Here is a 287,640-nt window from a genome sequence, read left to right as displayed (position 1 = left end):
ATCTCTAAGGATGGGGAGAGCAATATCTATTTAATTCTGTCAAATGGAGTAAGATCATTCACCTATCACTGCTACACTGCTTCAGTTTCACCTGAAAGAGATCAATATCTTCTTATAATTGCTTTATTTTCATAGTTTAGTCAGCCAGCTCATGTAGAAAATATAATCAGAGCATAAAAGTAATTTTGGGGCTGATTAAAATCTATAGTGAGGATCAGCAGAGATGCTTATGGTGAGCAAAAGCAGAGAATACATAACAAGAAAACACATTACAAAAGCTTGCACATGTTTTTCTTTAGGGCCTTAAGCTGTCACACCCTCTGACTCACATACTGCACAAGGGTACGCAGAATGTTTACTATAGAAAGTGGACTATGTCCCACATGCGAGTCGCACAATGAATGGAATTTACTTATAAGTGGATTTTAAAGTTTGCAGCATTTTTATGTCTAGTAGTTATGAAAGGGAAAATGTTAAAGGTGCCAGATGTAAAAAGAAAAAAAATGGGTGGGGTTTCTTGTTTTTCTTTAATTTCTGCGGCACATGGACATGGTGATGTCTTCCTTCTTCAGATGTTGTGCAGCAGCATAGAAATTATCCAACAACCAACCAGCATGATTTTCTGTTGTAGGAGTTACAGGATTTCAGCCTCTAGTCTTCAGTGTCATCTACTGGGGTAGGGTCCGTTGTAAGCGATGTAAAAAGCAGAATAAGAGCATAAGATCTAATTGGCTGGGTCTACTTTTACTCCTGCTCGCCAATGGTGCCTGTAACTGTTTGAGGTATTCTTCAGCACAAAAAATTTTCAAATGTAAGTGTATGATGACTGAATTAGATACGAGCATATGCTGTTGCATTATCATCATCAACAAATATATTTAAAAATCCAAGTAAACAACAGCTGTGTAAACAACAATCAGTGCTAAAAGAAATTGGGACAAAATGTGAAAAAAATCAAGCGACAGTGAAGTCCAGATTTAATTGAGCCCATATGTGACGAAAATACAAATACTAAACACAAATACTTTGACTTGTCAAGAAGAACACTCTTGCTCCAGTTTCCTCTCAACTTGTTATCCACACACAGTGAAGGAATATAGCCAGAAAATAATGAAACCAGATTGAAATAAAAGACCAGTCATTATTTTCTCAAATGTTTTAAACTGTTAAACTTTAAGCTGTTGCTTAATAAACAGTTTTACATAATCCACCTTTAGTCTTATTGGCCTTCAATCTAATGCACTACAAAGCTGCTTAGTAGTTTAGAGACACTGGTAGGGCTATTTTGTTTTTCCACTTCCACAGGTAGATAAAATGAAAATGTCTGATCAATAGTGTAATCAGCTCACTATATTTCTGCCATGAAGCTTGTCAATAAATTATGTTGGAAAAAGAACAGCAATATTAAGGCATAGCAGAAAGTTGGAAATAAAACTTTTGTCCTTGTTGTTGCCCTCTTCAGTAGTAAGTGCTAATTAATTTTGATATTTAATATGCAAGAAAAATGGCATTGCATTCAGCAGTCCTTATGATGATATTGTCTAAGTTTAAATTTTAATTTTATTATCTTCAAGGTTAAAACAGTCTTTCATATACAGCCACAAAAAAAAGGCACCCCCCCCCCCCCCCCGCCCCCAGAGAGAGACAGATATAATTAAGATAGATAAGGCAGCTGCTGAACCCTGCAGCACATAGTCACATAGCTAAATACAAGTATTGTCAACCAATCAAATATAATCTTCAATGATGTTTAAACTAGGGATGAAGTGGTTGTGGCTTTTGTTGTGGAAGATGTGTGTGGTGAAATTATGCCGACGTTAACAAAAGTGCAGATGATGTGATTTAAAACCAATTTAACCGCATATCTTGTGATTTGAACACACAATTATTATTGCTGTTATTCCACCAACATTGATATGTAATAGAAACATGAGCCACGCATAGCAGATGTAACCATTCAGAGCACATTTCTGCAATTTAACAATGGAGAAAACATAACACACAGCATTTAAAAAAATACTGATGGCGTTTGAGGGAATTTTTTACTGAGGTACAGAAAAAAACCAGTCACTTGCAAAATTTGGATTTAAACACTTCTGAAGTTATTCTTTTTTCAATACTATACCTTTGTGGGCCCCATACACACACTCATGCAGACCTCACACATCAACCCTGAATCAACTAATCCAATCCTTGCAGGCCTGGATTGGTGCGAATGCTGCCACTCATTGGTCGCTGAGCATCCATGAAGAGGAGGCGCCCTTATCTGTCCCACCATGCTGTGTATATCACAGGAAGAAGAGGAGGGAGCTTACTTCAATGGAAATGCAATGTCCTCAGCCTGGTTGGTGTGAGGCCTTCCATCCTGTTTGGTCCTGAGTGTAACTGTAGAGTCTGTCACTGAGGATAACTCCTTTGTTAGCATTGTTAGCCAACTTAGCGGCAAGACAGCGGTGTGCTGGCCAGTCTGCACTAGCCCACCTTTGCTAATGTCCACTCTCTTGGCCATGGATACTGGACGGATTATAATCCCTCATGAATGTCCCAGTTGATGCCATCTGTCCAGATGCTAATATAGACAAACAGAAAGCAAAAGAAAAATACATTAGTCCATAGAGATAATGAATTCATCTGTAAGAAATAAAGTTGAGTTTTGTGTCCATAGGTCTTCACGCTACAATGTCTCTGCATATGAAAATAAGCTATCCCAGCGCTAGGAAAACGAGGCTGTGATTATTTATTGTCTCTGGAAAAAAGTGTCTCAATCACTCAGTAGGGGTGAGTACGGCGTAATAAAACCCTTGTCCACTCATGTATCACAGAACAGAACTAATCTCAGGCCGAAATCCGTCCTCCTGCTCATATGAGCTTTCAGGCTGGTTTGGACAATTAAACACACATTAGCGAGTCAGTGAGGTGTTTTGTCACCTCTCACCGCGGTTGGATTTCTCTTCCTATACATGTGCCCTGCAGGTGTTTCAGACTATTTATCAGCAGCAGCAGCACAGAACAACAATGTTGATTGTAAATGATAGCTATTATGGGAACAGCAAACAGATTGAGAGACACACAACGATTATTCAAAGTGTGTTCTCTGACAACCTGACAGAAGGAATTTTAATATGGTTGCGGCACAATGTGAATCTGACCCTTATCCCCGAATGAGTTTCCACAGAGACGCTGACGTCATGTAACTGTTCCGGTGGTGATGCTTCAGAATGCTAATGGGCTCACTGGTGTCCAATATATGTTGTCAGTTACCTGGCAGAGGTGAGTCACTCAGAGCACAAACAAAAAGTGCAGCTTGTTGAGAGGAAACAGAAGAAGAAGAGGAAGGAGAAAAAAACCAAGTGAGCGAGAGAGAAAATGTGGACATGCTTGGTTTATTGGTACGGAAAAAGTCACCGATCCATTCCTAATCAGACCTATGTAGCCCTAAGCACACACTCCAATATGACGCAAAGGCTGGAGTGTGTTTAGACGGCTGCCCACCTCCTCTCTCTTCATCCTGCTTTGTCTGCCTCTGCATTATAAAAGGTCACTTCTGTCTGGCCCACTACTCAGGACATTTTTTGCCATAATTGTCAGGACCAAAACTCCTCACGCTTAGAAAAAACCCTTACTTTAAGCTGCGATGCATCTGTCTTAGATGAGTTTTCTCAGATGAGTTTTGGTAATTTGGTGTTCTCTGTGTATTTGTGGATTTATACGTGTGTGTGTCTTTCTCTCTATAGATCTGTATGCAGTAAACACAAACATGCTTATGTAGAACATGTCTACAACTCAATTTCCACTGAAGACTCAACTTGTTGAGAGGAAACAGAAGAAGAAGAGGGACTGTAAAATGTAATGAAATCTAAAATGTCGCAGTTTCAAATCATTTAAGCCGTATTCTTCATTTGACAAAATATTACATATTGAAAATTTGAAACTGTAAAATTATTACTTTTTCAAAATATGCTCATCTGTGGTGACAGCAATATGTTTCAGAAGAGTTCAGACAAGAGAACAAAAGGCAGAACGAATTTCTATAAAGCTAGAAAAGAAATCCCCATAGCTATTAAAGTTTATTGATAACAGGTCAATAACCATGAGAGAGGCTTAATTTTTCAGAATTAAAGATAAGGAATGGTTCAACATTCTGTAAGAAACCGCATTGGGAAATTGTTAAAGAATGCCCTTTTCATTGTCAAACTGCAGAATGTAAGGATTTCATCATCTATGTTACATAATATCAGTAAAAGAACCCAGAGAAATCTTTATTCTATGTAAAGGACAAGGCTTTAACACCAATACTGTATTGAAATGGGGATGGCACTGTAGTGGAAATCACTGAATGGGCTCCAGAACACTTGTGAAAACCAGTGTCAGTGACAACAGTTTGTTGCCGCAATCACAAATCCAATTTAAAACTCAGCACTCCAAAAGAAAAAAAAACATAAGCAGAATACATAAATGTTGCTGTACTCGTGGAGGCACAGCAGAACACTGTCCTCTGGGTAATCAATATTTGAAATTCCTTTTGAAAAAACATAAATATAGTATCATCCAGCTGAAGAGCAGAGGGAAAGTGTAATCATTAATGCACGTGGCATGAGTACAATGCTTGGGCTTAACACTCACTGGACACTTTGATATTTGAGTTACTCTTTGGCTCGAAGCTGTCGGGCCATTCTGATCTAAGCTCTGAAGTCAATAACTCATTTTTGTCCAAAGAACTGTCGCTCACTAGATCCATTATCCATTGATTCATTACCTACTGCTTATCCGTAATTGGGTCATCATGGCAGCAGGTTAAGCAGGGTATTCCAGATGTCTTTCTTCTCTAGCCATACCTTCCAGTTCATCCTGGAGGAATTCCAAGGCTGGACAAGATATAAAATTTCTTGACCAGGTTCTTGCTCTACCCTATCATCTCTTCCCAGTGGGGAGTACCTTGAAACACCTTTCTCCTAACAAGATACCACCTCCATTGGTCCTTCTGATATGCAGGAGTACCATATATGTCTTTGTTTTTTATCCCGAGTTAGGGTTAGAACACAAGTTTCCTACAAAGATTAGGATAATGGCATGAATTCATTCTCTGTAAAACCTAGAGATGGTTGTGTGTGTAAATTACATCAACCATGCCATGTTTAAAGTTTGTTAAATCACATCCCCCCCCCCCCCCCCCATGTTTAGTTTGAACTTCAGCAGGCCATCTGGACCATGTCTACATGCCTAAAAGCTTTGGGTTGCTGCCATGTAATTGGCTGATTAGATATTTGTGTTAATGAGCAGTTGAATGGGTGAATCTGAAAAATTGGTCAAATTAGTGTATATGCATGGTCATCCATCCATCCATCCGTCCATCCATCCATCCATCCATCCATCCATCCATCCATCCATCCATCCATTTCAGGGAAAAGACAATGCCAAACCATTTTCTATGCATGTTCTACCAGCATTGCTCTGTAATAAAAGAGTCTGTGAGATAAACATTTTAAGGTATAACCAAAAAAAGACAAAGCAGGCACTCAGCTGTTGAGCTTCTGAAATGTTATAAAAAAAATCAACATATGATTTTGTTTTGTAACATTGTCTATTACAAATATTAATTTAAAATGAGTTTTAAATAATTAACACAAAGCCCTAGCTTTTTGGGGTAAAGGGGCTGTAAATTTGCACTGGCTTTGCGAACACAGCTGTCTATTATTCTGCGAGCACGTGTAGTTCATAAGAAGGTTGTGGGTGGGGGGGGGCTATGCTGGCTGTAGTCCAGACCCAGATGAGCAGTAGTGGCCAGTTTTGGATGGCATATGACCAATTTGGCAGCAATTGCTGTCAGACTCGGAGGCCAGACTGAGTAACAGACTGGCAACTTTGTTATGTGAAGCGCTTCTGCAGAGCTTGTTGTATGTTGCCTCTGCAGTTACTAAATGGCAGCTGTATAAAAGCTATCTGGCTCTGACTTGCAATTGGTAATTCAGAAGAGTGAAGCGAAGAAGAGGCTGCCACCTCAAGACCATGACCACAAATCTATGCATGTTATTTATGTGTGTTATCATGCACTTACATGCATAAAGAGAACAATAGTATATTCTCTGAGTTCTGCTCCATATTGTCACGGACAACAATTGCATCCATCAGCCTGTGTCCTTCTGATAAGATAATGACTATAGACCTTGTTAATTAAAAAAAAAAAGATACTGCTGAGAAACAATCTACTAATAAACCAATTCTAATTAGCATGTTTCCCGTCCATCTGAATGCCCATACGTTTGCAGCTGATTTTCATAAACTGGGAGGGTATTTCTGTTTGCATGTGTGAATGTGTTTAAACATGCTTATTTACTGTGTGATTTGGTCTCTTTGCTTTGCATCGCATGTGTGCATCTATGCCTGTGTGCATGTGTTGATCCATGTTTATTTATGCTTCGTGGCAATGCATACATTTCTTGCTGGGCAAAGAGGAGCAGATGAGCAAACAGCCAATGAAGGAGGGTTGGCCTGGAGGCTTTGTACGCCTGTGTGTGCATATTTCTGTTTGTTTGTGTGTGTGTGTGTGTGTGTGTGTGTGTGTGTGTGTGAGTGAGTGAGAGAGTGAGAAAGTGTGAGGTAATAACTAAAGTTTATTTTATGTCCTGTTTTGGTCCACCTTCAGTTTGCTTTGTGTACTTGGGTGGACATAACTCCTTTGGATGGCTGGATTGTGTCAGCAAGATGTGTAGCCTCCCTCCTGCACGACACATAAATCACTGTCTCCCCTGCTGACTGACTTTACACCACACAAACCCATCACCGAAAACAACTCTGGCCACAGTAAAGAAATACCCAACAAAGTATTTCTTCACCCGAACTATTAGACACTTTGCTACCCCCCAAATATTCACAAAATCTATATATAGTGTTGTTTTTCAATAAGCAAAACTAAGAAGAAAACCACCGTCCTCTTTACTACCCTTTAAAATATATATATTTATATACAGAGATGTATTTCTGTTCTTAGTTCATATTTCATCTGAAAACTTCTGACAACGACAGAGGAGAAAAAAATCAAAGCGGTAGGATCTTTGTCCATTCACATTCCTATAAGACACAAGCTGCTGCGTGTGGCTTGTCCAATAAAAATTTCAGACCAGTCAGAAACCAGCCAAGACAGTTATGAGGAAGCATCCAGGACCAGAAAGTCATTCTGGCTTAGAAATGAGTCGCACGCCCCTCAGGCAGGCTTGGAGCCAGGGTCAGACTCTGGCACACTGGTGGAAAGTTATCTCAACAGAGTCAGAAGAGCACATTGAATGCCCAGAGCTGGCCACTGTAGCCATGCAAGTGTAAATGCATCTCACACTGGGGAAATTTCCCACGGCAAAAACAAGTGCACAAGCATTAGGTTTGTTGACTTGACTATGACGATGTGTGATTTCGTCAGAGGTGCTGTTTTCAGCTGCTTGCCTGAAAGAAATACTTATGATCCCCCCCCCCCCCCCCCCACCAAGTTTGTCTTTTATTTCCCTGGCTGCACTGCCATTTCCCATTTTCCACATGGAGACATTTCATCGTGCATGGCTTTCTTGTACAGACTGCTACTTTCATTTAAATACCACTTAAATCCACAAAAATGTGCTGCAGGCATCTTAATTATTATTACATTATACCCACTAGGGAAGAAATTGATATGTACATTTTTGATTTTAACGAGCACCTGTAACATAATGTTTTAGAAATCCAATATTTGCCACCAGGCTGAAAAGAACAACAAGAAAATGCATTTTAGTTAATACACTTCATGTTGATAAATGGTGCTTATCTTTCGCTTTCTGACGCACAGCATATGCTAAGACCTGTAGTCCGACAGGGTATGGGGAAGATTAATTTTAGACAAGTAATGATCGTGAATGTGGTTAAACAAGCAGAATAACAAAAAACAGCTAGTCTTTCAGATGCTTTTCAGGGTACTGTTTCCAAGTACAGTTGTGGCTGTGATTAAAATAGCACTACATTGGCTATTAGTGTCACAGTATGTACGCCAGACAACAAATGGCAGTAAAAAAAGAGCTCCCTTACCTCAGAACAGAAAGTGCTTGCCAAGGAAAATGGAAGTATTTAAAAATGGATTGCCTGTTTAAACACCATGTAAAATTAAGCAGATTATAGATGTATACATCCAGCACTTGCCTTCACAAAGGTTCTCTCTATTTTTCTCTGTCAAACTCCCATCCTCTCAACCTCTCTTTTTTCCTGTCACCTATTCGGCTATAATTCAGTCTCTATCTCGCTAACACTAATTACTTTTTTGCTAAGACAATGACATAGGGCCATTCTCAATTGCCAGTTATGAGGAGAGATGTTTTCCCCATGCCATTCCCAGGAAATTAGCCTGTTTGTGATTTAATTTCAGATTTTCAGACGTAATTACTTGTGTAAGTGTTTGTGTGCGTGTCTTGCAGGGTGTAAATGTTTATAAGTGCCGTGATGTGTTCTCCAGCACATGTGCACAAATCATTTGTGTGGGTAATGAAAATTAAGTAGTTTGACTATAAAGTAGCACATATGTGGGCACCAGTAATGATGGGACTAGTAATGATAGCTTGACTCAGGTCTGTCTCCTAGAAACGAGCAACGAGGGCTTTTGTGATTCAAAAATAAATGTCTGTTATTTGCAGAACTATATATTTTCTAAAGCTGGGTAGAAGTGGAAAAAAGAAAGCCCAGCCTGGCAATCAAATTGGGAGAATGAGACTCATTGCAGGAATGGACATATTCATTGTAGAACCCTTGAGATAAATTCATAATAAATAAGTAAATAGTTGTTTGGTCATCTCTCGTGTGTCACCGCTTTGACTTAACCCATGTCACCAGATGGGAATGTTACATTTCACAATTGATGAAGATTTAAGGAGATGAGACCAAAAAGTTGCATACGTCAGTCCAGACACATACTGTAAATATTCTTATCCACTTTGTGGGTAATGTGGCTGTGTGAAAAACTAGTTTATAGTTCTAGGCTGTACTATTGTAATTTGTTGTTATGAGGCTACTCTAAAAGCGCTCTAAAAAGTCTTGACTTGAGCCATAACGCCACATCAAGAAAAGTAATTACATTACATTTTTAATCATTATTTTTCATCTCTGGCTCTCATTCACAGTGATTCTTTTACCCGGTCTTCCCCCCATCATCCCCAGCCAGTGGCGACAGATAGCTGCCCCTCCCTAAGTCTGGTCCTGCCAGATGTTTTTTCCAGTTAAAATGGAGTTCTTTTTTATCTCACCAATACCAGTGGCTTTTGGCTTCACTTTGTATTATTGTAGTGCGTTTACCTTGCAATATGAAGAATTGTGTGGTGTCTGTTGTTGTGAAGTGGTGCAATAAAAATAAAAATAAACTGAATTAAACCCCATCTATTATGTCAAAACAATGAACTCACAACTTTTGGAAACTAAAAAAAGATGCGGGTGGGCTTCTGGTGAGTAGGGCAGATGGGGAAAGCTTGTTAGGGTGAGGCATTGTGTCAAATGTCCTCCCTTACTCTGGATTTTACACCTCCTTTGTTTCTGAGTCGTAGCTAGAGGCCAAATCTCTCCACCACCTACGATCATCGACATGAACGTTGTGTTCTGTTCAACACGTTCATATGTGCTCCCTACACAACTTACATTCCAAGGTGAAATTGCAAATGTGCACCTGCAAGTGGTCAGAGTTGGGCTTCCAGGGTTGGAGAGTTGGGAAATAGAGGGCAAGGAGACAACCTTGAAGTCATGTTTTAAATTTACCCTTTGACAATGGCTGTATATGAAAACAACTGTATGTATAAAGAATTACTTAATACACCTTTAAAATCCTGTTTTTGCCAACCTTGAACTATTCAGTATTCTTACTGCACAGTTGTTTAATGGTGTTATTACACCTGTAGGTTATTTCCTGTGGTCTGAAACAGTTAATGACTTGGTAAACTTGCAGCTTTTTCTCGTGGTTTGTTTTCTTTTCACACAGACAAAACTCCAAATGAACTCAACAAAACAAGGGAGCCAAAATGCATCACTACAAACCACATAAGTACAAGAAGAAGGTGCGGTGTTTGGCACAAGCAGATAACATGGAGAATTTACTCATAACATTCATATTTATAGTTTATGTAATCTGCATTTATCTTGTACTCTACTGTATACCAGAATGCAAAGCACGCCTGGCTATGGGAAAGTGTTGAGCTCAGACTTAACTCTGTTTAGCAGCATAAACCTAATAGGTGGGGTTAGATCAAGATCACATTCTTACTAAACAAACTAACTGAATTGCTCTAGAGTTTGTTGGAAACCATAGGCTTCCTCTTCCAAGGGGCCTTAATGTGGTTGTTTTGTTCTGTAGCCGAGTGCCTGCAAATTCATTGAGAGAGGAGAAAAAAAACAATGATTTTGATTTTAGTATCAAGTTACTTTTTAGGATTAGAAATGATAAAATGTTCATCAGGTACAGTGGGGGTAAGATGACTGACTTGGTTAAGAGCAGATAGCGGCTGAGGTTAATAAAAAGCCAAGTGTTAATTACAGGTCTGAGACATGATGCATATTCCAATATCCTGCACAAATGTCAGAGTACTGACATTTGTATTCTCTGGTATTCTCACCGAACAAGGCACTCAAAGTAAATCAAGTTCTGCAATTGTCCAATATATTTACCTATTTATTTAGTTTTTAGACTGAAAATTTGTGTTTAGGACATAAATATGGATTAAAATAGTAGTTAAAAAGTTAAGATATACATTTTTGCTTGATTTTATAGTGCCTTTAATTACTGATTCAATGGTTATGTCACTGCACTGTATGTGTAATATCGTAGGGCATTACTTCAAGATGCCACTAGGTGGCGCATAGCGCTCAGGAGGAACGTAAACCTTTATTGAGGCAAGCGTTAACAAAATAAAATCAGTTAAATCCAAGGTCATGAAATGTGCCTCTTTCTGTTATTAATAGGTTAATAGTCCTCAAAATGACGTGTACGTAAAATATTAGAAATTATAAGACTGTTGTGAAGCAGTTAAACTTAAGTTTAAATATAAAATAAAATGTTATGAGATTGTAACTGCTAGTATTAAGTGCAAGGTCATGCTAACAGACTTGTCACTAGCGGGTAAAGTGAGCTTAAAGTAAAATATCCAAGCTGATGAAGCACAAATGGTCTTTGTGACAGTAAGCTAAATGGGCTTATTGACATATGTTGTGTTATTGAAATAAGGTGAAGGTGATGCAAATGCAGTAATTAATGTAATTTAATGTAATTAAATGAATTTACTACGGACTTGCTATGCGTTATATTGTGCAATTCAAGTACCACTGAAGAAGAAAAACGGTCATGGACATATGATTTACTTTGTTGTGTTCCAGTTGCCATGTAATTATACTTGCTAGGTTATTCATGCAATTCCTGACAATGTATCAACATCTGTGACAACATACTTTACAAAAGGTTGTTAATTATATCACGATGGCCATGTAGCAGGCAGGTCAGGTTCCAAACCAGGACACCAAAGTACAAAGTAAAACTCAAAACAGATTTATTGCTAAATGAAAGAAAGCAAAAAATACAAAATAATCCTGATGGCGCAGAAATAAGGAACTAATGAACTAATGACAAAACAGAACACAGTGCACAAGGGATGAGAGGCTATCAAAGTAAAACAATGAAGTGACTTACACTGAGACCTGGACTAAGACATGACACAAGCTCGACACAAAGACAGAAGATAAGAAAACATGGAGACAAGACTGAATAAACAGAATAGGGATAAACAACTTCCTGTTAACTTAATACACATATAACTGGAACATAACCATAACAAAAAGCCAGAATGTCAGTCATACAGAATATAGAACTATAATACAAAGATAATAAAAACAACCCCCAACCCCCTCCAAACATTCCCAAAACCTATGAATACGTGGCAGGTATTCATGGGAATTCATTTATGAGTTTGTGTTTCCTTGTTTAAAGCTGTTTTTTAGTTCATTTAAATCAACCTTGGGTTTGTTTTGTATTCTCAATGTGGAAAGGCTTTATAGATGTGCAAAGGTCTGTATGGGCTAGCAACTAGGCTTGAAATAAACATAAATTCGTCGTTTGTTTTTTTTACACAGCACCTTTTTCCTGTACAGAGATGGGCAGTAACACTGTAATCCGATTACTTTTTTCAAGTAACGAGTAAAGTAAGGGATTACTATTGCAAAAAAGGTAATTAGATTACTGTTACTTTCCCGTAAGCACGTTGCGTTTTGCAAGAGTGTCTCATGACAAGCGAGTGCAACGTTCGTGGCAACAGCTGTGTGCAGATCAACAATGGATAATATATCGAGTGCAGGAGAGAGTACGAGCATGCAGTGTTTAAAGCGTGGAAGTACTGACCTTACTTTGAGTTTGATTCCGTAAAAAGTGACAAAAACATTAGCGTCCGCTGTTCACTACGTGGGAAGAAAACTTCTTTTTACAGCGAAAAAACCCCTCAACTTCCGCGCAAGCACCGAGTACGCTACCAGGGAATGGGAAATTCACAGACAAACTCGTGGATTCTTCCAATGACCGCTGCGGCGGACCTGCATTAGGGCAAACCTCCACCTGCTATACAGTTGAAAATAGAGGATACAGGACCTGGAATGTGCAGAAAATATTTGGTGTATAACCAAAGAGAAAAAAAAACACACATACTCATAAATCCTATGTGCCATTCATAGAATCTACACTAGTTATTTACAGGGATAAGTGGCAGACATGGTGCTGAAATTCTGTTTCCCTGACACAGGGGTGTCTTTCTGCCATCTGCTCTTGGGATCAACAACACACACACACACACACACACACACACACACACACACACACACACACACACACACACACACACACACACACACATACACACAACCAAAAACACACAACTTCAAACACCACACACCTTTACAATCACAATTTAGAGACAGTTAGAAAAATGACAAAGCAGGAACGATACAAGTGAGCCTTGAGCTCAACATCAATATCTCCTATTGATTTCCCTTTTGTCCTGACACAGAAAAATGAACAATTTTACAACAATAGACTGCACTATTCAGTTTTCTGTTCCCTCCCCTGCTCTTATCTCTCTTCATTTTCCTTTTCAGCCTTTTATTGCAGAGGCTGGAAATAATGACATAATAGCTGTAGGTTTTCGTTGCAAGCAGCAGATGAGGATCACCCACAGTCAGAGATGGGAGATTGTTATTTCCTCTTGGTAACCTCATCTTTCTGGTTTCTGGCCACCCAGATTCAGGGTCATTCACGGTCAAGGAGAAAAGTGCTAGAGCGGTGAACTGTAGAGGGCAAAGGACACAGTAAATTATTCTGCCCTGTTGATCACTTCTTTATGGTTAAAGTTCAGATGTGAAATATTATAGGCCTATAAAATGTATTTTTATATTCGTTATCAAAAGATAAATCACAGGGACTACAAGCATGTGCACATGGCTCCTCTTGAAAGACCCACTGAGTATGGAGTTGCTGGAGTTGTGTGCTATAAAGTGCTTTCTAAGACCTCTTGAGTTACACAACTGTCCTTTGGCACTTTTGCTGCACATCACTACGCTCATTTTCTCATTTTCTTGATAAATGAGACCAACCGCTAGCTTTGCAGTGATCTCATAACGCTTGATTTACGTCTAACAATGCTTCAAAGGCTGGAGTGAAATATATGGGTGACAGCAACACTCATACTCTGTCCAGGCAGCTCTGTTGGCCTGCATCTACACACTCAAAAGACCCAAGAACAGAAAGCAGACCCTCTGGACTCCTGGTTGGGTGACTGTTAAGTTGGCACTGGTGGGTGTGTTATTGGTATTCTGATAGCAAAGAGGCAGAACACTGACTGGCCACCCCTGGAGAGATTGAGGAAAAAAAAAATCAAATTAGTTCAAAAACAAAAAGGCATCCGCTGAAAAGCAGCTACATCCATGGTGACTGGCAGACTGACAAAACCACTCCCAGTGGCCCTCCTGAGAGGAAGAGAAGGGCCTCCTCTCCCCATGTGGTCACAGCACAAATAAGCCAGAATCAAGGACTTCAAAGGAGCCAGGGACAAACACCACACACAGGGTCTGTCTGAGACATCTCCGGTCATGTGACTCCAGGCCAGGTGCACTCTGACTGGGTACTTGGCAAACCAGCATGATCGCTGGCCCTGTCAGTATTGATCCTCAGCCAATCAGAGGATCTCCCTTCTTCGAGGTGACCATTCTGGGGGCTTAGGCCACCTCCCAGATTGGCTGAGCACCTGCTGCTCTCCAATATGCCCACCCGCTCCCCACAGGGACACAACAGGCCTCTCATTCACGCTACTTCAAGCCCCCTCCCCGTCCATCTCCCCCTGCCAGGTGGGACCAAACACATGCCCGCTGTCTCATAAACACGAAGACTTGCCAGCGTTGCCCAGCTAGCTGCAAGGAGTCCTGAGAGAAATCCAACTATCACACAAACCTGTTTTGGAGCCAAACAGTTCAGGGAGGAACAAGACAGCCAATAAGCAGAACAAATCCTACAGAACTTTAAAACAGAGCAGCACAAAAGCAGCTGACAGGCAAGAAGCACACACAGACACACACACGCTTTCAACATTTATCAGAAAAGAAAAAAAAAGAAACAAAAGCACAGAAAGAAAAAATGGTAACTGTTGTCTACAAAGCAGAGGCTGATAATAAAAGATTTTCAGCATGAATAAACACGATACAGCAAGTCTGTTCACTGTGCTTATAGGAGAGAAATGAAAGGGAAGCCAAATAAGAAATTGCCTTCCCCCTCAGTTTGTTCATTTCCTGCAAAGAGTCAGTGATGACCAATATGTCTGACCATCAAACTACAGCGGCTTCCTGGAAATAGCCATGTGATGTAGGTAGGAGTGGCGTTATGAGCTGCATCGGAGCTCCAGGCCAGCTGATGGAGCCAGACGAGCTGTCCATTAATGACAGACACACAGGTGAAATCAAGCCCATCACTCAATCCCCCTTCACACCTCCGCATCCCTCACTCCTCTCCTTACATCTAAATAAGCACACTCCTGCTCTTCTTTATCCGTCTGTATCACTCTCTCTGCCTCCTCAGACGTCGCTCTATTAACCCGTCCCTCTCAGCAGAGGAGTCGTGGCAATCTCAGCTGGGCAAAACCAATTCAACAGACAGTGTAATGCTCTTCACTCCTGCTAAGCTCTGGCTGGAGCTCTTGAACTGGAAATTACATTTTCACAGCTTTCTAACACTGAATTAATGCAAATTATAATGAGTGTTTGAAATGAAGATGCAGTAATAACAGCAACTATATTTTATGCCAAAGGAGCATATTTGTCTGAGCCAAATGTTAATATCACAGCTTTTGACAGCTGCAATTTGTATTCAGACAACACTAGCCGCGTTTTATTCCCACTTCTTTTTCTCTCACTGCACCATCTCCTTTCTGTGAAGTGGTGTTAAAAAAAAGACGTTGAAAGACAGCCTGCAAAAATGAAGAGCATGGTAACAGACATGTTATATACATCATGCATGGGGTTTTTTTTTGCTGTTAACAGTAAGCAGTGAGAGTGAGAGAAGGACCATGAGACAAAATGTTGTTATGTCTGGAAATGAGAGGAGGAGAGAAAAACAGAGAGAAAATGATAGCACTTGGGAGGGAAGTTAATAGTGATAAAGCACTCCGCTTGAGAAGAGTACACTTCAATCCACACAGCTGTAGCTGCTCAACTGCAACCAAGACAAGGTAATCTAAACAGTTATTTTGTGACGGTTTTTTGAAAACAGCCTACAGTGAGTGCTTGAAGACATAAATATAGACTCTCTTTCTCTCACATTCACACAAAGCACCGTAAGATAAGTTACCATTAGGTCAAATTACATTTTTTTACTGGCAGAACTCAGCTTTTCTGTCCGACAGCGTTGAGCAGAGACAATATAAATGTCCCCACACTTTGCAGCATTTACGTCTTTGCTGGTAAATGTATTTTGTTCACTGGTGTAATAAAGAGCAACAAAATCATTAAACAAACAAGGAAATGTGAAAGTCCAAACAAAGCATTGGAACTGCTTAATTGAAAGCATTATATGAGGGACCTTAAAATGAACTTAGTTTAATTTCATAGTCCATTTGTGTTTAATATGTAACAATAAAAAACTATGTACTTTTTGTGTGGTATTTTCAGTTGGTTATGACACACACACACACACACACACACACACACACACACACACACACACACACACACACACACACACACACACACACACACACACACACACACAAAAGTGGTAAATGTCAATAAAATAAACATGTCCTGTCTTGTTCTTCAGTTAGAGATGTAATGATACGTGTAATTGTCCCAAACCATTTGGGACACACGGGATGTTTGAATCAAGGCTCCTGTAAGAAATTTTGTTTGTAGCACAGAATGTCTCGGTGCCAACACTCCTTCCCTCTACCCGTTATTGTCCATCAGCCAAAGTCTTTTTAGCCGTGAAAGAAGAGCGGACACATTTTTCTTGGTGTTTTTTTGCAAATGTAATATGATATCCAACAAAAAAAATCCAACAAACACAACAACAAACAAGGAAAACAACTGTGGAGTATTACAGATGTCTTGACACAAGGCATAGTGAAGACTGAACTAATAATACACTATTAATCATGGAAAAGGCGCAGCTGGGGGAATGAGGCACAAGTACAGATATTCAGGACAATCAAGAGACAGGAAGTAAAATATAAATCAAGACATAAGAAAACAAGAAATAAAACTGGCTATTAGAATAAAACAGGAAATTACTCTTTTAGTGAAAGATGGATGTAAACTTGCATTAGATGTAAACTAATGCAAAGGGAACGCTGTGGAAACTTAGCACTAGAGCTGGGAGATAAAATGACAAAGATAAATATTGAGAATGAACTTTACCTTGATAGAAATATGAGACAAGATAAATATAAAGTCAACAGATCCATATTTAACAACATAAAAGACCAATGGCAATGAGAGTAGTGCTGCACCGAACCAATCAAGTGGTGGGAACAGAGCCAGCTCGACATGGCTGCTCCTCCTCCACAGAGAGTAGAGTAGCAGCCGCAGGAGGTTAAGAGTGTAAGTGAGATAAAAGACAAACTGTCAGTGGAAATTGTGAACAAAAACTTGAAAAACAGCAGTCCTGAACACGACACCCCAACGGCCACTGCCCAAGGACACTGCTGAAAAGAAGGGTTTATGTGGGATTCTGCAGCGTGGGTATATTTGGCTATTTAAACTCTGACAAAGAATCAGAGTAGCATACACTGCAAACTGTGTCAAAAGTATGTTTCCACAAAGACAAGTAACACCACGAAACATTTTTGCCATTTGAAGCAGTGCAATTATTGCACAATGCACAGTTGAAAGCTTACCTGTAAAATGCAATGCATGCACAAAGTAAGATTTTATACTCTGCTCTCCTCTATAATGCCTTATGATGAAAATGAAGAGACACAGCAAAATCACAAATGCAGCAGCCTACTTTATAGCAAAGTTATGATGCAAGTAAGCACAGTGAAAAATGTCAGCTGGTAAAGCAGCTGACCCTCGTTACCAGTTTCCCTCGCCGTAAGCATTAAACAAGACGGCACTTTCCCAGCTATACAGGAGTGTGGCGAGAATTGGTCAAGTTGCACATCTGATCCCTACATGAGCCTCATTTCTCACTTCACTTTTTATGCCTTTTTACATTTTTGCTGGGACAGAGAGCATAACAAAGATGCGAACACTGTTTTAAAACCATATGTACAGAAAATATTTAAACCGATGTATATCTTCACTTAAGAGTAAAAGGGAACTTTTAAGCTTGACAGATGTAGTGCTTTAATTTATTTCACTGTGCATTGTGATATTTATGATTTTTTCCCTATATTGTTCACCCTTACATGAGAAACAAAATCAAAATAAAAACTAAAGCCAGCCAGACAGACAGACAGAATTTCAACAATCTAGTAAGACTAGACAACAATGACGTCATGAAGAAAAACACAGGATTACAAAGCAGAACATCTGACTAGCAAAATCATTGTCCAGTCCAATGGAGTGATTGAAGTTAATACGCAGGAGTCTGAAGAAAAGTTCACAGGTTTAATTACACACACAGTTAGTCACAGAGCTAGAGGCAAAAAGGTTTAGAGTTAGTGAAATTCAAGATCTGAAAACAGGTTGTTTCCTCCACAATATTCTCGCTCTCAGATTCACATAAAGGCCAAAGCACAGACGGGAAAAAAAGGTGAGCAAAACTCACATGGGATATTGTATTCGTTTTAAATGTTATATACCTATGTGGTATGTGACTTTTGTTGCCATGATGCCAGGTCTCTCTTGGAAATGAGATTTTTTACCTGGATAAATAAAGGATTAATAAAGTAAAAACGTACAAACAAGCCAGCTTCACCAACAGTGTTAGTTTAACAAGCAGGGATCAACTGAACGTCTTCCTCAACCTTAAATTGCAGTAAGGGGGATGAGATGATTGGGAACAGGTGAGCTCGTTACCTAGGTGAAGATCCCGCCCCTTAAAGCCAAAAGTGGGGTTACCTTGATCACACACAAACACACTCACACAGATGGAGAGAGAGAGAACGAGTGAGAGAGTAACAAAAAGGAGAAGCAGATGGAAAGTGTGAGTCAGCACAAGAGGAGTAGGAGACCATGAAGAGAGAAATCAAAGATTCAAATTATGTATAGATATCATGAGGAAAAAAAGGTAACTTTAAGGAGAGCTCAAAATTTAATAAATACTAAACTTTGTCTAGAAGTGACAACAAAACACAGAGTAATCACCAAGATGTAGGATAATAATGAAATCTAAACAGGAGTCATAACTTTAGCCTTTGAATAATCACAAAAATTAGAAACTTAAAGCGCTAGAACGACCATGAGAACATCCAAAAACCAAAACCAAAAATAGTGTGAGCAAAGCAAAGTAAAATACAAGGGCAGTGAACCTTTTATCCCCATTTTTAGTCTTCAATTAAAAAAGATGTATTTAAAACATTAATCTAGACAGTTTCCACCAATTTGATGTACAGTTTTAAATTAGTTTCAAATTAGTGTCAAATTAGTCAGCATGTCTAATCAACAGTCAATGAGCTGAAAGCTAAATGGTAAAACAAATGGGACTTAACTAGATTTCTACATTTTAATGTAACCAATTTCTGATAAGTTCTGTGATAAAGCAAACGTAAAATCGTCTTTTTATGGTGATTTTCTTATTGAAATGATTCTCTCAGGCCTTAGTAATGAGATTTGTCAAAGGCAGCTATCTCAGTTAGAAAAACAGCTGAGAAATAACTTCCGGCTGACAAACTGATCTGGTTTCTGTCTGACCACATGTATCACATCAGTCTAGCAGAAGTTGATTTACTATTGATTTTCTTTTAAGCTTGAGTTTTCCCTTTAATTTTCATTTTACTGATCTGATTTTATGATTTGAAAAGCTGTTTTTTTAAAAATAAATAAATAATGTTATTTCTAGGCTACCTACCTATATACAAATGTTGGCTCTCTGTTTAGTTATGTTGCTGTTGTTGATTTCAAAAGTCACCCACGTTCAAGACATTTGATTGTGGTGTGATGTGTGGCTGAAATTACAGACGCGATATCACAAATTGTGAGGTCTACAGTCAGACTATCACAAGTGTAGTGTAATTCCCAATGATGATCACACCTGTCAGCGACGCCATCTGGAGCCTCGACATTCTGCTCTCACATTCACTGCTTTCTCGTATTCCTGCCTCTCTTTGCATGTGGCTGTGTCCACAAACCTGACCTAGACTGGTTATGTGTGCTTTTGATAAATCATTTATCAGCCGAGTCAACCAGGTTATGCATCATAGCCTTCTCTGATGGTGGAGACACTACATATTTCTTCTGGAAAATATCCAACCAGTGCGTGCTGATCGAATTGCAGTGGAGCAGAAATGAAGTTGCTATGCAGGTCCAGCATTACTATTCATTTAAACAAACAAAGGTCTATGCACATCGCCTGAGTAAATGTCTAGCCCCGAAGACTGTGAACTAACTAAAAGAAATGTTGTTTTATTTAGGCCCATTAGCAGAGCATTAGAAAATGCAGAAGAGAATTGGGCCGTGTTGTATGATGGCTCATCTCTGGAGACCGTGCTGTGGTTGTACACACCTCATTAAAATGAGTAGCGATAATGGGAACAAGCTTGATTATCTAGCTAATGACATGTCTCATAATGAAACCAAGGAACTACAGCACAGGCATTAACTAGTGTAGAACACTGCATTCTAGTGTGCAAACATATTTTAGCTTGGAACGTCATTGTTTTACTGCTGGTAGAGAACTGATGTGACAATATGATAAGGGAACAAAAGGCAGGATCAAGGCTGTTTTTGCTAGAGTACGTTTATTTTCTTTTGAGTGCTATCTATCCATGCACTAGTCATCCAATCCAATGAATCCATTTGTCTTTTCTGTTGTCAAAGACTTGAAAAGTGAGTAGGTCAGTGAAGCTTTTCATTTAGCGGTACTTGGAGGCAAATGCTTGGCCTGGAAAGTGAAACCAACTTAGAATCGACTTAAATGTTCATTCATTTTAATGGCACCAAGAAGGTGTTATCAAAATACTTCCAGACCTATAGAAGTCAATGGCAAAATGTCTGATCTGCATGTATACTAAGTCTGATGAGATTATGGGCTCTGTCACTTGTTTTGGGTCAAATTTAATAAAATATTTATTCCATTTTGCAAAAATTATGATTCAGAAAGGTGTCAGAAAGGATGCTTTAAATGAAATAAGCTGTTAGCCATTGAGGGGGTACTTTTTATAGTCTGATCAACCCCTTGCTGATTATCACTAAGAGTTACAGATCATGCCAGTGTACTTTAATCCCTGGTGGAAGTAGTCGTAGTATTACCTTTTCTCTCCTCATCAGAGGAAAAATATCAAATGCTGAGGAAAACATTTTGGAATCACATTGTAATCTCCATTCCTGAAACAAATTCTTACACAAAATAATTTGGATTTAAAAGAGAGAGCTTGCAGACATTAATGAGCTGTTGCACCTGGCAGATTAAAAGGAAGGAAACAATGAGAAGAACTATATGACAACTTTGAGAATGAAATCCAACAGCAAAAAATGATGGCTGAACTTGAAGGATGTGCCAAAAAATCTGAGCAAGTAAAATAAAAAGTAAAAAGTCCGACTGACTGGATGAAAGTTCAGTGATGATTCAGAAATCTGCACTATGTTTCCAGTGAAACACATTAAGACAACTCCCTGACGAAACAACCATATTTCACCACTTATATGACATGGTGTTGGATGCCAGGTAAAAGCCTAGAGGAAATGGCAACCATTACTTCAACGGTAAAAGCACAGGATTACACTCAAATTTCGGACACTTTTCTGATTCCATTGATAGAAAGTAAGATTGATGATGATGATGATGCCATTTTTCAGAATGATAATGTGTCTTGCTACAGAGGTAAGAGTATTCAAGCTTTTCTTCAGGGAAGGAATATCAGCTAAAGGACATGATCAACAAATAGTCCCAATCCAACTGAAAGTTTCTGCTGAAAATTGGTAAAAAATAGTCCACAACTATGCACCAAAATGGGATGCTACCTGTGTAAAAGTCAGGTTGTGAAATAATCACGGGTCACTGGTGCATTCTAACAAAGTGAAAGTGACTGAAACAGTAACAACTCAGCCATGAAGTGGTAGGCCATGTAAAATCACAGAGTGGGCTCAGAGGATGTTGAGGCAGATAGTGTGCAAAGGTCACCAACTTTCTGCTGATTCAGTTGCTACATACCTCCAAATTTCATGTGGCTTTCAGATTAGCTCAAGAACAGTATGTAGTGAGCTTTATGGAATTGGTTTCCATGGCCAAGCAGCTACATAAAGCCTTACATCACCAAGGGCAATGCAAAGTGTCAGATGCAGTGGTGTAAAGCATGTTGCCACTGGACTGTAGATCACGGGAGACATGTTCTCTGGAGTGCCAAATCACACTTCTTCGTCTGGCAATCCGATGGACGAGTTTGGGTTTGTTGGTTGCCAGAGGAACGGTTGTTGTCGGACTGCACTGTGCCAAGTGTGTCGTTTGTTGGAGGGGGATTATGGAGTGGGGTTCCAGTGAAAGGAACTCTTAATGCTTCAGCAAACCAAGACATTTTGGACAACTTTATGGGAACAGTTTGGGGATGGCCTCTTTCTGTTCCAACATGACTGCACACAAGTGCACAAACAAGGTACATAAAGACATGGATGTGCGGGTTTGGTGTGGAAGAACTCAATATGTATGAATATGTATTTTAGACTAAAAAAGTTGTGCAAATTATTTGAAGTTTTATTTTTTATAATATATTGACTAATCAAATAGTTGAAAGTCATGCCCATCCTTACTGAACCCCTTCACTTTCAGTGGTCTCCATTTTGGCTACATAGAGGATAGGGAGAAACCACCCTGGCTAGCTAGAAGTAAGAGTATGAGTGAGTTTCTAAAGCATTACTGCATTGTGGTATCATTCATTATTTTATGCAAACGTGTTGCCATGTGTGGTCAGAGGTCTGACAAGCTCCAAATGATACTGCTATAGCCTCTTTCATCACTCATTTGTCTTTCTGGTAAGAAACTTTCCATGTATTTCGAGACAACACTAATCTGTCAAAGTAAATGCATGAAAAACAGAGTATGTGTTTTATAGTACTGCAAAGAAAACACCAACAGCCATATCTGAATTTAAACACAATGAATTATCACTTTTAAAATCCCCAAAGCTTCTTGCCTTTGGAAAAACTCTGTGAGAAAACATAAACTGTTGACACACAATGTGTGGTTTTTTTTTTTTTTGGGTGTATGTAGTTTGGATGATCTGTAAAACAAAAATAAAAGTGCAAACACACTACAGATGAGCTTACCTTTTTTCAATTCTGTGCTAGCCTGCATACAGCACAGTAACAGGTTTCTGCTGCAGATTCCTGCTAAAGGAAGCACAATAAACATCTATTGACAGAGGGGCTGCACTGGGTCAGTGGCTGTCTGCCCAGGAGCAGAGGGATGTTTTTGTGTGTGTGTGTGCACCCATTTGGTCTTTTCCTTGCACAGAGGCTCTATTGTGATGTTTCTGGCATGCTGCAGTAACATTTGACTGGGGGCGTTTGCCAGTTCCCCTGCCTGGCTCTCTCTTAAAACTTCAAGAAGAAAGACAGGTGAAAGATTGCATCCTGAATTAGATTTCATATGAAACGTGTGAATCGGAGTGGTATTCTGGAAAGGGCAAAATGCCAAATAAAATGTAAGGATTTATTGAAAGCATAACTTTTCATTAAAAACACATTTTTTTATTCATCCAATTGCACCGCTTTCAAGCTTTCTGCGTTTAAGACAGATTAATGACCCATCATTTCCGATGTGAATATAGATGGAACCTTATCTGAAAGTCTCAAAATGTCTTTTAAATGTCAGATTATTCCACTTGCTTTTGAACTGCAGCATCAGTAGTAGAAGTATAAGGTCTCATCATCATCATCATCATCATCATCATCACATCTCTGGTGTGATAGAACTGTTGACATTTGCGATGTTTCAGCTGTCAGTCTGCTTTGTTTGGAGAGCGACATGCTGTGGAATCAGGTGTCAGCCCAGGTGACTGCCTCCCCTTTCTTCACAGAGTTCACTCATCTTCTGGCCTACACCAGAGCCCTCCTCCCCTGGTAGACATCCTCCTTCCTGATGAGTGACAGCTCTGTCAGCTATTGGGGAGAATGTGGAGACTGAGCGAGTCCAGTCACATCTGTTGTTTTACAGGCTGCCTGCGTTCAGCCCCAGGGATCTCATTATACCCTGGCCTGTCGAGAGAATCCTTCATAAAGCACTCAGCCACGCAGCGATACAGCACATAAACAAGACTGCATGCTTTCAGACAAAAAAACAACAACAAAAAACATGTAGTCATGTTCATATCTTGCACACCTACACAAACTTGGAGACAAATGAGATATGTAGATGAAAACATTGATGATTGCGATGATGCAAAGATAATCTGTGGAACGCCATGCAAAACAGTGTGACTGCTCTCTGTATTTACTGCTTGTATTCTGCTGTGTAGTTGTTAATCTAAACTTTGCATACAAACAGTCACAGAAGGTGTGCGAGCATAGCCTTTAAAGTGAAAAAGGCAGCAGTCAGGAGGCAGCGAGGTGCTGGGTTGGACTACCCAGCCTCAGTGTTACTTCTTCATGAAACAAAGTAGAGAGATTTGCATCGACTGCTGATCTCTCTGGCATGACAGGCACCGTATTAAATGCATATTGCTTGTCTGTGTGTGTGTGTGTGTGTGTGTGTGTGTGTCTGTGTCTGTGTGAGAGAGAGTAAATTCAAGCTAAGAGAATGTAGGTGAATAAGGGGTGAATGGAAATAGGGTGGAAGGTATGAATAAAAACACCATGCATGTTAGAATATGTGATGGTGTCAGGTGTTGATGCAAAACCCTGTTGTATCCCAGGGACAGGTGGTCAGATTCTTTAAAGGACATGTTGCAAAGCTTTAAAGAAAAGAAAGTAGGCAATCCCCTCCTGCAATTAGCAACAACATTTGACAAACCAAACAATCCAAGTATCTAAAATGTTATTATAGTAGATCATCATCTTGTAGTCCATCCTTGGAACACTGTAGACCCAGATTAAGAATATACCATACATGTAAAAATATGTACGTTCAAATAAATGTAGTTTTTTTATTCTTCTAAATTCTTGTGAATTCTCCTTCACGTCCTTCCTTTCACAAACCAGGCGGCACAGTCATGAGAAGGAGAGATGCACACAAACACCAATTAAAAGAAATGAGAAAAGAACTTAAACTAAAAATGATGTGTGAGTCAGTACAATCAGTGCTGTAAATGAGTGCATGTTGTATGCAGTGTTGTACTGAAAATTAAATCTAATCCCAAAAAGTGTTTCAGGGAGGAGAGCAACCAAATTTGTCATAGTCTGGCACAAAGGCCATGATGAATAATGGGAAACCATAACTCACCAATTTATTTACCAACTAAAGCAGAAACGCTTTGTACTCCATGAGGTGTGCTAATCAGTGTGTTCAGTGTGTCAGCAGTAGGATGGGTGACTAACCAAAGCCAACCACACAAATAGGAGAGAAGGGACAGGAACTGCGACAGCCAGCTCTTTAATGCTCCAGGGAGACTGGTCAGGCGCTCCCAGCTGCACTGGTTAACCAGGAACCTGCAAGACTACAGGACAAACAGGGGAAAACACAACAGGCCCTGGCCAAAGCAGAGGGCCATCACAACAAAAAGATTTTTTTTTCTTTTGCTGTGTCAGTATACTCTGTCAGTGACCTCTCAACCTGAATTTTATTTTCAGGAACAGAGCTAACAAGGCAAACTGGGCAGGTGGTGAGCGATGATTGCGTTGGTGTGGCAAAAACACTTGTGGGAGTTGGGCAGCGTGTTTCTTGCCTCAGTACTGAGAATTTGAACCACTGTGAACCATCTAGTAAACATCAGAGGCCAGAGGCATGGTCTTTCTGATGCTCTCCTGACCCGAAGCAGTTTTTTAGGGTTTGGAGACTTTAAGCTGATCAAAAAAAAAAAAGAAAAGAAAAGAAAAAAAAGCTGCAGACTGTCTTTGGTTCATAGCTGGAGACCAGTCATTAAAATCAGTGACTATCTTAAAATAATCAGCATATCAGGATGAGCTTGACAAGAATTTGTCTGCATAAATTTGAGGTCTATCTAGTTCATATTTGAATTATTGCGTACAATAAAATATAACTGTTTTTATTGTTGTAGATCTGGCAAAACTCTCAAAATTAGTAGACAAGCAGAAATATTTTAAGTGAAATAATAGGTACGCAAAATAAAGGATAATGGTATAAATTCTAATCAGAATTGTACAATGTAACCATCATTTCAATTTTACAGAACAGGTTTGTCTCATAATTACTGTAACAGTGCAAGAAAACAATGAAAATACAACTTTTCTCTGGAACATCTCTGGGTTTTTACTGGAAATCCTTTAATCTGATTTTTTTTTTTTTATAAATGAGAAACAAATGCCAAAACTGCACTAAAACCAACATAAACATTATTTAAACATATTTACTGTTTATTTTGTGTAGCCAGCAAACTCCCAACATATATAATTTCTATTTTCCTCCTCACTTTTTTGTGTCGACTGCAAACATGTGCTTAGTTTTGTTGGGACACGATGTGCATGCTGGGAATGAATGTCAGTGTTGTTATCATGTAAGATTTTCAGCTCTGCCAGACGATCAAGTTCAGGAGTGTACATTAATATTCATTATGATGTGGTGCTTAAAACTTGAAGTCATGTTAGAGCGGAGAGAAGAGATGAGATGATAAACGTGTAAGCCTAAGGTCAACTTGCGTAGACAACAACCCTCGGGCCAAAGCAAAGCCGCTGCCTTTTCAGTGAATTCGCCCGTGCTCGCCGCTGGCATTTATGTCCACACAGAATAGCTGAACTACCTTGCAAAGAGTATCTGGAATTGAACATTAGATCTCACAGCATTAAAGCTTTTCCAGTAATTCAAGAGGACACTGACAATACTAATCTTGGTTCGGATGGTTCAGTAGCTTTATACAACTCTTCTGGTCCAGCTTTATCCTCCCTCGAAAGGGTTGAGAGTGGTTTTCTGATGGCTACTGTGCTCTAGCTGCAGCAGATTAGCCTGATTGTCCAAGTGGAGCGGAGAAGAAACTTTAAGCACACCAAAATCCGACTTTAAAAGAATTTTAATCCTAAAAAGTATCTTAATAGTGTACAAGCTGAAAATGTCCTTGATCTGATGCATGGCTGCAAGGCAAGCTCCACCACAGTTTCCTATTTATAATATAATCTCTTCCCAAAGGCTACACACCAACTTAGACAATCCTTTTTAAACAGCTTCTTATCCAGCCTCTTGTCCACCCTGTGACAGTCATTTAAGCGCCTTCTCGTTACACCTCTCAGAGACATTTCACCCTGCCACTGAAAATTTTTCTTTAGGGGCAATATTACCTTCATTTCCAAGGGCAGAGACAAACACTGTTTATATGCAGAATATAAAGCTTTAGTCTGCTAGACAAATAAATGGATGGAGCAGGAGCTTGAAATAAAAATAGTTCTACTGGAGCAGAAGGGTATAGAAATGGTAACACACATATATAACTTTATAGCACTTCAAAATTTGTATGGAAAAGATGCATGCAAGTGGTGAAAGATGAGCCAATTTCTTACATAAGTTCAACTAGGGCTAAGGAGGAAAATGTATTAGGTGCAACCTTCCATGCACTCTGAGGAGTTTTTATGTCTCAGCATCATCCCCTGTAGCCATCCTCTTGTTCCATGTGGTTATCTGATGGGTGGCAGGGCATACAGCTTGAATCCATGGGTGTTATTCCAGCCACCGAGCTGGCTTCTTCTCAGCACCTAAACTCTGGAGGTGTTTGGCTGTAGCTGAAATCCTTGGAATCTTATCAATTTGCTTGTAGATCTTCTGGTAGCTCTCTAAAGCCATACCACAAATTCAGATATGAGGAACATTGAAATTAAATAGTACTATGACACCATGCTCGTGCTCAGTGACAGAAATTAAATTCAGTAGTGTTTGTTGAAACTATGGCTGAGTCAGAGTTAGAAATTAAGATGCAGTGACTCATACTTACAATGAGCTGACCCTAGTAGAGGAGCGCAGTGTTAATGAACTGCATGGAATTAAACCACCTGTAATAACAGATGCATTCATTGAACAGAGAATAAAGATTGTGGCTGGACTCAAGATAGTCACAAAAGTATGAGAGTATGATCACTCTCATGGCTCACTGACAAAGTCCCATCAGAAAAGATGTTGGCACACATTAACATAGCTTTACTTACCATCCTCCAGTACCAAACATTACATAAATCAGTGCCAGAGTAACCCTGAAAATGCTTGCGTATGAAATCAAGAACAAATGTTTTTGAGGCATCTGGAAGTTTAACAACAACTCAAACTGTGATTAGCTAAAAAGAGGAAACTGAAGGTACAGTTTTCACAGGCTCACCAAAACTAAAAGGACTGATCTGTTTGGATGAGTCTGTTTCTGCTGTGACATTCGACCCAGCCCAAACCAGAGTGATTATAGATTTGTGTTTACTAATTCATTTTTATTTTTATTTTAGTTGACTTAAATGTTTCTTTCCCCTTGCTAGTTTTACTTTTTTGTTTAAGTTAACTATTATAACCTTGCCTCAAACCATTTGGATGCTTTAGGCTGGTGGTGGTGTAATGTGGTGGGTGATATTTCCTTAGCACATTTTTAGTCACTAATTGAGCATTGTTAAAATGCCACAGCCTAACTACCTGGATATTATTGCAATTCCTTTGTGACCTCAGTGCACCCAACCATTGTTTGTCAAATCATGTCAAACTTGTTCCTTGAACCAGCTGAACCAGTTGAAGTGGCCACTGAGTGTATATATGTACAATACTGATCATAATTTATACTGTCCTCCTATTTTGTGCACCAAATATGTTGCTTAAAATATCTTTGTTTGCTGGTACTTTGCTGGAATTTATATTGTGTATGGTATTACAATCAATAGAAAAGGTCTTCACAAAAATGAAAGCAAAAACTAGATGGTATAAGAAATAATACTTCTTCAATATTTGCTGCTGACAGAACCTTGCATTTGCATGGAATATATGAATATAGCTGCTATATGTCACTGGATATATGGATCTTCCTCATCAATATATTTGTTCAGCAGACAAAAGCAAAATGATTGATAGTAAAGCAGAATCTCTGACACATAAAAAGCACTAAAACAAAAGGCATAATAAGAGAATTAAAGCAACTCATTTGAAAGTATTTTTCTTGATAATAACAAGCTGGCAGCAGAGACTTTATGCTATAGAAAACATCTGTGCATATGAATGACCTTTGTGTCTTATCACATTTATTCAAAGTGAAGCTTTAGATAACATCACCATTTGCACACAAGCAAAGCAGGCTGTTCCTTTTATAAAAAAAATCTAGATGGAGAAGACAGATTAGCGTAAAATATGGTACTCAGTGTGTGCTGTAATTAACTATGAAGGGGGGAAAAAGCAGAAACATATGTAATGTCAAGTCTTCTATTATACTAATGTAATGTGAAACATATGGTCCAGGTACAGATAATACTTCAGAGCATGGAAATGTGAACCTGGTTTAATGCTTTTGTTCTGTGATCTTTCTGTGGGGCAGATACTGTACAGAGACAGTGAATATTTTATGTTGATGTGGTACTGTGAAGAAGGCTGAAAGGCTGTAGTTTGATTCATATTCACCCTTTATTCTAACATTTTCTTCATAGAAAATGCCCTATCCACAGACCTAAACAAGCTATTCAATTGAAAATGTCTGCTTCATTCAAAACCCAAACCAAAACCTTCACCTTTCTCTTACACAGTCTGCTTTTGAAAGTTTTAATAGCTCATGAATCAATCTCTCCTGCTCTGAACAGCGCAGAAGGATCAAATAAGTTGAGAAATAAGCCAAGCACTTTGGTGCAGCATGAGGCAGGACTGTAGAGAAATTACCTTTATTAAGTCTACAACGACCCTATTGATTTTATGGTGCACGTCTCCCATAATAATGAAGGCAGCAGATGTCAGAACAGCCACAGTGTAATCTGTGTATGTTCTGACAGCCTTTCTCTGGGTGATGAAAACGAGAAAGGCCAAGGTGTGACACAAAGGTGCCGGGGAATGGGGAAATTCAATTCAAGATGTCATCAGTCTTTAAAGTGTGTCTGTATATAGCGGTATTAAAGGTTAAAGACCGTATTTGTAAACATATTAAATGTTTAAACAATCATCTTATTTCAAGAGTTTGCCTTATTTTCACTTTTTATAACAAATGACTTGTCTTACTTATTCACACCGATTAATCAATGTCACAGGATTTGTGTTCTTATGTATCACTAATGTAGTTTTGTATTTTCCTTATTATTATTTTTTTCAGTTTCCTTCATAGGATTGCTTTTTTTTATTTTTAGTTTAAATTTAGAGTATTATTTTACATGCTAATTTTAGTTTTTAGTCAGAATACAGGGGGTATTTGTCAAAAAAGCAACATGTACATTTGTTCAGAATAAAATCTGACCAGGCTAAGGCAAAAAAACTAAAAGATTTTCTGAATTAATAATACCCACTCTTACTTTCAGCTTTTAGTTTGGTTTTGGTGAGGCATAATAACCTTGCTGAACTCTTGACTGGTCATCCAACATAAGGTCCAAGGGGAGCTGTAACCTACCTCACCATAGAGGAAGAAGCAAACCAATATGCTTCAGGGCAAAAGCAAAACACTTTTTGAAATGTTTGCAATCATCTCTAACTGCACACCTGGTAATTACTACTGTAAGTTCAGATAAAAGGTTATCTGGAAACTGATAGGTGTGTGGGCCAAAGGGTTGACCTTTTGAAACTTCTCCTTCAGGGCTCTGCTTTACTTGCTGGCTGTGAGTTAAGTATGCAGCACATCTGAGCAGGCTAAGCTTAGGAAACTATAAAGAAACCTTACCAGAACCTTATCACCCTGTGTATATAACAGAATTGTTTTCTCTTTTTGTTTTGCTTGCACAAAAGTCCTCATACACATACCAAAATACCAAAAGGTTGTGGTAAAAATGGAGGCTGCTCCGGGATTTAGACCTAGGACTTCTTGCAAGAATATACCCCTACTGTTTATTTTACTTGTCTGAGCAGCCACAGATATGGGACAGCATTATTGATTCTACCCACAGTAAAGTGATGCACAGTCTGAGAAGCTGTAAGGCTTGTCAGTGCTTTCAGAGTAATAAAGTTGAGTAAGGTTTATTAAAGGAGGTAGGAGGTGGGTTTCTATCTTAAAGTAGACACAAAGCCAGAGTCAACTCAACTCAGTCCCACATCACTGCGTCACATAGCTAACACATTTAGCTTGACTTGCTTTTTTACTGCTGCTTGAGGCCACTTCCTCAGGTTGTCCTCTCACCCCCTGGTAGTAGATGGAAGAGGCATGATCCTATTATCTTGTTAAAACTGAGCATCATGGGGCTGGAAATAATGGAGAAAGGGAAAAAAAAGAACATTTAAGACTAAAAAAAGTGATGTAGTGAGAAAAGTAGCTTTAAGACTGGTTCAGCAATCCCCTCTAAGTCTCTTACATGTGTATGGCACAAACACACACTCAATACCCAAACCAGCATAAAGCATACACAGATACATGCCCACACAATCCCAAATTGCAGACTCTGAATTGATTCCTTACACATTCATATTGAGGGCCATTTCTATGTAAATTTCCCAGCTCTTCTGCATCCCTTGACATTGTCATTCACTGCTCCAGCAACACAAGCCACAGGATAAATTTTAAAGAAGCTGAGGACACTTTGATCCTGCTGAATACAAATGATGACACGGCTCAACAAAGAGGCCTTTCACACGGACGCCTCGGTCACACCAGGCCAGTGCCTTCAAGGCACGAGGTGATCAGATTAGCTATACTTGCACCTGAGATGCGTGGCCATGGAAAGATAGAGAGACACCGTTTTACCCTATTACTCTAGCAACAAAAAGAAAAGACAACAATCTGACAACTCGTTAACTTAAAAATGCTAAAAATGTGTTTGTTTCAGGATTTAAATGTAGGATTTCGCTACTTTCCTTCATTAAAAGCAGCTGTGAATTGTACATATTTTGCTTTTAGAATGCTGAAATCAAGCTAAATTTTTGAAGATGTAAAATACTTTTCTGAAGAAATGCCATGACAAATTGTATTTTCTTACATGAAAGCAATTTATATTAATTTCTGAGAGATTAATTTACACCATAAATACTTAAAATAACTCTCAGAAGAAAGCTCAGACAAGGAAAATACTAAAAAAAGAGAAAGTTCCTCTTCTAAATTCACTGAAGAGAGAGGATGAGAAGAATAAGGCCAGGCATAGGGTCCCACTTGAATCTGTGCATGAAGTTTCAGAGACGATTGATACATATTCACAGACATGTTGGAGCTGTCTGACTTATTGCTCCTCTAAAGTATTTTTATATAGTGAGAAATCCTCAAGTCTTCTACCTTGATGTGCAGAGTGGTGAGGCTGTGGGAGATGATGGACAGTCAGTCTGTGAACTACAGGCAGTCCGCTCTGTTCTGTCTCAGCTTCTCTCCGTTTTGTGGTTCATCTTTTCTGTGCTTCTAGTCTCTGCAAGACAGAAGCAACATTGCTTTTCATTGTTACCTCACTCGCTGTAGCTGGATGCAGCTGGGAATGTGCAATGCTTTTGAGGTTGTTTTCTGTGTTTTATGCAGTCAAGCTTCTACAAATTCATCTTTCTTTGGTAAGGATGTTATGCACTTTGTTTTCTGCCGTGTTTTATCATCTTTTGCTAAATGAACATTGAAAAAATTTGTTATTTTGCATTGGGATTGTTGCATGGTTTTGCATAGCTTAACAGAACTGTTAAGCTCAGCAGGAAGGATAACCTTGTTACAACTGCAACAGCTGTAACAGCCTGAAACATAAAATCCAAAAGGGAACAAAAATAATACATGATATACATTAACCAGTGGCGCATAGGTAGACAGTCACAAAAGAGGGATCAGGGAACAGTGTGTCAAAATAAAACAGGAATTAAAATAACAGGGATAGCCCTAACACAAAGATGAAGATACAAGGAGACACAGGGGAGGCTAGACGCACAGGTTATACTGATCACAAAAAAACAGAAATGGATTACGCCAAATAAATGCTAAGACTAAACACAGAGGCATATTATAATTATAAAAGTTAAGAAAACCCTGAAATCTATAAACCAAAGATTTCAAAACACGGGGATTATAAAGAAAATAGAGAACACTTAATAACAAACCACAATTTAGAGTCCCAAAAAACATAAAACTTTATCACTTTTTGACAAATTCCCCTGTTACAATATATTTACATACTATTAGCACCAACTTGAAAAAAAATATTGTGAAGCTTCCTCTCTTCCACTAAAGCTCAAGCACAATAACAGATCACCTCTGCCATCCAGGCATACAATTGCAATGAGTACACATTATCTATTCTCCAAGTAAGTCACAAGCACATATACCCGGTGTGATCTATTAGACATCACCATCATCACTTCTGGATCCAAGTCTGATGCTCACACACACATTTTAAGTGCTTTTGTATAGGCATCACCATGGGTACTCCACGATTAGTCTGCAGCTCCACTGCAATTCATTGTGTGTCCTGGTAATGAATTTCAGACCAGTTTTTGTAAGCACCAACCACTGTATATACAAGTTTAGTCAAAATCATTCTGATCCATCTTTTGAGCTTCGGAAACGTGCAGCTTCTGTCAGTGATTTTAAATTGATTAATTGCTTTACTCATCGTAGTGTAGTGTACAGTGAGTTTTCAGAGCTATGTCCCTGAAAACTGCTGCCTGCAGCAGGGATAAAAGCAAGAATAATCCAAAACTGTGACGTTAAGAATCAACAAACTGAAAGTCACTAGAAAGCTTGAGAGAAATTCCAGAAAGAGTAACTGATCTGTTATTTCATTACCAAAATAAACAACTTCTACAGTCAGGTAGACTTTCGTGAAGAGTAACATGTGGTAACATTAGTGGAGGAGGGTTAACTTAATGAAATCTGCATATTAAAGAAAATAATAATTTCCTGTTTAATAATATTAAAACAATGATTGATTAGTTTGATATTTGTATTATTAAACACAAATGACTCAGTTGCCTGCTAAGCTTATACTATTTATGACAACTATTTCAGCCCTTGGGTAATTGTATTCGCCACTTCTGAATTAATATATATTTAATGATCTGTTCAGTGATTTAAAAAGTACTAGGAGAGTGAATCTGTTATGAAAAATTATTGTGAGAAACTGATCTATGTCTCACGTTTCACATACTAAGGCAAGCTGTTTCATTAAGCAATGCAAAAACAGTTCCCCTCATGAAATAATATCTTCTGCCAGATCTTCACTTCTTACCTCTATAAACACCTTGGCTACTTTCTGTGCCTACAGCTGTCTTCACCAACATTGCCAGTATCCCACATTTCTTCTCTTGCTCATTCTCCTATCCACTTCATGGCCCGGCCCACTCCTCACAGTCAGACAGAAAAACTCATTATAGCTAAGGATTAGATTGATCAGTACGAGGGGGGAGATGCCCGGTGGAGAGGCAGCATGCATGGGCCAAGCAATTTATACCAACAATGGAGCTCATCTCTGCATATCCTGAGTGCTTCACGGAGAAAATCACTCAGCAGCAAACCACTGGGTGAAAACACACACACACACACGGGATGCACACATACGTGCACAGATTTCCACAGAAAGGCAGAGTTATTTAACTTTCAGTTCATTTTTAAGCAGGAATAGAAATATACCCATCAGAACAAGCTGTAGAAATTTTATTGTGATAGCTAAGACCAGACAATGTGACATAATAATAATGATAATAATAATCAAACTGTAATGACTGCTTCAATCTCAATGATACAAGATTTGTAACGTCTATGGCATCTATGTGGTGATTGATTGGTCGATTGATTGATAAAAATGACTTCAAATAAAAGTATTGGTGCTTTTTTGTGTATTTGTACAAAGAAACTGAGTGATCATTAAACATTTTAATGCTCACCATGGGGTTTCAGTTTTAAGAACGGGCAAGATTTTATTTCCTATCTGCTATGCCTTTACCATTCACCACCATTAACTGAGAGTAAAAGATCGGCAACAAAAATGGCTGAGGGGAATGTTTCTGGATATTTCCATTCTACATCCAAACAACCATGATCAACACAAAAGTACGTGTATACACATATATGTATACTATATAACAATCAGTATAGACGGCTGACTGTAACACGAGCCTTACATTGGGGCTGTTGCCATTATGTCTTTTCTTCTAAGTTATAAATTCTTATTGCATTTCTAATGTTTTTAACTTGTTAGTCATTAAATATGTTTCCACAATTCTCAGCTGTAACTGATGCAGACAAAACCCACCCATAGGGCAGGTTTTTTGTTATATAAGAAGAAAAAGAAGAAGAAGGATAAATGGAAGATTTGTTATGCTTTTCCAACATGGCCAAAGTTTCCAGAAGTAAAGGGCTTCAGACTGCTTTGAACTCTTCATTTCAGCTACTCTTTTGCTGCACACTGCTTCCATATGATGCCAATGAGAGTATGGCACCATAATATGATTATCTCAGGCACAAGTTGCTCTAGTAGCAGAGAAGAAGAACACAAATATTTAGTTTGAAATTGGCATAATGGAAATCCTTTAGGCGTACCATTTCTTGTAATGTGAAATTTCTTCTTGTTTTGTTGTTTGCAGCAAACATTAAAGCACACACTACACACTTTCTCAAGCACACAAACACATTTATACAGCTTCACGCTGGGAAATCAGCTGCACAAAGACAAAAGGTTCCCAGTAATGGAACATTTTCCCTCTCAACACGTTCTCAAGGCCAAAAATCTCTCCTCTAAGTGCATTTGCCTCAACAGGAAGGCAGAGCCTTCTGCCATTACCCTGGAAACCAGCAAGAGCAAACACAAGCAGGATTGGGCTGATATTCTGCAGCGTGTCCTCCGAGTAGCCTCATCTCCCTCCTTTTGCACCCACAGCCTATCTTTATTTCCCTGAGGGGTAATATTGCTCTCAGTACTCAGTTGCCCTGACTCAGCTGCTCAAGGTGTGCATGCATGAGTGAGTATCCCCACACATACATGTGCATGCGTGTATGTGTAATACTGTGGAGGTTAATAACGGATTAAGCATCAAAGTGGTAAGCAGTGATGCAGCCATGGCTTTCCATAAATTAACTTCACCTTTTGTCTCTATTTTTCCCTTATTTGTGCCTTATTATTATTTGGGGGTTGAAATCCATGCAAATGAGTACGCGTCTAATCCTGTCCCTGGTTGGGGGTGATAATAGCACCTTTTGTTGTTTACAGTAAGGACTCGTCATCAGGCAGGTGGAGGAGTGGGCATCTTCTGAAGTGATTCTGTCACTGCTATTTCACTGTGCTTTATTTTGTGGTTTCAGCTTTAACAAAAGATAGTTCCTGTTGAAGCAAGAGCCTGAAAATATTCTAACAAATTGTGTCTCAGGGGGAGAAAATGGGAACAGAATAGAGAAATCAATAATCTTAAAATGTTGTGAAGAGAAAAAAAGAGTTATTATTCTGTCTCAGGGCACTGAGATACTTTTCTTGGCTAAATCTCAGCACTCGTATTGATTTATCATCTGAGTGTAAAAGAGGTTGCTTATGAAATTAGAACATACTTTGTTGACTCTAAACGGGCCAATTAAGTGTGCTAATTACATACCTGAAAATGGTCAATAAACAAGTTCAGACCCCAACATCCCCTGAAAACAGTGTCCCCCATAATCCCTTTAACCACACTGCTACTATCCTTGGCCTGAGAAAGAGCAGCATCCCGCAGGCAATGAAGTGTTCTCATCTGCAGAGAGGAGATAAGTGCACCACACCCAGCCTCCAGCCCCCACCGTCACCAACCTGCCTCTATACACCATCCATCCTCTTGGCCCTTTAAGTTTTCTCTTCTACAACTGTCCATCAAACACACAAACACACCCACTCAAACTAAAGCACAATGCCACTACAAACTCACTGAAAAGATGAGCAGGGAGAAGAAAGACAGGAGTTAAAATGAGCTTGGAGTGCAAAGCGAAAGCAAAGCATTTTTTTTCCTCCCTTCTGCTCTGGTGTTGGCGCTCTGTGGGTATCTGTGCTGATCCAGCCACTTTGAAGCATGGAGCCTTTGATTTGGACAAAGATTAGGGAATTTGATCCCCTCTTCCTTAAGAGGTGGCACACTGGGGTTGTTTTCATGGTCATAAAAAATCATTTTGACTAAAAATCAATGGACGATTCCAGATGGGGCTTTTACTGCTGGGGGTGAAGTGCATCTTTTCTGGGTGTGTCTCTGTGCCTCCAGAGTGCTTATCAGACAAACCACTGGCCAAAGAGATTATTATATTGACTCAGGGGCAGCAGCAGTGACAACAGGTGGATGGAGTGATCTCATAATCACAATGACAGTTATGAGCCAGGATTCATAAGTCTTCCTAAAGAAGTAGGAAGACTCATGACAGTAGGATCCTGTTTTTCTGATAGTTTTACTACTACTACTACTATATGCTCCTCTTGTATAACAATTCAGTACTGAAATATCAGCACCTCTTCACCAAAATTAAAATACTCCTCTGCTGTCACTATCAGGCCAGTTGGATAAAGTTTAGCATCAACACTCCAGTATCGTAAGGCAGTGGCTTCCAGTGGGTTTTTATAATTGACAATAGCTAATGGTAACATTGTGTTCTATTCAACTTTCAGCCTAACACAATCTGAATGACTTTAATGCAAAGCAATTTACACCTATTGTGAAAAAATTGTATTCACACTCATGCAGTAGTAATTTCAGCTCCTTTTCATAATTCACCTGAGCTTTAATGGGCTTGTTTGTCTTCCATAAGCTTTAAACAGTGGGATAACAGCTGTTAGCAGGCTGTTCTCCACATGCAGCCTGTTTCTCTGTTTGGTTTTAAAGGGAGCCAAAGCTGAGAAGGTCACTTAACTGTTATGTGTGTGTTCAAAAGAGGACCCAATTGCAGACACACAAGACGGGAATCCTAAACAAAATGCGAGCTTTCATGCAAAGCTCATTAAACTTACATAAAGACCCAGAAAACACAAGTCTCATAAGGCTGGTTCAAATAAAACAGAAGTCCAAGAAAGAAAGACAATATAAGAAGCGTAAGGAAAACTGGTGGATGAACAAGCCAGGACAGAAGACAAACAAGAAGGAAAAGGGAGGACTGTAAATAGATGAGAACAAAGTGCATGGGAAACACTAATGACTAATGGAGCAGACAATCACAAAAGAGGGAGAAACAATTGAAGAACTACAATTAAATAAGGGGGAAAAACATAGGAGACATGTGGTAAATGGAAAAGAAATAACAGACACTTAAGTAGATCCAATAGGCAAAAGTTCATTCCATGTATGTATGTATCCAAGTTCCACTCTAAACATCCCACAAATATTTGTCAGTCATTTTTCATCAAGTGCAATCTTAATTTAGACCGATTTCCTTCTTTTATTTACAAGGAACAGGTTCCTAACCCAAGCCAGCTTTTCAACTTGGGTTCAGAATCGTGGAAATCCAGATTGAAATGATTGTTAAGATTGCTGAGTCCGACCAGATGTTCTTTTGCAAACCTGACCATCTCTTTCAATTCATTCACTTTGTCATACATGTTATGTATATGTATTTGGTGAACACTAGTGAAAAAGACACTAAACCATCATGGGGATCTGCCCCTGGGGTCTTTAAAACAGCAGCGATGTGATGATTCACGATGAACTCCATGGCTAAGTGTAAGATCTGATTCAAGAACACAGTAAATGACAAGCTTTCCTTTTGCTTTGTCATGCACTTATTCTCTGTTAACGAGCAATATTGTTTATATGATGTAATTGTTGATATTTTATATAGAAATAAACCGCATTTTGATAACTTCACATTGAGTGTCGAGTCTCTGTGTCTTTCCAGATTTCCCAATGAAACACTGAAAGCAGGGGAGAGGATTTGGGTACAGGGTCAAAGTCTCAGGGATTGGAGAGGGTGAAGGAAGAAGGTTGCAGCTCCCAAAGCGCACCTTCTTGATGTTATAGTTAAAAAAAACTTTTTATTTATGTATATATATATATATTCTTTGAATTAACAATTTCCAATCCACCTTTTCTCACTCAATGTGTATTTTTGTCTTTCTCTTCTGTATCTCTGTGTCTTTCTCCCCTCTGCTGCCAGCCCAACAGCTGCTTCTCCTTTGGCTGGGCTCCAAATGGATGACTGAGGAGAGTGAATGGGTTTTTAATTTCACTTGTTAATGGCGCTTTCTCTCTTGTTCCCCTCCCTGAATTTGCATTGCCAAAACTGACAAATAGGAAGAAAACATGGAGTGGGAGGAGGAGGAATAAACAGCAGTTTGTGAACAACACAAGAGCAAGATCTGAACACCAAACCTTCAAATTAAGAGGATATTGATTAGGCAAGAGCTCAGCTATTTGAAGAATTTCAGTCTCTTTTCTGCCGATTTTTGTGAGTTAATTAAAGCAAGGAGTGTTTTACTCAAGCATCTCAGAGGAAGCGAGGGCCAGTAAAGAGTAAAAATGTTGTGCTATAGTTCCAGAGGAGAGACCTCTCCCTTTGCTACCTACCTTTGAACTTCTATTTCCCAGGCAGGTGTATTCAAAAACCCTTAGGCAAGATGGCTGCTGTGTTTCCAGTGGCTGCAGTTAAGAAATGCCCATTGGCCACTGTGATGATTAGGATTTCATCCTTCTCACCTAAGAGTGACAGCTTTATACTCTCCACATAACCTGTATTCAAGAAATGAGGAGTTTATCTCAAAAAGGGTTTTTTTTTTTTTCAGAATTCAAAAAGGTAGACTTTGTATATTCTATATTTATTACATATAAATATTACATGAAATGTAAAATTGCATGAAAATATCTCAGGTTATTTGAATTTATCATATCAAGTTTAATAAGTAAATTGTAATTGAAATACTATATGTAGACTGTATCTCTTGGTCTTGTCCAGTACATACAAACATATTCATGTTAAAGATTGCTGACTTGAAAGTTCTCCATATGATAATCATCAAAAAGCTCCACAAAAAAGGGCAAGCCACAATCATTGTTGAAAAGGCTAGCTGTTCACAGAGTGTATGGAACTGAATTAATGGAAAGATGACTGGAATTAAAAGTATGGTACGCTCAAGCAAAAGGAATGATTAGTGCCTTGAGAAAATTCTTAAGAGCGTGCAAGAGCTTCACAAAGAGTGGAGTGTGGCTGGTGTCAGTGGATCAAGAGTCATCATGCACAGATGTCTTCAGGAAAGGGTCTACAACTGTTACATTTCTAAGATCAAACTATTCCAGAACCAGAGATGACATGAAAAGTGGCTTACCTGGGGCAGGGAGGAAAATAAATGGACTGTTGCACAGTGGTCCAAAGTTGTTCTTTCAGATGAAAATAAAATTTGGATTTCATTTGGAAATCAAGGTCCTAGAGTCTGGTGGGATAGCCACAGAATCTGAGGTGTTTTAAGAATAGTGTGAAGTTTCAACAGTCTGTGATGGTTTGGAGTGCTGTGTCATCTGCTGGTGTTAGAGGTAGTTGATCTACTGTGTTTTACCAAGTCCAAAGACATCACGGCTGTCCACCAGGAGACTTCAGAGGACTTCATGTTTCAATCTACTGGTAAGCTTCATGGATATACTACTTTTCTTTTACAGCAGGACTTAACACCTGTGCTAAAAAAGTGCTAAAACTACTTCCTGAACATGCCAGCTGACCACCTTATTATTGTGCTTGATTGACTATCTGCATGGTGGTGCAGTGGTCCGTGCTCTTCTGGGTTTGATTGCCCAGGCTGATAGGATCTTCCTGTGTGGAGTTTGCATGTTCTCCCCGTGCCTTTGTGGGTTCTCTCCGGGCACTCAGGTTATCAGTTTCCTACAGTTCAAGCAAATGCATCGATGTTGATTAATTGCAGATTCTAAATTAGACAGAGGTATTAATGTGAGTAAATTGGATAGTGGTGTTCTGTCTCCACGTGTTAGCCCTATGACAGATTGGTGACCTGTCCCAATTAAATTACTATCCAGAAGAGGAGCTATTAAAGCAACCTTGGGTTACAATAGCACCTCAGCAATACAACAATTTGATTGCATCCATCTTGGTATTGACTATATAAGTGAAGTTGGACAGTTTTGTAGTGCAAATGATTTTTGACTGATCTAATAATTTGAGATACTGGATTTCTGATTTTCATGATGTGTAAGACATAATTATCAAAATTAAAATGACAAAAGACTTGCCCTTATGAGTAATAATTGAAAAAGGAAATGTGCCTTTTTGACAAAATTCTTTAAAAAAAGAACTATTTCTATTTTTTAGATGCACTATTAATGAGTAAAAGCCAGAGGCAAGCTCATGCAATAAATTCTCAAAACTAATTGAGATGAAGAGCTTTTCATAACTCTGGAACAGACACACTGAAGTATGATGTGTATGTAAGATACATACAAAGCACAAAGCTTTTTAAGACGCAGCTCTTTGTTCAAGACAGATAGAGCTGAGACTGAAATTCACCGAGAAGAAACGTGTAATGTTTAAACAGTAAACAAAAAGTTTCTTGAGGATCGTTTCCGTACACCAGAGATGCATTAAAAAAGACAGGTGTCAGGACTGGAAAACTTATAAACAACTGCTGGAGTACATAACCCCTGGATGCTTTAATCTAAGTGCCTGCGGCATGCAGTTGGATGCATTGTGACATCCATCCTAAGTGAGATGGATTACACAGAGCCAGTTTGATTTGAATAACAAGCAATTCACTGGTTCAGATGTTATGCTGCAGAGGTGGAGCTCTCTCACAGGAAGAGACCACAAACTCCCAGTACACCAGGTGTTGGATTTAAAACACTTGTTGGTCTACCGGTTCGAATAATTGTCACGCTGGTGGAGCAGTACCTGTTGTACCTGGGCTTATAAAAATGTATTACCTTTTTGAGATGCAAAAGCTGCCCAACACAGGCAGAAAGCTTTAAACATTTTTTGTTCATGCTGTTCAAAATAGCACAACAAAATCATTAGATGGTCACATTTATGTCAATTTTCCTAAATTAATATAAGCTTTACCACTGTATTGACTTGCATTGTAGGGTATTAAAGTCGGCAGTGTGTCGCACTATATTAATTTGGTGCGTGTGTTTGCAGAATTTTCTTTCCTTATATGCTTTTTGCTGTCTTCATTGTTTCTTATACACTATTTTTCAATTCAAACTTACTTAATATACACTGATCGACTAGTAAGATTCACCTTGGTAATGCTTAGTTCTTTGTGGCACAGATTTAACAAGTTGGAAAGATTTGTGTCTATTTTGACAAATAACATCACACAGTTGCTTCAAATTTGTTTGTTGGACATCCCAAAGGTGCTCTGCTGAACTGAGATCTGGTGACTGTGGGGACGATGTGAATACAATGACTCCACTGTCATGTTTAGAAAATCAGTTTAAGATGATTTAAGCTTTGTGACACTTGCATTATCCTGCTGGATGCAGCCATCACTACACTGTGGCCACAAAGGGATGGAGATGGTCAGCAACAGTACTCAGGTAGGATGTGGCATTTAAATGATTCTCATTTGGTACTAAGGACCATAAAGTGTGCCAAGAAAACATCCATTGTACCACTGTATGCTTACATTATTGCCAAATTCTGACCTACCTTCTATTGTCCAATTTTGGTGAGCCTGTGTGAAATGTAGCCTCAGTTTCCTGTGACAGAAGTGGAACCGGTTGTAGTCTTCTGCTGTTGCTGCTCATCTGCTTCAAGGTTCCACTTACTGTGCATTCAGAGATGCTCTTCTGCATAGTTTAGGTGTAAACTAGGTTATTTTGAGTTACTGTTGCCTTCCTATCAGCTATAAATAGTATGGCCATTTTCCTCTGGCATCATTAAACTCACATCAGTCACCTTTGTTTTTCAATCTGATGCTGAGACTGAACTTCAGCAGATTGCCTTCATTATGCTTATGTGCTTAAATGCACTGAGTTGAGTAACTGAATCGTGCTATTGGCTAATGACTTAAAAAATTTTTTTTGAACAGGTGTTCCTAATAAAGTCTGGTTTTTCCAGAATAATTTTCAATCTCTAATTGGACTAGACACAATTAAACTGAATGTAGTAATTCCCAGCAGTAGCAGCAGCATATCAGACATAAACACCTAAGTCGCACAGAACAGCTGATCTATTAAAAGAATGAGGAAAGTGTAAGAAGTAGTTATGTCAGAAACACACAATAACCAGTTACAGACAAGTGTGGGAGTCAGATAACAACATTCGGCAGCAGAGGTCTCATACAGCAGGTGAGGTGTGCCCTCTTGTGAAAAACATCAACACTGCAGCCCACATTTTCCACATTGATGGTTGAATCCACCTCCCTGCTCGCTGCAAAAGAGTGGGACTAAGTCAGCACTTGGCCTTGACAGATAACTGGTTCCCACAGTCACAAAAGAGTTTGTTTTGGAATTAATGATAATTCACGTGAAAACAAAAGTTTTCAGAACATAGACTTTTATTCATTTCATATAAAAATGACACAAAAACTTACAAATTATCAGGTGCTTCAGGTATCTTCACAGGGACATGAGCCAACCTGCATCACACACACTGGGGATCACACCGATGCTTATCTCACTTTTACATCATCACCTCAGTAGGTTCACATCTACTGCGCATAAAGGCAAACCTTTACAGCAATCCACCAGCAGAGGACAGAGCACGCCCGGACTAAACCCCTGCACCTTTAACATTCCTTTTTCTCTACCTTCATCTCTAGCTCCTCCTTACACTCCTCCTCCTTTCCCCCTTTTCTTTACTTATTTTTTTTCCCGTTTTTTTTCTGACCTTCATGTCCCAAAGCCCTCCTTTGCTGATTGGTTCCAGACGTGCCACTGAGCTCTTCTTGCCGACTCAACATTCCACAGCTGGAGACTGCGCACACACTAAAACACACACTTCTACTTACTCCCTATCCTTCTCCCTTCCCCCTCAATCTTAGTCCGACTCACAGAGCAAAAAGGGCTGTGATTTTTTTCTTTTTCTTTTTTTTTTTCCATAACAGCTTCAGTGAAACACCAAAAGCCTCAGACTGAAATGGCTCCAAAGCATTCCTCTAAACAGGAAGACAGAAATGCACTCAAAAGGCAAGGAAAATATTTGATGAGGCAAATGTGAAAACTTAAAACGACTGAATTTGGTTTTTAGACATTTTTTTTGGCTCTCATATTTGCAACTGTGTCATTCACATGAACGATGTTTTCTGTTGCAGGAGAATTCGACGTTTAAGTGGCCAGCATTCCATAAAAGGGGGGTATGCGTCCAAATGTCTTTTAAGGGTTTTATATAAGTCAAACCAGCATCATTAAAAAGACAAAAAGAGAAGAGACAGACAGATATAACATAGAATGGGAAAAGTGAATAAAGGGTCATTAAAATGATTAATCAGGAAAATATCAAATTACAACTGCTTTGCATACAAAGAAACTGCTGCCCTTAAAAATGCTGAATCAGCTCCAGATGGCAGCGTGAGAAGCCAAAACAAACAAGTTGGGAGCAGTTACTGAGCCTTAAGGAGAATGACTAAAGGCAAGTGGCAACAAGTAAGACCGAATCAGATCAAGACAATGGAAGAAAGTGCGGAAATGTAGATCATAAAGTCATGGAAGCTCAAAGTCTGATCATTTGATGACAACCTTCAGACCTGCTATACCAACAAAAAGACAATGCAGTCTATTTAAAGACCAGCTTTCAATACAAACTTCTACTTATGTGCACAATTATAGTGTATGCCCTCAGACGGTTTGAGGTCACTGGTCCCTTTCACCTTCCACACATTCACATTTAGACTTCTTCCTCCTCCTCTGCTCGCCTGACAGCTGGTGCCGACGTGTCACATCAGGAAAGAGGAGGGAGGCAGGCTCACAAAACCACACATGCATTATGAGTTACACTTCTCTGCAGCTGCACAGATACTGAAAAGTCAGTGGGAAAGACACATTTACACAAGAACCAACAAAAAACAAGTTCAAGTTCAGGTTAATACTGACGTGGCAAAAAAATGAAAGAAAAAAAACCAAAAAGCAAATCAGAAAAATGACTTTGATCCCGAACAAGACTGCAGATATTCAGATGACAGAAAAATGTTGTTGAAACTGATCCGTAGCTGTGCAATTTTCTTTTGTCAATCAAAATAGGAAGAAAATATACAATGTGAGAAAAAACCTGACTTTGGCACCAGGGAAGGCAGCAAAGAGTTTTTGCATAAAACTGGTTTTATGGTGAATATTTCCAGCTGGGACAAATTATTCCCATCTGATCCATTATGGCCTTCTTGAATTCTTTTTAGGAAAGAGCTGTGCAGATGGAGGTATCTGATTTGTGAAGGGAAAAATCACTTAAACTGTAAGATTTTGGCAAAACGGGATTTTGAAGACAGGGTTTCAATTTAAAAAATAAACATCTGCTGCGCTCCACACAGCCTTTCAGCACTTTAAAAATCTTTTATTGTTTTGTTTTTTTCTCGGTTTTTTTGGTTTCAAAAGTGGCAGCAAAAACAGATACATGCCACAACGTGTATTCAGCACTTTGAAATCAGCCTCTACTGTGTCAGGTCGGGTTCAGTCCCGGGTTGGTCCGTCAGTCCAGGGCGGCTCGGGCTACTCTGGCTGCTCATTCAACTCCATGTCAGACACCAAGATATTCTTCTCGGCCTGTTCTGCACTGTTGGAGTTGGTGCGGCTGTAGCGGGCCCCTTCATAAGAGCCCCGCGATCCAACAGTTCGGTGTCGGTAGAAGTAGATCACGCCAACAATCAGCACCACAAGCACCAGGCCCGCTACCATAACAACAATCAGCGTGGGCAGGCGGTGACTATCTACTGGGTAGAGATTGAGAAGGAGAGATGGAAATCTGGATAAGCGCACACAATTCTGGCTTCAAATGAGCTGAATAACTTAGCAGTTGTGAACAAAACTTACCGTCTGAAGTTAAGATTTCAGCACCTGCGGATGGAATATTGAACAGTCAGTAGTGTGCTAAGAATCTGCATCATAATTTAGGCATTTCCCTTAGCAAATTACTAAGAAACATAATAATGACTGGCAAATGCTGCTTAACATGACAGTTCAATTAACTTCTTTGTGCTTACTGCGAGGCCGTTTGCAGATGACTCCGTGTGTGCGATTTCTACAGGAGCCCGGCTTCCACCGACCAGTGTTGCTCTGGATCCAGAAGCAGGAGTTGATGGAGAGCACAGAAGAAACGACATCATGTCCCTCCCAGTTGGTATACAGCATCTCTGTGCCCTCAGACCACACTAGACCTCTACCTGTGGTAGGAGCATGAGCATAAACATATTCAGAGTGCAGTTTTCAAGGACTTTGTCTTTAGTTTTGCATAAAAGAAAAACACACTCTGCTTAAAAATTCGATCTTCTCACCATCTCACCAAATATGTTTTGTAGCACTTCATATAAATTATCAAATTACTCTAATAATAAGATAGTAAATGAACTTTTCTGGAATAAGGAGACTCGCTTGCATTTAGTAATTATACTAAATAAACTGAATCACAAAAGATAAACTGCAAGCATTTCCCTTCCACAAGTCTGTCAGCATGGATTTTAAATCTGCTGCTATAGAGCGACATAGAAGAGACAGGCTGAGGCAATAATGTTGGACCTTTCACGCTGACACCCAGCCAAGCTCCATGTGCCTGTTCTGCATAACTCTGGATGTGCTCCCATACAAATCCATTCTCTGTCTCATCCATGATAGAGAGAAGTTCTGCTCCGACTAGAAGAGACAAAAAAGAAAGAAACAGAGATGGAACCAAACTGAATTGATTACTAGGGAGACAGAACAGTTCTGCCCCAGGCTGAATGACAACGTTGCTAAATTTAGTATTATTGATGTATTTTGTCAATCATGTTTGCCGTGGACAAGGACAGGGCTTTTGTATTTAATTGGTTTTCAATTTAGTGTTATAAGCTGTACAAGCTGTACAATAAAGCTAGTGGAGACGTGTGGTTTCTGAGATGCTTCCATACTTTTTTTGCAGGATCTATGTGCATCATCCTGCAGTCTAAGCAGCTGCAAATTGAAGGCGTAACAGTGGTTTCTGAAAGGGACCCAAGCCCACTCTCCCAGAGACTGGGGGCACATGCCAGGGTAGATCCACTGATGAATCACAGGCTCATCTGGCAAAAACAAAACATTTGAATGTAAGTCAAAATGTTGTCAAAGAATATTCAGTCCTACTAAATTGTTATTAGCATTCTTTTTTAATGCAGTCTTATATTTGGTTGTTGATACACACATACCACTCATTTGACAGATAGCAGCATCTAGTCTCGAATCACAGGGAGTCACAGTCCATTGCCCTGTGGTGGTCATGTGACCACATCCAGCCATCAGACTAGGCTCTCCATCATTCCAGTTTGAATATGTGACATCTTCATTATTCAGCCAGGTAAAGCTCCTTCCCTGAACCAGAAAATAAAAAATTATTTCACTGCAGTTTCTCTCACACTGATAAAAAGCTTTTCAACTGATATTTGTATTTTTAATTATAATCGGCTTACTCCATAGTTGTAAAGCCCAATCCAGGCTGGCTGGCGCAAGCTGTTTATAAGCAGTGTGAGGTAACCTTGCTGGAACGGATCCTTCACCCTGGCAAGAGTCCCATTCAAAGATTCACAGAGGTGCAGAGCACCAGTCCAATCCAGGCGTTTTTTCACTACTCGATACGTCACTCCCCCCAGCTCCACGGGCTTAGACAGGGAGGCAGGAATGAGGGCCGGAGCCGGAGGGAGACCTTGTTCTGAAGTCAGATATGATAGTTAACTAACATATGTAATTCTTATTATAGCACTTCTTAATTACACTGTCATAGTAATAAGTGATTATCAGACCTTGTTGTCTTTGACAGATGAAGCCATGACTTTCCATCTCACATGCTCGAGAAGCCCACATGCCTGTTTTCTTCTGCAAGTTTTCATGATACATCACCACACAGTTTCCCTGAAGGGTGACAGTGAAATATTTAGAAGAGGAACAGACTGATGACAAAGCCATGACATAAAAAGTAATGTGAGTACCGGCGTCTTGTTCTGGTGTGGTCCGCTGTTGTCGAGAGGCTCGCCAGGTGCCCAATTTGTGTAGCTGAGCAGGCCAGCTTTGGCCCATTTGAAATTTGCTTTAGAGTCTGAAGTCAAACCCACCCAAAGTTCAGCGCTGGCGTTCTTCAGCAAAGTGGTGACAAAAGCTGTGAGGAAGAGAATAAGTTGCACGACAGTCTGATGACACACCTCGTCCACCCCCAGGTTTTGACTGTATGCCATTTGTATTCTCCTTTAATTACCTTGCTGCAAATGATTGGATATCACTGCCAGGACACCTCCCTGACTCTCACAGTTGAGCTTGGCTGCGGACCATGTGACTCGGTTTGACTGATCAAATACTCTGAAACACTACACAAGCAGACAATATCGCTGTTTTACTGTAGTCAAGTTGCATAAGGATGCCTGAAATACAGCATGTGCTCTGTTGTTATTGTAGTTCTTGTACTTTACTGGCTGCATGCAAAATTCATTTGAGTCATCATTCGTACAAATGACCATAATGCGTTATGCTGTTACACTTTTAGCTCTACCTTATGCTGAAAGGAAGACCATCCATCACGACACCCTGATGGTGGATGAGGGGATGGTGGAGTTGGAGGAGCGGTCCCTGTGACATTCACTCTCTTACAGATGTAAGGCAGGTCAGAGTGGCACTTTTGATCAGCCCAGTCCTCTGTTTGGGTTTGAGAAAGACACGCTAATGGAAATACTCTGGATTTAAATGAGCTTCTCACTATATCTCTTTCCAGCTGCTCTTACCTTTGTTGGCTGACATGCAGATGCATTTCCGATCTCTGCTGATTGGGAGCGGCCTGCCAAGGGCCCAGGCCACATAATTTAACACCGAGTGATCAGACCATCGGAAGCGGCCGTCATTTTCATAGGTGTGAAGTCCCAGCCACCAGAGGTCACCTTCCACCTTAGACATCTGAAGGTGGGACACAAACTGTGAAAAAGTGTGTCTAGGCATAAGAGGTCTGTTTATAGAAAAAAAAGAGTACTACAGATTTATACCACAGTATCACTGTAAATGTCTAATTATATAAATAACTGTAGTTATATATAGTGTAATGGTTAGATTCTGTAATGATGAAGCTGGACTTTACTTGCTTGCCAAGACAATGGCAATTAATTTCAATTTTTGGACTAAATTAGTTCCTGTAAATGATGACGAGCACCATACCTTGCGTAAAGTGTTGGCCAGGAATGTCTGCTCCTCTGCTGAGTGAACCGAGGCCAATGAGGAATCAAACCAGGAGCAAATCCTCTGGGCTTGGTCCCAGGTGCTACGGTGGTCAAAAAACTTATACTCAGCCTCCCGGAAGCCAATCCATTCAGGTGAACTGGTGCCTGAATGGAGCCAGGAAATTAAAAAACATCAACAAACGTTGACATGTAGAAGGAAGGTTTTAAAATAAAAACAAAGGTGATAAAAAGAAAGCTATGAAAATAAGACAGACCTTCAGTGATTTCTGGTACCTTCTCAACACTACCTAAAAATACAAGACAAAAGTTGTGACGACCAACAAGTATATGTTTTGACAATATGTATTGATCCAACACACGATTTATGCTTAAAGTCCACGGCTGTTTTACCTCTAGGGATCTTGCAGATCCAGTCTAACTCAGAGTCACAGTGCATGGCCAGCCAAGTCATACTACCCAAGTCTGCCGCAGCACACTGCCGTATGTTGTAGTAGTACCGACCAAAGTTCTGGTATGTTAACTGAGACACAAGCAAGGATTAAACAGATTGCATTTGAAGTATTTTTCATCACTCGACATGTAGGCTGCTTGTTATCATGACTCACAGCTAGTCCATCACTCCACTTCCAGCTTCCATTGTCCATGGGGTTCCTGCGATTCAGTCCAATCCAGAACCAGTGCTGCTCATGTTCCTCTGACTCCCTGTGGGGACACATCATCGCCATCAGCCTCACCACCACTATCCATGCCATTGTCAATGTGGCATATCATCTAAACAACAATCCACACACACCCAAAAGCCTCATGTAGGATCTGCAAAACAAACTGCTCCTCCTCAGGGCCACTGATACTCAGCAGGTTGGCTCCATGTTTCCTGCAGAAATTATGAGCCCGCATCCAAGTTAACTTCTGTTCCAGCTGGGAGAAATGAAACACCTGAACAGAGATGATGAAGATGTCATTCAGTTTAATTAATTCTGTTCTTCAAATCTTGTTGATTGCTGAAATAATTATTTCTGTTACAAGTGGCAGATTAAAATTTCCATAAGTAAAAATTCATTTCTTTCTACTGAAACGCAAAAGAAAAAGAAAAGAAAACCTGGTGCCAGCATGGCAACACAAAATTGTGCAACCCAATTTAGAACCAATGGGAGGGTCTGCTGCAAAAAATTCACCAGTCATTGGCAGATGCCACCCATAGATGCCATCTGGCACCAAGATATAACTAACTCCATACCTGCACAAGTCTGAGCACCACACCACTTTGTTATAAAAGAAGTATAATTATTTTCTTTTCTTTTCTAATAACACTTTAATTTTGAACCTTGTAACAGTAGCGTAGGTTGCTGTTGCTCTTCCAGTCGCTGGGACAGGACCCGCTGAGGCTCGGGGTGGGCTGAGGGACGGGGAGCTCGGGGCTCACAGACGTGTTCTGGTTCTGACGGCAGATGAATTTGGCCTTTGATGATGCACACTCCCTCACATCCCACAGACCTGCTTCTGTGTCCGTCGCCATAGAAACACAGCCGCTACTAATGTTGGCTGAAATAGATACAGGGGCGATACGTAGGTGAGTGGAGAGGAAAAGAGGCTGCACTGTGGAAATGTGTGGAAATGATCTAAAGGGGAAAATGTGATTATGCATTACTCATTGGGCAATTATGGCTGTTGAATCTTGTATTTAACCTTTCTCAGTACAGACAACACGCATTAAAATAACTTGTTGCTCTATTACTCACCTCCCTTATGGTTCATCCATAAGGATGACATATTTGCTGATGGGAAGTGATAGAATGCTGCACATAGAAATTTCAAGCTCTCTTTTAATCAGGAAGAAATGTCAGGCAGAACTATGGTGCAGGCATATACTGTGCAAAGGAAAAGTGCAGAGAACGCTTCAAAGAGCACAAGCATCTGTTTTAAACTGAGTAAAGTTCAGACAGTTTACATCTTTACATCCATTAGTGACAAGTGTGCATCTGTTTGATTTAGAAATTGTTTCCATTGTAGATCTAAACTCCACAATGGTCAATATTTTACTGACAGAATTTCCTTCTCTGCTGCTCTGATGGTTGTTAAAAGTTTCCCAAGAAGTAGTCCAATTTTAAAACATTAAATTAAAAGTAGCACAAAAGCACCCTTCAGGCTAATTGCAACTGCTGCTGATTATTTTCCAAAACACGCAGATTGTCTGTTAATCAAGACTGCCTAAGAAGTAAATGCCTCTAAATGTTGTTCTAAATCTGTATTTTGGCAAAAGAATAAAACACCTGGGACCAATCTGTTTTCTTCTTTGCACATTAAATCACAAATTGGCTCTGAAACAGAATTCATTTTGATTAAGAGACTTCACTAACCTACTTTTATTTTAGGGGCTATTGTAAATGACCTGCTATTATGTAAGCATAATGCAGCTAGCAACAAAAAAGAAAACAAGAAACTTTTGCATGTTCCTCTTTTCATTTTGTTTTCTCTTTTCTGTTAATTGTAGTCAATCAAACAGGTAATTCTCCATACAAAAACTCCAGGGTGGAATGATTGTACAGCATACGTATTTAATTACCTTAAAAAACAAGAATTGGACACAAATAAAAATAAAACCAAACTGTACAACCAATTCTTGTTTTTTCAATCACCTGGAAAAAGAATTGTAAAAAAACAAAAAACAAAAACATAAAAAGGCCCAAATTGGCATAACATTCATGACTGTGAGGAGTGTATGTAAATTTCTGAACACAGCTGTATTTTATTCTTATTATTATAACAAAACAAGACCCCCCCCAATATAACAATTTAAAAATAATATAGCAAATATATGAAAAAAATAAAGCAGAGATAATTAATCAGTTAAATCCTTAAACTAATTGGCTAATGTAAGTAGTTTAGTGATAATACAGCCCTATCCCAACTATCAAAGGCAAGCACATCCTGGACAGTCTGTAGCAATGCTATCACAGAGAGACAGACAACCTTTCATGCTAACGGTCACACGTACTGTAACTGTAGAATAACCAATTAACCTTGCATGCATGTCTTTGGACTGTTGGAGGAAGCCGGAGCACTTGGAGATAACCCAAGCAAATACAAAATAATCCATGGAAACTCCCCGCAGAAAGAGCCCCAGCTAGCAGATGGATTCCATTATATTATATTTACTTGTATATTATCAGAGAAGAAAAACTCAGCACTTATTTACTGGCAAAAACTTGTTCAGTGGATGTATGGTGCTAAAGGATTTTTTTTGAAGATTGTTTAAAATCGTCAGTGGTTTACAGTATATCAATAATAACTGATTTAAAGTTGCTCTGCAATTGTTGTAACAACAGTACAGTTACCAGCAGTACAATATCAGGTCATACTGTACATGCCATTCTGCTAATTTAAATCTGAAGTGTGACCCACCTGGCTGGTCTCGATTCCAGTGGGTGTAGGACACTTCATCATTGGTAATCCACTGGAAAGCACCGTGATTTCCCTTGTTACGAAGACCAATCCAAAAGGAATCTCCAGAGCGCCCGAACACCAGGCTGCTGGCGAAGGCTTGCTCAAACCTTTAAAAGCGACGAGGTGTTTTAGGGAACTAGGACTGACTTTTAATCGGTGCAGGGTAAAATCGCTTCCCTGTCAGTGCAGTATTTACCTGTTAGTGATAGTAATAAGTGTGGCTCCTTGGTCCTCGCAGAACTTTCTGGCTCCATCAAAGGTGAGCATTTCTTCTCCCACCCAGTAACAAGCAGGACTGTGCCACTTCCAGCCCTAAGAAGAAAGGAGAGGAATTTAACAGGATGTGGAGACTTATAAAACCAAAAAAACCAAAGCCTTACAAAATAAATATACCAGTCAAAGAAAGCAAGCATCTACAAAGGTTGGGCAACTCTTCAAATTTTCTAGTTTAAAGTGTGAACGTCAAAGTGCATCAAAGCACACACGGAGACAATCATACTTATTTTTGGAAAATGTTTTCTCTCAGAATCATGACCACTGAGTTATGCAGTTTAAATTCATTGTGTTTCACCAGAAAGAGTTAGACGAACTATGTAAAATCATGCAAGACCCACCACGCTGTACTTTTTTGTAGGAAAAATACAGCATATAGTATGTTTCCATGCAAAGCATTTGAATGATATTTTTCACAAAACACAAATTAGTGTATGTAAAAACAGAAAGCTGATAATTTTCCATTTGCAGAAAGAAAAAAAACCTTTTCCTGGACTCAGTCCCTCCTGCCACCTCATGTACTGTAGCTGTGGTCATGTACAGACACAGAGTGCAGCCAACATGTAGAAGGGGTGAGATTTTGCATGAGAACGATAGAGAGAGACAGGTTATATACAGCACTGTGTGAATAAACCCAACCCTAGGCCTTTTGCACAACCACATTTGCCATCTAGGCAGAAACCCCAAAGGTTTCAGCTGCTTGAGAAGCATTATTTCCTGAAACTTACACCTCCCCAAAACCCTTTGCTAACCACCCTTTGCTTGTGTTGCATTCAAAACATTAAACAACCCGTGCTGACTGATGTTAAATTTCCAGAACGCTACATAAATGATTTATTTCTGCTAGTCTGCAGTGTTTTTATATGTAAATTATATAGAAGCATAAACAATCACCCATATGCCATCCATCATTTGACAACAAATGGTATGCTGATGTTCTGTAGATGGAAGTACACTATTCCCTGCACACTTACTCACACAAAACATGGACACAAACAATGGAGCACATTGGGATAAGTCCCTTTGATGCTGTAACAAAGCACATATATAGCTAAGAAAAAAACCCCAACAACAACTATAACTTGCCTTCCCTTCATTTCTTTAACAAGTTCCTTAATGTGTGTCTTTTATACTGAGAAGCTAGCATGAAGTTGCTTTTCCGAGCATTTTTCTTTCTAGAAAAAAGCACTATGGTAGCAGTGAAAGTAAGTTAAAACAATAATGATGTGGGCTTGACAGCTGAAAAACAAGCCGAAGCTTTTTTAAAGCAGCTGAGGGAAGCTTTTGGGGGGGGGGTAATATTTTTAGCTTGCTAATGTATGGCTTGCAGGAAAATCTGTTAGTTTGAGTATATTAGTATGAGGAACGGTGGCTCTCTAAAGGTGAAAGACACAGATGACTGAAATAGTAAGCACTATTGTTGAGGCAGTTAGCTAACTATGAATGTACTGAGTTGAAACAATCCAGATCAAATGTGAGCTCAGACACACTTGCCCATCAGAGGTCGGTTCTTAAGTCCATCTCACAGGCCTGAGGGAGCTATGTGACATGAAAAAGTGTCTGGGATCACATTGTAAAGACACCTTTTCATTTTGCAGTTTGCTGTAATTCCATACACACTCAAAAAATGAAATTGGGTGGTTGTTACATGTACAAGATTCAAGCTTATAATTTGAACTAAATAATTTGCATTTTTCTATGGCGAACGTAATTAAATCATGTAGCATCTGCATGAAATTCAGCAACTTAATTTGTTCTTGTTGAGATGACATGATACAATCTAGTAAGAGTGGTTAGTTGCCTGGACTCATGAAGTTCACAAGATCACATTAGATGTCAAACTGCAGGAAAAACGCTGGAGTTTTAAGAGGCAGACAACTACACCCACACCATGTGTATGCTATCGCTATTTATTGTGGTTTAACCTGTCAATGACAAAAACATACAGAAAATTCTTCATCAAGCCTTGTAATCATAGCTTTCCTAGTTTTGGTAAGCCTGGATTGACAGCTTGGTGGCATGATGGTTAGTGGTGTTGCCTCACAGCAAGAAGGACCTGGGTTCAAATCCACAATCTGGCTGGTTTGCAGTGTGTAATTAGAGTTGGGTTAATTGGTGATTCTAAATTACGAATGAATGTGCAAATGGTTGTTTGTCTCTATGAAATCATCAACCCCCATATTGGTTAATTAAGCATGACTAGCAGTAATTGCCTTGATTAACATAGTAGTTGTTCAAACAACAAGATTTCATTGCATTTTCCTAAAGTTTTTAACCTGTGTAGAATGAATTAAAACAAATTTCACTTTACATACTTCAAGTCAATGCAAGTATACTACGTTGATCCAACATAATCTGATTACATTAAACCACCAAATCCCAAATGTGTTGCTTTGACATGGTCAGAAATCTGTTATAGTACTTGGTTAAATCACGTGGAAAAAGGTGCCATGATTAAATTGTGTTCATCCAACAACAGATTTTTTGAGTGCAGGAAGGACATGTGGGGAAGTGGGGAAACACCAAGTTCAGTTTTCAATTATTTTAGGACCTCCTTTCAACACAGCCTGGTTGAAGGACCATAAGCAGTTCCAGTTGTATTACCCATCCTGCCTGTGGCATCAAATCTGATGTATTTCCTCCCTGATTATTTACACATGAAGCAAGTGTCTGTGTGGGTTCTCAGTCAAACAGGTCATTGTAGTCTTAGGAGCTGGAAAGGAAGGTGACTGGACTTCTTTAAGTTATTAAAGTCACTGTCTTGAAGCAAGTGAATTATCCAGATAATTAAAATAGTACAACTAGAAGCCAAAAAAGCAGAAAAACAACAGCTATCACAGAAAGTTACGGCTTCAGTGAGTAGGTGAAACAACAGCACAGCAGTATCCATTACATTTTCTGAAAAATGAACCCAGCACTAGATGGGGTAAATGGCTTCAGGATCAAGCAGCACAATATTGCTGAAGCAGTCAGTGGGCTTTCTGTCATTGTTGTTTCACATGTTGCGTGAAGTGAGCTCATCTGCTCGAGACAAACCGCACGGCTGCAAGACCCTGCAGCACAGGCCATGCCAAATGACCCCTGTCACATTACCACCCATGATGCCTCGGTCCCCAGGGACAGGGAGGCAAGGATTCATTACACCAAACAAATGGTCCGTCCATATGCAGAGCTTTGCTGAATGTAACAGCTGAGAAGCAACACGACCCTCAACTTGAGATCATTTACATCATAAATCAGTACTTGGGAAAAATATATAGCTGAAAACACTGCTGAAGGGCATAAAGATGCACAGATATGAGCTGTAATTTCTCTTCTCGCTACAGTGATCCGCTGTGTGAAACATTAATCAAAAGGCCCGTAAATGTAGTACGTGCACAGTGAATGCTTCCAGCGATGGTCAGGTACAAGTGGTGTAAAGTCTTGTGTGGAGAGAAGTATGAGCTGTATAATCAGGGACAGATGCACAGATGCCACATCTTTTTTTTTGTATTTGCTGTACACACATGTTGAAACAAAGAAACACAATTATTTTAATTTATTTAGAGTTTTTTTTGTCCGAGAGAATAGTTTATGTGCGCAGGACTCAGTCTCTGTGGTGCACCTTGTTACTTTCCAAGTTAAATTATGATTTATATTCCAGTTACAGTCTGGGGGCAGTGGAGTGGAGTTGAAGAGTGAGAGATTGAGCGGAGCACATGCAAAAGAGGCCAAAGGTGAAGGAATGGGTGAAATATTCAGAATAATAATTATCCTGTCAACAGCTAGAATTCTATGCTGAATAGCTCTGAATACATTATTTATGGTAAAAGAGAGGGAAATATAGAAAGAAAAAAGTCTGTGTCTACAGTAGGACTGAAACAATTACCAGTAATCTAAAGCATAAACAGTAAATGTCAAGGAGAAAATTAAGTATAGAGAGAAGAAAGGAGTTATACCTTTTTACACTGTTGGTGCTGTGGCTTCCCATCACTCTTTGTTCCTGGTTTTTTGCAGATGGAGGGCAGGGTCAGATTACAAGGGCTGTCATCCCAGCGGCCCTCCTGCACATCATTGGCAAGACACAAACAGAAAGAGAGAAAACAGCTGGTAAATATATACAAACGGAGTCTGGCTGATAGTCAGGGTCTGTTACTGTGGCATTCTTATGGCCCCCTGGTTAATGTGAGGGTGCAGAAGGGATCACTCACAGGTCCCCACATGGAGACGCAATCTTCCTGGGTGTTGCGGAAGTTATTGGGTTCAAAGGGATGCCAGTAGGTGAAGATAACAGGAGTGTGATCAGTCCATTGGAAGTCCATTTGCATGTCAGTGTCATGGAGCCCTACCCACAATTGCTCAGTGTCTAAAACAAAAAACAGACTGTTGGGTTAAAAAGATGATTATGGACAAAAGAAATAGGCTTAAGTTCCAACTGTGACATTTTCCATTAGGTCTGGTAATTCGTTGGAGCGGTTTCATGACTAAAAATATGATTCCACACTTTGTGTGCTGTTTTCAAGCTCAGGAAAGAATGTGAGAAGGAAGGAGAGAACTGTCTGGTTTCCTCTTTATTTAATCATGAAGATTGGAGGCATATAGAGGGTTGCTGCAATCTTTTTAAAATCAAGTTAAGGACAATTTTAGAACTTTTCAAGCAATGAAATCTAACAGTACTGGTTTCAGCAGTGTATGCTGTATCACCACTGCCACATTTGTTAACGTTCAAAACTGTGATGCAGATTTATGATGTGCAGAATGTCTTAAAAGAGGATTACTGTTCTGCAGCAACATGACTGTTTCATAAAGGCTTCAACTGCTTTCTTTTTAATAGCTCCAAACTTAAAAGTTTTCAGCACATGGCAGTAAAACAAAAAACACTAACTTGATCTTCTTTTCGCTGCTCCCATTAGGGGTCACCACAGGGATCTGCCTCCAACTCACACTATTCCTAGCACTCTGTTCTGTTACACCAACCCTCTGGATGTCCACCTTCACTGCACTCATGAACCTTCTCTGCTGTCTTCGTGTTTTCCTCCTGTGTGCAGCATTATTCAGCATCCTCTGCTCAACATATCGACTCTGCACATGTCCAAACCATCTCAGCCTTGCCTCTCTAAATTTGTCTAAAACTGATCAATTTTGCTGAGTAAATTATTATATCCAATGATATTAATATATAACTGCATTATAAGCAGAATTTTAAAGTTTTTCATCATAAGACATTTTAAAGATTCACTGGATTCACAGCAGGGAAATTGTAAAACAGTATTTGTTTTCTATCTATTTACTTTATTTTTAACATGGTATATTAGAGTAAATAATCAAGCTTTTAAAATGAAATTCTCTTTTAAAATTCACACCATAATCACTGCTAAAATACTAGCATGTTCTCTCCCATGTGTTTAAAACAAAACATAAAATTTCAGACATTTTGGTTAAATTTTGAGGATTTTTTTGTGAATCTACTGGGCTTTAACATCAGTTATGTAAACTCTCCTTATTGGGCAAAAATCCTGTGTCTACATTATGCCTGAAAACAAAGGTTTTATTCCCTCAACTTGGTTATTTGTAGGAAGTCTGCTGCAGAGGCACTAGGAATCTGCATTACATAGATGTCCAGTTAAAGCTGAAACCTATTTGAGAAACATTTGATGAACAAAAGTGTGGTAACATCAAGAAAAACATTAACTTTGATTCATTTTTGACTTTGAGAGGAAATAGTACAGTACTATAAAAAACAACAACAACAAAAAACCCCCCACTAAGAAACACACCTTTCTTCAGGTCACGTATGATGAACTCCAGCTCAGGTAGAGTGTGGATGCTAACCAGGTTGGCCTCCATTTTCTGACACGTTTTCTGAGCTGTATTCCAGTCAGTTTTCTCTGAAGTAAGCTTATAGCAACCAGCCTGGAAGGCCTGCCAGCCCACATCACACTCATATTTCTCATCATCTGCCCACGAATCTGTGTAACCAGAGAGATAAAACCCATCAAAGTTGGACTTTTTCAGTGTGGTATTACTGTTTGCATTAAGAAACATAAAAAAACGAACCAGTGGTGAAGGGGTCAAGGGTGGCGTTGGGTCTTTTCTTGCAGACATACGGAAGAGCAACTGAACAATCGCGGTTTTGCCAACGACCTGATGACTCAGTTCTTATTACAGCACAGTTCTTCTCTTCAGCGTGATTTGGCTGTTCTGAAGATGAGTAAGAGAGACAAACTCTTCAGAAAATCACTGATTTCCAGGGTGTCAATCCCAAAATACTCTCAGGCTCAAATACTGTGGTTGCACCAGAGAGCTGCCAAGCAGGTGTTTGAACTGAGAACTGAACTAAAAACAAGCATGCATTTTTTCTCAGCCATCTGCAGGAAATAAACATTCAAAAAAAGAAAGATCACAGACACTTCAAGCTTTAAAAAGACAGAAAAGCTTGAACTGTTTTTACAGGCCAACCTTGCTCCCAGTTGAGATACTTGAGTGGTGAGGAGTCGGCCCACTGCCAGCCTCCACTGATGTCCAGGTCATTGAGGCCAATCCACAAAGCAGCACTGTAACCAGTGAGTAAACCTAAACAACAACAACATCTTCTTAAAATAAGTAAAAAGATAAATGAAAATGGTTTTGCTATGTGAAAGTAAAAAGTTACTCAACTCTGTCAGATTAGCTGTGACTTTAACAATCACCACTGCACCAGGCAGATTACACAATAGTTATGTAACAACAGTCTAAGTGTAGCCTAATATTGGCAGGACAGTCACATCACCCCCAAAATTCAATATTCCTGTTGGCAGAGTGAATCTGCAAACCAAATATTCTGTTTGCCAATATGTTACACAGCCTGAGGTACTGAGTCCAGTGGGATCACACCAGGCACATCTGCATATTGCTTTTATTTTTATGGTCATCCTTCCATCCATCCATCCATCCATCCATCAACATATCCAGTAAAATGTCTCAGTTGGGTTGGAACCAATCCTAGCTGTCCCTGGGCGAAAAATGGGGTACACCCTGGACAAGTGGCCAATCTATCACATGTCACCAGAACTGTAAGGTTTTTATAGTCACTGATTGTGGAGTTGAGAAGGTGAAAGCACATCTAACAGAAGTGCAAGAAACACCCAGAATCTCCCAGAAAACCCAAATTCTAATAGATTTTACTTTTCCACTGTGATCAATTGTTATGTTGTGAATCACAGCATAAAAATGTAATGGCATAGAACTGTAAAGATAGGGTTTCACTTTATATAATTGCATTAAAGAATCAAGAATAAAGCATATTTCAAACAGCAGTGAACCTCTGCACATTACCATTAATGTAGGTCTGCTCATGCAGCTTGGTGATGCTTAGCAGGTCTGCCCCCTGCTGCCGGCAACTGATCCGAGCCTCGCTCCATGATAGGGTTGCCTGGAAGTTAAACTGGTAACAGCTGTCTGTGACCGGGTCAGTATCCCAGAAAGTTTCACAGCCATTACCTGACAGGGCAAAGAAATTAACAAAAAAATTAGAGGAAAGTGAAAGAATCACTTTAATGTTGAGGACTGAGAAATATAAATGTAAGACTACAGTATCTTGTAACATCAACATATAAGACTATAACTTACTCTTGACAGGACAGAATCCCCAAAGCTCGTCTTTGCCATAGTCATAGGTGGTGGCACACCAAAGATGGCCATCTTCACGGCCAGTGCTGGTACAAGTGTGGAACCACTGGCCATCATAAAGGAAGGGCAGGTAGCAGGGGCGACCATTAGAGTTCCCCTGAATTGTATAGATCTCTGCAGAGTAAACACAAGAGAGACTTTAAAATCCTGCATGGAGCAGCAGAGAAAGTCTGTGTTTGTTTTCTTCTGGAGCTATGCTTGTGAACTTTTCTGAACTCAAATACTTTATATGTTTTCTCAGCAGCTTTTATAATCAAACTCAGGGTAAAAAACAGAGGATGAGCTTACAGTAAAGTCAAATAGTGGTCAGCGGAAGGAAGAGTAAACAGGCGGGGTTTCCAGAAAGCCAAGTGTCTTTTATCATGAACATCAAGCAAAAAGAGTTCAGAAATTCCTATGATATTAGAAACGATTAGCCCCAACTAATTATATTCCAAAGCAAAATCGTAAATTATACATTAACAAGAAATTATGTCTGATTTCTACTTTTTTTTTTTCATCCTAAACTCGCCATTTTAGTCTCCACATTCCACAAGTATAGTACAGTGTGAAAAACAGGGTGAAAGCGAGGGAGTGTGAGAGGGAGAGGCTGGATCTGCGGTGCTACCAAAACAAGTCACGCCAATGGAAAGTGAGGCAGACATGTTAAATGAGAGAGGAAAGATTTCTGAAGCTCCCTCCCTGACTTTCTTCTCTGCCTTTAGCATTGACCGGCTCTTTGGCTGCAGAGGAGCCGATGCTCGGCTGACTAATATCAGAGGCATTCCTCTCCATGCGCAAGCAGACTTCATAAAGGAAGTTGTAAAGATTGCCACTTGAAAGTTAAAAATGTCAATCCTCCCAGTTTGCATGCCACAAAACAAGAAAAGGGGAGAAAAATATAAAAGGGCGACTTTTCTTTTTTGTGTTAACTGCAGCTGAGCACAGCATGTTAACTACAGATTTATATGGCTGACCGACTCTAGCTGTAAAATTTTGTCAAAGAACAACTGTGACATTTGATAATGGTAAGAATGGAACTTAAAGTGGAAATGGGGCTTGGGTACCAACCACAATGGTCAGATTTAATCTAGATAGAAAACTAAATATACGAAATACAAATATACTTTAGGTCAAGAACAACTTGTGTGTGTTTACCGGAGTTTACACACACAACACACAATGTTTTTCCTTGGATTTCCGGCTGGCAGCCAGTCCTCTAGCATTCCCTAAAAGCAACATGTTTTAAAATCCATTTGATCGGATACAGCTGTGGCATCCACAGCAGTAAGTCTATCTGCCACACAGACGCAGAAAACACGCAGAGAATGATGACCTCACTCAGTGTGATCATACAATGACCTCATATGATGTTATGTAGTCATACAGGTGAGTCTATAATTACAAACATTCAATCCAATCTACATTTTTAAAGGATAATATCTCTGATTTCATATTGTATTTTTGTGAAGCTTACATGATTTTGAAATATATATTCATCTCTATGCGAGAGCAAGAAGAAGCGAACTTGTGATTTTAAGGGTTTCTCAAAGTGCTGCCTGTTGCAGTTGCAGCCCTTTGTAACATTTTATGGGATTTTGCAAAGGCCGTAGGAAAGAATGCGCCTTTGCAACATTTAATTCATCCACAGCTTATGTCATGCTATGACGCAGCCGTGCAGAAGGGTGCCAACTGTGCATTCCTCTTCAATTTATACTCTTCATTTCCAGCAATCAAAGTAGACTAATACTAACACAGAATACCAACATAATACAGCATTCTTGGCACAGACACATCATAAACACACTCTTTAGTGTGAGTATGTTTTTCTCAGTGTGTCTCTTAATCATGCTGGATTCCTAAAACATCACTCAGTCTTCAACATTTGTGAACCCCCAAACTAAATCTTGATCTAAGCTGCCTTTGAACAATCTTATTAGATAATAAACCATTTTATTGTTATTGTGCAAAAGGAATAACGTTAACAGCTTACTGCAGTTTGGAGTAAATATATGGCATGCATTGGCTTATAACATGAATATTAGAGCTACTTTAAAAACACTCTGAAATGAACATATCAGATATAAGAAGACTTACAATTAAGAATTTTTGATTTTCACCAAGGGTTTCATTATTTTCATAGCATTTTAACAACATTTCTGGAGACTGCTGAAACTCAGGAGAAGTTGTGTAATGCAGGAGGATAAATACCCTAAAAATCAGAATAACAACAAAAAATACTCATAAAAACACAAAGAAACTGTCTTCTGGAGGAGCTCCTCAGCACATAATCCAATACAAAAATACAGTAGAATAACCCGAGGAGAACAGTTCCCACCAGGCATTCTTAAGTTGAGCTGAAGGATGAATGATTTAGAATTCCTCCTGATTATTTCACAGAACTGAGCTACTGGAATCATTTGCTTTAGGTCATTTAGGCAAAAGAGGCTCAACCAACTAGAAATTAATTAGTATATGCGTGTTAAATTAATTAACTATTTGTGGCTTTTATAAAAATCAGAAAACATTATATGACTAATTAATTCAAAAGAACTGGCTCGTGTGTGTTTTCAATTGTTTTTTAATCTTTCATTAATTCTATTAAAATTTTTGCTTATCGGAATGCTAGTTTAAAAAACAAAGTTATTTCAGAGTGACAGATGTATTGGCACAAACACAGATAAAGACTATCTACCAATTAGATAAATACTGCAAATTTGAACTGATAACAATTACACCTACCCTGATTTGTTTTGGAGCACAGATCTTGCAGCCCACCATGTAGAGTCCATTTGGAACGGCCTACTGTCAGATTCCAGGGTAGATCTGATAGAGGATAGCTGTTGAAGTTGTCCAGCACTTGGCCACAGTTCCAGCTCCAGCGTACTTTGGGGGGTTCGCGATCACAGGTGTATACTCCTAAAGGAAATTTATCCAACTTCAAGCTGCTGTTATTAGCGATCACACCCAGGCACAAGGAGGAGCCCAAATTGAACAGCCGCCTCCGAGTCACCCATTTCCAGCGCTGGTTGGGTTCCTCACAAGCGGCTGACAGGGCAAGGGAGCGATCCTGCACCCCCAGGCACTTGCCCTGGCCCTCAAGGTAGAAAGCAAAATCATCAGACTTGGCAGGCGCTGCGCAAAGAGAGAGATAGAAACAACATTAGCACTCAATCTAGCTTTTGATAAAAACAATATCTTGTTAGCAACTGCTGGAGCAGCAGAGGTCAGAGGCAGGATCAATATCTAGTGTAGAACTAGTGGAAGTTGTGGACTCTGATGTCCAAGTGTGACACACTGCAGTGGAATTAATTTGCTAATAATCCTAAAGTGACCCTAAAATCCTTCATAAAAGTTATATTAGAGTCTTAGGCAGGGGGGAATTGCAAAAATGACCTGCTATAAACTGTTAAAAAATGGCTGTGAATGTCTTTAATTCAAGGCTAGTGATAGAGGTTGAATCATTTCTCCATCCTTCAGGTTTCAAGAATTTACGCCATTCCCACGCTTTAACATGGAGTTCTCATATTGTTCAGATTTCTCAGCTCTGATGTCTATATTGGTATTATGGCCCTTTTATAATGATTCTCTGAGAAGCTGCAGATGCCTGCAGACTGGTGTTGCTGCACAGAGCCTTACAGTATTCACATATTACCATTACCCCAAGTAAAATAAAACATTACCATAAAACTAAAGCTATTTAAAAAAGAACACATCCTGTGTGGTTGGATGCAAGCTTCAATGACAAAGATTTTCTGTAACAAAACCCAGCACCCTGTTTCAGAAAATGTTTGTGGTTTATTTTAAGTCTGCCTTTTCTTTTCTTTTCTTTTTTAGAACAAACCAAGAAATCAGGACAGTCAAGGCACTGCTGTGTGTCGTGGTGAAGGCAAAAAACAGACAAAAACAGGCAAGTCAGAAGCATAAAACTGACCTAAAATTAAAAGTATTTCAGAACAAATATTTCCAAAATAAACAGAAATATGTTCTCTGTGGTTCTGGGTTTAGCGATTGAGGGACAAAAGCGAGACCCTCAGCATTCCTACTCAGCAGGCTCCTGAAAGAGACCAGGAAGAAGGGTAAGAAATGGAAAAATCCCTGGGCACTGTGGTAATGGCAACATGAAGTGTCAAAGAAAGGTGTCGGGCCACCATGTCCTACCACTAATAATGAATCCATTCATCTATTGATTCTCAGAGTTTACGGAACTCAAATCAATTACAGGGACTATCTGAAAAATAATCCTTATTGGGACAACTCAGAATAGTTCAAGTCAAAAGTCATCACTAATTCACTGTCAAGGGGTCAAGGGTTCAGATTTTTCTTTCTATATAGATACCTTAGACAAACCATTGCTCAGCTAAAACACTACAAACCTCCCGTTCTGATTTTATGGATGGCGAAACAATGAAGACTCATAATGAGTGCCATAAAAAACACATCCCTATAATCTGAAGGAGTCAACACGCCCTTCTACAGGCTCTCAGCCTCTGTGGCTGTGTTTCTCAAAAGCAATATACGCTCTGATTGCAAAAAAAATGGCCAAAGCTCAGTGGCAGAGCAGTTCAGTTTGAAGTACAATGTCATCAGATATGAGGCCAACCTGCTCTTAAGTTATAGCAACCACTCATACAGCAACAGCGAGACAATAGGCTTATTTACTACGAGCTCACTTTTCTAATCATGAGAAGAATTAGATCAGAGGGAGTAATTTGCCTGAATGGGGCACAAAAGCCATTTGCTTTTACTTCTTTTCAGGGTAAAAGCAAGTGGGAGCTTATACTTCATCGTCCAAGTTAAAAAAAAAAACATTCTGAATGCTTCTGAGGCAAAACTATCTTTCCATGTGTCTGTATTTCTACTCACTCTATTATTGCACTGCCTGGCAAACGTAAATATACTTCTGACTTTTCTGTGACCAGTGTCTTCTGTCTCTTTGGTATTTCCTTCAGCCACAAACCAAAGCATTTAATTTTATAATTAGCAGCTTCTAACTTATTTAATCTTCTGATTCTGTTTTTTTAACTGTGCTGCTTTGCCTAGAAGTTAGAAATCTACCAAACAGAGACATTTCTGGAGTAAAACCAGTAAAATGCAGGGATTTTTGCTTAAAAATGACTCACTAAGAATTCTTTCCAGCTCATATAAAATGTTCTATCATTGACTTGTTCTCAGCTCTAAACGGTAAATCATTCCTGCTTTCCAATTACAGAGTGATGTGTGCCTCAAAGAGGTTATGCTCCAGTCTTTTTCAGGATTTAGTTACATGTCTCACTGTAAATAAAAAGTTGTGTGAACACTTGAGTAGCTCAAGTTACACAGTGCTGACTTGTTAACAGGCTGAGGGATAAACTGAAGTAAATCACTTTGATGCTATTCTGAGCCTTTAACAATAGGAGTTATATAATAATAATAATAATAATGATAATAATAATGATAATAATAATGATAATAATAATATTAATAATAATAATGAAGTGCTTTAAGCAGAAGAGTGCCCGTGGGAAGAGTTTCACACAGTACCGTGCCAGTCAACATCTGGATTACACTGCACTGAATGAATTTCAGTGTGTGAATATATGGTTAACATTAATACAGTGACAGGATGAGACTCTCCTCTCATAAGCTTTTGAACCATTAGACAACCTGAAGCTGAAGTTCCAGACATCAAGAAGCAGACTCGCAGTTTTAATTCCAGCCTGGAGGCGACACGACTGAATGTTTGATGTGAGAAAAACTCCCGGGCAATCAGAGAGAGTGCAGAATTCCAGATTAACTTTAAGTCATTGAGCCCTGTGAAAGCTAAGCCACAACAACTCTCCTGCTGTGATCTCATCCTTTTCTTTGCCCTGTCACCCCCTTTTTCAAAGCCGAAAATGGTTTCCTACCGAAGACACAGGCTGAAACACATGGCCAAGAACAACTAGCAACAAATGCCAGGAAAGCCAGATATTCCCAGAACCTCAGATTCTTGAATGCAGTCATCTGTTGGAACAGACTGGAGAATAATACTTAGAGATACGGGCAACAAGTCAGTAGCAAGTCTTGGCTCAAAACATTGTTCAACAAATTTCTCAACATTACACTATTTTGAATGTGAATGATTGTTTCTGCCTGACAATTAAAACCAGGTGGATTGTTCATTTCCCCGTCATTTGTATTTTTAAAGTTATCTCTAAGATCTAAATCACTGTATGAGTCAAAGTCTTTTCCCCAAATAACCTTATTTTGACAGATGTATGAGATAAAACAAAAAAAGCAGATCTTTAACTGGTCAGTGTGATAAAATGACAACCAACAAACAGACAGGAAATTCCAGCTGGCTGCTTTTGCTTCATTGGCGTTTTATGGTGGTCTGGCGTTTGAAGCAACCCTGACTGTGGATGGGCTTTTACCTCATCTGAGGAGAAGGGGTTTGGAGAAAAGAGTCTATTTGCATTTTGCAGCCACACTCTGAAACAGAGCGAACAGGAACCTCTGGGAAAGTGCAGATCAAATTTAGAACCCAGAGTGAGAATAAGTGCACCCCATTGAAACTTTCCATCACTCCCACACTTGTAATGGTGATAACAGTTTATCACAGTGTAGGTTTAGCTGTTAAATCAAGTGAGAAACAAGCCGGCTCTATTTCTGCTGTTAACTGTGAGACTTGTATAAAACATTTTTAAAATAAATTTAATGGAAGCTTGGCGTGAGAGCTTAGCGCTGGAGGATGTTACATCAATACTGAAAATGGATGTGAAACTTATTCTGAAATGGCATGCCATGCTATTTTCTGCCACTTATATAAAAAGAACAAAAACAAACAAAAAACAAAACAAAACCCAAACATATCTTAATCCCTTTTAAACCCATCATTTGTTTGAGCATCTACTAAAAATCAAACAACATCCAATGAAAGATTTAAAACAATTACAAAATGCTGGCCTATTTTAGACCAAAGATATTTTGGGGGTAAATCCGGTGGCTATGAATTGCAAAATCACCCACAAAGCAGGACATCAGGAGGCAGCATGTCATCTTTTAAAATCAGTAAACTATCATAATCTTTTCACATCTCATCCATTTGGTCTAAAAAACCTTGACAATGGCAGAGAGGTGCAAGTCAGTTCAAAACTAACAAAAAAGGATATTTATATGGCATAATCCAGTTCATGAACTAACCACGACCTTCAATATACTGACTCATGTTCTGAAGTTCTTTTGTGTTCCTCAACACAAAATATACTGCATATTGAACTATATTGATCACAAATTCAAAGGGAAAAGAAAAACACAAACGCACACACAAAAGGCTTTTTCAGGCCTATTTCACATTTTGTCATGGATTGGTGTGCAGACTGACATCCTCAAACTTCAAAGTGTTAAACAGCATAAGAAGCAATTTAATCACATGGAAAATATTAAATGAAGATTGGTCAGAATGCATTGCCTAACTTATTGAATTTCTTTGTGGTAGCTGCTTGTACACAGTATTTAATCATTCATACAAAATGAAGCAAAATAGTCACTGACAGGTTAAGCCTAGTAAGTCTGACAAACTTTTAGATGACAAGCATGAAATTGAGAGAAATTAAGCAAATCTGATTTAAAGCCAGGCGTTTAAAAGCAAACAATGATGTTATCTACCTCTTTTCTAATCTTTGGAGAATATGTGGGTTTTTAGGTGATGTGCAGACCTAACAGTTATGTAGGGCCGGACTGAATGTGTTAATTGCAGCCTGTAACAGGATGCAAAGGTCACATCTGCCCGCAGGGTGCCAAATGAAGCGTCTCTCCAAGTCGATTTTACAAAGCAGTCTAAAGATTCCCATCCGTTACCAAAATAGATCAAACAGGCCTCTCAAAAAGGTGCCTTTCTTTGTGTTTTCTGATGAACTTTACGCATAAATAAGAATCACTATACAGACACTAAGCCTGTAGCCTCTTTCCTCCTCCCCCAGTTTTTCTCCACATCTGGTTCCACTCACTGCTTGGCCTTTTTGGTTCGTGGCATACCAAAGCACTAAAGCCACAATGCGAAGCTTTTAATGTATTTTCCGCGTGGAAGTCTTTACCAAAACAAATGCATGCACAATATGGTTACTGCCTTCCTGCTTTTTCTCGACTTTACATGAATGAAATCAAGCAAGAGCTGTTTTATGCTCACCCGTTACGCTCTTCTTCAGTTCCAGACTAAAGATGAATAAATATAAAGTGCATTTGTAAAGTATAAGTTGCCGATTTGTCCATGTTGCCCCCGATTCCTTGTTTCGGTAACTGCGCTTGCTTTGCATGCTCGAAGCCGCACACGCCAGCACAAGCTGCAAAAACACCCAAATGTGGAGAAACAAAGTAACGTCGGAGCAACTCACGGCCCGACTGTTTGACTCCGAGGACGGAGGATGCAGAGCTGGTGGTGGCGAGTCTGACCGCTAGAGCTCCGTCTGCCTTTCAGTCAGAGGAGAGTGAAATGAATGGAGCAGAGTCAACACTGAGAGTGTGTGACGGTGTTGATATGGTTCCCAAAATGAGGTCCGAGCGTGTCATACAGGACGTCGAGTTGTACTTCTATAATGTAATGTCTTAATGTTTGCTTAATCATCCAGGTAAGCAAATCCCAAAAGGTTGATTCTGTTCATCTGGACGTAGCGTTTCCAATGGGAGAAACGTTTCGTCACTTACCCAAGTTACTTCTTCATTCTCAGCTGACTACAGGTTTCCCCAACACTGCACATGACGGAACTCAGTTATTGGACAATGTACTGTCTTTGGAATCTAAAAACAATAATTTTTTAAAAAAGTAATAAGGCCGATATCTACATTTTAAATAAATTATACACATATTCAGTGTTTTTGACCGCAAAGTAGTGCTAATAAAAATGTATAAATAATAATCTGAGCTTTCAATTTTATGTTTTGAAAACCCTGTTAAAAAAACCCAACCCAATCAGCTTATTAAGCTCCTTTGTCAGAGCTGAACTCGTCAGAAAAGTTATCATGGCTTACTCGTGAGACCTGCTATAGTAGAGAGCCTTGAGTTGAAGGATATGAACATGCCAAATAACCTGTAATGCAGCATTAAAGATTTTACATTACAAGGGTTTCACACCAAGTACCACTTAAAACAACTAATTTATAAAGCTTTTTAATAACGATAGGATAAAGTCTGAATTAGAAGGAGTGAGTTGCCAACTCTGTGTACAGGGAAAAATAAATAAATCAGATATTAGAAAATTTAACTAGGTCTGTTACGACTGAGTTCTCCAGTTGTCTTCAAATACAAAATACATCAACTATTACTCAGCTTGCCACCGCAGACACACAAATGAGAACCCACTGAGTGTGGGCTTTAAAAATAGCTGTATAAATACTGACCTTCATGCAACTGTAGAAAAGCAGAAGTCAGAAAAATCTGTAATTGTAATCAGATTTATAACTGTTGCATTGAGCTTCCCTATTAAGTAAACTTTCTTCAGACTGTTTGTGTCCATTCTTTGTTTCCTTGCCACAACTTTCATTTGCTCAATTATTGAAGAATAAATTATAAGTCCCAAAAAGTTGATTCTGTTCATCTGGACGTAGCATTTTCAGTGGGAAAAAAATACTTTATGACTGCAGGTTTCCCTAACTTTATAAACAGAACATTTGCATGACTGGAAACAGTGACTCAACCCATCTGCAGCCAAATGGGGCTGAATGCAAATTTCATTCATAGTCAATTAAATCGATTCTAAAGGAACATCGAAGGGACAAATAATTAAAAAGATACATATGCTCATGAATACACCTGCATTTAAAATGAAGATCGAAAGAAAGATGCAATGGTAACCCCATCACACACACAGAAAACAAGAACAACAGACACATTTTAACCAATAGTATTTAATGTTTTATGCAACTTTCTGCTAAGGCCCAATCTCCCCCAACAGTACTATAAAGTAAACCAGTCCCTTGCATTTTATTGTCCAAAAATAAATTCAAACATACCTAAATAAATATGTGTGTTTATGGTGGGGGAGTGGGGAAGGGGGCAAACAAAACATTAACAGTTCTAATTAAAGGCAACTTGAAAAACAACAGTTTTCCCCATTAAACTGGTTTAAATTGAGAAGTAAAAAAAAAAAAATGTTAAAAGGGATCTCCTCTCAACAGCTTCCACCCCATATCAAGTAGCACAACTCTAAAACCATTCATTATAAAAACAGAGGTGAAACACTGCCACCATCTGGAAGTTATACGCTTTGGTCACAGGAGTTTGACGAGGATATGCGAGGGAGGGGGTACATGAGACTGTCAACTCTGTCCCTCCTCGTCACAAACTATTCAGGTCTGGAATTTATTCGAGGCAAGGGTTCCCAGAACAGCAGGTTGAATGACATAGTGCCACAGATATTTAGGGTTCAATACAATAACAGCCCCCCGACTGGTTCCCTCAGTTAAGTTCAGGGAAATGAAAACAAAAATATTTGAGCTAGCGGAATTCAGACTACCTTGGACCAGAATGGCTCATGCATGGATGTATCTGTGAGTGTGTATAGGTATGAGGTCTTCCACAGTCCTTTCCATCTGGCCAAGCTGAAGCAGTTCTATACTTCATTTTATTTTCTCTTTTTTTTCCCTAAAGCAGAAAAGAAAGCTCCGGAACATTGAACCCCATTTTTCACCAACACGCTGCAAAAACTCGCCCCTTGCTATGTGAGTCATCCAGGGCTTTGACCCCTAGAACGATGTCATGTCACCCTTTTGAGAAAGCAGGACAGGTGGGCTGGGGTAGATGGATATGAGAAGGATGAAGGGTGACATGTTGTCTCCCCAAACCATCCATGACTTCTCACCCACCCCTTGCTGCCATCTGACCAGTTTCCCCTTGGGCATTTCATGGCAAGGTGGGATGCTGTTAGGAGGGGGGTGACACAGTATAGCGTCGCTCCCGCCCCACCCCACCCTTTTAAATGAATTCAGTTCACTAGTCAGTTAAGGGGCGTGGGCTCAGTTTGAGGCGCTGCTGTTGGAGGAGCTGGATGTGGAAGCCATTGCCATGCCTGAGGTGCCCGACGAGGCCACTGACTTGCGGATGTGGGGCATAAGGAAGGGGTCACTGGCCAGCTGGTGCACATCAATGCGGTCCTCCTTACGGTAGACTAGACAGCGCCTTATAAAGGCCTGGAAAGTGAACAAAAAACAGGGTGTAAGGACAGTACGTGCACTTGACTGCAGAGATTTTAAGGAGAGAAGAAAAAAAAAAAAAAAGCATTACAGTTGAAGTATTTGAAAATGCAAAGCCAAAAATCATGAGTGCAATACCTTAGCTTCAGGTGTGACTACAGGTTTAGGGGGAAACTGAACTTCTGTCGCCTTCAGGATGGTGTTTTCCTGTAAAATGTCCTGCTGGGACTGATTGTGGCCAAAAGGCTGCAAAAGCAAAAAGCAGTTAAAACAAAACAAAACAAAAGGCTTTTTTTGACACAGGAGAGTGAAAACAATTTGGGAGGCATTTGCAATATATTTCTAAGGGGTTAATTTGAGGAATAAGGATGAGAAACTACCAAATGTGCAGTTTACCTTTTAAAAAGAATGGCCTACAGATATATTTGAAAGTTACAAGTGTAAATGTTTGTGCTGATATTTTTTGTGTTGTTGTTGGACAGTATGTTAGCTTTAATGAAATAAAATGTAGGCATACACAAACACTGCTTCTGCCTGAGCCAGGTCAGTCTCTACGTGCCATTTAGAATGTGTTAAATGTGATAAGAATCAGCTAAACTTTATTAATCCCAGAGGGAAATTGAGTTGTCATAGCAGCACACATACAACAGACAACAAAGCAAATAAAATGAAGTGTAGAACTAGAGATACAAATAGATAAACAAAGAGGCATAAATATAAACATAGAAGGGAATAACACCAATATTTCTGGGATATTAAATGGATGATGCAAACAAAACAAAAAAAACCAAACCAACAATACCAAGTTGATCTACAAAAACTGAATATAAATAATGCACATGCGCTGTTATACAGTGCAGTTACACTAAGTTTCTTTTCTCTAAAAATAAATGTGGAAAAAAAAAAATCTAAAATTATCCCAACTGCAGCTCAGCTGTCTTATTAAAATGTTTATTCAGCGCGAGTTTCCTACCTTGCGGCCATACAAACACTGGTAGAAAATGACTCCCACAGACCACACGTCAACTTTATTGGAGATTTTGGGTGGTTCCTTGCCAACAACGAAGCACTCTGGGGGAAGGTACCTAAAAAAGAAGACGGGAGCTATGTTAATATTCATGAATTTCAGCAAGCCCAATTATACTGTCTGGACTTTCAAGGTGCATTCAATAGCATAGCAATTATTTAAATAAACATTGCACTCTAAATAAAAACCAGGCAATCAGAGTTAAATTGCAAGATGACCTTTACATATGCACTTATACACAAACCAGAACTGCAGAAACAGCCATTAACAAAAACCACAAAAACATTACAACTACTACCAGTAGAGGACTGCTTTAAATGCTTTTTAGCCACAACCTCACTTCAGTTTTTTGTTTTACATGCATTATCCTGATTATGTTTTCTCTCCATTTTTCTCCATTGTTATGGTATTATTCCTCGACCGTTCAACTACAATGACACAAACACTGAATATTTCTACCCTGCCAATATTAAGAAGAAATGCAGTTATTCAACATAAGTGACTGCAAGTGCCCCTTAATTTCACTCCTTTGCAATTTCATTCCCTTCAGACAATCCAGACAGTGTGCTGGACAATCTGACAAAATTCCCGTCTCCATTGACTATAAGCCTGCTCAGCTTTCATTGTGCAGCTGTGTCATATTTTAGCAACGTCCCACCTACCAGAAACACTCTATGGTTTCTCTTTACCAATCCAGTCTTTAAGTCTGACGTCATTAGCCATGTCTGGGCCCAAACTCCGCTGCAGGTCACCAAGTCAAATGATCACTGCAGCATTACTAAGAGTTGAAAAACTGTCTAAATTCTTTCATCTGTAATAAAATGATCAGCGTTGCTGCTTTACCGGGTGTAACAGTTAAATTTAACATCCAGGCATCCATGAAAACAGAATTTATGAAATTTAACAGAGTTAGAAGTTAGCAGGAAGTTAGCTCGCTAGCTTCCATCTAAATATAATATACCATGTTCTGACTGAGAGATTTCTGAAAAAAATAACACGTACAGCTCTGCTATCACCTCCAACATAAATGAAGACAGGAAAGTAAACAGCAGTGACGTTTGTAGGGTTACTGAAGTTGGACTAGCTGGTATATAATGATGTGCTACGTGATCGCTAGCGACACAGCTATGTTAGCATAATATAAACAGTGAGGCTGGAGGGCGAACGCTAACGAACAAGGACTTTTTTCCACTCGATAAACGTTAATGTGAGGGTTCCCAATGGTTAGTGGCAAATGCACTCGGATGGCAGGATGCTGTAAATGGGCCAAATTTCAGTCAGGAGAACAACTGAGATAATCCATCCACAATACGAGGTTAGTCAATATACTGCTGCATGGGCTGAGCTGTAGTTACATCGTAAGGGTTTAAAAACGTAGCTTTAAAATGATTAGCAGTAATAAAAAGCGAGAGAAGCCGACAGTGATCACTGACTGTTTTTAGGGGCTTGTTGAAATTAAATAGAACAAGATACAGAGCAGTATTCATCACGTCATCATTTAAAGACCGGATAGCTGTTGTGTGAAAATTTCTCTCCTACTTATCTGCAGAAATTCATTGGCTAATTTTTATACAAGCTTTAACAATTAACAGCAGGCTCGATAAGACTTGTTTCCCACTCATGTACATTCGTTTCTGACTTTTCTAAACACCGTTATCTTTCAGCGCAAATATTACCAGTACGTCCCTGCTCCCTGTGAAGTCAGCTCCATCCCATCCACCGAGTTGTAGCTGTCATCATCCATGATCTTTGACAGGCCAAAGTCTGTGATCTTGATCTCCCCGCAAGCAGTGCCGTTCACTAACAGAATGTTACCTGAAAAGAGAGGGGAAAAGATTCACAGGCACGAAAGAAAATATCCAATATAAAATAAGATGGTAGCTAGCACAGTGGATCTATGTTTAGCACTTCTATTCCACAAAAAGTTCAAACCCAGGCAGGGTCTTTCTCTGGAGTTTTCATGTTTCTCCTTGTGCTTGCACAGGCTCTCTCTAGAACCTCCAGTTTCTTCCAACATCAAAAAACATGCCAGGTTAATGACACCTAAGTCAACCCACAACACTCTTGTAAAACACATTGCTAATCTTAGATGTTTTTTTTTTTTTCTGATTAAGGTATTAAAAAAAAAAAAGAAAAAGAAAGTTACTTGGTTATGAATGAATGAGGGTTTGCTCCTTGTTAATAACCAGTGCGGTGCACTCTATTAGGCAGTTTAAAAACTGCTGCAGCAGGAAGGCAAGTAGTTAATTTTACTGATGGTATTACTATTTATTGAACATAAAGAAGAAATGTGCCAAGCTCTAACAATGCAAAAGCAAAAATGAAGACTTACCGGGTTTAAGGTCGTAGTGGATAATGGGCGGTCTGATCTCATTGAGGTACTTGAGGGCATTAACGATCTGCATGATGATGGAGCGGCCCTCTTTCTCTGACATTAACTTGTGCTGCTTCAGGTAGAAGTCCAAGTCATTACCCTCACAGTATTCCAGGACTGTGCAGAACCTGTTTCAAAACAAAGAAGAAGTGTTTAAGCACCTTGGCAGAATGTGGTGCAAGTTTCAAGTATTTGTTTTAAAAGCAATGACTTACGAGTCAGTGTCAAGTGAAAAGTAGTCATAAAGTTTAACTATTCGTGGGTGGTCCAGCTCTTTATGGATTCTATATTCTCTGCAAGCATGTCTGAAAATAAAGGATTTATGCAATGAAGTTAAAATGAAGTGACTTTACAATGGCACAGAAGATCAGTCAAAGCTGTGTTAAATATACCAAAGTATTGCCTCAAAATGGCAAAGCACTCACTTGTGATAATTTTCCTTCTTCTCATCCCTCCAGTTCTTGTTTAACTGGTGAATTTTGACCGCAACGTACCTTTGCTCTGTTAGGTCAAAGGCCTGGAAAAAAGTGAATCAGTAAGCATCTGTAGCAGCCATTGCTTCATTAGGTAAAGCAGAACTTCAGATTTAAGTCCTGTTTATTAATATTTCGTTTTCGTTTCAAGTAATCGTTTACTTGAAAATGCTGTAAAGGCAGCAAAACACGGACAAAAATATATATATATATATGAAAATGCAAGAAAAGAAAGAAAGACTGATCAGTCTCTTTCCTCATTACTCACTCACCTTGTAAACTTCACTGAAACCTCCCCGTCCAAGTAAATGGAGTAGCAGGTATCGGTCATTTAGCGTAGGGTGATCTTTGAATCTGCACAGAACGGAGTTTATAAAAAAAAAAAAAAAAAAAAAGTATTAGGAGCAGAAGGACACCCCAGATTATTTTGGTGGAGGAGAAAGATGAAGAAAATAAAAGAACTATCCAACACTGAGGGCATTTTACCCCAACTAAACAATTTGGTAACAAAGCAACATTACTGACCTGGAGCCAGAAACTTGTTATCCGTTTTAACATAGAACTTGGAGTGAAGCCAGTTACACTGACAAATAGGCTTTCAAAGGATTAGACACCAATATAAGTAAAAAAACAAAATTCAGGAAGTGAAGTCTGAAATGGGTACAACCCTAATCAATTATTTGAACACAGCATTTTAAACCATCTAACTATCATTACTTATTTTAAGTTATAACAGTCCATCTTACCGTGCTGTCAATCCCAATGTATAATCAGATTAGATTTACAATTTTGGTCATCATAAAACATTTTATTTTTAGACAGCTTGGTTCTCCAAAACAAGGATTCCTTACTTCACTCACTCTGTGTCTGTATGCACAATAAACAAATTTTGCTCTATTCATTTTTAGTAAGAGAACAAAGGGAAAAAACTGCATATATTATCACAGGTGAAGTTCAGGAATTAATCAAATGGATTTGGAATGTATGAACACATTAAAATTAAAGTCACCTTATCTAAGAATGACTAAGGTGTCACTTTAACAGCAATGCTGTGTACATTGTACCCCTGCAAAATCACAGTTCAGAGTTCATGGCCTCAGTCATTCGTGAATTTTTCCTTAGAACCTAACTAATAAGCGTTCGTAGACATTCTGCAATTTTGCAGAAATGGCAAATATCCTACACAAATTTTTATGGCCCTTTGAACGACAATAAAAATAGGCACTTATAGGCCTTTTATTTTTATTAAATTCACAGGTACTCTAGGAACATATCCCCAGAAAATTTCAGAGCTTGACTGTACTCCATGTCTGAAATGGGACTAAGAAATCTTACTGGGAATTATCTTCATTATGGATCCTTTTCAGCTCGCGTATGTGAAGATTTCGCACTCGCTCCAATCTCTCTAGCTCTGCTTGGATCTCAGCCTCTTCCTGCAAAACAAAATATAAATGTCAGAAGCTGTGCAACAAAACAAAACAACTAACGAAAAAGTTCATAATGAGCAACTGGCATCAAAAACATGGAGGATTACCTTCTTCAGATGGCCTAATCTTAGTTTAAAGATTTCCTCCTGCTCATGGTACTCTGCCTGTGATAACCTGCAAGACCAAAAAAAAAAGAAGAAAAAATAAAAAAGGCAGCTCCAAATAAATATACAGAGGGATGATATCTGGTATAAAAGAGAAAAGAAATTAACAAAAGCATCATACGCTTCACTTTCTGCTCCATTGGCCTTGCTTTTGCGTTTGTTTTGCTCAAGGCTTGGTGGTGGAGTCTGAGCCATGGAGGGTGGCTTGCGTTTGGCTAGCAGCTTCCTCTGCCTTTCAATCTCCTCTCGCTGGGAGTTGATTCTTTCCTGTTGTCTGGAAATAGACAATACATTAGCAGGAAAAATGGACCGTGCACCTCCCATTGTTTTGTCTTTCATGTGCTGTGTATCATTTGAGTTTTCTTTCTTTCTGTCCATTTTCTTTTTCTATTCCTCTGCTTTCTTCTCCCATCGTTCACCAACCTGTCCTTCATCCCCTAGCCGCTCCAGCATAATCCCCACACAGAGAATAATATGAATAATAAAATAAACTAAAATAAATATATAATACAAAAAGATTAACAATGGGAGCCTACAGAGAGTATAAGGTGCTCCTGTTAGGAAAGCAAATGTGTTTGACACAACAAAGCATTCAAACTATGATTCTGCTTGCTACAAATGCTGGAAAAACAAAGAAAATAATTTTTACAGTTGGATTTTGACATTTAAACTAGCACAAATACTTAATGCATTAAACACGAAGAGCCTCACTTGATAAGATTTTGGAAAGCATATCCATCTGTCCACTGCTCAGTAAAAGATGCACCGTGTCTCACTGTGGTGAAATGACCCAGTCGAAGCCTATCCTGCATACTTTTATCCCGACATGCCATCTTCTCTTGTTTAGACTGAAATAAGGGGAGGGAAGAAAGGCAGGCATTAAAGCTGGAATATTTATTGTGAAGTGCCGTATTTCAGGATTTGTTCAAGTAGCTCATTAATTTAATGACTTATTCACTTTGGAAACTAATAGTTTAAAATTACATCAATGCATAAACATACCTTTTCAATCAGAAGCTTCTTGGACATGGTCACACACTTATTTAAACGTTCCTTGTATCGCTCTAGCATTCTCTGTTGTTCATCAATTTGCCTCCTCAGATCACAGTTGGCCTGGAAGAGAACATATAATAAAGCACAAAAACGTTCATATATGAAGAATGAACAAAAAGAATACTTGTTTATAAAAGCAGAAATGTCAACTCTAACATGCCTTGAGTGAAAAAAAACCAAGACAGAAAACATGATATTCTCAAAACTAATGAAAATTGCAAGCAGAGTAGCAGGGGTGAAGTGTAATGAGATTAGTACCCGCAACAAATCGTCTATGCGGCCCTCCTTCTTCTCCAGGTCAGAGTTCTTGTTGTTCTCCATTGCTGTTAGTTTCTCTATAGTAAGGTCAGACTAAAGGGTACATTGAGCACAAAAGTGTCGGTTAATGCTGGCTCAGTCTACATCACAGTGAAATGCAGTGCAACAAGTAGTTTCATCTAACAATATCTTCCATCTTATAATGACTGCTTGTGACTTGTTGGTACATATGCTGACTATTTACCAACTTACAACTCAAATAAGAGTTAAACCAGACAAACAACCAGCTGGAAGAGCGTGTCCAGTACCTGTGTGGCTTTGTGGAGCACGTGAAGAGAAGGAGGCTTCAGTGAACAAGAGGAGTGTTCTGTGTTGGAGCTGACGGATGACGGGCTTCCTTGCTGCACCTGGAAGATAGAAACACTCATCAGTCGCCTTCATCACAATAGTTGTGATAAAACATGATAGCAATCTGGAACAAGAACATTTATGGAAACCGCAATCTGAGAGTAAACGAGAAGCATATGAGATAAAATAGGCAAGTCTAAAGTTTTGGATGACAAAAAGAAGCTCAGGTGTATTAAACAATTCATTTTACTTGGAGAGATGCACGGCCTCTGGTTTACAAAAGTAGCAAATGTGCAACAGGTTTATCTAAACTCTTTTTGATTATAACATTAATAGCTGCCTTTATGTTTGACAAACGGTACTAAATAAGCCATTTCTCATTCAATACTTTTTTTTCCTTGGTTTTAACTGCTAACTGCATTGTACTGCACTAAACACAGTTTCTGTACAGGGGCATTTATAGACCACATTTGATTCTTCACATCTTCTTAATAAGACAAGTGAAAGAGACAATGGAAAGAGCTGAGATTTGAAAAATAAATAAATAAATAAGAGTAAAGAAAAGCACAAGAAAGACCATAGAGCAAACATGCTCACCATGACAGGGGGGTTGGACAGAGAGTGCTGTGGGGAAGAGCGGACCACTGGTGGAATTCCCCTGGCAGGGCTGGTACCAGGACCGCTACCTCCCGCAAACTGATAGACAGGTAAAGGAAGAACGAATGGAAGAAGAAAAAGAAAAAAGCAGTTCAATGGAAAAGACCAAGGTGGCTATAAGAAGGTGTTAGAAGATATGTGAAATATTATATCCCCCACACTGAAGCATTCCAGGGGATGTGAGCTTAGCTGTTCCCAGCACAAAAAAAGGGAGAACATTTTCTGCCACTCACCTCAAAATAATCACTAATTTTATGTCCTCTTGCTCCTGCTTTGGCTGGAACAGAGAATCGAGGAGTTCAGAAAAAGCTGAGGAAATGTGGGATACATGATAAAAAGAACTCAGAGACAATCCTACCTTGGCTGTCAAAGTGGTCTGCTTTGCGTTTCCTCACTCTCTGGTCATTTGCCTTTTTCTCAGGAGTCTGTGAGGAAAGTCGCATGCATCAGCCAAATGCATTACAATGTAACACCCAGAGATGGGGTTGGCATTAAAAAAACAAAAACATAAACAACAACAAAAAATAATGCTGTAAGGGTTGAGACTAACCTCTAGCTCTTTGTCACTGAGAGAGCCCACACTGCATAGACTCTGATTGGATGACTCATTTTGATTCTGACCTGAGCCCTATTAAAAATCAGGTAAAAATACATGAGAGAATTTACAGAGAGCAAATAACCACACATATGCTTAAAAGGTGCAAGAGACATGTAGAAATAAAATTTCATCCTCAAAATGCATGCCCGTGTGTGAGAGAAAGAGAGAGAGCAAGAGCGAGAGAGAACGAGTTTGAAAAGAGAGTAAAATGAGTGACAAACTGAGGGAAAGGATGCGGAGGCTTGGCTAAATACCATCACCATTAACTTCCCACAGAATGTAGACCTGCATCGGTTCTAATGCTGGTTCCCTAGGTGATGCCTGTCAATCAAGTGATTCACATCAAAATTCAGGAGGCACTGTCCAATCAGGGAGAGATACTTAGTCATTCAGAGCACACTAGAGCTCTCTCACTGAACCCTCCTAAAATGGCTGAACATTAGGCATGCTGCTGGGGATGTATTCCTCTGTCTCTCCGTCACCTTTAGATAATGTCATCTATTTTTCTCCTGTTCACTATAGTCTTAACTAGTGCCCCTCTCCAGAGAAAGACATTGAAAAGATGCCTCGCATCATTTACGAATGATGGTTTCTTTTTAACCCCCTCCAAATTCATATCTTGGTTGTTTTACAAAAAAAGGGAGCACTTTTCAACAGATTCTAACCCCCCTATGCTCCATTATCAAAAGGTGCTCTACATCTTTGTCTGCAAAGGACAACAATTTTCATGCCAAGTCAGTGATAACAAATACAGTAGCAGTGCCACGAGGCTTTCCAAGGTCAAAGAAAAAACTCAAAACTTCTATGTAAGATTGAAGGCTTTTAGACCACCAACCCATATTTCTTCAGAGCGATTTGTAGAATTACTTGTCCCTCACTTTCTAAACCCCCACGCACACACACATTGCTTGTCTTGTCATACAGGGTGGTTGTGGCATGATGCCTTAGCAAGAGCCGCCATCTTCTCTGCGGCAGCAGCCATGCCATGCTCTGGGCTCTGCTCTGCCTATGGCTGGCACAGGGCCCACTCCTGGCACTGACTCTCACTCCCTAACTGTTCCAAGATCACCTTCCACAAAGACAGCTCCATCTATGTAGCAAGAAAGGGGTGTGAGGCTAAATGCTGCCTTCACTTACACCTGGTCAAGAACCATTTCTGCATTCCTCTTCTGCTTTCACTCCTCCTCCCTCTACCACCCCTGTCCCGTCTGTGGCCTTTTTGGCAGGCATCACCACTTGCATATACAGCCGCTACATCATGAGCCAGGGAGAGATGCCATATCACACCAGCCAAAAAACACAGACACAGCTCAACCTTCTCCAGAGACAGACAAAGAAAAGGAGTGGGGCCAAGCTTGTCCAGGCCAAACAGCAGAATGATACTGAGGCTGAGTTAGACAAAGAAAGGGAAGAGATTCACAAAAATGTTTAATTAAGAAAATCTGTAATTCTAATAAGCTCTCTGACTAGACTTCCGATGCTTCACCTTTGTGACATCTGCTGTAACACAAACCTTTGCCACACCGACCCCTGTGAAGCGAGCCTCCAGCAGCTCCTGCCGTCGGGGGTCCAAGCTATGCAGTTCTTCCATCATGGCTGCAGAGACAAGAGCACAGATTAAGGAAGGTGTTGAAGAGTGTGGAATATTCAAGTGGGAGTGAGGGTTCACTGTTTCAAAAGCCATCTTTTGTGATGACTCATGGCTGTTTTTAACTATATGGATGTGGAAAATTCCTGTTCTGAGTCATCAATAAGCTTGACAACAATGTTATACATCATGTGTTCAGCAAGTACCGGCCATAAAACTTTGTTACTCAATAATATATTGCAAAATCTAGCCCAACATATAGCTAATAACAGACACTTAATAGGCATTAAAGACGTGGGCCAGATGTGTGTAGTGATTGCTTGGAAATTATAGCATCATGTGATAACGCCCTGGCATTATAGGCCTAAGTTACATGGCGCTGGAGTTATGAAAGGTCACTAATGGAGGGGCTGCCAAGTACACTCACAGCAATGGCCACAATAGACAATAAGGGTCCAGCTTGCTAGCTTGTGTAAAGGTTAACGTTACACGCCCAATACTGTGTTCCAAGTCAGTTATCTATGAATTGCATGGATTGAAATAAAAAGTGCAACCTGTGGTGTCCATGTCAATCCATGTCAAACAGCCCTTAATTCTACTCATTACAGGTTTGGCTGGCTCAACGTTATAATGACAACATATTGATCTAAAAGATCCCCTGTGAATAACCCGCGAAGTAATCAGCCAAGACTGAAAAATGAGCTAAATGAGCTACAAGTCTACCGATGTTGGACATCACTTAGCGTAGCATTGCAATACAGCAGCTAACAGTTAACGTTAGCTAGTAACATAAAGATTGGATTTTGACAAACAATTAATGCTCCCAGAACAGACAAACGTTGATTATTCCTGCTCGATCAAATGGCTGCTTAAGCAAATAAATAGTAAATTGAACCCCGAAACAGTAAGGGGTTTTGCGAACATATTACATGGCTAGCGTTAGGTATCCAACGGGCTAACTCAAAAAAGAAGCATCTTCTCTGTTCTGTTTTGCCAGGTGCTCGTGCCACGAAGTCTCCATTTAGCGAGAGGCATGCCCAGATATGTCATTTTGTTCGATAACCAACCGAAATACTTACTGTAATTTAATATTTTCACGGTCCTCTGAAGGGCCTGTTAACCCCGAAACTGTCTCTGTTGTTTCCCCCTGTTCTCGGCAGACCCTCCCAGGCTAGGCCGCATCCACAGCCGCGTCCCTCGCGTGCTTATTGCAACGATCAAGACACGGGAGCGCGCTGCGTAGCTCAGGGTTGACGACGGAGGATTCCCTCGGAGGCCTCGACAACTCCGGGTATCCCAAACCCGCCTTTCTATACCAGTTAGGCGGGGATCCCCATCACATCCCTCTCTCCGAGGACCATACCGTGCATCGGTCGGGTTATCTCGTTCCACACAATGGCGACCCTCGAGGTCCTGCGTTTTTCACCAGGTATAAATGATGTCTTTAAGCTAGCGTTAGTTACCCCCCTATCTGTATCTCCCCCGGTGATGTGATGAATTTAGGGTCCTGGGTGTCAGCTCGACCAAAACAAAGTTCGTCTCCAGTCGCCTTCCTCGCTTCAGGGAAGAAACCAATCTATTTCGGAAGTTGTGCTGTTGCAGGCGTTTCAGCTGAATCCGGATCGATTCGGTTCGGTTCTCATGTTTTTTGCAATGTAAACAATAATCAGTAAAATCTCATATTTTCTCGTGAGATTGGTCAAGTATTTTCACCTTCATCCAGTCCACGCCTGCTCCAAATCTCTTGTCTGGACCAATGGCAAATGCCTCTGTACACAATACAATTTACCAGCGCCCACCCACAGTTACTAAAAGGATCACTTATCAGAAAGTTCCCATCATGTTCACACCCACATGCTTTACGGACTTAATATAACCAATTGCTAACTGATTTGTTGTCTTTTTTCCTAACCAGCCAGTCAACCACTAAACGTGAGATGGAAAGCAAAGTAGCATCGGAAAAAAGCACAACCTTGAAATTTTCAAGGTATTTTAAATACTAAATTAAAAATAAACTTCATTTTTTAAAATTTATTTTTATTTTGCATGTACAAAAGGGAAAATCTTAAAAATCATTCAGTTTATTTCAAAACATCAGGAACAATATGTCAGAAGAGAAACATACAGGTAACCAGCACTTTCTTAAATAATTGAACTGAACAATCACTGAAAAAAATGTTTTTGTCTTTCTCAAGTCAAAGTTTTGATTTAGTACTTCGAAATTTTTGACTTATTAAAGGTGATATTTTAAGAGATCTAGTTAGTAAATTGAAATTTTCAGCAACCCAACTTAAAACTTCGAGATAACTTGAAATTTAGACTTAGCTCTGCCTGGTAATTTTTTTTTTCTTTCCAGTGGCTGAAACAGGCTTCCATAAGAAAGTGACAAGACATGACTATTGCAGCTAGGACTGCTGCACCATCAGGAAACTTACGCATAAAAAAAGTGTCCATCTGCAGTTTAGCAGCTGGGATAGTGTAAAACCTTTACAGTATGTAAATATTCTGTTGCATTCCCTTCATCACAAAGCTTTTCATGTCCACTCCATACACCCACTGGAAAAAGCAAGCACCACCTTCTCTTCACTTCCTAAATTCTGGCTGTAGTTGACAGTCAAGTCAGGTGGGTTCTCCCCACTTTCACACCCAGGTGGCTAAACTGGAGCCTGGCGGTACTTGCACTGAATCCACACCCTGTACATGGTGAGTTGCTTCCCTCTGTTCACCTGTAGCCTTCTGTCCACAAGGTTCTGCACTTTCTCCAGCTTAGCCTGAGTGAACAGCTCATGGAGCTCATCTAAAATGAGCACAGAAATATTTTTTGGATACACCATCAGAAAGCAACTCTACAAAAATAAACCCCAATAAATCTTTATTAAGACCTTTTTTGTACCTTGAGTAAAAAAATATACTTGCGTTCCATCGCCTCGGACATAAAAGTTTTCGGCGAGACACCTTCCTAAAAAAAAAAAACCAAACCACAAGCACATTATTTTCCAGCAACTTGTAGAAAATAACATATCATTGTCATGTAAATAATAAGCCAGAACATGGTAATATTACATAATAATATTACATCCATTAATATATCGCCCTTTCAAACCTCAAATTCGAACTTCTTGCACAGCTGGATTTACTGTTACTTTTTGCATTTTAAGCAGTTCTTAATGCATTTTAAACATATTTAAGACCATCTCTCACTCATTTTCGTAACCGCTTTTCTAATTCACTATCATGGGTTTTACAGATTTGGAATTACCTAAAAAAAAAAAAAAAAAAAAAAAGCATGTTACAGCAGGTAAAAAAAAATTTTAAAGACCAAACTGTGGAAAATTTTGAACCCAGTGTCTTGCAGAACTAACCTTTCTTGAAGCGGAGCTGTGCCATATCGTAGCGTCCATAGTCCCTGAGCAGCATCACTCCACCGGGCTTCAGGAGGCGTGCTAGTCTACTGATGGATGCTTGCATCCTGAAGTTAGGGTGAAAGTATAAGAAGCAGTGACAATTTAATTACTTCCACCGAGTGAAACCAAAGGAAAGACAAAAGGGAAGAGGGGAAAAAAAAAGAAGTTCATACTTCTTGGGATGCAGAGCTGATAGAACAAAGATTAGCACTATAACATCAAGGGTTCCATCAGGGATGGGGTAATTGGCTTCTACATCGCTCAAGTCGTGAACAAAGGCATAACAACGCCCTGGGTCGTACTCTGGATTACTCTGATGACAAGAGGACAGTTTTAATTTATTAGCTAGATTACAACCTGAGAAATGATCATCCTTTCATGATCCCATCATCATTATCTCACCTTGACTAATTCCACAGCAGTGCTGGAGAAGTCACAGCAGTAAACAAAGAGTCCTGGATCACTGCAAAGGGCAAATTATTGTTTTATGGTGCACATTATACTACAAGAGAATAAATAAGATGTGTGCTTTTTAAACATAGATTGAAATGTTTTGCCAGCACTTACTTGTTGGTCTTTAGTATTGGAAAAACTGTATTTCCCACACCACATCCAACCTGTACAGAGTTTTATATAAATAAAACAGTAAAACTGTTTCATGACAACAAATCCTCTTAAAACCTTTAACTGAAAATTTAGCTAAGTTTAGCTAACTTGCTTTCGTTATGCTGTCTCACCTCCAGTATGCGATAGGTGGCAGACGAGCCAGGAAAGTCACCATCAGTGTGAGACAAAGCTGCATGTTCCCCGCTTTGCTCTCCATCCTGACTGTTCTGCTGACTTTCTACTGCACCAGAGGCACCAGGGTGCGATTCATGGTTCAGGCTGCACTGTGGGGCCAACTCTGGGAACTCTGTGAAGAGCCAGTGACGGTCTTTGAAGAAACGATTCTCGTGGATTGTGTAAAAGCCGTTCCAGTACTCATTGGCCCGGCTGTCGTATTCCTCTGCAAAGGTAAAGCAAAGCAAAGTAAAGCAAGTGTTTAAGTAATGGAGCATTATGTTGCCTTGCTTACAAATCACCACAAAACACTTTAAAGTACTTAATAAGACTATATATACAGTGTATCCACTAAGTATTCATAACATTTCATCTGTTTCACATTTTGTTATGTTACAGCCTTTAATTTTTGCCTCAAAATTCTACACATAATACTTCATAATGACAAGGTGAATAAAAGTTTGCCTGAAATTCTTGTAAGTCTATTTAAAAGCAAAATAAAAAAACAAAAACAAACTATAATATCTCATAACCTGTAAAGTTAAGCTGAAGGTGAAAAAAGTGGTTACAAATTAATGTCAGCAACAATCTTTTTGTGCTAACAGCAGCAACAGAGATCTGGTCGCTTTCACAAGAAACAAAAAATGAAAGGAAAGTGGATGCAACATTGGGGATGGCTGTCCTCCTGATTAATAAGCTATACATCTCTTACTGGTCTTTACTGTCAGTCACACTGTGCGGTTTATGTGTATAACTGCAATGATGCAACCTTGTTTCTCTGGAGGTAGCGGCTGACTGTTTTCTAAGACTTTCTTCTTAGCGGTTGCTTCTTGTTCATCGGTCCACTCCACATTGTCCCTGATGGTGAGAAACCCCAATTATCCCAAAGCAACGTGGCACACAAAAACACTCTCAGTCCTGAAATACTTAAAGATATGACACTTTCACTCAGATTGGTGATGGGTTGTAAGCAGGTGTAATAAAATCTGCAAAGTACTTTGACATGTAGCCTGAACATTTTTACACAAATCTTTGCTACATGTTAAAGATGTTTTAAATAACTCCGTATTTAGATATGAAAGGCTGACCAATCAGGTGCAGAGAAATACTTGGCAATAATTTTATGAATGTTATTCAGCAACCAGTTCAACCCATGTCCCGTGATTACATTGTAGGAGAAATCCATATTCAGTTAATGTTATTTTAAGTGTTAACATAATGTTATGTTAACATTAAATTAATGTCAATGTTAAAAAAATAACGGCTCGCAGAATTACACACAATCTATGGCAAGTCATAACAGTGTCCGAGTGAGCAGCCTTGACAGAGATGCACAGGAACATATGTCTGCTCCATTGGGGGGAGTTCTTTTAAAAGATACCGACCATGCGTTATGCTGGAAGACCTGTCGTGGGTCTGTAAGGAAACGTGTCCCGAACTGAGGTCTCTTCACATCACAGGTAGATGAATCCGACAGCGTCAATCCGGTTTCGCCGCTGCCTCCCTCCACCCCGTCCACAGCGTGGGGCGCCGCCATGTTGGAACTGACGTGCAGAAGAAGGGGCGGACGTTTAATTATGATGCATTCAAAGGCGAGAGGAAATATTACAACTAATGTGAAAAGCCCTAACAGCTGTATTTAACAAATAAAATAAAATAACAATAATGATACATATTTCAAGCTCGGATAGTAAAACTATCGGGAGATTTACGGTGTATTTTAAAAAAAGAAAAGAGGCTAGTTTTAATTCTTTACACTATTTTTTCACGTTTCACTTTGTTATTTTTCTGGTAGCACTTACAGGTGTTCATACACTAGAGGGAAACATATGTTAGGAAGATTTTCGGGAGGTTAATTTAGAAAAACTTACTAAAACCCGTCTTTAAAAATACTCTTGTCTGATCGTGTAGAAAATTTTTACATTTTTACATCATGGACAATAGTTACCAGAGCAGAGTACAGTACAGTTGTTAAAATTAGCGTACAGATAGTGTGCAAACAGAGCAGGATACTGAAAGATGTTTAAATAGTTAAGAATATTTAGAATAATTAGAAAAGTGCAGATTGTGTATTGTACCTGTGCATTAAAAAGTAGACATGTAACTTACAATAAGTTAGTGTATATATAAGCTGAGAAAAAGTAATGTGCAGTTATAACAGTAGAAGTTGTTGCAGCACTGATGTAGACATCTATGTTTGTTGGGAGCAGTTCTGATTGTACAGCCTGACAGCTGCAGGGAGGAAGGACCTGCGGAAATGCTCCTTCATGCATCGAGGATGCAGCAGTCTGCCACTGAAGGAGCTCTGCAGTTCAGCAACATTTACATGCATGGGGTGGGAGACTCTGTCCATCAGAGATGTTATTTTGGCCAGAGTCCTTCTGTCTCCCACCACCTGCACTGAGTCCAGGGTGCATCCCAGAACAGAGCTGGCCTTCCTAATGAGTTTATCCAGCCTCTTCCTCTCAGCTGTCAATAAACTGTTGCTCCAACATACCACACTGTAAAAAATAACGAATGCCACCACAGAGTCATAGAAGGTCTTTAGAAGCGCTCCCTGGACTCCAAATGACCTCAGTCGCCTCAGCAGGTAGAGTCTGCTCTGACCCTTCCTGTACAGAGCATCAGTGTTGTGGCTCCAGTCCAGTTTATTATTCAGGTGAACACCCAGGTACCTATACGAGTCCACTATCTCAATGTCCACTCCCTGGATGTTCACCGGTGTCAATGTGGTGGGTCTGCATCTCCGGAAGTCCACCACCAACTCCTTGGTTCTCCCAGTGTTGATCAGCAGGTGGTTCTACTGGCACCAGTCCACAAAGTCCAGAGTCCACTGTCTGTACTCTGAGTCGTCCTCACCTGTGATGAGGCCGACTATGGCAGAGTTGTCAGAGAACTTCTGTTGGTGGCAGCGTGGGGAGTTGATGGAGAAGTCTGCAGTGTAGAGGGTGAAGAGGAACGGTGCCAGCACTGTTCCCTGTGGGGCCCCTGTACTGCAGACCAGCGTATCAGAGACACAGCCCTGTGTCCTCACATACTGTGAGCGTTCTGTGAGGTATGACAGCTTTTGCCCTGAGATAATCTACATTAAACAACTCTTATGTAAATCAAAATTTCCAATAAACCAGTAGTATCTCATTCTTTTATATAGCATTGTGTTAATGGGCCCATATATGAATATTCGTTTAAAATGTTTTTTTTCTTTTATATATATAATGTTCAAATGTTCAAAAGTTACACATGCCCAAAGTTGAGGCGTGAGCCAAAAGCTGAAGTTTTAAACTGCTGAGTAGTTATATACAGCAGAATACTTCTTGAAGCTCAGCTGCATCATGCCCACTCATCTGTTCAGTCTGACTTTCAACTGCTCTGAATAGAACTACTTATAGACTGCTATAATGAAAAGGATGTTACATCCGAGTCTGAAAAGTGCCGCCATTATAGAAGTGCCTTAAACCTGTTATCTAAGCAGGAGACAACACCTTTGGTTGCAAAAATGATGATAACGTAATTACATGATGTTCTTTTTGTAAATCATAATTCCAGTTAGATTCAAAAAGAGGAATAAAGCACATTATGCTTCAGGACGGGCCTTTGTGGCTCACTGAAAAGAAGGAAGGTTTCATTTGTTTGCATCTCTTAAAAAAAGCACCAGACAGCCTTCACATAAAAGTCTTACCTTAGCATCACCCATTATGAAGTTTGATTTTCAACTAAACTGGTTCTAAAAGACTAATATTATCAAGGCAATGGGAAAACATGGCATTTTTCACTATATGTCAAAGACATCTTCATCTTTGTTGTTGAGATTTGTACTGAAGTTACCTTGCTAGCCAGTTTAGCCTTTACCTATCTCATCTCAGAATCAGCCTACTACTTTGTGCCTTAAGTGTGAACACTTTCTTACATCCATTTAGAATAGAATAGAATTGAAAAGAACAGAATACAACAGCCCTTTATTGTAATTATATATGTTAAATTATGGGTGCTCCATGCCAACTGTGGAAAATATAAATGGTAAGACAGCAGGAATAAATAAATAAAAAAATAGGAGACATATATACAACCAAGAGAAATGTATACAAAACAAGAGAAAGGCACACAATAGAAAAGGATCACTGGAGAACAAAGTTCTTGGAGGTAGTGCAAAGGACTTGGTCTTAGTATAGATTATAGGCAGATTTCCAGAGCTAAAAGAAATGTCACTCATGTTGCTGCACACAATTTATCACAAATCTAACAAATAACCAACAGGGGGTGTCATATTATCAGAAACTGAGCTACGTTTTCTTCCCAGAATAAAAGGTCCATTCAAACAATTCAATACACTAATGGTGCAAGGAAACAGAATAATAAAGAAACATTTTTGATAACACACTCATATATCTGATAGTAGAAACAAGGCTAGACACTGCAGTGACCCTTATGTGTTAAACTACAATACTTACCTATCCTTCAAAAGCAAGGGACACTAATTAAACACTCTTGCTTGATCAAGTTAAAACAATGTTCATGTAGGTGGGTGCTCAATTACTACCCGTACAACTGTGACTGTGTGATCACCTCAGGTTCCAACATCATAGTCAAACACACTGACAACACAGCGATAGTAGGCTTGATCTCAAATAATGATGAGTCTGTCTACCAGTATGAGCTCAACCACCTAGTGAGCTGGTATAAAGGGAATAACCTTCAGCTGAATGTCTGTAAGACCAAGGAGCCAGTAGTGGACAACACTAGAAAACAGCAGAAAAGCTTTCACCCTCTAAGCATAAAATGTGCCCATGTAGAAAGGGTGGATAACTTCAGAAACTCGGTGTTTACATTTCTCAGGCCCTGTCATGGTCCTAGCACATTAACACCCTGGTAAAGATAGCCCATCAATCCCTCTATTACCTCAGACAATTACAGACTCCTGACTGCTCAGAAACACTTGCAGCATGGAGATCAGTTTGAATGCGGGCATGACCACCCGGATGGGGAGCTGCACCCGATAGCACCATTTTGCCCTTAGGATGGTAATCCATACAACCTAAGCAAATAATAAATGTGAAATTTCACAAAGAACCAGAGGTTCTCGCCACCCCAGCAAAAGACTATTTCATATGCTTCCATTAGTGATACAGTACCATGTGCTGGCTAAGAATGAGAATGAGCTTTTACCCTCTGGCCATTAGGCTGCTAAATGAGACGGTGACTTTAGCCCACCTCGACCACTACCTACCTACCCTCTACACATCTATTCATCTACACTCGACTATAGTTGCCCTACTAGTTATAAAAAAAAAACCAAACCAAAACATTTATTGTTTTCCAGTCTCTATTTGTGTTTTCCTCTTATTTATGCACAGTCAGACTTTAATATCCCTTTGTGTAGGGATTTGGTTTTCTCATTGCACTTGCATAATTGTGTGTGACAAAATAAACCTAATCTTGAATCCCCTGAGTGAGTTAGGTACATTTCTATGCTTAATGATTCATAAAAGAAATGGAAGTGGTCAGGTACAAGGATTGGACTGAAGAAGAAACTGAGAAAGTTTTTGAAACACTTTTAGAAGGCTTGTAGAACTATTGCTCAAGACTGCTTTAAAAAATTAACCTGGATCCTTGGAAGCAAAATCTAAAGAAATGAGGGGTGGCTCAAGAGTTTTGTACAGTACCATAATTCCACTATTTCTGAAAGCAACATGTAACACAAGTACTGAAATTCAAATGCAATCATTTCTTGTTACTTTTGATTAGCATGTAATTACTGTGGCAAACACTGAATCATTTTTAACTCATTTTCATCAATCATTTTCTGCAAGACAGCAGGGTGTTACTTCACAGCTTTTTATTCTCCTAGTTTGTAGAGCAAATTTTACTCACGCCTAGCTGTGTTGATACAGGGATCACTATTAATCCTACCGCCTGTGTGACATCACAGCTTCACTAATCCTACATTCAGGTAAATATAATACAATAGAAGCAAATAATAAACATTCAACATTTTGTAACAGCTAAAACTGCATATAATGTTAGGCCAATTGTAAAGTTTACCAATTTTGAAATAAGCCAGAAGTTAAGATATAAACCTGCACCTGCATGTGGCTGTGAACAATTAAATTACAATTGGGATAAAGTATCTAACCCGTTTTCCTAATATATGAAAACACAGTAAATTCAAACAATATATTGTTTATGTAAGGGTTGTAATTTTGTAATGTAGTGGTTGACATATTTGTCAGGCTTACCTTTTGACGTGTATGTGCATTTTGTGTTTCCATGTTCAGACTGCTTGTAGGGGAGAGCTGCCTTTTGTTTTGTGATCCTGTTATGGTTATAGGTTGTATATTTTGTTTCCTTTGGAGTTAGGTAAGTTTCTTTTATTTTCGTATCAGGGATGTTTTGTTTGTCATGTTGCCCTTGTACCCTCAGTCTGAACCAGAACTTTAACACTAGCAGACCATAAACCTTTGTTTTTTTTTGCTTTTTAAAATAATACCATTTTGACTCCTCCTTCATTGTTTTAACTTTATGTTAGTCCCCAACCCCTGGACTAGCCTGGGGACATAACAAAGCCAGGATATTGAAATGCTGAATGCAAAGCAGTTGAAAGCAGTACTGGGTAACAATTTGGATACTTGTAGTGATGACAGCAATATGTAGATAGAAGAGAAGTATATCATATTGCATGAACTGCATACTGTAGATATGTGAAAAAATATCCTGTGTGCTTCAAAACAGGAAGTGTTGACTAACTTGATAGCAGATAAGTTGTTGCAGAATATAGTTTCCAAAACACACATCACAGTGAAACTGTGTGCATGATCATAGCTAATTCATTATTAAAGTATTGCATAAAATCAAGTGACTATAGGCTTATTTTCTATTTCTTTGTGCAGGGATTTGATTTTCTTGCAATGCCTCCATAACAAAATCATTTTATTATTTTTCTTCGTATGAATAGAGTTGGGAGAAAACAAACAAAAACAATTAGCTCCTTGCTGAAGAGTGTATGAGTGAATGTTTATTGCAATTTCAATTTTCTGTTTTAAGTCAGATCTTAATAAGCAAAAAATATATATACATTTTTCAAAGGAACACACAAGTGACACACAAAAGTTGCTTGAATATTTGTGTCTTCAACTTAACCGCTAACAACTTTAGAAGATGTGAAAAAATGCAAACATCCTGAGAGAACCACGAATGTAAAACCAAAATGTACGTCACATTTCAGAGAGGCTAAAAAGGTGTGGCACAGTGGTGGTCAGTAGAGAACTGAATCAAATCAGACTTACATTTACAAAAGCAAAGGTACAACAGAGCACAGAATAAGTTATATATTTTACAAAAGAAAAATATATATATAAAAAATCCCCAAAAGCACCAAAATAGAAGAAAATCTTTATAGAATTATGTTATAAGATTATTGAAGTGGCAATTTCTTTTTTGCATTTAACCTTCTAAGACCCAAACTTTTTCATAGCATGCATTTTTAATTGCTCTTTGCTATTTGGGCTGATTGGGACCTGATGAATGTAAAAACAAAGAATTATGTGATTTTATTTTTTACCTGATTTTTGTTTCTGGGAAAAATGAGATCCACATATGAGGACATTCACTTTAAATTTTGATAGAACAGTGGAACTATAATGTCCTCGTAAGTGGATATCAGGACCTTGTAGAGCAAAATTTTGTATTTTGGTCTAGAAAACCCAAAATGTGATGTCCACATATGTGGACGTTCAGGTCCTAGGAGGTTTAAATACAACGTACATCCCAGACGTCACTATAAACTAGATCTGCAGTAGCTGCATTCTTGCAGTTTCGTTGCTGCTACTGTTATAACTGACTATTAGGAAAAAGGAGAAGTGGTAATGGGTGTACAGAAATATTCATCTTAAAAAATATTGCAGTGGTGGACACAATACCACAAAAATGAGAAACCACAGTAACAACCAATCTCCTTTTCTTAAATGCACATTTAGTATTTTAGAATACACCAGAAGTGAAACAGTGTAGAAACAGAATGACTAAGAACACAGCCATCTGTTCTTTATAACAAAACATTTTGTTTTGTTTTTTCCTTTTATATTATGTACAATCATTACATCAAGTTCTTGACCACATTAACTGCTTTTTCAGCTACAGTAGCTGGTCACATGACAGTGTACAGTATGTTCATTTGCAATCCATTTCTGTGCTGCTACATTCCCTCTTTGTCGTTGACCCCTGAGATTTTCCTCTTGGCCATTAGTCGTTAGTTTCCCCGATATGTTACATTGGTAAAGGTGGAGGTGGCTCCTTTGTACAAAGGATTGTTAGCCTATGAAAATAAAACAGTGGTGTTTACTTCAGCTCCATGGTGATATGTAACATTGCCATATGCAGGCTAGACTAGAGGGCAGATATATTCTGTTATTACAGTGTATTGGCATTACTTTACTTGTATTTAGAAAATCACTTTTCAAAACAAAGTTACAAACAAAGTAAGTGCTGAACAATAATAAAAGCAAGTAAAAAATGAATATCATGGAAACAATTTAAAATTCAAAAGAATAAATAAAAAGAAAAAAAAAACCCCTATACATATTCATGTTTGGGTCTTAAAATTGAAAAAAGATTTGTTAAAAGCACTAGAGGTTATAGAAAGCCAAACGATATTGCTTTTGTTGTACTCTGGTGTTTCAATGGAGTTATTTCTCACCGTATCCCATTTGGCTTTGGCTCTCTCCTCCTCAAACTTGGCAAACTCTCTGCGATCTTTGATTGTGACCAGCAGCTTCCATATGAGCAGGCCAACAAGGCCCAGTAGCAGAATGGCTCCAGCCACTGACATCAGCACCACCAAGATGTCAGCACCAGGCTGGCACTCTGACAGACATGAGAGAGGGAGAAACTGAGCTAATTCACAGTTTTTGGCACCATGTTTGCTAAGAAATGTAGTGCAATCAGAAGTTAAGCAATCAATGCAATCTGGTGACAGACATTTCACAATTATTTGAAGCATCAATGCAATGTGTCTGAGTTTCTGTGGTGTGGGAGAGTGTGGATGTGGGTAACTGGCTGATCATGTGTTCTTTAGATAATAACACATTACAAGATGCACACACTGTTCCCCTGTTGCTATGGCTGTCCAGAAAAACAGACTGAAATGGAACTCAAGCACACACTATTCTCCCCTAATAATGTGCCTAAATTATAACGCTCAGTTCTCTGGCAGTTTAAGAATCCCATAAATGCACACAAACTTTCACAGTACCTGGTTCTTTCACGACGCTCAGAATGGATTTGCCGGCAACATCTACATAATACTGGAAGTGCTGCACGCAGTCGTTCTCATCTTTGTACGAGCAGTTTACTCCATTGCGTTTTTCCGCTTGTGTGGGACGAGATCGTGTGAAGATGAAGAACAAGGTAATACATTGTTTTAAGGTATGTTTATGAGACTAAAGTATCGAGCAGTCCACAATACTCTTTGACCACAATGTTTTCATGAGGCCTCCAAATACTTTTAATTTTATTATGCTCATATGATCTGAAGCAGAAATACAACATTACCACAACAGGCCAGGATAGCAGCAATAAAGAGATTAGAAATGGTGGAGTTCTCACCCAGGTTATCCACTACTTCAATTTCATCGGTGCACATTCTATTACAACTGTTGTCTTTGATGTACTGTCCTCTCTTGAAGTGCAGACAATCGACACACTCCCTGCAAAAACAGTAAGTGGTTCACTTCGTATGCATTCAGCGGACATCACACATTACATCTCTTATACATGATAGCGTCTGCACTAAAAAATATGTAGGAGTAGTTTGTGTTATGAAATGTGGAAAACGTAAGCAAACGTGAGTTATTTGCAGAACATTATTTTGCCAACAACAGGTAGGGCCCTGAGAAGCCAAGTATGCTGTCTACACATAGGGATGATTTGATAATTGTTCAATAAGTTGATCAATCACTTACCCTAAAATTAAACAAGATATCTCACTAATCCAGTGAAATTGTTTTTAGGGTTAATCAATTTGTCCAAGGAAAATGTGTCTACATTTGGTTGAAAATTACAAGTTCTCATATGATTTTTCTGTTGTTTTTTCATCTCTGATTAACTCACTTTTTTAGCGTGCAGGCATCAGGGCAGGTGGGGCATTTCTCACAGGTGGCTCCGTAGGCACCAGGCTGAGTGCAAAGGCAAACTCCACAATCACAGATACCCCGGCTGCTGCACAGGAAACCACTGCTGGACATGCAGGTGTCTGTGCGCGTGGTGCAGTTGCAGTTTTCTCCTTTCCATCCTGCGTCACACTTGCACACCCCACAATCACATTTCCCGTGACCTGAAAGAATGAAAAAGAATGAAAAGCTAATTCTTTGTGGCAGCATGGTGATGCAGTGTCTAACATGGTAGAGGCACAGCAAAAAGATCCTGGGATTAAATATAGGTTTCAGCCTGACTGGCTAGACCTAGGTAGGTTAATTTAGGTCAAGGTGTGACTGTAAGGTGTGCACGTTTCTGTAAAAAGACAGTGTCATTTGTGGTATAAAGTGAGTTTTTGGTTAGACTATAAAAGTGCTCAAATTTATTCTGTAATACTTGAAATCAAAAATATACAGTTTAAGTGCACAACTACAAGAGGGACACAAACCTACAAAATACTACTTGCATAAATATAAATGAATCTGTGTGCACATTTGTCTGTGTGTATACTTACCTAATTAGTGTGCTTAGATAGGATGAGTGTTATTCTTCATGAAATGAATGCAAGGTCACTGTAATGTTCTTTGAAGGAAGTGGAATTAGAGAGTGAGTGTTTGAGAGAGAGATAAACCTTTATTAGACCCACTCGTGGGAAATTTGTTAGAAAAATGACCAGAACTAGCATGAAACAGTAGTACATGCAGAATCCAATTGCTAAAACTTCAGTTAAAAATTACGAGATGTTGTGAAGCACAGAAAGCATGGAAATACCCAGTCATTTTAGGAAGCTGTCATCCATTTCCTGAGAAGATTGGTTGGTGAGCTTTTCTTCCTGCATTACTGTGCAACACCCCACATCAGCACATTACACCACCTTGGATATTATTGCAGAGCTCCAGCGACAACAGGGTAGGAAACTAAACTGGCATTGGATGATTATGAGCCAAGCGAGTGAGTCACAGTCCATCTGGATCAGACAGGGGGAGTGACTAGTGCTGAAAGATCACAGAAGGTGTAAGGGTAACTAATTCCAGAGCTCAAAACAAATCAACAAAGCTTCGACAAACAATTCCACCGTGTTCACCCTGTCAGCTGAGGCTTTTCTTTTTAAAATGTGTTTTAAGCAGGGCCGTCCGTGTTAATGGTTAACAATTTCACATATAAAGCCCGGCGGTGGAGTTGTTGTGTAATCTTTCTCAGTAACTCTGTCAACAACATAAGAGCTGAGATATGTATAAAGGCTTTGGAAACAAGAAAAATGCTTTGAGTCACAAGTTAGTTTTTGTTTTTCTCTACACAACACTTAATAGGAGTCAGTATTTGTGCTGCTTTCATTAACTGAAAGATGATTCACAAACATGAAAAGGGGTTTTTAGTTTTACATCATGCTCATTTCTTTGTGAGCAAGCACAATAATTCAGTCAATTAAACAAATCCCAGAGCACAGGTTAATAGTGGGGCCACGATAACAGGACAAGGACAGGGACAAAGACAGAGTACTAAAACATAACCTTACATTGTTGGAGAACAAGCGGAAACAGAATCTAGTAACGTGTACTGATGAGGAAAGGTAAAAAAACAAAAATCAGCAGAGGAATGCAAACTTTGCTGTAGTCTCCTCCCTCCTATTTGTGCTCCCTGGGGCTGTGCTTGCTGGCTCCTGTTCTTGAGCCCTGAAACAGCTTCATATCAGTAGGAGATCTGCACACCCACAGGGAACGTCACAGAGATTTAACTTTTTTTATGCCCTGTGTCGTGGTAGCTTCAACTAAGATGCAGACAAGGGACACTCATGCTTTAAATACCACTTCTGCACACTGCGGTTTAGCACTAATGCTCTATAGACTGACTTACACCAGTGCTGGCTTTGTGTCTGCAAAAGTTAATCTTCCTTAAGAAAGAACCTGTGTGAGCATTTGCCTTGTTGACACAAGTATGTCACATTTGGATATCAGCTTGGCAATGTATGTTTATTTCAGGTAAAACTTGATTCCAGAGGATGCATGCCTAATTTGGGGCTTTCGTGTCATATTTCTGCACTTTACTGAAAATTACAGTGGACTACTAACTGTCTCCAATTTCAATAATATACTTTAAAAAATGTGGGTGACTGACTAACATCTCTAAAATGGATTTTTCTTACACGTCCTGTAATGAAAGCTGACAGGATCTTTCAGGCTAACTTATTGTGTCTGAATGCACTTTCTTATAGCTCCATGAGCTTTGCTTGTAAGTACGTGATTCATGGTATTCGCGTCCTCATTACCGTAGAAAGAAGAGGTACCTCAGTAACACAAGTCCGTGTACTTGACATGTTTACTCCAAAGTTTGAGTAAACACAGAATGAGTACTAACCCTAATAGGAAAAGTTTCCTTATTTCTTTTAAAGAGCAGTTTCCTGTTCTACTATTAGTCATACTCCTTCTTACCAATCATAGAGCCAAAATGCTGCAACAATAAATTACTCAAGGACAAAGCTTACTAAAGTTTTATTATTGTAATTGAGTAACTCTGTAGTGAGTTGCACCAACTTGCATTTGGGAATGATAGAGATAGCAATTGCATATCACAAAAACATAGCAGTAAATGGGTGTGTTCTCTGACTGGCCTTCTACAGAGCACAGACATAATATTTGCAGGTCTGACAAAGCGTTGGTCATTTGATAAGTATGACTGCTTATGTTTAATAATTTTGTACTAATTTACATGTCTGTTATAAGCAAGAAAAGACTGTCTTAATGATGGCACAGGCACTTTAAGTAGCCTAGTTTTTTGGCTTATCTACCTATGTAATAGGAAAACTATGTAAACCAACTGAGATATGTTTATATACAAAGAGAGAAAGGAAGAAAGCATACAACAAAGCCTCAGAGCAAGGAAAGAAAAGGGAAGAGAAACTTCATTTTTCCTGCTCTTAGTGAAGAAAACAGCTTTTAATATGATATAATATTATCTTGTGTATCTTTAGTGCCCTGCAGGTAGTTCAATGCCCATGATTTGATATTTTCAAAAGCTGATTGAGTGAAGGGGGATTTTGTGTAAATCCCCAAATCAGCATGGAAACATAACCGCAAAACTAAGAAAATATGCTTGATGTTTTAATAACCTGGACATTTTTGCAAAGTCTCTAGAATTTCTCTAGATCCTTACTACAGACTTTTTAAATGTCATGATTTTAGAATAATATACTTGCACATACCACTGCAGGTTTACTTTGATTTCAGTTTGTGCATCAGGTTTTGTGCTATTGCAAAATGTTAAACTGATGGTTTAAGATTTGACGATAAAAAAAAAACAACAACGACAATTTACTCACCAGAACACAGAGCTCCTTTAAAGCGCAGACAATTGAAGTCATCGCATTGACAGTACTTTCCCCACACCTGACCAAACTCTCTTGTATGACACGAGCACTGTCCACACAGACAGTTGCCTCTTCCACTGCAGATTGGGCCCTCTGGTTCCCGGATGCAGTTGGCATTATCAGATGGACTGTAGTCTTCAAGTGAGCACTCACAATGCGGGCCCAGCCGACCTGGGTGACACTGACAAACACCACAGCTGAAGGTCCCGTTGCCGTTGCTACAGAGGGGGCTGTTGGCTTGTGCCTTTGCCTCACACTCACAACCACAGGCAAAATCCACCGTAACCTCAAGGGCATCTTTGAAGCCAAGAGGTTTGATGGTAAAGGTGCGACTCTTCTCCTTAAGACAGCTCCGCAACTGAGCCTCAACACTGAATGACACCTGAAGAGGAAGAAATGCCTCTTTGATAGTCTGTGTAGAAATACTGGATGCATACTGAAGATTCCTGAACCGTTACTTACTGTGTCTCCAATCTTGAGGCCAGTACAGGACTTAATTCCGGGGATGACCTCTCCATTTAGACAAGTGGCGTTGAAAGAAAGATTTAACTCCTCTGGGACATTCAACAGCTCCAGCTCCACTTTAGACCGAATTTTCTGCTCAGATTAAAGGTATAAATCACATATTGGTTCTAGTGTACCTTTACAGATCAAATAGACAACATTATTTTGCAAATTCTACTTGTCTTTCCAACCTCAAAAACTCCTTACCGCATATGCCTGCTCAATAAGCTGAATAACATTCCCAGAATCACCAGACAGAGTTCCCACGGTTGTGCCTGGAATAAGCTTACTGTATTCCTGGCAATAGAGACATGGTGGTAAGATAGTGAAAGTTTTTTACAATAGTAAATTTATCACGTGACACAAGCAGTCCATTTTCCTTACATCGTAAATTGGTATCACTTCGTTGGTCACAGCAAAAACTAAATTTATGTTGTTTGCGGTCATTTTTTCCGTTAATAGCCCCAAAGAGGGATAGTCCTGGAAGACACCAGAAGAACATAGTTTGGAAAAGCAGCACTTTGTCCAAAAACATTTAAAATTATGCATTTAACTGTCTCTCTTTACCAGCACTGTAGATTTGTTGTAAAGATTGTCACTATCAAGGTGACACTCTCCATCATTCGGTTGGACAACACCAGCTATGCGCGCATCCAGAGCAATATGAGTTTTGGCATCAGTGGTAAACACCAGAAGATGTGACGCATCCGGACGCCAGCCAATCTTATCCTAATTATGATGGATACACAAATATAATATAAAATATAATATAAAAAGTTAAATATACCATAAAAAAAAGATAAAGCATACAGCAAATGTATAATTAAGTTGAAAAAACTACCAATATGTGTTAAAAAAAACTCAAAAGGAGCTGATAATAGAAAAGTATATGTTTAGAGACTTATGTGTATATAACATCAGCTAATAGGAAAAGAAAACATTCTTTTTCTTTTCCATAGGGTCATACTGTGTTGCAAAATCTCTGAGGACGTGTATCTGTAGTTGACATATTTATGCTATTTATACCTTGCACACCACCGCCTGCATGACAGCATCAAATCCACCCTCTGGAGCATCCCTGTTTCTCGATATCTGCTGTTTCCTCACCTCCTCAGTGAAACGAGATACCTTCTCTGTCAGTGACAGCACATTCTTGAAACTGAACTGAGCCTGGCATTGTACACCAATCCTGTTTATATTAAGCGTGAGATAGTGGGAAAGTGAATCAGTGAAAAAGGAAAATCAATTTCAAGTTGCTAAACACATCTGGTAGAAAAATCTCCACCAGAGCTCCTTATCTACTTTAAACCTAACAACAGCATCATACCTACCCATAGCACGGATTACTGATTGCCTGTGAAGGAAAAGTGTACATGTATGGGGACATAGTCTTGTCCACAAAGGCCCCAAACCCCATATGCAGGTTGCTTGTTTTTTTGCCCATGGCTGCAGCAAGATCATTGCCCAAGGTGACGAGGCGAGCCAAGTCATCGTTCATTGAATATGAGAGATCCATCAGATAGTAGAGGTCCACGGGATAATCCTCCACCTGTTTCACAGACACAGTGAAACGTTTGGCATCACCTGAGGGGAACAAGAAGAGGACCACAGGGTTGGACAAGGGACAGAGGATAAAACTGATTAACTACACAGCACAATTAACTCAAAAGGTGTCTACTACCAGGAGAAAAAGATGTAATATTAATATCAGTTTACATCCGTCATGCTATTTCTACATGTAGAACAATAATAATGACTCTTTATGGCTGGTTGCATAATGGTGCTGTTGCATGTATCTCCTGATCTTTATACAGATGATATCTGGTTGGGTGTTAACATACCTAGTCTTAGAGTCATCTGGAGTTTTTGAGGCTTGATCTGAGTAACATCTTTAGCTGTTCCTGATGCCTTGTCACTAAGCGGCACATCCTGCTGAATAGTGAGGGTGCTGGAGGGAAACTCCAGTGACGCTGCGCTGCATCCTTCTTTTAGTAGATTCTCTTTTAGGTCACAGCGAGATTTGCCAGATGCCCCTTTCCCAAACTCCTGAAACAATCACAGCCATTCTGTTGGGCCTTTTGCATTCATTAGTTAATTTAATGTATATAATACAACAGTAAGTGGCTCCATAGTGTAGTGGTTTATACATTTTCTTAACAAACAAAAGAACCCCAGTCTCCAGACATTATGATGAATCCCTTTAGGCATCTGGATGTTAACCCCCCCCCCCCCCCCCCCCAACAACAAAAACAAAAAACAACAACAAGAAAATTGCCAAACAAATAACCAATATCTGTGGAGGTGCCTGTCCTGGCTATTTGGACGCAGCAGGACAATTTTCTCTTAATTATGCTTGAGAGCCTAGGGTGTATATCTGTGTTGACTAGGTACCATGAAAAAGCTTTAGAGGGTGATGGAATGAAGCAAGCTGGTGGGGAATGAGATTTCAGTTCTAACTTGCTTCACTGAGGAGTGAGGGGGAGGAGTGAGTAGAAACCGTGTCTATGTGTGTGTGTTTACCTCCTGAGAACACCATGCACAGCTCGGGTGAACAGCCAGACACTGTTGACATGTTGTGACCCCTCGTGATGTGCATACATTGGAATCTGTGAAAATGACACCCAGAAAAATGTAAAAATACATGCAATACTATAGAGTATAGTGTCTTTCTAACTTTCCAACCAGTTTGTTGACTGGTTTTACACGAAGTAGCACTAAGATGCTACTTAGCTCTTTTCAGATACTATAAGATTCTAAGTGTTTGATACAGTCTAAGAGGATATAATTAAATTCTTCAAATTGAGTTGAATGTGTAAAAAGTTAGAAGAATAATGAAGTCCACTCCCTTTTCAGTGCATTCTCTTGTGAGGCCTTTGGGTGTGGCTGATTGTAGATTAACACTGAAACACGGTCAGCAGTGACAAGTTTGTTAAATGTGAGCTAAAGTAAATGATCTGAGAGAATAAGCATTATATAAAAACATGACCTAAGTTCATTCAGTTCATAAATAAGTGCCAATAAGTAATTATAGTCAGACATAGTCAAAGATCATCTCATGTAAATGCACTTGCTTACTACACTCACCTGATTGTATGTTGCTTTTCATTCACAAAACTTAAGTTCATTCATTGATTGGCTTTGTTTTGTAACAAGCAAAAATGATCATCAGTGAAATCAAAAGTTAGTGTGAGTGCTAAGGTATTTAAGTTGAACTGATGACAAGTGAAAAGAAAAGAAAAGAAAAGAAAAGAAAAGAAAAAAATATTAGTTAAGTTGAAATAATGAGCGTTATAATGTGGAGTACAGAGAAGCCAGAGCAGGTCACCTTCCAATGGGACACACATCCCGACTATTTTCACTCCCTTATAAGGAGAGGTGGCGAAAGCTACGAGGAAGCAGCGCAATTACAGATCCTAAACAGCAGCGCCTATCTAGTTAAGATATTCAGCTGCGGTTTTATTTTTCCTTTTCAGAAAATTGTAGGTTATTAAATAACTGTGATCACACGCACATGTATCGACTTTATGCTTTCAGAGACATGAGACAAAAATACACATCGGCAGGTGAAAAAAAATAGCCTAAGGCTGAATAAAATATTATTCATTAAACCATCTTACCGCAGACGTTTGATGCTGTGGACAAAAGGAGAACCAGTATAGCTAGACGGTCTGTTAAAGTCCCCATGACTGGACAGCAAATGAACCGGGATCTGAAGTGAGTCGTATGTGTCTGTGCAACTTCACGCTTCCTCATTCTGCATGTTGGGTCATAACCCACCGCCTAATACTGTAACAAACTCCCATCGGGACAGTATTTGTCCCGTGACATGTTTAGACTGCTCTCTTAGTTGTTTGATAACCATCGGTGCTGATGGATTACTTGCAGGGTTACAAGAGCAACGAGTGTCGTCAGAAATCAAGCACACAAATCCTTCTTCATTTCGCAGAAGTAGAGAAAGTGACTCATCGGACTGAAATTAGGAGTCTTTGTACCTTCTAGAGACATTTCTTAAGCAGGTCTGCAGAACTCTGAAAGCTGTGGCTCAAACAAGTGATGAAATGAAACCGTGATTAGATTTTGAGAACATCAGCGGTTTGGCAACGCTTCATAAGAAATAAATACATTTTTAGTTAAATATTGCTTTTGGTGGAAATGATATGAGGGACGTCAAAGAGAATTCCATCAACAGAATAAAATAGCTCTTCACTGTCGTTGTACACGTGCAACAAAATTGCGCTAATCACTAGATTATTATACTCTAAGAATGGTCAACTTTTGCAAAAATGCCTATAAAAAAGAGTTCCCACCAGAATGAATGCATTATTTTATCACTTGCGAGTGTGAGCTTACAACATAGACTACAAATGCCTATTAGTCAGAAACCTGAACTGCAGTGGCAGACTACAAGTTTAAGCTTTACAAAACAAAACTGCTTAAAGTGGCTGTTAAATCCTGTTAAATGTTATTCGCTTTGCATGCCTTCATGCCCTCTACTGGACCGACAGGAGTACAGCATATAACAGTCGCCTCAAAACGTGAAATGTGTTCTGGCAAAACTAGAAACACATGACATATCATGTGGGGTTCTATAAGATTTTATAGAATCCCTAAAAGAGAAAATAGAGTAAATGGCGATAGATTAACAGCAATAAGTAAGTGGCAACTACTTGCAGGCCTTTCCTGATTTTGTTTTAATGTCTGGCTTTGCTTCAAGCTATTATTAAAAGTTCACTAGAGACTTGAGTTTCACAGCTTCATGCCACGGAAGACCTCCTTCGATTCCAGTAAATGTTGGAGCACTTGGACATGTGCCAGCTTCTATAACAATCGAACAAGTAAGTTACTTAAATAAATACATTTTAAAAATGAGGAAGAAATTGGATAAACAATTTCCTACAGAAATCAACCCTGGGAAGTCTGTGGTGGCAGCGGTGTGTTTATGTATGGTCGTGCTTGTAGAAGCAGACAATGCTTCTTATCTGAACATTTGTCCATTTATTGAATCTTTATCCCTGTGTCCCGTTCTTAATCTCTGTCTGGTTGCTAAGATACTGCTATCAGTGTCCAAGAATTGCCACTAGAAGAAATGACAGAAATAGAGAAATGAGTAGAAAAGCTATAATAGTTAACTGTTCTACTGGTATTAAGCTGTGGGTGTGGGTGCAGTGTGCAGGTAATACACTGCAGGCAATGAAAACCAAACTTCAGTATTGACTGATTTGGATCTATTGGCTCTAGAGCCATCTGTGGAGATTTCACCCACAGATGAGTGACATATTGGGATGAGCATAGCGCCAGTTGTCCTGAATAAAAAGCTGCCGACTGGGTCAGATGGCAGCCAATTAAGACTGAACAAGAAGCAAGGAGTGGAGCAGGAGGAAGAAAGGGGGTGGAGGGGTTCTGACCTATGTTACAGATCTATCTGGAGCCCTTTAAGCTTTTCGCTGAGTCTGAAATGCTGTCACACTGGACCAATATCCAAACACAATCACACTCGGGCAAAATCAGCTTTTGGTTAACTGCACTCAGCTTACCATTTCCTGCTTTCGTGGGTTTAGCTGGCAGGTGGGAAGGTCAAATCGGGGATATGAGCTTTTAAGGTGTATTTCAGGTGTGTGGTCAGCCAGCTTATGAAATGCGCCCCACAGTCACTGACGTGGGAAAATGTGTATATGCGTTATGAAGTTTTGCTATCTGATCTTCCTCCTACACTAGCTCCTCCGGCTCTGCGGCTTACACTTGCCTCCCGGGGGATGATAGCTTATATGTGAAAAAAGTAAAAATAAATAAAAAAACATTCAACTGAGAACACACGAGGGGTGGACAAATGGAAAGGGGGATTTTCTGTTGTTGTTTTTTAAAGACTTCAGAACCGTGGGAACTCTAATGTTGCCTGCTGTTACATATAGAGACAGCTGAGGGAAAAAAGGGCTTGAAGATGACAAAGTGGCTGAACATTGAGAGTAAACAGGCAGAAATGACGAGGCACATCATGGTAGCCTGCTTACTGAGATGTGGGGTTATGACTAAGTGGAAATGAGGTTAATGGGTGGCATCTGAGAGCATGAGATGTCTGCACAGGAGAGGAAATTCTTAAATTAAATTTATAAGTTCTGCAAACTGTGTCTTAAATAAACAGCAGACAACACACATTCTTAGAGAGTCTAATATCCACTTGTATATAAACTAAAGAAGTCACTATCTTCTTAAAAATAACTTTAATGATTGTTTTGTGTAAGGTCTGTATCCATGTCATTTACGTCAATGTATAATTATTATAATATAATCATGTGTAACTGTGAGTCCTATAGGTGTTTAGCTCCTCCAGGTTTTCTGTGCAAGTGGTGTAAATCCACTGTTATTAATGACAGGCAAAGGGAGCTGCAGCTTGCAGTATGTGCGAGCAAGCTCTCATGAGCCAAGCAATGATGAGAAATAAACCACCCGAGACAGTCCTGTACTGTTATATGTATTGTTGCCTTGTTTTATGTTGTGCTTTGATTTGCCAAACACTTTGTTAGGTGCACCTATCAACTGATCATTAAGGCAAATGTCTAACTGGCCAAACACATAGGAGCCAATAACATTTAGACATTTAAGCATGGCCAAGAAAACCTGCTGAATTCCAACTGAGCATCAGAACGGGGATTCAGGTGAATTTAAACAAAATTGGGAAAATTTGCCTTGCCTGAATAGTTTGGATTTATGCTGCAATTGTTGGTGGTGTAATGGTGTGAGAAACATTTTATTTGCACATGTTGGACCCTTTAGCCTTGAGTATTGTTGCTGACGTCTCTGCATCTGACTTCACTGCAACATATACATTTTCCAGTAGCTGCTTCTGGCAGGATAACATACATTCCCACAAAGTTCAAATCATCTAAAACTGGTTTCTTGAATATGATATATGACAGTGCATTCAAAGTACTCAAATACTCTCCACAGTCACTAGCTCTTAATCCAATAGAGCAGCCAGCATATCTTCAGCAACTCTGTGAAGCTACCTTGTCAATATGGAGTGGTGTAACATTTGGAAGATATTTTCTTGGTGCACTCTGGGTGGCTGACAAGATTTAAATTTCTGAATGTACCTGAGTATTGCTGACAAACACTCCTTTATAACCAGCATGTACCCACCTTTTGATGGGTGCAAGATAACATGCTATGTCACAAAATCAACTCAGACTGGTTTCCTGGACATGACAATGAGGTACTTAAATTATTCAAATCATCATCTCCACAGTCACCAGATTTCAAGCGATTCATGGCATGGATATGCAACTGAGAACTGCGGCTCCATAACATAGAGGTTAGCACATTTGGCTATCACATAAGAGATCCCTAAGGACTAAGAGGAGACAAAAATCCCTGGGAGGGTTGCATCAGGAAGGGAATTTGGTGTTAAAATCTCTCCCAAATCAAATATGATTATCCATCTGCTTTGTGACCACTTGTGAATGAGGGAGCAGATAAAACAAAATTATGTGCAGCTGGCATCTGTGTGATGCAATCATGTCAAAATGAACCAAAATCACAGAGGAATGTTGCTAACTCCTTCTTGAATTCATGCCTTGAGGAATTAAAGTAGTTCTGAAGGAAAGGGGGGATGAAACTGCTGGCAAGGTGTACCTAATTAAGTTTATATTGTATACCTGATCAAGATAATAAAGTTAACTTTGATGTGACAGATCCACAAATAATACATGAGTTAATATTATGGGACATAATTAGCTGATTAAGTAGTTTAACAAGTTAGCTGGACAGCAAGTATTTCCTCCCAGATATTAGTTTTCTTCAGGTATCAAGCTAAGGTTGGCCAAGTAGCTGTAACTTGGTTACACTGCGGGGATTTAGTTATTTCACACCAGATCAGCCCCCTGAATTTTGATGACCTGCCTGACCCCATCCACAGAAAACAAAATTTATCAGCCTGTGTTTAATCTACAAGAAATGCCGAAAACATTTTCTTCTGTGATAATGTATTTATTCATATTTAATATCAAAACACACTTTTTAAATGGAAATGGAAATTAATCCTTCCATGTGTTTTTTGATTTGCTAATAACTGGACATATTAGAAATCTCATAATTAATGGGGAGGATGTTTTGAGGAATTTTGGTTATCTTTGTGTTGGAAGGGTTTGAAAAGGTGAATGTAGGCCCTGTGTCAGCAACTCAGAGAAAAAATGATGTATGGATAAGGAACGGTAGGGACGTGGGTGGGGTCAAACACCAAATCTTTGTTGCTAGGGATGTCTTCACTTAGTTTGTGTTGCTAGGCTGCCAATTCCCTCATGTTAAGTGGAAACATTTCCCCCCTTCTGCTCCGTCCAGGCACCTCACCGCTCCCTCCCTCTCTTTCTCCTCTAAACCAAAATAACTTCACCAACCATCTGTCACTGGGCTCACAGGTCTACTGTTGCTTAGGAACAAGTCGGGCACTCACATTCATGTATGCATTCTCATATGAATATATTTTCATCTACAGTTATACTAACAATAACCTCCAGTTATGTCTCTTCCTGTGACTGGTGCATCAATGAAATCTGAGGCATTCACAGGAAAGCCTCTGACGCTCTGCTGAGTTTGAAGTTTAAATATGCAACAGGTTAATGAAGTCTAAGAAACTTCTAACGTGCAAAACTTCTTGAAAAACCACTTAATATAATGACACGACGAGCTCTTTGTACTTGTGCGTCAGAATTTGCTAATTAGTTCAGAAGAATAACTGAAGTTTCCTCCTGCTGATTTTGCAACTACTTTTTCATCATTTGCACATTCTTTGAAGTTCTGTAGTTTAAAGCCTCAAGGAAGCATTGGTACATATTGACAGAGAGATTAGGTGTTAGTACAAGCTGCTTTCTATAATCACACTAAAGTGAATAATAGAACAAAGTCAGATTGTACAGCACTGATTTATATGCTGGCAATCAATTTGCAGCAACCAAATCGAAAGGCTAATGAGATGATTTGATCTTATTGTACACAAAAAACTACTCATTGTTCTTCTGTTGTCAGCCATTAATAAATTATCTGAAAGTAAACCACCCCCAGGCTCATGGAAAGTATTTGTGATTGAGCGAATCATTGTTTGTACACATGCCTGTCAGTCGCTGGCTGAAAGCTGCTTACCCAGAAATCAGGAGCACCCCAAATTGAATTTCATGGCCTTTGTTTTTAGACAAACAGAAGATTAATCTGACAGACTCTGCACACAACTCTTGGTAAGTTTTATAATGCGTGAGGATGACTTTTCTTTTCTTTCATTAATCTGCTGAAATGTATCGCGGTTATCTCACAACCAAACAAGTGAGGTATTAGAATAAAATAGAAAAAACATTTTTTTTCTTTGCTTTAAAATTTGAATGTGCTCATGCATAACTGTGTCGTATATCAGCAGTTTGAGGAAGTCACAGCAGCTGTGAGATAATAAATATTAAATTGGTGCCTATTCAGCCAAGGCAGCTTAATACTCTCTACTTTGATTATAGTACTTCTTTTCAGCAATTTTTAAAGGTTAATTTCTGATTAAAACTCCTACATCGCAATAAGAAACTACACAAATACTTTCATATATTAGTCACTGACCAAAATGAAACCTCGCATTATGTGTGAACGAGTGAAGGAGGATAACATTATTAATATAGAACGATATTCCAGTATATTAAAAAATCTTTAACTGATACAATTGCATGAAAGCTCTCATTTCTGTTTCATGCCACCAACAGTTTACACCTGAACGTCAAAGTAATATTTGAGTAACACATTCCAATAAATATGAGCTCAGAAATTTAATTTCAGCAGCAGCCTGGAGGAAAACACAGAAAAGTTTATTAGCTCAAGTCTTCATTTCCAAGTTACAGCTTGCAAATACTGCTGCCTCTCTCACCTCCTAAACCATAGTCACATCTTATTCAGAAACAACAACAACAAAAAAAAAAAAAACCCCAATTAGAATCAATTAACACCTCTCATTTATTTTTCAGTGCAGGCGGTCAACTTATTTCTCACTGAACACAATGTCCAGGTAAATATTTTCCCAAGAAGCCACCACAGTTAATGCCCCAATCAGTACTAGGGAGATTTATACAGCTTTTAAAATGTGCATACATAGATACTATGTTCCTCAAGGAGATCAGAATATCTTTTAATAAGCAATTTAACCGCATTTGTGGTGTACCTGAAATACATTTACATGCTTTTTAACAAACATCTTCATATTTGTTAAGCTAGAACTGTTACACTACTCAGATCCGTATAAAAACAAACAAACAAACAAACAAAAACAATAAAAATGAATTTGAAACAGGTGGCAGTAAAAAAACAAGTAGGGAAAACTATTTTCTTCCTTTCTTTTTTCTTTTTTCTTTCTTTCCTTCCTTCTCTCCTTTTTTGTGTATTCAGTAGCGCTTTATGGAAAGCCACCTGACCGCATTCTCTATTGAGGAGCGGTGTTGTGGTCCACGGAGAATTCATCATCACTTTAAAAGGCACGAGAGATTTGGCACAGTGGAAGAAAACGCTCGCAGGCGAGCTCGGGTGCGCAGGGAGTGTCTCTTAATACACCATCGGGGAACACCATTTTGCACCTTCCTTCCTGTGCAGAAGACTCGCTAAGACTTAGAGAAACTTGGACTCTGAATTAAAGAAACTTACCATAGTTGGGTTATTACTTGATCGACACTCTCTGACTGTAGCGGTGCGGTGATGTGGATGTGGTCATTACGCACTCAAGCTTTGGCAAACCTCGATGTTTGGCTGCAGAACTGGACTTCAAAAGCTAGTTATTTCTCGATACCTTCCTCTTATTTTTTGTCTCAGTAGTCATATGACACTAAGTTTTGCTCGGTGTCGGGGTTTTATAGTGAAACTCTCTGCCTACCAGTTGGAGTCGCGTGATTTGCTGCTAACAACCCACAACAAAAGATGAATGTTTCCCTCTTCAACGTTACCCAGGACGCAATGTTTAACGGCAGTCAGAGCCTCGCTGGGACACTGGCAACATACTCCGGCAATGCAACCGACAGCGTGGTGACCGGCGACGGCGGAGGGTCCCTGGTACTGCTGCAAGACGAGCGCAAACTCTTCGTGATGCGTGTGGTGCAAATCGCAGTGCTGTGCGTGTTGTCACTCACTGTAGTGTTCGGTGTATTTTTTCTTGGGTGCAACCTGATGATTAAGTCGGAAAGTATGATTAACTTTCTGGTAAGAGACCGGAGACCCTCCAAAGACGTGGAAACTGTTATGATTGGGCTCAGCTAGTTCACCTAGATGGAGAGATGGATGGAGAACCGGTATGGAGATCTGTTGCACATTTCGAACAGCAGATCAAGATCTACATCTGCATGTACTTATCAAAGTGTGTCCTTGTGACTAAGATATGCAAAAACATGACCTACCGAAAAAAAAAGGACTACAGGAAAGTAGTCCAACGACCAATGTTTGTGCGTAAAGTCTGTGCGTAAAATAAGGGCAGCTGTTTACACGTGGGCCGATCTGTTGAATATTTTGAGTGAATTTGTCGTTGCCAACTTGAACAAAGTAAAAAACATGTTTACAAGCCGTTACCTCATTTTTGATTTGTTTTTTTTTTTCTGGTAAATTTCGAATGATTATTAATATTTGGTTTAAAAAAAAAAGTCCAAAAGCATGATTGTGAATTTTTATAGTTCCACGCCTGCCAGTGTACTCTGTGGACGTGATGGATGTGTATGTGTGTATTCTCTATACAAAGTTTTGATTGTTTGTTTTCTTGTTCTTGCTTGGTACACCTTGAGTATGAAAAGCCTTTAGGGTTTTCAACAAACTTCGTTACAGCTTTATGGAGTGACTCTGGTCCTACTTGGCATGCTCGCTAACTGCTCTGTAAAGTGACTTTGGATCTGTTTTGCACTTTGAAATCATCAATGCTGCATGAATTATTTTGTACCAAAAACTTGAAACTGCGGCATGCAAGTAAAAAGTTGTAACAACTATTTTAAGCTTTGTCAACTCTTAATTAATTAGCACTTTGTATTATTTAATTGTTTTTAAACAGAACATGTTCAGAAGAAAAGGCTACAGTGGTATTTCTCTTGTAATTGCATTTTGAAGTCTTTTTAAAAAAGTATTTCTCCTTAACATTCAGTTGTGATTAATCCTGTGCTATACAGATCTCTGAATACACCTTTAATACACCTTTTTCCCTTTAATAGTACATCCCTCTATTTTCTCAGCCAAAATATATCATTTTCTATTTGAGTTTTAAACAGAGAAAAAGATTTTGGGTTTCCACTGAATTCATCTCAGCATTTTGAATCAATTTATCTTCTCTTTCTTATATGTATCGACATCGTCTCCTCTTTCTCTCTGATGTACCCCACTCTGAAGCAACCGATGTTCTCATTATTTTTTCAGTACTTGTTAGGAGAGCTCGGGTAGATGAATCCTTACAAACACACCCATGCATTCACACCTGTGTCCACTGACCATGCACACAAGACAGCGTGTTCAACAGACCATCAAACTCTGACAAAGATATCTCAGACAAACACTATGAATTAATAAAACACATTAGATAATTAGACTTTAATGGCTAAGAACAACTCCACACACTATTTCAACACAACATGAAAACCTGTATTTAAACATCTGGATATTGATCGGTGGAATAGTTCAGATCAAGATGACCACAAAAATTGTATAATATAGCCAAGAGAAAATAATATGGAAGCATAAATGATTAAACTTTATAGGGATCAGTGTCATGTTTTCTTACAGACAGGTAACTGCAGTGTGTGGTGTATCCAGACTTTCTAAACAGGAGATCAGATGACTTCGCTGCTTTCATTTAGTAGAGAGAATTTCTATTAAAACATTTATTTTTACTTAATCTTTTCTTCCAAATCCTTTAATTTTGTCAATACTCTGAAAAAGAAAATCCAAAATTATCCTGGTATTGTTCTCATAAATGTCTACTGGATACAGGGAGGCACATGTGAATATTATTTATCATTTATATATTAACTGTCGTATAACAAGCCACACACTAAACACACGAAAACACCTCACACCACATCTCAAACCTCCCCATAGCATTAACTGTATGGTTGTTATAATTTGGAAACCACAGCAACAAGTGGGCTCTATTCAAAATGATCTTTTACTTCTTTACAGTAAAATATAGATCTATGCAATTTTTTTATGGAGTAAAATACATGCAGTTATTCAGGAAACATGCCCTATAGGTTGTAGGAGACACGTAAGGTGTTCGCTTGTACAACAAGACAACAAGAAGGTGAAGCAAATAATGTGAATAACTGGTAATATGACACTTACTTGCATAATCGGTTGGCCTGCATGTGAAAATAAGAAGTTACAAATTCTATTCATTTGCAGATATTTTCAAGCCAGTAATTGTACCGCTCAAACGATGAACAGTTCAAAGTATATCCCCTTTCTTTGAATCTTCTCTAATGTTCTCACATAAATGCTTATTCTCTTGACTTGGCTGAGTGCCAATTAAAATTACTTACCTTCTTGCCAAAGACCCACTGTGAACTGTCACATTATGAGCACTGCTAGTCGCCCACTATCACAGATGCATATGTTAAAGAGTTACCACGGAGCAAAATCCGCGTGTCTACAATCTGTTGTCAGTGTGCATCTTTATAGTGATTCTCGTCATCACCTGAATGATCTGAGACAATTTTAGAATATTGTTTAGAGAAGAACATCATGTGCTGTTACTGGGCCTGCAGGTTGAACTTTACAAGGAAACATAATTATGATTGTGACTAAGACTGCGTCAGCTAAGGTTGACACATGGTTAATTAATACAAGTGCATGAAGAGGATATTAAAAGGCTAATGTAGCAGTGCAGGAACAACACATTAGCATGTTATCCCTTCACCCCAATCAAAATGTGTGCACTTGTGTCTTTGGCAAGGGTTTGTCGCGTTTCAAGATCTCTCTCCAAAAGTGTACATTTGACTGTCAAGAAGCATCACTGCTGACCTTTTACAACACAGACCTCACAAAAAAATAATGAACGGTGTACTGAACTCATGACAGAAATACAGGCGATTAAACTGGCTGTGGCATTCGACCATAACAAAGATAGCTCTCACGTGAAGCCTGCCTTTAAGCGAGAATCTTTTTGAAATCTCTGTGAAAGTGTCTTGTTCTGCCATCTATTTGTCAGCACGAGCGGCGTTGCGTAGATAGCCATTTTTAATTCCCTCGGCATTTTTGATTAGGGGGCAAGACGCACAAAAGATCTGCTCTCTATGCCGACGCAGGTCCCACAAGGATGAAGTGGCCTTTCACAGACCCATTCATTCTGTTTCTAATGGGATGTGCTGTATTCAAAGGAGGAAGTAATAATACATGCAATGAAGATGAGGAATGGAAACGGTATCTCATATCTCACACAGGTGGATGTAAACAGTCTTTTTCTCTTTCTCTCCCTTAGGTGCATGAACACAATAGAAAAAGTACGACTTGGCAGTCATTTCAAAAGATGTTGCATGACCTCTCATTTCCATCAAAATCAGTGGAATTAAAAAAAAAACGGGGGGGGGGGGGGGATTTAGTGTAAACTCATAGGCATCTGTGCACAAAGGTGCTGATATGCCCTCAAACAGACTCACTGCCTTTTCTCCACATCATCCATGCAAATTGTGCCACGTGCCATTCAGCAGGGGACCAACAGTCCTTAAATTCAAGTTCATGAATCTTTAAATCAACCTATTATGTGCAGGCAAATGAACAACAAACAACGAAACTGCCTCATTCAGTACCCACAACACCAAGAATTTGAAAAGTTTCCCACATACACACACACAAACACACACACACACACAAACACACACACACACACACACACACACGCACGCACGCACGCACGCACGCACACACACACAAACACTTAATTAATGGGTTTCAGACCATCCACAAACTGATACACCTACAGCATTTCACACTTGGAAATGTGTTTCTATGGTGGCATATTCTCAGCTTGAATGTGAGCGTAATTTAACCGATAACACTGTGCTGTCAGATACAAGCCTAAGGCATTTTTTTCCCCCCCAGTTTTTGGTCGATGTGACGGTTCACTGGGTTTTTTTGTACTTGTCCAGTCCTGAAATTCACCTGTCAGTATGTCAGTGTGTTCTCACTCCAGCAGGTCTGTCCACTCCTCCTTCTCTGGTGGCTTTTATCTGTCGGTACTTTACAAAAAAACCCATCTTTCTCTATAAAGTGGCAACACCATTATTTTCACAGACACACACACAAACAAAACATGCTGTCGCGTAATAATGGAATAAATTAGGAAATAAAGAACAACAACGAGGTGACAATATTTGATTCAAGAATTAGTCAAGTGAAAGAGTGGCCCCGGGGCATAAAAGGAAAGGTAATTTGCGAGTGAAAATAGAGAGCGATAAAAGCTTTACACTTTAAAGAAATTAATTATCCCCCTTCTTATTCTCTTCTTAACCGTTGCGGACACTTATTTTATTTGCGTGCTTCTGAAAGCAGAATATTAATAGAAATGCTTACCTCAAGGAGGTTTTTACACTTTTGAAAGGTGGGACTACTCAATTCAATTTTTAGTCCATTTAGCGTGAATTGTTACAAACAAAATGCAAATGAATGCTTAGCATTCACAGGTTTAGCTCTCACATGTGCTGTTTTGTGTAAAGAGCTTAATTATATGCAAAAGGAACAGATGTTTGCAATAAAAATGAAACAAACCGAAAGTCAGTGATAGTGTGATCTTTAGCAGGCTGGGAGGTGGGTACACCTTGATTCTGCAATGCAGCTTTTAAGCACTGAGAGAAAAAGAGGCTCATTTAGTAACTCACTGTTATATAGACACCCATGTGCTTAATCTTTCATTGAGAAGACCATAAACTATTCAAAATTAAATCACCCAATGAACCTCTAACCCTAAGGAAACTTTTAAATGGAGCATAGTAAAGCTAAGGTTCACTGTCTGTGCAGACCGACCGGCAGTGGGGTTAAATCTAATTCTCATGAGGGATGGCGAGTCATACACTGCACTAAGCAATCTTTCATCTCTGTTTCTGTGTTTAGCCGAGGATCACATTTGGGTCAAATTCTGCATCTGGGTACACGTACAGGCACAGTCAGAGCGAGGAGACAGCTCTGCACAGGGGAGATCCGATCAAAACAGAAGAAGGGAGCCTGGCACAGGTTGTGTTTGATTAAGTCTGCATTCAGAGAGGAGTACTGAAGAGAAAGGGAGCTGAGGCACAAAGACACCAGCTTGGCTGCCTTAGATGGAGAAGATCATCATGGGACTAATCAAGCCCACAATAAGCAAAAGTAAACATCCAACAGGATGGGAGCTCATTCTGTCTAAGGCAAATGGTCTTAATATGCTTTTCTCTAATGACTGTGTCCTCTCATGGGGACAGTGGGCGCTTCATCCTTTTGATTTCCACTGCAAATCCATTGTACTGCGTGACCATTAAAACCCTTCCCATCGCCTATGACACACCTCCCCCAACCACTTAAATTGCCAAATGAAAGATAATTGGTGTCTGTGGCAAACTACTTTATTTCTTATTAATAAACTAAGAGTATGCATATAGATGTGTTAATTAGCTCAAGGTGGTGTAAGCACAAAGCTTGCCCACAGCCAGGAGAGGAGGTGGTGGTGGTGATGCGGATTGTCTGTCAGTCAGTCCTGCTCCTTAGAGAGAAAAGAAAAAAGAAGAGTCTGAGGAGATATATTCAAAGCCTTATCTCACATTGCTTTTCTGGCTTTCTTTCTACCTTTCTTTGTACCAGACAGTGGACCACCAAAGAGAGAATAACATTCACCCTCTCTGCCCTGTCCTTCACTCTGTTTCAGCTCCAGTGTGTCACCCATGTGCTCTTGTCATCTAGATATATCTCTTTTTCTTATTCAGCATTGCAGATCAATGCTAGTGAGAAGGTGTCAAACTTGCCATGGTGACCTCAGATGGCTCCTGGTGACAAAGAAAAATGCCTTTAAAAGTCCGCTTACCCTATCAGAGATTTACGACCTACAGCATGAGGGATCAATCAGAAAGCATTGCAAACCCACAAATACTAGTACCAATGGACATGTAACACGTGAGCATTTATTTCCTAAAACTTAAAACATCTATTGCCTGTTTTTTAAGCAGTGAGTGGTATACATTTAGCAGTGACAAAGAGGAAGTGGGTGACATTAAACCTCAATAAAACTGACCATACTCTTTGATGGCATCATCTAAACTAGCCTTAGCCCACCACGAACATGCTCACACACCTACAGCCACGTGTGACTGTGAATACACACACATATGCACACTACTACTACCTCCACATAAGAGCTGCAGGGTGGTGTTGCCATAGGAACCGGGGAAGGTAATGGCCATGTTCTTGAGCTGATGCCGCAGGGGGTGAGGGGCAAAAGTGTGTGTGTGGGGGGGTTCTGTGTGTGTGTAAGTGTGAGGAGGGTTGAAAGTGAGTCAGACTTATAGGCTAATGATAAGCACTTTAACTTCAAATCATCTTTCTGTCATCATCTGATGAACTACGGGGGCAACAACCAGCACACTAATGGGATAATAAAGAAAACAAACAAACAAAACAAATGCAATAAGTTCCAAGCAGCAGTGATGCTATTTGTTTTTAATTCGTTCAACAGAGCATCCAGCTAATGTTGTTAATGCTGTTAGCTTTGAAGCAGAGGGAACTGCTGGGTGTCTCCATGCATGGCCTTCTCCAACCACCCCTGGGGTATGAATAAATGATCGCTAATAGAATGAGCTAACCCTTTGACAAACACTGACGACCATTTCTGTAAATGTGTGAGTGTGAGTGCATGAACATGATTAAATATTACTGAGAGGCGCAAATAATTTAAACATATTTAAGGAGCCTGGTGCTTTTAGGGAATTAGAGTCAGAAAGCTGCAGGGCCTGATTCATATTTGACATACCAGTTTTTTAGGTACACCTGTTCAACTGCTTATTAATGCAAATATCTAATGAGCTAATCACATGGCACTAACTCAGTCTTTTTAGATGCATAGAAATGGTTAAGATGCAATGCCAAAATTCAGAATGAGCATCTAAGTAGGGAAGAAATGTGGTTTAAGTGATTGGTGGTGTCAGACAGGCCGGTCTGAGTATTTAGAAACTGCTACTGGGCTTGCTCAACCACTGGGATACTGCACAACCATCTCAAGGGTTTAAAGAAAACAGTCTGAATAGGGAAAAAAAATCCAGTAAAGGGCAGTTATCTGGGTAAAAAAAAATGCCTCGTTAATGTCAGAGGAGAATGACTAGACTGGTTTTGCACATAGTATACATATACATATACATACAGCATGATCTTTGCAGAAAAATAGGATAGAGCTTGTCAAAAGCAGTTAATTTACAACCCTCAGTGGTTAAAAAAGTTTGGGTTTTTTGTGGGTACAGTAGCTAAATACACAAAATTGGAAAATAAATATCAATCACTATCTGTTTTCTGCTGTCCATATGTAATTTTGAAAATTGTGCATGTGGGAATGGATGAGTCACATACTGCAGACTAGATCTGCTGTGTACAAATAAAGCAGCCTGAACTGGCAATTTATTTACAACTCACTATTCTTATACTGTTATCATGGTTGTTTTTGTTGCGCTTCTTCATGGTTCCAGTTTCACCTGCCTTTGTTATTCTCGTGTCGCCTGTTGCTATTCTCCTATCACATTTGGCCATAGTCCTCGTGTCTCAGTTACTTCCTGTTTGACTTTAAAGGCAAAACTCTTCAAAGTAAAATTTCTAAAGCATGAAGGGATTTTTGAGGGGAAGTGTTTGGTTGCTTCAAACACTTTCCGTCAAAATCAGTCAACGAAAGCATAATGCTTTTGCGTTTTTCTTTGTTAAATTGTCTATTGTTTCCCTTATATCAGCCTCTTGTTTCCTATGCTCCGGTTCTGGCTTGGCCTTCTGTATTACCAGCTTTTGTACCAGCTAATCTGTGTTTATCATTTCTTAATTTTTTAACTTGTCTCTGTGTCTTCTCATTCATTCCCTTCATCATGCCACAAGAAATATCCAACACTGACTGCTTTCTTACTGTCATTAATTTTGACATCATCACAATAACACAGTTTTAAAAAAGATTGTATCAATGTATTGCTCATCCCTTTATGCTGTTGGTGTTTTAATTAAAGTAATAGGGCAATGGATTACAATAAATGCTAGTATTTTTTACACTTTGTCACATTTATTTCTGTTAAAAATGTATCATTTAGAGTAGTTAATGTGAATGGCAGGGCTCCACAGGATAATGCAATAAGAATTATCTTGAGGCCATTTCGCTAACTAAACATAGTTTGTTAGTTTTCTCATCTCTCACTATGTTGTAGATCACCTGCTGCTGTTTGCCTAGCTACCCTCTCCTCCTCCTTCTCTTTCACTGCTTGATGCCTCCCTTTGTGTCACTTTACCCACACAGTGACGAGGGGTGGGTAGGGGTTTTAAAAATAGAGACGATCCACCTAGATTACAGCGTTTTAATTACAGAGCTGGCGATGAAATGGGAGTGTGAAGGCCCCTTCTACTGACAGGGAGTGGGGAGAGTCGAGAAATGAAGGAGAGCTGGAATGCAGGAATGCACAACTATGTGTTAATTAGTGTCGTCTGCCATAATAATAAAAGTTTTCATGGTGTAACTATCTATTAAACATGCATTGTTGGCCTGAGTGTACTAATAAATATGGACTCATGGCCATATCACGGTTATTTCAAATAATGCTAAGCATCACCTGCATGGAGATGGAAGCAAGCTGCTGTATCACACTCAATTTCTGCAAACAGGGGAAAAACTAAAGTGACGACACTTCATATCTAAACACATATTTTACAATCTTTCCCCTCATTGTATCAGGATAATGAAACTGAATACCTAACTGAACCAAATTCCAGGCTATACAGACTTTTGTCCAGAACTGAAAAATATAATCATTTACTTATTCTTATTGCTCTTAGACAGGCTCTATGTAATTTTATGATTATGTTTAGGATCTGTCATAACTTCTCTCTTATTAATAATTTTGACCTCTTACTGTGAATGCCATTTTAAATATAGAGATCCTAGGACTGATGTCTCGTGTGTTCCAGGGGTCTGACTGAAAACTTCAGGTGGAAGCTCTTGCAGTCAGAGCCTCAAAGCTCTGGAAGAAGCTACCTGAAAAAGAAATCAGGTCAACTAAATCGGTGACCTTCTGAAAGTGTCTTTTTAAAAAGCCTCTCCTTATTTCAATTGAGTTTTAAATAATTTAAATGGTCTTTTGTTTCATTTCAAGTTAAACAGGCTTAAGCAATACTCCATTTGTTTATGACACTTTTATAGTAACTGTATTTTTTTTTTTTTTTTACATCTTTTTAAGCAATACACTGACTGGACACTTTAATAGGTACAACTGTTTAACTGCTCTTTAACATAAATAACTAATCAGCTGATCAACTGGCAGCAGCTCAGTGCATATAGGCATGTAGACACTGTCAAACTGACCATCAGAATGGGGAAGAAAGTGATTTTGAATATATTATGTTTGCTGGTACCAGACAGGCTGGTCTGAATATTTCAGAAACTGCTGATCTACTGAAATTTTCTCACATAATCATCCCCGGGGTTTACAGAGAATGGCCTAAAAGAGTAAAAGTATCCAGTGAGTGACAGTTCTCTGGGAGAAAATGCCTTGTGGATGTCAGAGGAGAATGGACAGGCTGCTGTAAGCTGACAGTAACTCAAATAACCACTTGTTAGGTATGCAGAAAAGCATCTCTAAAGAGGAGATACATTACAGCATCAGATCCTGTTAGCTGAAGTTAAAGTTCACTAAGGCTCACCAAAACTGAACAAAAACTGAAAAACGTTGCCTGGTTTGATGAGTCTCAATTTCTGCTCTGACATTTTAAAGGTAGGGTCAGAATTTGGTGTAAACATCATAAAAGCACAGACCTATTATGTTTTTTGATTTGATTTGAGCTATTGCGGATGGTGTAATTGTGTGGAGGATATTTTCTTGACAAACTTTGAGCTATTTAGTGCCAATTAAGTATCATTTAAATGCTACAGCTTAGCTGCTGACAACATCCACCCATTTATGACCACACTGTATTTTCTGATTTCAGTTTCCAACAGGATACATCATGTCACAAAGCTTAAATCAAAGTGTTTTCTTGAACATGGTAATGAGTTTGCTCACATTCACAGCTCTCAGTCCAACAGGCCAAGTTTGGTATGTGGTGTAACAGGAGATTGACATCATGGATGTGCAAACAATCTGCAGCAACTGTGATGCTATCGTGTCAATATATATCTTGACATCTATATCTATCTATATATAAATAGATATACATAGATCAGTGTTGTTCCAAAGCCACAGTTTGACTGATCACTCCCATTGTTTGTGTTGTTTCCAATGACACATAACATCAACACCTATTTGCGACCTGCTGAATGCTCAAAAGCACTCTGAACTTTGCACATGTAAAAGTGATTTAAATCATAAATTTTTTTCTTATTCGGCTATATTTTTTTAAAATAAAGTCTACATCCTTCAAGTTACATTACCAAGAACATCTATACTTAGTTTTTAATATACATGTAAATGGTAGATATTTTTTACTTTGACATTTTCCCCCCTGGCAGTCAAAGTTATGAAAGTCTAAGTTATGATGAAGACTAATCATATCCACTGAGATTCACAAAAACAAGCCCAGAGAGGGTGGATGCTTTTTTCGGTTGGCATTGCAGAGTTTTATTTCTGTGAATTAGTTGCTCTGCTTTTGGTTTCCAAGTGAGCCTAATTACACAACCTGCCTGTTGCATACTGTGGGTCAGTGCAGTGATCACAGACAGAGGGTGTGTGGTATATTCTGTGTGGGTGATTGCATGTGTATATATGTATTTTGTATTTTGGCTCCTTGGCAACCTGCTACATTGGGCTTCCTTACATCAGTAAACGGGTTACAGTTACATAGTGAGGAGCTTATGAGCTCTCACATAGGGATTAGATGGATTTTTTTCAGCTGTAAGATAAGATAAGATAAGATAGAACTTTATTAATCCCTCGGGTGGGTTCCTCTGGGAAATTCGACTTCCAAAAAGCACAGCAACGACCGAAGTTACAGTTACAGAATTGTTATATATATATATATATATATATATACACACACACACACACACACACATATATAAATACAGAGACAAATATAAATAAAATATACAAAGGGGATAAATAGAATAAATAGGAATAAAAAATAAAAATACAAGTGAATTGCACATTTCAAGTATTGAGTCTATTGCACTGTTGACTATTTACAAAAAGTATTGCACAAGGTATTGTACAGTGAGGTGAAGAGGCACTACAGCTTAGTTGTTCCCCCCTCCTTTGTCCTCCTGTTTCCCCTCCCTCTCCCCTCCAGAGAGGAGTTAAACAGTTTGATGGCGTGTGGGACAAAGGAGTTTTTAAGTCTGTTAGTTCTTGTCTTGGGGAGAAGCAACCTGTCACTGAACAGACTCTTCTGATTGTTTATGGCCGTGTGCAGAGGATGCCCAGCATTGTTCATAATGTCCATCAGTTTCTTTAGTGTCCTTTTCTCTGCCACTGTCACCAGAGTGTCCAGCTTCATGCCGACCACAGAGCTAGCCTTCCTGATCAGTTTCTCCAGCCTGGATGAGTCCCTCTTTGCTGTGCTGCTCCCCCAGCACACCACAGCATAGAAAAGATGATCCATGTGCTTTTTAGATGTTGCCTGTAAATTTACTTTACTGTAAATTCCTCTTTACTGTAAATTCCTAAGTTAATTTGTAAATTTTTGTAGTAAATTGTAAATATTGTAAAACTTTTCTTCTGTCATTTAATGGTCGGGCATTGTACAGCTACAAGCATTTCACCCCCATGTCATACTGTGTATGGTTGTGTGTGTGTGACAAATAAAATTTGAATTTGAATTTGAATTTGAATTTGAATTTGAAATGTGCATTATTAGAATTCAATATTTATTACTAAAGCTCTTTATCTGTTTTTGTGCAGTTTAAACCTCAGTTACAAGCCTTGAGTCTTAAGTGTTTATGCAATAATTTCTGCTTGAAGGTCTGATGTTTGAAATGTTCATTGTTTTGGGAACAATAAACCTTCTCTCTCAATAAGTGGCGCCTCAACTCTTGTATAGGTTCATGCTGCATTTTATTCTAAGCCACTGTGCCTTCAGGCAGAGAACCTCATTACAGTCCTATCTGTCCTCCCCACGCTCTTCAGCCCACCACTGCCACCATCCCGCAGACCATGATGCCTCCTGCGATGCTCCTTCCATTAGGCCCCGGTGGTCACGTCAAGAAGGCTATGGCACACTGTCACCAAGCACAAACTAAATCTCAGGATTCCATACTCACTGCTCTTCTTGCCTGTCTGTCACATTATGGGGCTTGCTAGCAAGGACTCAAATATATTATTTATGGTCTGCTCTTGAGCTTGGACAACTGCATAAAATGTGTGCACGTATATGAGTTTATGTTCAGGTTTTGTGTTCAAGTGCTGCTGCAGTCTTACTTCTTGACAATTTACAAAGGTGTCATTCAGAATATTTAAATGAAGTTTTTTACAAAACAGCTGTAATGACAGTCAAGCCTAGATTCTGTAACTGGCACAGTGCTACTTTTTATTATGTTATAACTTGTAATCTTGTTCAACGTGTAAAGAAATGCAACAAGTAAAACATGTGTGGTGTAATTAGATGATTTGTCATCACATCACATGCCCAATCATTAGATTAGATTAGATTAAATTAGACCAGAGCAATGCTTTATTGTCACTGTGCAATGCACTGATAGAAAGCCAATTAAACGTAGTTAGCACAGAAACAGAAGTGCAAAAGAAAGAACACGTTCATACAGTAGAATTAAAGCACTGGTGTATGGAATTAAAGTGCTGCAACATGTGTAATGCTATAACTTACAGTATGTATATGTTTATATGTATATATTTGATGTGATTGTTTTTATGTGAGGTATACAAATGTCAGGTGACTTCTGCTACATGTAAATTTTCCCACGTTGACAAATCAATATATCTATCTATATAGGCTGTTTTATGTACAATGTAACTACAGTATTTGCAGTTGGATGTGCATGTGATATCATCAGAGGGCAGAATAACCTCAGAGGTTCACACAGCAAGGGCACTGGTCAATACATAGAGTTTAGCAGGGTCACAGTCTCAGGAAAAACCTCTTCCCGAGCCCGCTTGTGTTGGAGCGGCGGCTCCTGTAGAGCTCATCAGATGGAAGACAATTAAAAAGTAGATATGTGGGAAACATCCCTGATAAAGCTTTTTGCCCTGACAAGGGAGGTTTTTTTGATCAATGTTCTCAGTGGTCTGCAAATGGATGCCAGTGATCTGCTGGGCAGTTTTCACCACCCAGTGCAGTGCTTTTGCTTTTTTTTTTTTTTTTTTTTTTAAAGCAGTGCAATTGCTATACTACACTGAGATGCAGCTGGTGAGAATACTCTTGTTAGAACAGCAGCAGAGGTCCATTAGTATCCTAGGAGACAGATGAGCTTTCTTAAAGCTCCTCAGGAAGTGAAGACACTGATGTGCTTTTTTGATCAGAGTAGGGTAGTTCAGAGGCCAGGGGAAATCACGGGAGTTGTGGATGCCAATAAAGATTTATACACTTTCTACTGCATAAGCACTGATGTAGATATGGATGTGTGCATGGCTAATGGTTCACATGAATTCCATATTGATCACCTTTATCTACTTCTCAGCTACATGCTGAACCTCATCCCTGTAAGCAGTCTTGTTGTCTCCCTCATCAGTCATATCTCTGTGCTGTCTGAAGTTTACTATGATGTCGGAGTCATAAATAATAGTGCAATCATGGGTGAAGAGCAAGTAGACAAGAGAGCTCAGCAACCATCCTCGTGGCACCCTATTATTCGAGGTGAGAAGGGAAGAGGAGAAGTTGGCTAGCCATAGATTCAAGTTACAGACTGATGCCATATGTTGTATGTGAGGATGCAAAAGACTCTCAGGCAGACGTAGTAAAACAGAAATGTCTTATTGAGGCTGGTGACCAGAATGCAAAAACAATCAAACAAACACAGAATAAAAAGAAAAACTGAAAACTTGGGATGGTCACTATAATTCTGCACCAGTGGAGTTGGGAGACACAAAGGATAGATGAACAGACGCTCTGATAAAGGGCAATGGGCAACTGAGACGATACATACACATGGTGGTGATTAGAGGAAGTGGAAACAGCTGCGGCGAATAAGACACAAGTGAATCAAATCACAGCAGACGGGACAAAAGAGCTAAACTAAAACACACCGTGTCACAAAGCTCATGATAATGAGTTTGCTGTACTCAAATGGATAACACAATTACAGCTCTCAGTCCAACAGAACAACTTTGTAATTTGGTGCAAAAGGACTTTCACATCATGGATGTGCAAACAATCTGCAGCAACTGTGATACTATCATGTCAATATATGTATTTTATTAAAAATAAAAGCAGAAGAGTGACAGCTTAACTGGGAAAACACAAACACATGAATAAAGTTAACACAGGATACTTGACACAAGTGGATAGGACACTAATTCTGAGATAACTGAGAACTGAAAGCTAGAATAAATGCACTAAGAATGCACAAAACATAAATAAATATTAAATAAATCAGGATTCAACATAACAGAATAATCAAATTAACACTAGAAAGTCCAAAAACACAGAAACACTGGGTCAAATGACCCATGGGAGCACGGAAATCAGCTGCTGAATTCAGATACTGAATTCTGAACTGTAATCAGTGATCAGGATTCTGACATAAATGTTGGGGCTGTGCAAATGGATAAGGGTAGAGTGAAGTGTCTAGAGGTGACACTTTCTTCTGATCTGTTGGTGAAATGGGCAAATCTATGGGGTCTAAGCAATAGGAAAAAGGATTTTAGGTATAAAAGAGAGTCTTTCAAAGCATTTTACAATGATAGGGATGAATGCAACATGACAGAAATCATTAAGGGCTGCAGAGGAGGAGTATTTTAGCATGGTGGTAGTAGATTTTAAGCTTAAGGGGATAATTAATGACAAGCCTGGGTTCGGTTTAAATGGAAATTTCATCACTGTTTTTATCTTGAAGTTTTCTGCTCATGGATCACACAATGTCTTTGGCAGAAATGAGGCATAAACTATAGACAGAGTGGTGATTATCTAAGACTGGACACACGTCTTTGTTGCATTGGAGGGATGATATAATTTTGTCAGTTCTGCCATTAACATTAGGATCACTAGTTGCCATGGTTACAGGTAATTTTGTTTAGCTCATTTTCTTTCATTTCATGTTGAGGTAAAATTTGGTGTTGTTAATATGAATCTGTTATTCTGAACATGTGCTGAATATGAAACCCTCATTTTGTTTTTTAAGATAACAAAAAGTGAAAACACTGAATTTGAAACCCAAGCATACCACACACACACACACACACACACACACACACACACACACACACACACACACACACACTAGATGTTATATTTGAAAAAAATGACCACATGTGTGCTGAGCTCAGCCAGCCATCCTCTGTTTCACATGAGCCACGTGTTCCTTGCATGAGCAGTCCTTGGTATCATTACTACATTATTTACTGTATAAAAATATTTAATCCTCTGAAGATGGTGAGTTATCCCACAGCTTTCCAAGTTACTGAAAGTTGCATCATTGTGCTTCAGAAAAAAAAGAAAGGAACTGTATCATTTATTAAGGTGACAAATATTGCTTGAATGGATTGTCAGCACATACGTGTATCATGAGTTTTGAAATGTAGGCAACTTCCCTTGACTCTTTGTTGCGTGCTAGGCCTTTAATAATTTAGTGGGGTGAGTCATTGCCGAACAAATCTTAAGTGACAAGACGGTGAAAAAAAATTGAGCTTGGCACTGCACAATGACCACGTCTGCTTGACACAATGTGGGTTAATCACTGAGTCACCCTGAGGGAGGCGAAACAGAATTGCAGGCAGATAAAATAGATAAGACAATTGGACAACCCTCAGATGGTGACATGTGTGTGTGTCCATGTATGAGTAGGCAATATTAATACTATACAGTGGAGCTGATGAGCACCCAGAATTCCCAAATCCACCCGATCATTATGAACAAGAGGACCGTGGGGGCTCTAATGAAACAACAGTTCTTCTTTAGTTTGGGTTCAGTTGAGTTCAGTACATTTTCTAGATCAGGTTAGATTTGATTAAACAATTTAAATTCTATTAGGAATAAAGAAGAGAATCAAAAATGAATATGAGCTTCACCATCATGAAATCCAAAACCACATTAAATTGAAGTGTCACCTTTTAAAGCCTCATCACCTTTTGATAAACACTAATAAATAGATTTTACAAAACTGAATGATTTTTACTTAATTTCACTTAAGAGTAAGAGCCTTTCAACTCAGTAAGATTATATAACTGATTCCACTCATTGTAGAAACACTGATGTTTGGGATACTTTAGACTTAATCTTAATTATTTTTAATATTGGAATGTTTCTTTAAATGTACATTGGATACACAAAAACTTTATACAGAGTTTCAGAGTAGTTAGTTACATAGACAGACAGACATGGACCAGAGTGTTGATGACTTTTACCCACTATGTTGATGACTTTTACCCACTCAGGGACCCCACACTGTAACTTTACACGGTCTGGCACTTCATGGCTGAGTTGTGGTGGTTCCCAAACATTACCACCTGTGTTACAAAGTTTCACTTGAACAAAGTGAGGTCTTTAAATTGACCAGTTTTTCCATTTTCCCCCACAAATATTGTAAAGGCAGACTGCATGGCTAGGTGCTTGATTTTATACACCTGTGGCAACGGTACCAAAACCCCCTGATGTCAAAGAACGTGGCTAGTAGTTTTGTTCATATAGAAGACAAAATCGCTTAAGACATGATTTTTAAACATTTTGTGTTGCATGGTTTGAAAAATGTATCACTGACAAGGATACCAGAAAAAGAAATCAACTGAGGTTGATGATCCATTGCAAGTGCTTTCTCTGTTCTTGGTAGTTTGCTATAAAAGTTGGTACGCAAATTTATTAGCACAAAGCATGGATTGTAATATAATCTTGTAGCAAGTCCTCTAGCATGACCATTTCATTAAAAACCCATGCTGTATCCAGTGCTAAACCTACTAAAAATCATCAACACATTTACATTGCCAGGATGTTAATTCAAGTAATGTGAGCATGTAGCACATGTACAGATCAAGGAAACAGCACGGCTGCCAACACTTGGCACTGAGGAGCCATTCACCTTTTCCTGTATAGCTTAAAAGTATCTAATTTTTTGGTATGTAATCAAAAATAGAGAGAAAGAACGTTTTTAAAAAGTGAATCGGGATGGCAATTACTAAAATGCAATGCCATAAAACTAAATAGAAATGAGTTCAGTAATTGTCAGGGTTACTGAACTGAAGTTTTAACAGTGAAAACTTTGTTATGACTAAATTCTCTCACTGAAAAATTAATCTGAGCTGTTTTTCTCCTTCACTCTGTCAGGTTCCCAGAGACTAGGTTCTAATTCAAGAGAATGAGGCCGACCCACAGATGCTCATCGCTATTACTCAGTGCCCAGTACATGTCCTGCCCTGCCTCAGGCCACTCAGAACTATGAAGACAAAAACACAGACATGGGTGATGTCTATTACATTTAATATGGCAACTAATTATTGCTAGTGCACAGTATTAACTATCAGATTAAATTTTAAAACTAATCGAGACATAGAATGATCAGATTCATTTTCCTTTAGCTCTTTTTGCCTCAAATCATTATCTGCCAGCAGGCTTAGTTTTCACAGGAGGAACCGACATTTATTTTACACAGACAGAGCAAATATAAGATTTTAATTAAACTCAAAGTCATTTTTCAGACACAGCCTCATTGTGTGTATATTTATTCATGAAAATCACTACTGCGTGGCTCAAATGTACTCATAATTTGGAAATTATAGTGACCATTTCTGCTAATTTGGATGGCATATATTTAAGTAGATTTTTTTATGATGTAGTAGATTTTTTTTTTTTAGCCTTATGCATAACAATGAAGCAAAATGAAGCAAGAATGTCTGCTAAACGTCTGTGCAAGGACATTTCTTAACCAAGCAATCATACATCAGAAAAACAGAAAAACCAAGAAATGTTGTTTCGGGTAGCAGGTTGGATGTGCAGCTGCAGCTGGAAAATGACATCCACATATTGAAAGTCTATAGAAAGTACTTCCCTGGTACAAATTTCTGAGAATTTTCATTCCGTTTATGAAAAATTAAATGGTAAATGGCCTGCATTTGTATAGCGCTTTACTCAGTCCCTAAGGACCCCAAAGCGCTTTACACTACATTCAGTCATTCACACACTGGCAATGGAAAGCTACGTTGTAGCCACAGCTTCCCTGGGGCGCACTGACAGAGGCGAGGCTGCCGGACACTGGCGCCACCGGGCCCTCTGACCACCACCAGTAGGCAAACATGGGGTTAGTATCTTGCCCAAGGATATTTGGCATGCAGCCAGGAGGCAACCTGGGATCGAACCACCAATCTTCTGATTAGTGGCTGACCTGCTCTGCCACCTGAGCTACAGCCACCCTAATTAAAAATTAATTTGTAATAACTATAGCGGTCCAATTTTTAAATCATAAAATCTAGGAATAACATTAAGTCATGTGCCAACCATTTAAAATTTTTCTCAAATTACTGATGAGACTCAAAATTATGCACCCAATCATGTGTATACCCTTTTTTTGTCACTGGACTTTTGATCATAACTTACACTCACCAGTCATTTTGGGAGGTACACCTTTTCAGCTGCTTGTTGATGCAACTATATAATCAATTTCATGGCAGCAACTTGCATTTAGGCATTTAGACCTGGTCAAGGCAACCTGCTGAAATTCAAACAAAAAAAGAATCAGATTGGGGAAGAAATGTGATTTAAATGACACTGATCATTGTGTCGTTCTTGATGCCAGACAGGCTGGTCTGAGTTTTTTAGAAATTGCTGATCCACTGGGATTTTCCCTCAAAGTTTCGAGTGTTTACACAGACATGTCCAAAAAAGAGAAACTCTTCCATGAGCGGAAGTTCTCTGTGTAAAAATGTATTGTTGATGCCAGAGGTCAAAGGACACTGGCCAGACTGCTTCCACGTGATAGGAAGACAACAGTAACTCAAATAGTCACTCGCTATAACCAAGGTAACTTGAAGCAAACAGGCTGCAGCAGCAGAAGATTACACAGGGCGCCACTCCTGTCAGCTCAGAACTGAGAATACAATTTATGAGGGCTCACAAAAATTAAATAAACAGGAAACTGCAAACTATTGTCTGATCTGATAAATCTCCAATTCTGCTGTTGCATTTCTATAGTAAGGTCCGAATTTGGCATAAATATCATATAAGAATAATGTCATTCTGCCTTGTATTAACAATTTAGGATGCTTTGACAGATGTGATGGTATAGAAGATATTTTCTCAGGACACTTTGAGCCTCACGGTGCCTCATTTAAATTCCAGGGCCTAGCTGAGTATTGCTGCTCACCATATCCATCCTGTTATCACCACAGTGTTTCTATCTTCTGATGTCTGCTTTCAATGGGACGATGCAATATATCACAAAGCTCAAATGTTCTAAAAGGGGTTCATTGAACATAACAAAGTACTAAAAGGCCTCTACAGTCACCAAAACTTAAGCCAATAAAGCACGTCTGGGGTGTGGTGAAGCTGGAGATTTGCATCTTGGATGTACATCAGCTACATAGACTACTCTGGACTGTATTTCCTTCACCTTATTAAATATATGTTCATATTAATTAGATTAAGTTATGAGGGAAAAGGTTGTCCACCCTGATACTAGCGAGGTGTACTTAATAAACTGACCAATGAGTGTAGGCAAAAGCAGTTATATGTGTGTTTAGGCTATCTCATTGTTGCCTGACAAATTCTTCTGGGACTGCAGATGTCAACTCGATCCCCGCAGCAGGTAAAACCATCCACGCAGCAACACCCAGCCAACAGCCAATTAACACGGTCTACTAGTGATGTCATTGGGGCCTTTTGAAACAGCATGAATGACAAAGAGGTGACAACAGCAAGCATCACAATAATTGTGATGAGAAGGGTACTGATTGGGGCCACTGCTTGTGATTATGGCGCAGTTGATTGTGGATGGCTGAATAGATGAGTTAATCAGAACCTTTAGATCTCTGTAATGTTTTGTCTTTGTTCTTTTTACAAAGGACAACAGTGCTGCCAAGGCAGAAGAAGAGAAGAAGGGAAGATGATTATTAATGCTTTCACCAGCTGGGTTTTGCAATGGGCAACAAAGATGATGATTTCATCTTTATGTTTGATGTTTACTTATTTATTGCAAATATATACATCTGATTTTTTATGAAAGATAAAAAATTTCTTTTTTCCTTTTCTTTTTTTAAGTCTTTGTTCAACTTACACTACCCAAATTATCCAGTAGGTAGCAGCAACACATGGTGACATCTATCACAGAAGCACGACGAGAAACAGACAACAAGCAAGATGCTTCAAGCATCAGTGGTGACTCTGCATGCTTAAAGCATATATGCCATGAGAGACATTAGGAAAAGCACCTCTCGCAGTGTGCCACTGTTTGATCTTCTCTTATTGACACAGTGATGACTATTTCTTCTGTTCATGACAGGAAACATTGTCCATGTAGATGAAAATAGTTTTCATTCAAATGTTGGGTATGTTAAAAAATAAGAAAGTAGGCAAGAAAACAGGCAAGGTCAAGTTTAATCCCCATCCCACACATGAGTTAAGACAGTTGGACCCAAATCTCAAAGTTCACATTAACCTACTTGCAGCAGCAGATAGGGTAAATTTGCCAAATACAGAAAGGACCTTGCAGCCGAGACGGCTGAGGCACAGGAAAAAATCTCAGTGTCAATTTAATGGATTTGTCTCTGACAACGCACGCCATCTCAATTTTCACATTCCTTGGCACCTGCTGAAAATTGTTTCGAGGTTCGAAACCTTCGTTCATTTGGAGTTTGAAATCTCGATTGTACTGTGACAGCGCTGAGTAGTTAGCACAGTGTTTCAGCAGCAGTGTGGGAGGGTGATTTAAAAGATAGAGACTGAAGCCAGCACACCCAGATCTCAGATAAAACACTAGGATTAAGAGCTCAAATGGGAAGAGCGTGCCTTCGTGGCTGTCTCTCGCCTGTCTCCAGGGCAATGCGAATGTTTACCCAGCTATTAATATCAAACCACCACGCGTTGCCTATCACACAGAGACAATGAGTCAGAAGGGGTTAAAGAGACAAATATAATCAGCGGAGGAATTAAGTTTCATTGGAAAAGGGCAGCTAATGCCAGGAGTAATAATTGATAAGTTAGACTGAGTAAATTGTACATAGAGATATAGTGGAGATGGGGTGAGGCAGTACTTCTATTTCAGCTGTGCACACTAAGAGCGGATGAGTGCATTCTGTGATTGAGAACAAACACATGAAAGATAAATGAGGGACGTAAAGTGGGGTCTGTTTTAAAGGGTGGAGGGCACAGTGAAAATGCATTCTTATCTAAATTATAGTTGACAGATCCCCAGCTGTTTATGCATCTTTGTCTCATAACGGAGCATGTGCATGCATGTTTTCATAATGCAAGTGATCCTTTGTTCTGTTACCGGAACAAGTCATGGTTTGGGCTCTAACCTCTGGTTGCTGCGTGCATATTTATTTGCATATTTATATTTATTTTCTCCCTTTCTTCCACCCACAACCAACTGACCTCAGGAACCAATACATTTTCATCCATTCTATTATATTGTTCGGTTTACATAGTGGTAAACCTGCAGGTCATTGTAGAGCTATTGATGTCCCTTCCGAATCCTTGGAAAAACAATCTACTCTATATTAGGCTTTAATCATTTGCTATTTTCTTTCATGTTGTACCACAAATAAAATGTAATCAAATTAAGTTTATGTTGCACTTCAGGCATCAACCATAAAGACAGAGACGTGATGAGTAGTTCACCTTTTATTAGTAAAAATAATAGATGTCTAACAAAATATTACAGCATTGTTGCACACAATTCAGATTCATTTACATGACCACAGGTATTCTAAGCTATAACAGTATCTGTTCCTCTATCAGATATAAATATGAGCTGCCACTCGACTAAAAAGGCAGATCAGTTAATGCACATTAAAAAAAAGGTTATTGGTTTTCCTAAGTTACTGTGATTAGACGTGCCAACACTCACACAGAGAGGGACACACACACGCGTTTGATCTTGCCAGTGCATTCTGTACCCTTCACACAGATGAAAGACTGGCAGGCAGTCCTGGAGGCTGACCAGCTCTAAGGCATGTTTCCTGATCCCTCAGCCCTCCATTTCCTCTCTGATTCTTCCCTTCTCTTCCCATCCTTTGTTATACTTTACCATCTATTTATTTATTCTGAACACTTTCATTTACACCATGAAGACTGTACTTTCCGATACGCAAAGAAAGGGCAAAAGAAATGGTTAAGGTGCACCAGTGCATATAAATGTTAGGTCACGCTGAACGATTAACAGATATGTCGAGGCCAGCTGGCCAGCACATGCAGAGATTGGCTTTGGCACAGCTAAGAGAACACCTTGCTTCCCTGTCCCAATGCAAACATCTTCTCATAACCATTTCTAATACCAATCACTATAAAATGCCAACAATGACAAGATATGAGATTTAGAGTGCTAAACTTCTACAGTATTAGGTGTCACTAGAGGTAAATCTATATACATATTGTCATAATGTTTCCAGACACACTCTGCTTATTGAATATTCTTTCCCATCTGTCATCCTTCTCGTCTCTCCCTAGCATCCCATCTTTTTCTTTTGTCCTTTTGTTTTTCACCCTCTCTGGGCCTCCTGAGACATGGAGCGCCCCAGGGCTTTGGGTGCTTTGGCAAACTCCATGAGGGTCGGCTTGACTGGAGGGAGATCTCTGGTGATTTCATCCACCGTCCTCTTGCTGGGACACACTCCATCTGGAGTGGGAAATGGCTGCAGGTCCTCCAATGTGTGTGGCGCTCCACGTCCGAGCCTGACGCCCAGCTCTGCGGGGGTAAAGATGGGCAAGGGGAGGGTGTTTCTCTTTGGAAGCAACTGGTGCTCCCTGACCCCTCTTTCCACTGTGCCCACCCTAAAGACACCAGAGGGACACTTCTGTGTCAGTGAACGTGCCTGCCACTGCCGGGACAGAGTCTCCCCACGAGAAGTGTCGTTCATGTTCATGGTCTGCCTGTGGGCATCAAAGGAAAGTTGAAGTTAGAAACTACTGAGGGCCTTATTGTAATTTACCTTCCCAATTAACATTTAACTGCTTTTCACTATGAGAATAATTTTCAAGTCAATCTTCATCCATATTTTATGAGAGTAAGAAAAGTTTGAAATTACAGCCTAGTGAATGTTTTCCTCTCATTTAAAAGCAACTTATCATATTATAGGGTCTTACCTATAATAAGACATGATCTCATTGGTCCTACCTGTCTTGAGGTTGAGTCTTGAGACTAACGCTGTGCCAGTCAGCAGTATAGCTCTCCCTCTGAGCCTTGTTGTCTTCCCTCACACTGCAGGTCAGCTCAGCTCCCACCAGCACACCATTGCTCTTCTCCAGCACGGTACAGATTGGCATCTTCTCAGGTGCAGATAGATTTATCGCCTTGAGTGGGTCTTGTTGATCAGTCCTAAGGTAACAGGAAACAGTGATGCTTCAGTCGGCTTTACTTCTACTCTTCCACTATCTCTGTCCTTCTTAGTGCTGTCTATGTCCAGGCTTAGGACTGTCCACAGCTTTTATAGATGCTCTGTTTCTATTTTAGATTCATGTTGTCACTCTACAATCAGTGTGCTTGGACATCTGACACCAAGTCCTCCGTGCCTCATTCCCTGACAGCTGGAAGTTTCCCTGCAGTGGGGTTCAGGGGTAATATGGCTGAAAATCCCCTGATTCTCAAATTGAATGCTGGGCCTGCTCTTGTAATCACTCAGCCCAACTCTTTCCACTTCACCTGTGATCACAGAGGGGGAAATATTACAGAAACTATGGATGGAATAATGTAAACATGTACACAGACAGACACAAATGGTTTAGACTTAGCAGAGGAATCTTAATAAGATTATAGCCATGATATACACAAAGCAGCAAAGGAGAGCCAACCGAAGCCAACACTGTAGAGCCAGAAACTACCCACTAATTTTCAGTCCAGTTCTTTCTTTTTTCTTTTTTGTAAACAGTTACTTAAAAATCCATCACGTGACTCGACGGTTTTAACTAATTATAAGCCAATCTTCAACCTTCCTTTCATCTAAAAAAAATCTTGAAAAAGTAGATGTAAAACAGCTTACTGATAATCTGCAGAGGGATGGTTTATTTGAAGAGTTTCAGTCAGGTTTCAGAACTCATTACAGTACAGAAGAAGCTTTAGCGAAGGTTACAAATGATCATCTTATAGCCTCTGACAGTGGACTCATCTCTGTGCTCTGTCATGGTTTGGGGGATTTTGTCAGAGTAGATTGATGCAACCCTCAGATTTTGATTCACAATGCAGTTCTATCTGGCGTGTTAAGTGTTTGACTGCTTCAGTTTTTCAGCATGACATTGATCCCAAACACACTCCCAATGGAGGAAAAGAATATATATATGGAAAAACACAATGGAGCACTATTAGTCATGGATTGAAACCCGTATTTCTAAAGATGACTGAAGAATTTCTGAAGAAATTACAAAAGCTTGCCTACCAGCATTCATGTTAAAGAATAAAGGTGGCCATACCAAGCTAACTTTTGCAGTCTAATTTGATGATTGGCAGCACACGCCATCTCTTGGATCAAAATTCATGAGTAATTTGCTTGCTTATAATGTAAGATAAACAAGCAAATACCTGACTAAATATTTATAACAACATGGGAAAATTATCTAAAGTTTGTGTTAACCACAATATTTTAGACATGAAGCCAAAAAACATCAAAATGAGAACCAGGATAAAGAAATGCAAAATTATGTCCATGCTTTAGGACAGCATTTGTCAAGCTAGCTGACAAATTAGCATTTCACACACTTGCCTAAGTATTGTCACCTCTGGCTCCAAAAAACAAAAATAACACGGAAGCTATAGAGGGTGTAAAATGTGAGTTCACAAACCACATTATGTCACAGTGGCAACATCCATCTTTTATATACAGTCAGTTGTGAGAAAAATGGTGAAAAAGCCATACAAATAGCAGTGTCATTTTTCTCATGCTGTTTTTTTTATTCATAATACAGCTTTGAATAAGTTTATACCCCCGCCAGGCTTCATGACAACATCATACCCCCTCATTAGATGCCATTACACTGCGCTGTCTCACAGTAGCAGTGAGAGCTCAGTCTCCAGTGATTCATTACCTCAGTGAAAGAGCGCCATGCAGGCCATAATCAACTCGGGTTACAGGCTGTGAAACACACACACACACTCACCTCTGACAGTTATCTGCTGGTCTGATGTTACTACCGATTCCCGTTTCTGACTCACTAATCCACATCAGGTACTGATATCATCATATACCAGATATCATATACCTCAGACACAGCATAAAATATAATCATCCCAAGCAAAAGAAGCCTGATGTGTTAATCGGTTTTTTATTTTATTTTAAGGTTTTTGCTGTACTGTGCCAGATTGTCTGAAAAACAAATATGATCATAACTTTGTGATTCTTTGAGTATATTTCTTGACTTCGGGTAAATTAATGCTATTCCTCACCACTGACTCTTCGTGTCGTGCATATTTAAGGCAACAGTTAAAGGCTAACATCCATTTGCCTGCAAATTCCAAAAATATTTCACTTTTCTTTCAACAATCTCCCAGCAGGCTGCCAGTACATATGTAAAATGTCGCTCAGTGTCATACTGAGAAAAGAAAACGATAAGCATCTCCTGGGTCATTGATTCAGTCATGTTATGACACCATGACAACCTTGAATGCCATTTCAGAAACCCAGTAAGTCACCATGCAAGCTCCTTCTGTGTTGAGGTCATGTCTTATTAGAAGCTACTTTATGTGAAGCAGTCAGTTGTAATACACAGAGTGACAATTTAAATTTGTGCTGTCTATTTATTTGTACACGCACAAGCCAAAATCCAAGAGGCCATCAGATAGCCCTTTCCTAGCTGTTTTCGGGTGAGTCATGCTATGCAAATGGAGCCAGGGGTGTGTGTATAGTTTGTAAAGGTGAGCAGTGATGAGGTTAGGTCTGTCACAGTGATCACCCCCCACCGTCCTCGTCTGTCCACCAGCACAAGGCCTGGCTCGGCCGGGAAGAACTTTGTGTTGCATAAGAGCACCGCCACAGCTGCTGCAAAGTGACATTTAAATGAGCTGTCACCGCAAAAGAGATAGGGAGTAGGTGGGAAAACAGAAAGAGAAGGGCAATTGCAGGATAAAGCCAAGGCTTGTCAGGAGGTGGTAAATATGGCAAAATATTGTGAGAGGGGAACTTTAAGTCGGATTTATTTGTAACACGAAAATGACTTTGGGAGGAGAGAGGAACAGGTCAACCTGACACTTATACTTGATAATAAGAAGGGATCTGGCTTTGTATTAATTCCTGCACACAGTATCAACTTTTGTGCTTCATATAACTCAGTTGTTACCAGTTATTTGTGGATCTGTGCGCCATTGTACCATCGGGCTGGTGCCGTGTTCAAACATGTGCCCTCGACAGTGTATTGCTCTCTCTTACATAACAATAACAAACAGCTGACTACCAAAACACCATTATCACCATCCATCTTGCAACCCGGCCTGGTCTCACTGGGACGGTCAGACGCTGGACATGCCGCTTCAGAACAGGGACAGAGTCCAAGCCAGCCGTGGATGCACAGCTGACGGGCCACATGAGAGTATACAGACAGATGAAGAAGATTCTTACGTTCCACTTCAAAAGACTGTTGCTCCCATGCCACAGTTTCCATTGCTCAGTACGCTTAACTGAACGTAATTTTAAATATCATTGAAAATTAGAGTCTAGTTCACTCGTTTGAATTTATGTAACTTTATGAATAGCAAGCAACCTGACATGAGAAAGTCATGTGGCATTACATAAAACAGGCTTTAGGCTGGAACTTTATTTCAAGGTAACTTCACACCAAAACACAAACTATCGCATACTTGTATAAATCTTTCACATTTTCAGCAAATTGCTGAACAGGAAAAACATTCTTCCATCTCAGTCACGCAAACAACCAACTTAAAAATTCAACTTACAGTACTCGCATTGCATTTCTTTTTGCTATTCTTCAAATATTTTAAACCACATACAGATTCAAATGAGTTAAAGCAGTGATCATGCAAACACTCTTTCCTGTAAAACCTTTAGAGGAAAGTCTGACATCAGATCGGTGTGCTATTTATTCCGCATTCTTACTGATCATATGATTGAATGAAATGAGTGCTGATAATCATAGGACAGAACTATAAAGAAGCATTGCTCAGAAAAACATAGTTACCCTGAAGGTTCGCAACACATGAACAATGAACCGCCTACAACCCCGATAACACTCTTTGGTGGAGAGAAAAAACACAGTTAATACTCATCCGTGGGATTCATTTCAAAATCTGCAAATCTCCTTTTAGAGTTCGGCCAGACTAAACAAAAAAGAGTCAAGCTAAATGAGAGAGGGGAATATTTTAGCCTAGAACTTCCAAAAAAGCAGCAACAACACTGTATGAGGCAACAAACACTTGAATAAGAGCTATGCAAAGCTGTCAACCAGGTCTCCAGGGTTGATGACTACTGCCCCCTGCTTTGTGTCTCTTATTACTGCAGCCCATAGATCTTGGGCTCAGTCACTCAAGTTTTCATCATCTTTTTCGCTCTGCTCCTCCTCATCTTCCCCTCCTCCGTTCATGGCCCCCATCCTGGCCAGCAGCAGCGGCAGGTTTACGGAGAGACCCGGCGTCTCCTCGTCAGAGTCATCCTTTGGAGGGTAGAAGCGTTTTGCCTTTGCCACAAAATCTTCAGCTATGTCTAGGTACAGGAGACGATCCTGTAAAGAAGGAGAAAAACAACAGGCTGAAGCAAAAGAACGGAACCAAATATGAACACAGACAGAAAAAAAGGTGGGATTTTTGTTGTATCCATAATATGCCAACCTTTCTTTGTCATGATACAAAGCTGAATGAAATCTGAGTTTTTTTGTTTTTTTTTAAAAAGCCGAATTAAATTGCAGCTTCCTACTCTTTTGATGTTACAACTTAAATAAAACTGATATTATTTGGACTAAACCACTTAACCCATCTTAACTCATTACAATCTACACTATAATGAGAGCTGGACAGCCTTGGCAATCTATTAAAGAATAATATCGATCATATTTGCCCATGAATGATGCAGTTTATCTACTTGTGACTCGAACTAAACTTCACAGGGCTGTTTTCAAACCTTAATCAGAAGGCAATAGCAAAGTTAATCTGATTTAGTATGAAGTCAAAGTTCAGTGATGGTGCACTTCCCACCAGCAAGCCCCGTTTTCTCACCAGGATGAAAAGATATCTTTCTGGTGGTGGTTCTTTGTTGCTGTTGAAGATGGAGGTCTCAGAGTGAAGTGTGTGAAGGAGGGCACGTGCTCTCGGGGCGTTACGCATGCGGTCATGTGAGCCCCCAGCAGACACAGCCAGCAGAGAGTCTGCTTCTGCCATAAAACCTGGAAAATATGGCAGATAATCTCAGCATGGATTGTCAATAATCTCTCAGACTATAGCATGTCTCATCAGTCAAGCCCCACCTAGATTTTCCAGGATTGTCTTCCATTTCTCTCTGACTTCTCTGCGTGTGTCTCTCATGGCCTCGATATCAACACTCAGACGACGATAGCCCTGGACAAGAAAAGGAGAATAACCTCAAAAGGCATTTAAATTAACCGGATAATCAAATAACCTCCAAAAAGTACTCACAGTGCAATGTAAAATGTTGCATTTCAAATGTAAAATTTGAACTGCAACTTATACAGTTATTTTTAAGCTATTTGTGTCAGATTTTCATTTTTTCCACCTTGAAAAAACACATTTTTGTTAGTCCCTGCCCCACATACCGTGGAGCCCATGCGGGTCTTCTGCCTGGCCTGCAGCAGAGAGTAGAGCACCCGGTCATCCTGTCTCTCCGAATGGCTGGGGTCTCCCGGCTCACTCCACAGGTTTGTTTCCTCATCTCGACGCTTCTGGACTTCACGGGTAAAATAGTCCAACGGATCCGCACTGTGCGGTCAGCCAACGCAGACAAGAAGAGACACGAGCTGTTAACACAAATTCAAACATTGGCTGTACGTGATATACATGATATGCTTGTCTGTGTCATCTTACGGTACTAAAGGCTGCTTTTCATCTTCTTCTTCTTCATCATCAGCAACACAGCAGCAGCAGCAGAACTGCATGCAGAACCTGTTAAAGGCTGAACCCATCTATTAAGAACAGAGTCAGCTGGTAGTGGATGTTCACAATGTCAGATAATCCAGAGAGAAGTTGTGTTTCAGTTCTTTCACAAGTGGAACGCCCTCTTGGATGCCAGAGGAGAATCTGTCACAGTCCCTGTGGGATGCTCTGTAGAGATTCTTTACAAAGCGGACCTTAGCCAAAACCTATATTTTGGCAAAGGAAAAAGCAGCTGTGACAACATTCAAGCCCTCCACTAATAAAAAGAACGAATAAAAATCATCATAAATAAGAACAAGTAGGAAAAAAGCTACAAAATAAAGGTCACAGATCTAAAACTCTACCAAGTTTTTAGCTTCCCATTTTCCAGGATTTCACTGGAGCGCCAAATTGATGAGAGGTTTTCCCTCCAGATTATTGGCCTGATGGAAAAGTGCTCAGGCAGATGACGGCAGCCCAAGGACTGATGCTTCTCATCAGCTTTACATGGAGGACAACAAGAGCAGTGGGACGCTTGTGCTCTCATCAAAACAAAAAGAAACACAAATTCCCACACCCACATCCTCAGAAGACAGTCACAGCACAATCATGTGAGCTGCTTCATCTCTCAAGCAATGTGTTTTGCCCCAAGGACAGCAGATCTCTTCTGCAGCAGTAAGATTAATTACACTCCATATCAAGTCTGCCATTGCAGTGTCGATTCAGGGATTATGCAACTGGATTATTTAGCATTACTTAATCGTGTTCTGTGTTTAAATAAACATTTTCTTTGGGGAGTATCAGTTTATTTTTGAAAACTTTTGAAAACGCTTCATGCTTATTTTTGATTAAGTCACACAGAGAACAGTGACCTCTGGCAAAGTTCTGTGAGTGCAGCAATGAAAATCATGCAAGGCTGCAGACACAGGGCGTTATTATTCATAACATAAGCACCCACAGAGAAACATATGGGTAGAAGCTACTCGTGTGTATGTATGTATGGATGCAGGAATGGATGGGTAGATAGATAACTACAAGGGTATCTATCTACCTATGTTAAAAAATATATTCAAAAATAAGAGCACAAGATTTATACAAGTTAATACAGATACTGGTTAAATATGTGAGTTGAAGGAAGTCAGAGCTAGATCATCTTTTCATATATTTTATTAGACGTAAGACACTGTTTAAGACTCAGTAAAAAATCTTGTTCAGTAGTGATGAGCATAAATTAAAATGTTTGTATAAACAAATCAATTTAAAATTATAAAAAACACAGTTAAGTATTCTAAGCAGGGTTTATGTAAATAATCTTTGTGGAGGATACGAAAGCACAGACATAACAGCAGGAAATAAATGGAAAAGTAAAACAAAAGACTGGCATGTAAAACTACTCTGATAAAAGGCACCAAATTATTGATATCATTATTTATTGTCACTTCCAACATTCCTTCAGTACAGTAAGTATTGTAAATGAGTCTTGATTTATTAGGGCTTAATGATTTCTGAGCGTGACTACATACACAAGCTTATGAAGAGTAATGCCTCACAGTCGTGTGGGTGTCACAGTTACACCACCAAGTGTTATTTCCGTTACACCAATATAGAAAAGTTCAGGGAAGACCAGCACCCTCTTCAGGTCAACTTCACAATAACTTCAACCAACTTCATCTTTTAAATTCTTTTGATTCCAGATGTAATCCTAAAAATTGATCTTCTGAGGTACATCATAACACTGATACACAACTTAAGCTGCAGGGGATGTCTTCTTCTTTTTTTTTTCCATGATTAAAAACATTAACAAAACTTCATTCAGTGCCACACCTCAGGCCACAGGGGGCCTAATCTAATTATAGCAGTATAGTAATAACCTTTCATGACAAATAAGTCGAGCTACTTCAACACAAGGCCACTTGAGGTTATTGGCAAAAAAAAAAAAAAAATTAGTATACAGCATCCTAACCTATGAACATTATCTTTTGTACTAACTGTCTAACAGCCTGCTGACCCGGGTCCTGGTTTAAACTCCTGGCTGATCCCAAAGTGCAAAACAAAAGCAGCATTTAAAAAAAAAAAAAAAAAAAAAAAAAAAATACAGTAATTAAATGTTTGCTTTAATGTTGCACTATGGCACAGAAGCTGGTGTCAAACCAAGAACGCTTCACTGTGTGGATCAGTGGTGTCTCCCTCTAGTGGTGACCAGATAGCAGAGAGCCCCCTGTAATGTATCACAGTGTAGTAAAGTAGAAGAAACTGTGTAGAAATATGGCTGTGAAGTGCAGGCAGGTGCCTCAGAAAAACAAATCCATGACGGTGCAGTGAAAAAATACACACACACACACACACACACACACACACACACACACACAGGAAAAAGCAGTAAATCAATGACTAACAATGTGTGCAGAAAGATAAGGCTCAGAGAGACAGCTGTTTCAGTCATACTACTGTTATAGCTATTCTGTAACACAGATTCCAACATTGGGAATCACTTTTTTATCCAGGTCTTGTTTCTGTAAAGTCTCAGAAAACAGTTTTCATTACATAGCGAGAAACATAGCAAACGGGTTACAGGTCCATGCAAAAATTTCCGCTTGTGATTACACTTAAACTTCCCCAAAATGATAGAAAATGTTTAGTCTTTGATATCTGAATAACTCCTCACTTTGTGTGGCTGAAACATGGGAAATGTCTCACATCTCCTTTGCTTAAAGTTGCAACCTTGTCAGGTACATAATTGCATCCCTTCAGCTTGGGAGCATTCAGCGGACGCCGTGATGGCCAGTTTTGGCTAGTGACCTTTCAAGTGACCACTTAAAACTTCTCTCTAGTTTTGAGAGTGGTGGTGGTGATGGTGGTGGTGGTGGGAACGATGAGAGGGCCGCACGTCGATAATTCGTTGGCGTAAATGGGACATGAACTCAAACATTGTGGCTGCCAGACTCTGGTGGATGAGGTAGCGTGGCAGACGGCCCTGATGAAACAAAAAAAAATTGCTTTTTAATATTTGTATTACATTTCATATTCCTTTGTTTTTGATCCTTATCTCACCTATATCTGTTACATTTTGCCTTTTTCTGCAAAATTTCTATTTATACACACACACACCTGTTCAACTGCTCGTTAACACAGATATCTAACCATCAATCACATGGCAGAACTTCAGTGCATTTAGGCACGTAGACATAGTAAAATGCTTATCTGCTGGGATTTTCCCACATAATCATCTCTAGAGTGGTCCAAAAAAGAGGAAATGTGCAGTGAGTGGCAATTCTCTGGGTGAAAATGCCTTGTTCATGTCAGAAGCTAGTGAACTTTTTTTAATCTGGTGGGAAGGAAGGCTAAAAACCAAGATAATGAGACTGGAAAAACATTGCCTGGTCTGATGAGTCATGACTTCTGCCACAATATTCGATTGGTAGAAAAATTCCAGGGTGGTGCTCGGGTAACAATGTGGGTTTAATGTCACTGCTTAAGTAATATTGACCACAGTATAACCATCTTCAGACAGCTGTTCTCAGCATGATAACGTACTATAACACAGACTGGTTTTATATGTGACGCTATCATGTAAAATGGTCCCAAATCTCTGAGGAATGTTTTATGCACCTTGTTGAATCTATGCCATGAAAAATTAAGGCAGTTCGGAAGGCAAAAGGGGGCCCAACCTGCTGCAGTGTCCTGCTACAAAAATAATTTAGAAAACAACTTCTTTCTAATTGTACAAAGGGAAAGAACATCTTGAATATTGTAAAAATAAAGAAAATTCAAGAGTAATTCCACCATGTGTTTTCACACCTTTAAGTCTGTGTTGAGGACCCAGATGAAAGTGCAGATGGATGGGTTACTGCTGGATTTGAGGACCACAAAACCTCCGGGCCCATTTTCTCCTCTGAGACCAGCAGTAAAGCAAAAAAAGACAAAGTTATACAAGTTAAACTAACACAGATGCCCTTTGTCAAACCGATACAATGTTCTAATTTACTGGATCAGTGACAAGGCCAGAGGCAAGGTCTGACCTGACATAGCGATTGCTTGGAGGTTTGGCATCGTGGTTGGTTGCTATGCCAGCAGACAGGTAACAGTCTCGTTTGCGCTCCACTCGGCGAACATTAACAAAGTCCCTGAAGGAAGAAAAATCAATCACCCAATAAACACACTTTATTCAGACCTGAAGAAAAGAAACGATACAGATGGGACAGCAAGAACAGATGACAGAAAGAAAAGTCGGTAGGATGTTGTGCTGATGTACCTTGCGGAGACAACTCCCCCTGCTGCTCCAGCAGATACATCATATGAGACAAGAGTGTTGTCGTCAACTCTCTGAAGGATCTGAGTATAAGACGGGAAGAGATATCAAGCTGTAGCACGCCACAGGATTACAGTGAAAAATGTGCAAAAACAGCAGGAAGACTTCTGACCTGGCAGACAGAAACTGTTTTGTTCCACTGAACCATCTTCTCCGGCTGCAGGATCACCTCCTGATACACAAGCTCAGCAGGACACTGCATGAGGGCCTGAAGAGGAGAAAAAAACAAGGCTGTAAACTAATGTCCAGCATAGCCTACAGTTACAAGAAAAAAATGTCTATAAGACATGACACCTAATTGCTGTCTGCATGTACTTTGGGCTATTTTCTACCCCTTTCTTTGGGGTCCTTAGGGACTAAGTAAAGCGCTATACAAATACAGGCCATTTACCATTTACTTTCTGTTGCAGATGATATGAAAATATCTAAAGCTCTCTTTTCTGTATGGTGCACTTTTTCCCTCCGAAGCAAAGGTCAGAACAGGCCTTACTTCACTAATCTGTAATGGCCTGTCTGACTACTTTCAAAACAGGATCTTGTGTCTGTTTATGACCATTGTCTTGTTGGAAATCCCTATTATGTAATATTTACTTCTACAAAGAGCGTTTTGTTTCAGTGACGGTTGTTCCATGCCAGCGATGCAAATTTTGTCATCGAAAACTATTCAAGAGGTTCTATGTGGAAGTCTACATACCCTCTATATATAATATATAATAAGAACTGTTGCAGCAACTTTTCTTTAGTGTCTGCAGCTATCAATCGACACATCTACAAGACACTTTAATCCTGGCCTTACATCATTCATTTTGCTTTCCATTTTGTTCATACGTATATGGCGTTTTAATGTGCCTATCTAGCTTGGAAGGAAAAGCAAGATTGAAATAAGTCTGCCAGATAAACATCACACTGAAACACAAGAGTAGTGTGTCAAAGAAAAAATAAATTTGAGACTGCTGCAATAATAAATGCACAGTTGTAAACCTTGGAAAACAAAGTCCCTTCAGTTATGAGGTCTCCAATAAAGAGCAAACTTCCTCTGAATTCCTTAATGGGAAGTTGTACACACATGAATCAGCTTTTTCTGTGCAAGGCACCGAGTCTCTGTTGTATCGAATTGGATTTAGCATGCAATTATTGATTATTTCAGCAGCAGAAACTGTGCAAATACAGGCCCATCAGCTGCAAGAGAACTTGATCCATTTGTAGCAGAGTGTTAGGAAGAAGTGTGACAGCTGACGGATTCAGAGCCTGTTCTGCTCTTTACGCTGATATCTATAATAATGGAGTCCAAGGCGATATGAGTTGTATATGTAAAAAGACCAGGGAGGCTTGAAAACATATCTGAATTCACCCTATTAACAAATGCAGCCTATCTAAACATGATGTAGCAGGGCATGTTTGGTGAGATACTGAATACACTAGAAGACTGTTGCACCTTGAGGATGAAAGTCTTTCCATGGAAAGGAACTTCCAGAGTGTAAACTGAGTCGCCCATTTCCTGTCATGGGAGGTGAAAAAAAGACACAGTATTACTGACACTTTCACTTTCATTTGAGTAAAAACAGATATGAATTAATAACGCAGGAATAATAAACTACTAGTAAGACAGGTAATGTAGTTTTCATTGTAATTAAAAGAGCTGATACAGAAATACACCTCCTACAGAGAAAAATGCTGCATTGCTAAAATTAGGTTTCAGTTGGGTGTTGTGGTGCCAACATACCTGTTTGATTACATTCTTACCTTAATAGTGGTTCTATGAGAGTTTAAAGGGATTTGATTGTGGGGCCTTTATTTTCCCCTCAAAAAACAGCTTTTAATATAGTGTGTATACCTGCTCAGGGTGAAAATTAGCTACAGTTCTGAGCAAAAGTCTTGAGCCACCTCTCATTTCTGTATATTTAGCAAGGAAAATTTGAAATGGGTGCAGCGATTTAGTGAAACCAGATGCTTTTACCAAACTGGCAGTGTGGGTTTTTTATCATTATCATGCTGGAAAAAGAAGCCTTTGTCAATCAGATGCCTTTTAGCTTGTATTTCATGTCAAATCGAAATCTGATGGCACTCTTCTAGGTTCATAATTTTAACAAGATCCCTGAGACCACTGGCTGAAATGACAGAGAACTCACTATGTTTCACAGATGGCTGTAGACACTCCCTTTTCTACCTCTCTCCCGACTTCCTCTGTACATACAGTGGGGCAAAAAAGTATTTAGTCAGCCACCGATTGTGCAAGTTCCCCCACTTAAAATGATGACAGAGGTCAGTAATTTGCACCAGAGGTACACTTCAACTGTGAGAGACAGAATGTGAAAAAAAAATCCATGAATTCACATGGTAGGATTTGTAAAGAATTTATTCGTAAATCAGGGTGGAAAATAAGTATTTGGTCACCTCAAACAAGGAAAGTCTCTGGCTCTCACAGACCTGTAACGTCTTCTCTAAGAAGCTTTTCTGTCCCCCACTCGTTACCTGTATGAATGGCACCTGTTTGAACTCATCATCTGTATAAAAGACACCTGTCCACAGCCTCAAACAGTCAGACTCCAAACTCCGCCATGGCCAAGACCAAAGAGCTTTCGAAGGACACCAGGAAAAGTATTGTAGACCTGCACCAGACTGGGAAGAGTGAATCTACAATAGGCAAGCAGCTTGGTGTGAAAAAATCAACTGTGGGAGCAATCATCAGAAAATGGAAGACATACAAGACCACTGATAATCTCCCTCGATCTGGGGCTCCACGCAAGATCTCATCCCGTGGGGTCAAAATGATCATGAGAACGGTGAGCAAAGATCCCAGAACCACACGGGGGGACCTGGTGAATGACCTGCAGAGAGCTGGGACCAAAGTAACAAAGGTCACCATCAGTAACACACTACAACGGCAGGGAATCAAATCCCGCAGTGCCAGACGTGTTCCGCTGCTGAAGCCAGTGCATGTCCAGGCCCGTCTGAAGTTTGCCAGAGAGCACATGGATGATACAGCAGAGGATTGGGAGAATGTCATGTGGTCAGATGAAACCAAAGTAGAACTTTTTGGTATAAACTCAACTCGTCGTGTTTGGAGGAAGAAGAATACTGAGTTGCATCCCAAGAACACCATACCTACTGTGAAGCATGGGGGTGGAAACATCATGCTATGGGGCTGTTTTTCTGCCAAGGGGACAGGACGACTGATCCGTGTTAAGGACAGAATGAATGGGGCCATGTATCGTGAGATTTTGAGCCAAAACCTCCTTCCATCAGTGAGAACTTTGAAGATGAAACGAGGCTGGGTCTTCCAACATGACAATGATCCAAAACACACCGCCCGGGCAACAAAGGAGTGGCTCCGTAAGAAGCATTTGAAAGCCCTGAAGTGGCCTAGCCAGTCTCCAGACCTCAACCCCATAGAAAATCTGTGGCGGGAGTTGAAAGTCCGTGTTGCTCGGCGACAGCCCCAAAACATTACTGCTCTCGAGAAGATCTGCATGGAGGAATGGGCCAAAATACCAGCTACTGTGTGTGCAAACCTGGTAAAGACCTATAGTAAACGTTTGACCTCTGTTATTGCCAACAAAGGTTATGTTACAAAGTATTGAGTTGTATTTTTGTTATTGACCAAATACTTATTTTCCACCCTGATTTACGAATAAATTCTTTACAAATCCTACCATGTGGATTCATGGATTTTTTTTTCACATTCTGTCTCTCACAGTTGAAGTGTACCTCTGATGCAAATTACTGACCTCTGTCATCATTTTAAGTGGGGGAACTTGCACAATCGGTGGCTGACTAAATACTTTTTTGCCCCACTGTATTGACGACTATTTGAATAAAAATTTTCAAATTTGGATTCATCACTCCATGGGACTTGTTGCCACTGATGTTCAGTCTAGTTCTTATGTAATATGTCATACCTCGGCATTTTCTCTCTGTGCTCCTTCATTAAAAATGGCTTCCTGACAGCCACCCTTTGACTGAGACAGTTTTGGATGAAACTTTAGTGATCAATTGAAAAGCAAGCTGCATCTCTGAGGTCATGAGTCAGGTCTTTGTTGGATTTTTTCCTGTTTCTTAAGAACATGACTTTCACATGTTGATCATATGATGTAAACACTTTGTTTTAGGGTTGCCACTTCTTCTTTTGCCTTTTACAAGAAAGTTTTACTCATCGACTGCAAAATATAAAGACACAAGGGATGGTTCAAGACGTTCCCACAGTACTGTAGTAGCTAAATCTGACAAAAGGTATTGCCTATTTTATGAAATCAGTGCTTTTGTGCATCACTTCTCAAATATAAAGAAGAGAAGAAATAAAAAAAAAAGAAAGAAACAATTAAACTGCTGCTTGAGATAGCTGGCTCCTGTGCTTTAGTCATTTTTTGTAACCTGGCGTGTGTAGGAAACTGCAGGATCAGTATCTTTCAGTATCTCTGTCGGTTATATCTGTGATTCACAGTTCATTGTTGCTTATCAGCTGCCTAAAATAGAAATGAGGCCATTAAAGTACCATCTCTATTGCTGATCGCAAGAACTATAAGGGACACTTTGATAGACAATTGAATCTTTAAAACCAAAAAATAATTAGGTGTCACAGTGAAGACAATAGTATTGATTACAAGTTTTCTATGAGATATGTTTGTGTTAAAACAAAGGCACCCTGAACACTCTGTCTGTCATAAAAAGAATGCACGAGGAAGCAATGAAATCTGCGTCAGTGATATGATCTTTTAGTTATGTAAGCAAACGTCTTAACTGTGCATTCAAATGTGAACAAGACAGGAAAGCTATTCATTCAGTGGATACATCCTGGAGTCATGTACTCACATTGTGTTTTTCAAATTTCCAGTTTTCCTCCTGGGCTAGGATCTGTTCCACCACAGACATTGCCTCATAACCCTGTCTCACATACTCCTTCTCCTGGAATAAGAGTGAGAGGAGTGAGAAACGAAGCAGAAAATCATCATCAGAACAGGAGTCAGTGGGGCTGATTATAAAGAGTATAACAAAAGCTACCTGAGCAGTGATAGCTCTACGCCCAGGACCCTCCTCATCAGGCTCCTCGTCAGAGTCTGCAGACACAAGTTCAAGACCATAACTCAATTTTTGGGTTAAATATGAAATGTACAATCATAATAGAGATAATAAAAAACCCTAACTAAGAAACCACTTGCACAAACATTCACCTGCGACAGATTCAGGTGGAGAGTAGAACTGTCCATCTGAGACAGCGTGAGAGTAAATAGGGGCTCGTTCACAAGCTGCATTCACTGCTGCTACGTATGCTGAGGTAACAAAAGAAAAGAAGTTAAGAATCAGACAGCTTTGTGTAAGCAGCATTTGAACTTATCGGGCACTGTTATCCTACCTCTTTCATCATCAGTCTCCTGAGGGAGAACTTTGAAGTCAAGGAACCAGGTCTCCAACCAGGCGACCACAAACGAGGTGATGGGCAGAACATAGCCAAAAGCATTTTGCTTCTTCAAAATAGAAATCAAAGACTATTTTTACTACTTCGGCTTCTAAAACAGATGAGTGTGCTGCATTTGATGTTGGTTCACTTCCCTAATGTCAAATGTGAAAAGTTTACAAAGCTACATAAACTAATTTTGAACCACTGCAAAAAAAGAAATCACATAAAGTCTTATCAGCTCAGACTGTGAATAACTGCCTTTGAATGCAGAAGTGAAAAAGTGGAAGTGGTTTAAACTGATATGCTTGCAAACCGTTCACATAGACAAATACAGGCTCTGAAAGTGTTAGAGTAGCAAAGAGAGGACACTCACATTCGATATGATAACTTTGACAACGAGGAAGATGGTTGTTACCAGAGTGGTGATCTGAAGAGTTTAAAAAAAATGTTAAATAGCTCATGTCTGGCAAATAACATATAAGACTTTACATTAACTATTCAGTGTGTGTTTAACTGTAACTGAGATGACTTACCGCAATAACCCACCAATGCCTCAACCGAAAACCAGCATAGGCCACTTGAAGACACAGGAAACGAAACAAGGCAAGGAGCTGAGACAAGGAAGAAGAAGCAGAAAAAGAAAATGACCTTTCATTTTAATTACATGTTGACGTTGCAAATGATTTCCCCTTGTGTGTCTATAATGATGCAATCTGCCAACCCAAAAGGAGGAATTACAAGAGCAGGTTACACATAAGTAACTGCTCATTGTGATCAAAGCATGATTAGAATAACGTGGTAATAAATGACCCATCATTTCAACACTGAATGCAAATAAACACAAATTTGGATTGACCCACTTACAGTAATGTCAAAGAAGGATGACTTGAAGTTATAATGGACGACCTCGTTCTCTAAACTCTCCCAAAGTGAGCTTGAGATCTGCAGAAGAAGAGGGCAGAGATCACATCAAACCAAGAATTAACCATTAGTTCTGCAACAGCAACAAGAACAGTGAAAGCACACACTCACGTTAAGCTCAATAATCCAGAGAAGGGTGATGAAGAGAAGGTCGAAGGTCACAAAGAGACAGAAAGTGCGCCGCACGTCAGAGATCTTCTTGCGCTCTACAGGTGGTGTCAACAGGTACGGGGATGGGATGGACATCGATGTAGAGTAGGAAGCATTCAGGGAGGCGATGGCGGGGAGGCTGCCCCCGAGCTCCCCATAGGCTCCACCATGCATTCCTGCTGTGACACAGGAAAATCCACCTGCAGCAAAACAGACATAAGTGTGTGGTTGTCATGTTTAGCGCTGCTTCTTCTTCTTCTTCTTCTTCCGGCTGCTCCCTATTGGTCATCAAAGCAGATCATCTGCCTCCATCTCACCTCCTCTGTCGCGGTTGCCCTCTACATATCCTCTTTCACTACAACCATAAATCTTCTTTGTGGTTTTGCTCTTCTCTTCTAGTCTGCCAGCTCCATATTCAACATCCTTAGTTCAGTATATCCACTATCCATCCTCTGCACATGTCCAAATCCTCTCAGCCTTGCCTCTCTTACTTTGCCTCCAAACCGCTCCACCTGAACTCATTTCTCATCTTGTCCATTCTGGTCACTCCCAACAATAAAATATTAAAATCTTTAACTCTTCCACCTCCACCTACTGTGTTTTTGTTTGGGGTTTTTTTTGGTGAAAACAGCAGACGATAACTAGCCTTCAGTGGAGTCTCGTGATCTCCTTTCACCTCCCTATGGTGAAGACAAACAGCAAGCGTTGCTAGGTTTGCCTTATTTTACAAGAACAAACAGCCTGTGTGTTTGTGTTAAACGATGAGTGTTATATCTGATCTTCCGCCAAAAGCTTTTTAAAATGAACGACTCCAACGTTAATACTGCGTAAAGCATGTGACGTGACTTCTTGAAAGCAAGTCTGTAGTCACGAATCATTAGCTGAGGGACATTTCTGGTGTGACATCAGAGTCTGGGAGAACAATTCCCACGAAGCAGGAAGACAGCGGGTTTTATTACACCACTGAGCCATTATTGAGCCGGAGGTGAGTTTCAATCACCTCTGGACAAACTCCGTAACATCGGTACACGTTGACAGGTAGATGTGATCAAGCATGTCTTATCTATTAACCGAAAGAACATCAATTAAGTTAACAAACCGCTAAAGCGGAGTTTAAAGTCAGGTTAAGATCCCGTGACACCCCTAGCCTGTTCACTTGTGCCAAAAACAAAACAGCCTGAAGGTCCGGGAGCTAATTCCTGTTAGCAAGCTAACTCAACGCTGTCAAACTGTCAAACACAAGACACGAAGGCAATAATGTCAGGGAACAATAGCTAGACTCAAGTCTTTCTTCTAGAAAAGCACGGACTGGATAATTAAGAGATAACCAATAGCCAATTTTGTTAGCTGCCGCTTAGCTTACACTGTTCGCTTCGATAACAAGTTGGTCTCACTTACGGAGAAACAAATACACTCCTCAAACGTAACAAAACGGGCACGCTAAGCAACACTGCGAAACTGGGCAGAAATCCTTCTTTAAGTATTTCATAAAGAAAACTCAAGGTATTGAACTTACTTGATTTACAGTAGCATCATCGCTTTACGAAGTCTTCCGGGCTGACCTCCCAAAGAAGAAGTATCACAACAAGATGAATCGCTCACCCGCCGGGTGTCACGTGATCACCATCGCAACTCTCTCCCTGCCACCTGCCACACGCTGAAGTTTCACCCTAGGTTTTTGTATTCGTGTGTGTGTTTTTCTTTTTCCCGTCATTTGGCATTTTCAATACACGACCAAGCTATCATATAAAGAGGCATGTTTTTTTTTTTATTAGTACTGCTCTTGCCCGTGGTTTTGGCTTTTTGATTTTTAGTGACCATGTGCAAAATCCAGATCGTCTTGTTACTGAAACACTGCATTACACTTTTTATTGATCTTGTATGTCTCTGTATCCAGTCTATAACCATAAGGAATAATATTAGTGGAACACTGCACCCATGTCCTAGGAGAATTCTGTACTCAAAGTTTTGGCATAGACTTTAATGAGTGTGACTACTATATTTTATAACGGACTACCAGTTGGCATGATTATTCCACAATCGGTCGAGCTTGCGACTAATCTGACAATATTATACGCTGAAATGTCACTTGTCAGTTGTGTGAGATTTAAATAGACTCTTGAGTGCCATCGTATGGGCACTTCGCTCATCTGTAACACTGAAAGGTTTAAATGGGCAGAAAACTAATTTTCAGACCAAAACAAACTTACCATTTGGTCGGTAAAAATCTTTATCCTCCTTGAATAACTCTTACACATGCATTCGTGCTAATCTTTATCTAAAAATTGTATTTAGACTGGTGTGCAAATTTGGATTAAAGTTGAATCAACAACTCCGAAACTAATCAAGTGACCAGAGCAGACTCCGTCAAAGGATGCCAGAGAATAACCCGTAACGTATTTCCGGTTTCGTTCGAAATCGAAAGTGGTACTTATTTACGCCAACACGTACACATGCAGCATATGAAATATACAATCGAAACTCACAATACAAAATTAAGTATTTACATTGTTCCTCTTTTACGGTTTAGATGAGATTAATAATGCTGTTTTGCCGTTTAAAAAAAAATATTGGTATACAATGTAGTTGGACTGTCATATAGAGTTTTAGGTTATCTATCTGGACCTACACTGCCCCTTTTGGTCTTTTATTTAAGACGAATTTGATGTATTTTTTGAAACCTCTTTATAAAATCAATGTTAGTTATAATTATCTCCACTTGCTAATGTAGTATTGCTGGAACAAAAGATGAGGTCTAGTTGGAACATTGAAACAGTATTTGGTAATGCGAGCCTAACTCATTACAATACATGGGATACAAAATATTTCAACCACCAACAACAACAAATGAGCAAGCAAAATGGGTTTGAAACAGCCAGAGAAAATTATAAGGAAGTATTGATTTATGTATTTACTTACTTATTGGTCTTTAACTCCATTAGTTTAAAGCTCAAGTAAGCCAACGTGTAAATAATGAATGGTCTAGTTATTTTTAGCTCTGGCTCATTATTGTTTTCTGCCCTTTGCTTAAGGGGTGGGGAATGCCAACAAATGAAAGAACTGGAGTGCAAATGAATGAAGGAATGACTGAAAGAAATATTTGGCACATACTTTAAGAAGGTGTTGCATGAAGACTATATACCGCAAAAAAATTATATTATTTAAAATAAATTTTTAGATTTAGGAGTTCTTCTTTCTTGTACTGTTTGTTTTAGTAGCTCTTATATCGAAATGAAGGCAATGTGGATAATAATGACCTAACTCTTTTAGTAAAATATAATATAACATCATAAAATAAAATAATAATAGAAAATAAGGCCCAGGACCCAAAAATCGGCCTGGCAATGACTTTAATACACCCCTATTGGACAGCTTTGGAAAACATGAAGGTTATAATTTTGCACTTTTATCTGTATTTTCATAGGTTTTATAGCTTCATCTTTACTAATAAAGACCTCTCCCATGGGCCATTCATGCTACAAAAAAATAAATGACAGAAAAGTTCCTGGGTTTTTTTTTTCATACTCTACTGTAGAAATTTTGAGGATACACAATAACAAATAAAAGGACATGAAAATTAACAAAAGCCTTGTGTTTTATAATTACAGGATTATGAGTCAGCTGCCTGAAGATTTTCCTTAATTTGACACATTTCTTTATTACTATTCAAGTCCCAAGAGTTGTACTGAGATTTCTTTTTGTTTCTACAACACCATGTCTTTATCACATAGATAGAGATGTTCTGTGGAAGTTGTTAATTTGTTTCTTATGAGAATGCCACTCCTCTGGCCCAGTTCAGATCAAACTGGGCTCACGGTGTAAAGTGAATTTGACATCCCTGGTGTAATGTAATAATAATGTGGACATTGTTAAAGATAAAAGGAAACTGTTTTGATGAAATAAACTGTGACATTTGTTAAAAAATAAATTGAATGGAGTTTACCCAGCCTGTAAATTGTAAAATAATTAAAAAATTCTGTTAAGCCCATTAGCTTCCCAATTTTACATGAAAGTGAAGTTAAAGTAAAGCTTAAAAAAATAATTATTTTATGAATCAGTCTTCTCTGGGAACCAGGGAAAAATCTTACTCCTAAACTGTGTGTATATGTGTCTTGTGACTGTCTTTATGTCTCTCTTGTTGTCTGATTTTCTCAGTTGAATTCAGCTATGTCTCCTTGCCTTTCTGCTTTCACAGTCGTTGATTAACCCCATGTGTATAAATAGCCCTACCCTGCTCCTTAGTCTTTGTCATAGTGTCTGTTTTTTTTCCCTACCTATTTTAAGAATCAGTTGAATCACTACTTTAGATTTGGTCTTAACCAAAGGTCTTAATTAACGGTGTGTTTTTGATTTAACCTCTGCCGTCTTGTGTCTGCACCTGGATCCTCTACTTGCAGTTCCTGACAGTCCATAACTGATTCAAGGATAAATTCGATAGAGAGCAGTGAATGTAGGAGGGGTCTAAAAAACATGCAATTAAAAAGATCTAAAAGAATTCCCAAGCAAAAATGTCAGACGTAAGATTTAAGTAAGATTTAGGTTGGATTAAAAGAGAAAGGAAAAATTGTTTATTTCGATATCATACAGTTGCTCACTTCAAAACAACCACATCACATTGAGAAACAACAGAATGGAAAAAAAGAAAAATAAACACAGATTAAGCATTCGTACATGTCTTTCCACGATTGTTTCTTCTGACCTGGGATGAGGAGGGGGGTGGTTATAAAGAAGGAGGGAGGACATTATTGGCTGAAGAGCCTCAGCACACATAACCTGCTCATCCAGTCATCCCACAATTTAGGCAGGTCACAGGTTGAAAAAGTCTCACAAAGTTTTATTTACAAACAGCAGCCTAGATGATAGAAACAGCAAGATTTATTCATCCTGTGGCACAACTAGAAATTTTATCATTAGGTTTGCTTTGTCAGTTAAACAAAGTTGAATTCGTTGCTGAAGGAAGTCTACCAAATGTCAGTCGCACAGTAGTCGTTGTGGTTCATTTGTGTATTTGGATATAGGTAACAGAAGCAGGATAGTGCTAAGCAGTGCTCCCCATAAACTGGATTTTGGATTAGAAAAATATCTCTTTCAACAGACGATTAGGGAATGAGAAAAAGCTAACATTACAAAAGTGTCAGCATACAAAAGGGAGATATCCTAGATTAGAAATGAAAATATTTTTCAATTAATTTTTTAAAATTTCCCCAATAAGTTTCTGAAGAATCCCGTTCAAATGTGCCATGCACAGAGGCAGCAAATGGGTGTTTTTGAAAAATAGGAGGTAGCTTCACAGACTGATTTTAAATTTAGGTTTAAAAGAAAAAAAAACAAGGCTAAATGCAGAGTTCATATAATTTCAGATAAAGATTTTTGAACTAAAAGAGTCATACATTGATCTAAGCATGAACAAATTGCAAATTGTTTTAACGTAAACTCAGTGACTACAGCATGACTGTTTGGTAAATGCTGAGCATAAAGAGCAAGAATAAAAGTAGATTATTATATAGAAATGAAATAATTGATGATTTTAATGAAAGCTGAAGGCTTCTGTTGTTGTCAGTGACAAATAACACTGGCAACAACCGCCATTCAAGCTTCCAAGAGGCTAAAGATATAATCAATAAGATCAAAGATTTGGCAACATGAAGCTCAGATACAGCAAAATTAAAAGGCTGTTGTTGAAAATGCAGAATATAAATCGCATCAAAACAGAATTTGAATTATGGATTTTAACTTTAAGTAGCCGCAGTAGCACTTTAACCTGTCATTTGTATTTTTTACCACAAGATGGCAGCACACACAAAGAACTAAACACTGAGGGTGCTGTAAATCAAAAAACAAACGATGTAGGCTGTGGTTTCAAAGTAAAATGGAACACGTACCGCACACATTTAAAGACCTTCAAGTGTTTTTACAAAGGGTAATACAGGACAGTTTGTTTTTGTTTGTTTTTTTTAATCAAATGTACCCGAGAAAGATAATGTCAACTTTGTATTCCTTGTGGCCATTTTAGCCTTCTTTGAAGGTCTGGTCTTGCAGGGTTTTTGGTCACGCTGACCTTGGCCCTTCCACTGTCATTATAAACAAAAGGACACCAGAGCCAAAGTAGCATCTGTAGTCTGCTCTGTCAGTAAATCACTCCTCACCTGCTCATAAAGGCTGACTAATACAAAAACTCCCTCTTCGTCCTCGTTTTCAAAACCACCCTTTAGAGGTGAAGTACTACAAGAACCTTTTCTCACATGTTTAAGGTCACGAAAGAATCCATCGCTCAGTTTACTGACAGCTGTCATCTCATCTGTGTATTCAGACTACACACATTTAAAAAGACACACAACCCATTTCTTGATTTTTCTGAGTTCTTCAGATTTTAACCACCATGAGTCTCCCCACATCTTCCCTTCAAACGTTCTCCCCGCGCTATCTTTCTCTCTCAGTTACTCCCACAACTGTTCTCCTCTGTCATGGCTTCAGTTTTGTCCCCCTTCATGTCTTCTTCCTCCTCATCTTCCTCCTGTGCTGGTTGTATCTGCTTGGCCGTCTCTCTCACGCTGGAAAACTTGTCTGACTGCTCAGTGGCAGCTGTCTCTTGGCGATCTGAGGAGGCAAAGACTGGTATCAAAACCAGCAGTAAAAAAAAAATCACAACTACCTTTGCTTATATCTAACTGTAGATACCATTACAATACCATACCATTGTGTCACAAATTTAATAAGGAATGGTAAAGTAAATTCTGGTAAAAGAGATGCCTGCTGGGCAGAAGGACACAAGTACTGACTCTAGAGCTAAAGCTTTTTAAGCAATTTCCTGCTTCAGGTATCTGAATCCCCATGACTTTTGCACTGTTTTGTGCTCTTGGTTAATTAATTTAGTAGTGAGAACATTTTAAAAAGAAGCTTTATAGTTTCACTTTATTTCTTTATTCTTATTCTATGTCTTTTCTAAACTGCAAACTCACTTAGTATTTCAGACGCACTGAAAAGGAGATTGTGTTCATTCCTGAAAATGATGAACAGCTACCTGATGAAATAACTTGAGTTCCTTGGTTTGTCTTCTGTTTGTTATAGGATAGGCCGAGTCCGAACTGTGTCGCTTGACTGAAAGAACAGATGAATTGTCATCAAAAAAGCCCAATCAGTATATTTTAGCATCCTGTTTGGGTACTTTGTGTTTCAGCAGGCTTCCACAAAGGGATTTACCGAGAGAGTCTGTCATCTGGGCCGACAGAGCAATAATTCTGAATGAAATGCCACTGCTCTCGTGTGACTTTATGGGGATTATAAACCTATAATTTGGCATCATAAAACCAAACACACAGCGCACATAAATCTGATTATTATGCAAAATAAGAAAATGCACATATATAAAAAAGTTTAAATCAAAGAGATATGTAGATTTGTTTGTTTTTCTTTTGGCAGAGATTAAAATTTGCACAGATGCACATCCTGGCTGGCCTCTTGCACTGGGATAGGTGTTGGTGACACATCAAGACTTCCAATACATTTGGGTTAAGAGATGGAGGGATAATGTAGCACAAGAGCTGTACCAGCTGCTCAGCACACAAGGGGCTTCCAGATGCTGAAAACCGCAGAGCAATTGTTTACTAAGAAGCACAAAAATGTAATCTTACTGTGGTTTGCTATTTTTCTTTTGTTTGTGCCTGATTTTTCTTTCAGTTATCTTAAACTGCATATAATAGTCCCTCACTAGACACTTTGTTAGTTATACCTTGCTATTACACAGTTGTACCTGCTTTTACCTTCAGAATTGCATTAACTGTTCATGGCATATGTTCAACAAGGTGCTACAAACATTCCTCAAAGACTTCATATGGACATGAAAGCATTACACAGTTAGAAAACAGCTTAAGATAATTTAAGCTTTGTGATATGGTGTGTTATCCTGCTTGATGCAGTACAATGTGGTCATAATGGAAATGGTCAGCAACAATACTTAACTAGGCTGTGGTGTTTAAATGAGGCTTAGTTGGTACTAAGGGCCCCAAAGTGTGCTAAGAAAATCTCCACATCATTACATCACCATCAACAATCTGAGGCCAGAGGTCAGATGGGGCCATAGTTTCATGTTGTTTATGCCAAATTCTCAAACTTACTATCCATATGTTGCAGCAGAAATCAAGAGAGAATGCAGTCTGGGCATTCTCCTCTAACCTCTGGCATCAACAACGTGTTTTCACAGAGAGAACTGTTGCTCGCTTATTTTTTTCTTTTCCACACCATTCTCTGTAAACCCCACAGATGGCTGTGTGGAGAAAATCCCAGGAATTTCCTAAATACTCGGAGCAGCTTCACTCAGAACAACAACCATGTCACATTTAAAGTGACCAAAATAAACGTTGAACTTCAGCTGGTCATCTTGACCATGTCGACATGGCTAAATGTATTGGTTTGCTGCTATGGGTTTGTCTGTCAACGAGTAATTAAACAGGTGTACCCTAAATCTGTGCTGAGATGATTTCCTTATACGGTCATCTAAATCTGTTTGTGGAAGCTAGGTGAAGAAGTCATGTGATGGCTCATGTGATCAATAAAGGATCAACAACCACCTCCAAAGGGGAGAACTCCTATTAGGGAGCGAAAAGCTACAACGGTGTCCTGTATGAGAAAATTTCATCTTGAAATTGCAAATAACTGAAAAACATCATTAGGGAAAATGTACAGAAATGGGAACAACTTGGCTATACATACAAACTAGAAGGAAAAATACACCTTTGGACTAGTTAAAAAGTGATATTTTGTGATTTTCAGTGTATAAGCTTCTCATATGAGATTGTGATTTTAAATCTTAATGTGCAAACTTTTCCAGTTTTTCAAGTTTTTTTGAGCACAATTTTTTCTCCAGTCACTTTGAAATAATTACCAACTAGCTGCTAATTTAACTGGTGATATCAGAATGCAACCAATCGATTACTGCATGACACTAAACCATTTATCCTAGTAAAAAATCCAATGACCCAACCAAACAAGACCCATAAAATTAACAGCTTTAAGTCCCTCAAAGTGTATTTTGGCTTTGAGAAACAAACATCGCTGTAACAGTGTTGTTACTGTGCTCCCTGACAGTTGAAAGAGAGCCTCCCTCTCACCAGCAGCTTTGGTGGGAGCTGCATCCTCTCCCTCCTCTCCCTTCAAGTAGTCCTCATCCTCCTCCCCTTCACAAGGGTCTTCCAAGGGAGGGTAGACACCTAGTTTCTGCATATGCGCTTCAGCCATCTTCTGCACAGCTACACACAGGTAAACACACACAGGGACAGCCACACAAACACATGGACACAGACACAGGGATAGAGGGATATGTTGTTTTGGTTTCACCACACTTCAACTCTGTCAGTTTTTGTCAAGCCTCACAGGGGTTTTTGAATGCATGCCAGGCAGGCAGAAGGCCAGTTATACACATGCACTGACAGACAGGCAGACAGGCAGGCAGGCAGCTACAAAACGGTATCCCGCACTGATTTTTACAGTAGAGCTTCCGCTGTTGTTTTCTAGCTCTCCTCTCACCCTGTTTTCCCATCTGTTTATTTGCACCCTACTCGACTGCCCACCCTCCCCAGCGCTATCTTTTGGCAATACTGACTCATCCTCTTCTCTCTCTCCGTTCACTCTCTTTAGTGATATTATCTCAGCCACTCTCTCGCTTCCTCTAGGTCACCTTGGCTTCTCTCTCTATCATTTTTTCACACCCTCACTTACACAGTGCGGCAGCAGCACTAAGGCAGGTCAGTTTTTAGCTTGAGATAGGTTATGCAACTAGAAATAATAGAGTTAGTTCTCTCTTTCACTCTGCGTCTGAGCTGATAAAGGGCAGATTTGAGATGCAGAACAAGGCTTCCTGGCTCATTATATCATCACTCGACATGTGGCAGCGCACACCCACAAATCCAAAGTAAAAGAAACCCCACCGACAAACTTACCTTCCTTATTGACCACATGCAACAAAGACACAATAGAAAAATGCACGTCTGTGTTCATGTATGCATTTTAATCACACCTATATGTGTGTGTTCGTGTGCGCCACAGCTGTATACACAACTGACTGTAATCCTGGATGATCCAGACTTTCCTAGACTCTCACTCAGTGTCTCACAGCTGTCACACTCTAATCTCTCCCTTTCTCCCTTTCTCTTTTGGTCACACACAGATATATGGACCCTGCTGCTGAGTGTAATATAAGGGCAGAAGCAAACAGAAACACAACTATGCATATCACACACGCGCATGCAGTGAAAAAAAAAGAAACCCCTTTATTGCATATCCACCCATCTGTCACATGCACCTTTATAAGGCGTTAGAACGCAAGTAAGAAATGCTTGCAGGGAAGCACGGTAAAACAAAGAAAGGATTTAAACACAAGGATGAATCACAACACACACAACCACCACCTGTAACACAAATGCTTGTACCAACCTTTGAGTGATGGCGGCTGATACACATTTGGATTAACTCGTTTTGGTTTGAGGACTCCATTCTCTCCTACAACCCACTGTGAAGAGAAAGAGCGAGCCACTAATCATGACATTCTTCGTCAGTCTGTCCTCAAAGCATCGGCACCTCGGAAGTTTTATTCACTATATTTATTTTATTACATAATTTGAAATTTCAGTTAAAACACCAACTTCCTCATTGGGATCTAAAGTCATAACATGCATGCAAAATATCTCCTACATGACTGATGCAATCTTTTTTTAGTTCTTGTGGTAACTCTGGAGGCCTCTCCTTAGTTATTCAAGTTGTTTTGGGGGAATTTTGGCTTCCAAACACGCCAGAAGCTGATTTGAAGTTTGTAGGTACACACTGGAGAGCAATGACAAACTGTTCCTCTTCATTAGAAGAAACATAACCATGAGGAAAACGAGGGGAAAGCATGCAAATTTAAAATAGCCTTGTTCCAAAACATTAAGAATATAAAGGATGGCATTTTCAAACAGCTATTTACACACTGCAGTTTTTGATGCAAGCATTAACATCTCTAAACCCAAGGTGTCATGTTTTGTCATGATTGTGCCTGCTTATATTATCTTACATTGGCTAGGCATGCAGTATAATTGTTGGATGTCCAGTCTGCAACTCAGTAATGTCAGCACTACATGCTACTACATGCTGGTTTTCCCAAGTTCTCTTAACTCTTCGTGCCATGCTTAATCTTCAGGATCTTCACTAGAATGTGAAAAGTGTTATCGTCAAACCTGCTTACACTGAATTTTACTCAAGCTTTCAGCCTCATCTCACCAACATCAAGTAAACAAGATATTTTTTAACCTTGGTGCTCAAATAGTTTTAAAATTTCAAGGTGAGTTTGAACTGTGGCTAAACACAAACTCAACACACAGGATTCAATGTGTGTGGAGTCATTAAGGAAAATGGATTATTATGTTGTTAGACAGTGAAATAATGGCATGAAGTAAATTATATGTTGTAGGTAAAGTAGTTACGTGGTTAATAGGATTGAAATCTAATGTAGGAGGATGGATGAGAGCACAAAGACACTTATATAAAAAAGTGTTTTGTCTTCACCTTTACCTGATGGGTGGACTGATCATCCTCAGGAGATGACTGGTCGGCTACTCTGAACAGTGTGGCGGGTGTTGGCCTCCGGCGTCGGATCTGCGAACAAACAACACAAATGGCAGCCATAAATAAATGAATAACAAAACTGACTAACACTATATTATTAATAATGCTCAGCACAAAGCCATATCAATCACACGGATCCCTATGTTGACAGTTTATGCTGGTGAAGGGCATTGCTGGGCCCTCAAGGACTTCATTAGTCCTACCTCAGATTTATTTGACAGGTCAGCAGCCAACAGTGACTTTCAGTGTTCAGTACTGGTCACGTCAGAGTACACGCAACAGTCAGGTGCAATAGAAGAATCATTTAGAAACCTCAGATTTTAAAGACAGAGTAAACAAAGAGAATTCTGTGGTGTGAAACAGAAGAAAATTATTCTTTTGACAAAGGCTTTATTTGAAATGAATGTTCTCCTCACATTTACACAAACATGTTTTGGCACCTGTGTGCACCAAACATGCAAATATGAAGTCTCCCAAACAGAGAGTCCATAGAAAAGGGATTAAATGAACCACAGCAATCAGCCGAGACACTCCCATCCACTCGCTCCTTTTCCACTCCGAATGACTGCTTCTTGGAGGCCTAATTCAGGTAGCTGACAGCCTAAAAGCAGAACGGGGCCAGACAAAGTGCAGATCTGAGCTACACCTCTACAGCACGAGCCACTGTATACAGCAAACTCTCTGTTCCTGGGAACAAATGCACAGTTGTGCCTACAGCTCCACAGTATCATGGCCTGTCTGTGGAAATTCACTCACCAGAAGTGCTCAATGTGGCTCATTGACCCAGTGCACAAAACACAGGGCCCTGCATGTATACAGAGACAAAAGTGCATTTAGCTCAGTCAGTCAGTTAGTATATATGAAGCAAATATCGATGGACAATTTGAAACTGAGCTCCTGGAATTCTGGTGCACATAATTGGACAACTTCTAAAACTATTTTTTTTAATAAGATTTAATCAGAAAAATAACCAGAATTTTTGATTTGTCTTAAAAGAAATGATTAATTTCCACCTAGACAGGCTTGTTTCTGTGCATGTTTTCCTACTCTTTTTCAGCACAAAACTTGGCAATGACTGAAGTAAATTTACACTGAAGCTCACATTCACAGTCTCTGTTTCCTATGTTGGAACAGACTGTAAACCTTTAAGAAGCAAACAGGAAGTGACTGTTTGATAATCAAAAGATAAGTTTGGGGTGGAGTATTACTTTTCAGAGTATTTTTCCCTTGCTAAGCAGAACGTGTCGGGGCCTTTATAGAGAAAATGTACGTGCACAGCTCAGATCTTTGGCTCACATTTTCTACAAATCTACACAATTCCCAAATGCATAAAATAAAATGGAAAAAATAAATGGAAAAATGTTTAAAAAATATATAAAACACATTTTAAAAAGGTAAAAGCAGTGGTATTAGTCAGGCAAATCAGGTGCTGAAAGATGTCCTCTGTGGAGCAAGCCAACCTTGCCCATGACATGAACCTATGTGCTGCTGTTTACTATATCACATAACATCGCAGGAATATAGTTAAGTAGTCTGGCTCCATACGGAGAGTTGTGTTTGTGTTTGTTTCTCTTCTGTCGTGTGCGTCATCACAACGAGGCGCATGTTGCCAAAGCAGAGGCTTCCACGGCCCACGTGGTGGAAATCTGCCTCTGTCAAATTCAAAGACATGGAGTAATCAAGCATGGATTTCACCCTTATTTATATCACCAGACACACATTTTAATCTCATCACGCAACTTCAGGCTTTCCTGCTTCCCCTGGATCTCTCACACTATCTGTCTTTCTCTCATTCTCCTCTCATTTCCTCCTTGCTCGATCCGTTGCTTCCTCTATCCTGTTTACTTCCACATCCATCCTGATTTTCATTCCTTGACAGTGACATTAACTTCATCCACTGTTCGCCTCTCCTTTTCAACACCAGTCTGTCATAACCAGACTCATATTAGTGTGTTTTTGTTTGCTGGTTTGTCAACCGTTTCCTTTTTTGTCATTAGATGTGTAAGAGGAAAACATCCACAGAGCATCCTTTGACCCCACCTCCGCTTTCCCTGTGTCTCCCCTGGTTAGGTGTGGAGGCCTGGGGCTTCACGTTGATAAGAACCCTGCTGGCTCTGCCTGCATGACACCTGCTAACTGCCTTGCAGGGCAGCCTGAGGTGCTTCAAACCGAGAGCCACAAGAGACAGAGAGAAAATACCAGATGTTGACATGACCAAGCCTGTGCCCGAGTCCTGGGGACGTAAGCGAGGACTGTATTCAAGTCCAGCAGATTATTGGTATGCTTGTGTATTTGTGTGATATATTTATTAGATTATACTGAGATTGGAGGGCCAGCAGGAAGGTATACGGATGGTTCTGCAAACAGATTCTTGGTTATTAACTGTAATTACTTGATTATTCAATTAGCTGCTTGTTAATTATTGACTGCCATATCAATCTTTATACAAAAATACCAACAACAAAAAAGGATTGGAAAGTAGATCATTAGTAGTGGATATTTTCAGATTTTCTGTTTTTTAAGACATATTTAAAGTAAGCCATTAGAATATCTTGGGAGACTGCAATGGATGTTTCCACTACTTTGTTATATTTTGTTAGTTCCCACTCCTGTTTTTTGGTTTCTTTACTGTGATGCGAGCTTATTTTTACAAAAGAGAAAGGCCAAGCCAAAGAGAAAGGTGTATTATATTATTATATTTTCTAAACTCCAGATCAGGATCCCCAAAGTTTTAACCTCAATAACTGTCCCTGAAAGAGGCAGCTCCTTCAAGAAAAGATTTGCTCAAATGGTGATTAAGGTAGGAATGATGAGATAAACAGGATATGTCTTGATGCACACTCAATAAAATGACTGAATGGGATAACTTCACTGCTCTGTGACTTCACTGTGAAGCATAATATGATGATCTAGTTACCAGTAACTGCTCTCGTGCTCAGCATGCATGTGTTTGTGTGTGTGTGTGTAAATGGTTGTTATCCAAGGGCTCGTCATCTAAACACTCAGCATGGTGGTCTCATGAAATGTCACGACACAACAGAAGACCTCCTATAGCATGAGGCACAGTTTGCAATGCATGTAATGAAAAAAAAATCACAGTGTTTATAAACATTTGTCACATTTACGTACACAAAGTGATGCCGACAGTGGTGGCGGTGGTGACCTGCTGTTGTTTTGTGATGCCGGCAATGCATAAGCATACATATTGACTCTAGTAATTTTCCAACCTTAAAACCCACTCCACTCTGAGTTACATAATATCATATGTGACTTCCTCATTCATGGCAACACTAGGGCAAAGCATGTGAGATTACTCCAGCGCTTTATCCCTCTATCCCCTCCCTTCACTGCTTTTCTAAACCCCCTGCCCCCAATCTCCTCAACACTCCACCACTGGCAGCAATTGTTTTTGTACCAAGATCAGTCAAGCTGCAATGGACTTTCACTCAGGGACTCTAAGCAGGCGTCTGCAGTGGCATTTCAGCAGCTCCACAGGTGTATGCCTGCAGGCTTCCCCTAAGAGCCAGCAGCACCCCACTAGGTTTCACAAAGAGCTTTGTCTCAATAAAAATACTGGCTCATAGATCATAGCGTATAAAGGTGTTTCAGTTTATCTGAAGCTGAATTTGATTAATGTCCTGCAAATGCACTGTGTGGCAGATACAAACAGAAGGCTAAACGTAATTATTTGTACCGGTGTTTCTATAAGCTGTTTTCAAATATGAACTCAGGATAATGTCAAGAGAATGAAGTCAGACTATCACCCAGCAGTTACCCTTTCTCATACAGCCATGTTCTCACAATTTAAATAATTTTATTTGGTTTATGCAAACCTGAATAGACTGTGCGTGAGCTAGCACACAGCGTAACCACTTCCTCTTTGAAGTGACCTTTTCTTTTAAAAAAAAGCACTTTTCTCACATAGTATTGAGGAGATAAGGAGGTTACAGCTAAAGCTGTGCTCTTACATGAAGTGTACCTGTGCAACAGATTTTTTTTCATGTGTATATAAATAACCTTGCCAAGTTTAACAGGATACAAAGCACTATAGTACCCAGGTGTAACGCCAATATAGTACTGAGTCACTGATAAGTGTTGACTTTGCATGTTTTTGAATGAGTTCAAATATGTGTGTGTTAGCTCAGCACTCTCCTCCATTGCAGTCTGGATGCAGATGGGCTGATATGGGTCTGCTCCCCAAAGACCAACCTCTAAGCTGGTGCTCTTGTGGCTGGGTCTATAAAAAGCAGTTTCAGTAGGACAGCATAAACTAGATCACAGGAGTCCCTGTGGGATAAAACCGAAAGGTTCTAAAACTCTGCACCAGTGCTAATAGTCGGGTATCCCGAGAGGAGTCTGCTGTGCAGATCTGGCCCCAATATGGGCAGAAATCTGTGCCATCAGAAACTGAATTTGAATAAGTTCAATTTGAATTTGAATTGCTCAGATTGAATCTGAATTGTAACTTGAATAAATGCTTTTGAAAACTGAATTTGAATTAGTCTAATTTGAAATTGAATTTATGGTTTGAAAATGATCATCACTAAATTGAAATTGAATTTTATATTTTGAAAATGAATTGATTTGCTTTGAAACTGCATTTTATCCTTTAAAAATTCAGCTCTCGAATAATTTCAGTTTCACTTCTCACCATTCAGTTTCAGTTCTACAATTCAATTTCAGTTCCAAAATTCAGTTTTTTGGAACTTACATCCGGTTCCGGTTCAAGCGCAGATTAATAGAACTACGTTTTACTAGCGGACCGAAAGTGTTACCGACGGGAATCTACAGCATCTTGAGCTGAATTAAGACTTCAGAAGTCATTCGTCATGTCGAATGACCAGCGGATAAACTCTCAGGTTGGTAATAAATGTATTACATGTATAAGAACAAGCGTCATGTTAACAAAAGATAGCCGTACAGTAACTGTTATGCTTATTGTAGCTGTTAGCTAAAAACGGTAATTTAGCGTAGTTTGCCCTGAATTCAGCTTTGACAAACAAATATGATCGACTGTTTCTAGTAGAATTCCAAAGTTGTCATCTTGGACCCTCTCAGAGTACCCCCTCTGTATGCTTGCAGAGACCCCTACAGTAGGGAAACATGCAAAAGGGTGCCCAAACCTTTGTATTTTAGCTTTATTTATGTCTTATGCTGGGCAGACACTGTGCGATTTTTTTCAGTCGCACGATTCAGCTCCTGCTCAAACTGTACGATTGACTCGCAGGGGTTAGAAGTTCGTAGGTCACGATGCAGGGTCTCACACTATACGGCCCGATGCTCTGATGCGACCCGAGTGCTCACACTGTGCGTCCATAAAATGAAGGTTATAAGAGAAATTCTGTTGCTCGCTCTCCCTCTCTGTCTTTCACTCACACAGACACACCACCACCATCAACTTTGCTAAATTTCTAATGAAAAACATTGATCAGGCAGCTGTGATTGAGCAGCAGTGTAGATCCAACTATTTTCACGGTTGTTGTGGTCGTGATCATTTTGTTAGGCCACATCGAAAAGGTTCGGGTGAGCTTGCCATAGTTCTACAAGTTGTGCCTCCATCGCTTGTGTCCAGATCACACGCTGCACTGCCGTGCTGCGCCGTCTTTTTCGCTGACATTTGTGTTTGCGCGTGCGCAGTGTGAGAAGCTGCGGTGACACCCTCACGACCAAGCGATTGATGATCGGGAGCTGGTCGTGAGGTGTTAATCGCTTCTCGTTACCCCACGTATACTACACGATGCACGACGCACGATGAAGGCCAAAATCGGGCCGATCGCCAAAACGGTCGCACGACTCAAAAATCGGCTCAAAATGGGCCAAAAATCGCACCGTGTAAGCCCAGCATAACACAGCATCCCAACTCTTTAGCTAACTTAATAACTTTAGCTAAAGTGAATAGTTAGTCTAATTCATTAGTGCAGCATTACTGGATCACCTCTGTTTGAAGTGATATAATATGATATACAACTATCACTGAAACAGCAAACTTTGTAAATAAGCAAACAACACTTCTCATTCTCTAAACGTTTGGCCACAGCTGTAGATTACACTATCAGTGCTTGTTCACTCTTGACAATAATAACATTTCTAAATTTACTTTGTGCATTTACAGGTAAACAATATCTAATATTTTATCTAAATGACTACTTTGTCTTTAAAAAGGGTGAAGAGCCTGAGGCCGGTGACAGTCCAGTTCTACTCTAAGTACATCCTTACAGTGGCTCACAGGACAAGGCCACATTCCTGTCCTGCCAGAAGAGAAGAGAAACTTCAGAGTCTTCATGCAGTTCAACCACACCTGTCATATTCCATATGACAGGGGTCTCAAACTCCAGTCCTCAACGGTCAAAGTGTCATGCAACTTTTCCATGCCCTCGAGGACTGGAGTTTGAGACCCCTGCCGTATGGTGTTCATGCTGTTTTCTACCCCACAGTTACAGCATGTCTGACTGCCTGTTCAGCATATGCAAAAATATATGATGAGTTTAAGCATGTGATGACTAAGGCCTTCCATTATGGTGTTTGTCATCACATGTCACAGACATCTGGATGATCATTTGGAATAAACAAAAACTAAAAACTTGTTACTTCATCTTTTATCTTTATTATTATTATTGTTCTTATTTTACACTTTTCATTGTTAGGCATTAGGTTTATTTGTAGTAGTCCTTTCCAACGTCTTTCCCTCTTCCATGTTACTGTGGCAGCTTGTCAGCATCTATTTGGGGTTGGGAGTGGAACAGAAAGTAAAGAAATCCAAAGTGCCATTAAAACCAGCAGAGGTTCTTATATTTCAGAAGAAGGGATTAATTCAAAAGAAATGACATCAATGCCATATTTTATTTAGGAACACTAGAGAGCACTTTGCAAAATAACACATTCTTATAATTTCACCCTCAGATGAGCCAAGCTACGACTGTCAGGGAAGGTGATGTAGGTACAGAGCATATGAGAGTGGTTAAGTTAATGTCTCTTGTCTAGATGAAGGCACAAGAGGGATCAATGGCAAGGCGTAGAGATTCAGTATCTTGAGTCTTCAGTGGACACTCCATTTCTGGCACAAAACACCTGTAAAAGATGGTCGATTTAGGAGGTGACCCGACAACTTCAGCCTGTCAAACATAGTAATGGAGCAGTGTGTTTAAAAAAAATTTATTAATTAAGCATGCACTCAGTACCCTAAGAATTATTATGGTAGTTAAACACAGTGATAGTTGTATATCACATTATATCACTTCAAACAGAGGTGATCCAGTAATGCTGCACTAATGAATTAGACTAACTATTCACTTTAGCTAAAGTTATTAAGTTAGCTAAAGAGTTGGATGCTGTGTAAGACATAAATAAAGCTAAAATACAAAGGTTTGGACACCGTTTTGCATGTTTCCCTACTGTAGGGGTCTCTGCAAGCATACAGAGGGGGTACTCTGAGAGGGTACAAGATGACAACTTTGGAATTCTACTAGAAACAGTCGATCATATTTGTTTGTCAAAGCTGAATTCAGGGCAAACTACGCTAAATTACCGTTTTTAGCTAACAGCTACAATAAGCATAACAGTTACTGTATGGCTATCTTTTGTTAACATGACGCTTGTTCTTATACATGTAATACATTTATTACCAACCTGAGAGTTTATCCGCTGGTCATTCGACATGACGAATGACTTTTTATTATCTTTAGCAAGTTTTTACACGACCCTATCATACAACCTTAAATGTATCTGTAAAAATATTAGCTTCCCTTTCTCTTGGTCATATTTGATGTTCAGCTGAATATAAAGTCTGAAGGGCAACTAATTTAAACAAAGCCATGATGTTGCCCTTTTCTCTCAGTCATGCCCCTGGAGATAGCCTCTTAAAAACAAATGGAAGAACCCCATGTGGTGCTCTAAGTGCAGTCTGGCAATTTGAAGTCAATAATACAGTAAGGTGAAAAATGATCCCTTTTGTGTGTGTGTGTGTGTGTGTGTGTGTGTGTGTGTGTGTGTGTGTGTGTGTGTGTGTGTGTGTGTGTGTGTGTGTGTGCACGCGTGTGTGTGGGTATGTGTGCATGTGTTTTTTTGACTATTTTATCATTTCTGCCATAAAGATTTAATGTGTGATTTTTTTTTATCTATGTTATTCTTTATGCAAGAACTGTGCATAACGTTTTGTCTGTGAGGATATTTACACTGGATTTCTTCCTTTCTGTCTTTTTTCTTTAATTCTTATTTATTAAGATTTACTATTTAAAATTACTAGCAGATAATGCTGGCGGGCTTTAAAAAGGTTGCACTGAGAAACACCCGCTTGTTGAGTTTCCAGCTGTTTCAAAGGGGGTCAAGGACAAGGCTACGCAAATTTCAACCCCAGCTGCAGCTCTGTCAGATCGGTGAATTCCCATAAGTCAGAGAGGCTGCTGCATATTGCTTCTCAGCATTCACATAACACTTTTGCAATGACCTTTGGCCCCACCACCGGCTAACTGGATAAACAGATGGGCAGCAGATAGCATCTGGAGGGGTTCTCCAATGACCCTCAAATAGAAAATGTAATTACCCTGCACCCACTGGCAGAATTACATCATACTCAGACAACCATCCACTCGCCCCACTCTTTCTTCTCTCTCTCACAGTGCCCCCCAGCATTTATGTAATTAGCTGCTGATAACGGCTGGCTTGTTGTTCCAGAGACTGCTGGTTTACCATCACAGTACAAATACTGCGCCACTGGCTGATGAGTGTCAGGAAGCCCCCTGCCAGGCCACAACCCACAACTGGGAAGGTGCCAATCAAAGCTTTCATAGAGAAAGTAACATTGCCAACAGCCTACAATCACAGGAAAATTCCACTTTTGTTCATGCACTCATATTCAGATGTGTCATAGTATGTAGCTGACAGCCTATTGACCTCTGCAGTTGCAGAGGTCAATAGGCTGGCACAAATGGAGGGCAGAGCAGCTATAGTTACTCATCTGCAAAGTCACGTGTAACCACCCGTGATAAATGACATAGAAGTTACTGAAAAGGTTACCAACAATCCTATTTTATTATTCCTATTCCTACTATAATCTCAGTAAAAATGATATTACTGTGAAATATAACAGCATTTCCTTACCCATGTGCCCCATTTATTTTGTTGTTTCTTTTTGCTTTTATCGTACTATGACAGCTTGAAAACTACAACCAGGTGGCATCTGGAGGAGAGCTCTACAGTGCTACTTCAAATAATTTTCTATAATCTATGTTTCTCAAAGAAAACCTATTGTATTATACCACAAAAATGTGCAGAAGCTTGCTCTAAATATTTACTTCCTTAAAGTAACCCATTTACCGGAATTGAACTCTATCTACACAGAACAGCATGTTACAAAAGAGACATTACAAAATATTAGTTTCCATTTCCAGCAGACTATCTCCTGTCATCTTTCTGCATATCCTTTCTTTTAGCTTTAGGGGTTTCCTTCTAAATGCACCGAAGATAACTGAGAGCTTGAACATGTACAAAGCTTATTAGGTTGCAGGGAGATAAATGCTGGGAAAAAAAATGTCTCAGTTACTGCCCTGAAAATCGGAGATTACAACTCATAGAGCAGCAATAACAAAATGCTATGTCTTCTCTGTGTTGATGAAACAGGGATTGGTACCAATCCTATTTGTTTTGATTCATGCTTCAGTGGTCCCCTGAATATGCTTATATCAGTGTGACTGTCCTGGGACTCCAGCTACAAAGCAACTGACCCTGAAAGCAAAATCAGGAGGGGTGGAAAGCCAGCTAAAAGGTGCAGTGCAGGGTTCAGATCCTGACAACCGCTGATCATCCCACAGATCCTGTCTATCTCTTATCCCCCACCCTCGATTTCTGTCCCTGCTGCTGCCCGACTGTTGCCCTTCTAATCCTATCCCTCAATTTTCATCACAAATGTGGCCACTGTTTTGCTGTACTGGGCAGGGTTAAAAGACATCCTTGCACAGTGCATTGTGATTTCTCTGCTACAGCTAGACAAGAATTTGGATATGTGTTTGGAAATGCACGAATGCACATTAGGGGAATGCACTAGTCTGTATCTTTTCACTCCCTGGCCACAGCCCGACACTGTTTGATTAAAGATGATCCCTGAAGCGAAAAATTAGTGACTGGATTGGAACATGGCACTGGCAGACAGTGGGGGATTTATCGACCAAAATGTTGAAAGTCTAAGGGAGTGTGCCGCAATACTACAAGCATGCAACTTCCATTATGAGTTTTACATGCATGAGCTGCCGAGGGCATCATGGCATATTTTGAACTCACTATGTACTGTGTAATCAGGTGGCAAATCACTCTACCCATAGTCAATATTTACACTTTTTAAGTGTTTGCACATTACACAGGTCTACAGCACAGGAGCCAAGAGGAGGTGATAAATTGTTTGGGTTATATCATCATTAAGAGAGCATGATTTTCAGAATAACACAGTAATGGCTTTCTTACACAGAAGCTGTACTGTTTTGCTTTTTTATGTTTTTGTTTGGAGAAAAAAAAAGCAGAAAAAGCATAAATAATTAAATAAAAATTTGGACAAAACTGCTATAAACAGATAGAGGCCATGAATAATATGTTGGCCTCCAGAGTCATTAACTACTCAAAATGCCCCAACTGTCAAAAACAGGGAGGAACACATACATACGTAACCCCTAGTAGACAGAAGCCCATTGATTGTGTCCACACTGCAATTATAATGTGTGGTTTCAGCAAAGCAATTCATCTTTCTTTTTTCTTTTCAAAATAATTTCTTAACCAATTAGTTTTTTGCCACCACAAATATCATTAAATTGCTTCGGGCAGGCAGCCTGGAGAGGAACCAGCCTGCGTCACTGGGAAGAGTGAGTAAAACCAACACAGTGGCATTCCTGGCTTTCCACATGCAGGGAAAGATCACTGCACCCTCTTGTCCAGTCCCAGCATGCTTTGTGGCATCCAGCAAGATGTTCTTTCTGGGAGCGCATGTTGACAGTCCCCTAGACAGCAAACACTCACTGCACCAAAGGTCACTGTTTGATGTTTAACCCAGAGAGTGGACTGGGAAGAATGAGGGGAGGACTGGAGGGCCGATAGGTGTTGGCTTTGCTAGGGAGGATGAGGAATTGTATGAAGATCATCATCAGGGAACTGTGAGTGAAAATCATGCCCTCAATAACACCCTTGACGTTTAATATAGATTAATATGGACTGGATTACTGTTAGAAGCCTTTCGCCAAATGCCCTTTCCAGGCCTTTGTTATTCCCTTTCATGTTATGCATTTCCTGTCACTTCAACTGGTCAGCATGAGCTAACAGGACCAGGCTGAGTGAAGAAAGAGGAGAGCACAGAGATATGTATCTGCTTGTTGAGGCGGCAGAGAGGCAGACTTGAAGGGAATCAGTGATGCTGTGCCATGACGTTAATCTCTGTCCATTATGCACATTACCTTACATCATTTACAAAGCACGGAGGATTGGTGCCTTTGTGGAGTGGCATTAGTGATGGTAAACACAGCCATGTGCTCTCTCTGTTATGTTTCAGGGTCAATCCTGACCGCTTAATGTGAAGAATATTCTAAAATAATGACTTTTAAAAGTTGTGTATTTTTAGAGCATATAAAGGAGATCGTGCCTGTTTTCCGATGTGGTGCTGGTACGTAATCTAGAACAGATTGAGATCCGTTGATTAACATTAAAAAAAAGACTGGCCCCAAAAGCTGGTACCAGCGCAACACCACAAAACTGCTGGGGCTAAAGTGAGGAGCTACCATGAGAAATTAAGTAATCATTTGCAGAAGCAGCCTGCAGATGTATTTAGATTGAAATGTGGGAGGAAGGTGGAGTACCTAGAGATAACACACACAAACAAGAGGAGAACATGCAAACACCACACAGTCTAGATTCAAACCTAAGACTGTGCTTATGCTTTTAATGTGTCCTCAATACACAAATATATTTTTATGGTATTCAATCACATTAAAATCCAACACATGTAGATTCAAAGATTCTGCCCCCCAGGATTTTCTTCCCAACTTCTGCAGTACATAATGTTTGATTCTCAAATCAGTCCAACAGTAAAATGGACTGGTTCTTATATAGCACTCTTTCTCACCCTTTCACACACACGCATTAATAAAAGCACCTTTTCCTATGCTTAAAAGGTTTTATCCTAGCATTCCCACAGTCACACTCCAATGGATGCAATAGGGTAGTTCCAAAAAGATACCAAAGCAGAACTGGTGATGGTAGCACCAGCACTGAGTATCAATGTCAGGAGGTTAAAGATGGAAGGGGTGGAATTAGAAAGTCTGGATGACACATAGAAATGACTTAATTTATCTGAGTGATCTGAAAAATACAGGTTAAACGTTTATATCAATAAAATAATTTTTCAGTGCAGTGCCACAAACAAAATTTCATGAACCTTCAACATACTGAAGAAGAAACAACTAATTAGTGTCTGAAAATGTGACAAAATAAAACCAAGACAATCTGCATGCAAACTGGGTCAACTAGGGACGGTTTTATGTTAGTGTTATTTGACTTCTATTTATAATGGCTCTTGCAGATGCAAAAACATTCCTCTGGAGTAAACAAGCAGGTGAGAAATGTTCAAAAAAAAATCATCTTACACCTTTAAAGGATTTCCAAAACCTGCTATATTCTCCCAAAATGTGTAACATTTCCATGCGTGGGAGGCTTGGAACCGTCACCAAAGAGCATTCACACACATTTACCTCCAAAAAATGAAATTCTACCTATGTAAACAACCTATCACATATACAGAACTATCCATTAAAGTTGACCTTTTAGATGCCAACTGTGGGGGTGCTTTCAATGACATAGTTGGACAGCTTGTCACCATAGTAACAAGGCAGTTCAGTCAATAGTGGTTTTGGGGTTTAAATGCCATTGCAACAAACAGTAAGATGTTACCGGTTGTGCAACAAGTTCCAAAGAATAGTATTGCAACTCATTAGCAAAGTCGGACTAGTGGGCGACAGTAATTGTTATGGGAGGGGAAGGGAATTAAACGAGTGTCGTTAACTGTTACCCCTGCCCACCCACATGTCCCTGGAGAATCCCATCCACCACTGGTAGATGCTATCTGCTTTTAAACACACATAAACACGCATTCTCTCCTGAATGCCCTCTCTGTTTCTCATACTCCCCACCAGCTCATTTGCTTCCTTGTTCTAACTATCAGCATCCATCCATTTGCATGCACAGTAAATAAAACCACCGACCCCAGGCTTTCTAATTCTATGCCTCTGAAACGGTTGTATGGGGAAAGCCATTTGAGAATTTATTCCACATCACACAACACTTTCTACCCACTAGTCCGCTCTTTGGCCTTGCCAGAACTGGTTCAAGATTTCATTGCACTAATTTGTCATTTACAAAAAATGTACAAGTCAGCTAGCAGCACTTCTAACCAACTTGTTTGAAACAGAATCCATATCAGTGGCACTAAAGCATCAAAAAGGTTTTATGTTGCTGATGCACAAATGGCATAATGCTGAAAATCTTGGTACTTAAGTAGTTCTAATAATAATAATTAGATTAACATGTTAGAAAATTTGCAGATCACTAGTTAACTATTACTTAGTTTAAGAGTTACAAATTCAGCCCACCTGGGCATCACTAGTAACAGATGGACTCTTGGAGCTAACGTAAGCTGTTTATGAAAGAAGGACATAACCACTATGGCATTGCTCATTGGTTTTTGAGGTCTGTTTTGAAACTGCAAACTGAGTATTTAGCAAACTTTCCTCTTAGCTTTTGAATAACAGCTTTGTTGAGTGAACAGTATACTTGACTGAGAAACTGACACACTGCAGGCTCTAATGGTAGCAACCTTTTCATGAAGTAGCCATGACGTAAAACATATGCTGTTTATTATCTATTTATCGCCAAATACAGCCATAATTTACAAAATGATCATCATGCTGTATTAAATAAGACTTCAAGCTAGAGATTTAGACCATAAACTTTAAGCCACTTAACTACTGGCTTTTCATACCCAGAAGCTACGTCCATCCTCTATATACAGCTTGTGCTTGCTGAAAAGGTAACTAAAGAGTTTTTGTTTAACTAGTACACCAAAATCCTGAACTAGTGAGAACAAATCTCCAACTAGTACAGACAAAGACCAAATTAGAAGGGGGAAATAAATTAGAAGCCTGACATGGAAGCTTGACTGAAAAGATGTGGTAGTATTAATATGACGTAGAAGTTTCAACCCACATTCCCTATTTGAAGGTGAAGCCCAGGGTCTGGCTGGGAGAATAAAGCCAGCAAATAACCCTAAAAATACGTGATTGTACTTTGAATATTGAGCAATAAAATAAGGATTTTTTTTTTTTTAAATGAGGGCGTAGCCCACATATGCCAGATTGGTATCCTGTGGTTTCTTGGAAGAGGTGATAAGGATCATAGCATGGTGGCAGGGCATAAGGGAGAAAGAGAATTAGAGGGGAAGGAGGACAGCACGTGTTTATATTTATTTTTAAGTAAAAGTCTTATGAAGTGCTGTGAAAATTTTCCATTTTAAAAATGTATCCTGTAGCAGAGATACATGAGAACATGAGATAAGACAAAAAACATGGAGGAAATTCAGCACAATCTCCAAATAAACTCGTGAAAGTTAAGTGCAATCAGCCAGGGTAATGACAAAGTGTTATCAGAGATCACTGTTCTTTATTAAAAGCCTCTATTTTGCAAGCAGTGAAACAGGGGCAGACACTATGGGAGCTGACCCCAGACAGGTAAAGATCAGGCTTTGTATCTTTGTCTCTTTCCCTTCCTTCATATAGAACATCTCACACTTGTCCTCCCAACCTTTCTCTCATCAAGCCCTCATGAGAAATGAGTCGCTGTCCTCGATCATTCTAAGATACTAAACAGTTTCTACTTTGGCCCACTTATCCCAGATCTAAAATAAGAGCCACCGACATTAGCGCCAAAAGGAGAGATCTCAGTTGTCCCATGAAAAATGAGCATAAAAACTTCCACAGAAAAATGCAGGCATTGCTGAGTCGGTGATAAGATAGCGCTGTGGTAAAAGAGGACTAAAGGATATTACTAGCAAAAGCTTATCTCAAAGGTCAGAGAAGGTGCCAAACAGCCAAGGACTAAAATATGTTTTTTACAAACAAAATGTCACAGAAGGAGCAAAGCTGGCGTGAAACAGAAGATAATGACTTTTGTATCAATGTCACAGTTTTAAACAGGTCAGGATGACATGAGGCAGCAACAAGGCACTAATCTCAAGAGGAAACCAAAACGAAGAGAGGGAAATGTCATCAAAATTTCTCAACAGTGTCTAACACAGCAATCAAATTTATCTTTCTATTGCAAAGCTGTCAAAGTGACACAAAGCAGAGAGAAAACTTGCAGAGAGAAGATGCTGTGAAGAGAGAAATTTTGCCATTGCATGTACAGAATCCAACAAACAATGTGGCCTCTGTATTTGTATGAGGGAATGGTATTTGGATGGGAAACTACCAAAGAGAAATTCATCTGTTAAACTCCAATAGTGAATATTCAGAAACACAAACAGAACTTGTCCTTATGGGCCATACAGTAACCTGACCAGCGCCTGCTCACCATCTCCACTTGCCGTGGATCCAGGTTGGTGGGTGCATTGGCTGGCACAGCAAACTGGATCTTCTTCCTCTCCTTGGGCTCCCCCTCGACCTCGGGTGACACAGAGGGCTCCATGGCTCTGGATCCTGGAGGTCTGACTCCCAGCAGAGAGGAGAGGAAGCAGCTGGAAATCTCTATAACCTCCAAGAGGAACCTCCCACTCCTGGGTAGTCCCAGTCCTGAAGACTTTTCTTCTTTCTCTTGCTTCACTCCTTCACAATCTCTCTCTATTTCTACCTCTCTTAGAAAAAGTGAAAAGACTTTTTTTCACCTCTTTTGCTCTCCTGCAGCTGCTAAAATCCCCCTACACTTCTCTGGGTTTCACTCTTTCCCTGTTTGCAGTCCCTTTAAACCTGTGCAGCAGGAGTGAATGAGGCATGTCCTTAGATCTGGCTGTGAGGGAGCGAAGTGGGTGGATAGAGAGTGGAGGGGAGGGGCCAGTGACCAAAAGAAGGTGGAGATATTCAGGGAGAGGGAGGAGTCACAGTAAATGGGGAGGAGGGAAAAGAAGACGTGACAAGGGGTGGAGGGTGGGCAACGCTTTTTTCTACCTATTTAAGCTGAAGTTGATTTGTAATCAGAAAAAAATAGTAATCTCATCACATCAGCTGAGCCTCTTTTGGCCTCTATATGTGAGAGATTTATGATGGGAGATGAGGGTGGCAGGGAGTGCAAGGAGAGATAAACAAGAGGAGAGTGATACGTGCCGTATGCAGGAGGAATGTACAGAGGGATCCTGCTGCTAAGCCGATGCCACCGACATTACTGGATTTACAGGCGGTGTTGTATGTAATGCTATGACCATATGACTGATAGCAGTCAGGGAAAGTACCACGATTGTCAGAGAGAAATACTCAGGATGTCCTTCTGTCAAAAGCTTGATTGGATCTCAGTGAAAAAAACAAGTAAATGTATGCCAAATAAGATAAAACTTATCACAACCTTGGCTTGTATGATTTAGAGTGAATGGGACATAGTGATCTTTAGATGACAAACATGGAGAAGATACAAGTGAGAATGAGAGAGGGGGAAGACATTGTGGTGACATACAGGGAAAAGAGGACAGCGTCAGTGTTATTTTCAGGGCCTTGCTGTTATTTCACTCACATGGCAGAGGGATTTGGACAGTGGAGAGGAGTGGATTTGGCCTCAGGACAGAGTTGGGCTTTGGCATAGGCTGGAATGAAGGAGTCAGCTATAGTGTTGGTGATAGTGGAGGAGGAATAGGAAGTGCACAAGGGGCTGGAGGGACTTTGTGGCCATAACAAAGAAGGTCAAGGTATATATGGCACTTGGGGACTGCATCTACAGAGTCTGAAAGAAAAAGAGTAAACTGAGTGTTTATCCTGCTGGTAAGAACAAAATGAACTTGCCAGAATGCATATTGCATTTTCAAGGGTTTGCCTGAGTGTTGGACCCTGCTACAAAGCCACTTCTGTTCAAAGCAAAGCACCACCTCCACATGCCTGCAAGATGCAACTCATTAGTGGATTATTATCTTCATCTGCTACATGAAGTCCCAAAAGGTCGCGATTTGAGGTTTATGAAAAAATAGAGTACATACAGATTGTCTCAGATGTTGCTGAGTGCTTCTAAAGAAATTTCAGTAATGCACTGCTATTTGATTTTGTTCCAGAGTGGTTGCATAACTTGTAGTGTGTTCAGGGGGATTGCACAATTGTATTTATTTATTTATTTTATAAAGACTGTGTAAAAGGGTCTGTGTAAATGTCTAGTTTACTACAAGGTACAGATTCCAACTTTTAATGAATCCAGAGATTGAGTAGTTCAAATCGACAATGAGGCAATGATCAAACAGAGATTTTTCTTTATGCTTAAAAGATAGCCCCATTGCAGAGTGACATGAAGCATACTTTATATATCAGGGAGGTTTACTAGAGCTTGAAAGGCACATTTGACCAAATGTAATAAATACAGGTGCACTTCAGTGCCTTTGTTCTCGTCATAGCAAATAAGACACAGATTTGGGACTCAACTTGGTCTCTGTACAAATATGAAGGAATGCTTTGCAGGCATTCCTCAGAACTATAATACGGCCATTACAGGAAAGCTCTAATTAGCCTCTGTCAGATCAGTACCATTAGTAACAGCAAGACAAAGAGGCCTCTCTTTTGTGCAGTGCCTGAAAACCTACAAGTGAAGTCGTTTTAAATGTTTTGTTTCACTTCATTTACATCCTCCTTTTTCTCATGCTACACTGCTAAAAAGAGTTAAAAGATAGGTAAAAGAGGCACAACCTTTAAAGAAGTCCAGCTACTGTAACTGAGTACCAAATGTCTGTCAATGATGGGGCATGAGATAGCACAAGGCCCTCTTAAAATATGTCCTCCTACTTCTAGTGTAAGAGTCCCACCCAATGCCTACTTGCACTGGATGACAGCATGGACATGACCAATGGTGCATCTTACTTCAAACAAATATCCATGTAATCTACTGAACTCAGGTTTTAATTTGCAGCTTAATCCATTTCTCCACTAAAAATTCTTCACCATTACCTAAGTAGGATTATGACTTTTACTTCAATAATCCAAAGAGTCGTGAGCCTGTGTTGTAAGCTACACTTGAGGCTGATGATCACGTTCAGAGGTTTGTTTGTTTTCTGTTGTTTTGTAAGACTAATTTCCCACACTGTTTATAGTTCTGAGCAATTTTGCCCAATTTAAAAAGAAAGGGGAACTGCCGCTGCTGCGTACAGCTAAAAATACCATCAAGCTAAAGCTAGTAAAGAAAGAAAAAAAAGAGGAAAAACATCACATCTGCTTTTCACACTATTCCTTTGGGACAGCATATGTAAGGAATTTGTTTCCAACTTTGTTTCCTCAAACTAGAAGCAACTTATAGTCAAACTATAAGCTTCCCCCAAGCATAATGAAGTGGTACCGGCACCTAAACCTAACACTGTAATTTAACGCCTCATTTATAATTTGAACCTAATCAAACAGAGACAGAAAATACAAGTGACAAGTTTAAGGTCATTCTCCCTTTTTGCTTATACTACAAACATATCAAAGTATCAAAAGATGGAGTTCATGCATCACTCAATAAACCACTCATTTCCCTCTTCTCATACTGATGGTGCATTCGGGATCTGGACTAAACTAAATATATTCCTTAGGTATTTGAATATAAATACATATCAGTGCAGACCATTTTGTGGCCTATTTTTAAATCCTACTGAAACTCTGTAACAGGTTTCTTTGCAGGGTTCTGTTGGGAGGCAGGTTTGAGAGAAGAAACTATATCAATGCTGTAATCAGATGCAAATTCCAGCATGCTGCCCACTTCACAGGAATTAAATCTGCCAAGCTGACTCAGAATAAGGATCTGTTTATCATGAGTGTTGACAAGTGCAAACAGGACTTAGCTCATCTTTTTGTCAAAAAATTTTAAACCCATTTTAAGATAAGTGATAAACCCAGAAAGAACTTAAAGCTCTGCTAGCACTAGTAGCTGAAGAGACCTGCTTGACAGTGAAGCTGGCTAAGATGGAAATCTGCAACTGCGCTATGTCACAGTCAGTAGATAAAGCTAAAAAAAAAATGCACCAAAAAGCACCAAAGCTGATATGTATGTTTGTCTTCAACATTGTTTTCATCTAAGAAAGAATTGTTTTGATATTTAGATTTTTTTAAAATAATTTTAGCATTGTGGTTGCTAGAAACATGTCACAGGAATTCGTTTGGGCAGATTCAGGCAGCCTCTCTGTTTAAGAGAGGTCTCACCTTCCAGAGAACTTTATTCTTTCCCCCTCATCAGAGACATCAAGATAATTGATTTTAATTGATTGATAATTGATAATTTATGACTTTGATGGGCTGCCTAATACTGGAGAATCTGTATAAACTCAGTCGTGGAGACAGATTTGCTATAACTGAGTCATGCTGAACAATGTTTTCAGTGTTTTAGGTTTTAATGCTACCTTTAGAGATGAGCACCATTCTCTGGTTTGTGCAATCTGACTTTTTTTTTTCTAAAACCTGGTTACCTATTTTCTTTTTGATGTAATCAGATCAGTATCCTGTTTTCAGGTTTCATCATGAAAAACAACCCAGTTTCAGTAGGGGTATAGTTTAATGCCCTTTTATCGTATAGTTTATTTATTATATAAATTAACAGGATATTCAGTAGGATAGATGATGTGCATGACTGTGACTTAAAAAAATATTGTTTTTTCCCTTTTAGAAATCCTAATGCTTAAAAGCATCAGAACCTTACATTACACAATTCTTCTATAACATACCACCTCTAAATTAACCATGTCCTTCCTGCTATAATGACTTCCTCCACAGTCCTCTTTTACCTGAAGTATGGACATAAATTGAAAATGTGAGTTTTTTGTTTTGGAAGGAGTAAAAATTCCTATACATTTCTGAAATACTAAGTTAAAACTATCAAATTGCAGACAATTTGATTTTTAGCATCATAATATCTGAATGAAAATTCATTACTAAACATCCCTTCTGGCCATAAAATATGAAAGTTGCAATTTCTGTCATTTTGAAAAGAAAGTGCTCTGTTAGTCCAAATTCCACAAATCAGAAAACCCAGGATATCCACTGACAATACAGTAGACGTCATATAGATTGCGTAAATGGTGCTTGATGTAGAGATCTCACACTTGTGTTCTCCACAGTGGAATAAAATAAATTTCTGGTTCTTGGAGGGTTTTTTGTAAAAGTGAATAAATAAAAACAGAGAAAAAGAAAACACACAGACTGAATGAGCAAGTGTGATGCTGGCACAGTAAACATAAACAGGATGATCATCTGGGATCTGAAACTTGAATTACAGATAACGCTGTAGTTCTTCGAAAAGCAATCACAATTCTCGGGCAAAATAAGACAGGATTTAGAGAAGAAAGGAGCAGCAAATAAAAAGAAAGTGTTTATAAATCAAGTAAAATACGATAAAAAAAGAGATTTAAAATAAATGATAATAAACGATCATTAAAACTGGTCAGAAAAGAGTGTGCTGTTATTGATACTTAAAATAACCCTTTAAAATTCATACTTCATAATAAAAGCACATTTTAAACACTCTAACTAAATGATTTCATATTTTACTGAAGATTCACCATCATTATGCTGCACATGATGCAAAGCACATACCAGCTAAATTACATTAGAGCACCAGTAAATCAGATTTAGGGCACTAGTAAATCAGATTTTTTTTTTCTAAATTCAGTCGACTCCTATTTCTAGGAAAATCTAACAGTATTTAATGTTGCTGTTACTGGCTGCTGCTCTGTTCTGCCAGCTCATTGTGTACAGTTCCACGAAAGCAGCTGAAATTATGTTAAAAGATGAAACCGTTTGGTTCAGTAGAATACGCAAGGCTGACTATTTCAGTGCATTATACAGGGAAAATGTATTCAAACATTACATGCTAATCAGGAGCATCCTCCCGCTTTGGTTGTATGGATTACTACAGAGACAAATTGTCAGGTAAGCTTTCAAATCAGAGCAGCCAGGCATTGTAAAATCCCCCGACCGCCTGTCATATTAACGACATTACTCCACATTGCCGACACACTGACAAGTAGAACAAATTGCTCTAATTGGAAAGCAAACAGATATTCTACAGAACTCATTTGTGCATGAAGGGATTAACAAATAAAACTACTTCAAAGGGGAAAAAATGTTTTAATGCTCTGATACTAAGCTATCTAATTTTTTAATTTGTGCACTGTTACACTAGTGCCGGCCTACCTGTAGTGAATATCTCCGGGGAAGTCAGTATTTATTTGTAGCTCTAATTAAATCAGTTATGTCACTTGCTCTACTCATGATGCTGCTGCGTGTATTTACAGACACTGTCTAAACTCATCGATATGCAGACTCGCATGTCTCTAGCTCTATTTTTATTGCACTTCACAGTGTTTATTCATTTAGCTTCCGCCTTGTCATTAAATCACTGTTTTGGCAAAACCACAGGAAAAACCTTCTGAAGATAGATCTTACTAGCTGCTTTAGAACAGCGAGCTTTATAATAACTCCAGCAGACAGCAGGGACAACCTGTACAAAATGTGTGGCATGTGTACTGTAAACTCACGCACACAAGTACTCACAGTGGAGACACTCCAACCCAGATAAAAGGTCTGCAATTCTATCTGCTCCTAAACAGAGCATCTTGTGCCATCTGACAAAAGCCTTCCTGTTATGAAACTAATTCACAGGTGCATTAGACCCCCTGCAGAAGATACCCCAACCATTTCAAGCACGAAATGCATTCTGGTTATCTCAATGAAGTCGTGTCAAAAACAAAAGGGAACAAGGAACTGTGTTGGTAAAAAAGCAACAATATAACAGATTAACCCGTCTCTTTGAGGCTAGCATAATTCTCTCTACCTGCTGGGTCCTGTAGTAGTAATAAACCCGCACATTCACAGGGGATTTCAGGGAGAAAAATCACTGTGAAAGGTGAAGTATTCCATTAGTCTGGATGACAGAGAGGCTTTATAACATAATAGCAGGTGGTATCTCAGTTGAGGGGCACAGAGAGATACTGTGTATCAGTCAGCACCTCACTTGACTCCTCACTCATCCAGTTATATAACATACCATCGCACAATAAACACGCTCTGTTCATATAAAAAACCACAGTCGGATACACCTGGGAAAGCTGCCCTTCCCAGCAGTATCAGCACCAACTGTGGTGACATTATGTTGCATTGTGTTGACTAAAGATGCTTGTGTACCATCTACTGTTCTACTAGTGTAATTACAAGTTCTTAAACGACTTTTGTCTTGAAGGCTTTACTTCTTTTCATTTGTTTTTATGTATATATGCATACACTCCTTGGTCACTTTATTAGGTACACCTTTCTGGTACTTGGCTCTATCCCCTTGTGCCTTCAGAATGACCTTAATTCTTTGAAAACATTGCTCATAGATTTTGCCTCATGTTTACATGATTCTGACAAATTCTGACCCGACCACCCTAATGTCACAGCAGAAATGAAGGGAAAATTTTTCACATCTTCTATTGTCCAATTTTGGTGAACCTATATGAATTGGACCCTCAGTTTTTGTGTTCTTAGCTGACAGAAGTGGTATCTGGTATGGTCGTCTACTTCTAGGTTTGATGTGTGGTGCATTCAGGGATGCTCTCTGATCGATGCTTTACCATCAGCTTGATTAAGTCTGGTCATTCTCATCTGTCCTCAGACATCAAAGGCATTTTCACCAAAGAACTGCCAGCTACTGGATATTATCTTTTTTCTTGACGGTAAAGCCTAGAGATGGTTGTGCAGGACAATCCCAGGAGATTAGCAGTTTCCACAATATTCTGACCAAAAAAACACTCAAAGTCACTTAAATTACTTTTTGCCCACATTCTGATACTTGGTGTGAACTTAAGCACTTCATCCTGACAATGTCTAAAGCACTGAATTGCTGCGATCTCATTGGCTGATTAGATATTAGTGCTAGTGGAAGGGGGGGTTATGAGTTATTTTTGTGCAGAACTTGGATTGTTTTCAGATTTTTCTCACCATTTCAGCAGGGTGGATGTTTGACGCCAAATCAGGTTGTCTGATTGAATCAGGTTCCTTCAACCACTGGGTGCCATCTGTGGAAGCCATCATCTGAAGTGGTACACTGAGTGCTGTGCATGGAAATATGGCAGAAATCAGACAGGCATAAAAGGAATTACCCCCCTGGAGTTTGTTAGGACAAGATCGCACAAATAAACCTGCAAGAGAATCAGTGAAGGAACACCAGATGCAAAGAAAAAAATAATAATTCAGGAACAAAACAATATACAACAACACATCAGGGGACACAAAACCTTCTGAAACAATAAAGAAGTCAATGCAAATTGTTCTTAAAATTTAACTTCAGTGTGATAGGCTGCTTGAAAAGTAAAATATGGTTCCCAGACTAGTGTGTAAAGACCAGCAACAGACCATGCTAGAACACCACTGAGGTCACAGTTCACAAACAGAAGGACAGTAAAGTTTCATACTTTCAACTATACATTCTCAGGAAATCTAGACAATAAAATCTAGATAGTATAGATGCAATATATATATATATGTGTGTGTGTGTGTGTGTGTGTGTGTGTGTGTGTGTGTGTGTGTGTGTGTGTGTGTGTGTGTGTGTGTGTGTGTGTCCTGTAGTCTCTTTGGTGGACTTTCACATAAAGTAACTTTGTAGATTAATTTGTGCAACACCCTGCATATCACTTTCACTTGCGGAAAGCACACCTGCCAGAAATTAGGTTGCTTTTTATATCAACAAATTATATTACAGTGCTATTGTTAGGTTTTGTATTGTTTATTGTCATTTATGCTTAGAAATATCTACTTATATATGCTTAGAGTTTTATAATTAGTTTTAGATTTGTAGAGGTTTGATCCTTAATAGTCTGCAAACTTTGTGTGCATTCCAGAGCACTCTGGGAGCATGTGAGAGGTCGTACCTTCTCTTATTGTTTTATGGTAGGATAAACGTAGCTATATCTGTTTTAGGCTAAGTGCCTTTTGTTTAGATGAACTGCTGGACTTCCAGACCAGCAGGTTTAGGGAAGTCATTTATGGGGTCACACTCGGACCACACACACACACACACACACACACACACACACACACAGGGAAGGTACTCTTTGTTTGTATGTAGACGTCATATGTTAATGAAGCTATGTATATTCATGTAACTTCAATAAAAGAGCAGTGTTATGGGGGAGCAGATGAGAGCAACTGGGGTCAAGCGAAGGAACGGCGTTTGTCCGGTTCTCTCCCGTGCACGAGAAACATGAAGAACTTTGCCTACTTCGTGTCTTGCTTGCTGTGTAATTATATTGTCTTCAACGTTCCAGCGAATAGGTTCAAGCTACAAACCTATCAGTTATATTTTTAATATATTAAACTCTTAAGCATTTTGTTTGGCATAATCTCTAGTATGAAATAAGCACTAAAAGAAATTCCAAAGAAAAAAGCCTGACAGTATTTACACTTCACTTATTGCAAATTCCACTTCAATTTGTGATAAGTGATGGGTAAATACAGATAGTACTCAAAGCTAAACTCAGCACCATTAAATAATAAAGGATATAATTATAAACAAATTCCAGTAGATGGCAGCCTTTTGCTACATTTGGCTCTTAAGCAGGCTCAACCCTTGTTGACTAGAAATAACTTTCCTAGTGGGGGTTGAAACTGAAACTGAGGTGATCGTTTAGGATGAAAGCAAATTTAAAAACGTGTTGCCACTGAGGGGTATTAAACAGTTGAATAAATCACTCTTAATAGGATGCGGCAGTCTAATCAAGATACAGTGAAAACAGAGAGGAAAATTCTAAGACAGGACTATGAGGATGAAGGACAAGCTGAAGGGACATGAGGCAACAATGAGAGAAACTCAGTGTTTAAACTTTGACATGTAGGTTTCCTCAAGGATAATAGAGGGTGATGTGACTGGTAGATATGTGAGAGCAACAATACACGTGTGCCTGGATGTCAGGAGCAAAGTAGGGTGGGGTGCTGTAGATGTAGCAGGTGGAAGACATGGTGAAGGCAGAGACAGAGGAGGACATGGCAGTAGGGCAGTGATTTAATTAGCACCCTCTACCCCCTCCAGCCCTTCACTCATAGCATCAATAATGCATGGCCCCTTGTTTCCACTGCCATAATTAATCCTCTCTTACTATAATTAAAAGCCAAAAATCCCACAAGATGGTTCAGCTTGGCCAGGCATGGGTAGGGTTGGCACGGGAACTGATGAAAAACTCCAGAGCCTCATATTCGCCCTGTGGACAGACAGATCGACAGACAGACATGTTGACAGAAAGATCAATAGTCGACCCAACTCCATCACAGGCAGAAGGAATGAGGCATGAAGACAAGCTGAAATACAAGGGGAAAATGTGACATGCAGCAAATCAAATGAATGAATTTGACAGACTTGTGATGAGAAGCGCTCCTCGAAAAGGGGGCTTTGTGTGCAACATTTGTAAATGAGTAAGTGAAGAAAGAGCAAGCCAAGCACCCACCTAAAAACCCCAGAAAAGAGGACGGGTGTACAAATACACACACACACACACACACACACACACACACACGTACTTACAGAGACATCCTGCTCCCAGATGAGGTTTATCTCTGCTGCAGCCAAGCCAGACGAGAGGGAGAGGTGGAGCTTTCTGATGCTGCAATTAGGACCACACTGTCTGGGCGAGCAAACAAGAATGAATATTTCAGTCCGGAGATCTCCATGGGTACCTATGGTGGGGGCCTGGCACACCTACAGGCACACACACACACACACACACACACACACACACACACACACACACACATACATAGACGGATACACAGCTTATCATGGCTGCCAGAATTATTCACCTCCCAATCACAGATGCCACAATTATCACATCAGTATCGCTGCGTAAATGATGCCAACTGTTATGCTCATTGAACTATTGTACAAGGTTTACAATGTGAGCATAAATATGGATCAGTAGCAGTCCTAGTATGTAGCTGATCCCTTCTCCTTTATGAAAATAGGTGCAACGAGCATCCGAGCTTGGCCGCGTGCCAGGAAACAGCACAGTTGGCAGAGCAGAGGTCATCTCTCAACCTACCTCAATTTCTTCTCTCCCCCCGCCTCCCCTCTCTCTGGCTACCTTTCTCACCTCCTCTTCCAGACTGAAAGTACTCACCTCCCTCAGTCACCTCTTTGGTCTCTTCAGCATTTTTAAACGGTGCTTTACTTCAGGATCTCTGCTGTGCACATTCTCTTCACAGCACACACACGCGCACAAGCCTTGTACATTAGGATTACTCCCTCTGGTGTGGGTTCATTGTCGATGCTCCGTGCAGCCCTCCTCCTGCCCCGCCGTCCTCGGCCCCATCTCTACTTGATTTATCGCCCTAAAATACCACTGCACTAATTAGTCAAGTAATTAATTAATAGGCATTTGCATTTGTGCATATGCAATTAGGGGACTGGAGAGAGGAGAGTGCAGATGGGGTCCGGGAGTCTGATGGGGGTGGGAGGGTCCGTGTGTATGTGTGTATATGTGTGTGTGCATGTGAGCTGTATGTCATATTTGTGCCAGCAGAAGTTTGCACTTCTTCCAGAAAGACAAGTGAAGTGCAGGTCATCACCTCACACGTCTGACAGTAAAAAAAGGGAAGAAGGAAGGGGTGAGGGAATGACAACGGTATAGGGAGGTGTGGCTTGATGACTTTGAAAGGCTCTTATGTGTCATTTGAACATGGAGGAAACGAGTGATGGAGAATTTGAGATCTTAAAGGGAGAGGGCTTTAATTTAGAATCTGACTGCATGCGTTTAGCCTGTAAAAGCACAGCAGGTGGTCCTTACTTAAGGCTAATCCACATACAAACCGGATGCAAAGTCATTCTAAAACATCATAATTCCAAACAAGCTCTTCTCTGGCATTTCAATTTCAGATCAAACTCTCCTTGATTGGAGCCGCCTTGAGCCCAGTGCTGGCTAAAGCCACGCCGTTGACATTTAGCATTTATTTTGGCAAGGTGACCTGAAGGTTGTTTTGGACTTGTTGGGAAGCACCAGGCTCCCATCACCACAGCGCTCGCATCTCTCCCCCCCTCCACCGTCCAGCTGAGGTAGGATAGGGCACCAATTTGGCTAGCAGTGAAGCTCAGTGTCCCTCAACACAAATACACATGCTGACACAATCACACCACAGTGGTTCAAGGTACTGCCAGTTTATCATTCCCTCTTTCCCATAAGGGATAAGAGACACATTAATGAATGTGCAACATCACGGCTCCCTAACCACAGCTGCCACACTAGCGTTAACCCCAGGGATGACCCCGCAACCTCCCAAACACTGCCATAGTTGTGGCTTTGCAGGCAATGTAGGGGTGATCGAGACCCAAGGACATGATCAGCTTCTATCAGCTATTTCTCAGCCTCCAGGTCCCTGTTCCCTCAGCCCGATGGGTGTCTTTGTGCCAAGTTGGACTTGGTGGTCATCAGGCTCATTTCTCCCACATTAACTCCACTAATGCCTCCTAAATAGAGAGATCTCTGAGCTGGGGTGGACACAATGCAGCAAATCAGACATATTGGAGGGATCGGGGCGCTGGTGGCAAGGAATTCTTGCATCTCTGCCACTGATGTGCCAACATGCCTCCTAAATATTGAGGATCTCTGCCAGATTCAACCAGCATGTCATCTACTGCTACACCCCCCTTCCTCCTCATTTTTCAAACATCCCTAGTGGGTCTGCACACCTGGGTCTCAGACTCTCTCTCACCCATCCTCTCACTGTGTCTCTGTATCTCTTTCCCTCTCTCTGTGACACTTGCCCCTGTGGACATCCCCACCCACCCACCCGCCCTCCATGCTTAGCATTGCATGCTGAAAACATGACCAGCAGCTCTGGCAAACCTCACACATTCAGACACTGTTACCAGTAAACATTTGATCTTCACACACGCACACCATGCATGCAGCTAAAGCCTATGTAATGGTATATGTTTTAATCTAATTCATTTGAAGCTCCGGCAAGTGGGTCATCTGCAGCCAGTGTTGGGCCCAGAAGAGTCAGAACAAATCACAGTTGGTTTTGGTTGTCGTTCCTCTGAATACATTGAAGCATAATTTGATCCAATTAGGTAAATAAATAAACAATATGCCGTCTGTTCCACGGTCTTAATGCACTTATAATGCATCCTCATCTCCCTCCCCCACTCAGCTTCTGAACCGGAGCTGTGGTGGAGGGTAAACCCCACAAATAAACACGGTTTGCCCACCTTTCATTTGATGAGAGTTAATTGATATGATTTTATAATAGGCTTTGAGGATAGACTTTGAGAGAAGATAATTGATTAATTGCTTGCTCAGATATTTTAAGTAGCTCTTGTTTGACTGCTGGTTATAGTTTACCCACTGTATTGCCACTTATTCCACATTTTTATAAGAGTATATCCTTCATGGGTGATGCTGAAGTGTGATGACTACCATAATATATGGAATTAGCATCAGTGGGTTTTCTGATATGACTTCACATACTTAATTGTCTTTAGCCCTTTTAATATCACCTTTTTCGTGGTAAGTGCAGGGATATTTGTGCAGCTCTCCGTTATATTGTATTAAACGCCGAGTCGTGAGTTTGGCAGGGGATTACCAAATTTCACAGGTTTGAATTTTAAAAAAAGTAGCTTACATGTCTTGAAACAGCAGCACAGGTCAACAATGATGAGTTTTGTTGTTCCACCATTTTATTTTCTCCCTCTCTCTTCTGTTTTTCCTCCTTTTTTTCTGGCTGTGTGAGCGCTAGCGCGGTGACAGATGGCGAAGCCCTCCTCCTCCTCCTCCACCACCACCATCACATCTACCTCCTCCTGCTTCTCTCTCTCTCTCTCTCTCTCTCTTTCTCTCTGTGTGTCTCTCTTTCCCCCGGGAGGGCAAATCTCTCCGAATGCGGGCGCATGTCAATCACCGGGCTCTCATGTGATGGCTCTTGCCGGTGACGTGCCAGCCATATGGGCGCTGGCATCACAGCCATAGCTGGTATGTAACCCCGTCCCCGGTAGCTCACGATTGCCACACGCACACACACACACATACACACACATGCATACATGCTCACTTACTCACTCAGTCACTCACACGTATACACAAAGACACAGCCAAGACGCACGTTCGTTCACAAGCTCCACTTATTCGGGCGCGCGTGCTGGGAGAGCGGCACCGCTTAACGTCAGCACCAGTGAAGAAAGACGCGCGCTTCCTGCACCTATACTCTGATACAGAGCGGTGGTTCGCTCGCTCGTGTGGTCCCTGAAGATGGTCTGAAAGTAAAGAGCGTTTTTTTTTTCTCCTCCCATCCCCTGCGAAGAGCTCGAGCCGAGGTAAGTTGGAACAAAAAAATACAGGCTTAGAAAAAAAAAACTATCAGTGTTGCTGAAGTGTCCGTGCAAAATGTAGGAGAAATTTAATCTATAAATTAAATGCATTTTAATTCCAGGTGTTTGGATATATTGTCAGAATTAACTTTTAATAAATGTTAGAGGTGAATTAAACACATTTATTGCACATACATTTTATTGTAAAGGTCTATTCTACAGATAAAAATGTAAATGTATAGTCGCCTCCAGTGTCAGTGACTTTGCTCTGGTATGTTGGGATCGATCCACTAGATTAAAAGCACAATGCCGGTGATGGCACGCTTTGAAACCCAATCTAATAAAAAAAAAAAATGTCACGCATTAACGTGCAATTTTCGTGTTTGCCTTTTTGTTGGATACCAATGCGGGCGCATTTGCACAAAATAGCTCCTCACTCTCTCACCTGCTCGGCTTGCCCTTCAACTTCAAACATCCCAAACTAGCTGGATTATCATAAATCAGACAGCCTAACGCGCTCAAGTCAAAAAGCCAAGCGTCTCCTGATCCCGATTTCACTGCTTTATGATCATTTACAGGAGCGGTTCCGAGGACTGGAGCAGCCCTGATCACAGCGCACGGGCTGTAAATAGATCACATCGGACACTAATTTGATTTAGAGATTCCTGCGTCTGGACCTTGAATCTGACAAACAAAAGACAATGAGTGTGAGACATTTCCGTGGAAGATTTGTTTTTATAAATCGGCTCCGGTACCTTGATGGAGGACGTCCTCGAACTTAATGGGAGATTTATTGATGATTTTGTCGATGATTTGCACGTTCAGTCTCGGAGCAAATGAAAGGGTGGGACAACGCCATTGACTGTGACAGGCAGTCTGCGGCATGATTTATCTCTGTTTGTCCAGTTTTATCTTCAACAATCTATCTCGCCAAAACATGGTTTGAACCATAAACAGAGCCTTTTTCAGTGGAGGGGCAGGAGGCTTTGCAAGAGAGGCCATTTCACGACTTGATTTTTTTATATTTAACGAGGGCTAAAACGATACAAGCGATTTCCATCTGTAAAGGTTATCGCTGACTAAAAAGTGCTTTGAAATCGTGCACTCGTGCATACTGAATTATGTGTGAAATCTATTTCATGTAAGCTGCACGGTCTGTTAATTAAACGATGTTGTGTTTTTGCTTCTAATTGAGCAAACCTCCTGAGCCTGAGATTTAAAAACTAGATTTTGCCCCTGGCACACCCCCCGAGATAATTAACCAACCACCACAGCCTACCTTACCATGAGCTGCAAGTCTATCTGCTGCTGCACTATAATAATAGCTCGGAAGTGGAACGTGTCAGGGAGGAAGCCAGTGGAGCCTTATTGAATCTGTCAAAGATCACCGTGTTTCTGGGTGTTTCTTTTTCTGTGATGGGACTGCATTTGCTAATCAAGTGGTAGGCTGATCGTTTTCGTTTCGTTTTTCAGACGTTACAGTCAGCAAGTGTCATTAATGATTAATTGTTAACGGTTAACAATAAGGTATTATAATGATAGTGACAGTATTTTGTGTACTTTTACTATGATTAGTATTATTTTCATTGATCTGATATGTTTTAAAAACGGATTTTTTGTGTTCCGTTTCCCTTTTTCTCATATATATATAAATGTATATATGATCAGACAAAATCAATTACATAAAATCGTCTTTGCCTTGCTTGCCATGAGCAGAGGTGCTGGAATGCAGCCAGGAGTGTATATGGGCGTCAGGAGGAGTGAAAGTGGGGGCCCCCATGGGACCTGTAATGTGGCCCCTGCCGCTGGGACCCGCTGCGATAGGACGCGTCAGGGCATACGACTGACAGCAGGGAATTAAATGGGGATCCGTCTGGCTGTAGCCCAGCCTAAGGATTTGAGGGTTTTCTTTCACTTTTACTCTTTCCCCAAATTTACGCATTTGTCATTTTTTCTGGGACAACAACAATTTAGCAATAACCTTAAATATAATACATCCTCGGGAGTTTATATAATCCTAAAATAAGCCAAATATCTGAATTTTTTATTGTGAAGTGCGATAAAGGAAGTTTTTTTTGTTTGTTTGATTTAGGGTTTTTGTGGAACCATTGTATCTGAAATTTCTTCGCTGTCACGCAATCTGCAGCGCCCACACAAAATGTCTTGTGATTCCGAGGCCTAATTTTCGATATATTCCTTCCCCTCTAGATCCACAATGTTAACGAGGCTTTTCAGTGATCCTTCGCTGCTTCCCGACGTACAAAAATATTCCGACTGGGCCGAAGACAGCGACAGCGACAAGATCAAAGAGGAGGATCAGGACACCCAGGACGGCATGGAGGTCTCTGGTCTAAGAGGAGGCAGTCGGACTCACTCAGAACACGATGGGGAAGACGACGAGGACGACGAAGTGGAAGAAGAGGACGACGGAGAGGACACGGAGGGAGACAGGCCCAAGAAACGGGGCCCCAAAAAACGCAAAATGACCCAAGCCAGGGTCGAGCGCTCCAAGATGCGGCGGATGAAAGCAAATACTAGAGAACGCAATCGCATGCATGACCTGAACTCTGCTCTGGACAATCTGCGTAAAGTGGTGCCCTGCTACTCCAAAACACAAAAACTGTCCAAAATTGAGACGTTACGATTGGCCAAAAACTATATCTGGGCCCTGTCTGAGATATTACGCTCTGGGAAAAGGCCTGAACTTGTGTCCTACGTCCAGACGCTGTGCAAGGGTCTCTCCCAGCCTACAACCAACCTGGTGGCTGGATGCCTCCAGCTGAACTCCCGCAACTTCCTCACTGAGCAACAGTGCCAGGAGGGGGGCAGGTATGGGTCAGGCTCCTTCTCCATGCATTCCTACCCTTACCAGTGCGCGCGTCTGTCTAGCCCCCACTGCCAACCGGGCTCGAACTCGCACCCGTTGAGGACACACGGCTATTGCTCAACTTACGACTCACTGTATGGCGGGAGCGGATCCCCGGAGTATAACAGTCCCGAATATGAGGGGCCTCTCAGTCCGCCTCTGTGCATCAATGGCAACTTTTCCCTGAAGCATCAAGGCTCTGCGTCCCCCGACAACGAGAAGGGGTACCACTATTCTATGCATTACTCCGGTCTGCCCGGCTCCAGACCCGCTGGGGCCCACAACCTGGTGTTTGGCTCCTCGGGGACCCGGAGCGGTATTCATACTGAAAACGTCCTGCCTTACCACGACATGCACATACACCACGAACGGGCCCCCGTCTATGATGAACTGAACGCGTTTTTTCACAATTAGACGACAAGCCTATCGTGCGTCCCCTTGCAATCAACAATCTATCCACGGCACACTTTTTGACAAGCTTACCCGCCAGGATTTAGGCATTCTGGGGGAAATCCTCCACTTGTTGTCATTAGTGTTGTTCTTTTAATTTGTTCTGTCTTAAAACATGTTTTTGCTATAGTCAGAGATGTAGTGGAAGGTAGTATACCTAACCTGCAAAGTGTTATTTTGCGCAATGTTTCTATCTCTAAGCGGAAATTTGACAAACAAATCAAGACTAATGAGGAAAATGGAATTTTACATTGTTCATAATTTTAATCTGTGGTTTGTCTTTGTATTGGTGGTTGTCTGTATTTTCATGGCTGGGAGTCAAAGTTTACGCACTAATTTATTCACCACTACATCACTGGCTACAGCTCTACCCTGATATTTGCGATGGTTTTCTAATAAAATACATGAATAACCGAGCAAAACGACATCACATTTGGAAAGATGTGTTTGATTGTTTGTTTGGGTTTTTTTGAGAAATAATTAAATCCAGACGAAAACAGAGGGAAAAATCCTGAGAACTGTACTTGTTGGGTTGCTTTAGAAGAATCTGTTCTACAGCAAATCAATCGTTTCTGCGTCTATGCAAAATCTAACGAGGCCACAGAGCGAGGCAAGTAGGCCCAGAAGGACACTGTATGTTCATCAGCACTGTTGCTGCACGCACGGGTGCGCGCGCACACACACACACACACACACACACACACACACACACACACACACACACACACACACACACACACACACAGGAATAAACACGAATCTGAAAATGGGCTGGCCACAATGTTCAACTTTAAAATAAAAAACATAAATAAACAAAAAAATAAAAATAAATAAATAAATAAATGACATTGGAATCGGACTTTTTCTTATTTAATTTTCTACTTCTATTCATACATATTACCGTTGCTCTTTTAAGTGAGCCATTGCACTGTATTTTATTTTCAAATCAAATTTTTGGTTCCATATTTTCTATTTGCAATCTGCTATGCTAAACACTTCACTATTATCATTATTATTATTATTATTATTATTATTATTATTATTATTATTATTATTATTATTATTATTGCACGTATTTATTGTATTGTTTTCTAATTAATGTTAATAGTGTCCGGAAATGAAGGGAACACTGTGTTGCTGACCATTGTTCTATCTTTTTTTTTTTGCTCTTTCGTTATTTTAATTTATTTATTTTATTAATATTATTATTGCTTTATTTTTTGAAAAGACTCAAGTCTTTTAACTTTGTATTCAATAAACTGTGTGGTACAATAAAACGACGATAAACGAGACTGTGCAAATTGATTCCTTTTTAAGTCTTTGGACATCTACATGCGTTTTATTATTAAAATGACTTTAATTTATAAGGAAAAAAAGTGCATAGCCTGCATCACTCCTTTTGGATATTATGAGCCTGACCGGGCCTCGTGCCACAACCTGCAGGAGTTCCTCCAAGCCTCGGGGCTTTTATCCTATAAAATAGGGCAGGAGGGAGAGATCGGTGTTGCCATCTTTCTAGATTGACTAAAATGGTGCCAGTGCGTCGTTTTTGCCTGGCGAAGGTCTCCGCCTTTAAAAATGCACGGAAAGATTTGAATGTATCTCAGGACGTCAACAGATGTACTGCGGACATTTGGCTTAAGGGAGAATCTACAAGATGAATAGAACCTGGACACCGTGGTGAACACACGTACACACACACACACACACACACACACACACACACACACACACACACACACACACACACACACACACACACACAAACACACTCACGAAATACAGATTAAATTATGCTAAGCGCTGCAATTAACAGCATCATGGAGTCTCCTTCACACTTTCTTGACCAGAAAGAAGGAAGAAAGAAGTCTCTTTCAGCACCTCGGACAGCTCTTACACCTGGTGTTTGGTCCATGCAGTGTGAAGCTTAACGCCATGCAGAACATAAAGGGCTCCATTTTGCAAGTGATTTTTTTAGATTTTTAGGAAACAAACACGTTGTGTATGTCCTTTTCTTTTGCACCAGAATATTCCATCGCTCATTCAGAAGTCTAAAGTTCCAACACCAAAAGGAAAACACATAAACACCTCTTCTGTTAATCATCACATTATTTCGATCGCTTAAATACTCTTTACATCATTGATACATAAGCATTAGGCCTGTTTGTTTCAAATGCCTTCATATTTATAATTGTGTAAAAAAAGAAAACCCACACACACACACACTTTGCGATCCTGACGCAACGGAAGCAATGCAGCCGTGACACCAGCTAAAATCCAAATATTTGTTAAAACAATATTATTTTAAAGACTATTCATTAACATATTCATGCTGATGTATAATCAGTTCCCTTTCCTTTCCTAAAAGTTCCCTTCTTCAAACTTTAACACATCTGAAAACATTTAAACACTTCAGTAATATGGCAATATGAATATATAGGCTTATTCATCAGGTGTTTGAATTGATTCAGGTGGATATATGAGGTGTAAATTCTCCCTATCACACACATCAAGTTATCACAGAGGAGAAGTCTGAATAACATAACTTCTAAAAACCAATTTAACCACCTTTAATTTATGTATATATTATTTAAAGGGAGAAAAATCATCGTGTGGTGTCCACACGCTGTCACAGTGCAAGGGGCAGCCGTTGCGACCCCGGCTGGGTTTGGAGCTCTGCCCTGCAACCCATATGCTCCCCAAAATGTGGTGGGTGCTCACTGCTGTAATGACACACACAGGACCTGAGTGGCGGGTGATGGTACGCAACATCAACACCGAAGAGAAAACAAATAATTATATAAATATATCAAAAAGTATAACTCAGATTGTTCCACGGCTTTTTAAAATAAATCAGATGTTTTGGGAGCGGAGAATGTTTTAATTATATTGATGTTTAAAATGTTGCTTTGAAATGTTGGAATCATGTATTTTTTTCTGGAACAACTTGCTGATCATTTCCTGTCAATTCGGCAAATCTGTGTGTTCCCACGAATTTAATCTGCTGATATCAATGCTTAAGGTTTGGATGAATGCGACACACCATAAGTTATGTGAGAATGTAATAATGTTCTGTGTAAAACATGCACCAATAAAAAAAAATAGCAATTTTTACTTACAGCAGTTTCCGTCAAAAAAGAGAAAAAAAATCAGCACTTTCTTAATTAAACGTATATATTCAACTTATTAACCTCGACGTCTTTACTGGGTATTGATCTAACGACGATTCACATCATTTAAAAATAAAATGAGTGTTTTATTGTGAAAACTAAGTTATGAAAATTGCCATTTTTACCTCTCTCTTCCCCAAAAGAGGAAGATATCGTCATGTGGAATATAAAAATTATAATGCCTTGAAAAGCTTGAAAAAAGACGAGTTTTTCGTCGAGAACATACCTGTAACAGGGAAAAAAATATCGTTACACGTTTTGTAGTTCGGACATATTGACGGCATATATTTTTACTGATCCTCAAGTAGTCTGTAAATTCTTCTGTAATAACAGTATGTTGTTTTATGTGATAAATATCATTGAAGATTGATCAATATATTTAAAAAATACTTCTATTTATAGAAGCTCAACTCATGGGTGCAGTGACAGTCCCTGGTGGGAATCAAACCGATAATCAGACACTGTTGTTTCGGATTATTTGCTTTAAACCTCCTCCCACATAAAACTCTGAGGCCCACTCTGCTTTTTTGTGTTAACACTTTTGTGCCCCTATGTTCTTTTTGGCCTCATCAGCAGAAAAAATAAATAAAAAGAAGAGTGCATGGATTTCTGGAGGAGCCAATCTAAAAGTGACTCCAGCCAGCAGTGGGAGAGGGCATCTATCAAAATACTCCCCGAACCCCCGACACCACCATCACCACCTCCTCTTCCTCCACAGTCCGGTGAGAGTGAAAGAGTGAGAGGCTGGCAGGCTGGCGGAGGAAAGCCGTGCCAAGTCCCTTAATGTTCCCCAGCAGCAGCACCAGGAGCTCCGGAGAGGACAACCCAGTGTGTGCGCCAGTGTGCCAGTTCACCGGGCCAAAGTGGCACTGCTGGGAGGAGTCGATGTTTCTTTCCTAATTTTTGCAGCATCTGTTCATTATCCAGGACGTTTAAAAACGAGAGCGCTCATCCCGAGTAACCCTTCGCAAAACACACACACACACACATCGTACACACAACTCACGCAGATACACAGCAGTAAGGCATTTCTGTGAAGAGTTGGTCTATGAATATGCATATTTCTCTCTAATGTTATGTAGTACACGAGCTCATGCATTGCAAGAAGGTTGTGTTGCATCCTTGGAATTTAACTGCGGGTGTTGAAAGCCCTCACATGTGGTTACCTTGCAACAAATTAGGCTGGTGGCACACATACAGACACACGCAACAGCCAAATTTGAAAGAAAGTAGTAGTAGTTGATTTAAAAAATCGCAGGCAGCTTGCAAAAGGTTTTAGCTTTGAAGGAAAAAGAGCAAATCAGTTAGATTGGCAACCTCTTGTCTACTAACTTGCCACTGTTAGTCATGCAGTGAACGCATTTATGCTTTTAGTTCCATGGAACGATTACAGGCCTCTGCGTGAGCGCTAAGTGCGTGTAGAGGGAAAGAGAGGTTGTGACACAATAAGCTCATAAAGGAGTGTGCAATAAGGTCAAACTGAGAAATATTTTAAATATAAATATATGCAGCTCTCGTCAATAAAAAAGAAAAGAGATGAGGAATTCACAAGTGTTTTTCTTATAGAGTTTATGAATTTCTGCGAACATTTGTTCTTTTCTGTGATTAAATCATTTAATGTATAATTAGTGGCGATATCGTAAATAAAAACTAAGTTGCATTTACAAAAAAAATCATTTAGCTAGTCTGACTTAAGAAAAAAAAACTTCCAGTGACACTCCGTGCTCCACTCAGGATGAAAAGTGAGTGAATGAATCTCGCTGTTTAAATTATCATGTTCATGCCCACTCGTTTTCTCACTCAACTTGGTAGGGGGAAAAAATCTAGAGTGTTTGTCCGACATAACAGTCAATAGTGCGATTATCAAAATGTCACAAGTACTATGGTGTGAATTCCAATTAACGTCTAGCTAAAATAATAATCGAGTGTTTTGCTAAATGCAGATATCAGTTAAGAATATGTGCAAAAGATATGAGGGGGGATAAAAGCGCTGGGAATTAAAAGTCGATGGGGGGAAAATGATCTGTTCAAGAGATTGTGAGCTGTCGCAATCTGTCAGTGACTGAAAACAAAATGAGTCAGTTAAAAGGGACACAGACAGGGAGACATAGAAATATACAACACTGTGTGTGTGTGTGTGTGTGTGTGTGTGTGTGTGTGTGTGTGTGTGTGTGTGTGTGTGTGTGTGTGTGTGTGTGTGTGTGTGTGTGTGAGAGATATTTAATAATTTATGAACAAAAAAAGGAAGAATGAGGAAAGTACACACACACACACACCAGTGTTTACATTAACTTCTCTGGCATCTGCGCGCACGCAGCAGCGCTGAAAAACTGAAATGTTCCACATGTGTACAGACTGAGGAAACAATCGGCCAACCCTTTTGCCAAACTCTGTGCCAGTGCGCACCCCCGCCCCTCACACTGCCAGACAAGGGTGCAGGCCTGTCACTGGCAGTTCGTTCAGAGGAAATTCCACAACATCTGTTTGTTATCGCACAATGGGGCACCGCAGAGTACGGGCAGTGGGGCAGGAGACGAGGCAGAAGCTAAACTGAGAGTGTGCTACTGCTGGAGGTTCTGCCAAGGGAAAAAGAGGTGGGTGGGGGGAGGAGGAAGTAAGGTGGAGGGGAAAGGGGTGATAGGAGGTTGGAGGGTAAAAGGGGCAGGGATAAACTGCCAGGTGTGCAAAAAAACCGCCCCAAAAAACAGAGGTGGAGATCAGGGTGAGAGCCAGGTAGGTTTCAGGACCTTGGCGGGTGGCCAGGTGCTTTTTTCCGGGGTTTCTGCGGTGCAAGATGTTGACGCATAGGATGGCTACCTGAACAGAAATGTTTGTTCACGTAATTTGAGTACAGAAACTCTTCTTGACCTGTATCACATCCTTACCATGGCCCAGTTCCGGTATGCTCAGGAGGTTCCGGGGGGTGGGCGTGGCTGGCCTCCTGTTTAGGAGGTTAAGTAGAAGCGTGCGCAGGGACGCAACTGGATCAGAGGGGGTTGGGGTTCGTTGCTGGTCTACACAGATGGCATGTGTACGCGTGCATGTGCGTGCATGTGTGTTATGATAGGGTTGGATGATGCCCTGGTCACATGGGCAGCAGTAATTGGCCTCCATATTGACCAGTTTGCAGCGCTGGGGGGCGGGCAGTCTCCCAGCTGGACCTGTCAGATGGCATCGCATCCACCTCACTGATCACCCCCCGGACGACCTCCGTACCTCTCCCCTTTCCCTTTCATCTCTCCCTTTTCCTTCATCCCTTCATCTACTCCGCTTCTCTCAGTCACCTTTAATCTCCATTCGCCCGCCTCTTCTGCCATCAGAGGATGACCTGCTCTGTCCATCACCATTAATTTCCTCAGCTCTTCCAAACTTGAAGCAAGAACTTTAGAGTAGCCTTCTGGCTCATCACAGGGTGATAAACACTTTTTTCTTCTATGCTTGCCTATGATCATCAGCTTTGATTTATTAGACAGAAGCACTGCAAATCCCATTTTTATGGATTAATAAACTGCCCCCTAACTTTGACCTTGAAGCAAGCCAAAAATACCTACTTGTTTTTTGGTTGTTTTTTTGTTTGTTTTTTTCAGTGCAGTATTCAGTTAACAATAATTTAGATTTTTTTAAAAACCCAACCTTTTGATATAGCTTGTCTTGATTAAGTAATTGAAATTCATTGTTGGGTCTGAAATGCAAATTTGATGTGCCATCATTGAAATAATTAAACTCAGAGATTTTGGTGGGACAAAGTCCTTGAACTAAAAACAGTGCAATGAAATGAGGGGAAACTAAAAGAGGTAAAGATAATGAGAACATTTCAGTAAGAATTTTTTTATAAGAATTAAAGAACATTTCATGTAATGTTTATAATAACATTGGACCACCCTGAAACAAACCAGATCATTCCACGCAATCAACAAAACATTATTTAGTTTCTAAAGCAAAAATAATGCTCTTATTTAAAGGTGGGAACATTTTTTAAACAGGAACAATTGACTTGCAAAAAGAAAGAAAAACATGTTTTTGCAGCGTGTAAAACAGACTTCTGTGTATCTGCTTGACTTCTGACATGGTATCACCCTCCCACCTGGAGAAGTGATGGTGTGCGTTTTGCTGTGAGGCGCCCGACTGTGAGGAGTTAGCGCTATAGAAAGGATTTCATCCCAGGCTTGGCAAGGAAGGGTCTCTGGGTAGGTGCAGAACAATCGTCTCTCCTTCGGTCCTGCCAGCCAGGAAACACAGAGAGCTGGCACGCGCTCAGTGGGAAAAAGAGCGGGAGTGACAAGGGGGATGGACACACATATACACACACAGTCATTGTGTTCATCCCTTCTTCACAGTACCAAAATGGGTTCTGATGATGCCGCTGGGGATTGTGGGATGACAGGCTGGTTTTGCAAAGTGAATGGGAGGACCTTATGAAAATAGTCTGTAAAATGACCGCAGTGTTAGTCTGCTGTGAGACTAACAGATACACAGACAGACAGACAGAGAGGGAGGGAGAAGAGAGAAGCAAATAGAGACAGAGAAAGCAATGAAGAGACCAGCAGAGCAGCACAGTGTCTGCCATGCATGAACCTCTGCCAGGAAACGCTCACATGGGAACGCACGTATAAGAGTTTGTGTGTATGTTCAATAAACATTCACGTGAACAAGTGCTCTTTGTATTTCTCAGTACAAGTGGACACAGGAGTGTATAACGCACATGCATGCAGTGTGTGCGTGCATGTGCGCCTTTATGCATGAGCAAGAATGAGAAGGAGGATGAGGAGAGGTGGGAGAGGAGGGTGAAGTGTGTTTGTGTGTGCTGAGGAGAAGGAGGGAGGTGGGGGGGAGGAGTGGGGTGCACGTTTAAATTCTGTGACATCTGTTCATTACAACTAGAGTGTGTTTATTTTTATACAGCCAGCCACAAGCAGTGAGCTCGGCTGGCACTGCTGGTTAATGTACCAGCCTGAGAAGACGACAAAGCAAATGAAATATTAACCGACAGACAGAAAAAAGGAAATGAGTGAGGACGAAGGGAGAGAAAGAGGGAAAATTATAACATAATATGTTACAAAAATGCACAAACACACACACATACACAAAGACATACACACACAGTGTCTAACCTCACGCAATAAAGTCTCCCATTCTGATCTAATTAAGAAGAAAGACACAGTCAACAAAACGCAGTGGAAAGGCCTAGAAATCTGCACGCGCACGTGTCTGCTGCAGGCAGGATAAAGGAAAGTGATGTATAGTGGATACAAGTTGCAATACACAAAGATGCTTCTACATTCCACATTACTTAAAATAAGCTTCATTCTTTTCAGACAAAATCACAAATGTCTGTTGAAGCTACAGAGAACACAGCACTGCAACTGATACACACAGTTCAACATGAAGGTTACTCCCTTTTTAGTGTATTTAACTGGAAAAGTGTTGAATGATTTGATTTCCAGCTGCTGCACGGAATATTTCTGAAGGTGTTTTGTGTCCACAGCTGTGAGGAAAAGGAAAAAATTTTTGATTTTCTACCTATCATCTGACATCTTGTTTTTAATGTTCTGATTTTAAGAGCATCACTTGTAATTTTATATTTTCGTCTGTTAACTTGTTCTCGTCTTAAACTTGTTGACTAAATTGGCTCCAAAGCACAATGTCCTTAGATTATGATGTGATGTGTTAGTTTTACATGGCTAGTATGAGGCTGATTGTGGACCTTTTTTTTCTGCTGGTGGGGATTACCTTTTATCCGTCCAATGGGACACATCGTTGCTGGTCAGCTCAGGCCAATCTGTTCTGCTGCTCATGTAGTCAAAACACTTGACCGAGAGCGCAGACCAACAACATTCCAGACTTTTGCATCAACAAGGTCCCTGCACTGCACTCCCTCTGACGACAGCCTCAACTGCCCCCACGCCCAGCTCCACTCTCATGCTCCCCTGGGACAGCCTGCTCTGGAATGCCACTCATGGGGAAGAATCTCGCTGCAGGCACTCAATATGTCACATGTGTCTCTGAGAAAGAGAGGGAGCCTGAGAGAGGTGTGGCAGGTATGTGCTTTTACAAGGCAATGACAGGTTGGTTGTCATGCCTTTGTGTGTGTGTGTGTGTCTGCGTGTAAAAGACTGCCAGATTAAAGGTTTAAAGGGTTCAGATTAACAGGCTCAGGATGCAACGCCTTGCTCTGAGCAAAAGCGAATTAGGATGGCATTAACATCTCTTCTGTACCAGCACATTAGCCATTCATTACCGTGTGGTTGCACAATCAGTACCAGGCTGTCCCTCTGTGTTATTGCATTCATGACAATGTTAACATGTCGGAACGCTTTGTTATTCATAGGCCATTAGCACAACTAGAATTTAACCACTCACTAATCAGGAGTTAATCACCAGGTTCTTTCACTTTAAAAGCATTTTCTCAAAGTTTGAATTTATTAACATGCTTTGATTTACACCTTGGAACTCTAATAGTTCAGCTTCTGTGTCTGTTTCCAGTGTGTGCAGTGACACAAACAGGCATCTATGCTGCACTGAACCCTGTACACCAGTATGTTGTAAATCTGTAGAACTGCTCTGTGAGCGCATTTTGGAAAGGCAGAAAAAGCACTGAAACATAGCAAAACACAAAGGGACCCCAATGCAAGTCATCAATGCCAATTAAAAATTATTTGTGCCAAAATAAAGCTCAGTGGCTCTGCGAGATATTAAATGTATAAAGTGTTTATCAGCTCTGGGTTTTAGAACTAATACTTTAATATCGCACAGCACTGTGTTTTGAAAATGTTTGTTTTTGATTGAGCTGAGGATTTTTTCTTCTCTCTACAAGAGATGCTCAATTTATGGGTACTGATTTATTTATGCTCCTACTTCTCAAACACTTAAAATGAAGCTAAGCTTGTGCCCATTCATTTAGGTGGGTAGAGCTGATATTTTTACATTGTTTTAAATTCCGATATGAAAGAGGTACCGCAATGTGATGAGTCCAGAGAAAATATTATCGGAATCAATTCAGGTTTTAAGAGGTTTAAAGCAACTTGTTAGCCGAGTGGCCTATAACTTTGATGCTTTTATTTTAAATATTACTCTGATAATGTTGTTTTCGGCTAGAGCAAGCAGCTGTTCCAAGTGGAAAAAAACCTCTAAAAACCCACTGACCTGCCTGCCACTAAACATAGACAAATACACAGGATATATTCAGTTCAGTTCAGTTCAGTTCAGTTTTATTTCAAACATTTCAAGCATGTGCCTTCACAATCATTACAAAATATCTATATATATATATATTTAAACATCTCTGCATTTATCAAAAAACAAAAAAAAAACCCTCAAAGGTTAAAGGAGACCAAAGAAAGAGTTAAAAGAGAGTAAGTATCCATTCAAATTTACAAAGTCCAAAATGCGACTTTTAAATGAACGCTAATTCTTGGCTAACAAGTTTGTCACCTTAACACCTTAAATTATACTTTATTGAACCCCGTAGAGAAATTCCTCTCTGCATTTAACCCATTCACTCAGTGAAGCAGCAGGCAGCCATTGAGCGCACGGGGAGCAGTGTTTAGGAACAGTACCTTGCTCAGGGGTACCTCAGGGTAGTTGTTTAGGGAATCGAACCCCCGATCTTCCGATCATGGGGCCACCACTCTACCTATTGAGCTATCCCTGCCCAAATCACAGTGAATTAAATCAGATTAAATCACCTTGAATTGTGATTATGAAGTGCTGTGTTCGCTGACTAAAATTAGATAAAAGAAATAAGTACAGCGTGTTTAAGAGCAACACAATGAAGAAACAGTGTGCGTTTAAAACATAGTTTTAAATTTGAGAAATGTATTTGTTACCTGGGATGACAAATCATCTTCTCTATTTCTACATTTATACAAAGGCAAAGCAATACATTTTGCGCTGCTAAATTCAATGTTTGAACAATTTCTAGATGACACACATCACACAGAATAGCATGCCTAATTCATGAAAGCAATGCACAACTCTCAACTGCAAACTTTTCCATGTGTCTGAGTGTGCCAAGAGAGATGTGAAGACATGGACTGACACACCATCTCTTCTCTAAAGCCTTCCTCCTCAGCATTGCCAGATTAAGGGATTAGCAGGCAAGGCAAGCACTAAAGCTGGCTAATTCTCACCCAAGCACAGAGAGCTAAGGCTACCCAGAGCCCCGTGGAGCCCCTCTCTCCTCAGAGCAGCTGTGTGGTGGAAAAGAGGGACAGAACCACTTCCCTCTGAGGGACCGGAAGAAAAGGAAAGAGAAATCAAAGCATCGTTTATATGACTTTTGCACGGATGGCCTTTTATTTAGGGCTAAGAACAAAAGTAAAGTTTGTATACCCCGCAAAGTGTCAAATATAAACTTTCCTCTGTAAATAGTGCAATTAATTTCATAAGATTTTAAATCATTTGTATTCTTCTCCATTGTATTACTTCAGATCTGTAACACAGATTCTTTAATATGTCCTCGTAATATGTGTTGATACAAGGAACCCACTTCAAATAGAATCCAGACAAACAGACTATAATACAATGCGATCCTTATGCAGTGATCAGGATCTAACCAGTACTAATGGGACGTCACAAAGCTTTACTTAACATAACAATGTCCCAGCACTGCCACTTTTTATACATGACTGCACTTATCTATTCATTTAGAGTTCCCTTTCACACCAACATTTAGATCTTTGCATGCACTATGAATCAATGAATCAAGGGTCCAACTAATTAATTGTTGAGAGATATAATATAAAGAAAAAATGTTAACCAGACAGGCAGCTGGATACTTGTTGAATTTCTGGGGTATATTAATTATATTTTATTTGAATGAGGCCAAACCAATCAACATTAACAAAGCACTTTTAAAGTGATATTTACTATTTCTCTTGGATGAAGGTTGGAAAGTTGGTGGGACACAAAGGCAAACAATGAAGCACGAGGGAAAGATTTCCCAGCAGAGTCTCAGCACAAACACACATATTCATCTTGCGTTTCTGTGCACTTGGGAGAGCAAAAGCAGGTAAACGACATCTATCTCAGTTTGTATGCGATGAACAAGAGGAAAGGCAACGAAAGTGAGAGAGAAAGAGAAGGAGAAATGGGGGTAAAGACAGAGAGGGTCCGTGGTTTGGGCGCGTGCTCTCCAGTGGGCAGAGGACAATGCAAAGCTGGCAGAGTTAGTGTCTCTTGCCAGAGGGAATAGAGTGCCACATGGTGCCCCTTTTGAGCAGGGCCAGCCTGGAGGGGGATGTGGGCCACAATGCATGCACGCATGTGTGCTTGTGTCTGCTTTTGTGCATGCACTTGTGCACATATGTGCATGTGTGTACATCCACACAAATCTTTTCAAAAGGAGAAGAGTCGAGGATGATGTATGTTCAAGTTTTAGGTGTAATTTATGTAGATTTGTGTGTGTGTTAAAGTGCAAAACTGGTTGTGTGAGTGTGTGTGTGCCTATGTGAAGGAGGGGGTACAGAAAGGTGGGGCACAGGGTGGGTGTGTGTGCGGGGGAGTCCCAGTTCCCTTTTGCATCTTAAATTCCTCAACATCTGTTCAACCCTTCTCTGTGGTAGCAGCAGCGGGTTGTGAGTTCTCTGTGTACGTGTGCACGCATGCTTGTGTGTGTTGACTGTTTATGTCTGTCTTCATATGTGCATGCTCTGCTGAAGGTGCTGGTTGTTACCCGCACCTTAATTAGAAGAAGACAGAGGCTCATTTTCAACAATACTTTCAGGTAATGGGAGGCGTTCACAGTGAATACAAAGAGAGACCCATTCACCTCCAAAAACTGCTACATCTCCTCCACTCCCAGGACTGTGACCCAAATTACATCTCAAGTTCAACGGCTTTGATCAAAAACTAAAATGCACGTTACAGGTTTGCATTGTTAATTTTTTGTTTTCCTTAATCCAGCAGTGGATAAGGCTACAGTTGGCAGATGAAGCAGGATAACGTACAAAACCAAGTAGGGCAACCTGAATGACCCAAGAGTGTGTCCCAGCTATTAAGCCTGACTGCATTTAGTACAGTTTTCTAGCACAGATTTGAAGAGGTCTGAGTGAGATGTGGGTTAGCAGTAGAGCACCATGTGCACGTATGAATGCGAAATGAAATTTTTGAAATGAAATATTTAGGTCCTGTGTGCCATCTCCTGAGCGAGAGCGACTCGAGTTTCAAAGCGTAAACACAAACAGCTCTGAGCGAAGGCAGTGGTGCAAAATGAATTTTATCAAGTACGGTATACGTTTGCAATGCCGCTACCTTTACTAATAACTTTAATAACACCATACACAACTAACTGACTATATTTCAGAGCATAAAACTCTTCTCTAAACTCAATTTAACTAACAGTCCAGCAATTGTTTATTATATTGCAGTTTAAAAAGTATAAATTTTTAGAAATTAAATGACAATGCAATGCAGATAATAAGTAACATTAGCAAATTATGTAGCAGTAGCTGCATGCTTTCAGATGACTTTACATACAGAAGTACAATGGCATTCACTTATAGCAATGTAAGTTAATTAAGTTTATGTTTAATATAGGATGTAAAACTCTGTTTATCAGTTGCCTGTCTGGGTCAGAGGTAGACACATAAAGCAACGAGACTGCACAGACCCATCTGTAACCTCTTTGACAGACACTATCCATTCGGCACCCCTCACTAACCCGGTGCCAGTCTTGTGCCACCTTGATGCCAAGCCTGCCAAACTTATGTCACATCAGACCAGACCCTGTGTCAACTCCTCACAGTACATATGCCAACCCGATGCCCTCCACATGCCAACCTCATGCTAGATTGGTGGCAATCCTCAGACAACAATATGCCAAAGGAGGACCTCTGCTTGGTCCTGTGTGCTAATCCCCCTCAGCGGTGGGCACTGGGCGACACTGTATGGAAGTGGAAAAGGTCAAAAGTCACTAGTGAATTAGGGTTCAAAGACAAATCTGTCGTTTTGGTTCTTCTTCAGTGAATGCAATTAGCAATGAAATCATGCTCCCAAGCCCTGCTTAACCACTAATCTCAGAGTCTCTGGGTTCCCTCCAGTCTGCCTGTCTACCAGCCTGTCTCCCACCAAAGCCCCTCACCTCTGTCTCTCTCTCTGTCTCTCCTGATGCCTGCTGGCACTTTGGGAGCAGTGCCCCTCCAATCCCTGTACCCCCCCCCATCTTCCATTTCCACCTCCCCCCACCCCACCTCCTATCTTCCTCCCTCTTCCTCCTCCTCTGGATGCCAGCCGACGGCCCTCACAGTGTGGCACGCCATCTGCTGCCGCCCGCCCCGGCAACCCCCCCTCCCCTCTACCCCTGCAGACAGCAGCTACCCACAATCCCCCTCTGCCTCAGCCGCGCGGCGCATAGAACAGGAGGCTTTCGCACAGATCACTTCACCCCCCGATGCCCCCGCCATAAAGGAGGAAACTGGGGAAAGTGTGTGTTTTTGTGTATTTACGATGAAAGTGGTGGGGGCTTTATGGCCAAAGGAGGCAAGCTAAATAAAAACAACACACGTTCTGTACATGCATCTGTACATCCATGTATGCACGCCCAATACAAAACACTCGGTTATACTTCACATTTGGTTTTTGTTGTTGTTTTTTGATTTTTTATCTTGCTGAGCATGCATTCACATTCACAAGTCACTTGTTCACACTTAGCCAAACACTTTTTAACTTGAAGTTTACTTTTTTTTTGGTTGTATAAGCCACATACACCATTCTCTCACATGCATTCAGGACTCGATCTTCTACTTCAAAATGTCTTTTTTTTTTTTTTAGAGAGTTTACAGATAATTTCTACAAATATATAGAAATCCAAGCAGGATGCTGATCTTGTCGTCTGTTACAATATATGTCAGTAAATTTGGATACCATCACTGAGTCTTTGGTGATTTTGGTGATGCGTTTTACATTTAGTTAATAGGATGGACACAATACAGGATGCCTCGACACAGGGGTAAAGCCTCTTTACCAATACGCATGCCGCTGCTCCTGGTGGCAGGGCTCTCTGATTACTGTTTATCTTTGAAAAAGAGGAATAAATAAGATGAGAGGCATTAAACTATAGAGCAGAGAGAGAAGGAGAGAGAGCAGTGCTTCATCCATCTTGTGTGAGTATGGAGCCTCATTCCTGGCACTCTATCCATCAATGAGCGCAACATTAACTCTCTGGATCAGAACCAACATCCCCAGATCTCTCTCCATCTCTTTTCCCCTCCCCTCACTCTACTAAACACACACACCAACACACTGATGCAGCATTAGTATTCCAGTTCCATCTATGAAAAACCTCATCATCCACCTCTCTACCTTCCTCTCACCAAGACCCCGTTGTTTTCTATGTTCATCCCAAAATCTCCCACTCTACTGGAAATCAAGGAGATATTTTTACACTTCTCATGCCTGTTTGGTTTCGCTCATCTCTCTATCCATCTTTACGCACCACACTAACCTAAACAGCAAAGCTCCTCTGCACCTCTGATGTTTAGTTTGTCTCGATTCACCTCTTCTTTTCTCTTCTCCAGATCTCCTCTTTGCTGAGCTGCCTGATCTGCTCCTCTCTTTGTCTCTCTCCCAGTTGGTGTTAATAATTTAACTACTGAGCTGCTGCAGAGCTGGCTCGTGTCCAGGCCTCAGATTGGCACTGTCTGTCTATTTATGACACTGTGTGGCGGTGCACATGTGTGGGATGTGCAAGAGTGAGAGGAGGATTGTGTGTGAGTGTGCGGGTGAATGCATGCATGTGTTTCCCTATTAGACTTTAGCCAAAGCAAATTAGCCTTCAAAGCCACAAGACTGACACCTAATGTGAAGTTATAGAGAGAGATGTGAGTTACATTGTTTTTGCAGATTTCTCTTTGCAAAAATGTGTTATTTAACTTACTATTATATTAAGGAGTCATTTTGTATTAGTGTAGTGAGTGGGACACCCAATAACCAATCACAATAAATAGCTGAAGGTCTACTTGACTTTGAGGTTATGTTTAGTGTGATGTAACAGCAGTGGGTGTGAAGTTATTTTTGCTCAAACCCCTTGGTAATCATGCTGAAAATGATTTGGAGTTTTACTTGAAAATCTTTATGTATACTGGTGATCTGTCCAGGGTGTACCCTGCACATATGACAAGTTAGAGAGCCTCCAACCCCCAACCCCAAACCTGGATGGGTGGATGGTTGCCATTCAAGTTACATTCTTATCTTAAAATAACATGAATATCACTTTACTCAAGCTTTTACTGCTCCCCAAAAACTTTAAATTCACACATTAAAAAGAAAACAAAATACAAAAGGGAGTGTATATTGGAATTGCAGTATTAAAAGCTTACAGGAACCACAGTCCTAAGATTACCGTACATTTTTAATCTTAGGACAAGTTTGTAAGTTTTATGTGTCTAATTGGGGGAAAAACACTGAGAATTAATAACAGTGAAGAAAAGTGTGAGTTTGGTGATTGAACACTAAAGATTCTTCAAAGTACTTTTAAATGTTTTTTGCAACAACCCAAACAATTTTTCTCATCTTTGGTTTCATTCATAGTACTGTATCAAATTGATGTGAAAATTCAGGATATTTCATACAATAATGCAATATTATAGTTACCACAATGCCTTTTGTGAAAAATACATACACTCTATGATAATAAGTGTTGTGATGGTTACTTGGAATGGGATCTGGTATGGCCGAGAACACTCCTAAAATTCAGGTTTCTTCCTGTTAAAAGGGAGTTGTTCTTTCCCGTTGTCACCAAGTGTTTGCTCAGTTCAAAATGTAAATCAAACTTAAGTCTTTTATTTATTTAATTTGTTAAATTGACCTTAGCTTTTTTTTTTAGTTTAGTTGCTTCTAGTGTAGTAGTTTACACATTTCCCCAACAAGCTAGAGAGCCTTGGTTTGATTACAGGAGGAGACACGAATCCCTTGGGGTTTGTGTCAGGAAGGGCATTCAGCATAAAAATCTACCAAATCAAAAATGTAGCGCTTACCCGCTGTGGCAACACCTTGTGAATAAGATAAGAGAACAGATAAGATGACCTTTAATAGGTTATCTTGTGAATAAGGGAACAGCTCAAAGTAGCTTTGATCTTAGTCCTTAGTTTTTTGAAGTTTACTTATCTGTATATTTTGCCTGCATATTGAGAAACATGATTGCACGAGCACGTTCCATTAATTAATTTGTATGGGATACAAGAAGGCAACAGCATTTGAGACTAGGGCCTCATAACTTGTCACTCTTAAGTTGAGGCTTACATAATTTTATTCTTAAAAAAAGCGAGAGAGAGAATTAAAGTAAAACATCTTTTCATAGTTTAGAAAGTACAAGGAAGTAAATTCAGATTATATGGGCAAAGACGTGCAAAAATATTTTAAAGTAACAAAATTATCATGGAGGTAAAAAAATAAACCTTAAAGTCTATAAAGAGCATAGTACCATGCTATATTTATAGCAAGAGACCATTGCTGTATATTACAATAGGTTGACTGTAAAATAAATGTTCAGTGTTGTCAATCAGAGCTACCAGCTTTTTGCTATAAATTAATTGACAGCATTTTCTTACAATGTAAATCCTGAAATACTAAATACACAGAAATGATAATCACTTATTTTAATTAAAGCTGCATTACTTTCCTGTGCCAACGCTTGCTATAATGAGCTCTACATCAAATTTCCAAAAAGTGGATCCTGCATTACCTGAAAGAACAAAACAACTATACACTCTGCAGATTCAGCAATTCAGTTTAAAAAAGAAAAAAAAACAAAAAGAAAAAAGGTGACATTTCCGAAGCAAGTGTGTGACACTGTGTGAATCTCGATGCCACCTCCTACACCTCTCACCCTCCTACAACGCAGCCCACAACAGATCTCTGTCGGGTAAAATCAGTACAAGCAGCTCACGACGTATTTATTCATGGTATTATCAATCATCCTTAGAATTGGGAGTCATCCTAAGTTACGTTATTCTGCACTGAAGCAAAGAAACATTTGTAAATGCACATACTTTCTCCAGACTTGACACAAATTAGGAGAATTATATACTGATTTACTTGTAACTTTTTTTGGCCTTGCGTTTCTATGCCTTCCGTACATTAATTTATAGCTTCACACTTAATTTGAAATTCTAGTGTTTTGTCTAAACTGTGATCAACAAATGGTTGCTCTGTTTTGTTTGCCAGTGATGTCACTGTCAAATTCTTACAATAACTCTGTGCCTGCGAAACCGATGTTGTTTAACGAACGGGCTGTCGTAGCATTGAGGCCTTTTCTGGTATCCATAGTAAACAGACATATGCAAGGCCACCCGCCGCTCCACCTTATCTAAATTTGATATCTCAGAAGGGCCTTTCACACTTGTCGGAAAACATAAACACACCACGAGCGGCTACGTGCACATAGAACCTGCACTGTCATTAATTTCAGAGATGGAGGGAGGTCAGCGTACCAGACGGTGTTTGTGTGTCTGTGTGCAAGCACGTGTGCAAGCATGTGTGCAAGCTCGCATGGTATTGGATGTGTGTGTCATACGTATGTGAGCGTGCACATCGAGTGGGGGGATGGAAACACGCATGTGCACACACACATACACACACCGGTGTTGACAGGTGGCTGTGGTAAAGAGGTGGTCCCTGAGCTGGGGTCTGCCTGTCTCTGGCTGAGAGAGAGAGGAATAAAAAGCTCCCAGCAGCTGTCGCCCTAATTCCTCTAACACGGTGCTTGTGCTCTGATTAGAAAACAGATCTGGCCTCTAATTTACTCCTGACACCAACTAATGCTCTATATCTCAATTGCTCCGTCCCCGCTTGCCACTGGCCTGCCTGGCTGGACACACACACCTAGTGACTCAGAAAGCTAAAGTATAAGAGCGTACACCGGGACACAAAACAACCAGATGAGCGTAACTAGCAATCTACTGAGTCCTCATTGACATATGATGACTGCAATCCAGATGTGACATTGCATTGCTCTTCTCCTCAATCAGAAAAGCCAGGTCTGAGTAGTCAAGTGTGTTTCAGGACAGTCTGCACTGCCAAATATTTGCATGTAGAGCAATTTGCAACAGAAAGTGAAGATTCAAATGAAATTTACTAACTTGAATTTACAGAAAAAATTAGCTTTGAAATTAAGAGATGACTAAAAATGTTATATACGTGCAGTGGTTCCTGACCCTGTCGAAATAAAGCTATGTCTTCTTGGGCCCCTCATCAGAGGCTACACAAGTATGCAGGTTGAGAGCAGCTTGACCTTAAACTTATTTTATTATCAGGGGGTTTTTTTTCTATTTTATTCATCTTAAAGGCCAGAAGATGAAAAATTATTGAGTGCCGCTTCCTCGCATTTCAGCTTGACCTCTTGTTTTTAATTACAACTGCGACTAAAATATGGCACCAAACCCATACAACAGAAGGCAAAAACAGAGTGACGAGGTTGTCAGATTTATGTCCGAGCATGCCTGGAATCCAAAATATGTCAAAAGTATTTCATGTTGGGAAAACAGAAAATTACTGCTGGAGATGACAGTCTTTATTCAGTAGCCAAATGCACATTTTTCACCTGACGTTTAGCCTTTTTTATGGTTCCACAAGAGATAAATTATTGCTTAATAAAAAAATTTTTGGTGCTTTTGGTCTTTGCTTATTTTTGGTGAGATACAGAAGAGATTATAATATTTTAGTTCTTTTTTTAAGTGTCTTATTGTTTTTTCCTGTTTGATATTAGCTTAAATCTTGTAAGGATAACTTAAAGTTAATTGAAAAATAGACCTATTCATCTATTTTATGAAAAAGGGGTTTAAGACGAAGAGAAATAAAGAAGAAATAAAGAGCCTATATTTTTCGACTGTGGGGCTGACTGCGTGACAGAATATAAAGTGATGTTCAGTGCAGCCTGTATTTATGCCAACAACGGAGGACAGGCTGGCTAGGTGTCTGGGTGCCATGACGGGGTTGGCCCAGCAGGGGGCAGAGGTGTGATGCAGGGAGTAGGAGGTGACAGCTCAGTGTCACACTGCACACGGGGTGTCACCTCAGCAGGCTGGGAGAGAGAAAGAGAGAGATGAGACAAGGAAAGGGAGAAAGTGGACAGGGAGACAAAAAGGTGAGAGCTCTATCTCAATCTGTGTGTATGTTCTTGTTTAGCTATCTTAGTGAGGACCGCTTTGAGTTGCAGACCATTGGTGCGAGGACACTTTCGCATCTTCACATTTTTACACCACTTCAAAGATCTATTTGATTTTAGTGTCAAGGTTAAGCTTTAGTTCATGTTAAGGTTAAACACTTAGTCAGAGCGATTAAGGTTTTTTTTTTTTTTTTTTAAATATCTTTTTATAATCTTTAAAAGCCAGCTAAGTTTTTTTTTCTGTTCTGGAGTATACCAGAACTTGGCGTTATGGTGACTTAATTGTATTCATACCTTATTACTGGTGTGTTTTATGTCGGCCAACAAATTATTAGTTCAGCAGACTCCGGGGTAACCTTAGCCACAAAGATGGATAATATATATAAAGCTTTCAAGCAAATCTAGATTAAAAAGAAACTAATGAAAAGGATTATAGTCTAGACCAGAACATGGATTATTATCTTTGTGGGTTTTTTTCTCAGACCATGCGTGTTTATGTAATTACACTCACTCCCAGAAGGAAGAGGCAAAGTTCACTTTTACATGTTTTTAACATGAGAATTAGTCATAAAACTGTGTTAAAAAGCCAAAAAAAACTTAAAAAAAAAAAAAAAAAAATCACACAGTGGCTTTTAGATTTTTAGTCTGAAGCCTCAACTTCCATCATCTTCTTGGGGTTCTTTTTAGGGTCATAAACACTGGTTGGTTAGTTGGTTGGTAAGCAAGGTGTATCATCTACATGTGAACGTCTTAGAGAAAATAAAGCCAATTAAAATACTAGAATTTCACTCACTAATGTTTTAGTGAGTGGGATTCTAGTAATTCTAGTAATATTTTAAACTTTAAACTATATTATTGGTCAGATATCTGCATTAAAAATATTCCAAAAGAAAACACCTCCATCAACATGACACAGCCAGTGGCCTAGTGAGTGTGACGGTCATTGGGCCACACCCTAAATCATGTATAACTTTAAGCATTAAAATTATTAACAGTCAGTCAGTTATAAATGGTCACAAAGGGGCAAAATAGCTACAGGGACCATTATTTATTTATTTACTTTTTACCAGGTTGTAAATGTGTTTATTTCTGCTGTAAATGCAGGCATTATGGGGAGTGACTCGCTTTTAGAGCCGGCCTCAAGTGGCAATTTCATGAACTGCAGCTTTTGGCTCTTCATACTGTATTCCTAGAATGAAATGCCTAGTCAAAATTGAATTTAAATTTATTCGGTTCTTTTATTTTAATAAGGACATAACTTCAGAGATAAAAGATAATGTAAAAGATTATTTTTTATTTTTTATATCAGGTCACTTTAAAAATGCTTTTCTTATTTAAAAAAATCAAGCTTTGTAATAGGCTACCACAAGGTTAGGTTTCTTTGTGTAGGTGGCTCTGTATATGGTGTGTCTGCTGTGTGTGTGTTTTTATTTCCTCTTTCTTCTCTCTCTGTCCCTACTATCTGTCTCCAGAGACTCACTTGGCATCTCTCCCTACTTTTAATTCTTGCTCCACAAACTGCTGCTGTCTGCACACAAGCTGGCAGTACACACACACACACACACACACACACACACACACACACTTTCTTGGCTTAAGAATAACTCCCCAACCCACAAAAAAGAGAGATGCCCATGCAGCCATGTTTTAGATGCAACACACACATTTGTCTTTTACATCACTGTCATCTGAAATATTGGAGGGGGACTCACAAACACATACAAGGGGCATTAATCACACAGTACAAGTTGAATCCAAAGTGATAAACACAAATACACATCCAGTGATGAAAGACAGAGATGCTTACAGTCTCTCAGGAAATACACAGTCATTCCCAGATACTCACACCCTTCACCACTGACAGTAACACACACACATAGGCGGCATCCTTGTTACTGAGAATACGAATCCAGTTTGAAAGAAAACACACACGATAAGCCCTTAAAACATCAACGCGAGTCGAGAAACTAAAAGGATATGAACATTCCAAACTTATTTGACTCTTGTGATCCCTGTTTGCTGCTCCTTTACTTTTAAACTCGGCTTTATTAACACAGCTGTCAGCGATGCTCGCACAGTCGCTCACATGCATTCAAGTTCTCGAGCAAAACATACACTCACTGACAGGCAGACAACACAAACTTCAAAAGCAAGAAATTAATAAATTAAAGGAAAGCCTGATATGGATGAATAAATAACAAGAAGAGAGAGAAAGGGAAACAAAACAGGAAGGAAAGTAGAGTTTCTATAAGAGAGGAAGCAGAAAAGGAGTTGCGGTGATTTTGGAAGGAGGCTGGAGGTGCAGACAGAGAGAGGCAGATTCTGTCACACACTTCCAATTTTAACTGGCATGCAGCAATTCAGCCGCAAAGATAAAACACACACACTCCACAGATATATATACCCTACGTGTGCAACTGTGCGTGTGCTGCAGGTGGAAAGTGCCTGCAAGACACAGCGTGTGGCAGTGACTCGCCTGTCTTTTGAGTTTCCTACACTCCGAGTCCTTTTTTTAATTATTTGGAGAAGGGTGTGAGTGTGAACACAAATATGCAAATGAAACGGTTATTATTGCATTGCTCATCAAGCAGCGCGGAGCAGACATTAATAGGCTGATGAATATGCATGTGAATTTGTTAATTAAGTTAATTATTCTGCTGAAAATGCATTCGTCTTCCAAGGACATCTTCCCCAGGATTCCAACCTGCTCCACTCATTAGTCATGCGATATTTTACACTGGGCGCTGGGACAAGAGGTAGGGAAGGGAGGGGCAGTAGGGGCCACCGGGGTTGATATGTATACAATATCAGGGCATCGTGGGTTTCAAGTCCACTGAAGAACAGTACTAAAGGCTTCAGAAATAGATATAATGGCGACTAATCATTCAGCAGCTCTTCAGAACTGAAGGGTCAGTGAAAGAGACAAAAGCACTGCAGCCACAGCTACAGTGGGGCGTGCACGCTCCTACTGGCCAGACGTTCGCTCCATCTCTGCTTTTCTCTTTCCTCTCCAGTAATTCCCCCTGTTCGCTGCTTTTCCTCTAATTGCTTATTAAAACCCTCTTAAATGAACTTTTTGTGCCAACTTTCCAACACATTAATTAATTGTTGTAGCCAATTAAGTGTCGCTGCGCAAATGAGCTTCAGCACAAATGGTCCTGCAGGGCCCGTCCCCCCCAACTCCACACCCACCCACCCCCCTCCCCTCGCACCCCCACCACCCTCCTCCTTTTCCTCTTCCACCATCCTCACCGACAGCTTTCCCAGCAGCCCCTCTGCCCTTAAAGAGGCAGCATCAACACAGACTCATGGAGAGAGACAATAATGTTGCCTAGCTCATGAAGCGCTTTGAATAGAATTGGTAATGAGATGGTGAGACCTTGGAAAAATACTTTTGCAAAAGTGCAGCGTCACGCAGAGAGGGTGAAGTGTCTTTGGCTAACGGGGAGTTCACTGCGATAAGGTCAGGGAAAGATTTTTAAAAGTCAGCATCATCCGCCTGTGAGGGTATTGATTATTGTTAGAGCAAATCATTTAGAATTTGGCCCAATTTTTCCAGATTATTTTCATTTTATGACCTGGCAGCAGTGACTTAATATAAAAGCATCACACATCTGTATCATCTGGCTGATCCAAAAAGCCCTCCTAAAAAAGCCCTCTTTGGTTGGCCTCACTGCTGTTCAACAATCAAAAAATAATGTGTGTGTGTGTGTGTGTGTGTGTGTGTGTGTGTGTGTGTGTGTGTGTGTGTGTGTGTGAGTGAGAGAGAGAGAGAGAGAGAGAGCACTTTTCTCACAAAACTATAAACTGAGAAGAAATGGAGATGGTGTTATGGCATCAATAAAGCATGCTGTTGCAGCAGTAAAGCATATATTATCACTGCTGGGATAAAGTCAATCAATTTTTGAAATATCACATAAATAAAGATGTAGCCATAAACGAAATGGCTGACATTAAATTCTGCTTGATAGAAGACAAAGAAGGATATGATGAAGACAGCACAATTTGCTCACGACCCGAAATGCTTTCAAAATTCAATGTGTTTTGTTTTGTTTTTTCCCCCATTCGGAGACAATATGTTGGTGGGGAGTTAGGTTTACATTTCCAGTCAAGAAAACACTACTACTTATATGCAATTTCTGTCTTATATTAACTATTTTTTCTTAATCACACTTTGTGTAGTGTGTGCTTTAGATGAGCAACTGAGGGAGTCTGTGCCTCCCTTCACTGAGTTTACACATAGTCACTGATCAAACAGCCTCAGTCAGCAGACTCGACATCAAACTGTAGCACGGCTCAGAGATACGACAGCAGCCCAGATTTACACTCCACAAACGAGATGCCACGCAGGCCCGCATTAATGCACGTTCTCATAGCTGTGTGCACGCAAGTAGAATAGATGGGTATTCGGATACTTTACATAATTATAAATCCAGATAAAATCGAGAAATATATCACAGCATATAAGATATAATGACTGATTTACAAATTGGTCCAGAATCGTTAGTTTTGTTGTGTTTCTGAAAGGCCCACATGAAAATATCTAAATGTGTGAAATATCCCTCACAGTTTGACTGACCTAATCGTTTGCTTAAAGTGAAACATTAAAATGCAGCTTTAAATGGCTTACTTTGCTCCTGCTCAGCAGTTGCCCTCTTTGCCTGCCCGTGAATCTCATCTTCTGTCGTCTCACTTCACTTTCTTCTTTTTCTTGCATCCTGATTTTGCTGCCAAATTAAAATGTACAAGTTGAGACACATTGAGGTGCCAGGCGTTTAAGATTTTTTAGATTGCTACAATGTTCCCTGCAGGAGCCAGAAAAATGCGAATGAATATTTTGACTGAGATCGTTTCAGCTTGAAAACTAAAACAGGTCACTTCACTCAGAGTCTCAACAAAAGGAAATAAACTCTAAGAACTGTCATTTTGCTTTTTTCCATACTTCTAACAGCTGATCTGCATTTACTGAGAATGATCGACATTCTTACTAGTACTCTTGTTATTTTAGCTTTAAACAGATGTTCAATGTGATGGCTGCTAATTGTCTAAGGGTTTCAATTTTGACACAGTGGAGACAGTGTCTAATTGATCAGATTATGTTTAAAATAAACTAGATTCCAAATAATATATCAATCAGCTCAGACAAGGCTGAGAAAATTAAGCCCAGCAGTGACAGAAAAAAAGAAAAAAAAAAATCACATTTCATGAATATAATTTGGCGTGAACTGACTGAAATATACTGTCAGTCAATTCACTGCTTGTCTGGAAGTCCACCAAAATCCCTGCAGCTGACAGTGAAGTGCCGGCATCCAAAATGGAGGCTCCATTTTGAGCACCACCGTCGCCTGTCTCTGCCATCGCAAGTACGTGCTTCAGCCTGGCAGCATGGCACATTTATGGGCATTCCCCATAAGGTGCCTTTCTGATTGATGGCACAGCCTCATGCACCTCCCTCTCATCACTCCTCAGTCCTGATTTATTCGTCTAGTCTCTGTGACTTGGCACTGGCATTGCCCACTACTTCTCCTGTGGAAACTCCCTGCGGGCACATTCACTATTATTTGGAGTCCCGGTGGGCAAAGGCATCAGACAGAAACATGCACGCACACACAACACCGTCTCATCTCACTCACACTGGGCCTGTGCTAGAGGGCAGGTGAGCCTCCCACTGCCTCCACTCTGAAAGGATCTCTCACCCAGAGGGCTCAGCTGCTTGGTGGGCCAGAGGGGTAAGCGGCTCTGTAAGCGGCTCTGTAAGCCTGCCAAGTGACGAACTGGTCTGGGGTATGCACGAAGTCAATCCAGCACGCGCAAAAACTCACACGTGCACAAACACACAGGCAGTCTGCATGAACCTTGCATACTTCTCTCGTTGCCAATCTACATTTTATGAGCCTGTCGGGATCTCCATAAAGAGATCAACCCTAGTAGTGAAGGAATCAATATACATAAATACGCTTTCAGCATAGGGAGAACTACGAATACGTTTTGTGTGCATTATAGCGACTCGCTTTTTTTGGTTGGTTGGTTGTTTTTTTGCTCATTATGATGAAACTATAAAAATATTTATATAAAATATTCTCAAGCTATGCTAAACCAGAGCTATGACCAAACATAAACACCGATTCCCTTCAGCAATGATAGTGAACAGATTATGGCATGTTTGCTAAAAGGGAAAAAGGACAAAAGAACATAGGAAGATATCACATTACAAATAAGGGTGAAATATTTGGGCCATTTTCGTGAACCTGTCTAACACACTGGAATGCACATGCTCCAAAATCTCAGTTTGGTAAATCCTTTACATGGAATTACGCATATTTTCTTGCTTACTTATTAAATTATTTGTTTGTATCTTTAAGTTGTGGTTTGTGAGATAAATATCATTCCTTAGTTACATTTTTTAAAATCAAAACAGTGGTTGGAATTTACCTACCACAAGATCAGATTAATAATTAATAATTATAGCCCGGTACGCAACTTGCTTCACATTGCAGTTCTTGAGTTTCAGTCTTCCGAGAAACCTGACTGTGTGGACTTCCTGTAAACTGAGTGGTAGTTTGCGTTGGTGCCTACCATCTAGTGGCCGCTTTACACAGAAACATCCAGAAACGGCAGAACAGACAGTTCATCCGGTCGCATAACTTCCTTTAATAAACTGAACCAAGGAAAAAAAAACACATTACAAAATGTTTCTTTTTACAGACACATGAAACCATTTTTCTTTCCTTTCTTTTTCCAAAGCAAAAAATGGAAACAAAACAATAGACCATTTTTTAGGCATGTTATCATTTTCTTTATGTAAAAAAATAACTACACAAAAAAATGAGAGGAAAAACAAAAAAAGCTTTTGTTGGCAGGTAGGTGAGGAGCAGACGTATGCAAGGAGGCTTTCAAAGCCTACTAGGAGAATCGGGAAAAATGTGTTTCTGTATGTTTCTAGCTTTGCATTCATTTAGCAGAAGAGTATGTGCATTATGGAGCAGTTCATCAAAATGCAGTTTATTCCATGTTTGAGACAGGAACATGAGCACTACAGGCTTGTTACAACACAAAGATCTGCTGTATGTAAAGAAGCGATACCTTAAAGTGAGCAGAGTTAGTTTTAGGTGATGACAGAGTGCGTCATCCAAGTAACCTGTACACCGGTGCCATTCAAAGCCGAAACTTAGCCCACATTTTCACACTAGGCCAAGATCATTCAAGGGTCGCCGGGGTCAGAGTGGAGGCACAAAGCTGAGAACAGGGGAGCTCGAATATGAACAGAAAAAGTCACATCTTCTGAGGTCATTTCCTCAAATGTACCCTTATGTAACAACTAACTTCAAAAAGTCTATCAGACTGTCAGGGTGGAGGATAATTACTTCATTCTCCAAAACACTGGTAATCCTGTTAGAAGGGGGCACTGCTGTGCACATGACAATCATTTGTTCTAGGGCAAAAAAAGATATTATAGTTGTTTTCAAAGTTGCTTGTCAGCGGTGTAACACTCAATTTGGAAGCTACACTTCATTCGACACCAGACCCTTCAGTGTAGAGGAGAGAGAACGGGTTTGCAGATGGAGAGTATGCATAACCGCTGAAAGTCAGACTAACCTGCTGAGATACTCCCACCATAACACCACATGACAGCTCATTCTGCAGGCAGAGATATTCATGACCACTTCTAAAAATACTCCAGATCTATTTCATTCAGGCATTCATTATCAAAATCTTTGATCCAACTTTCACTACCTGCACAGGGTCCAGTGAGTCATACTCTGTAGGTGTCCCTCTGTATTTCCTTATAGGCCAGGATTGCTGGACCAGTCCCACGGTACCCAGCTTGATCTCGACGGGGAACTGAGGGTCAGCGGGCAGCTCCATGGGAAAAGCGGAGGTCCTGGTCTTTGGGAAACTGTGCTGCAGTGGTAGGAGCAGCAGTCGCTAGTCCTGCTGGGGATTCAGCTGCAGCTGAAGGTTTAGGTGGAGAGCTTGCAACCCATGGTGGAGGGCACTGTCTGTGGGCAAGAGCGTCCACAGTAGGAGAAGGATCGTTGCTGCGCTGTGAGGCACCACACTCCGAGTCCTGCTGAGAGATGAGCTGGAGCAAGGCAGCTGCTACAGCAGGGCTGATGTCCTGGCTGGGTTGCGTTTCTGGCGCAGCCTGCTGGGAGTTTCCAACAGTTGATGGAGGTGGACCTGGTGGAGAGGGTGGACGTTGCTCAACAGTTGAAGGCCCCTGGTTGGCCCCAAGCTTTTTTCTTTTTGTCACTGCACCATCTGAAGGGTCCAAACAGAACAGAACAGAACAGAACACAGCACATTAGACATAATCTTATAAGGCATAATTAAGTTAAACCTACATACTAGCTACACACCCACTAATAAGCTTTCTTTATCCTCTTATACTCCCAACCTGCATTTAAAGACAGTAGTACTGCATTTCAAATAAGCCTATCATGGAGTTACACAACGTTGACATTCCTACCTTTACCACAAGAGGGAGGGCAGAGCACTTTAAGCAAATCAGCACACTAACTTACTACAAATAGGGAACCATGCTGCAGTGGTAGGAGCAATCTTACAACAGTCTGTGTTTTTGGAATCAAATAACTTTGTGAACCTAGTGTAGATGCTATACAATATCACTAAAAACAATTAGACAAAAAAATGTTTTTTACATCTGGCACATGAAACACATGACCATTTACCGATTCAAGTGAATGGTTATAGGTAGGTAAAAATAAAATAAGTGTTTTTTTCTATTTTTAAATAACTAGTCATTACCATTTAGATGTTTATTAAACAGAGAAACGTTAATGTCTTTGAATGCACTACCCACTAACAGATTAACACTTGCACAACAGATGCAGGCCCACACTTCCAAACACCCCCCCCCCAAATCACAGAAAAAAAATGTGGGAACTAAGTGGGAAAACAATACAAGGGGCATGTGCAGTTGGATGAACAGAAAAGGTGAATTAAGCAGGAGAATTTCAAGTACTTTCAAAGGGCGGGTAACACTACTAAAGCAGCACTGTCTATTCTTTCGAATCTACTGCAGTGCAAGGTGGACCAGTGATGTAAGGTTTTCAAATGCTTTTAAAGGTTCACCATTCAGTGTCAGCAGCATAATCAGTGTTATTCCAATTCCTAATCACATTTTAAGAAAAACGTGACCCAGAGTGAACAGTTACCAAAAAAAAAAAGTGACAAAAACCAAGGTTAAAAGAAACACATGCAGGTGACATCTAAAGATTCAAAACATTTATTTTCACTTGATAATTTATTAGACTTTCTTCATAAAAAGGCTGACATTACAGACTGTTTAAAGCAACATCGCTCTCTGTGAAGAATCCATGACACCTGCTTTATAATGAAAATGAAGTGAGGAAGAAAAAACACATGTGGAAATGGGACAGAGAGAAACAAAGACTGTGATAAAGAAACAAGAAAGAGGGAAAATTGAAGGAACATCACAGTGTGAGCCTTTTTACTCAAATGAATAACACTGTACTTTCTTCTGGTTTATTGAGTACACCAGTGATGAACCAGTGATATCCGTGTGCAACAAACCTTTACCTGGTTATCAGGGTCACAGGACAGCAAACGCTGAAAAGACAATTTGCCAGGGTTTTCTTTTGCACTTTTTTTAATAGTACAGGTGTTTATAGGGGAAGATGTTGAATGTGTGTCACTCGTATGTCATGAATAAAAGAAGGGGTGGGTGTAATATCGGTCTAATAGCCCTACTTGCAAATTTTATTAAGTATCCTAAAATCAAAGTAATTTGATACAGTATATAGTCAGCTTCTGTTTGTTCCTTGCCTGGCTCTTTCCACTCTTATGATTTCCAACTGACCCTGGTACCTTTTCTGTTCCACACTCTATAGGCTAAACCCAGACTTGCCCTTGCAATCAGTAGTAGAAGCGGACGAACCGCGCGTTAGTGCCTCCTCTGACTGAACGCCATTACTTTCATCGCCTTGCTCCTCGGTTTGTGGCTTTATAATTTGGCCCAAAAGGAGAGCCAGTAGCTTGGCCTGGTCTTCCTGGCTGAGTGGCGGATCTCCAGATGTCGGTGAGATCTCTTGGGGTTCAGGAGGCGGCTCTGGGGGCTGAGACCTGGAAGCTGCCTGGGTCTGGTCCTCTGGTGCCCCCTGGTGGTCAGAGGACTCACTAACAGCAGACAACAACTGGCTGAGAGTCTCTGGATTGGGGAGGTTGAGGAGCTGAGCAACCTGGGGCAAGCCGTCTGCCTGTCCCTGGAGAAGGTTTAGCAGCACTGCCAGCTCTGTCTGATTCAACTGCTCTGCAGCCGATGCCAGGCCTAAACACACACATGCATGCGACTAGAATTCAGTGTCAGTCTAATAAAGACACAACAATCAAATACATTTAAAATTAAATAAATAAATTCTTATATATATATTTTTTTTCAATATACGGAAACTTTTTTGAAAAAACAAAAAAATGTGTTCCTGGTTAAATACTTAGTATCTGTTACCTGACAACTCACTCTCTATGTTGGTTGTGGAGGGTGGTTTCCCTGGAGGAGGTGGAGCTCCAGTGGGGCTGTTTGGGGGACGAGGGTTGTCTCCGCTGGAGGTCCCTGTCACATCTTTACGGGGCACTTTGGGCACAGGCACATCCTCGACGACCCCGCTCTGACGTGCACGTCTTCTCTTCTTGCTCCACAACTCGTGACAGTCTTGATGATGAGGAAGGCTAAAAAAGAAAAAAGAAATTGTACAAATTTAAAATATACATTTTATTAACCAAATAAAACAAAATAAAGAAAGAAAACGCCCTAAATAGGCAATAATTGTATTCTGATACAGATAATGTCCTAGTGTTATTTTTCACGTGCTCAATCCAACACTGTCATTGTGTCAACCATCACTAGAACCAGCTACTAACTCTGGTGGTGGCATCCTGTTGGGCTCAACATCATGCAGGAAGTCACTGAAGAGCGCTTGCTCCGATGTGCAACGGCGTGCAGGGTCAAGGGTCAGCATTCGGTCCAGTAAGTCCAGGGCAGGAGTAGGTAAACTATGTTGAGGAGAAAAAATATTACTCCTCTAGAACCAGACAGAGTTGATCACAGCTGTCTTAGGTAAGCGTAGTTTGAGTACATACTGTGCAAACTCCTCCCGTAGTCGCCGTCTGTACTGCTTCTTGGGTTTCATTGTGTTGAACAATGGAAGTTTAATGACATCAGGCCAAACGGCCGGACAGGGACTCCCACACAGTCGGCTGAGACAAAGGAAAGGGTTATTAATAAGCTTGATAATTCAATCAGAAATTATTACTTGAAATTTATTTGTGGTAGGCAGTCTACCTGATCAGCTCTAGTTGCAGAAGTTCCTGGTTAGCCTGGAAGATGGGCTTCTTGGTAAAGAGCTCTCCAAGAATACACCTGAGCCACGACAAGTAAGAAAAGGTATTGCATGTATATAATGTATGTATATAATGTAAAGTTTAAAACAGCTTTTAAAAACTACTTAAAGAGTAATGGCCTGGCAAAATCTTGGTCAAATAGGCCTGTGAAATGTTATGAATGTAGTAGGGCTGCCACGATTAGTCGACTAGTCACGATTACGTCGACTATTAAAATCGTCGACGACTGATTTAATAGTCGACGCGTCGTTTGAAGCTTTGTAAGATCCCAAAAGACGCAGGAGTAAGTAGCAGGATTTAAGAGTGTAATAACGGACTGAAACAGAAGATGGCAGCACTGCATGTACAAGGATGCCAGCTGCCGTTAAACCCCGAAGAAGAAGAAGCTGCGGCCCAGCTCAGTTTCCAACAATTGGCGGCAGCTAGTTAGTTTTAATATTACTCTTATTCTTCTTTCTGGGTCACAAAATAAACGTTTAACATGTTTTCAGGCGAGAATGTAGCTGTGTAAACCTCAAATATCTGCTCAGTTTATCAAGACACCGCATATTTTCAAAAGCGCTCCGACGTTTTCGGAGACGTCTGTTACCCACTAGCTCGATAGCTAGCCGGGGGCTAGGTCACTAGAGTCGTGAGAACACTGGACTCCCGGCAAATCGTTTTCAAACCCACCGCCGTCTTTCGCTAGTCAGGTTAAATATGATATATGAGTCACTTAGATAACTTAAAATTTTATTGTTTGGCTTTTTTCAGTGTTTTATTTGTTCCTGAGTAAATCGGTTTGGCTGAGATTAAAGTTATAGTTTTTACACAGCTGAATAAACGTCAAGCAGACAGCTGATCATCAGAAGTGTGAGATGCTGGAGAATTTACTCCGGTGTCCTGTTATATTTTAGATAGCAAGGAGTTTATTAAACTTAACCGAAACAATCTACAAATTTCATTAAAATGTAATAAACTATCATCTTGTCTTTATTTTTAGTTAGCACGTACCTGAAACACTTAAAGCTGTAAGCTAATGATAGTTATATAAGAGCTGATGCTGCTGGTGCAATAAGCTGTACGTTTTATGTCCAATGGATGGTGATCTGATTAGTCGACTAATCGCAGAAATAATCGGTGACTAGTCGACTATCAAAATAATCGTTTGTGGCAGCCCTAGAATGTAGGCCCTTTTATTCCAACAAGGTAAAGCTCCTAAAGTATTCACAAGGAAAGACTCTCTCAGACTGTAGATAAGGTTGTTTAAGAGTTGTATGACAAAGGTGAAAGTTTTGTGAATGTTTATAACCAAGTGTGATAATTCGAATTTAATATGGTAATACCTTTGGGCTTGCTGCAAAATAAGACAAATTATTTCCATAAAATACTATAAAACAATTGAAGATTTAGGAATATGACACATATCTAAAGAGAAATTTGCGCATTAGTCACCAAACGTAAATAGTACATTGTAAAGACTTTATCAAAATGTTCCCAACACATCTGCTTACACTGCAGAAATAAATACTTAAATACATCTACCAACAACCATTACGAAAAAAGTTAACTACCAGACAACAGACAGGTAAAATGTGTGAGATTAGACACTGCTGTAATATAATAACAATTAAAAAAAAAAAAAGACTACAGCAGCTGTCCAAATGATCTGCATAAACCATTTTTGAAGAAATTGAGTGAAAATGACTTGTGATGAAGGACAAAGCAAGGAAAACACAAGTCTAGCACAAATATGCCACTTTAGAGTAGTTTGTGGGTTGAGCCGAGGTGAATGGGAAAATAGGACTATTTTGGTACAGTGAACCCTGATGGGTGGGAAGCTTTAACCTGCAATTATGCACCCTAGGCAACTCAGGGGTGTTATGTGACTAACCTGAAGTAAAGGCTGAGACTCTTCTTCCCCCCCCCCCAAAAAATGTCTTAATCTACATAAAAACAACAGTATAATCTGTTGTTCCCCAATTATTCATCTGACAATAAATCATACACTTGAAGACCACGTGATTTGACAGACAGAAGTACTAAGATAACCGTTTTGTACTCACCCACAACTCCAAACATCAATGGCTGGAGAATATCTCTCCTCTCCCAGCAGAAGCTCAGGGGGACGATACCATAGTGTGATTACTTTATTAGTGTATGGCCGGCTAGGAGCAAGAAAAGAGAGATGAGATGGGAGTCAGCAGTCATACATGTCCCCCAGTGACAAATCAGAATCATTTTAGCTCCAAGTAACTGTATTATTTCTGAGACACAGCCCCATCTTGTGGACAGACATTGTAAATTAAAAAGAAATAATAAAATAAACTGCTTTCATTCAGCAACTTAAACACTATAATGTCTATAATCACTAAATGGAATTAAGCAGATCAGGTATATACAACCGTCGCCTCTTACCTTTCCTCTGAGTTGTAAAGACGAGCCAAACCAAAGTCAGCCAGTTTGATCTGACCTCTGCACAAACAAGCACAGATAACATTAAAAAAAAAAAAAAACAATAACAAAAAAAGCATTGCCAACTACTGAATCTTAGTGCATCTAATCCTAAAACACAACTCAAAGTGTCTTCACTGTAAAAGTCAACTGATACTGTAAAATACACACTGCTCTTAAAGAAACAACAAATATTATTGGTCAAATTTGGCAGCGCTCAGGTGCAAATGATCCACTTCTAATGTCTATTTGAAGTCAGCTGTTCAGTAGCAGGGCAATAACTTCATGCACTGTGGTTTTTAAATCCTCCACTTCCCAGAAAAACACACATTTTCTTAATTCTTGATAGCTCATTTAAGCTCAGTTTTTTCATGCACCTTGGTTGTACATTGGATGTTCAACTGTACTAAGCAACCATCTGTGGGAAGTTGCTGTACTCCACTAAGGTTATCTGAAGCATCCAATTAATTTTGTTACTTTGTAATTAGCTTTCCTGCAGACACACTTTTGAACCCTTTCTGCCTGACAAATTATAGCAATCGTTTGATAGTATTTAAGGAATGCGGATACATTTAAAGGTGTGAAGATTACATTTCTTAGTGTTTGTTTACATGGGTGAATAAGAAAAAAAAGTAGATAAAACTTAAAATTCACATGTCACTGTTAGTACTGAAAAACCTGTGACTAGGAACAGCCTAGCTGCTGCTGCATTTTACTGCAATTGTCTGCACACAGGAAACAACAATACTTTACTCACTTGTTATTTAGCAGTATGTTGGAGCATTTGATGTCTCTGTGCAGGAAGTTATTTTTGTGGCAGTAGTCCAGGCCCTCCATCAGCTGACGCATGAAGCTGCGGATGTGCTCATGGGAGAACTGGACCAGGCCTGACTCCAGCAGGCCCATCAGATCATGGTCCATGTACTCAAACACCAGGTAAAAAGCTCCTAAAAATACAAAGATGTATTCAGATGTCTTAAACAAAAATACATGCACACACATATGTCTGTGGGTTCACATAAGTGGACATGTGTTAAATGGTTAATAGGTATTCAGGTAAATTTAACCATGCTTCTTTAAAAGTGAAGTTACTGAACTGAAATGTGCGCAACTGCATTGCCAGCTATTTAACATTCATACAGCCCAGAAAACTCTAGCAGCACACTTCTCTCTGGATTGAAACATTAAAGAACTGTTCAAGTTAACAGTGACTACAGAGAACGCAACCAGATGTGGTCATTATATCAGTTCTAGTTTTTCAGTTTTTATTTCTTTTGCTTTAAATTATGTTTTATGCTAACAATTTCAAATGTCACGAACACTTTATTTCCACAATAGTAGCAGTTTCTCTTCCACTTATACAATTCAGTGTTGCAGAGAGGCTGTGTACACCCTGGATAGGTCCCCAGCCGGTCGCAGGGCCAACACAGCCAGAGACAGACAATAATTCACACTCACATTCACACCAATTAACCTAGCCCCACTAAGTGAAGGTAGAGAACCAAGAGAGAACCCAAACGCAACCATAAATATATAACTTGTCATAGAAACAACACTAAATAATCTGCTTTTGTATAAAAAAAAAAAAGACAGTGTATTCTATGAGTGTCACCTTTTCTTATAATTTTCTGCTCTCATTTTGTGTGTCATTATCTGCTGGTCAAGGTATGTGTATGCACGTTTTCAGACATGTTGCAGTTTCAGGTCTGACTCCGTCAGTGCTGTCACAGCTGCTAAAACATATTTCAGTGACAAACAGAAGTGCTGCACATCCGGTTTCATATAGTGTGCCCACCATTACTTTCCTGGCATATGCCTGTAGTCTACCAATTAGGTGGAATCTACACACCATTTAAATGGCTTCTAGGGGTTCAGTTGTTCAATGTTCAAGAAAGATGTGACACCAGCACAGCCCTATAACTATTTATACTCTTGGTTAAACTGTGCTCAACTAGTTTACAACCAGTTTACTAAAACTAAAGGCATCGTGCACCAGTAATCATAAAACCACTTTTCTCGCACTACCATTTGCAAGGATGACTACAGCAAACTTAAGCTGTCTGTAGGTTCTCATACATTGAATGACATACTCAATTCAAGCAGTGAAAATCGTGCATATACCTACCTCGACCAGATGAATGATAAAAACGCAGTGTAATTCTAGATAAGCAAAAATGTATCGCTAAACTCATTAATAAATACGTTTAGCTATACAATACAAGTGATTACTGCCATCTCTGTGACATCATTTAATTAATTAAACTAAAAACAAGTTCCATTGGAGAATTTCTTTTTAAGGGGATGCCTTCTCCCACCTGCAAAGTTTTCCACTGGCATTTAAAACAAACACTCCCCCCCTAACTTATCATAGGGCTGCTCAATTAATCGAATTTTAATCACGATTACGATCTGGGCTTTCAACGATCATTAAAAATGACTGAGCCGATTATTAGCCCCTCCTTCGTGCTTTACTCTCGCGCTGCTTCGTGTGGCAAATCTAGCGCACCTCTCTGCGTTTCGAACACGTGTCACAACAATTAAGAGCAGCGGTCCCCAACTATTTTTGCGCCACGGACCGGTTTGCGCCCGACAATATTTTCACTGACCGGCCTTTAAGGTGTCGCGGATAAATACAACAAAATAAAACTAGTACCGGTACCGAAAAAAAAAAGAAGATTTATTCATAACACAAGTGAAAAGACCCAGGAAAACCGAGTAAACGATAAAAACGATAACAAAATAACGCTGAAAACCGATAAAAACCCTGAAAACTATACATTTCACACCTGAGCCTCAACTCTCGCGGCCCGGTACCGGTCCGAGGCCCAGGGGTTGGGGACCGCTGATTAAGAGGACCCGAGGGAAGCTCGGAAAGCTAAGCAGAAGTTATTTGGAGAGGAGAGTGACTGCCGTTGGTTGAAAAGAGAGGTTAAACAAAACTTCAGTGGTGTGGAAGCATTATTGGTTCGCGGAGTCAGACGTGGATCAAGTAGACATAGTGTGTAAACTTTGCTATGGTGTCATAGCTGCACCACAAAGCAACACTGCAAAGTTCACTAAACATAGATGTTTACATTTTTCATTTATTTTTTATATTGCAAACATCTGCACTGTTATCAGTATTTGCATACTATTTTATAATATTTTATGACAATCTTTAAAGTCATTGTTCAATACATTGTTATTGTTAAATAAATATCGTCAAATAATCGAGATCTCAATTTCAGTGAAAATAATCGTGATTATCATTTTTGCCATAATCGAGCAGCCCTAACTTATCATCACTTCTTACCTACTTATACCCCACATAAAAGAAAACAGCAAGTTTTTTTTTTTGCCCCCCTTACCTTTATCCTTTTTAAAGTCAAGTGCATCTTGCTTGTCAGTGACAATTTCCTTCATGTTGACAACACTACGGTGTTTGAGCTGCCGCAAGATCTTAATCTCTCTGATGGCTGTGATGGGGAAGCCCTCTTTTTCATTGTCCAAACGCACTTTCTTCAAAGCCACCAGTTCACCTAGCATATTTGGAGAACACATTTTAGAGAGCCACTCTTTTTATTTTTATTTTTTATCTTATTTGGGTTTTATTTTTTTAAGGAAAACATAGTAGTAAATGGATTTCACTTACCAGTGTCTTTGTCCTTGGCCTTGTACACTTGGCCATAGGTGCCTTCCCCTATGATGCCAATTATATCAAATTTATCTACACACCGTTTGCCCCAGTCACTTTGGGTATGTTTGCGCTCACCATATCGCGGGCAACAAATCCTGGAAAGCACAAACAAGAAAAGCAGCTAAGACATCATGTGTGATTAATGAAAGGAAAACTTTAAATGGGTGAGTATAAAAGTGAATGCTGACTTTGGTCTCTTCTTAAGGGCTGTCTGGGGTAAGAGAGGAGGCTGGCGGACAGGTAACTGTGGGGGTGAAGAGTCCCCTCCAAGCAAGGTGGGCGGTAAAGGCAGATCAATAATAGAAGGGCGGTTGCGACCTTCTTTGTCCTTTCTTGATGGCCTCTGGGGAGGAGTGGATTTCTTTGGGCTAATAGAGCAAGATTTAAAAAAAAAAAGAAGTTTAAGACAAAACCAGGAACACATTTTATGCACCGTTTTCATGTCGATGTAACAACTAACACACACATTCAGATTAAAACTAGTTACAATAAAGTGTACATACCACGATTTAAAAGAGGAAAATTTAAATTCACTTTCATCTAACAGTGCGCCATTTTTGTTTTTTGTAGGATGGTAACTGACATATTTAAAACACCAAAGTGCAAACATAGCATTTATTCATAAAATGTTTACATATCAAGTTATGTTTTGAAATTACTTAATTTTTGTTAAAATGACTCATGAAAAACAAAATGGGATGTCTTGAATGGTGTGTTCAAGACATCCCGATGTACATACAAATCACTGACAAATGACAGTACAAGTCCAAGAATAACAGCTGTAAACTCATACAACAGATTAATAGGCACTAAGCTTGACATAACACAACAGGCACTAGATCAGTGTGCCTGTTGAGGGATTCCTCACCTGTCCTGAGCATTTCCCAGCAGTGCAGGTGGTAGAGGCAGGGGAGGAAGAGTCGAAGTCTTGTGGAGTGGGGTCTGGCGGACAGGGCTGCGAGCAGGAACTGTTGCTGGCGATTTAGTTTGTGATACGGTTGAGGGTGTAGGAGGCTGAATGTTTGTTTCTGCCTGAGGTGGTGGTGGAACCTGTGTGGCTGGATTGGGTGGCGCTGGAGAAGAGGGCTGTGGAGGAGGTGGCGGCGGTGCAGGAGAGTTGTTTGAAGAGGATGTTAGAGTTGCAGTCATCGGCTCATCAGCATTGGGAACATCATGGGATAACTGCTGGGTTGGTGGCGGCTGAGGTTCTGATGCTGCTACTGCTGTTGCACCTTTTTCTGGCTGTAGAGCTTCAGCTTTAGCAGGCCGTGAGGATGAGGAGCTTGACGGTTTTTGAGCTGTCGGAAGTGGAGAGGCGCCACCACTAGCACGAGCAGCTGCCTCAGCAGCCAGGCGTTCCTTCTTCCTGCGACTCAACTCTGCACCTAAGCTGGAATTGAGGGGCAGACGTGACGAAGGAGGGGAGCGGCTAGCTGGCCGGTTACTGTGGGAAATGCTCCCTGTTCCAGCAGAGGAGGTGTGCCTCTTACCGCGGGAACGAGAGGAGGAGCGGTGAGAAGAAGAGTAGTGCAGAGGGGAGCGACTCCTGGAGCGGCCCGAGCGTCTAAAATAAAAAGCACATTTTTAAGATCATTTATAGATTAAGACAGAGAATTAGAGGCAAATGAAATGCATGATATAACTGAGACAGACTGCTGATCCATGGCTAAATAAGATCTCTAGATCATATTATAATGAAATCAAAACCATGTGGGACAAGTAAAACTAAAACTACTGACGCTTTCATGGCCAACTGGATCTATTCTTGTTGTCTAAAGCAATATACTGGGCTAATTAATTAAGAACATTATTTAGTTTCAAAAACATTTCATTGCTACATAATGGTGAAATTTTGAAAATGATATTACACATCAAATAAAAATCTGTTACCTTCTCTATAAAAGAATGTGAGGCCCTCCTAAAACTAAGTACCGGGTTTCATTAAAGACACCTGTCTTTTTCTGAAATCAGTGGCAAGTATGGACTCTATAGCTCAAATGTAATTATGAACACAAATACTTATGGTCACAGAGCCAGGTTGTAGTGCCCTAAGCTTCTGTTTTTGAATTGAAATGACAGCTTAAGGCAAACCCTGTTTTCAACTACAGGTATTGCCTATCTCCATCCTGTATTTTTCTCACTCTCAAGCTTTTGTCTGTTATGTATGGTAAATTTCAACTTCAATGCAGAGATCAATTTGCTGGAGTGAAAAGCCCTCTCCAAGTTCAACATATTTGTCTAATCTCAAACTTAAAATGCATGTAAAGTAGGATCATAAAAGGTGAAGGTTCTGGAAATATGCAAAACCTCTACGAAAGGTGGCTTGATAAGTAAATGTCTCGAACATAATCCCAAAAAGATTTAAAGGGTGACCTACAGCATATACTCACCGAGACATGGGGCTGGTACTGGAGGACCTGCGGTTACCATAGGGGCTCGTGGAGCGTCTCCTAGAGTAAGGGCTGCTGTCCCTCTCAAAGCTGGAGGACCTGTGTCTGCTGCCGTAGGGGCTGTCTGATCTCTGCCTGCTACGGCGAGACACATCACCATAGGTACTCGGGCTTTGCTGGGCCGCCCTCCGTCTTGAGTAGCTGTCATCCCCCTGATGTCCATACCCACCGCCCAGTGGACTCTCACTACCGGCCCCTCTTCTGGGACTCGGCGACAATGCAGAGCTGGTGCCCTTTCTCCGTGGGCTACCCCTACTTGAAGACTTCCCCTTCGGGCTTGACTTGTGGCTCTTGGAGGACTTGCGATGGCTTCTATCTGTCCGGCTCCTCTGGGAGGAGCTGCGGCTGGCCTCCCCTCGGCCTTCTCTCCGCTGTTGCCTGTCTTTGCGAGACTTCCCTGAGCGGCTGCTCTCCTTGCTGCGAGATGAGGATGTAGAAGAAGTAGTGCTACCTACACTGGCTGCAGGCGGTGCCTGAGAGGAGAGCATCAGCTCCCCACGTTTGGAATCCCCCTCTGACGGCACCTGGCGTTTAGATGAGGAGCCTAACGAGGCCTCCTTCTCCTTGCCCTTTCCAGAAGTCACTTTCTCGCGATCTTTACTGCTCTTTTTCTTGGACCCACGTTCTCCATTTCCAGAGTCTCTAACTTTGTTAGTGTCCTTGGACTTTTTTCGTGGGTGTCTGTGCCCCCTGCTCTCTCTATTACCTTCTTCTTCGCCAATATCCCTATCGTAGTCTGGTGAGGGCTCCAGTCGATTTCCCCCCCTCTCAAAAGGCCTGGAGGACGGTGGGTCCGAGAAGGTGTCCGAGTCGGAGCTAATATCGTCGTACTCCACTAGAGGCTTCACCGTGTTGACACCAGGAGGCGCCGTATCGCCGAGGGTAAAATCGTCAGGTGCCGCCAAGGATTCCCGATTATGTTTTGTTGATTTATGCCGTTTGCGTTTTAAAGAAGAAGAGGACATTGAAGTTTTTAACTGCACCTTGCCGTCCTTGCTCATCATGTCTCCCGCAGAGGTATGAGTCGGGCCCTGGGTCTGGTGTGGCACACCACCGATGCTAGATTCCGGCTTCCTCTTGGTCCCATGGTGTCGGTCCGACCCAGGCATCCCTCACGTCGGCGTCGGTGCCTCTTCTGCGACTTGGCCTCGGTGATCCAAGCAATTCATTCACAGGAGACCAGTAGCAACTCCAAATGTCAAAACAAGTCTTACTAAGCGAAATCAGGACAGGAAAATACAAAAATAAACACACCAGGCCGCTTACGTCCACTTCTCCTCAATGCCAATTCATTCCATTGAGATCACCAGCATATTTCGTCAAAGCAGATAAATGCCAAGTTGGTTTTCCAGTGCTGCGAAGTTTGTACTTTCAGTTAGTCAGCGAATGAAAAAGACTCCAACCAAACATCTGATCATTGTGGTGTCGTCTCCGTCTCAGTTTAGCTAGCACAGCTAGCTAAAGCTCGGCAGCTAGCGAGCTGACTCCTAAAAAAGAAAAAAAAAGTCCCTTTGTGAAAGCTGTCCTTGTCCGGTGCCAAGTTAAGTAAAGGTGTTTTTAATTCCACAGAATAAGGTCTTAGCATTCAGAAACAAGCAAATGCCTTCATTAAAAGACGCTCGTTTCTCCAACAAAATGAAAACTTGACCCGGTTGGTACTGATTACATGTTCCCTTTAATGTAAGTTTTATCCCCTATAAATTCAATATTGATAAGAAATTATAATATTTTCGTGTGCAGTAGATGTTCCAGTTTATTATCAATGGCTCTGGAAATCAACCAGGCCTATATTTAGGGCGATGCTAGTGGATTTAATATCATCCACAGCCCTAGCTCAAGGAGACTACAAACGCCATCATGGCTCCTGTAACTAGCAACTTCTGCGCACAGCCGATTGAACCGGAAGACGGAGCACTGCCAATCTTGACTGTATCCGAGCAACTTCCTATCACCGCAAAGATCCCACCCACCGTCCTCATGGCGACACGACAGAGACGTAAAATGAAGAGATGTGTATTAATTAGCAAAAGTACGTTTTTACAAACTTTTCAAGTTTCAGATAACACATTTAAATCAACACACATGTTAGATGCCAGGCTCATGATGGGTTGTTAAATGTCGAGCTTGTTGGAACAGAAAAGGAAGACACTGGGGCAAAGCTAATAGAGCAAAGTCTTATTATCAACAGGCAGCAGGCAACTGCCTCTGGGTCCTGAAAGCTTCAACATATTTAACCTACTACTAAGGTTCATTAACTTACATGGTAAGGTCTTTTTAATAAGATCTGCTTCACAAGATAAGCATGAGGTCCAGTCTTAGGTGGGCGTCTTTCAAAATGTAGTCGTTTTTTATCATGTTACCCCAGAGAAATCTGTGTTTAACTAATGCTCTAGTAGGAAAAAGAAGCGAAAAGAAGATCTTGCAAAGTGTTTAGGAGAAATCAACCAAAGCATGACTTTATGTTGGGCTTGTCTCCATACTAGTACTTTCCACATCAGCAGATGGATCAGCATTCTGCGTATTGGTAAGATAAATAGAAATCTACATGTCTTAAACAATACAACAATCAGACAATGGTCACTTGGAAGGCAGTGAATGAACTAAAGCTGCCATGAAAGAAAAACAGCATTTGTTCTTGCCCTGTGGCTGACATATGTCAGTTTGCCTGTGGGTATCTGTGGTTTAGGATTTTCAGGTTTATGTGTACACAGAATAGTTTTAAATAGAGAGTTGTACTTTATCTTACTGAAAAAAATAGTTATCACAAATCACAGTTTCACTTAAAGTATATGATATGAAATGAATAATTAAGCAGAGATATTTCAGATTTTTTAAGGACAATGCTATATTTAAGTGCATTTACACACACACACTTAATTTACAAAAACACACTGACATGTCTGCTGGTTGAAATTGAGGCCTGGATCTTTACAAAACACACAAATAAGGAATTTCTGGGTCAAAACTTTTCTGTCTTTCTGGTAAAAACACAAACTCTTTCAAGCTACAGACACACACACAAAGCTTGCGGTGCAGCCAGTGTTAAGGCACCCTAGCTGCTTCATTTAGATCCAACTAAAGTCCGTTAACTACTACTACAGATAACCTACCGATTATCTTACATGTAAATCTTGCTAAACTTTAAAGTTAACCCCAATGTGTTCATCCTGAACTTTTCATGAAAGTCGAACATCTTTTTTTTTTGACAGCAGGTACCTATTTATACACTTGTGATTTGTACTTCACAGGGCAAGTTTTGGGTGATAATTTTGTAATATAATGTGATAATACAAAAACAAACCTTTTAAAAGACTAGTAAAATTGGGTATATAAACATATTTTATATTACTTTTCATTCATATACTTGGAATTCATTTATGTGAACTCACTATTTCTTTTCTAGTCTTCCTTAATATTCAGAGCTTCATGTATCTGACATCTCTGTTGTCAAACTGTTTTTTTAATGCCACACTTCAGAAAACCTTCAACATTTTTCCCTGGTAACAACACACCGTTTGAGAACTACTCCATTAACATAACAAGCATCTCTCTTTGGACCAGAGAAAATCAAGAAAATGCCTGGAAGAGGTTGAACCCCCGACCTTATTTCTGTTCGAAAATAGTACTATCATCTGCATCTCTATGTCACTGATATACAAGACCTAGACAGAATAAAGCTAGTCGGGTATTTAATGCCTTACCTGTAACTGAAATAGGAAACCAGGTAGCTCCCACAAATTACATATTAACAGTATTAAAACGTTGAGGTCCAATGAACAGTACTAGAGGGCACATTTGTTTGGATTATTCCTTTAGGGATAAAATTGTCTTCTACAGTGCACTTCTTTCTGAGTGTGTATTTTGTAGCTTAACACATTTGCATATACACTCATAAGTGATTTTATTAGGTACACTTTGCCAGTACTGAGACACTTGCCTTCAGAACTGCCTTAATTATTCATGGCACAGATGCAATAAGATCCTGAAAACGTTTTGATCCATATTGACATCATAGCATCTCACAGTTGCTACAAATTTGTCATCTGCACACCCATGATATACATCATTATACATCACATCCCAAAGAGGCTCTATTGGATTGAGATCTGTTGATTCTAGAAGCTGTTAGAGTACAGTGAACTCACTGTCATTTAAGGAAACCAGTTATTTGAGCTCTGCAAAATGGCATGTTATCCTGCTGGAAGCAGCCATCAGAACATCCAAAGATCCAAATGTTGCAAGACTTATCAGACCAGGTAATATTTTTCCAAGGTTTGATGTATTGTGCATTCATGATTGCTCTTCATATATTGGTTGTGATGAGTGGTTATTTGAGTGGCTGTTGCCTTTCACACAGCTTGAAGCAGTCTGGCCACTCTCCTCTGACCTCTGACATCAACAAGCCATTTTCACCCAGAGAACTGCTGCTCACTGGATATTTCCTCTTTATTTTGGACCATTCCCTGTAAACCCTAGAAACAGTTGTGTGGGAAAATCCCTGTAGATCAGCAGTTTCTAAAATACTCACACCAGACTGTCTGGCACTAACAACCAAGTTACATACAAAATCACTTAAATAACTTTTTCTTCTCCATTCTGATGATAAATTTGAACTTCAACAAGTCTACTTGACAATTCTAGCAGCTTAAATGCATTGAGTTGTTGCCATGCAAGTGGTTGATTAAATAGCTGCATTAAAGAGCGGTTGAACAGATGTATCTAATAAAGTGGCCAGTGAGTAAAGAACAAAAGATGCAAAGGTCCTCTTCAAATTCAAACCTTGGGATTAAAACCCCCCCAAAAAAGTATATTATTTACACACACTTTAAAAGGGGGTTCTTTATCCTTAGGGGCATCAGGAGATAATTGTTCAATTAAAAATAGCTGTTTTCTTAAAGTTACAGAGCACCAGACCCCAGTCAAACACTACTATTTGCGTATTAGAAATTAAGGGAACATATTAGCTATCACTAGCTTTGCTATAAATATATTGATGCTCAGTGTTGTCTGGCGTGTTAGTTTTACGCTCTACGATGACGCAGTATTACGAGCTGTCGTCCTTGGATGCTGATTGGACCCGCTGTTGACGAGGGGTGTGCCCGAGGAGAAACGAGGAAGTGGCGTTTCCCTATTGCAATAACAAAGTTGGAATGTTTAATAACAGCAGATGAGATAGAATAATCTAAAAACGAGTGTTAACCGTTACTGATAGTTAATAAAATGCCGAACTCACAGGTTCTATTCTGGTTTTAATACTGTTTTTAATACAGTGGAAAGTGGCAGTGCTCATATCAGACATGCACTTCACTTTAGATGTTTTTGTTTCATACTATAAGAGAAACATAATTTTTTAGCCTATGTTTTCTCACAAAGTCTGTATGAACTTTAAGTCTGATCTAACTTTTTAATTATCACATGTGGCCCCAAACCCTCGATAGGTATTCATGCTACGTGTGCGGGCAAATGGTTGACACCCCACTTTGATATTTATATTTGCTCCTCTGTGAGCTTTGGTTAAAGGAGCAGTCAGAGAGCAAGAAATAGTGCGCACTGAGCAAGGTCATTATATTTATTATTTTTCATATTAATGTTATTTATTTATTATGGATGTAGGGGTTGTACCGGCTGAATTTTAGTCTGCCCCACTGCTGTCGGGCTATTGTGTGGATGGAAAGAAAGCTGTGCTTATAGGGGGAGGAGGAGGTGAGGGCGAATCGAGCTGATAAGAGAAGTGGCTTATGGCTGGCTGGCTGCTGCTCGTAACCCATATATTTTGTTTTTATCGGTAACAAGAGGTTTTGTGGTTCGTGGTACAGGTCAAAATACATCAAACCACCGGAGCTACCGAGAGGACGGTAGCATGATAATCGTGGAGAGGGCCCGTATCTGCATTTTACTGCGCCTACACCGAATCCATTGAGTCGGTTACCAGCGTCCGACATGGGGAAGGAGGTAAATGGTGTTTCGCGGAGCCGGTTTGAGGTGAGTTAATTATTTCCATTAACTGACAGTCACTGAGACACATTAAAAATAGCCGATATAACCGCTACGATCCGGGCCTGCGTGTTGACTGTTGCTATAATTATTATAAAACTGCGCTTATGGGGAGGCTATTGATGCAGCTTCCGCAGTCAGTATTTGGGATTAGGTCAAACACTGTTGTGTTGTTCAAGCAACATATAGGCTGTCGAGGCCTGGCGTGGAGAGGACGCACGTTAGTGTTTTCCACTAAAGCCGACGTGCTGCTCGCAGCCACTTTCAAGGCATTTTGAGTGCTCTTTAAACGTTGTCCTCGTTTCCCTTTGCGCCGTCAAAACAAAGACAATGAGGCTACAGAGAGCACGCCGAGGAAAGCTTCGACACACGTCAACATAATGAGCAGAAGTGGAGGATTTAGTGGTTTCACTTTGAAAAGAAGCTGCTTAAAATTATCCTCATATGCAGGATTGTTATGTTCCCCCCTTCTCTCTTTTGAGACCTCGTTATGTATGCTATATCTATAGCCGCTGCGGCGGTGGTGGCCTCAGTCTGCTACCTGCACCCGGTGTTAGCACAAAATATCTGAAAATAGTGCCGAGCTATTACAGTGTAACACACATCATAACCTACACTCGTCTCAAAAGTACGCTGTCTACCTACAGTGTCGTTGTTGGGGGTTTTTTCCCCCCAATGCAAGGCTATTACCATAAACTTTGTGTCGCAGCCGCGCAAGCGTAGCTCAATATTTTGGTGCGAACTTATATACAAACAAATGTATCCGGCCACTGACATTGGCCTGTATAGCCCGAGCATTTGATGTTGTTTAATCCCCAGTTAGCGTGGGATTTGTGTGTGTGGTTTTATTTATTTTTAACGGTGAACAGCTGACGACTCAGGCCGTTACCTTCTGGCCCGACAGCTGCGGCGGAGCTGCTGTTTAAAGGTATCTGGATTTAGGAGAGGGGAGAAACGGAAATGGCGATGTTTTGCCTTCAAGATAAAAGTTTCTATTTTTCAAACATTCTGTAGTTAAGGTTTTGTGTTTTGTTGTTGTTTTGTGTAGTTCACAAATTTATGTACTTGTTTTTTTTTTTTTTTAACTTGAAGACATTTGATCTATTATAGCACCAATTCACAGCAACAGTTGCCTCAGGACACTTTTATATTGTAAGGTAAAGATCTTCAAATTTTTTAAGAAACCCCAACGATAATATGACCACCAATGAGGGAGCACTTGGCAACAGTGGGAAGGAAACACTGAATTTTAACGGGAAATAAACCTCTGGCAGAACCATGCTCGTGGAGGGACAGCCATCCACTGTGACCAGTTGTGGGAGCAGAGAGAGATGGCAGAAAAGGCAAACTATGGGAGATAAGCTGAATTTAATAATTGCCAACATGCAGTTGTGGTGTATGGACACATGGAGGGTGAAAAGAAATGAGTGAAGAGGAAATGGTCAGTGCATCATGGGAAGCCACCCAGCAGCCTAAGCCTGTTGCAGGAGCTGGATAGTTGAAGGCTCTGCTTCCTATTCTACTTTTAAAAACTCCAGGAAACACAAGTAAGCCTGCTGTCTAAGAACAAAATGCTACATAAGCATAACAATGTACTATGAAGGCTTTAAGATATGACTGGGCCTAATTATTTTACATTTTGTGTGTGTGTGTGTGTGTGTGTGTGTGTGTGTGTGTGTGTGTGTGTGTGTATACATACATACATACATACATCTGATTACGTACATCTGATTTTTAGGAAATAAAAAAAATAAAAAATCTGGGTATCGACATATCAGCCAGCAGTATGAAAATGGATGTTTTCATTGCTTATTAACTTTTAAGCAGTCTATTCAAAACACTAGATAATAACTTAAAGTGAAGATGCCGCTGGACTTTGCACCAGCAAATGATTAGCCGTGATCTGATCCGTTGGGGGCATCAGCTACTACTGTTCCATCAGATCCCATTGAACATACAAGTTGTACTTGGGTGTTTCAAGGAACCAATGCCAATCCTGACAATATTAGATGCTGAGTGACAAACTGAGTCCAAAGTTAGATGTTTGCCATCCAGAAGACTGCAGTTTGTGTCCTGTTTGTTCTTACCCACTATGTGAAGGGGTCCACTAAGACAAGCTAAGATAAGATGTGATGTAAATATTAAGTCAGGATTTGGGGAAATTCTTCAGTTACAACAGTTAAAAAACTAAAGTCAATGTAACAGAAATAGGAATATGTATCTAAAATAAACCTGGTATCTTGATAAGGTAAAGACTAATCTGAAATATAAATGCATATGTTAAAGAAAAATAAGTATAGTTTTAAATATTTACAAAATACTTATAAATAGAATATATAACAAGTAAAATATTTTCAGATCAACAACCATTTATATGTGGCAAGCATGATGTGTCATATTTGTTCCTATAACCTCATGCCATTGCCAAAGGACACTTAATGTATCTCTGTGAGACTCTAGCTGTTGACATATCTGCAGTCTTTGACCCCTTGGGAATGGGGAAGGGCTGGGATTCTGCAAAAAGGATCGAAACTGCTCTAAACAATGAAGCTGCTCAGCTGGACAAACTATGTGAAGCTTTGTAAATTACAGCTGTTGTTTTTTGTTTTTGACTTTTTTAAGTGGTTTGTGGTGGTGCAACATTTAGCACTGTCATCTCAAAGTGAGAAGGCCCTGGGTTCTGTGTGGAATTTGCTCGTTTGCCCCCGTGGCTCACAGATACTGCAGGTCAGAGAAATGGAAGTTGGGTTAATTGGTCATTCTAAATTGGCGATAGGAGTGTGGTCACACCGTGGCAGGGATCGACAGCGTCTGCTACTGTCAGTTGATGATATTGGCCAAGTAATCTATCAGTTGGGCTTAACTTATGATATGAGCTAAACAAAGCCTTTGTTGTTCACTAACCTAGGATTATAATTCCAAGCAAATTTAACAAATGGTATGCTCAGTAGCTTTTAGGTTTTGGTGGTTAGTTATAAGAAGCTTGAAACCAAATATGCTGGCTGGTAAGTCATCAAAAATGCAGTCTGCCAGTGAGTGTTTTATTTTGAAAGGCAGGGAAGGAAGTTGTGTTAAATACACAGCTCTGCTGCAAGCACTGAGCTGTTGCACTTTTATTCTGTTAACAAAAGACCACCCAACAGACTGGAAAAATAGATACTTAAATGGCCACTCATTGTATTCACTAATTAGAAAGAGTATGTAAACAACTATTTTGGAGGTTTAAACTGGTTTAAATTTCTGACCTTAAACAGGTTCCTTGACTTCACCATATTTAGTTGTGCCTAATTCAATCAGTGCATGTATGCAATAATAACCTAAAACTCAAATATAAGCCCCTCCTATCGATCAAACGACCAGGATTTAATTATTTATTACCAGGAAGGAATATTTACACATTTCCTAAAAATAAAATTACCCTTTGCCTCTGCAGTGGTTTACTACAAACTACAGAACACCCAGCTTGTTTTGTTTTTTGTTTGTTTGTTTGTTTTAACCCCCTGCATTACTGTTTATAACTGAGCAGTGGCCAAAACATAATGGTCACATTCATACTGCATCATTTTATGGTAGATTACAAAAGGGTACTGTGTGTGGCTGTTGACCACGGACATCTGCTTCTTTTGAAACGGCCCTGGATTATTTGGCCAGAAAGCAACGCTCTGGAAGGCGTGCTGTCAGAGTCAATTTGCCCCAAATCCAAACAGAAAATGTCTGTCCCTTCTTACTCCCTCAAAATTTTACACGTCTGCGCTGGCAGGCAGCCCCCGCATACAGCTGTGTGAGTGTGTGTGTGTGCAGCTTGAGAAAGAGTTTGTGTTTTTATCAGAAAGACATAGAACAGCTTTGACCCCAAGATGCCTTATTTGTGTGTGCGCGTTTGTGTGCTTCGTAAAGATCCAGGCCTCAATTTCAACTGGCAGACGTGACAGTCTGTTTTTGTGAGTTGATGAATGGGTTTATGTGCACGTCCCTCAAAATCTGACGCTATTGTGTGGCTTCAGGATACACACCAATAATCAAAATAGAACTCTGTTGGGACCTTTAAATCATTCCCTTTGTTAAAACGGGGTAAATAAATCTTTCTTTTTGGAATTGGTGGTATTTGTTTCTATCAAGTAGTGCAAATAAGAATTGACAAACACCTTGTTGATCTTGTCATAAATCTTTTACCTCATGTAATTAACATGTGCCTTCTGCCACTTTTTATTTACAAGCCAGATCCGCCCCTGGTATAAACGTTTTGTTTTCTGAATGTTTGGAGAAAAATGGATTGAGCCAGATGTTACTTCATTCATCCTGTTGTGATTGAGTACGTGTTTCCAAGGACCATTGTCTCAACATCTTGCATTCAGTGATTTAGCACAGTATCATTTCCCACAAATTATGGGAACCCTAAATTCCTCAGTAAGAAGGGTGTGTGTAGCTGGGACTCAATAAATGCAAATTTATTGTCTCTTTGTTTACTGTGACTTTTTTTCTCTGAATTGGAGTCAAATTTGTGCTCACACAGCATGCAGTTATTTGTGTGGAAACCCATTTAGCTGTTTGCTGAAGCTCGAATTATTTGTCTTAGAGTCACAAAAATATATGGTACTGTAACCAATTCCAGTTTAAAGTTTCAGTACTTACTGTTTTGAACACTGGGTCTTACTCAGTAGCACGTGTACTAAGACGGATATGCATGCAGGAAAGATAAGATGAAAGCATAGGCCATCACAGCCTTGTAGTTGACAGTACAAAGTCCCACCTCGCTGTGGCCTGTGTTAGTTTATCTTCTGTCACCCTTCGTGTTTTCTGGGAATTGACATTGAATCCATCTCAGCTGATGAGATTATGATCTTTTATCCTTGCTTATGTGTTGGGGCCGTCCTTGAGTGAGGAGAGGGGATGAAAGGGGCCCCAGTCACTTTGTGATAGCCTCCAGGACTGATATTATCTTCTCCACCCTTTTAGATGTTCACAAATAGTGACGAGGCAGTCATCAATAAGAAGTTACCTAAAGAGCTGTTGCTAAGGTGAGTGACGTTTTGATGCACTTTAACTTACTTGCAGTTTTTTTTTTTTTTATTGTTTGTTTTTTGAGGAAAGCAAAATTTGCATGTTGAAATTTCCACAGTCACATTCATGACTTTACTACGGCACAAAATCATACTCAAAGGCAGCACCTCCATCCTCTGTGTGTTACCCTAACACACGCAAATATTGTGTGTCTCACAATCATATCGTTTATGTTCACTTGCCCTTTTTAAACAAAGATTCCAAACACTAGGATGCCAATTTCTCTTGGCTCTACACACCCACTGCTCAACCAGTGCTAAAAGCATAATTACAAACAGGTGCTCGTGGTTATAAAACTTTTAAATTGATTTGAGAGAAAAAAAAGGGGGGGGGGGTGCTCACAAGCCTCTTAGCAAACAGCAAATGAAGGCCATAACTCAAACCTCAGCCTTGCCAGCCAAGCTGTCTGTGTTGCGGCTGCTGACTCTGTGCTGCTTGGCCTGGTGCAGTGCTGTGATTTGTGAGGCTGGCAGACTGCTGCAACTCACTGCATCCCTGCTTCAACCCCAATTCAGTTTTTTGCTGCATTGTAGGATCCTCTAATCGGTATCCAACTATATTCCTTAGAAAGAAATGCTTTCCCCGTCAGGACCTCACTTTAAGAAAACATATCTGTTCTGCAAGCAGGGAAATGTATTTTGATGACAGTAAAAGCAATATTAGCTGATTTAGTCAACACCACTCTGCTGTTAGGGGAAGCACACACAGGGTTGCGTTGAGGGCAGTAAAGAGGAAGCTTCTGGCAGCGGGGATCATGGTCTCTAAACCGTCCCTGTCTGTCTTCTAGAATCTTCTCCTTTCTGGATGTGGTGACACTCTGTCGCTGTGCCCAGGTCTCACGGGTGAGTCTGTGTTCACAAGGTGTGCGTGTGTGTGGTTTCAGTTATAGTATGTGTTCTGCGTGTGCATGCTAAATAACTCAGAATTTCTGTCCACTCCCCTCCGCTCCCTGCTTTTAGTCCTGGAATGTTCTGGCCTTGGATGGCAGCAACTGGCAACGAATCGACCTCTTTGACTTTCAGAGGGACATTGAAGTTGGTTCATTTCATTATATCTTATTACTAACAGATGCGATCATAAATGTTTGCAACTCCAAATATTAAAAACGAAATCATGCTTCAAATTTGACCCATCTGCCCTTCATGGTAGTCTTCTTACACAGAACTGTGCCCCTTAAAGTGCAGTTGCTATGTTTTTTGGGCCCCGCCTGGAAGTTCCACTTTTATCACCTTCACTGGATCTTCAGCTTGCAGTTTGTTTGGATCTCCTTGGGTGTATCAATAACCATCTATGGCCCTAGGTTTGAGCCTATCCCAGTATCAACATAGTTTTAATTGTGAAGAAGATGATGAAGTCAGAGACTAATTTGATGAGCAGGATGGTTTGTGGGTGAAAACTGTTTGGGTATGGTGTAAAACTGCATTTTTAGTACCACAGTTTAGGTTATTTCAGTCATATGTCCTCCATAGAACAGCTCTGGGGAATAGTAGAACTCCACTTTGACAGTCTAACCCTGCAAGATGAATTCTCAACCCCATCAATGTGTAAAAAATAATAAATAAATAATGACCAGTATGCTCCTGGTTGTACTCCCCTTATAAGCAGCCATGGTCTGTGAGTCACAGAACAATTTCTAACCACCAGAACACATTAATGCTGTGTCAGTTTTGAGATCCACAGAGAAATCGCAGATATGCGGTTTATGCGAACGTGACCTGCGATGAACTCTAAGAGACCAATGTAAAAATGGCTGGGAGGCTTTCTAGTGCAAGAGGAGTTGATCTTGAAGAGTAAATGAGCCAAATGTAAACCATGTGTGTCATCTTTGTTTGTTTTAGGTGGAGTCTGTGAACTTTATGATCGCAGCTTATATGTCACTTTATACTCGGTACTTTAAAGGTGCTGTAGAAACAAATACAGCAGAAAGAGTATGTTTCTTTTTGTTGCAGGGTCGAGTGGTGGAGAATATTTCAAAGCGATGTGGGGGATTCCTTAGGAAGCTGAGCCTGCGGGGTTGCCTGGGTGTGGGTGACAGTGCCCTGAGGTGAGTTTAGTGAGGACCTCGCCTAATTGAAATTCTCATACTAGTTCAGACCCTGAGGGGAGATAATGAGAGAAGTGCAGAATGACTGATATCACACAAATGTTTCTTTTTCTCTTTCTCTCTCTCTCTCTTTAGGACTTTCTCACAGAACTGCAGGAACATTGAGGTGCTTAATCTGAACGGTTGCACCAAGATCACAGACAGGTATAGTAACAGTCCATGCAGCAGTGCGGTTAATGTATCTAACATATCATAATACACTTTTTATCACTGTATTGTTCTTCTGCAGCACGTGTAATAGCCTCAGTAAGTTTTGTCCAAAGCTAAAGCACCTGGACCTCGCCTCGTGTACCTCCATCACCAACCTTTCACTCAAAGCGCTCAGGTATGGCCAGTTGTTATTTTGATATGCTGTTTTCCCACTAATTTTAAAGCACATATATCAAAGTGAACCTGTTATGTCTGTTCTTTTTTGTCCCTCTCAAACATAATGTTACAGTGGTGAATACCTTCTATTAAACATGACCATTTAGCTGAGTTCCAGAATAAATATATGAAGCCGGAAATTAGCTTAATAAGTCCCTTCAATCCTATGTACTACTTGTTGGCTGTGATTCATTTTTTCTTTTTAAACCTACACAAGTCACAGAAGAGATACGAATAATGTGAGAAGATTTCAATTTTGTTATGCATTTAACATTTCCCCTAATTGTCATTGCACCTTTCATTCTTTGCAAGTTTCCGCTGCTCACCCTTTTCTTTGTTCTATTCTCAGTGAGGGTTGTCCTTTGCTGGAGCAGCTGAACATTTCCTGGTGTGATCAAGTCACGAAGGATGGCATCCAGGCCCTGGTGCGCTCCTGCCCTGGTCTCAAATGTCTTTTCCTCAAGGGCTGCACCCAGGTACACACGTGATTATGTTATAATAAGTTGCTGGCAATTTCATTCTGTGTAACATTTTATTGAACACATTGGGGAGACCGTGGCTCAGGGGGTTGGGAATCGCATCTGTAACCGGAAGGTCACCGGTTCGATCCCTGGGCTCTCTGTCCTGGTCGTTGTGTCCTTGGGCAAGACACTTTACCCTACTTGCCTACTGGTGATGGCCAGAGGGGCCGATGGCGCGATATGGCAGCCTCGCTTCTGTCAGTCTGCCCCAGGGCAGCTGTGGCTACAACTGTAGCTGCCTCCACCAGTGTATGAATGTGAGAGTGAATGAATAGTGGTATTGTAAAGCGCTTTGGGTGCCTTGAAAAGCGCTATATAAATCCAATGCATTATTATTATAAAACTTTTTTTATAAGTCAAAGTAGTGACTTCTTAGGTGCTCTGTTTTCTATCAGTCAACACTGTAGTGAATAGGGTCCACTTTAATCTTAGACTTTTTGTCATCTTCCCTTTCACTAGTTCTTCTTATTTATTGCAAGAAAAAGTGGCAGCTGCACACATAAAAGAAAAATTTTCCCATGCAACAAAGCATACCATCAGGGACAGACATTGGATTAAAAAAAAAAACAACAAAAAACCCAATAAATAAATAAAAAGAACAGTCTGCGCTGATTTAGTCTTTTTCTCTTATGAAATTCCTTATTGAGATATCAGTTTTCTTTCCCAATGCTTCCCAATCTTTTCCACAGCTAGAAGACGAGGCCCTAAAGCATATCGGAGCTCACTGTCCGGAATTGGTCACATTGAACTTGCAGACATGCTCAGTAAGTACATTTAACAAGAATAGAAGAAACACAGAACACGGACATCCAGACCCTAAAGCCTGCTCACACAATCCAGTTAGTCCCCTCTGCATCTCTTTCTCGTCTCATATCTCGTCTTTGATTTTTGTCATCGTTTCACTATAGCTTTCTTTTTGTTTTCTTTTTCTAAGCAAGCTTTCTTTTACCTGTTCTTAACATGTATATTATGAGTTTTCTAAAACACCACATACCAATATAATAAAAAAACTAAAATGTGTTACTTTTAATCATTTTACAACAATATCGACAGTAGTAGAAAGACACCATATCAATTGTTAAAACTAATTTTTTAAAATGTATGCTCTTTATGAATTTGATTAAATATTTCTTGACGGTTGTGGTGGGTAAATGCTCAAATGGAAAAGAGGGTAATTAAAAATAAAAACAGAACTAGGTTAAATACAAACTGTTTGTATTTAACCTAGTAAATAAAGAGCATCCCAAAGAAAGTGATGCTTTCATATTAATATGAAGTTGACACTTTGATATTATTCTGCTTTTCGTTATAGTTTGTATAACTGATTTTGGACACAGGGTTGTACACTGTTTGCTTTTGCACATCTACCAGAGAGCACAACACAGAGAAGTTTTGCCTGGCATGTTTTTACATTTCACAGTGGATGTTGATTTGATTCACTTCCCTCATACACAAACACATACTGTGTCTTTCTGTGAGCAGCAGATCACAGATGAGGGGCTCATCACAATTTGCCGGGGTTGTCACCGCCTGCAGTCTCTGTGTGTGTCAGGTTGTGGCAACATCACAGATGCCATCTTGCATGCTCTGGGACAGAACTGCCCCCGCCTCAGGTGACGTCACACACCTACACATCAAACTTTGTTCTGAGTTTTGCGAGAAACTGCAAAATATTTAATTTGTTTTACATAAAAATCCAACTAATCTTTGTTTCAAGAGTGTTTGTCCTGGCTGCCTGATGTTCGGGAGACTGTTCATACGCTTTCAAATTCCAAAAAGAAAGACCTGAATTCTCATTTTAAGCTTAAAGATTGCAGGATTGAGGTAATGGAATGGAAATAAAAGATATTACACTGACCCGTCTGCAGTACAGATATCTTGAGGCCTGTGACTGTAGAGCCAGTTACCTTTTTAAGTGTGAAATAACTCAAAATTTTGGACTCTAAGTGATCCTTCAACTGTATAACTCTTCATTGTGTTCCTCCTTTTAGAATATTAGAAGTGGCTCGCTGCTCTCAGCTTACAGACGTGGGCTTCACTACATTAGCAAGGGTGAGTGTGGTGTCTGCCTCTTGGTTGCATTGCAGATAAATGGCAAGCAGAACTTTGGATCCAACAAAATCCTTTAAAATGCATAAATCCATAGTGATTATGCAATCTCTTTTCTTCTCTGTTATTTCTCTCTATAGAATTGTCACGAGCTTGAGAAGATGGATTTAGAAGAATGTGTGCAGGTAAATAAACAATATGGTATATAATGGTTGAACTGTTTTCTCCTTTTCTTCGCTTAAGAGAATTTTGTTTCTTTCACTTTTGCATCAGATCACAGATGGAACACTCATCCAGTTATCTATCCACTGCCCCCGTTTGCAAGTCCTGGTAAGTGTGTGCTTGCCACTTAAACATATTTTGCTCCTGCAGCATTTTCAAGCATAATGTCATGGCTGTTTTCATAGACAGTTTAGTAATAGAGCATCTGTATTGGTACCACAATGTTCCTGCAGAGTCTGTCCCACTGTGAGCTGATTACTGATGATGGCATCAGACACCTCGGCAGCGGCCCCTGTGCTCACGACCGTCTGGAGGTGATAGAGCTGGACAACTGCCCCCTGATCACAGATGCCTCACTGGAGCACCTGAAGAGTTGCCATAGTCTGGATCGCATCGAGCTCTATGACTGCCAGCAGATCACTCGCGCCGGTATTAAGAGACTAAGGGTGAGTTGTGTGGGCTGCGAGTAATGAGTAAGTGCTTGTTCAGTTGCAGAATGTATGGTAAACACAAATTGTACTGCTGATGTAAATGTATTCAATTTCTTTTTGACTGAATAAATCTTACCACACTTGTGAAAAACACAATTTTCATAGGACTGTAAGCAGCCCTGTGGGGAAAAAACCCTAAATACATCCTTACTGCTTCTTCTTGAGTAAGTAGCAGCCGGGTGTTGCGAGTCAAATGCACTTGTTTAACTGATCATCAGCAAATGTGACCCCCACTATGAAAGCAGATGTTTCATAGTAGAGTTCGTAGTGATGTTTCATGGTATTTCCAGGAGTGGACGTTCCAGTCAATTTTCACTAAGATGACACAATGCAAAGAAAACCCAAGCACTAGATTTCAGACACTGCAGGTCTCAGTAAGCATTTTCAATGTTCATGACAGGACAATTGGGCAGAAATAAAAAGCACTAAACAGACATGGCTTGTTTGGAAGGTTTGCCAGTAGAAAGCCTTTTCTCTCTAAAAATAGGCAGCATGGCTTAGGTTTGCAGATTTGCGTCTGAATAAATCACAAGGCATCTGGAAGAATTTCAGATAAGATCAGCGTGAGCATGTATGGTGGAAACAAAGTACTGCATATTAGCAGTATGTAACTTTTAAACATTTTGCAGCCACAGGATCTGGACACCTTGCAACCATTGAGTTGACCATGAACTCCTCTGTATACCAACATATTCTAGAGTCAAATGTGAGGCCATCTGTCCAAAAGCTAACTCTGAGCTGAAACTGGGTCATGCAGCAGGACAATGATCCCAAGCACAGCAGCATGTCTACAACAAAATGACTGAAAAAGAAAAGAATCATGGTGTTGCAAAGGCACAGCCAAAGTCCAGACGTAAACCTGACTGAAATGCTGTGGCCGTACTTTAAGCGAGCTGTGCATAAAAAAGGCAGTGTTGTAAAGAAGGGTGCGACATTCCTCCTCCAACATTCCTCCTCAGCAATGTTAGAGATGAATAAAGTCATCTTGAAAACAACTGATTCAGTTTATTGCTGCTAAAGACGGTTCAACAATTTATTGAATCATGGGATGGGTGTGTAGTTTTTTTGTTTTTTTTGTTTTTTTTTACAGGATTTTTTTTTGTAAAAAACAAACAAACAAAAAAACGTTTTGTTTTTTTTTCACATCATTTGTTAAAATCCAAATGTCTGTCTCAGCTAGAGCAGACATTTAACTACCTAGCACAAAGTTTGTGTGATTAACCTGTGTGTTGAGTTTTGTCACTGGTGTATGCTCTACCCAGGCACCAGGCTTTGTAAAAAGCATACAGAATATTTCAAGTAGTTGTAACAAGTAAAACAGACAACTCCTGTCGTGTGTAATGTATAAGGAAAAGGACAACTAAAGACAATGTCTGGACTTGATTCTCCCGACATTGTCCAGAGTTCTTGTGTGAAACCACTATGGATGTTTAGTTGTTTACCTTTGTAAACAATGCTGTGTAGCAAGAGCACAAACACTACCACAAAGGTATTGCATTCTTAGAGTTGCTTTGTCAGTCAAGCCATTTGTCCTTTTACAGAAGAATGCTGAAAATGCAAACTACTATCACTATTGATGTAGGAGGTTAGACTGGTGCTCTCTAACCTTTCCTCCTCATCAGCATGATCACGAAGTATAGATGTAATGCAGAGGGTGGAATCAGACAACACAGATTCATGCATTTTGTCCAAATGAAACTCTGTCTGAGTCATCGATCCACCCACATGAAGTGATGAATCAAAACTTAAGCTGTGAAAAACAAACTGTCTCCTTGACAGCAGTGAGTGAACACTCTGTCCAGATCAAGTCAGACTTCACTGAATCCTATGTTAGTCTTTGAATTTGAATGAAAATCAGACATAGCCTGACTGTGTCGACAGCAGTTTGACATCGTTTTTGATTACTGAAACAAAAATAAACTTGAGGTTTGCAGCAAAGCTATAGCTACTGGTGTACTAAATGTTCCAGAACAGCTTTCCACATATTTGTACGAGCGATTAATACATTTCCATCTGTTTCTCTCTCGTTTATGTTTTTTTACTACAGACTCATCTGCCTAACATCAAAGTGCATGCATACTTCGCTCCTGTCACTCCACCCCCCTCAGTCGGGGGCAGCCGTCAGAGGTTTTGCCGCTGCTGTGTCCTGCTATGATGTAAAGCGAACAGCCCCCTCTTCCCTCTCGCTGTGTCCCTCGTACATGCTCCCTGCAGCCAGTCACTTGACCCCTGACCTGCTCCCCCCCACCACTCCTGGCCCCTTGTCACAGACTACATGCTGGTGTGTCCCCCTTTTGGAGCTGCAGAGAGAGGGAGAGAGCCAAACAACACTACAGGATCTTGGGTAACCTTCCCCAAAACGTTCTTAAATCTTACCACTGCACACAAACAGAACATATACAATAGGCTTTAATACAAGCTCAAGTGAAGAGACACATTTACACAGATTAACTTTTGGAGGACATTCGTGGGCTGTGTTCAGTGGACACACCAGTATTACAAAGAAGTTTTATGTTTTAAAAAATGTTATCACCATTGAGGGATTTAACTCGTCATCAAATGAAGTACAACAAAAAATCCTAACGAATGAGTCCGTCTTTCAAACGGAAAACCATTACAGCTTTTTACTTATCAAGCACTTTGAGCTTTTAAACATGGCTGAAAGATCCCACTCAAACTCCCAAACACAATTCCCTTAGTGTTTAAAGGTCAACTCAACAGCTACCTCTAGACAGGAACTGCACTTGAGTACGACCAGTGTTCGCTTGGTTCTACAGGCTGTTTATTTCAAAAGAGGGGCAGCGATGTAGCCACCTAACTGCCAACATCCCCACAAGAATGCAGCAGAAACTTTGATTTTTTTAATGTTATTTTATTAAGAATACTTGCAGCTATTTGCACTTACAATAAAGCAATGATGAGACACTTTGCAAAACCGGCATCTCAAAATTGAAGACTACTAACAACTAACAACACACACACACATAAATAAAAAAAATCTTCAATTAACGCATACACTGCGCTTGCAGCGAATATGCCCTCACCTCTCTCTGTCTCTCTCTGTTACAATCAGAAGCTTCAATATAGTGCAGAGGAAAAATAAAAAAGACAAAGTTTAATATTTTTCTAAAAATGGACAATTAAGGCTTACAAGTGGGGACTTGAGAAGATGCCAAATGTTGCATGTAACACCTCTAGTTTTTTAAAATCTCAATGTAAATATGTGAGGACTGCGGGAGTCAGAGAGTTGAAGCCAGATAAACAGCAACATGATGATATGAGACTGGGCAGAAATTACCGTCGATGAGTCTTTCTGAGGAGTCTCGAGCATGCTTGTTTACGTGCAGATGTGCGTGAGAATATGTGCTGGAGCTTTTGGAGAGTAAAAAAAAATGACCCAGTACTCGATATGGAGTGAAACAAACTGATGCTGGCATGTGAAGGCTCATGTCAACAAAAGAAGACGTTAAAAAGATACTTTTTTTTTTTTCTTTTCTCTTTTGTCAACAAAAAAGGTCCGACCGCATTAATTCATGGTGTCAGACCAGGACAATGGAAAGAAAAAGCCAACTGAAAACAATCAAAGTAAAGCTATTTTCAGTTAGTTTGATTTCATTAAGTCAAGCTTGTTTTCGAGTCCTTGATGGTTCCAATGACGAGGAACTGGTGAACCCCACGCAGTGGCGGAAGGATGTGCTTGATGTTGGAGTGGCATCTGCGACTTCTCAACTTCTATGAGGCCTTTCAGGGGACGGAGTGATAGTGTGCTGCACCCTGCCACCTGTGACCTCCTCAGTCTGTCTGGGACCAGTGATGCTGCAGGAGGTTACAACCAGATCAGACTGGTGGAGGAAGTTGACTGAATCTTGAGCGCACAGCTCTGGCCTGCTGACAGATATGATGGAATGATTTTTGTCACAAAAGAGGGCTATAATGGACTTCAGCCCCCTCCCCTGCCCTTTAAAGTATTGGCGCCTTTTCTTATGGATTATCTTGTCCTACACTTGCACCGGCTTCATTCATTATCTCCTGTTCCCTTTTCATTTTATAAATGTGTCTTTTACTGCTTTCTCCTCTACACGATTTTCCTCTGGAGCTTTCTTTGTTTTTCTGTTTTGCTGTGGTTTGGATTCTGCCTGTTTGTGTTTGAAGTCACAAGTTCAGTGTCTCCAAGTTGAGTTTGAGCCCTCTTCCAGTCCTTAGTTTTGATCTGATGGAGTTTGTTTTTATCCAGAGTTTATTGTTAATGTCCAGAGTGTAGTCTTTGTCCAGGAGAAGTGTTCGCACCAGTGCAATTGTTTGAAATGTTAAATGTGAGTCAGATTTATTTTTAAATTTCTTTTAATCTAGGGCTAACGGTCACAATGACGTGTATGTATGACGTACGGTCTGCTTATTGAATGTTTCCATCAAGGAGAAGGACGGAAAGATTTTCTTTTCCCCCCCGTTAAGTGTGCTTTTCTCTTCTTCATTTTTATGCCTTGCCGTTCCAAATGGGATCCGTCCCATAATGCACCTATCCAAATGCTTCAATACAACAAAAACAGGAAAACTCACTGCAAAATTTTGATTACCTGCAAATGCCCCTGTGCTTTGGTTTTGATGTGCTCAGCAACAGGCATCTATCACGCAAAATGCAGAGTGATGATTCTGTTCGGTGTGTCTGCGTGCGTGCGATTTGACAGCTATGACAAGCAGGATAATACAAGCCGAGATGAATCCAGTGTAATCCAGTCTGATCTGTTTTGTTTGAATGGGGTTTATGGGGGATTAGAGAAGAACCAAGAGTCTTCTCTAAGTGGAGTAATGTAATGCACTCTGTCACTGTGCTCTGGTTTTAAGACTGTTAACTCAAGGAAAAAGAAAGTCAGGGAATCTAGTCTGTGAGCTGGGATGTCAAATCTGCTTGTCCTCGTCGTGCACCAGTTAAGTCATAAACGCATGCCGACAACATGGACTACAACTAATAGTACTCAACTTGCTCCTGAAGGTTTTATATATGTACAAAAGAAATGACTTGTCACCTGTTTTTTATTTTTTTTTGTTTTGTTTTGTTTTTTGTTTTTTTTCCTTCTTTTTTCATGGTACAGAAATACACTACAGGCTCTACACAGCAAAACACCAGACTTATTTTCCCTTACAGTAACAAAACACCTTTGTGTGTGCGTGTGTCAGATCTTCCACCAGTTTACACAGAAGTCGAGCTGTTACGCTCTGGGTCCGTTTGTTTGATCCTAAACACTGGAGTAAGGTTGTGGATAAGGACAGAGGCAGAGGGTGTGTGTTCAGGGTAGATTGGCACCTGAGATATTTAAACAAAAAAAAGTTTTGACAATGACTGTAGTTAAATTACTGTAAATCTCTTTTTTTCTTTTTTCTTTTTTTTACAATTAACCGATTATAAATGAATATGTACGTATGAATAAATATATACCTATATTATTAAGAGTTGTTTGCACCTTGTTCTCACTTTGTGGTTAATGGTGGTTTATCATCGCAGCAGTAGATGGCAGCAATGAGCCACTCTCCTCTCTGCTGCTATGATTTCAGCTCTCAGCTTATTTCAGGATCCAGTTCTGAATCAATTATTCAATAAGTAATTGACTTGCTTCAGTTAGGAAAAAAACTGGTTAAACTAGAAGCCCCAGACTGGAATATATAATTATTATTAATATAATTTTTTTTAATTCTTTTTTTTTTTCTTTAGCTACGTGTCAAATAGAAGTAAATGTGGCTGTCGTAAAGGAAAAATACAGGTGGTATTGATTTCAATCATAATGGAAAACGTGAGCCAAAATGCACAAAAACCCTGAAACTGAAATAAAATGAATCCTCCTCTGATTTTTAAATATCTACCAATACCCCTGCACTCCTAACATGACGTGCCCTAAAGTCTCTTCCAAACATGGAAAAGCCTTACAGCAAAAAGCAAACATTTGAAATATGAACAATACTTTTTCGTGTTTAGCATAGCATTAATACATGTCTAAATTTATTTCTTGATTTCCTGTAATGTTAGTGTGACTAGAGATGAATCCAAAGACATAAGTTCTTCCTGTATGCCTTAATTAATTTGTCAGGTATTCATATATACATGTAACTCCTCAGGCTGTCTACATGGCTACAATAACATTTCTACAATATATTAAAAAAACAGTTATCTGAAGACTCAGGTCAGGCTACCAGAGCCTCAAAGTCAGTGACAGTCTTTAAAAAGGTCTGATTGTATCCTTTATTCGAGATCGAGCTTATTATAAAAGTATTTTAATCACAAATGCAGACAAGCAGTTGGGTATAGTGAAAAACATTGTCACATTGGTGACTGTGGGTTCAAATGTGAGCTCACAACATACTGCATGCAAAGTCATGCAGCTATGTTTGTTTGCACTTACATTCAGATGTCTGAGGTGGAGGAGCAGATGAACAATCTGTATCAATTTAATGCGATGGAAAGAGCTGCAGCCCTGGTCCTGTAGCTGCACCATGACGACCGCTGTCAGGACTGGGATCTGTCCTCCGCCGCATGGGACTCATTTTGTTCCTCTCATCCTCCCATTGTTTCCTCATGTGTCTAAATCAGTAAGAGATCAAATGTGTTTTCACTCCGTTTTAATGTTCATTTTTAGCCGGGGCGTGTTCTGGCACCTGGGGTATCACATGGAGGATGAAAGGTGAGTAGCTTTGAGGGGAAAATTGAAATGAGTGTGTGTGTTTCCCTCATTCAGCTCTCTCAGCTGTTCTGAGTTCAAACATTGTTGGATCAGATCACAGCTCATAGCACAACACTGCACCGAGATATTTAACTTAAGTTTATTTTTAACAGCAGACACTGCTATACACTAGAAAACTGAATGCTTTTTTGTTTTGGGTTTCTCTTTTTTTTAAAACTTCCAGCAGTCACTCTGTTGTGTGCTGTTCTCTGGCTCTGAGTGAAGCAATAATGAATGTGATAACAGAGGCTTCCTCTCGTAGCCTTTCTTCTTCCTCCATTCTCTAGCACACCCCCGCCCAAAGAGTTTCTGACAGGAAACTTTGATGTCAGCCTTTGGAGAAAAAACGCTTTGCAGACAGAAGAAGAAGGAAAAAAAACTTGAATCAAATTTAGAAGTCCTTCTCCATGCCACTCTGTTAATATTAGCATTGAACTCCTTTTGAAATGCCATTATTATTTAACCCACCCTGTCTGTCACCTGTGTGTTTTATAAAGGAGAGAAGCAATAGGAACTTGTCCCAGAACGCTGATTAAACCAGGTAGGAAATGAGATTGCATTTAAAAGCAGGTAGCAATACTGATGCCACTTTAAATTAAGCTTTAATTCTGTGGGCAGCAGCTGGTAGCCACACTTTCAGTATTCACTGCTGTAGGGTGCAGGCAGAAAATGAAGAGGAATGGATGATAACAGAACAAAATTGTCTCAATATAGTTTCTCTAAAACTCCGAATAATTCTAACACAGCTCAGCCTATACTCATTGCTCTTCTTCTGAAGAGGAAGATGCCTGCTCTGATTCACTGCTTAATCAAGCAGCAGAAGGCTCTCTAGCGTCTTGTGTGTTCTTGTGGCTTCTTAATTCCTTTTTGCATGTCTATCTAATGTATAGCCTTAAAATCACAATATATTTTTAAAAGATATCCGTGTCTGTGAGTTACTGTATGTAATCACACTTACTATTTGTAACTACGCGTCTATGGCTGCACACACACACACACACACACACACACACACACACACACACACACACACACACACACACACACACACACACACACACACACACACACACACTCAAGACGCAAAATCCGAGCAGCAGAATGAAGTGCTGCTCTTGCTTTTACTCCAGAACAGAGAAAATTTTAAGCTAATGTATATTTGGGTTTTGAATAAGCTTCCGCCCGTGGCCGTCAGTCTTGATTTAGACTAAATGAATCCCGGTAGAGTTGTAACAAATAAAAATGCCCCAATCATGCGCCTCAGACGCATGGAAAGGCGTGCCTCAGAATGCGCTTAAATTTAAGTCTGTGCAGCGGTGAAGGACACAGTTCGCTTTGGATTTACACCTAGCGAGTTCCTCCAGAACACAAGCTGATGACGATTTGGATATGATTTTATTTCGCTGACATTCTCATAGTCACACAGCGACATTTTTTGCTGATTTGAGCCGTATTTGCACCTGGAGGACGGAGGAATTGTGCCACATTGGAGCTTTCCGGTGCGCGTCAGCGGGCGACACAAAAGACTACCCACACGCAAGGTTCAGCCGTTTCCTGAATACCCATCCTCACGTGGCATAAATGAGATATTAACAGCTGGTGAATTTATAACCTGTTCTCACAGATCATAATAAACCCAGAAACGTGTTTTGTGGAGTCGGTGGCCCTGAGGCGCGCACAAATCCCTCTGATGTGGATCTGTCACACTTTGTCAGTCTTTTAAATGGCTAAATCCGGAAATCTTCTACCGACTGGACTCTATTTGAGGAGTTAAAACTTTTACTGTTTGTGTCTCGAACGACGCTTCCCACTTCTACACCAATTATGACCGAAAACAATGAGATGGAGTGCGACTCGGAGCTCCAGCGCTCTCCAAGCAATATGCCCATCCAACCAGTGACTTCCAAGGCAAGTACCTAAATTTGGAGTTTGGTTCTTTTTCAGATGCCATACAGATCATAACATACACGTATTTGTGCCTAACGAATCGAAAAAGAACAGTATCAGTAGACATAAGTGAGTGACTTTGCTGAGTAGTTAAATGCACACACTGAACTATTAATAAGAAGACTTATTTTATTCATTTTAAGTGTATTCTTCTCCTTTGATGGTTTTCTCCACCTGCATCTCCACCGTTTATGTAATACTAATAACAACACAATTGCAGTAGTATTCATCACGACTGCGTCACTATAGATGTAACCTCACACGTCAGGTGTGATGTCATACTGTCTCCCCGTGTCTCTCTTTCTGTCAAAATCCATTAGAAGCAGGCGCACACAAAAGGGTTCAAGTGTGTGTTTTTAATGACTATTAGGCAGCAAAACCAACATGTAATAATGGAAGTGTTTAATGCTTTTGTCCATTTGTTATTTTAATTTGCTTCTTTTTTGATGAGCTGCAGTTTTTTTGCGGACATTGCAGCACTCACGCTGTTTCTTCTATGCTGGCAGCAAGTTTATATTGCAATAAATAAGACGCTGCATTTGCTTATGTGAATTTTGTGTCTGTCATATACACAGCTACTAGTGTGCATGTCTAAGATACAAATGCCCTTTCAGAGTGTCTTTATGAATCCATTTAATTTGTTCACTCAGCTATATAAACAAAGATTTGGGGCTGCCCTCCAAGCTGTGGAAGCTTTCCCGATGTCTGCTTCTTAATGGAAGGACACATAAGATCAACCAGCTTGATACAACTTTCCCTAAGTCAAATCTACCCTATGACTCTTTATGCCACCCACACACAAACACATGCACGCTGCTGACATGTTTGGAGGAAAGTGACACTCCGTGCAGCACAGTCACATACTTCACCAGCCTCAGACTGCCTCTGTGCTTCATCTAAATGTTTGATGTCCTCTTTGAAAGCATACAAGTTGACGTTGTTACAAGCAATTTTAACACCACTTACTCCAGGCGTTCTACTCCAGCTCTCCTCTTCTCACCAGCTGCTACTGGTGAAAACTGGGTGTGAGCCTGTTCCAAGCTGGACTGATTGGTATTCAAATGATTCACCGGTTCGCTCTGGCTTCATCGTGTCACAGCCCTCTATAATAAAAAAAAAAACCCATCAGTTTGATCATCTGCCTTTGGTCTTTCAATCTATTGAGTTCTCTGTGGTGTGGGATAGATTCAAAATTAACCATCAACCTTTATGCTAGAGGAACTCATCCTTTCGAATGAATTAAATACCTGGCCATTGAAGTGTCAAAGTAAAAATGCAGAGTTTTTGTCAGCTTGGCTCTGGAGGCTGTTCCTCACATAAAAATACACAGCTACAGGGTGACATTTTTGAAGGAATCTAATCAGACACATAGTCATGTGTCCGTGATGGTTTTTATTAGACAACAATGACAGGGAGGAAACGAAAGAGGTAACAGATGCTCCCCAAAATCCACCAGCAGCAAAATCCCACCAAAGATGGATATCGTAAATCAAGAACAGAGGAAAACAGTGCCAGAAGATTATGAGAAGAGGAAGCGCAGTCTCTCTCTCCAGCTCCCAACAATAATCTGTAGTGTATTGCCAAGCCTGGCAGAAATGTGAGTGGTGGAGCCAATTAGATGCCCGAGTAGCAGTCATCAGCCTATAGTGTTGCTCTTTTTGTGCAGAGCAGTTTGATCTCTCTGGGCTGTTGATGCTTTGGGAGCGTTTTCTGTGATGGAGGTGCACAGGTAAACATCTTCTCTCCTGGATGAGCACACAGGATGATGTCTGAGCGCAGAGATATAAAGGCGTAAACATGTTTTTGGTTGATATACTTGTTTGTCAGCTTGCCTGCTGAGTAATTACAACTCCCACAATCCATCCGTGTGTCCACTTCGCATTCTTCATTAAACCCTCTTAAATGGATGTGAGCGCACAACACACACACACACATATGCAGCTGACTGAGAGATGAAAGGTGACTGGCTTTCCCTACAGTGAAGCTGAACTGTCTCAGTTTCAAAGCTAAGTTACAATTAATCTTAAAGAGCTTACATTCAAATGTATCTTTTTGTAATGGATGGCTTTCTTTTTACGTTGAAACGTCCAAAAAACTTTTTTTTTCTTTTGGCTATTCAGGAAAAGGCAGTTTAACAAGGCTGAGCTGTATCACCTTGTTTTCACTTTGTCCAAAACATCAACTGGGAACAGACAACCAGGAAGTGTGTTTTAAATAGTAGCCTATTATGTGTTCTTATACTAAAATAGTCTTGATTAAATAGTCTTGGTCTCGATTAAATTACAACCAGTTAGTTGTAATATCAGAGTCGTCAGGATTGTAATTAAAGCAGTATTTAAAACCAAAATAATAATAAAAGAAAGAAAGAAATAGAGCCTCCAGTCTAGCTAGTGGTTGTGTAAAAACTGGTACACTCAAAAAGGTGATGCAAGTGTGCACGTTAAGCACTATTTACTAAATTCAGCAGTGGTACTGGAGCAGCACTAAACAGAAGTGCAGTAGGCTCTATTAATGGTGCTACTACATTATTAGTCACCAATTTATCCTGATGGAAAAAATTTAAGTTGTGCCAAATTTCAATCCATAAAAAAACTATTGAGACATTTAACTGAAATTACCACCCAAACCGCAAACTTCATGGTCAGACTAAAAGAAAATGGATTTGGGTTTTTACCCCAGGTGGTAATAAACACCTCTGTAATGTAGATGGTTCTAAGAAAAAGCACCGTCTTTATCGACATCTCTTTTAATTCATTTAAGGATAAAGGAGTGGTTGCTGTGAAGACAGCATCGAAGACATCGAAGACAGCATCGAATGGGAGAGAACATTTCACTGCATCACTTTTGATGGATACAGCAGTCATCATTTGTCATAAAGCAAGCAGGTTTTATCATGTGCACCTGCTCATGTTCACACAGGCCATAGTCATTACTGCCATTCAGGTTGAACTCTTCCTAATCATCTAGCAGGTGCATGATTTCTGGTGTTTTCGCTATATTTCGGATGTACAAACATCTTTAAAGTGACGCTCACACTTTTGGCTTTTTCTTCAGAAGGGGATATGACACAGATCAGATAGATGTGAGCAGGTAAGTAAGTCAAATCAGGAAGCTGAAGTGGGCCAAGGTCGTCTTTAATCAGTGTAACACCTTCACTGCTGTGATGTTTATTAATGTGACACTACAAGGAAAAGTGTGAGATGCTGAAATACTGGACACTAGAAACCTACAGGAGCACAAAAGATACTCCACACTGCTATTCCACAGAGATCATCTCTGCTGTTAAACAGTCCTTGAAAGTGATTGTGTGTGTGTGTGTGTGTGTGTGTAAATGATTGACGGTGTGTACATGCATGTGTGATAGTAGCAGAACGTAGGAGGCAGCCTGTGATTATGCATCTTTTCTCATGCACTGAGAGCAGGAATTTGCCAGGATGCCATGCATAATAAGAAATTTCGATCAACCCGAGAAATGTTGGGACATAAAACCGCTCCACATGTGCTCCTTGTAATCATAAATACAGCTGCTCGCTCATATTTTTATTCTATGTGATTCTTTTTCCCGCTGTTGTGTTTCACTTTAGTAAAATCTTCGCGTTTGTTCGGTTACAACTGTCGGAGAAGAGTTGAAGCCACACAGTGAAAATAATTATATGCTGAAATCCATGTACCTGGTATTTGATGGTGACAGTTTCCTCTGAAATGACATATTCTGCTGATGACCTAGAATTGGAGGGAGCCAGGAGACTGTGTCTTTCAGAGCGCAGTTATAACTCGGTTATCCTTCTTAAGGCTGAAATATCCTCACTTAGAACAAGGTCAGTCACTATGACGTGCATCATTGCAAAAAAAAAAGAAAAGAAATGTACCTCGTTTTTTATAGCGCAACTAGCTGGAGTGATTAAAGTGGAAATTCAAGGGTAGACAAATTAAAATATTGATTTAAGGTCATATAGACTTGAATACTGGTTTTGACTTAAGGCATGGATCAATTGCAGTAACTGTTTTTTCCAATCCGTGCAGCACGTTCTCTTTACTACTGCTGATGGCAGAGCAGAAAATTGGCACACTTCAGGAGTGATGGGGAAGAAAGGGAATAAGTAACCCCCCCCCCCCACCCCCCCACACACACACACACACACACCCTTGCACACCTATAGAGTTTTGACTTATAGTAATCCTACTGGTGTTACATTTCTAAACACTGAAAACATGTGATGCAGGCCCCACTCAGACCATCTCACCAAATTCCAGAGTGCCTATATTATCCTCATATTCCCAGTGGGACAAAGGCTTTGTTGTTGAGTCTTGACCTCTGGGCAGACTGGAGCATCCCATAAATATCTCAGACTGGCCCCATTAAATTTTTATGGCGGTATTCGAGTGACATAAAAGTCTTATCATTGAATTATGACTAGTCAATCCTCGCTGTTCCGCTGTGGAGAATTGATTTTGTACATTTATGCTGGCAACATGTGAGAAAGGCAGAGGTCTGTTGTAATACGGATCGAAGATGTGAAAATTGTGGGCTTTTACAGGTCTGCTGAGACAGCTCGTCAGTCTGCTTTGCAGCAGTGAGATAGGAGCTGCTCAAAGAAGACTGACTCTGCAGATGTGTGTAAATCTGTGCAATATTTTGCATTTTGCATCACATTATTAGTCATGTATGAGTCACAAAAAACGTTGAGGGAGGAACATTAGCAGGCAAGACTTGATCCAAATGCGTCTTTTTAAGCTGAAACGGGTTGAGTATTACTTGGAGAAGTGCAGTTGGGGAAGAAGTGACAGAAGACTGAGGCAGGTCCCGTTGCAGGTCACAGGGATTTTCATAAAAGGAATAATCAATAAATAATCAGCTATAAATCTGGGACTAAAGTGTGGCATATATCGCTTCTGACTCATCGATATCAGCATCTCACCTCATGTGCGGTGGTGCACATGAATGTGCAGTGAAGCGCCACATCATACTTGATGTCACATCGGCCTTGAGTCAGAAGGATTATTCTTTCAGATAATGTTCAAATGGAAGAAAACGGGAATGCTTTTCAGACCCGCACACTGACAGATGATTAGATTAGCTGTAATTGAGACATGTGCTCTATAGCTGGAGCTGTTATGCCAGCACTCAGCCACTCTGATTGAAAGAGCTCTGCTCAAGGCTGTGATGCTGCACATAAAATATGAAGTCAAAACAACTTTGTACTGTTAACATCATTAAAAATATATTCCACCCCATTATATAGTTTATAAGTCGTAATGTTTCATGAATCATTTTGCTTACATTAGTAAGTCATTATTGAGAAAATATTACCAGGTAGCAAACATGTGGGTTTTGCTGTACCTGCTTCAACACCAAATTTATTTTACCCCTCATTAAAAAAATGAATTACTAATGCAATTCGAGAACAGATCATTAGATGTTAATCATTATTTATTTGGTAAGCATAAATTAGATGCTTGTTCATCCTTACATGACAACTTTTTTAACATTTTTAATCTGACTAGAATAAGATCACACGCAACAAAGCAAAAGGCATCTCTGGCTTTAGACCTCTCTGCAATAAATCATTACTTGTTATTAATCTCTGGCTCTCTTCCACACCATGTCTCTTGTCTTGTCTTCCTCCCCTCACCCCAACTGGTCAGGGCAGATGGCTACCTCTGCCTAAGCCTGGTTCTGCCAGAGGTTACTTCCTGTTAAAAGGGAGGTTTTCCTTTCCAGTGTCACCAAAGTGCTTGCTCATAGAGGGTGATATGATTGTTGGGTTTTTTTCCCTCTATGTATTATTAGAGGGTCTACTTTACAATATAAAGCGCCTTGAGGCAGCTGATGTTGTGATTTGGCGCTGTATAAATAAAATTGAATTGAACTGAATCTCCCAAACTGAAAGTTTTAAGTTATGCATTAGGATCACTGTGGTGCATAGTTCAGTGAAACCCAGAAAACACATGGACATATCCAACGCACTAATTGCCTGCATCCAGGCTACCCGCCTGTGAACATGCATCTATAAGCATCATAGAAGACATGCTGCACATTTCCTGCAGCTAACAACACTTGTGTGTCAAGAAGCTGCCATAAATAGGTGAACGAACACTTGCAGCGATTCAGCTTACAATAAGAAACCCTAAATCCCCAACCAGAAGCTAAGAAATGCAAATCCTGCAAAATGTCCTTGCCCAGATTATATGTATTTAACGAAGCAGTTGGTTACAAAGCGGCGTACTTTATTTCAAAGTTCTAAAAAATAAAGATAAGAATAACACCCTTCGGTGCTCAGAGATGTCTAACAGAGATATAATGAATTGTAGTAGTCCACAGCGTACCTAATCTTCATCAATGTAATCTAATGAAGGGAAATAATTTCACAAATAGAGGAAGCATATGGAGTGTGCAAATGTACATTCAGTTACACTCCTACAGTTTTGTTTCTTTTGCGCTGCATCGATGTGTTCCTCACACACACAGACACACAGTCAAATAGACAAACTGTCTTCATAGCTTATTCCCAGACTCACAGAGCTGTAAACAACATGTCCCTGTTAAGTGATTATGTTTGGTGCTGAGCAGAATGAGCACAGACAGACAGAGCATGTGCGCAGAGTGTATGTAGCCTGCTGATGATCTGTCTCCTCGTCTGTCTGTGTTCATCCGTTCTTTCCTTGCGACGTGACCACACCCTCACACAGCGTTACCCCTTCCATCGCATGTCATTGTAACAAATGTCTGCCTGTCCCCTGGGAAACTAGCATCATCAACCGTACATAGAGCTGGAGGCAAATGTCAGGAAGCATTCATTTATCTAGTCAATCAATGTTAGGCATTCTGTAGATAACTGATGTGATGCCTGTTGATGTGATGTTTTATCATTTGACTCTTAAGATTTTGAAATGCACTGAACTTAAAGAACTGGTTTGGTTATTACACCTAATGTAACAGTGTTCCTGCAAAAGCTGTTAAAAAGTTAACTGGTAACCGGCCAGAAAAATGATTGGGTATAAAAAGGAGCGTCCAGGATGAGTCTCTCAGAAGCAAAGATGGGCAGAGGTTCATGACTCAGGCAAAGGCTGTGTGGGCAGAGAAATCCACAAATCCAAGTTAACACTCTACCATACAAAGAATAAATTGTAAATATGATCCAGGAATGCTGCAACCATCTCTGGGGAATTTAAGCTATACTGAGGCAAAAAAAGAAACCTGTCTTCTTGTGTGACCAGTCAAAATGTGATATTCTTTTTGGAAATAAAAGACACTTCTCCAACTTAGTGAGGAGAGGTACCATCCAGCACATATGGTGTTGACAGCACACTATAAAGAACTGAACTCTGTAATTTTCCTGTCTATGCTTTCTGGCAGCCTTTCAAACATGTCTTGGGACACTGGCTGCTTTTTTACTCATTTTTTGCCCAGTGCCTGACCATTTTCATAGGAGTGTTTTTTACTTGTTAAGCCATTTAACACTGAACTATGAATCATTCAAGCACAAACTCAAGGTATGAACCAGTGTTGTCTAGACATAACAGACAATTTAGCAATGAACTAATTTTAAATTGTATCTTTAGGCACTTTGTTACTATCGGCCTATTACAAAACACAAAACAAGTGTAATTTTATTCCATTTCTTTATTTGAGTCCATGAAAAATGCTAAAAATGACACAGTTTGACAAACATAAAGTTGTATTTTTCTAACAACAAGGTGATTTCCAAACAGCGATTAGCCAAAATTTAAAATATTTCTGCTTCCTGTGTAGATTGTCCTTAAAAAAACCTGAGAAAGCATGACAAGAAAAAAAGAAAAAATGTCAGTTCTGAAAGCTTTCTACAGAAGATGAACACAAAGTCCTGAAGAAAGCAAAGACCTGACAGAGTACCTGAGAGATGCATCCAATGCACACTGCCAATGCAGTAAAACTATACTTGGACAGAAAAACAAACATTGGAGCACCACTAGTCATGGATTGGCCTCCCCAGAACCTGGATATTAACATTACTGAAACAGAGTGGGATCATCTTGAGTGAGAATGGAACCAAAGGCAGCCAACATCCAAAGAAGAGCTTCAAACGTCCTTAAAAAAGCCCAGAGAAACATTTCCTGAAAAATACTTAAAGAAATGACAAGAAAACTAGTGTAAGAGAGCTCGGACCATACCACATACTGACTTTCAAGCTTGTTATAATATTAAAGCATCTGGATTTTATCTCTTATACTGCATTGGCATGCATTTTTCATGAATGTTTGCAGATATGAATTGCCACACTTATTTCTCATTTTCCTAATCTTCCTAATCAACTTTCTTTATCTTTTGTAAAGAACTTCAGAAGATCTGTACTGATATGGGTTTCCATTAGCTTCGATGGCATAGGCAACTTGCAGATCTACAGGGGGACCTTGCTGCATATTGATGCTTAATAATACAATATGTACAGGCTTTAAAGCAGCTATTTTTACAGTCCAGACAATGCTCTTTTCAGGGTAGTCCTTGCTTTTTTCATGATGCCAAACTACACGTTGTACATAAAGCACCATTATTCTGTAATAAAAGTCTGGGTGCTGCATAATAACCCTTTACCTGTGTGTATTCACACATGTTGTTGGTGTGTGAGTTGAACCACTTGTGCTCACTGCAACCGTGTGGCCTCTTTAGTGGAGCCGGCGCTCACTTTAAGGGCCCTGGTGATGGGTTGTTGATAGATGATCGGGCTGAATAAACTCTTGTTTCGTTTTATCACAAGAGTCCTTCTGTCACTACCACTAAGCCAGTACAATTTATACACATAAGCAAAAGCTTATCTTGTTCAACCAAAAGCACAAGCACCCCTTTAAAAATATGAATTCGATCTCGCTGAAGGGGACAGGCAGCTCTTTTATTAATGTGTTGTTTCCTTATGAGGTGATATTGCTTTACATGAGTCAACTTCTTTCCCTAAGGTGTACTGATCTGAACAGAGTGTGATGTTTATGGATTCCGGGATATTGTCTGTGCTGTCTTGAGGGCACATTGGACATTTGTTATTGCTTCTTGCTTATCTCGTGTTTATTTTTAATGCATTATCTTTGTCCCTATGTCTGTCGATGTGTGTCCGTGGGTGCAGCTCCAGAGACTAAAACGCTCATTGTCCTTCAAGACCATGATGCGCAGTAAGAGCGTGGAGAACTTCTTCCAAAGGTCCTACAGCGATGCCCGCCTGCCCCAGGATTTCATCACGGACCCGCCGCCTCCGTCCCCCCCTCTGATGCCTGGCTCCCCACTTGTTGGTGACCGGTCACCATCAATTTCACCATCTCGCAGTCCCAACCCCTCCATCTCCTCCCACTCGCCCTCACTCAGCCTTTCTCCATCACTCCCCGCCAAGCCTCCCCGACCCCAGATTACCCACTGTTTCCAGGACCACATCTTTCGAAAGCCCACCAACTGCCAGCATTGCAAGCACATGATAGTAGGTAAGGTGCCTGATATTCTCACTGGACATGGTCTTTGGTGATACACTTACTCATGAAAACTAAAGACTGAAGAGTTTAGATGAAAAACTTTGAATTTTGTGTAAAATTATTATTCAGGACCTATGATTTATTACCACTTATGTGATTTTAAATTTCCTGTAAAGATGAGAGAGTTGGTCATATGAACAAGCAAGAAAATTTGGACAAGTAATTGGTCTTACTTCTTTTTTTTCCCAAATCTAGTTGGAAGTAGGCAAGTGGGCAAGTGCATCTGGACAATTGTGGAACTTTCCACTCACCATTAAATTTACTTCACTTAAATCCATGCAGACCCTTGCAGATTTGAAAGCACAGAGACTACAAATGTGGTGTCAGTCTTCTCATACAGCTCCATATCAGACAGAAAACGAGCATATTTAAGGTGCTCAATTACCTCAAGTGGTACAAATAAACAAAATAATAATGATTTCCTGAGAAAAGTGAAGTTTTTAAATCTCACCTCACTGCTTCCTTCTTTTTTCTCTCCTCGATTTAAGTCATTCAATTAGATCTGGACTTTGCTATAGCTCTAGCGCAGATGTGCGCTTTTGTTCACCTCTAAGTGCTACTAGCTTCTAGTATTTCTGCTAAATCTACTTCCTGTCACTGTGACTGATTACAGTCTCCAACCTGCTCCCCCGTGTTTGCTCCTGTGCAGTTTTTTGAAAATTTATTGTTGCATCCTTAGTGGGTTTATTTATGCAACGCATCACTTCGCTCTAGATTTATCTCTGCAGTCCCGAAACAAAGTGTAGCCTCTTTCTCATAAGCTGTTAAACTAATTTTATCTCTCTCTCTAAAACCACTATTTTTCTTGAGCAACCCAATTTATTTGATTGTTGTTTCTGCTCTAATACAGACCTGTCGATATAATCCCCATCTGTGACAAATTCAGAAATCAGTGATCTTTGTTTTCTAGGATAATAACGACTCAACTCCTTAATCCCTAAAACATGAAAAGAGGATTTCTAAACATATAACAAATGGGAAGAAAACAACTGGAGTCTCAGGAGACTTTAGCTCTCAAACACTTAAAAATACAAACGTAAATTACTCAATGCCAAATCGATTATAATTAAAATATGTCCAGCTGCTTTCCAATCTCTTTAAGTTGTTTTGCAAGAAGAGCTGTTCATTATGAAGCTGTTAGTGTGAGCTCTGGTTGCAGTGCCAGCCTGATAAAACTGAGACAGGGTTTGATTTCATTCTCCACCTGAACAGAGAAAAACCTGCACATATGATGTAAGGGCCACTTTGTTCTGTTAGCACTTTCTGCCGAGTGCACATCTGTCGCCTGCTGATTTTTTTTTCTTTTTGTGACTGCTTCAATGTCAGTGTCCCCTGCTTTCATTCTCTCTTCTTTATCCCACTCTGCAGGAAACTCCAAACAAGCTCTACGGTGTAAAACGTGCAAGATGGCTGCTCACCTGTGGTGCACCTCAGAACTATCGCAGCAGCCGTGTCATGGGAAGGTGCGAAATACACACACCAAGAGTTTGATGTTGCCCTCATTTATAGCACTGAGAGTTTCTCTCAGCATAGTCACTAACTGCACACTTTGGTCTGCTCAACTCTTTTAAACTGATTCTGTTCCCTGATTTAGCACTCTTCAGTGGAAAGTGATTGTTGCTTTCATGTTTTTCCATTGCACTTCATGCCAGGCTATTGCTATGATAAACCATCTTCTTCTGTGAAATGAATAGGAAACATAAAAAAGTAGCATTGGCTTTGTTTGTGTCTGGATTGCAAGAATAGAATGGCTACTTATTACTTCTCGTGTTCATTTTTGGCAAGAAAGCAAATATTTCAGTGATTCATTGAAATAAACGTGTTAACATACAGCCAAATGACACACCGACATGAGACTCTGGGTAGTCCTGTGGAAAACTAAGTGTACTTAATAAACTGATAATCACCATAAAGCGGTTTAAAAGAAGTCTTGGCAGTTTGCTGGTCTGGAACATTCAGGTGGGTTTAAAACAAAGCTGCAATTTTTCAATGAGTGCAAATCCGGCAAATTCATTCCAAGAGAAATTTTAAAAAATCGAAAAAAAAACAAACAAGCACTACATCTCAGACTCTACAGGCCTCAGTTAGCACATTAAATGTTCAACTCCATGACAGTATAATTAGAAAAAGACTGAACAAGTATGGCTTCTTTGGAAGATTGCCACAATAAAGCCTATTCTCTCTAAAATCAACATGGCAGCATGGCTTATATTTGATATATTGGATATATCAGCACAAACCCACTATCAAGCATGGTGGTGAACAGCTTGTTTTGTAGCCATTGAAGCCACCTGGGCACCTTGCAGTTATTGACTCAACCATGAACTCGCGCGTATATCAGTGTTCCAGAGTCAAACGTGAGGCCACTTGTCTGACTGAAATTAGGTCACGCAACAGAGCAATGATCCCAATGATCCCAAGCACAGCAGCAAATCTACAACAGAAATGCTGAAAAAGAAAAGAATGAAAGCATTCCAGTGGCCCATTCACAGCCCAGACCTTAAGGGAACCATAAGAAAGCTGTGCGCAAACAAATGCCCGCAAACCTCAATGAACTGAAGCAACACTGTAAAGAAGAGTGAGACAAAATTCTCCACATGGATGCGAGATACTAATAGAGTCATACGGAAAACAATTACTTCAAGTTATTGCTGCTTAAGGTGGTTCCACAAGCAACTGAATCATGGGCTCTACTTAGTTTTTCACAGGCCTGCATAGAGGCCCAGAGGGGCAATGAAACAACCTCCATATATGCAGTTTATTGCATCTCCTCATTGCTCTTAATCAAAGCAGGAGAGTGCAAAGCTAGAGTGATCTGTAGGACTACAAGAGTCCCGTTAACTGGAAATATGCAAGGTGTTCATGCTGTGGACCTCATTAACATAGAAGACATTTAGGGAAGGCCTTATTTTTCGAGTCATGTTGCAACATGCTCGCACATTTGCAACAAAGAAGTGACTAAATGTGGAAATTGTTAAGAGGTTGACATTTTATTTTCTGATTTGTTATCTGATGTTCAGTTTCACAACTCCAATCATTGTTTTGTCATATTACCAACACACTTTGGATTACAAGCATGAATTGAAAACCTGACCACAAAACCCTGTGCACTCTGCAATTAATTTAATTTTTTTAATAGAATAGCTTTAGGTACAGCGTTAATGGGAAAGAAAAAAAAAACCCCACAGATGAATCAGTATTGTATCACATCAAACACATTTATTACATCAACACACAGACTCACACGTATAAACACTGAAACACTCTTGACCTGCAGGCAGTCATTTTTGCTCACCATATGTGCAGTTTCAGTTAAATTGCTGAAAAAACACAGATGCATATGGCAGAAGGAAAAGTGCTGTTTTGAAGCTGTGAAGTGCTGATGCTACTGAAATAAAACAATTAATCATTGCACCATCCTTTTAGGGCCATCATTAGCAATGTTTAATTTTCTTTACTACTGCTTACATAAAGAGTATTTCGCACACTTGCGGCGTAACGGTTAGATGTTACAATGTGGATTTTTTTTTGTTATCATGAAAAATGTCATATTATGACTGTTTGAAGGACAATGGTAGAAGGTGAGTATGATTCACTAGGCAGAAAATTGGGAGTGATTTCAGACACAGCTTTTGTGTTTATCCTCTAGTGTAAAGCAGAGGACATTAGCATGCAGCAGGAGGCGAGACCTTCTGAGAGCCACTTGGAAAATTTTAAGAGCGCTGTACTGAAGAGAGCTCAGTGCAGTTTGACAGCAGTGCACAAACAGAGAGGGGGAAAGGTAGGGGAATGATGAGGGCAGCGAAAGCTAAAATATCATCAGCGCACAATCTGGGTGTGTTTGTGGAGAACAAAGGTAGCCACTTATTGCCTTTGATCCGCTGAGTGTTTCTCTCTTCAACATAATATGACAAAGTGAGTGGCTCATTTGCAAGTCAAGGCAAAGACAAACCGATATCTCAGCTGAAACTCTCACTGTGCTTAATTCGGTGTGAAATTGCAGTCGTGCTGACACATACACACGGAGAATCACATGTCCGTGTCTGTGTCTAAGTCATGCGGCCACAAGTAGTGGTTGAGTGAATTTATTGTTCATGATTAGCAGCAGAGAGAGCTCATACGTGGCTTTGCTTATTTTGTTCTTTCCTGGAGCAAGTGAGCCCAGTTAATTGTTTCACTTACATTTTGTACGTGTTCTGTATGAATGCTCAAATAGCACTACAAAGAGATATATGTTGAGCTATGTGTTGAGTCTATAAACAAGAAGTTATGGCAGCTTATAAAATCCCTTGTGCTCTGTTCTCCCCTCCATTAGTCGGGAGCATTCAAGCGAAACTTCAGCTCGCCAATGCTCGTCAATGACCAGTTGGCTGTCGTCAAGGAAGTTCAGCCAAGCCAAGGTGAGCGCAGTCCGAGTGTGCATGTGGTTGTATGAGTGAATCCGCTGGTTGGGTTTGCTTGTGTCCCTGTGCTTTTGTTTCGTGACGTTGCTCTTGTCCAGCCTTTTGGGTTTTACTTTTCGATTTTTCTATTTTTTTTTTTTTTTGCACTTTTGCTTGTAATGTAATAAAAAACAGAAATGTCTTCACCTCACCTGGCAACGGACGAATGTGAAGTGGAAAAAGATAAAGAGAAGGAGACAAATTCAGTTTCACTTGGAGGTGATGGACCGTCTCTACGCTGAAAGTATGTGAATAAATATTTATAAGTTCTAATGTTTATGTTTTTATATCTCTGTTTATGAGTTGTGCTGTATATCCTTGGACTGGTGAAGAGGATTAATTTATTAGATAGGCACCACAGTTGCATGTTTAAAAATTCATAAACATTGAAATGCTTCCCACTTTTTTGATTGATGGTAACCCCAAATTCACAAACATCCACCTTATTTCATTCAGCAAATGCTGGGAATAAATTTCAAAGAAAATTATATTTTTAATCAGTTTTCAGGTCAGTGTTTGTCCGCTCAAGGCCAAATCATAGTGGTACGAGTTGCTTTTACAACCACTGGACCAAAGTGCTTAAATTTGTTCTTCCTTTTATGGTCACCGCTGAAATGCAGCTTCATTTTTCTTTGTCATACCTTTGGAAGAACACCTTTGAACGTGACACAGTCATCTGCCGTAATGCATGACTCACATCAGGGTCGGCGCCCCATGCTGTCACTTGCTTGTAGTACTCATGAGTCAGGGTACAATGAACCTACAACTCCATCATCACCTCGAGCTCAGCACCATGATGCCTGGGACTTTGCCAGGGCCAGCTGAGAGTGCAACCTGCCAAGCTCACAATCACACATTACACAGTGTGCTCATAATTATGCTAACAAAAGGCTTGGTAAAATGTTTACACACATTCATATCAGACAACAGTTTTCATTTTGTATTTACTCACAGACCCCCTTAATTTCCCATCAAGTACCTCCTGGCCACAATTTACTGTTCTCATATTAAACCTCATTTATGAGTCTGCTAGTTGCGGGAACTTAACGGTCTACGTTGCAGTCTTGCAGTGATGATTCATATGTGATGAATGTGAAAAGGATTTCTCTGTTTAAATGTTAAGGTTAAATCTGCCAAAGAGAACCTGATACTGATGATATTCTCGGGTCAGAATGTTATCAGTTAACTGATAATTAACAACATTATAATAAAAACAGACCTGAAGCTACTTTACATAAAAACTCTCCTTCCAGTCTCAAAAGAAACCTTAAGGATCTAAAAAAAAATAATTATTTATATGGAGCAGTGGAGTGTAGAGTCTCTAAGCTTGGCTTCCCATCCCATCATTTACTCATCTGCAATTAACTTCTCTCTGCAGAAATACCTTCTTCAGTCAGTGTAATGAGCTTTATCGACTCTAAATACCTGACTTAATCATACTAAATAACACATTGCTGCACAATTTCTTCTGTATACAGAAGAAATGACTTTAGTATGAAACTACAGGTGATTTCAACTCCATCCTGCACAGGCACACGCACACTGAGACACATCTGGCCCTGCAGCAAAATCCCTCTACCCTCCTTCTGTTGAGCTGGATGGGGAAAGAGCTGAAAAATCTAATTCCCAACTTCAGAAATAGTGTGATAGCACCCAAGCACTGCTGTCTACATGAAATGCAGCAGCGAAGACTTTCAGAAGATTTCCATATTTTACTTTTCGTCTCTTATTCCCTTTCTACTCTTTCTACAGTTTCACATCTGTTAAAGCTATTAAACTAAGACACATCTCTTGCCACTAAGTTAAATAAATCAAAGCATGTTAATTCATTGGAATGTCTTCATTTTCTTTTGAATTTTTGGCTGCTGTCCTCGCAGATCTAAAGTAGGCCACTTTGGTTCAGGACTGACTGTGTTACAGCAGTTATATTTAAACCCCTTGGTTCCTCCAGATTGGCACAGGCACAATAGTCATGATGTACAGTGTAATCTCAGCGTGTAGCCCTGATTGTAGTGTGTCTAAAGTCTTTTAGTGAATAATTTACGTGTCTGTGTGTGGTTTCAGAGGCACCGCGGATGCGAGTAGACCCTGTGTATGCCGCCTTGCGCTACGGGACGTCCTTGGCACAGATGAGTCGCTCCAGTTTTGGCAGTTTGTCAGAATCACCAACGCGCAGCTTGGTATGACATCATAGGCCTGTGGGTGGGGGTAGAGGACAGTTCAGTCCCGTGTGTTTGACACAATAAACAACACTGGTCCGTTAGCTAACTTACTTATTATATTAAGAGAACTGACAGTGACATTCCCTTGTTAAGCCATATTTTGTAAAGGGTGCATATGGGTTTTTTTTATTGAATTATTAAGAGTTAATACATTTAAGAATGCTTTAGATTCAGATTTATTAGGTATTATCAGAACAGCCATTAAATTGGAAGAAAATCTTTAACATAACAATATTCTTGTCTTCTTAGCTACCTTTTTTAGTCATAATATAAACATGGAGACTAATTCAAAAAGCTCTCCGAATCCTCTGAAAAACAGCTGCAAGCCATCTAAATCAAACTTGTAAACCCTGAATAAATGTTGCGATATCGGAAAGTAACAGTTCAGCTACAAATATTTGAGACTGATCTGTGTACAGCTTATAATCAGCAAATATGAAGCAACAGCCAAGAGATGTTTACTGCTGCTCAACATTGGACCAAACACCTCGCCTCACCAAAATGTTGCAAAATGTTGTCTGTTTATACACGTTTGAGACTGATAGAAAGCTTCTCATCTAACTTCTCCACTGAAAAGAATGTGCATGCTTGCTAAAATGTAAAATGTTCACATTTTGTGAACCGCAGGTATCTCTGAAACCTGTTGAATACATGAACTTCCAGCATACTGACTGACAACAAGGTCACCCACTATCAAATGCATCCTCTCTGGCCTCCTGGTGCTGATATTTTATTGCTTCCTCTCTATGTTCTTATTTGAGGGTGAGGGAGGAGAGGAGAGGCAACAGAGACAGTCCAGCATGGAGGAAGAATTAACTCAGGAGACAGGGGGTAAAGACGTCTCTGTGTCTGTGCCTTGATGTATGTGGATATGCACATGCGCTGCATGCCCTTGCCTATGTGTGTCTATGCAGATGTTGTGTCGCGCATAACTTTCTGTGCGTGAGAGAGAATTACTGTGGCTGCTTGTAAAAAAACAAAAACAATAAAACGAGTGCTTATGTGTGTGATTAGCGACTTTTAAGACATTTTCTCGCTGATTCCAGATGATCCTATCCCCGAGCCAGAGATCGAAAAGGAGGTAGACGAGAGCAGCGAACAAACTCAGACTGCAGAGGAGAAGGTACCGCTTTGTTTAATCCACCTGTACATACTTTCATCCCTTGTTGCTCTATTCCTCAAGCGTGTATTTCTGTCTCACTGCCTCCCCTTCCTGCATCTCCCTGTAACCAGGTGCCCAAGCGCATTGAAGTCCACTCTATCCACACCTATGTAGCGCTCTACAAGTTTCTGCCTCAGGAACCAAATGACCTGGAACTACAGTGAGTAAAAGCAAAACAACCTGACTATGTGCAAGGATTTTTATAGCTATATGCGTGTGCATGTCCAGGAGTGCTTGTGTGCAATTGCTTTTTTTTAGCATTGCGTGTGCAAATATGGTCGGTTTTTGTTCGTGTTTTGCCCCGGCTGTTGTTCCTGCAGGATGAAAATGTCCCCACCATCTGCAAAGGACGGTGCCAGGGCGCCCTTAAGGACGACTAATTATAAACTCAAAGCCCATCACTGTCCCCACGCAGAACTAGTGACTGAGCTGTGTTCCCAGCAGGGAAGGGGATAAAGACACTGAACAACTGAGAGATGAAAGGGAGGACATGCATGAGAGGAAATGGCATAGAGCGGAAGATTATCAGAGAGAGAAAGAGAGAAAACAGATGGAGAAAGCAGAGCACTGTTGTCAAAGTTAAAGCCCAAATACAAGAAAGTAAGATCAGACCATTGTGGATGGCAGAAGTCAAAACATGTACCATATTCCAGACAGGTCGATTTTAACAAACCAGTACATAGATATGAATTCTGCAAAAATTATTATCAGAAATTTGATAGTTTAATCACCTAAAAAAAAGATAATTTTTATGTGGGGAGAATCTCAGTTATCTAATCAGTGTGTATTATATTTGTAGTGATGATGAGTATAGGTGGTTTGACTATAATGGCTCACAAACACACAGCTTACATGAGAATGAGTGGGTTTGGGGGGATTTACATTTATTTGGATTTGATTTGTAAGGACTGACAACCTGTCCATGATGTACCCCGCCACTTTCCCACTTTCAGCCAGGATGTGCTCCACCCCAGCTGGTTTCAACCATTTTAGGATAAGTGGTTAAGACAGATGAGGTCAGACAGTAGTCTCCACGGATTATGATGTTTACAGATGACATTGTGATCTGTAGTAAGAGTAGGGAGGAGGAGAAAGACAGAGGTAGAGAGGTAGAGGTATGATCCGGAGATAAGGAAGACAGAATATCTGTGTGAATTAGAGGGAAGTAGTGAAGGTGGATGAGTTTAAATACCTAGAGTTAACCATCCAAAGTCATGGACAGTGGACAAGAGAGGTGAAAAAGAGAGTTCAAGAAGCGGGAGTGGGTGTAGACAAGTGTCAGGAGGGATTTGTGACAGACAAATAGCAGCAAGAGTGAACCTGTTGTGATGTATAGTTTTGAGAGAGAGAAAAAAAAAAGCTGTAGGTGGCAAAGTTGAAGATAACATTTTTGTTTGGACTGAATGGAGGGAAAATTATCAGAGTATATCAGAGGGAACGCTCAGGTTGAGCAGTTTGGAGACAAGGTTGAGAGGGTTTGAACAGAGAAGAAAAACAGCATATTGGTTATATTGGACCAAGGATTTTGAATATGGAGCTGTCAGGCACGAGGGAAAGAGGAAGACTAAAGAGAAGGTTTATGGTTGTAGTGATGGAGAGATGGAGGCAGATGACCCGCTGTGGCATCTTCTCAAGGGAGAGGTTGAAAGAAAATGAAAAGATGGACAGAAATGGATGGAATTTAGATAACATTTGTACTTATTACAATGATAATACATATGTAGTGGCTTGCGTTTCATCTCTGAGTAGCTTTTTTCATAGATTTCTTTGAGACTGAATAGCAGCTAATCTCACCACTAGGCATTGTGAGGATTTTTACAAAGAAACCTATCTGCTCTTTCTGATGCCCTCCATATTGTCAGGAAATATTGTACATGTAAAATATAGTATTTAAAAATTGAAATAGCAACAGTAAAGGTATAAAAATACTAGCATTGTTAAGTTAGAACCACTATCCACTATCTATTACTACCAGGAAACTGCTAAAGTTGTCTAATTCTGCTGTTAGAAATATACAATATAGATATAAATGCTTAGTTAGATAGACAATATAGGGCACGAAAACCTTTATAAAAGATGCATTTAAATATTTAACTGCGCTCCTTTGAGACGCTGCATGAGCAGAATTGTACCAGTCACCTAAGAAATATGACTCACATGGTAGTGTGTGTGTGTGTGTGTGTGTGTGTGTGTGTGTGTGTGTGTGTGTGTGTGTGTGTGTGTGTGTGTGTGTGTGTGTGTGTGTACCATGATCATATAGGGCAGCTGTGAATGCAGACATCCGGGAGGCAGAATGCACCGAAATGCAATTGGGACAGCTTCTCCCTGTATATCTAGGACAGTGGGCATACTGTGTATGTGTAGAGAAGTCTCATCAAAAATTGGTAGCATCATTAGTATGCAGGCCAGGCTGGCTGCAGATCGGGCCTAGCCTTCATTGCTGCAGCAGACACTATAGAGTTATATTTCATGTAGACCTCATGACTTTGTTTTCAGCTGTTCTGTCACCTCTACAGCGAGACACAAAGACTCACCCAAATTTTAACCTCCACAATGTTGCTACCACGGGTACACTACAGCTTTCTGTGGTAGTTAGATAACTGTAATATTTTGTGCTTGCAATCAGCTCTCCTTTCTTCCCCCCTACTCCGTTGCCTTTCCCATCATGTTTCCCTCTATTGTCTCCCTGTCTCTTTTTCCTCTCCACCCCAATTACCTCCCTTCTCATGCCCTTTTTTCCCATCTTCTCTCTTGTCTTATCTCTTTTAGTCCTGGTGATCGGGTGCAGGTCACTGACGACTCTAATGAGGAGTGGTGGAAGGTGGGTAATAAATCATTTGCAAACATCTGTGTGTGCTAGTTGGTGCATACCTGGTGATGTTGGTGTGTGCTGTGTTTTATTTTCCCCAAGTTCTCAGAAGTGTGTGTGTGTTTATGTGTGTGCACATGCATTCATACTGCACATGTGTTAAATTAGGTCTTTAAACCAAGCTTTTAATGCAAAACACCTGCTCCATTTTTGCCTGTCGCAAACATGTAAGGAGCCACAGACAAAAATAGAACATAATTTCCTCTGAAAATTACCAAAAGAGTTTAACATAATGAACTTGGCTACTGTTGCAGTCGCGTAGAGGCCCTTATTGAGTCTGTAATGAGCTTCACTAACTCCCAATGGAAATAAATGTGCATTTGTGTGTGCGCCCGTGTGTTTCAGTTCACGAAGAAGGAAAACGCATCCAGAGTGCAGATTTAGCGTACACTCTGTGAGCATAGTTTTCGCTTGAACTTACGTAACCCAAAGCGGAGCAGCACATCAACATATTCATTCCAAGAAACCTTTAAATTATGTATAATCTGTGAATCATCTGTTCATTACTAATGTATAGTTTGTGAATCACTTCAATAAACACATCAACACCTGAGGCAGAGGGTGTTAAACTGTGAAACATTGCTGCATAATGAGGTATGCCCAGTTATCACTGGCAAGAAAGGGATGAAATCTGTTGTTTATGTGTGCGCACCTGGAAAACAAATGTTTCATCCTTCTTATACAAACAGCAAAAATGGGATGATTTGCCACTACATGAGGCAGAATTTTAATTTAGAAAGTGTTGTTTCTCTCATTTCTGTTTATGATGGTATAACAATAAAGATGCCTGCTCAATTATACTACTAAATAACTAAAAGTTCATTTGGGCTTTGCTGTTATGAGATGGAAGCGGTAGATATAAAAGTGTTCAGTTCTTATCAGTCAGTCTTCACTGAAAAACTGTTTAAAACTAGTATGAATGAATATTTGGTGCCAAATTACTCATTTTGGGGGACTTTAAACAGGCTTTAACAATATACTGTCTGCCTTCTACTGGATAGTTACTGCAGTGAATAATGTGTTTTTGGCAACAGTTTTTTTGGCAACAAAGATGTTACTTTGTTTCAAGAAGACAAAAAAAACAACTAAGGATATTGCTGAAACTACTAAAAGTGGGCTGAGAACTGTCCAATGCATTATTAAAACCAACTATCATCTAAGGAAGAGATGTGGTTGGAAAAAAACCTTGAACGATCGTGGTCAGAGGTCACTTTGACGTTTGGTGAACTCAAATAAAGTTTAACAGTACATCTCATGGTTATATTTAATAGCAAAAGTAATTGCAATTCCACATGCATAATACGAAGAGAATTCAAGGGATTGGCACTAAATAGCAGCCCTAGGAAAACCACTTACCAGAGCTAATCAGGAAAAAAAAGGCTTCAATTTGCTAGAGAATAAAAAGATTGAGTTCAGCAATGGAAAAGGGTCATGTGGTTTGACTTCAGGTTGACCCTGTTCCAGACTGATGGGTGCATCAAGGTAATAAGAGAGGTGGATGTAGTGATGCATCCATCATGTATAGTGTCTACCAGACAAGCCTGTTAGGTCAGCATTAATAGCTAGGGTTGCTTCAGTTGGTCAGGTCTAGGTACAGCAGTTTTAAGTGTCCAGAAGGTCAGCTGACTCCCTGAATATACTGAACGAGCAGGTATTTCAATGGATTTTTCCATGTGATGAACTACATGGGCCTAATCCAAGATTATAATGCCAGGATTCATGGGATTCCAAGTGTGAAAACGCATGGATTTTCACACATGGATTGGTCACCAAAGAGACCAGACTTTAACCCCACGGAGCATCTTTGGGATGTTCTGGAGAATACTTTAGACAGAAATCCAACTCTCCCGTCATCAATACACCGTTCTGGATGGAAATAGATATTGTGACACTGCATGGCTTTATTAAAATGATGCCAGAGCGAATACGTGCTGTCATCTCTATATCTGTGGGTAGTCTGTGTATTTATTTTTAATATTTATATAGAGACGTATAATTATATGTACTGTAAATATCATACATTCTATATCTGCATTACTGTTTGTTTTTGGGTTTTTTGCACGACACTATCACAGATTCCTTGTTTTTTACAAAGTGATTCTAATTCTGATCAAAGCTAAAGCTAAATGTGGTTCAATGACATATTAGAGCATTAGACTTTGGGGGTTTTTGGCCAGGCAGTTTATTATATAGAGCAGGGGTAGGGAACGTTAGTCCTCGAGAGCCGGTGTCCTGCAGGTTTTAGATCTCACCCTGGGTCACCACACCTGAATCAAATGATTAGTTCATTACCAGCCTCTGGAGAACTTCAAGACATGTTGAGGAGCTAATTTAGCCATTTAAATTAGCTGTGTTGGATCAAGGACACATCTAAAACCTGCAGGACACCGGCTCTTGAGGCCTGGAGTTCGAGACCCCTGATATAGAGATTTCCAACAATCCTCTTTTAAGATTGAACTTGACAACAGTGGAGCAGTAAAACTCCAGATTTTCCATCAGAAAAACAATCAAGTTGGATTGTCAGCTAACAATTTGGGTTGAGTGCAGTCTGGTGGGCCAGTAAGCGCAGATCAGGCTATCATTGCGCAATCTCATTAACTAGATCTAAAGAATCTGTGACAGCTATCTTGGCATCCAGATACAGTTTAAATGCTGACTGAACTGTTTTGGTTCATTCCTCAGGGTAAATGTGGGGACAAAGTTGGTTTTTTCCCTGCCAACTTTGTGCAAAGGGTCCGACCCGGAGAGAGAGTGTGGCGGGTTATTCAGGGCAATCCCGGCAACCGAGAGAGAGGACACATGGCTGTGAGGGAATCCCAGGTATACTAATGGTGGAATACTGGTTTGAGACTTAATTTATTTTTGTTGATAGCTTCACCGTTTTTTCATTGTAACCATCAAAAGGCTATTATGGCAACCCAGCATACACTGATGATAGGATTCCAATTCTCAATTCATGAAACCTGTCCTGTGAAGGGTTTCAAGGGACTGAAGCCAAATCCAGTACACGCTGTGTGAGAAGTGGGGTGCATCCTGGTTAGAGAGCGATCAAAGGATTGGCACCAGCATTATCTATGTCTGTTTGTCTTTGCTATGAATAAGGCTCATCATTTCCAGATTGTATAGACCGTTAGAAAGAAAACCCACATTGTTTTTTGACCTTCAGGGTCACATTCAATCAGTTTTCATCCACTGATTTTTATTCATATACACACAAAGAGAAAATTCATAGTGCTTAGTCACAAGTAAAAAACCTGTAGGCAGTTTACACAATAACTTTCAGATTTTTTTAAGGTCTGTTATTATTTGTTCTTTTAAAAACAGTTTTTATATTGGTAAAAATAATCTTTTATTCTAGTTTCCTCTTAGAAAACAAAGCATCTTATTTTCTGTTTCCTGCTTTTAGATTTGTGTGGGGAAACGAGAAGAGGGTGAGGTGTTTCTAAAGCTGAGCAGTGGAAAGAAGAAAGGGCTGGTCCCAGCTGATTCCATAGAGGAGATTTGAACCTTTGTGCACAGACCACCATCTTTCCACATCTACTTTCCCCAGGGATGCACCCATTTTAAAACTACCCCTCTTCTGCCTCATTCCCCTGGCTAAACAACTGCTCCAGCTTCTCCAACTGGTCAGCCAAACACAGAAAAACTAAAAACATAATACACACTTCTGCAAGGATCTGGAACCACAGCCCCTCATAAACACATGGTTTCCAGCTCAGCTGGTTGATTGTAAGCCTTTAATGGAGGGGGCAGTTATGCAATTGCCCTGCTCTAGTTCTCTTGTAGGTTTATCTTTTCAAAGCCAATAAATCGATGTTTAGTAGACAAGGGTGGTCAAAAATGCTTTAAAATGTCTGCTGGATGCCAGCTCAGATTTAGTTTTTCCTCATCAAAAAGACGTCTACCAGCGTGGGAGGAGGCTGAATCCTCTCATGGGAACATGATGCTTCTATCAGTGTCCTTTTCTTGTTTCTACCCACTCCGTGTGTCTCATTCCTATCTGCTAATTTCAGGGTCTCTGCCCTGGGGACTGATATCAGCTTCGTGTAGACTGCTACAACAATAGGCACTTGCCAAGAACAACCACTGCCAGCTATGGAAAGCTACTGCCATTTAGACAGACGGCAGGATAGGATGAAAGGAATACACCAGATCTGAAAATTGTCTGTAGTTTCTGGCTGAGTTACGACTGCACTCAATGATTTGAGAGTGCAAAAAGAAGAGGTTTTTCACACAAAAATCAAAAACTGATTCTTTTCATTATGAAATGACAATTAAAGTATGCTATAAAAATTGTCCAGCATCTTTTAATTTCTGGTATGAAAGTCTGTCAAACCCTGTGATCATCACTATCTACCCAAAGACTCAGAGTTTACCTTTTCGACTATCCTTAAAACAAAAACATGAACTCCCAGGAATTGCCTGAAAATTGTTCCTTTCTTTTAAGTAAAATTTTATAGATTATTATGTCTGTCCACTTTTGAGACACAGCTGTGTTTGTCTACCGTCCTTATTCTGTTGTGTTACTATTTTACAAACAGATCAGGTAAAAGAAATCAAAGCTAAAAGGGAGGCAAATCTCTTTAGGAAGACTAGGGGGGTTGTTTGGGAGCTTGTCGTGAGCACTGAGGAAGAAAAATGTCAACATCTACCAAGTTTAGAAGTTACAAGTGGCAGAAGGTGTTCTGCTGTTTTTCGCATGAAAGACCTCGGTGGGCATAAACCCGCCGGTTTCTGCAGGGACCTGCTGAAGAGCCTCAGTGGGATGTTGCAAGCGTTGCCCAGAATTTTAACATGTTCACTAGAGCTTGAAACAAGAGGAAAAAAACTGTAGGCAGTCTGCCTGAAAAACAACAGCACAATGGGGTTCCTTCTGACCATGACAAGGAGTTTCACTGACAGCTTAGAGGGACACAGGAAAACAGGAGGAGTAGGAGGCTGTGCAGTGAAAGGGATGACACGAGTGCTGAACCGTTATGAGTCAGTGTACATGCAGGTAGTGTTGTACCCATGGGTGCACGAGTCATCATTGGATCAAATGTCAGCCTGTCATCTCCATCTTCCACTCCCCGTTTGGCCTCCTTTGTCCTTATATTATTGATGTGACTGGTCAGTTCTGACGTAAAGTCAAGCCATTTTTTAATACCAGTACATTTCAGATTGCTTAGAGTTCTACGCACTAAGTCATTATTTATTTAAAATCTTCTTCTTTTTTTAAAAAGTCCTTGTCCCTGAGTTTGCGTGTGGAAAATCAGGAATGTGAAAGAAATCTAGAACTGAAGGACAGATTGCATCATTTGAATAATAAATTAAAGCACATTTTAGTTCACCCATCCTTTTCAGAGCACAAGGATCTAGCTGATTCCTTTTAGTCTGCATTTTTTGTGGAAGCCTTTAGAAGCTATGATTTTTTTCCTTTAAAAACTTCTCTTGTCATCACGGGAGTAGCACTTTATTTTGAGTCATTTGAATAAGCTGTAATTTTGTAGATGTGTCTCCTTGATAGTAATACTGTAGATGTTGTATTTAAAAATACTTCAACTGCAACTTCAATTCACCATGAAGTACTTCAGCTGGTGGACTTACAGTTTGTCCTTGTTGGCAGAGAGACAGCAGCATAAACAATACCACACTCCTGAAAACATATTCCAGGGGGAATGTGTTGTCACAGCATAACTGGAAGTTTGATTTTACTCATCTAAAAATGTGCTATCATGAATTATGTCTAATTTCACGTAGCATCTACTGTTTACACCTTAAAGACTTCAAAATGTTAAGTATGTGTTTGGATGTTTCCCAGATTCGTTGGTTGGCCGCGTACCTCAATAAAACATCTTTACAAAACCTGGTCTGCCTGTTTTATGCATGAAGTCTGTAACATGCTTTGCACAGTGAAATATTAAGGATATTCCACAGGAGTTGACAGCTGATCATTTACACGTCCACATGACAAATGCATGTAGCTTTTGCTGTTTTTCTATATCTCTATTCAGTCTTTTTTAGCTTAGAGAGAGCACAGAACTCCTAAACGAGGCCACTTTAATGACAAGTTTCATTGGCATCCATGCATAATGCACCATCCTGCAGCCACAAATACACTGCTGTGCAAAGAGGAATGCCGAAATGATGCTCCAAACAACCGCAATATAAATAGCACATAACGGCACTGCTGGAGGAAGTGGAACTCAGCCTTGTTTATTCAATCACAGACAACTGCATAAATCAGAGGGCAAATGATGGCATTTCTTGCAGATAAATCAAGGAAAATGATGCAGGTTTTTAACTTTTTCTGATTTGGTGTTATTTAGGGGGAAAAAATTTAGTTTCCCATTAATCACACACTCACTCACTTGTGAAATT

At 40.0% G+C, this 287,640-nt stretch overlaps 13 protein-coding genes and 1 long non-coding RNA gene across 37 annotated transcripts; 4 read left to right on the top strand and 10 right to left on the bottom strand.

The window, feature by feature from the left end:
- Positions 1-43,119: 43,119 nt before the first annotated feature.
- Positions 43,120-68,861, bottom strand: mrc2 (mannose receptor, C-type 2). 3 transcript variants are annotated; one of them, XM_086289835.1, is made up of 29 exons: positions 68,543-68,861; positions 63,136-63,528; positions 60,355-60,528; positions 60,061-60,225; positions 59,206-59,319; positions 58,804-58,947; positions 58,524-58,715; positions 56,958-57,112; positions 56,706-56,810; positions 52,691-52,806; positions 52,453-52,601; positions 50,375-50,592; positions 49,844-49,986; positions 49,656-49,752; positions 49,441-49,570; positions 49,305-49,337; positions 49,028-49,194; positions 48,604-48,790; positions 48,375-48,517; positions 48,084-48,192; positions 47,821-47,987; positions 47,635-47,743; positions 47,305-47,543; positions 47,044-47,206; positions 46,771-46,920; positions 46,403-46,516; positions 45,871-46,050; positions 45,701-45,724; positions 43,120-45,600 (listed from the first exon to the last, which is right to left on the bottom strand). In XM_086289835.1, exons 1-29 carry the CDS (start codon positions 68,667-68,669, stop codon positions 45,380-45,382), a joined length of 4,428 nt encoding a protein of 1,475 aa, XP_086145961.1. In that variant the 5' UTR covers positions 68,670-68,861; the 3' UTR covers positions 43,120-45,379. The 3 variants fall into 3 exon arrangements, with proteins under 3 accessions (XP_086145961.1, XP_086145964.1, XP_086145962.1); XM_086289838.1 differs by having other exon boundaries at positions 43,121-45,600; positions 48,604-48,772; positions 68,543-68,858; XM_086289836.1 differs by having other exon boundaries at positions 43,121-45,597; positions 68,543-68,857.
- A 1,380-nt stretch (positions 68,862-70,241) lies between these two features.
- Positions 70,242-83,281, bottom strand: tlk2 (tousled-like kinase 2). 7 transcript variants are annotated; one of them, XM_086289831.1, is made up of 21 exons: positions 82,588-83,208; positions 81,407-81,516; positions 79,873-79,950; positions 79,681-79,747; positions 79,556-79,599; positions 79,263-79,361; positions 78,626-78,724; positions 78,318-78,410; positions 78,009-78,119; positions 77,718-77,854; positions 77,128-77,280; positions 76,950-77,016; positions 76,751-76,848; positions 75,688-75,769; positions 75,368-75,459; positions 75,158-75,247; positions 74,901-75,070; positions 74,245-74,383; positions 72,515-72,626; positions 71,680-71,787; positions 70,242-71,538 (listed from the first exon to the last, which is right to left on the bottom strand). In XM_086289831.1, exons 2-21 carry the CDS (start codon positions 81,512-81,514, stop codon positions 71,365-71,367), a joined length of 2,121 nt encoding a protein of 706 aa, XP_086145957.1. In that variant the 5' UTR covers positions 81,515-81,516; positions 82,588-83,208; the 3' UTR covers positions 70,242-71,364. The 7 variants fall into 7 exon arrangements, with proteins under 7 accessions (XP_086145957.1, XP_086145958.1, XP_086145955.1 ...); XM_086289832.1 differs by having other exon boundaries at positions 81,434-81,516; positions 82,588-83,207; XM_086289829.1 differs by lacking the exon at positions 82,588-83,208 and adding an exon at positions 83,222-83,281 and having other exon boundaries at positions 76,950-77,280; positions 81,434-81,516.
- Positions 83,282-83,524: 243 nt separating this feature from the next.
- Positions 83,525-87,246, bottom strand: mettl2a (methyltransferase 2A, methylcytidine). The gene is made up of 9 exons (XM_086289834.1): positions 87,078-87,246; positions 86,462-86,550; positions 85,650-85,918; positions 85,480-85,529; positions 85,315-85,375; positions 85,086-85,225; positions 84,871-84,977; positions 84,402-84,467; positions 83,525-84,305 (listed from the first exon to the last, which is right to left on the bottom strand). Exons 1-9 carry the CDS (start codon positions 87,227-87,229, stop codon positions 84,163-84,165), a joined length of 1,077 nt encoding a protein of 358 aa, XP_086145960.1. The 5' UTR covers positions 87,230-87,246; the 3' UTR covers positions 83,525-84,162.
- A 5,426-nt stretch (positions 87,247-92,672) lies between these two features.
- Positions 92,673-103,579, bottom strand: itgb3a (integrin beta 3a). Its single transcript, XM_086289825.1, has 15 exons — positions 103,363-103,579; positions 102,266-102,351; positions 101,587-101,791; positions 101,077-101,329; positions 100,772-100,934; positions 100,313-100,474; positions 100,130-100,225; positions 99,953-100,042; positions 99,704-99,838; positions 99,194-99,623; positions 95,794-96,016; positions 95,290-95,390; positions 94,937-95,053; positions 94,382-94,548; positions 92,673-94,000 (listed from the first exon to the last, which is right to left on the bottom strand). Exons 1-15 carry the CDS (start codon positions 103,496-103,498, stop codon positions 93,935-93,937), a joined length of 2,430 nt encoding a protein of 809 aa, XP_086145951.1. The 5' UTR covers positions 103,499-103,579; the 3' UTR covers positions 92,673-93,934.
- Positions 103,580-110,214: 6,635 nt separating this feature from the next.
- rprml (reprimo-like) lies at positions 110,215-112,282 on the top strand. The gene has a single exon (XM_086290732.1). It carries the CDS (start codon positions 110,672-110,674, stop codon positions 111,005-111,007), a length of 336 nt encoding a protein of 111 aa, XP_086146858.1. The 5' UTR covers positions 110,215-110,671; the 3' UTR covers positions 111,008-112,282.
- A 4,108-nt stretch (positions 112,283-116,390) lies between these two features.
- Positions 116,391-117,065, bottom strand: LOC147332968 (uncharacterized). The gene is made up of 3 exons (XR_015128945.1): positions 116,973-117,065; positions 116,531-116,727; positions 116,391-116,447 (listed from the first exon to the last, which is right to left on the bottom strand). It is a non-coding gene; the product is annotated as an uncharacterized LOC147332968 (long non-coding RNA).
- A 15,763-nt stretch (positions 117,066-132,828) lies between these two features.
- tcap (titin-cap (telethonin)) lies at positions 132,829-134,610 on the bottom strand. Its single transcript, XM_086289824.1, has 2 exons — positions 134,334-134,610; positions 132,829-134,089 (listed from the first exon to the last, which is right to left on the bottom strand). Exons 1-2 carry the CDS (start codon positions 134,480-134,482, stop codon positions 133,699-133,701), a joined length of 540 nt encoding a protein of 179 aa, XP_086145950.1. The 5' UTR covers positions 134,483-134,610; the 3' UTR covers positions 132,829-133,698.
- Positions 134,611-137,936: 3,326 nt separating this feature from the next.
- On the bottom strand, positions 137,937-140,793 carry LOC147332966 (melanoregulin). The gene is made up of 5 exons (XM_086289823.1): positions 140,190-140,793; positions 139,922-140,084; positions 139,616-139,706; positions 139,368-139,534; positions 137,937-138,877 (listed from the first exon to the last, which is right to left on the bottom strand). The coding sequence occupies exons 1-5, from the start codon at positions 140,285-140,287 to the stop codon at positions 138,674-138,676; spliced, it is 723 nt and encodes a 240-aa protein (XP_086145949.1). The 5' UTR covers positions 140,288-140,793; the 3' UTR covers positions 137,937-138,673.
- Positions 140,794-141,389: 596 nt separating this feature from the next.
- Positions 141,390-152,674, bottom strand: stard3 (StAR related lipid transfer domain containing 3). Of its 2 annotated transcripts, none has more exons than XM_086289821.1 (15): positions 152,529-152,674; positions 150,974-151,212; positions 150,806-150,883; positions 150,475-150,552; positions 150,315-150,368; positions 149,897-150,008; positions 149,715-149,813; positions 149,545-149,600; positions 149,356-149,448; positions 145,982-146,044; positions 144,659-144,754; positions 144,490-144,569; positions 144,257-144,361; positions 144,036-144,129; positions 141,390-143,211 (listed from the first exon to the last, which is right to left on the bottom strand). In XM_086289821.1, exons 2-15 carry the CDS (start codon positions 151,184-151,186, stop codon positions 143,065-143,067), a joined length of 1,368 nt encoding a protein of 455 aa, XP_086145947.1. In that variant the 5' UTR covers positions 151,187-151,212; positions 152,529-152,674; the 3' UTR covers positions 141,390-143,064. The 2 variants fall into 2 exon arrangements, with proteins under 2 accessions (XP_086145947.1, XP_086145948.1); XM_086289822.1 differs by lacking the exon at positions 152,529-152,674 and adding an exon at positions 151,330-151,632.
- A 2,883-nt stretch (positions 152,675-155,557) lies between these two features.
- Positions 155,558-186,025, bottom strand: ppp1r1b (protein phosphatase 1, regulatory (inhibitor) subunit 1B). Of its 4 annotated transcripts, XM_086289820.1 has the most exons (6): positions 178,199-178,707; positions 162,548-162,637; positions 161,441-161,516; positions 160,120-160,257; positions 158,034-158,110; positions 155,558-157,609 (listed from the first exon to the last, which is right to left on the bottom strand). In XM_086289820.1, the coding sequence occupies exons 1-6, from the start codon at positions 178,310-178,312 to the stop codon at positions 157,559-157,561; spliced, it is 546 nt and encodes a 181-aa protein (XP_086145946.1). In that variant the 5' UTR covers positions 178,313-178,707; the 3' UTR covers positions 155,558-157,558. The 4 variants fall into 4 exon arrangements, with proteins under 4 accessions (XP_086145946.1, XP_086145945.1, XP_086145943.1 ...); XM_086289819.1 differs by lacking the exons at positions 158,034-158,110; positions 178,199-178,707 and adding an exon at positions 185,752-186,025; XM_086289817.1 differs by lacking the exon at positions 158,034-158,110 and having other exon boundaries at positions 178,199-178,677.
- A 1,879-nt stretch (positions 186,026-187,904) lies between these two features.
- cdk12 (cyclin dependent kinase 12) lies at positions 187,905-237,539 on the bottom strand. Of its 4 annotated transcripts, XR_015128856.1 has the most exons (17): positions 235,569-237,539; positions 234,047-234,742; positions 233,367-233,546; positions 233,134-233,273; positions 232,850-233,020; positions 230,260-230,449; positions 229,467-229,523; positions 229,115-229,216; positions 227,011-227,088; positions 226,809-226,925; positions 226,590-226,721; positions 226,177-226,397; positions 225,580-225,999; positions 223,422-223,949; positions 220,318-220,414; positions 188,327-188,500; positions 187,905-188,006 (listed from the first exon to the last, which is right to left on the bottom strand). XR_015128856.1 is itself a non-coding variant. In XM_086289813.1 (14 exons), the coding sequence occupies exons 1-14, from the start codon at positions 236,735-236,737 to the stop codon at positions 223,537-223,539; spliced, it is 4,086 nt and encodes a 1,361-aa protein (XP_086145939.1). In that variant the 5' UTR covers positions 236,738-237,539; the 3' UTR covers positions 222,319-223,536. The 4 variants fall into 4 exon arrangements, 3 of the variants coding, with proteins under 3 accessions (XP_086145939.1, XP_086145942.1, XP_086145941.1); XM_086289813.1 differs by lacking the exons at positions 187,905-188,006; positions 188,327-188,500; positions 220,318-220,414 and having other exon boundaries at positions 222,319-223,949; XM_086289816.1 differs by lacking the exons at positions 187,905-188,006; positions 188,327-188,500; positions 220,318-220,414 and having other exon boundaries at positions 222,319-223,949; positions 225,610-225,999.
- LOC147332963 (neurogenic differentiation factor 2-like) lies at positions 191,728-196,717 on the top strand. Of its 3 annotated transcripts, none has more exons than XM_086289810.1 (3): positions 191,728-192,106; positions 192,679-192,944; positions 194,309-196,717. In XM_086289810.1, exons 2-3 carry the CDS (start codon positions 192,937-192,939, stop codon positions 195,378-195,380), a joined length of 1,080 nt encoding a protein of 359 aa, XP_086145936.1. In that variant the 5' UTR covers positions 191,728-192,106; positions 192,679-192,936; the 3' UTR covers positions 195,381-196,717. The 3 variants fall into 3 exon arrangements, with proteins under 3 accessions (XP_086145936.1, XP_086145938.1, XP_086145937.1); XM_086289812.1 differs by having other exon boundaries at positions 192,679-193,542; XM_086289811.1 differs by lacking the exon at positions 192,679-192,944 and having other exon boundaries at positions 191,729-192,106.
- A 596-nt stretch (positions 237,540-238,135) lies between the features above and the next one.
- Positions 238,136-257,884, top strand: fbxl20 (F-box and leucine-rich repeat protein 20). 4 transcript variants are annotated; one of them, XM_086289808.1, is made up of 16 exons: positions 238,136-238,152; positions 241,445-241,610; positions 246,579-246,640; positions 247,471-247,525; positions 247,643-247,717; positions 248,633-248,727; positions 248,863-248,931; positions 249,017-249,112; positions 249,503-249,629; positions 250,364-250,438; positions 251,157-251,287; positions 251,666-251,726; positions 251,864-251,908; positions 251,997-252,053; positions 252,179-252,391; positions 254,484-257,884. In XM_086289808.1, the coding sequence occupies exons 2-16, from the start codon at positions 241,569-241,571 to the stop codon at positions 254,589-254,591; spliced, it is 1,311 nt and encodes a 436-aa protein (XP_086145934.1). In that variant the 5' UTR covers positions 238,136-238,152; positions 241,445-241,568; the 3' UTR covers positions 254,592-257,884. The 4 variants fall into 4 exon arrangements, with proteins under 4 accessions (XP_086145934.1, XP_086145932.1, XP_086145933.1 ...); XM_086289806.1 differs by lacking the exon at positions 238,136-238,152 and adding an exon at positions 241,065-241,187; XM_086289807.1 differs by lacking the exon at positions 238,136-238,152 and adding an exon at positions 241,312-241,331.
- A 2,579-nt stretch (positions 257,885-260,463) lies between these two features.
- On the top strand, positions 260,464-287,106 carry LOC147332960 (SH3 and cysteine-rich domain-containing protein 2-like). Of its 4 annotated transcripts, XM_086289802.1 has the most exons (11): positions 260,464-261,054; positions 270,189-270,537; positions 271,954-272,048; positions 274,901-274,985; positions 277,092-277,207; positions 278,011-278,080; positions 278,296-278,372; positions 278,483-278,571; positions 281,181-281,232; positions 283,963-284,100; positions 284,687-287,106. In XM_086289802.1, the coding sequence occupies exons 1-11, from the start codon at positions 260,971-260,973 to the stop codon at positions 284,783-284,785; spliced, it is 1,254 nt and encodes a 417-aa protein (XP_086145928.1). In that variant the 5' UTR covers positions 260,464-260,970; the 3' UTR covers positions 284,786-287,106. The 4 variants fall into 4 exon arrangements, with proteins under 4 accessions (XP_086145928.1, XP_086145930.1, XP_086145929.1 ...); XM_086289804.1 differs by lacking the exons at positions 277,092-277,207; positions 278,011-278,080; XM_086289803.1 differs by lacking the exons at positions 281,181-281,232; positions 283,963-284,100; positions 284,687-287,106 and adding an exon at positions 278,732-279,213.
- Positions 287,107-287,640: the final 534 nt, after the last annotated feature.

Source organism: Aulonocara sp. 'chitande type north' Nkhata Bay, linkage group LG4 (assembly GCF_057382095.1).
Source record: "Aulonocara sp. 'chitande type north' Nkhata Bay isolate Kocher_YH1m ecotype deep benthic linkage group LG4, A_spYH_male_GT1.1, whole genome shotgun sequence".
Classification (NCBI taxonomy): Eukaryota; Metazoa; Chordata; class Actinopteri; order Cichliformes; family Cichlidae; genus Aulonocara; species Aulonocara sp. 'chitande type north' Nkhata Bay.
Note: the sequence above shows the minus strand (reverse complement) of the source record. Positions and strands in the feature narration are given on the sequence as shown.

Bases quoted from the DNA above. Each gene is read 5' to 3' on its own strand.
- cdk12 (XM_086289813.1), bottom strand. From the start codon at position 236,737: ATGCCTGGGTCGGACCGACACCATGGGACCAAGAGGAAGCCGGAATCT. The intron at 233,547-234,046 runs GTGAGGAATCCC...TTGCTCTATTAG, and splicing joins CTGGGAAATGCTCAGGACAG to CCCAAAGAAATCCACTCCTC. The intron at 227,089-229,114 runs GTGAGTACAAAA...GTCGTGGCTCAG, and splicing joins ATTGATGTTTGGAGTTGTGG to GTGTATTCTTGGAGAGCTCT.
- tcap (XM_086289824.1), bottom strand. From the start codon at position 134,482: ATGCCAATCTGTACCGTGCTGGAGAAGAGCAATGGTGTGCTGGTGGGA. The intron at 134,090-134,333 runs GTAGGACCAATG...TGATGCCCACAG, and splicing joins AAGACTCAACCTCAAGACAG to GCAGACCATGAACATGAACG.
- mrc2 (XM_086289835.1), bottom strand. From the start codon at position 68,669: ATGCAAAGCAAGCGCAGTTACCGAAACAAGGAATCGGGGGCAACATGG. The intron at 58,948-59,205 runs GTTGGCCTGTAA...ACTCATCTTCAG, and splicing joins GTATCTCAACTGGGAGCAAG to AACAGCCAAATCACGCTGAA. The intron at 45,601-45,700 runs GTAAGTTTTGTT...ATCTCTACCCAG, and splicing joins TGAAATCTTAACTTCAGACG to TAGATAGTCACCGCCTGCCC.
- ppp1r1b (XM_086289817.1), bottom strand. From the start codon at position 178,312: ATGGAGCCCTCTGTGTCACCCGAGGTCGAGGGGGAGCCCAAGGAGAGG. The intron at 161,517-162,547 runs GTGAAGACAAAA...TTCTCTTCACAG, and splicing joins AGTCCACCCATCAGGTAAAG to TGGGTTGTAGGAGAGAATGG. The intron at 157,610-160,119 runs GTGAGAGGGAGG...TTGCCTCCTCAG, and splicing joins AGCTCCCACCAAAGCTGCTG to ATCGCCAAGAGACAGCTGCC.
- LOC147332966 (XM_086289823.1), bottom strand. From the start codon at position 140,287: ATGGGTTCAGCCTTTAACAGGTTCTGCATGCAGTTCTGCTGCTGCTGC. The intron at 140,085-140,189 runs GTAAGATGACAC...CTGACCGCACAG, and splicing joins GAAAAGCAGCCTTTAGTACC to TGCGGATCCGTTGGACTATT. The intron at 139,535-139,615 runs GTGGGGCTTGAC...CATATTTTCCAG, and splicing joins GACAATCCTGGAAAATCTAG to GTTTTATGGCAGAAGCAGAC.
- fbxl20 (XM_086289808.1), top strand. From the start codon at position 241,569: ATGGGGAAGGAGGTAAATGGTGTTTCGCGGAGCCGGTTTGAG. The intron at 250,439-251,156 runs GTAAGTACATTT...TTCTGTGAGCAG, and splicing joins TGAACTTGCAGACATGCTCA to CAGATCACAGATGAGGGGCT. The intron at 251,727-251,863 runs GTGAGTGTGGTG...TTCTCTCTATAG, and splicing joins GCTTCACTACATTAGCAAGG to AATTGTCACGAGCTTGAGAA.
- tlk2 (XM_086289826.1), bottom strand. From the start codon at position 81,514: ATGATGGAAGAACTGCATAGCTTGGACCCCCGACGGCAGGAGCTGCTG. The intron at 75,248-75,367 runs GTGAGTGCTTTG...CTTTATTTTCAG, and splicing joins AAGAAGGAAAATTATCACAA to ACATGCTTGCAGAGAATATA. The intron at 72,627-74,244 runs GTAATATTTGCG...CTTCTTTTTTAG, and splicing joins CAGGGAGCAGGGACGTACTG to GTACCTTCCCCCAGAGTGCT.
- mettl2a (XM_086289834.1), bottom strand. From the start codon at position 87,229: ATGGCGGCGCCCCACGCTGTGGACGGGGTGGAGGGAGGCAGCGGCGAA. The intron at 85,376-85,479 runs GTAAGTGCTGGC...TGCCCTTTGCAG, and splicing joins CCAATACTAAAGACCAACAA to TGATCCAGGACTCTTTGTTT. The intron at 85,226-85,314 runs GTGAGATAATGA...TCTTGTCATCAG, and splicing joins CTGCTGTGGAATTAGTCAAG to AGTAATCCAGAGTACGACCC.
- LOC147332960 (XM_086289802.1), top strand. From the start codon at position 260,971: ATGACCGAAAACAATGAGATGGAGTGCGACTCGGAGCTCCAGCGCTCT. The intron at 270,538-271,953 runs GTAAGGTGCCTG...CCCACTCTGCAG, and splicing joins TTGCAAGCACATGATAGTAG to GAAACTCCAAACAAGCTCTA. The intron at 274,986-277,091 runs GTGAGCGCAGTC...GTGTGGTTTCAG, and splicing joins GGAAGTTCAGCCAAGCCAAG to AGGCACCGCGGATGCGAGTA.
- rprml (XM_086290732.1), top strand. From the start codon at position 110,672: ATGAATGTTTCCCTCTTCAACGTTACCCAGGACGCAATGTTTAACGGC.
- itgb3a (XM_086289825.1), bottom strand. From the start codon at position 103,498: ATGAGGAAGCGTGAAGTTGCACAGACACATACGACTCACTTCAGATCC. The intron at 100,043-100,129 runs GTAAGGAAAATG...CTCTATTGCCAG, and splicing joins AAGTGATACCAATTTACGAT to GAATACAGTAAGCTTATTCC. The intron at 94,549-94,936 runs GTACTGTGAAAG...CATGTCTGTCAG, and splicing joins GAGCGTCGTGAAAGAACCAG to AGTGCCAGCCTGGTGCTGAC.
- stard3 (XM_086289821.1), bottom strand. From the start codon at position 151,186: ATGCATGGTGGAGCCTATGGGGAGCTCGGGGGCAGCCTCCCCGCCATC. The intron at 149,601-149,714 runs GTGAATGTTTGT...TTGTGTCTGCAG, and splicing joins TCCACCTGAATCTGTCGCAG to ACTCTGACGAGGAGCCTGAT. The intron at 144,130-144,256 runs GTCAGACCTTGC...TGCTGGTCTCAG, and splicing joins CCAAGCAATCGCTATGTCAG to AGGAGAAAATGGGCCCGGAG.